The following is a 204,735-nucleotide window of genomic DNA, read 5'->3' on the forward strand; positions in this document are numbered from 1 at the left end:
CTCTTAAAAGTGGAACTGAGGTTGAAGTATGGGTGATAGAGGAATCCTGAGGTTAAGCAACCTGGATTGATAAGTAACAGGAACCAAAGGGGTGGGCTTACAGCCGGCGGGTGTTGGGCAGATTAATGACACTAATTCCATGCCAGCGAGCTAGCTCCGGGAGAACAGCAGGTGGCTTTGCAAATTGTAAAATACTTTACCCCAGGGCTCACTCCAGTTAGTTGTATTTCTTCCTGAGGTTTTGTGCACTAGGAAGGCCACATACAGCAAGGTTTGTGGCCCTTTAATACCTACTCTGAACACTGAAGTAGGGATTCTTAACCTCTTTAATATAGTTTTTCCTAAACTCACTATTTTTTATTGAGACAGACTCTCACTTTGTCACCCTCGGGAGCGTGCCATGGCCTCATAGCTCACAGCAACCTCAAACTAGTGGGCTCAAGCGATTCTCTTGCCTCAGCCTCCCTAGTAGCTGGGACTGCAGGCACTCACCGCAACGCCTGGCTGTTTTTTGTTGTTGTTGTCATTACTTAGCAGGTCGGGGCTGGTTCGAACCCACCAGCATGTGGCAGGCGCCCTAACAACTGAGCAGCGCCCCCCTCCTCCAACTCACTATTCAAAACAAAACAAAACAAAAACGAAATTCTTTTTTTTTTGGAGAGACAGAGTCTCACTTTATGGCCCTGGGTAGAGTGCCGTGGCCTCACACGGCTCACAGCAACCTACAACTCCTGGGCTTAAGCAATTCTCTTGCCTCAGCCTCCCGAGTAGCTGGAACTACAGGCACCCGCCACAACGCCCGGCTATTTTTTGGTTGCAGTTGGGCCGGGGCCGGGCTTGAACCCACCACCCTCTGTATATGGGGCCGGCGCCTCACCGACTGAGCCATAGGCGCCGCCCGAAATTCTTTTTTTTTAAGACAGAGCCTCAAGCTGTCCCCCTGGGTAGAGTGCTGTGCCATCACAGCTCACAGCAACCGCCAACTCCTGGGCTCAAGCGATTCTTCTGCCTCTGCCTCCCAAGTAGCTGGGACAACAGGAGCTCGCCACAACGCCCGGCTATTTTTTGGTTGCAGCCGTCATTGTTGTTCGGCAGAACTGGGCTGGATTCGAACCTGCCAGCTCAGGTGTATGTGTATGTGGCTAGCGCCTTAGCTGCTAGAGCCACAGGTGCCGAGCCAACAAACACGAAATTCTAAGACCCTCATACGGAAATTTAATTTCTGAAGAGAGTTTTAAAAAAATAAATTTCTAGCGGGCGACGCCTGTGGCTCAGTGAGTAGGGCGCCGGCCCCATATGCCGAGGGTGGCGGGTTCAAACCCAGCCCCGGCCAAAACTGCAACAAAAAACAAACAAACAAACAAAAAAATAGCTGGGCGTTGTGGCGGGCGCCTGTAGTCCCAGCTGCTTGGGAGGCTGAGGCAGGAGAATCGCGTAAGCCCAAGAGTTAGAGGTTGCTGTAAGCCGTGTGACGCCACGGCACTCTACCCCAGGGCAGTACAGTGAGACTCTGTCGCTACAAAAAAAATAATAATAAATTTCTAGGGCGGCGCCTGTGGCTCAACGAGTAGGGCTCTGGCCCCATATACCGGAAATGGCGGTTCAAACCTAGCCCCGCCCCCTCCCCCCACACACACAAAAAAAATTAATAAGGGCGGCGCCTGTGGCTCAAGGGAGTGGGACGCCGGCCCCATGTGCCGGGGGTGGCAGGTTCAAACCCAGCCCTGGCCAAAAACTGCAAAAAAACCACAAAAATTAATAAAGGAATTTCTGTTAATCTGAAAAATAAAATTCCAAACTGAAACATGGCTAAGAAAACAGTAAATGCAAACAGCATCTCTGGTACACAGGGTACTTTCCATCCTGGCTAATTCCCAAGTACACTGATCAAAGTTGTCCCTTGTTTCTGGTTCAGGTCCCTATTCTCAGGACCAACTTCGCCTGACCTTTTGAGTACATACTCTTTTGTTTTCTCAGACTTTGGGAAGTTAAGTAATCAATTATTCTTTAGAGAAGAGACCTCAGGACAGCCCAAGACATAATGCAACAAATGGAGGGGCCTCGGGAAGCCGGAGCCAGGCATTATAGCTCTATAATGGTTTCTCAGATTTTGAGTCTGGTACTATAATTCCTACAGTTTGCCTGAATAGTCATAAATAAAAGTTCTCTGTAAGGCTGCTAGGAGGATGAACTCAAGTTCCATAGTTTCAACAGCCAGCTCTATAATGATACTTCCCAGGTCCTCAGAGCTCAACCCTTGTAGACATCTTTTTTTTTGAGACAGAGTCTTATTATTTGCCCTTGGTAGAGTGCTTGGTGTCACAGCTTACAGCAACCTCCAATTCTTGCCTCAGCCTCCCGAGTAGCTGGGACTACAGGCGCCTGCCACAACGCCTGGCTATTTTTTGGTTGTATTTGTCATTGTTGTTTGGCGGGCCGCCAGCTCTGGTGTTTGTGGCTGGTGCCCTAGCCGCTTGAGCTACAGGCGCGGAGCCATCATCCTCCTGTTTTTATTCAAGGGCTGCATTCCATAGCACTGCTGTAGCTCCACTGCCTGAATACACCTCAGACATCCCCATGCCCTTGAAAGGACCACCACGTTCCCACCTCCTCTCCTAAGAAGCTCAAATCTGTTGGTCTCTTCCCCCCTATATGTCCATTGGACATAATTTGAATCTTTATTAACCTGAACCAAATGAAATGATATTTTGTAGATAAATACTGGTAATTAAATGTTTTAACTTAAACTGTTATGTGTCTGGACTTCACCAAAGAATGACAGGTTAGAGGGAGGGTGCTTTTCATCTCTGTATCCTCCATTATGCCACACGTGAGGCTTGCCTCATGTGTTCAATATGATTGTGACATTGAACTAAAACAATAGAAAGAAAAAAAGAACAACTGAGGAATGTTTTTCATAGCTGCAATCCTTTGCTTCCCACATAGACATGGCTCTGAATGTTCACTGCCTTGCAGTGATGGGATATTTCAAGTCACACACTGCACGCTGTGAACATTACTTCACACATTGAAACAAATCTTGATCCCCTCCTGAGTTTACATTTTGCAGAGGTTCTCAACCTGTGTGTTGTGACCCCTTTATAACAATGAAAATACATCGCGGCTTTAGGAAGGTTGAGAACCACTGATTTAAGGGGTGTCCTGAAAGAAGCATGGGATTTTGGATGGTATATATGTTTGTATTGAAAATGAAGGTAATTCCTTCCAGGAAGTATCCTTAAGAGTATTAAAATGTATATACCCTTAAAGATATTTCCTGAAAGGAATCACCCTTTTTTTTTTTTTTTTTGAGACAGAGTCTCACTGTGTTGCCCTGGGTAGAGTGCCGTAGAGTCACAGCTCATAGCAACCTCAGACTCTTGGGCTTAAGCAATTCTCTTGCTTAAGCCGGCACCTGCCACTACCGGCACCTGCCACGATGCCCAGCTACTTTTTGTTGTAGTTGTCGTTGTTTGGCAGGCCAACCCTGTGTTCCAACCCGCCAGCTCCAGTGTATGTGGCTGGCGCCCTAGCTGCTGAGCTACAGGCGTCAAGCCCACGTTTATTTTCAATACAAACAAATTGAAAGCTAGAATTAGAGCATCAGGCTCCTTGAGGGCAGGGCCACATTTGTTTTGCTCACTACTGTATCCTCAATATCAAACAGTTCCTAGCATAAAATAAAAACTCAGATCATTCATTGAATATGCATGCATTCTCACTATTTGGGTTTCCTATTATGTTGAATTGTTTTTCTTTATTAGAAAAGACTTGTGAGGCTCGGCGCCTGTGGCTTAAGTGGCTAAGGTGCCAGCCACATACACCTGAGCTGGCGGGTTCGAATCCAGCCTGGGCCTGCCAAACAACAATGATGGCTGCAACCAAATAATAGCTGGGCGTTGTGGCAGGCGCCTTTAGTCCCTGCTACTTGGGAGGCAGAGGCAGGAGAATCGCTTGGGCCCAGGAGTTGGAGGTTGCTGTGAGCTGTGATGCTACAGCACTCTACCCAGGGTGACAACTTGAGGCTCTGTCTCAAAAAAAAAAAAGAAAAAGAAAAAGACAAGACTTGTGGCTGGGTGCAGTAGCTCATGCCTGTAATCCTAGCACTTTGGTTTGGGAGGCCTAGAAAGAAGGATCCCTTGAGGCTGGGAGTTCAAGACCAGCCTGAGCAACATAGTGAGACCCTGTCTTTGCTGAAAAAATAAATGAATGAGCCAGGTATGGTGGCATATGCCTATAATCCCAGCTATTCAGGAGGCTGAGGCAGGAGGATCACTTGAGCCCAGAAGTTTGAGGCTGCAGTGAGCTCTGATGACATCATTGCACTGTAGCCTAAGCAGAAGATACCTTGTCAGAAAAGAGAAAAAAAAGATTCTGAGGGGGGGCGGAGCAAGATGGCAGCCGAGTAACAGCTTCCTTGCATCTGGGCACCGTGAGTCTGGGGAGATAGGACTCCAGGCATCTCTGGCTGGTGGGAACTGCCTATCATCACTCCTATGAGGATACAGGGAGTCAGCGAGAGACTTCTGGACCCCAAGAGGAGGACTAAAACAGTGGAAAACCGGCAAGTGGTCGCGTGTGTTCAACCCGTCTAAACCCGCCCACAACTGTAAGTTCAGTAGCAGCGAGACTGCAAACCAGAAAGGCCTTACCTGTGAACTCTTTTGATGTCCTTGGACTTGGCACTGAGTTGAACTGCCTTGGGGAAGGCCTGAGTGGGAGTGCGGAGAACTTTGGCCGTTGTCTAGGGCCCCAGTCTGAGCCGCTGAGCCAGACGGAGCTAATAGTGTTTGGCGGTGGGTCACACGGATCCATTGTCAGTGATCTGCCCCGGCAAGCTCCGCCCTCAGGGTCACAGAGCTAGAAACGGGTGGGAGCTGGTAACCCAGCAACCAAGTAGCCTAAGGGTGGGGTCTGAGCCGCCTTGCAGCCCTAACCCTCAGGGGCAGAGTGAGACTGGTTTTGGCACACTGAGTAAGTGGATAGCCACTTCAGCAGCGATTCCAGCGAGAAAGCTGGGAAAGCTTCTGCTCAGCAAGTTTACAAGTTCAAAGTGCCTTTTAAGTGGGCTGAAGAGAGATTTAGGGTGTCTACCTGCTGGGGTTTGAGAAATCGGCAGCCTCCAGTCGTATCGGAACTGTGACTAACATCCCATACCCCAAAAGACCACGTGTTGCCCAGACAATATTCATCAACATATACAAACTGCTTTGTTTTTGGTTGTGTATTTTTTTTTCTTTTTTTTTTGTTTGGTTGGGTTTTTTTGTTTGTTTATTTTGACGTTGTTGATGTTCTTTTGTTTCTTAATTTCAATCTTTTCCATACAGATCCCTTTTTCTTTCTCAATTTTTCTAGTTTAATTATAATTTCCCATTGCTGCCTTTTTTAATAACTACAACTTCATTTTTGCTAGTGTTTCTACCGCTATCACTTGGTTTTTCACCCAATTTTATCGCCATAAAGTTTTCTGTTTGCTTGTTTTGGTTTGAGTTATAGCATTTTTGTCTTTCCTCTCTACTTGGTGGAGGTGGGGTACTGTGTCTGACCAGGTTAGCAAAGAGCTGCTGACCTCAAGGGAACCACCCAACTGGGCACCCAACCCCCAGAAGGTGGGGTTTTTTAAGGTTGTGTCAAAGTACCCTACTGTACACCTATATTGCCCTGTCTCCCTCTTTCTGTGCCTCTCTTCTTTTTGTCAATATTCCTTATCCCTACCCCCTCTCCTTTCTCTATCTTTCTTTTTTTTCTTATCACTCGGTCCTCCTTTCTTTCATCCCTTTTTTGCTCTTCAACCTTCTCACCTTTCTGGTCCTGTAACCCTTAGTCCACAGGCACGAGAACTTAAAGAGCAAGAGGAAGTGAAAGGAAAATTAGGGCAAGGAAACAGATAAAAGAAATCACTCATGAGGAAGAATCAGCAGAAAACTCCAGGCAACATGAAGAACCAGTCCAGAACAACCCCGCCAAGGGACCATGAGGTAGCTACTGCAGAGGATTCCACCTATACAGAAATGTTAGGAATGACAGAAAGGGAATTTAGAATACACATGTTGAAAACAATGAAAGAAATGATGGAAACAATGAAGGAAACTGCTAATAAAGTGGAAAATAACCAAAAGGAAATCCAAAAACAGAATCAAATCAGAGATGAACGATATGAAGAATATAAAAAGGATATAACAGAGCTGAAGGAAATGAAACAGTCAATCAGGGAACTTAAAGATGCAATGGAAAGTATCAGCAACAGGTTAGACCATGCAGAAGAAAGAATTTCAGAGGTAGAAGACAAAGTTTTTGAGATAACTCAGATAGTAAAAGAGGCAGAAAAGAAGAGAGAGAAAGCAGAACGTTCACTGTCAGAATTATGGGACTTTATGAAACGTTCCAACATACGAGTTATAGGAATTCCAGAAGGGGAAGAAGAATGCCCCAGAGGAATGGAAGCCATACTAGAGAATATTATAAAAGAAAATTTCCCAAACATCACCAAAGATTCTGACACACTGCTTTCAGAGGGCTATCGGACCCCAGGTCGCCTCAACTCTAACCGAGCTTCTCCAAGACACATTGTGATGAACCTGTCCAAAGTCAAGACAAAAGAAAAGATTCTGCAAGCTGCCAGGAGTAAGCGCCAGTTGACCTACAGGGGCAAATCCATCAGAGTGACCTCAGACTTCTCTAATGAAACTTTCCAAGCAAGAAGACAATGGTCATCTACCTTTAATCTACTTAAACAGAACAATTTTCAGCCCAGAATTCTGTACCCTGCTAAGCTAAGCTTCAAAATTGATGGAGAAATCAAATCATTTACGGATATACAAACATTGAGGAAATTCACCACAACAAGACCAGCTCTACAGGGAATACTTCAACCTGTTCTGCACACTGACCACCACAATGGATCAGCAGCAAAGTAAGAACTCAGAAATCAAAGGACAGAACCTAACCTCCACACTGATGCAAAAGATAAAACTAAGCAATGGACTCTCACCAAATAAGACGAATAGAATACTACCACACTTATCAATTATCTCCATAAATGTTAATGGCTTGAATTCCCCACTGAAGAGACATAGATTGGCTGACTGGATTAAAAAACACAAGCCATCCATTTGCTGTCTGCAAGAAACACACCTGGCTTCAAAAGACAAATTAAAGCTCCGAGTCAAGGGTTGGAAGACAATTTTTCAGGCAAATGGAATTCAGAAGAAAAGAGGAGTTGCAATCTTATTTTCAGATACATGTGGATTTAAAGCAACTAAAGTCAAAAAAGACAAAGATGGTCACTTTATATTGGTCAAGGGAAAACTACAACAAGAAGACATTTCAATTCTAAATATCTATGCACCAAATTTAAATGCTCCCAGATTCTTGAAACAGACCTTACTCAGTCTGAGCAATATGATATCTGATAATACCATCATAACAGGGGACTTTAACACACCTCTTACAGAGCTGGACAGATCCTCTAAACAGAAATTAAACAAAGATATAAGAGATTTAAATGAGACCCTAGAACAATTATGCTTGATAGACGCATATAGAACACTCCACCCCAAAGATAAAGAATATACATTCTTCTCATCACCCCATGGAACATTCTCCAAAATTGATCATATCCTGGGACACAAAACAAATATCAACAGAATCAAAAGAATTGAAATTTTACCTTGTATCTTTTCAGACCATAAGGCACTAAAGGTGGAACTCAACTCTAACAAAAATGCTTGACCCTATCCAAAGGCATGGAAATTAAACAATCTTCTGTTGAATAACAGATGGGTGCAGGAAGAAATCAAACAGGAAATCACTAACTTCCTTAAGCATAACAACAATGAAGACACAAGCTACCAAAACCTGTGGGATACTGCAAAAGCAGTTTTGAGAGGAAAATTCATCGCTTTAGATGCCTACATTCGAAAAACAGACAGAGAGCACATCAACAATCTCACAAGAGACCTTATGGAATTGGAAAAAGAAGAACAATCTAAGCCTAAACTCAGTAGAAGAAAAGAAATCTCCAAAATCAAATCAGAGATCAATGAAATTGAAAACAAAAGAATCATTCAGAAAATTAATGAAACAAGGAGTTGGTTTTTTGAAAAAATAAATAAAATAGATAAACCATTGGCCAGACTAACTAGAAATAGAAAAGTAAAATCTCTAGTAACCTCAATCAGAAATGATAAAGGGGAAATAACAACTGATCCCACAGAGATACAAGAGATCATCTCTGAATACTACCAGAAACTGTATGCCCAGAAATTTGACAATGTGAAGGAAATGGATCAATATTTGGAATCACACCCTCTCCCTAGACTTGGCCAGGAAGAAATAGACCTCCTGAACAGACCAATTTCAAGCACTGAGATCAAAGAAACAATAAAAAAGCTTCCAACTAAAAAATGCCCTGGTCCAGATGGCTTCACTCCAGAATTCTATCAAACCTTCAAGGAAGAGCTTATTCCTGTACTGCAGAAATTATTCCAAAAAATTGAGGAAGAAGGAATCTTCCCCAACACATTCTATGAAGCAAACATCAACCTGATACCAAAACCAGGAAAAGACCCAAACAAAAAGGAGAATTTCAGACCAATCTCACTCATGAATATAGATGGAAAAATTCTCAACAAAATCCTAGCCAATAGATTACAGCTTATCATCAAAAAAGTCATTCATCATGATCAAGCAGGCTTCATCCCAGGGATGCAAGGCTGGTTCAACATACGCAAGTCCATAAACGTTATCCACCATATTAACAGAGGCAAAAATAAAGATCACATGATCCTCTCAATAGATGCAGAAAAAGCATTTGATAAAATCCAGCATCCTTTTCTAATTAGAACACTGAAGAGTATAGGCATAGGTGGCACATTTCTAAAACTGATTGAAGCTATCTATGACAAACCCACAGCCAATATTTTACTGAATGGAGTAAAACTGAAAGCTTTTCCTCTTAGAACTGGAACCAGACAAGGTTGTCCTCTGTCACCTTTACTATTCAACATAGTGCTGGAAGTTCTAGCCAATACAATTAGGCAAGACAAGGAAATCAAGGGAATCCAAATGGGAGCAGAGGAGGTCAAACTCTCCCTCTTTGCTGACGACATGATCTTATACTTAGAGAACCCCAAAGACTCAACCACAAGACTCCTAGAAGTCATCAAAAAAATACAGTAATGTTTCAGGATATAAAATCAATGTCCACAAGTCAGTAGCCTTTGTATACACCAATAACAGTCAAGAGGAGAAGCTAATTAAGGACACAACTCCCTTCACCATAGTTTCAAAGAAAATGAAATACCTAGGAATATACCTAACGAAGGAGGTGAAGGACCTCTATAAAGAAAACTATGAACTCCTCAGAAAGGAAACAGCAGAGGATATTAACAAATGGAAGAACATACCATGCTCATGGATGGGAAGAATCAACATTGTTAAAATGTCTATACTTCCCAAAGCAATCTACCTATTCAATGCCATTCCTATCAAAGTACCTACATCGTACTTTCAAGATTTGGAAAAAATGATTCTGCGTTTTGTATGGAACCGGAAAAAACCCCGTATAGCTAAGGCAGTTCTTAGTAACAAAAATAAAGCTGGGGGCATCAGCATACCAGATTTTAGTCTGTACTACAAAGCCATAGTGCTCAAGACAGCATGGTACTGGCACAAAAACAGAGACATAGACACTTGGAATCGAATTGAACACCAAGAAATGAAACTAACATCTTACAACCACCTAATCTTCGATAAACCAAACAAGAACTTACCTTGGGGGAAAGACTCCCTATTCAATAAATGGTGTTGGGAGAACTGGATGTCTGCGTGTAAAAGACTGAAACTGGACCCACACCTTTCCCCACTCACAAAAATTGATTCAAGATGGATAAAGGACTTAAATTTAAGGCATGAAACAATAAAAATCCTCAAAGAAAGCATAGGAAAAACACTGGAAGATATTGGCCTGGGGGAAGACTTCATGAAGAAGACTGCCATGGCAATTGCAACAACAACAAAAATAAACAAATGGGACTTCATTAAACTGAAAAGCTTCTGTACAGCTAAGGTGACGATAACCAAAGCAAAGAGACAACCCACACAATGGGAAAGGATATTTGCATATTTTCAATCAGACAAAAGCTTGATAACCAGGATCTATAGAGAACTCAAATTAATACACATGAAAAAAGCCAACAATCCCTTATATCAATGGGCAAGAGACATGAATAGAACTTTCTCTAAAGACGACAGACGAATGGCTAACAAACACATGAAAAAATGTTCATCATCTCTATATATTAGAGAAATGCAAATCAAAACATCCCTGAGATACCATCTAACCCCAGAGAGAATGGCCCACATCACAAAATCTCAAAACTGCAGATGCTGGCGTGGATGTGGAGAGAAGGGAACACTTTTACACTGCTGGTGGGACTGCAAACTAGTACAACCTTTCTGGAAGGAAGTATGGAGAAACCTCAAAGCACTCAACCTAGACCTCCCATTCGATCCTGCAATCCCATTACTGGGCATCTACCCAGAAGGAAAAAAATCCTTTTATCATAAGGACACTTGTACTAGACTGTTTATTGCAGCTCAATTTACAATCGCCAAAATGTGGAAACAGCCTAAATGCCCACCAACCCAGGAATGGATTAACAAGCTGTGGTATATGTATACCATGGAATACTATTCAGCCATTAAAAAAAATGGAGACTTTACATCCTTCGTATTAACCTGGATGGAAGTGGAAGACATTATTCTTAGTAAAGCATCACAAGAATGGAGAAGCATGAATCCTATGTACTCAATCTTGATATGAGGACAATTAATGACAATTAAGGTTATGGGGGGGTGCAGAAAGAGGGATGGAGGGAGGGGGGTGGGGCCTTAGTGTGTGTCACACTTTATGGGGGCAAGACATGATTGCAAGAGGGACTTTACCTAACAATTGCAATCAGTGTAACTGGCTTATTGTACCCTCAATGAATCCCCAACAATAAAAAAAAAAAAAAAAAAAAAAGATTCTGAGAAAATGTGAAATAAAAATCTCAACCTCCTAACCCCATTTGTGCAAAGTAGCTGGGACAAATGCACCACCACATGTGGCTAATTTTTCTTTCTTTTTTTTTTTTTTTTTGTGGAAGAGACAGGGTCTCACTATGTTGTTCAGGCTGGTCTTTAACACCTCCCCTCAAGAGGCTGGGCACAGTGGCTCACACCTGTAATCCTGGCACTCTGGGAGGCCTAGGCAGGTGGATTGCTTGAGCTCAGAAGTTCAAAACCTGCCTGAGCAAGAGCAAGACCCTGTCTACTAAAAATAGAAAAACTGGCTGAGCATCATGGCAGGTGCCTATAGTCCCAGCTACTTGCGAGGGTGAGGCAGGAGGATCGCTTAAGCCCACGAGTTTGAGGTTGCTGTGAGCTAAGATGCCATGATACTCTACCCAGGGTGACAGAGTGAGACTGTGTCTCAAAACAAATATATCTCTAAAAGGTCAGAGATTTTATACTAGAATTTGAGATTTTTCCACATAGGCAAATGAATTCCTCTGGGAAATCTTTCAGAAAGACAGACCGCTTGCTGATTCCATTACAAAGGGAAATCCCCTGGCAGCTGACTTCATAAAATATGCCACTGGGTGCCAGGCAGCAGCTAAACTACGCACCCAGATGGACTTTCCCTGAAGTCTGAGTACCAATACTCCTGCAGCTTCAACTCAAGCCTGTGGGGCAGAAATGCTATGTCTGTGTGGAAACTTTGATCTTCCTCTGAATGGGGCCACCAACTAGACTTTTTGAAATGACTTTCTGGTTATTTGAAAAGTTTTAGAGATGACTTGACATCTCGTGAGTCTTGGAAAATCTCCTGGGGGCCTCCATTTGGCAAGGCCCACATTCTCCCCTGGGGGTAGAGGTAGGTGGAAGGTAGGGGTTACCCACAAGGCAAAGGTATAAAGTGGCAGTGTAGACTCCCAGTGACTGCAAACATCCTGAATCACATAGTGTTTAAAGACAAGATAAGAATTGAGCCCTTAGCTTAAGATGCTCTTTTGGCAGTTTCAGTGGACCAGGGAATAGAGAAATGAAGCCTGTGTTTCTTTTCCATATGATCTTAGCAGGTGTTGAACCATAATGCTCTGTGAATTGGCCACTGGCAACACATAAGAGTATTTCAGGGGAGTTGGGATTTCCTGATGTCAAGGGTCTCCCAAGGGCAGCTATGGCATGGACAGAGCTAGTGATGTAGCAGCTCTGGGGAACAGTGAGAGGGAGGTAGGGCTCTGCTCAGCTCTCTCTCTCTTTTTTTTTGAGACAGAGCCTCAAGCTGTCACCCTGGGTAGAGTGCTGTGGCATCACAGCTCACAGCATCCTCCAGCTCCTGGGCTCAAGTGATTCTCCTGCCTCAACCTCCAAAGTAGCTGGGACTACAGGCACTTGCCATAATGCCCAGCTATTTTTTGGTTGCAGCTGTCATTGTTGTTTGGCAGGCCAGGCTGGATTCGAACCCGCCAACTCCGGTGTGTGTGGCTGGCACCTTAGCCACTTGAGCACAGGCACCAAGCCTCGTCAGCTCTCTTGACAGACTTTCACCAATCCAGAGCTTCCTCAGAGAACTTGCAAAAAGCCAGAACCTAGTTCTATTTGAATCTTTCCCTTTTTTTAATTTTTTTATTTTTGAGATGGGGTCTTGCTCTGTTGGGTGGGTTAGAATGCACTGATACCAACATATAGCTCACTGCAATCTCAAGCTCTTGGGTTTGAGTGATCCTTCTGCCTCAGCCTCCCCAGTAGCTAGGACAAATGCACCATTTCATCTGGTTAATTTTTCTGTTTTCCTTCTTTTTGTAGAGATAGGGTCTCACTATGTTGCTTAGGCTGGTCTTTAACACCTCCCCTCAAGAGGCTGGGCACAGTGGCTCACAACTGTAATACTGGCACTCTGGGAGGCCTAGGCAGGTGGATTGCTTGAGCTCAGACGTTCAAAACCAGCCTGAGCAAGAGCAAGACCCTGTCTCTACTAAAAATAGAAAAACTAGCTGAGCATCCTGGCAGGTGCCTATAGTCCCAGCTACTTGTGAGGGTGAGGCAGGAGGATTGCTTAAGCCCAGGAGTTTGGGGTTGCTGTGAGCTAAGATGCCAGGATATGCTACCGAGGGTGACAAGGTGAGACTCTATCTCAAAACAAACAAACAAAAAAACCCCAACAAATTTAATGGAAGTATTTCAAATTGCATATCAAACCAGCACATTGTACCCCATAATTGCATTAATGTACACAGCTATGATTTAATAAAAACCTCCCCTCAAACAATCTTCTGGCTTTGGCCTCCCAAAGTGCTGGGATTACAGGTGTGAGCCACCAAAGCCAGCATCTTTTTTTCCTTTCCCAGATTAATCTCAGTCCTGTGGTTTCAGTGTTTGGCTACCTAGAACATCAGTCATTCTGGATAAGTCTTGGAGAAAAGGGTGATTTTAGTTCTATAATTTGTGGGTAGAGGGACAAATGGGATACAAATGACATCTGTACCAGAATGTTTATTGCAGCCCAATTCATAATTGCTAAGTCATAGAAGAAGCCCAAGTGCCCATCGACCCACGAATGGATTAGCAAATTGTGGTACATGTATACCATGGAATATTATGCAGCCTTAAAGAAAAATGGAGACTTTACCTCTTTCATGTTTTTTTTTTTTTTATTGTTGGGGATTCATTGAGGGTACAATAAGCCAGGTTACACTGATTGCAATTATTAGGTAAAGTCCCTCTTGCAATCATGTCTTGCCCCCATAAAGTGTGACACACACCAAGGCCCCACCCCCTCCCTCCGTCCCTCTTTCTGCTTCCCTCTCCATAACCTTAATTGTCATTAATTGTCCTCATATCAAAATTGAGTACATAGGATTCATGCTTCTCCATTCTTGTGATGCTTTACTAAGAATAATGTCTTCAACTTCCATCCAGGTTAATACGAAGGATGTAAAGTCTCCATTTTTTTTTAATGGCTGAATAGTATTCCATGGTACACATATACCACAGCTTGTTAATCCATTCCTGGGTTGGTGGGCATTTAGGCTTTTTCCACATTTTGGCGATTGTAAATTGAGCTGCAATAAACAGTCTAGTACAAGTGTCCTTATGATAAAAGGATTTTTTTCCTTCTGGGTAGATGCCCAGTAATGGGATTGCAGGATCAAATGGGAGGTCTAGCTTGAGTGCTTTGAGGTTTCTCCATACTTCCTTCCAGAAAGGTTGTACTAGTTTGCAGTCCCACCAGCAGTGCAAAAGTGTTCACATCCACGCCAGCATCTGCAGTTTTGAGATTTTGTGATGTGGGCCATTCTCACTGGGGTTAGATGATATCTCAGGGTTGTTTTGATTTGCATTTCTCTAATACATAGAGATGGTGAACATTTTTTCATGTGTTTGTTAGCCATTCGTCTGTCATCTTTAGAGAAAGTTCTATTCATGTCCTTTGCCCATTGATATATGGGATTGTTGGCTTTTTTCATGTGGATTAATTTGAGTTCTCTATAGATCCTAGTTATCAAGCTTTTGTCTGATTGAAAATATGCAAATATCCTTTCCCATTGTGTAGGTTGTCTCTTTGCTTTGGTTATTGTCTCCTTAGCTGTACAGAAGCTTTTCAGTTTAATGAAGTCCCATTTGTTTATTTTTGTTGTTGTTGCAATTGCCATGGCAGTCTTCTTCATGAAGTCTTTCCCCAGGCCAATATCTTCCAGTGTTTTTCCTATGCTTTCTTGGAGGATTTTTATTGTTTCATGCCTTAAATTTAAGTCCTTTATCCATCTTGAATCAATTTTTGTGAGTGGGGAAAGGTGTGGGTCCAGTTTCAGTCTTTTACATGTAGACATCGAGTTCTCCCAACACCATTTATTGAATAGGGAGTCTTTCCCCCAAGGTATGTTCTTGTTTGGTTTATCGAAGATTAGGTGGTTGTAAGATGTTAGTTTCATTTCTTGGTTTTCAATTCGATTCCAAGTGTCTATGTCTCTGTTTTTGTGCCAGTACCATGCTGTCTTGAGCACTATGGCTTTGTAGTACAGACTAAAATCTGGTATGCTGATGCCCCCAGCTTCATTTTTATTACTAAGAACTGCCTTAGCTATACAGGGTTTTTTCCAGTTCCATACAAAACGCAGAATCATTTTCTCCAAATCTTGAAAGTACGATGTTGGTATTTTGATAGGAATGGCATTGAATAGGTAGATTGCTTTGGGAAGTATAGACATTTTAACAATGTTGATTCTTCCCGTCCATGAGCATGGTATGTTCTTCCATTTGTTAATATCCTCTGCTATTTCCTTTCTGAGGATTTCATAGTTTTCTTCATAGAGGTCCTTCACCTCCTTCGTTAGGTATATTCCTAGGTATTTCATTTTCTTTGAGACTGTGGTGAAGGGAGTTGTGTCCTTAATTAGCTTCTCATCTTGACTGTTATTGGTGTATACAAAGGCTACTGACTTGTGGACATTGATTTTATATCCTGAAACATTACTGTATTTTTTGATGACTTCTAGGAGTCTTGTGGTTGAGTCTTTGGGGTTCTCTAAGTATAAGATCATGTCGTCAGCAAAGAGGGAGAGTTTGACCTCCTCTGCTCCCATTTGGATTCCCTTGATTTCCTTGTCTTGCCTAATTGTATTGGCTAGAACTTCCAGCACTATGTTGAATAAAGGTGACAGAGGACAACCTTGTCTGGTTCCAGTTCTAAGAGGAAAAGCTTTCAGTTTTACTCCATTCAGTAAAATATTGTCTGTGGGTTTGTCATAGATAGCTTCAATCAGTTTTAGAAATGTGCCACCTATGCCTATACTCTTCAGTGTTCTAATTAGAAAAGGATGCTGGATTTTATCAAATGCTTTTTCTGCATCTATTGAGAGGATCATGTGATCTTTATTTTTGCCTCTGTTAATATGGTGGATAACGTTTATGGACTTGTGTATGTTAAACCAGCCTTGCATCCCTGGGATGAAGCCTACTTGTCATGATGAATGACTTTTTTGATGATAAGCTGTAATCTATTGGCTGGGATTTTGTTGAGAATTTTTGCATCTATATTCATGAGTGAGAATGGTCTGAAATTCTCCTTTTTGTTTGGGTCTTTTCCTGGTTTTGGTATCAGGTTGATGTTTGCTTCATAGAATGTGTTGGGGAAGATTCCTTCTTCCTCAATTTTTTGGAATAATTTCTGCAGTACAGGAATAAGCTCTTCCTTGAAGGTTTGATAGAATTCTGGAGTGAAGCCATCTGGACCAGAGCATTTTTTTGGTTGGAAGATTTTTTATTGTTTCTTTGATCTCAGTGCTTGAAATTGGTCTGTTCAGGAGCTCTATTTCTTCCTGGCTGAATCTAGGGAGAGGGTGTGATTCCAAATATTGATCCATTTCCTTCACATTGTCAAATTTCTGGGCATAGAGTTTCTGGTAGTATTCAGAGATGATCTCTTGTATCTCTGTGGGATCAGTTGTTATTTCCCCTTTATCATTTCTGATTGAGGTTACTAGAGATTTTACTTTTCTGTTCCTCATTAGTCTGGCCAATGGTTTATCTATTTTATTTATTTTTTCAAAAAACCAGCTCCTTGTTTCATTAATTTTCTGAATGATTCTTTTGTTTTCAATTTCATTGATCTCTGATTTGATTTTGGATATTTCTTTTCTTCTACTGAGTTTAGGCTTAGATTGTTCTTCTTTTTCCAATTGCATAAGATCACTTGTGAGATTGTTGATGCGCTCTCTTTCTGTTTTTCGAATGTAGGCATCTAAAGCGATGAATTTTCCTCTCAAAACTGCTTTTGCAGTATCCCACAGGTTTTGGTAGCTTGTGTCTTCATTGTTGTTATGCTCAAGGAAGTTAATGATTTCCTGTTTTATTTCTTCCTGCACTCATCTGTTATTCAACAGAAGATTGTTTAATTTCCATGCCTTTGGGTGGGGTCAAGCGTTTTTGTTAGAGTTGAGTTCCACCTTTAGTGCCTTATGGTCTGAGAAGATACAAGGTAAAATTTCAATTCTTTTGATTCTGTTCATATTTGTTTTGTGTCCCAGGATATGATCAATTTTGGAGAATGTTCCATGGGGTGATGAGAAGAATGTATATTCTTTATCTTTGGGATGGAGTGTTCTATATGCGTCTATCAAGCACAGTTGTTCTAGGGTCTCATTTAAATCTCTGATATCTTTGTTTAATTTCTGTTTAGAAATCTGTCCAGCTCTGTAAGAGGAGTGTTAAAGTCCCCTGTTATTATGGTATTATCAGATATCATATTGCTGAGACTGAGTAAGGTCTGTTTCAAGAATCTGGGAGCATTTAAATTGGGTGCACAAATATTTAGAATTGAAATGTCTTCTTGTTGTATTTTTCCCTTGACCAATATAAAGTGACCATCTTTGTCTTTTTTGACTTTAGTTGCTTTAAATCCAGATGTATCTGAAAATAAGATTGCAACTCCTCTTTTCTTCTGAATTCCATTTGCCTGAAAAATTGTCTTCCAACCCTTGACTTGGAGCTTTAATTTGTCTTTTGAAGCCAGGTGTGTTTGTTGCAGACAGCAAATGGATGGCTTGTGTTTTTTAGTCCAGTCAGCCAATCTATGTCTTTTCAGTGGGGAATTCAAGCCATTAACATTTATTGAGATAGTTGATAAGTGTGGTAGTATTCTATTCGTCTTATTTTGTGAGAGTCCATTGCTTAGTTTTATCCTTTGCATCAGTGTGGAGGTTAGGTTCTGTCCTTTAATTTCTGAGTGCTTACTTTGCTGCTGATCCATTGTGGTGGTCAGTGTGCAGAACAGGTTGAAGTATTTCCTGTAGAGCTGGTCTTGTTGTGGCGAATTTCCTCAATGTTTGTATATCCGTAAATGATTTGATTTCTCCATCAATTTTGAAGCTTAGCTTAGAAGGGTACAGAATTCTGGGCTGGAAATTGTTCTATTTAAGTAGATTAAAGGTAGATGACCATTGTCTTCTTGCTTGAAAAGTTTCATTAGAGAAGTCTGCGGTCACTCTGATGGATTTGCCCCTGTAGGTCAACTGGCGCTTACTCCTGGCAGCTTGCAGAATCTTTTCTTTTGTCTTGACTTTGGACAGGTTCATCAGAATGTGTCTTGGAGAAGCTCAGTTAGAGCTGAGGCGACCTGGGGTCCAATATCCCTCTGAAAGCAGTGTGTCAGAATCTTTGGTGATATTTGGGAAATTTTCTTTTATAATATTCTCTAGTATGGCTTCCATTCCTCTTCCCCTTCTGGGATTCCTATAACTCGTATGTTGGAATGCTTCATAAAGTCCCATAATTCTGACAGTGAATGTTCTGCTTTCTCTCTCTTCTTTTCTGCCTCCTTTACTATCTGAGTTATCTCAAGAACTTTGTCTTCTACCTCTGAAATTCTTTCTTCTGCATGGTCTAACCTGTTGCTGATACTTTTCATTGCATCTTTAAGTTCCCTAATTGACTGTTTCAGTTCCTTCAGTTCTGCTATATCCTTTTTATATTCTTCATATCATTCATCTCTTATTTGATTCTGTTTCTGGATTTCCTTTTGGTTATTTTCCACTTTATTAGCAGTTTCCTTCATTGTTTCCATCATTTCTTTCATTGTTTTCAACATGTGTATTCTAAATTCCCTTTCTGTCATTCCTAACATTTCTTTATAGGTGGAATCCTCTGCAGTAGCTACCTCATGGTCCCTTGGCGGGGTTGTTCTGGATTGGTTCTTCATGTTGCCTGGAGTTTTCTGTTGATTTTTCCTCATGAGTGATTTCTTTTATCTGTTTCCTTGCCCTAATTTTCCTTTCACTTCCTCTTGCTCTTTAAGTTCTCGTGCCTGTGGACTAAGGGTTACAGGACCAGAAGGGTGAGAAGGTTGAAGAGCAAAAAAGGGATGAAAGAAAGGAGGACTGAGTGATAAGAAAAAAAAAAAATAGAGAAAGGAGAGGGGGTGGGTAAAAGGAATTTTGACAAAAAGAAGAGAGGCACAGAAAGAGGGAGACAGAGCAATATAGGTGTACAGCAGGGTACTTTGACACAACCTTAAAAAAACCCCACCTTCTGGGGGTGCCCAGTTGGGTGGTTCCCTTGAGGTCAGCAGCTCTTTGCTAACCTGATCAGACACAGTACCCTACCTCCACCAAGTAGAGAGGAAAGACAAAAATGCTATGAATCAAACCAAAACAAGCAAACAGAAAACTTTACGGGATAAAATTGGGTGAAAAACCAAATAATAGCGGTAGAAACACTAGCAAAAATGAAGTTCTAGTTATTGAAAAAGGCAGCAATGGGGCGGCGCCTGTGGCTTAGTCGGTAAGGCGCTGGCCCCATATACCGAGGGTGACGGGTTCAAACCTGGCCCCGGCCAAACTGCAACCAAAAAGTAGCCGGGCGTTGTGGCGGGCACCTGTAGTCCCAGCTACTCGGGAGGCTGAGGGAAGAGAATCGCTTAAGCCCAGGAGTTGGAGGTTGCTGTGAGCTGTGTGAGGCCACGGCACTCTACCGAGGGCCATAAAGTGAGACTCTGTCTCTACCAAAAAAAAAAAAAAAAAAAAAGCAGCAATGGGAAATTATAATTAAACTAGAAAAATCGAGAAAGAAAAAGGATCTGTATGGAAAAGGTTGAACTTAAAAAACAAAACAACATCAACAACATCAAAATAAACAAAAAAAACAACCAAACCAAAAAAAAAAAAAAAAACACAACCGAAAACAAAGCAGTATGTATATGTTATTGAATATTGTCTGGGCAACACATGGTCTTCTGGGGTATGAGATGTTAATCATAGTTCTGATACGACTGGAGGCTGCTGATTTCTCAAACCGCAGCAGGTAGACACCCTAAATCTCTCTTCAGCCCACTTAAAAGGCACTTTGAACTTGTAAACTTGCTGAGCAGAAGCTTTCCCAGGAAAGTGCTTGTTGCTGGAATCACTGCTGAAGTGGCTATCCACTTACCCACTCTCCCCTGAGGCAGAGAGTCTCACTCTGCCCCTGAGGGTTAGGGCTGCAAGGTGGCTCAGACCGCACCCTTAGGCTACTTGGTCGCTGGGTTACCAGCTCCCACCTGATTCTAGCTCTGGGACCCTGAGGGCAGAGCTTGCTGGGGTAGATGGCTCACAATGCCTCCCTGTGACCCATAGCCAAACACTATTAGCTCCGTCTGGCTCAGTGCACAGACTGGGGCCCTAGACAACGGCCAACGTTCTCCGCACTCCCTCTCAGGCTCTCCCCAAGGCAGTTCAACTGAGTGCCAAGTCCAAAGACACCAAAACAGTTCACAGGTAAGGCCTTTCCAGTTTGCAGTCTCGCTGCTACTGAACTTACAGTTGCGGGCGGGTTTAGATGGATTGAACACACGCGACCACTTGCTGTTTTTCCACTGTTTTAGTCCTCCTCTTGGGGTCCAGAAGTCTCTCGCTGACTCCCTGTATCCTCACAGGGGTGATGATAGGCAGATCCCACCAGCCAGAGATGCCTGGAGTCCTATCTCCCCAGACTCACGGTGCCCAGATGCAAGGAAGCTGTTACTCGGCCGCCATTTTGCTTCGCCTCCCGGTGCAGAGAAGTTTTTCTTGTAATTTTTGCAAATTTTTCACTATCACTTTTTCTTGTTTCTGCACCCCACAGCAGCTCAGGGCAATCTTCCAAGCATCTGGAGGGACTACGGTCAGGCAAGAGGGCAGCGCGTGCAAGAAGTGAACAGCAGCGAGCCGGCAGGGCGTGAAGAAGAGAGCAGGAATCAAGCTCCTCTTTCATGTTTACATGGATGGAGCTGGAACATATTCTTCTTAGCAAAGTATCTCAGGAATGGAAGAAAAAGTATCCAATGTACTCAGCCCTACCATGAAGCTAAATTATAGCTTTCACATGAAGACTATAACCCAACTATAGTACAAGACTATGGGGAAAGGGCCAAGGAAGGGGAAGGGAGGGGGGAGGTTTTGGTGGAGGAAGGGTAATGGGTGGGGCCACATCTATGGTGCATCTTAGAATGGGTACAGGCAATTGCACTAATGTACACAGCTATGATTTAACAATTAAAAAAAGAAAAGAAAAAAAAAAAGAAATGGAATTTTGGAGGCCAGTGATTCCAGTAGGGCAAGTTAGGAATCTCTACCTAGGGCAGTGGTTCTCAACCTATGGGTCACGACCCACAGGAACTGTATTAAAGGGCTGAGGCATTAGGAAGGTTGAGAACCACCGACTTAGTGGATGTCTTTTACATTTAGGGAAAATTTCAATAAATACAAAGAAATATCACTATTCACTTAAATATCCTCATGCTCATGGTTTGTAGCTAGTTAGTGACTTCATTTACTTATTTACATTGAGACAGAGTCTCACTCTATGCTTTGGGTAGAGTACCCTGGTGTCCCAGTTCACATCAACCTCACATTCTTGGGTTCAAGTGATCCCCTTGTCTCAGCCTCCCAAGTAGCTGGGACCACAGGTGTAGCCACAATGCCTGGCTAGTTTTTCTATTTTTAGTAGAGAGAGGGTCTTACTCTTGTTCAGGCTGATCTCAAACTCCTGAGTTCAGGTGATCACCTGCCTTGGCCTCCCAGAGTGCTATGAGAGTTAGTGACTTTAGTCATTCGTTTGTTTACTAGTACATTCACATATAATTCTGACCAAAGCTGTACCAAGATACTTTGAGCTGTCTTAGAATTCTTAGTGTACTCCCAAAACAAAATTAATTTAAATTGATGTGTTTTATAAACACAAGCCATATAGCTGTATATGTCTTGAGACTTCAAAACATGATGGAGCATGTCAATTTTAGAGTATAGTAACAATATTTGATCTGTATCCCTCTGAGGCATCCAAGGTGTGCAGGCCTTTCAAGGCCACTTAGCCTTGTGCTGAGAGTATATCTCTCTAATCCAGTAAATTATAAATCTCCTATCAGACCCCTTTTTAGTCACACCCTTCCCCCCCCTTTTGTGATGGAATTGGTATTGTGTGTATGTTCACATATTCTGGTGTAGCAAGTAGAAAGTACAAAGGAAAAAAGTTTTTAACAATCCAACTCCTTTGCACAGCTGGTAATGGTGAGTCCAAGTGTAGTCATTCTATACAAGCAAATGAAATTTGATTTTAATCTTTCATGCAATTAAATGATTTCTCTTCCTTCAGTTTCTTTCCTCGAATGGAATTTTAGAGAGATCAGATTAGTTATACTAACTGGCCCCCACTTCCTCTAAACAGTATATTAATTTGCCCTTGGAAAATGAAATAAATATAAAAATGATATAATCATCTGCATGCATTCATTTAGGTATAAGTCATGAGATTGTTTTATTTATTTATTCTTTCCCTTAAGATCTGTTTATTGGTTGGTGTTTATGATAGACACTATAACGATTAGGGACATATACAGAGATGTGACAAGGTCTCTTGTTCCACAGACTAGGTTCGGTATTTATCAACAGAATCATTGTTTCCCAAAGTGTGCTGTGTGGAACATTAGTCTGGAAGTACTCTGGAAAAATAAGAATAAAAGAGAGATTCCTGGTCAAAGTGTTTGGAAAATGATAGCTATTATCCATCTTGCTTGAGGATTCAGAAAGCACGGTCACTTACTGAAGGCTCTGAAAATCTTACTGAATTTTGTTTGAGCCAGCATTTTCAAAGTTTCTTTAATCAGGGCTCCCCTTTTCAAAGTAAATATTATACCCAACATGGAACACATATTAGGGAACACTGGACTAAATGAAAATGAAAATCAATGTCTGGAAGACCTCTAATGGTTTAAACAAGCTATAGAAACCTTCAGTTCCTCCCCCGACTGCATGGCTGGAACCTGGTCCCTCATTACTGTGACTTTTAGATTTAGTGTAGAGCAAAAATTTTGGCTGAGTAACATTAGTAATATTGGGATATATATATATATATGTATATATATATATATAATGTATATTACATGCATGCATTTGTATAGTTTGTAAAGCGAAACACGAGTAGTCCAAAGAATGCATCTTAAAATTACCAGTTCTTTCCCCAAATGGTGTTCTTATGGAATCACAAGTGCCTCAAGCAAATTCTAGGTGCATTTCCAACCCAAGTCACTTGGACAGTTTTTATATTATTAACCACATGAGTAGAATTTAATGGGAATGGCTCAAAAAAAAAAAAAAGAAGAGGGACAAATGGGATACAAATGTGGGATTGGGGTGTGACTTCTTGTGACTTACATGAGGCAAATTGGTTATTGCTATTACTCATACGCCCTTCAACTTGACCCAATTCCAGTCAAGCAACACTCCTCAGCCTATAGACTCCTCTGTCTATAACGTCTAGTGTGGCGCTCTCACCCTCCACAAGAAGGGTGGGTTCAATACAGAGTCTGTCAACACGACAGTCACACAGCTACCATGTCTCTTCTGTGCTACCCCCTTGCTTACTAGTCAATATAAAATTGTGGTTAGATTCTCTCAGCCATTCTCAAGAATGATAAATGTTGTCCTTTGGTTTGAGAGGGAATAAACTTTTATCAACTCAGTCCGAACAACATTTAAATACAACTATCCACGAACCCTTCTGTCAAGCCGAAATCTGTAGTTTTTTGGTTCACCCTTAATTTTTAGCTACAAAAATTGCAGTATTATCCTCTTACATACGACTTTTGATGATTCTCTTGTTTTTCCATACTCTTCTTCTTTTTTTTTTTTTGCAGTTTTTGGCCAGGGCTGGGTTTAAACCCACCACCTCTGGCATATGGGGCTGGTGCCCTACTCCTTTGAGCCACAGGCGCTGCCCCTGTTTTTCCATACTCTTCTTAAATGAACACCCAGAGCTCAGCTGATCTCTTGTGTCTGGAAGCAAGGACTTTGAGAAACAGAATTTTCATGGGTCTTCCCAGAATACTGGAAGAGGCAATAGAAGACCCCAGCTGGCTTGGGCTTAACCGTTGGCGGTTTTAAACACACAACTTCCCCTTAGGCATGACAACACAGGAAACTCTTGATAGCTTGAGAGCACAGCGAATGTCCCAATGAAAAATAAGATGGGGAAGGGAGAGGGAAAGAACAAACAAGGCCATGAGCTTTCATCATGGTCAGTCTGTGCCATGAGAGTCAGAAGTACTGGCTTTGAATCTGAAGTCTTACCACAGACTACCTGGTGACCATGACCTCAGTTTCTTCTTTCAAAGAGGAGAGCATCCTGTACCCACTTAAAAGGCATACAGTAAAATATATTAATCACTATTGTGAAAATAAGCCACCTATTGGTAGACTTGAACTCACCTTGTCTTTGTGAAAGGAGGGGCTTGGGTGAATAAGGCCTGGGTTTGGGGTCATTTGCTTTCCTTTATCCCTAGTATAGGATGAAACAAAGTACATGCTGCATGGACCTACTCTGAGCACTGCTGTTACTCAGAAGTGAAATGCAAGCTGTCTTAATTTGGAAAGCTGCCAATTTTTTTTGGAGACACAGTCTCACTCTGTTGCCCAGCTAGAGTGCCGTGGTGTTAGCCTTGCTCAAAGCAACTTCAAACTACTGGGCTCAAGGGATCCTCCTGCTTCAGCATCAGCATCCCGAGTAGCTGGAACTATAGGCACCTAACACAACACCACCAGGTAATTTTTTTTTTTTTTTTTTGTAGAGATGGGAGGGTGGGGGTCTTACTCTTGCTCAGGCTACTTAAACTCCTGAGCTCAAGGGATCCTCCCGCTTAGCCTCCCAGAGTGCTAGGATTATAGGCATGAGCCTCTGCACCTGGCCCAAAGTAGCCAATTCTTACCTACCCTGTCCACATACATGCAGGCTCACCTGTGAATGTAGATGGAATGGGAATATAAGCATCAGTCAGTTAACTGAGATTTTCACACCCATAGTATTTTCCTCCATGTCGGAATCTTTATGAATCTTATTTAAATTTCAGTCACTCTTCTACCCCTATTTTTCAGCTCCCTGATCAGATGAGATGGGTTGCCAAGGCACTGAGTCAACAGTAGAGAGGAAATAAGACTCAACAGCCTTCCCTTTAGCCTAGAGGCACTTCCTCTTCCTTGAGGTTTCCTAATTGGCTTCCTCTAATTCCTATTTTCTTACCACAAAATTAAGTCATTTCTGATGCTCAGAATGAACCAAGTTTTCTTGGGGTAATTGGGGAAAGAACAAGAGTTGAAGAATGAATGAATAAAGTTTCTCGTCATTTTAATCAATATTTTCAGTCACTAATTTAGGAACTAGTTCTTGAGAATACAGTTATCAATGGGAAAGCAAGATAGTCCTCCAGTTTTATATTCTACTTGCTTTAAAAAGACTTGATGGCCCTCAGCTGGGTTCCTCACACTTCACCCAAAGTGCATGTCATCCACAATGGTGAAGCAAAGGCACGTTTCAAAAATCAACCACAGACAACAGATTTAGACATTACAACATTCTAAAGATTAAAAACTCTGGGATGATGTCTTACGAGTGCATAGCAAGTTTTATTTCGGTTACCACAGTGCCTAATAAATAAATCTTTAATTCACTTAAGATATGGTATGATTGTAGAGGGTGGCACTGAGAAGTTACATTCTTTTTAGAGGATCAGTGTGGCACCAGACACCATAGACTAAGTTCCTGCTTAGCACACACACAAAACACCAAGGGGCAACAGGGGAATTCTCTCAAAGGAGAAGTGGGTATTAGAGGTAAAACTCAACAAGACATTATCAAAACGACTTTTCCAAAGAAATTTAACATTTATTGAACCACTCATATGGGTAAGAACCTGGGCTAGCTGCTCTGGGGGACACACAGATGAACTAGTTGGGGTTCCCATCAGAATTCAGTGGGGAAGATGAAACATGAATGAAAGCAAAGCTAACCCAAGGCAGTTTGGGATCCCTAAGGAAGAGAGTAAGAGCACTGCAGATGAGGAAATGAGCTTACACACAGATGGGCCAGGAGGAATGTAAGATTGCCTGCTAGAAGAAGTTTATCCAAGCTCAGCTTGGGAGGACTGGGAAAGTTCTAACAGATGTGTTACATGTTTATTATTTTTTTGGAGACACAGTCTCAAGCTGTCACCCTAGGTAGAGTGCTGTGGCGTCATAGTTCACAGCAACCTCCAACTCAGGCTCAAGCAATCCTCTTGCCTCAGTTTTTCTTTTCTTTTTTTTTTAGTAGAGACGGGGTCTTGTATTTGCTCAGGCTAGTCTCAAACTCATGAGCTCAAACAATCTACCTGCCTTGGCCTCCCAGAGTGCTAGGGTTATAGGCGTGAGCCACTGTGCCCAGCCAGGTGTGTTACATGTTAGAAGCAGTGTGGGAGGTATGAACCCAGTGTGAGAGCAGCATGGAAAGAGAAGCAGATGAAGAAAAAAGTGCCAATTCTTAGAGTAGCTTGGCTACTCTAGCTTGACTAGGACACAAAAATATTCAGGAGTAGGGTACAAATAAAGAGAGGAAGACTTGAATGCTAAGCTAAGGAACTTATGCTCTAGGTGAAGGATATGAGGAGACATTTAACGTTTTTTGAGCAAGTACGGTGACACGATAATTATGCTTTGGGCCAAGAGCAGTGGCTTACACCTATAATCCTAGCACTTTGGGAGGCTCAGGCAGGAGGATTGCTTGAGGCCAGGAGTTTGAGACCAGTCTGAACAAGAGCAAGAACCCATCTCTACAAAAAAATAGAAAAATTAGCCAGCATGCACCTATGTTCTGGGCTACTTGGGAGGCTGAGGAAGGAGGATCACTTGAGCCTAGGAGTTTGAGGATACAGTGAGCTATGATAGCGTCACTGCACTCCAGTCTGGGTGTCAGAGCAAAGATCCTGTCTCCAAAAAAAAAGTACTATATTATTCATAGCAGGACTATTAGTAATAGGCAAAAAGTGAAGCTATCCAAAGCCCATCAACAGTAGAATGATAAATTGTGGTAAGTTCCCACCAGAGTTCACATTTCATTATATAGTAATGAAATGAATGAAATGCAACTCCATGTAGCAATATAGACGAACCTTACATGTTGAATGAAAGAAGCCAGACACAAAAGAGCACAGCCTGGTTGATTCCATTTCCGTAAAGTATAACACACACAAAATGAGTCTGTACTGCTAGAAGACTAGACAGTGGTTACCTCTGTGGGGGTAAGAAATGATGGAAGGGTGCCTGAGGGAGCTTCTGAGTTCTGGTAACAGGGTGATGAACAGATTGTGATATTAATACAACTTGATTTTTGTTCTCCTACTCTTCCCTTACATGAAAACTCTGGCAGGTCCCATTACTTCCCCTTTTCTCTTAGATAATACATAGCACAGGCCAGGCGTGGTGGCTCACACCTGTAATCTTAGCACTCTACCCCAGGTAACAGAATAAGATTCTGTCTCAAAAAGAAAAAAGGCCAGGCTCCCATAGTTCAGTTGTTAGGGCACCAGCCACATGCACCAGGGCTGGTGGGTTTGAACCACCAGCTTGGGCCTGCTAAAACAAACAAAAAATAGCTGGGTGTTGTGGCGGGTGCCTGTAGTCCCAGCTACTAGGGAGGCTGAAGCAAGAGAATCACTTGAGCCCAAGAGTTTGAGGTTGCTGTGAACTATAACACCAAGGCACTCTACCAAGGGTGACAAAGTGAAACTCTATCTCAATTAAAAAAAGAAAAAAAAGAAAATTCCAACAGTGGAATTCTACTCTATTCTCTTTGGTTGGCTTCAGACTGAAGCCTCCATTGGCCTTTCCTCTTTAATCACTCCTGGCTCAATTCCTTCCCTAGTTGCTGACTGTTATTTTTCTCTAGCCAGGGTGGATAATGAGCGGTATAGAGTTAGGATGAGAAAGAGAGGTGAGAGTGGGTGGCTTAATGCTTTTCAGGTCCAGTAGATATTTGAAGCTGGTGTCTCTAGTGAGCCTGCCACATGGGTAAAGCTGATGGCTTCCTCTCTCAGCCACTTTTCTGGGCTCTTCGGTGGTTCTCTGTTGGGCCCATGTATCTTCATATGTAGGTGGCCACTTGCATCACCTTTCTCAACTCCTGGGCATCCAGAGTTCCCCTCCAATCTTTGACAACCCTAAGGCAGCTCTCTCCCTACCTTTCTGGCCCCTACCTGGCCTTCAGGAAATATGCAATACAGTCCAATATCAAGGTGGCATCCTCTTGGGCTCCTATTCCAGTGCCCATAGTCAGCCCTTCTGTCACCCTCTAGATCCATCTACAGTGGCTTTAGCTTTCTCAGGAACACCTCTCTGTGTGCTCCATACTGTAGAAGGTGCCCCAAGTTCTTGTATTGAGACATCTTTCCTGGAGTCTTGGGGTCAGAGAGTACCTAAGAAACTTAGAACATGGCGATGGCTCTCTCCAAATAAACATTTTTATCATTCTCTTTTCTCTGACTCCTTTATATCTGTGGCCTGGCTGAGGGGGCCAAGAGCAACAAGACAAATTCCTCATTCTTTTTGCAAATTTTGCATATGAGTCTGCCTCACACTCATTTAGGAATCTTAGAATTTACTTCTGTGTTTGTGCTTTAGTAGAAACTGAGGCAGGAAGCTTTCTAGTCTAACTTTTATTTTTTTGAGACAGTGTCTCTTTGTCACCTGCAATAGAGTGCCTTGGCTTCACAGCTCACAGCAACCTTAAATTCTTGGGCTCAAGCGACTCTCTTGCCTCAGCCTCTGGAGTAGCTGGGACTATAGGCACCTGCCACAGTAACCAGATAGTTTCTCTAGTTTTAGTAGAGATAGAGTCTCATTCATGCTCAGGCTAGTCTGGACTCCTTGACCTCAAGCAATCTTCCTGCTTTGGCCTCCCAGAGTGCTACATTTATAAGTGTCAGCCACTGCACTCCACTGAAAGTTTAAAATCTTGAAACTAGAACTGTTTTAAATAGTTAAAAAGGTCCAGATGGGGCGGCGCCTCTGGCTCAGTCGGGAAGGCACTGGCCCCATATACCGAGGGTGACGGGTTCAAACACGGCCCCGGCCAAACTGCAACCAAAAAATAGCCGGGCGTTGTGGCGGGTGCCTGTAGTCCCAGCTACTCGGGAGGCTGAGGCAAGAGAATCGCTTAAGCCCAGGAGTTGGAGGTTGCTGTGAGCTGTGTGAGGCCATGGCACTCTACCGAGGGCCATAAAGTGAGACTCTGTCTCTACAAAAAAAAAAAAAAGGTCCAAATGGATCATCTCACAAGGCCACCCATGGTATCAGGTGTCTGTAGTCCCAGCCACTCTGGAGGCTGAGGCAGGAGGAGCGATTGACCCAGGAGTTCAAGGCTGCAGTGTGCTACAATTGCACCCGTGCACATCCACTGCACTCCAGCCTGGGCAACATAGTGAGATCTTGTCTCTCTTAAAAGCAAAAACCATTAAGATCAGAGTTAAGAAACAATGAAACCAGAATGTGGATGAAGTTGAAACCTCCGGTGATACTGGCAGTGGGAGTGGGAGAAAGATATATTCTATTGACATTTAAAAGCACAAACTGTTCAATACTGATTTCCTCACATAGTCTGTTGGTATGTCAATGAATAAAAAGAAACTTGATTTGCTTGAAAAAATAAAAAGCTTCTTATCTCTGCAAAGCAGCCATTCTTCCTTAAACTTTCACTTCAAAAACATGGTCCAACAGGAGTTTATTTCTTTAGGAGCTGGAGATCAGAGGGCCTGACTTGGAAAAGACCCATTTCATCAAGGGTTTGACCAATCCTGCCAGAACAGGATTAAATGCCAAAGGACATGACCCCTACTTTGAGCCAATAGCTATTATCAGGGTGACAGCTTCCTGGAACACAGATTTCCTTCTGAACACAAGCAAACATTAAGTAGAAGTCTGTGAGTTTACAGCGACGCAAGTAGTATTTTATGGGATACAGCAATGCCCTAGCTTAAGATGACTGCTTCTTCTAATGAATTTATGTTATTGTGATTGGAATACATGAGGAAGAAGTGGTAGAAGACTGTAAGAATAAGGAAGTTTTCATTTTTTGTCAGCTGAAAAAAAAATGTTAACAAAGGGGTTTTATAGAGAATGATCCTTTTTTTTAAAAAGTGGGTATATGTGGTTTATGTACAGAAAAATAGGCATATGTATGCATAAAAATGTAACAGCAATAGACTGCTCAGCTGTGGAACAGAGGATAGGACAAAAATACAGCTTTGGATTCTGGGGCAAGGTCACTGAAAATTGGAAGAAAATAGGCCAGTTGTGGAGGCTCACACCTGGTAACTCTAGCAGTCTGGGAGGCTGAGGAGAGTGGATTGCTTGAGTCAGGAGTTCAAGACCCACACTGAGCAGAGTGAGACCCCGTCTCTACTAAAAATAGAAAAACTAGTCGGGCATAGTGTTCCGTGCCTGTAGTCCCAGTTACTCAGGAGACTGAGACAAAAGGATCGCTTAAGCCCAAGAGTTTGAGGTTGCTGTGAGCTATGATGCCATGGCACTCTACCCCAGGCAACACAGTGAGGGGCTGTCTCAAGAAAGAAAATTGGGTGGGCGTCGCCTGTGGCTCAGTGAGTAGTGCATCGGCCCCATGCAGCGAGGGTGGCGGGTTCACCTGGCCAAACTGCAACAAAAAATAGCCGGGAGTTGTGGTGAGCACCTGTGGTCCCAGCTTCTCCGGATGCTGAGGCAAGAGAATCGCCTAAGCCCAAGAGCTGGAGGTTGCTGTGAGCTGTGTGACGCCACAGCACTCTACAGAGGGCGAAAAAGTGAGACTGTCTCTAAAAAAAAAAACAAACAAACAAGGAAAACTGGGGCTGGGTGGGTGGCTCGGACTTGTAATCCTAGCACTCTGGAAGGCCAAGGTGGGTGGATTTCAAGACCAGCCTGAGCAAGAGTAAGACACTGTCTCTACTAAAAATAAAAAACTAAGGCAAGAGGATCACCTGAGCCCAAGAGTTTGAGGTTGCTGTGGGCTATGACGCCACCACACTCTACCAAGGGCGATGAAGTAAGACTCTTAAAAAAAAAAAAAAAAGAAAGAAAATTGGAAAAAAATACAAAAATGATTTATTTTTAAAGAATTAATAATATAGTAATTTTTTTTTTTTGAGACAGAGTCTCACTATGTTGCTCTCAGTAGAGTACTGTGGTGTCACAGCTTACAGCAACCTCAAACTCTTGGACTTAAGCGATTTTCTTGCCTCAGCCTCCCAAGTAGCTGGGACTATAGGTGCCAACCACAACGCCCGGCTATTTTCTTGTTGCAGTTGTTATTGTTATTTGGCTGGCCCAGGCCAGCTCGAACCCATCAGCCTCAGTGCATGTGGCTGGTGCTGTAACCAATGTGCTACAGGGGCCAGGCCAATACAGTAAATCTTAAGCAATAAATCTGAGTGAGGGACTTACGTTTCCGAACACTTGCCACAGCCATCTTCAAAGGAATTTATTTCAAGAGGTGGAAGCCTCATCCCATTGTTCCAACCTGAGATACCACTCTGCTCCAGCAGGGCCAAATGGATAGAACTGACAGAGAATTCCACTGGCACCTGACATTCTCTGTTCTGATGCAGTCATAGAAAGCACACAGTACAACTCTTTTAACAATACACTTTCAATATTTATTTATTTTTTTTATTAAATCATAGCTGTGTACATTAATGTGATCATGGGGCACCATACACTGGTTTCATAGACCGTTTGACACATTTTCATCACACTGGTTAACATAGCCTTTTCTTAGTTCTTGTGCTAAGACATTCACAGTCCACATTTCCTAAGTTTCACATATACCCTTGTAAGATGCACCGCAGGTGTAATCCCACCAATCTCCCTCCCTCAGCCCCCTCCGTTCCCTTTTCCCCTTCCCCCTATTCTTAGGTTGTAACTGGGTTATAGCTTTCATGTGAAAGCCATAAATTAGTTTCATAGTAGGGCTGAGTACATTGGATACTTTTTCTTCCATTCTTCAGATACTTTACTAAGAAGAATATGTTCCAGCTCCATCCATGTAAACATGAAAGAGGTAAAGTCTCCATCTTTCTTTTCTTTTTTTTTTTTTGTAGAGACAGAGGCTCATTTTATGGCCCTCTGTAGAGTGCCGTGGTCTCACACAGCTCACAGCAACCTCCAACTCCTGGGCTTAAGCGATTCTCTTGCCTCAGCCTCCCAAGCAGCTGGGACTACAGATGCCAGGACCACAACGCCTGGCTATTTTTTGGTTGCAGTTTGGCCGGGGCCGGGTTTGAACCCGCCACCCTCGGTACATGGGGCCAGCGCCTTACCGACTGAGCCACAGGCGCCGCCCAGTCTCCATCTTTCTTTAAGGCTGCATAATATTCCATGGTGTACATATACCACGATTTATTAATCCATTTGCGGATCGATGGGTACTTGGGCTTTTTCCATGACTTATCAATTATGAATAGGGCTGCAATAAACATTCCGGTACAAATATCTTTCTTATGATGTGATTTTTGGTCTTCTGGGTATATGCCTAGTAGAGGAATTATAGGATTGAATGGCAGATCTATTTTTAGATCTCTAAGTGTTCTCCAAACATCTTTCCAAAAGGAATGTATTAATTTGCATTCCCACCAGCAGTGTAGAAGTGTTCCCTTTTCTCCACATCCACGCCAACATCTCTGGTCTTGGAATTTTGTGATATAGGCTAATCTTACTGGAGTTAGATAATATCTCAAAGTAGTTTTGATTTGCATTTCTCTGATTAAAGATGATGAGCATTTTTTCATATGTCTGTAGGCCGCGCGCCTGTCTTCTTCAGAGAAGTTTCTCTTCAAGTCCCTTGCCCAGCCTCCGATGGGATCACTTGTTCTTTTCTTGCTTATACGTTTGAGTTCTCTATGGATTCTGGTTATTAAACCTTTGTTGGAGACATAGCCTGCAAATATCTTCTCCCATTCTGAGGGCTGTTTGCTTGCTTTACTTACTGTGTTCTTGGCTGTGCGGAAGCTTTTCAGTTTGATCAGGTCCCAGTAGTGTAATTTTGAAGCTGCTTCAATTGCCCGGAGCAGGGGGGCGTCCTCCTCATAAAATACTCGCCCAGACGATTTCTTCAAGGGTTTTCCCTGCACTTTCTTCTAGTATTTTTATAGTTTCATGTCTTAAGTTTAAATCTTTAATCCAGTGAGAGTCTATGTTAGTTAATGATGAAAGGTGTGGGTCCTGTTTCAGTCTTCTGCAGGTTGCCAGCCAGTTCACCCAGCACCATTTGTTAAATAGGGAATCTTTTCCCCAGTGAATGTTTTTAATTGGCTTGTCAAACATTAAATAACAGTAAGTAGCTGGATTCATCTCTTGGTTCTCTAGTCTGTTCCAGACATCTACTTCTCTGTTTTTGTGCCAGTACCATGCTGTTTTGATCACTATCGATTTGTAGTATAGTCTGAGGTCTGGTAGCGTGATTCCTCCTGCTTTGTTTTTATTTCTGAGTAATGTCTTGGCTATTCGAGGTTTTTTCTGATTCCATATAAAATGAAGTATTGTTTTTTCAAGATCTTTAAAGTATGACAGTGGAACTTTAATAGGGATTCTGTTAAAATTATATATTGCTTTGGGTAGTATGGACATTTTAACAATGTTGATTCTTTCCAGCCATGAGCATGGTATGTTTTTCCATTTGTTAACATTTTCAGCTGTTTCTTTTCTTCGAGTTTCATAGTTCTCTTTATAAAGATCTTTCACGTCCTTTGTTAGATAAACTCCCAAATATTTCATCCTCTTTGGCACTACTGTGAATGGTATGGAGTCCTTAACTGTTTTTTCAGCTTGGCTATTGTTGGTATGTATAAAGGCTACCAATTTATGAATGTTGATTTTGTAACCTGAGACGCTGCTGTATTCCTTGATCACTTCTAAGAGTTTTGTAGTAGAATCCCTGGTGTTTTCCAGATATACAATCATATCATCGGTGAAGAGGGAAAGTTTGATCTCTTCTGACCCTATATGGATACCCTTGATCACCTTTTCTTCCCTAATTGCAGTGGCTAAAACTTCCATTACAATGTTAAAGAGCAATGGAGACAATGGGCAGCCTTGTCTGGTTCCTGACCTGAGTGGAAATGATTTCAATTTAACTCCATTCAATATGATATTGGCTGTGGGTTTGCTGTAGATGGCCTCTATCAGTTTAAGAAGTCCCTTCTATACCAGTTTTCTTAAGTGTTCTGATCATGAAGGGATGCTGTATATTATCAAAATCTTTTTCTGCATCGAGAGAATCGTATTAACTTTTTTAATTTGTTTATGTGCTGAATTATACTTACAGATTTATGGATATTGAACCGGCCTTGAGACCCTGGGATAAAACCAACTTGGTCATGATGTATAATTTGTTTGATGTGTTGCTGGATTCTGTTTGTTAGGATCTTGTTGAATATTTTTGCATCTATATTCATTAGTGATATTGGTCTATAATTTTCTTTTCTTGTTGGGTCTTTTCCTGGTTTGGGGATCAGGGTGATGTTTGCTTCATAGAACGTGTTGGGTAGTCTTCCTTCTTTTTCTACATTTTGGAACAGATTGAGTAATATAGGTACTAATTCCTCTTTAAAGGTTTGGTAGAATTCTGACGTGAAGCCATCTGGTCCTGGGCTTTTCTTTTTAGGGAGGTTTTGTATGGTTGATGCTATTTCAGAACTTTATACGGGCCTGTTCAACATTTCCACTTGATTCTGGCTAAGTCTTGGAAGGTGACGTGCTTCCAAGTATTGGTCAATTTCCTTCAGATTTTCATATTTCTGAGAATAAAGTTTCTTTAATATTCATTAAGGATTTTTTGAATTTCTGAGGAGTCTGTTATTTCGTCTTTGTCGTTTCTGATTGATGTGATTAGAGATTTTACTCTTTCTTTCCTGATTAGGTTGGCCAAAGGTTTATCTATTTTATTGACCTTTTCAAAAAATCAACTTTTTGATTTATTGATCTGTTGTATAATTCTTTTGTTTTCAATTTCATTTAATTTTGCTCTAATATTGGTTATTTCTTTTCTTCTACTGGGTTTGGGTTGGAATATTCTTTTCCAGTTGCTTGAGATGTCCCATTAAGTTGTTAACTTCCTCTCTTTCCATTCTCTTGAGGAAGGCTTGCAGTGCTATAAATTTCCCTCTTAGGACTGCCTTTGTGGTATCCCAGAGGTTCTGATAATTCGTGTCTTCATTGTCGTTTTGTTCCAAAAATTTGGCAATTTCCTTCTTAATCTCATCTCTGACCCAGCTATCATTCAGCATAAGGTTATTTAACTTCCATGTTTTTGTATGAGTATGCAGATTCCTGTTGTTACTGAGCTCAACTTTTATTCCACCGTGGTCCGAGAAGATGCAAGGAATAATTTCTATTCCTTTAAATTTACTCAGGTTAGACTTGTGACCTAAGATGTGATCGATTTTGGAGTATGTTCTGTGGGCTGATGAGAAGTATGTTTATTCAGTTTTGTTGGGATGAAATGTTCTGTAGATGTCTGCTAAATCCAAATGTTGGATGGTTAGGTTTAAATCTAAAATTTCTTTGCTCAGCTTCTTTCTGGAGGATCGATCCAACACTGCCAAAGGAGTGTTGAAATCTCTAACTATTATGAAGCTGGAGGAAATCAAGTTGCTCATGTCTGTTAGAGTTTCTCTTATAAATTGAGGTGCATTCTGGTTGGGTGCATAGATATTAATAATTGAGATCTCATCATATTGAGCATTACCCTTAACAAATATGAAGTGACCATTCTTATCCTTCCTTACTTTTGTTGGTTTAAAGTCTATTGTATCTGCAAATAGAATTGCAACACCTGCTTTTTTCTGATTACCATTTGCCTGAAATATGGATGACCATCCTTTCACCCTGAGTCTGTATTTGTCTTTTAAGGTAAGATGTGACTCTTGTATGCAACAAATATCTGGCCTGAGTTTTTGTATCCAGTCAGCTAACCTGTGTATCTTTAGAGGACAGTTTAAGCTGTTCACATTAATGGAGAATATTTTGGGTATCGAGTTTTTCGAACGTCCAGTGGACATTTTTAATCCTTTCACCAGTGTGGAAGTTGGAGTTTGATCAAAAGTTTCTGAGTGAGTTTACTTTTTTTTTTTTTTTTCTTTTTTTTTTATTGTTGGGGATTCATTGAGGGTACAATAAGCCAGTTACACTGATTGCAATTGTTAGCTGAGTGAGTTTACTTTTGTGGTAGAGGATTGGGTTGGTCGTTATGGAGGATAGGTCTGAGAATATCCTGAAGAGCTGGTTTGGTTATGGCAAATTTCTTCAACATATGAATGTCATTAAAGTATTTAATTTCTCCATCATAAATGAAACTCAGTTTAGCTGGATACAGGATCCGGGGTTGAAAGTTATTTTGCTTTAGGAGATTAAAAGTTGATGACCACCCTCTTCTGGCTTGAAAAGTTTCAGCAGAGAGATCTGCAGTCATTCTAATATTCTTCCCTTTGTAGGTAATGGTTTTCTTACATCTGACTGCTTTGAGAATTTTCTCCTTCATATTAACTTTAGTGAAGTTAATTATGATATGCCTGGGGGATGTCCTATTGGGATTGAGTTGTGCTGGGGTTCTGAAGCTGTCTGCTATCTGAATTTCAGAATCTCTAGGCATGTCTGGAAATTCTCTTTCATAATTTCATGGAGAAGGGCCTCTGTGCCTAGCGAGGGCACTTCATCGGTTTCATGGATTCCAATGAGGCAGATATTAGCCTTCTTCGAATTATCCCAGAGTTCTCTGAGAGAATGATCCGTTTTTGCTCTCCATTTCTCTTCCTCTTTGAGAGTTTGGGAGCGTTCAAAGGCTTTGTCTTCAATGTCAGAAATCCTTTCTTCTGCTTGCTCCCCTCTGTTACTGAGGGATTCTACTGTATTTTTCAGATCTTTGAGGGCTGCAAATTCTTGTTTCAGTGTGTCTAAATCTTTGGTGGTTTTGTCTTTAAATTCTTGAGGCAACTTTTGAATTTCTCGTCAAATTCGTAATTCCGACTTTTGAATTGCTGCTCGAATTTCTAAACTTTCTTGTTTTTTTTTTGTTGTAGAGACAAAGTCTCATCTTAAGTAGAGTGCCGTGGCCTCACACAGTTCACAGCAACCTCCAACTCCTGGGCTTAAGCGATTTTCTTGCCTCACCCTCCCAAGTAGCTGGGTCTACAGGCGCCTGCCACAACGCCTGGCTATTTTTTCGTTGCAGTTTGGCTGGGGCTGGGTTTGAACCCGCCACCCTCGGTATATGGGGCCGGTGCCTTACCGACTGAGCCACAGGCGCCGCCCACTGCTCGAATTTCTAATTCCAAATTTTTCTCCACTTTATTAATCTTGTTTGCAATCCAAATTCTGAATTCAATTTCTGACATCACGGCCAGTTGTTTATGAATGGGATCTTCAGGACTTTCAATATTTAGATGTGAACTGAACTTGATATCAAATAATGTTCTAGTCCAACTGAGAGTGATGAGGCAATCTGACCTTGTCTCATTAAAATGAATTAATGTCTAACATAGTAGAAATTAAAAGCTCTACCAATGATTTCTCAAGTATTTGCTTCTTGGGGTGGATTTTAAATAGCTCCAAAGAGATGATTAGGGTAGTCATTTAATTTAATATGGTTGGAATTAATCCTATACATCAAATTTTTGTCAGAAGTTACAAAAAGTCAGTACTACTACTATTTATAATACATCATCGTGGTTATCTTAATAACTCAATCTACTTGATAAGTGTATACTTCTGAGGGCATCTGGTAACAAAACAAACTATTTTTTTTTTATTTTTTATTTTTTTGTAGAGACAGAGTCTCACTCTACTGCCCTCGGTAGAGTGCCGTGGCATCACACAGCTCACAGCAACCTCCAACTCCTGGGCTTAAGCGATTCTCTTGCCTCAGCCTCCTGAGTAGCTGGGACTACAGGCACCCGCCACAACGCCCGGCTATTTTTTGGTTGCAGTTTGGCCGGGGCCGGGTTTGAACCCGCCACCCTCGGTATATGGGGCCGGCACCTTACCGACTGAGCCACAGGCGCCGCCCAAAACAAACTATTTTTAACTGCTATTGATAACTAGATAAATGTCTTCCTCTTATCAATTCCCAGTTGAAGGCCAGTTGTGTATGTGTATTCCAGAGTCTCTGGAAGCACTGGTCAGCTCAAATGCTACCAGTCAAGAACAAACTAGGGTAGAAAGAGCTTCAGGGAACCATGAAACAGCATAAACAGTATAAAATAGAGATGACAAAAGAAAATTAAGAGAGGTTATTTCTCAAATTATTGTATTTACTCATCTGTGTTCCTGTCTCTCATATTTTCTTTCAACCCATGATTATGCCTCTTCTAGGTAGATCTCTGAAGGGATCTTATATACAGATCCCTTTGTTTATATACAGTATACATCAAGCAGACTACTTGTCACAGGCTGGGACAGGGCAGGGAAAAGCTAGTCATCTTTCCTTTCTTTACCATCTTCAGTGCCTTTTGCTAACTTCCTTTCTTTTTGACCCAGGGTCTGGCTTTGTTGCCCAAGTTAGAGTGCCTTGGTGTCAGACTGGCTCACAGCACCTCAAACTGCTGCCTCCTGAGTAGCTGGGACTACAGGTGCCTGCCACAAGGCCCGGCTAATTTTTTCTATTTTTTTTTAGAGATGGGGGTGTGTGTCTCATACTTGCTCAGGCTATTCTTGAGCACCTGAGCTTATGCATTCCTCCTACCTCAGCTTCCCTGAGTGCTAAGATTACAGGCCCAAGCCACCATGCCTAGCCGAAAGTACAGCTATTTAAAGGATTACTTCTTTTCATTGCATCTTTGCCCTCACTTGACAGGTAGCTTTTGTTTTACTCAGTTATCACAAACAGACAGCCTAAGTGTTTGTTACTGCTTTCCTTCAAAGAATCCTCACACCCCAAGGTCACTGTGGCAGTGCATTTTATTCTGAGCAGCCCCAGAATGGGTCCCACTCCTGGAAAGAGGACAGATATATCTCAATTTATCTCAAACAGAAGTTAGAGTTCTGTTTTTGAATGGTATTAAAAGCTATTAAGGAACTTTTTTTTTTTTTTTTTTTTTTTTTGTAGAGACAGAGTCTCACTGTACCACCCTCGGGTAGAGTGCCGTGGCGTCACACGGCTCACAGCAACCTCTAACTCTTGGGCTTACATGATTCTCTTGCCTCAGCCTCCCGAGCAGCTGGGACTACAGGCGCCCGCCACAACGCCCGGCTATTTTTTTGTTGCAGTTTGGCCGGGGCTGGGTTTGAACCCGCCACCCTCGGCATGGAACTTTTAAAAAATATAATTTCTCTTCCACAATGTTCTACACTGGTGAACCATCTGGGATACTTGGGCCCTTAAGAGGTACTCCATTGTTCCTAACCTGTTGTTCTTTACCTCCTTTCTGTTATGTGGCTAACAACAAAGTTTCTAAATCTAAATATGGGATGTGCTACCATTCAGCCTGAGTTCCCCTAGCTCAGTGGGTAGGGTGCTGGTCACATGTAAGGCTGGTGGGTTCGAACCCTGCCCGGGCCAGCTAAAACAATGACAACTGCAACAAAAAACAATAGCCAGGTGTTGTGATGGGCGCCTGTAGTCCCAGCTACTTGGGAGCCTGAGGCAAGAGAATTGCTTAAGCCCAAGAGTTTGAGGTTGCTATGAGCTGTGACACCATGGCACTCTACTGAGGGTGACATAGTAAGATTCTGTCTCAAAAAAAAAAAAACTAGGATAGTTCTTCTGTTGGAGAGCAGACATACAGTAATGCTGAATCTAGAAAATGGGTAAGAAGATGAAACATCTGTGACCCATGCCTGTAATCCTACTACTGGAGAGGCCAAAGCAGTAGATTGCTTGAGCTCACAGGTTCAAGACCAGTCTGAGCCAGAATGAGACCCTGTCTCTAAAAATACCCTGGCGTTGTGGCAGGCACCTATAGTCCAGCTACTCGGAAGGCTGAGGCAAGAGAATCACTTGAGCTCAAGAGTTTGAGTTTGCTGTAAACTATGACGCCATGACATTCTACCAAGGGCAACAAAGTGAGACTCTGTCTCAAAAAAAAAAAAAAAGGTGTTTACAAAATGCTGAACCATTTTGGAAAAGAACTTATAGAATGAAGAAGAAATCATCATAATCTAAAAAGAAGTGATTGCTCCTCTTCTTCAACCACAATTATTGTATGATAAATAATTAAAAGTTGGCCAGTTTACCACAGAGGACCATAAATAATTCCCTGTGGGTAGAAGATACTGTACAGATAATAAGACAAAGTCGGGCGGCGCTTGTGGCTCAGTGAGCAAGGGTGCCGGCCCCATATACCGATGGTGGTGGGTTCAAACCCAGCCCCGGCCAAACTGCAACCACCACAACAAAAAAAAATAGCCAGACGTTGTGGCAGGCGCCTGTAGTCCCAGCTACTTGGGAGGCTGAGGCAAGAGAATCACCTAAAAACCCAGGAGTTGGAGGCTGCTGTGAGCTATGATGTCATAGCACTCTACCGAGGGTGAAAAGTGAGACTCTGTCTCTAAAAAAAAAAAAATAAAAAAAAAATAAGACAAAGTCAGAGATGGGAGAAGAGGTTTAGAAACAACATGAGTATCCCAAGGCCAGAAGGATTGGTCCTGCCATTGGTAGGCCTGGAAGATGAGGTCAAAAGTAGCAAAATGGATATGAAAAGTATTACTTGTCACCCAACTAAGTAGAATAGCTGGTTCCATAGGAGAAATGGAGGCTTCAGTCTGTACTGAGTTTTCCAACTCTGGATAAGCCTCTGAAAATAAATGCTAGAGAAAAAATGAAGCTGGTTGTGAAAAGATGTTATATTTCATTTAATTAAAAAATCAATTTGTTGACATATAAAGAAAACAGTGTTAATAGAACCCTTTCATGTTCAGTAGAGAGGCAATGCCCTAAACAAGCATCAATTTTAAGAGCTCTGCTGGCAAGAAGGAGGGCACTCAAACACAATTTTGCACAGAGGTAAGAGTCTTTACGTTTTTTGGTGGAGGCAAAGCCATTTGGTTGGCACTTCGTAGGAATATCTTTCCACCAGGTCTTCGTCATATGGTATGTGCCATGAATCTCCAGTTGTTTGCACCACTGTGTTATAGATGAGAATATGCTGTTGAGTTAAAAAGAGAATCAAACATTGAGAATAACACTAAAGGGTTACCTGGCTTTTTCCTTTTCTTTTCTGACAACTTCTCACTTTGCTTCAGAGGAGTATTGTCTTACTTAACACTGGATTTTCAAAGAGCAGCTAACTCTGCAAAGATGAACCCTAGTATTAGGAGTTTATTTTTTCAGGGTAGGGAGGGTTATTTTGAAAGTGAAGGACTTTCTATAGAAGCAAGACAGTTATATGATACAGATTTCCTTTTGTTGGCTTTATCAATTTTGTGTGTGAGAGTGAAAAATTTCAAATAGCGTTGGCCCTTTGTACCTGTGAGTTCTGCATCTGTGGATTCAACCAACTGTGGATCAAAAAAAAAATAATATATATATATATATTTTTTTTTGAGACAGAGCCTCAAGCTGTCACCCTGGGTAGAGTGCCGTGGCCTCACAGCTCACAGCAACCTCAAACTCCTGGGCTCAAGAGATTCTCCTGCCTCTGCCTCCCAAGTAGCTGGGACTACAGGTGCCTGCCACAATGCTCGCCTATTTTTTGGTTGTAGCCGTCATTGTTGTTTGGTGGGCCAGGCTGGATTCGAACCTGCCAGCTCAGGTGTATGTGGCTGGCGCCTTAGCCACTTGAGTCATAGGCGCCAAGCCCAATCAAAAATAATTTTTAAAAATTCCATCTATACTGACATGTATAGACTTTTTTTGGCCATTATTCCCATAACAATACAGAAACAACTATTTACATACTATTTATGTTGTATTAGGTATTGTAAATAGTCTACAGGTGATTTTAAGCACACAGGAGGATATGTATAGGTGATATGCCAATGCTACATTATTTTATATAAGAGACTTGAACATCTGGGGATTTTGGTATCTGAGGGATATCCTGGAACCAATCCCCTACAAGGGATAATTGTATACAAAAGTAGAGAAATCATATAATGAACTCCCATGTATCTATCACCTAGCTCCAACCATTAGCAACTCCTTGCTAATCTGATTTCATCCATACCCCACCTACTTTCTGGCCCCATCCCCTCACCAAAGATTATTTTGAAGCAAATCTCAGATATATCATTTCTTCTGTAATATTTTGGTATGTATCTCTAAGAGATAAGGACTTATAAATGTAAGATAAGTACTCCTATTGTACTTAAGAATTAGTAATTCTTCAACATCATCACATTTCTACTTTGTTTCCCCAATTATTATATACGTACATGTATTTTAGTTTATTTTTCTGAATAGAAATCAAAAGGCTATTACATTGTGATAGGCTGAAATATCTTTATTGCCTTTTTTGTCTTGTCTTTTAATATTCTAGAGGTTCCTTTTCCATTTTTTTCTTTCCATTTCTATTTTTCTTGCAACTTTTTGTTGTTTTTGAAAAAAAATCACATCAGTTGACCTCTATGATTCCCACCAATAAAGTCGTGATTTTGCTGACTGAATCCCTTTGGTATCATCTGATACCATATTTTTTAAATAAATTTTGGATATTTTTATTTATTTTTAAATTGACAAATAAAAATTGTATATATTCATCATGTACAACATGTTTTGAAGTATGTATACGTTATGGAAAGGCTAAATTGAGCTAATTAACACAGGCATTACCTCATATACTTATCTTTTTTTTTTTTTTTGAGACAGAGTCTCACTTTGTCACCCTCAGTAGAGTGCCATGGTGTCATAGCTCACAGCAACCTCAAACTCCTGGGTTCAAGTGTCCCTTTTTCCTCAGCCTCCCAAGTAGCTAGGACTACAGGCACCTGCCACAACGCTGGCTATTTTTATTTTTTATTTTTTTTTATTTTTTAAAATCTATTAGCCGTTTAATTAGGTTCTCTTTAAGAAATTTAAAACACCATTTTATGAGGGTAAGCTCCATTTGTCAGGGCAAACACGCATCGCAGGTAGCCCTGGAGCTGAGGAATAGCCTTGATCTTCGGTAAAATTTGCGAGTCCACAGCTTTTTGATCAACCTTGCGCTGTTCTGTTATCTCATATTTCTCTTTTTCTGTGGTGAAGATCTCACCTTCCTGGTGTCTGGGCTTCCGGAGCTGCTTCTTCTTGAAATAAGCATCAGTAAGATGCTTTGGGATTTTAACATTACTGATGTCAATTTTTGTGGTGGTGGCGATGACAAATTTCTGATGTGTCCTTCGTAGAGGAACTCTATTAAGGGACAGAGGTCCAGTCACAAGTAGCAAGCCACTGCCCAGTTGCTTTAGGAAAACCACTCTCTTGCCTCTGTGGCGTCCAGTGAGGATAATTAGAATGGTCCCGGGTGTGATGCTAGATCGCAGTTTTCTCACATGCTGACTGAATGGTTTTTTGCCATGGCTCAATAGCTTTCGAGGCACATCTTCAGTGGGATAGTATCTAGGCATTTTGCAAAGTTTAATGACCTGAGTACCACCATTCTTGTCCCCACCAACTGGTTTTGTAACAGTGGCAAGGACCTTCGCCTTCTTTTTCTTTTCAATCTTGGATTTAGCTGCTGAGTATTTCCTCTTATACATAGCCTTTCTCGAATACATGGCAGATCGGGAATATCTGCCTATTCCTCTGACAAGAACAGGATTTCTGCTGCAGTGGGGCTTCCCCTTCTTGGCCTTAGGCCTCTTCTCTTTATTAACAGGTTTCTTCTCTTTAGAAACCGGCTTCTCAACTTTTTCACCCACCATCTTGCAAGATGGGAAAGAGAACTAAAGTCTCAACGCTGGCTATTTTTAGAGATAGGGGTCTTGTTCTTGCTCAGGCTGGTCTCGAACTCATGAGCTCAAGCTCAATCTATCCACCTCGTCCAGAGTGCTAGGATTATAGGCATGAGCACCCAGCCTGGCCTCACTTTGAAGTTTCTCCTGTTGCTTTCACACAAGATATATTCTTGTATTATATGTATCTGTACTAGAATCAAAGGAGAACTCAATTGAGACTTCACCACAGATGTGACTTAAATAGAAAAAATTACTTGCAGAAATATGACAAACCATAAGAGATAAGGAATTTTGAGCTACTGCAAATAGACAGGAAAATAAAAAATTCACATGAGAATTTATAATTGATGACATAATTAAAGTAACAAGTGATGACATCCCGGGTGTTTTCAGTATGTCAATTAATTTGGGTTGGCCTACGAAAACTTTTGCTTTGGCAGACTGTTTCTAGGAACTAGCTCATTGCAAAACCAAAACCAAGAAAAATAAAGTGTTTAGAACCTTCAATTAGTTCAACATTCTTTTTCTGTGTGCCACAGGCACTGCCCTCAACATTCTTTTTCTATGCCACATTCTTACTATTAATTTATACTTGACTCAGTTAAGAGTATATAGGGACAGATACCATACCTGAAAGATCATTTTTGATCCTGGAAACTTATTCCTTATTGCCAGTTGATGTCCCTGCTGCCACTTAAAGAACAATCGTTGGGTCTTGGCATCAGGTAGACAGGCCTTGTGGTCCCGCATCAGGTCTTTTGTGACAAACTTGCAGTGATTCCCCGAGTGCAGTGTGGCATACAGAAGGAACGGATCATCCTTGGAGCTGACAGGAATAAGAAAGGACACAATCAAACATACCCAAGGAGGGAGAAGATAGCATTTTTCATCGTACTTTTTACTGATTTTCCTACTTTCCTTGGAGGTGCCTCTGAATTCTTGACTGATACAATCTCAGTCATACTTATGAACCACCTGGAAGTCCTTGGCTGGTAGGCTACTGCTATCTAGAACACAAATGCAAAACTGAGGGGAAGGGAATGCTATTACTTGGGATTACTACCAACTCACTGGGCTTTCCCAGCAGAATGAAGAATTCAAACCATTCTCTCTTCACATGCAAAAGTTGGTTCTCTGTGGGCATTTTTCCTATTTGCTCCTTCGACCAGATTGCTTACCTTTTCCCCTCTCATTTAAACTGAAGAAATATCCCAAATCCTACTAGGGCAGTATGACACTTTTTTGCAAGTTATCAAATAACTAGCTAACCCTAAAGCTGAAAATGGTATCTCAAAGCAGCTTCTGGAGAATCACCTGCATCAGCACCCAGAGCATCTCATGCTTTAAGAACAGCCAGTGAGGGGCGGCGCCTGTGGCTCAGTCCTTAAGGCGCCGGCCCCATATACCGAGGGTGGCGGGTTCAAACACAGCCCCGGCCAAACTGCAACCAAAAAATAGCCGGGCGTTGTGGCGGGCGCCTGTAGTCCCAGGTACTCGGGAGGCTGAGGCAAGAGAATCGCTTAAGCCCAGGAGTTGGAGGTTGCTGTGAGCTGTGTGAGGCCACGGCGCTCTACCGAGGGCCATAAAGTAAGACTCTGTCTCTACAAAAAAAAAGAACAGCCAGTGACTCAGAGTTGCCAACAGATCCTCAACTTTAGCACTTAGCATTTTAATAGAAGTGCTGTAAAAATGGCAGTAACTGTGTTGGCTTAGGAGATTGGAACTGTAACACATGATATATATGCTTTCTGTTCATTTTAGCATGGAATACTTTAGCATGATGTATTTCAAGTGAAATGGTAAAATGATGGAATGAATCAGCCTTACACTCCTATAGGAAAAAAAGAAAAATAAAAAATATGTAGAGTTAGCCAGGCATAGTGGCTTACGCCTGAGCTCACAGATTCAAACACCAGCCTGAGTCAAAGCAAGACTTCAAAATAGACGGGCATTGCGGCAGGCACCTGTAGTGCCAGCTACTTGGCTGAGGCAAGAGAATTGCTTGAGCCCAGGAATTTGAAGTTGCTGTGAGCTATGATGCCACGGCATTCTATCCAGGGTGACAAAGTGAGGCCTAAAAATAAAACCAAAAACAGGTTTGTATGAAACAAAATTAGGTAAAATGATGATAATTGTTGGAGCTGGGTGACAGTTACGGGGGCGTTCACTATTCGATTCTCTCTAACGTATGTTTAAAAGCTTCTTTGGTAATTAGTGGAAAATAGAGTTAATGTTAAAAATTTAAGTAGTCAAATCCAAAGCCACAGAAGGTCAGTGAGTCAATCTTTACAACTGAGTATGGAACTTTAGCTGATACAATAAATATAGACTTCTTAACTATAACTCTTTGAACTTATCCCATTTAATAAAAATAATAAAGATGATGACAGCAACTAACATGTATGCTTTCCATGTACCTGGTGCTCTGTAAAGAGTTTTATATGTGTCATTCATGTGCATTATCTTGTTTAATTTAATTTTCACAACATAAAGGTTACATATGAAGAAAGGACCAGGTAGGAAGTGGCAGAGCCATGAACTGAACTTTGGTAGACTAATTCCCAAGGGTGCGAACCTAATGTCTGCTCCAAAGTTGCCTAAAGTGCTTGCATGAAGAGAAGTGGTTCTCAACATTCCTAATGCCGTGGCCCTTTAATACAGTTCCTGTGGGTTGTGACCCACAGGTTGAGAACTGCTGCTGAAGAGCATTAAGTCTTGTATTCTTTGAAAAATGCAAGCACCTCTTCCCAATTAAAAAAAGAGAGGATTGCTTTGGGATTTGATTGAGGGGTTGGCTTCCTGCTTCGTGCATTGAGCATCATTTTACTTTTGAAAACTGCAGATCAAAAGTAATTTTCTCTTCACATTTAGAATAAAATCCAGGCCTCATATGTGCCCTCCAGCACCCACAGGGTCTCCTGTTATGTGGGCCCTGCTTTCTCTCTGGCCTCAGAGCCTATTTCCCTCTTGCTATTACAGCCCATCCACACGGGCTTTCTTGCTTTCCTCAAAAATGTCAAGCTTATTCCTGCCTCTGAGCTTTTTGAGTTGTCCCCTTGATCTTTGATGTTCTTCCCCCCACCCCACCCCACTCCCAAATGACTCGCTCCTTCCTATCTGAACGGTCCCCTCAGCCAGGCCTTTCCTGACCACTCCAGCTACTACCCTCTCATCTAGCCTCTAACCAATCCCTTTCTATCAACTTTGCTTTATTGTCTTCACAGTACTAGTCACTGCCTGGAATGACTTTACCTGTTTATCTGTTTCCTTGCCTATTATAAGTCCTAAAGGCAAGGACTCTGTCTTGTTCACTGCTGATTCTCTGAAAATATATGGTGTTCATATTTGTTAAATATTTGCTAAATGATCGATTTAGGATCTTCTGGCATGTATTCTCTTTACTAATCTCTTGCTCACGCATTGCACCCCTTCTCCTTTCTCCCGATTTCTCCATCTGTTTAAGTTTATCCTGCTATAGAAACTGTATTTTTGTAAGCTGCCTCAAATATTTCATTTTTTTGAACAAGGTTGCATACAATGTGCGTGTATACATATGCCTTTTTTTTGAGACAGAGTCTCCATTCTGTCACCCTGGGTAGATGTGCCATGGTGTCATCATAGCTCACAGCAATTTCAAACTCTTGGGCTCAAGCGATCCTCTTGCCTCAGCCTCCCAAAGTAGCTAAGACTACAGGCACCTGCCATGATGCCTCACTAATTTTTTCTATTTTTGGTGGAGATAGGGTCTCACTCTTGCTCAGGCTGGTCTTAAAACTCCTAAACTCAAGCAATTCATCCACTTTGGCTTCTCAGAGTGCTAGGATTACTTACAGGCATGAGCCACCACAAGGCCTATATACATTTTTTGAATGGGAAAGTAGGTAACTACCAAGCCGATGACTGTAGCCCAGAGTAATTCACCTCCAGTACTCACATGTCATCAGCAAAGAAACAGCTGGCTTGCTTTTGCACCATTTCCATCTCATCCTTTCTCCATCGAGAACTCTTTTTTAACATGTGCTTCCGGCCCAGGACCAGCAGTCGCAGATTTTGTTTGGCTAGTTGAGAAACTAATTCCAAGAGCTAAAAAACAGAAAGTCAGTGTGCAAGAGTTAAGGGAAGAATCCCAAATAAGTGGAGCGATTCTTCCAGCTGGTCACCTCAGTGGTCAAGCAGTGTTTTCTGATAAGGGGCGAGAAAGTCCTTAAAATTTTTTTATCTTTGTAAGCCTGAGGAAAATGCTTCTCTATTATAAGTTAATGTCTAACATTTGCCCACTGGTCAGGCTACACTGGATCCAGGGTGTTTTTCTAAGCATAATAACACTAGTTCAGTTGCTTTGAGATTCAACTCTGCTTCAACCAGAACAGATTAAGCTGTATATGTTTACATATTGGTATTTTGCATTACATTTCATTTGAATAAAGGGTTCTACTTTTTTTTTAAGTTTATAAATGACTAGGCTAGATGGTGACTTTTCAGTCAACTTTTCCATGTCATTATTACTGCTAAGACTGCTGTCTTTCACTAAAATCCCTTTTCCTCCCAAAGATTTGTCAATTCTACCCTCTAGCCTACTTTCTAGCCAGTTAATTTATCCAATTTTCCCCACCTATGTGCACATGAACTCAAAGGTATAGACTTGGATTTTTAGCAAATCTAGTACTTTGGTGAGCTTGCCTACAATCAATCTTTTTTTTTTTTTTTTTTGTAGCACCCTCAGGTGGAGTACCATGACGTCACACGGCTCACAGCAACCTCTAACTCTTGGGCTTACGCGATTCTCTTGCCTCAGCCTCCCGAGCAGCTGGGACTACAGGCGCCCGCCACAACACCTCGCTATTTTTTGTTTGCAGTTTGGCCAGGGCTGGGTTTGAACCTGCCACCCTCGGCATATGGGGCTGGCGCCCTGCTCACTGAGCCACAGGCGCGGCTCTACAATCAATCTTTCATAACAAAAAGTCCATAGATTACTTTCACGTGCAACCTATTAAACTAAGCCATAAATGGATGCTATTAAGTAAAACAAAAAACAATAAAATTATGATTTGTTATATTTATGAAATATAAAAGTTCTCTAATTTATAGGAATTGTTGGGCCCACAAAAAACACAAGTTGAAAGTAGAAAAAATCCTTAATTTTCTGGGGTCCCTGTTAGAAAAGGTACTGATTTTAGTCTACTTTCCCTTTACTCATAATTTCTTCCCCTATAGATATTTAGGACATTATTTCAAGATCTTTCATCAATAAAATTCATTTATTAAGTTAGTTGTCAAATATTGTGTTAGCACCTATTATATCTTATACTCATGTAGACTCTCTGACAGTCTATTAATGAAGTAGCAAGGACTGAATTTTTTATTTTTTTTATTTTTAATTCTATTATTATTATTTTTTTTTTTTTGAGACAGAGCCTCAAGCTGTTGCCTTGGGTAGAGTGCCATGGCATCACAGCTAACAGCAACCTCCAACTCCTGGGCTTAAGCGATTCTCTTGCCTCAGCCTCACAAGTAGCTGGGACTACAGGTGCCTGCCACAACGCCTGGCTATTTTTTGATTACAGTTGTCATTGTTGTTTTGGCAGGCCCAGGCTGGATTCGAATCCACAAGCTCTGGTATATGTGGCTGGTGCCTTAGCTGTTTGAGCTATAGGCGCCGAGCCGAGGACCGAATTTTTAAATGTTACTGTTTAATGCTTTGGGTTTATATCAGAGTTTTGTTCGTCTTATACCACTGCTAACTTATTATTATTTTAGGAAGAAATAGCTGATTTTATTATCATTATTAGTTCTATAATCAAGACACAGAATAGATAAATTTTGCCCATGTTAAGTGAGCTAATATGCAAATAGAAAGGATAACACCAGCTTGAGGATGCCAAATTTAAGATTTACAATTAGTAAAATATAGTTATTTCCTTCAAAGTTAGGAATAGTGTCTTCTATGTTCATTTAACAGTTATTTCCCAAGCCTCTTTATGCATAAGGTTAGGAAAGCATACATGTTGGCTCTATACATTTTAATAAACATTTTCTTGTTAGCCGAAGAATATCTCAATATCTTTTTATCTATCATAAAGTATCTCATATTGAAAACTTGAAAAATGGAAAGAACAAACCACTCATAACTCATTACTCAAGGATTGTTAATATTTATTTACCAGTCCTTTTATTCTATGCATTTTAATATAATCTTATAAGGTATTATTTTGAAAGTTGGGCTTGTAATTAAAAGCAAACCCATAGATTGCTGCATAGATTCAAACAGCTCAGAAGATATTGAGAGTGCATCTCCTTCAGAATGCACTTGCAACATTCCTTTTTAAAAGCTATGCTGACAATGAATCACAAACAAACAAAAAAAGAAAATAATGAAAAAAAATAAAAGCTATGCTGAGATTAACAGATTATTTTCATTGAGCTCAGATACAAAATGGCAGCTGGACTCATTAGTAAGAATGACAATCACTTTTAAAATTCCCATATGGAATCACACAGTTGTAGAGATGTTAAAAAATATTCAAACAAAGGCAATTTGTGATGCCAGTTGCTGAAGTTTACATGCAACTGGGAAGACATGGGTTAACAAAAAACACAATTTGGTCTTCACAGATAGACCCTGTTATGGGTAAATAGCCTTGAGCGTATTACAGTAAGTTAAAAATAGAGCAGAAAAGCCTTATCTTGAACAACTCTGGGGCACCATCTTGTGGCTGAGAAGTCTCTACTTGTACAGTTCTCTGAAAACAATGAAAACAAAGGAGACTACATGAAGGGGAGCGGGGTGAGTGGGCAGATTTATTCTGTAACAGTCCAGCTATAAACCACCCATATAACATTCCTGACATAGAAAATTATAGAAATGGAGAACAGATTAGTGGTGGCCAGGGACTAAGGAGACGGTGGGGTCAGTATTACTTCTGGTAACTGCCTCTGAATCTATAATTATCTCACAAGAAAAAGTAAACAAACAAAACACCCCAATCCTCAATCAAAAAACAAACTAGGCCTTCTAAGGAAGGACAAAGAGGTATGTGACAAATATCCAATGCATGTAGGGTAATCACCTCATAAAAGGCAGTCAGTCCCCCTTGAGACTAATAAAGAGGGAGCAGGTTTAGATGAGAGAGATGAGGAAGAGTTTTCTTTGAACTCAGGATAGTCCTGACTAGAGAAGCTAAGATCCATCTTGAGGGTCCTCAACCTAGAGAACCCAGAGAGGGTGGGGACAGTTCTGGGCTTCCCAAGTGTTCTGCAATCTGTACCAATTAGTAAAGCAAAATAAACAGTATACAGCTCACTCTGGGGGCATATCTAAAATTCTAAATTGATTACAGAACTCATGAGGCCTCCTGGGTACCCAGTACCTCAAGCTTAACCTCCACAACACATCATTGGTCCTGCCCAGTCCATACCTTCCCTTGGTGGTCAGAGGTATACTTGGCCCAGCTTTCTGGAATGGGGATAGGGGCTTTCTCATGCCAGATTTGTCATCTTGGAATTCTTTCTTTATCCTGATTTGGATCTATCTTCTGTATTATCTACTACATCACTTTTCCTTTTCAAAGTCATTTTTCCTTGACATACAGAGGGTGCCACATTTAATACAGTTTTTTCCTTTCTTAAAGGGTGGCACCTGTGGCTCAGTGAGTAGGGCGTCGGCCCCATATACCGAGGGTGGCGGGTTCAAACCCAGCCCCGGCTGAACTGCAACCAAAAAATAGCCGGGCATTGTGGCGGGCGCCTGTAGTCCCAGCTGCTCGGGAGGCTGAGGCAGGAGAATCGCTGAAGCCCAAGAGCTAGAGGTTGCTGTGAGTCCTGTGACATCATGGCACTCTACTGAAGGCAGTAAAGTGAGACTCTGTCTCTACAAAAAAAAAGAAAAAAAAAAAAAAGAAAGGGAAAAATGTGTATACATTTTTTTGGTACCCTTTGTATTTCTCCTTTCTTCACTATATTATCTTTATTCTGATTAGTGTCTGGACTAAGTTTTAACTTTCTGTCTACCGTTGTTCCTCAAGATGTTTAAGGATAACCTTTTAAATCCGGATGAGTAAAAACAAATTTCAGATTAACACTCAGTGCAGACATTTTCTAGCTTGGCCTGTCCTAATTTGGTTGATCTTCTGTAAGAAGTGATAAGTTTTGGTTCAGTGCCTGTAGCTCAGTGGTTAGGGCGCGGGCCACATACATGGGGGCTGGTGGGTTGAACCCAGCCTGGGCTTGCTAAACAATGATAACTGCAACAAAAAAACAGCCAGGTGTTGGGCGGCGCCTGTGGCTCAAGGAGTAGGGCGCCGATCCCATATGCCGGAGGTGGCAGGTTCAAACCTTAGCCCTGGCCAAAAACCACAAAAAAAAAACCGAACAAAAAAAAAAAAAAAAACACAGCCAGGTGTTGTGGTGAGGGGAAGAGGGGTGCGGCTGTAGTCCCAGCTACTTGGGAGGCTGAGGCAAGAGAATCGCTTAAACCCAAGAATTTGAGGTTGCTGTGAGCTGTGATGCCACAGCACTCTACCGAGGGTGACAAGATTCTGTCTCAAAGAAAAAAAAAAGAGTGATAACGTTTTGGGAGTTTTTTGTTTGTTTGTTTGTTTATTTATTTGAGACAGAGCCTCAAGCTGTCACCCTGGGTAGAGTGCTGTGGCATCACAGCTCACAGCAACCTCCAACTCCTGGGCTCAAGTGATTCTCCTGCCTCCGCCTCCCAAGTAGCTGGGATTACAGGCACCTGCCACAAGGCCCGGCTATTTTTTTGGTTGTAGCCATCATTATTGTTTGGCGGGCCTGGGCTGGATTTGAACCCGCCAGCTCAGGTGTATGTGGCTGGCGCTTTAGCTGCTTGAGCCACAGGCGCCAAGCCGTTTTTTGTTTGTTTTTAAGAGAGAAAGTCTTGCTCTGTCACCTAGCACTATAGCTCTAGGTGACAGAGCTCACTATAACCTCAAACTCCTGGCTTAGGTGATCTTTTCTGCCTATGCCTCCTGAGTAACTGGGACTACAGGTACCCACCCATCATGTCCAGCTAATTTTTATTATGATTACTTTTTGTAGAGAAGGCGTCCTGCTATGTTGTCCTGGCTGGTCATAAACTGGCTTCAAGTGATCCTCCTGTCTTGGCCTCCCAAAGTGCTAGGATTAAATGTGGATTTTTTTTTTAAACTCATAAGTGACATACTTACTTTTGGCATAAAACTGCTGGAAAGTAGTTCCTGAGCTTAGGGTAAAAATATAGTTGGCAGGGCTATATGTGTTAGAAATAACTGTGTACAGGCATGCTCAGGAAATAGAAAAGATGCTTGAGAGGTGAGAGAGGCCAGCGAGAGCAAGGGCTTTTCTGAGTAATCCTAAACAGCAAATGTAACTTCCTTTCCCCATGCTTGTAACCTTTTTTACCTCCTCCTCTGTAGTCTCTGGTGTTTCCTGGCATTGCATAGACTCCATAAGCCTTTGGGATCTGATATGTACAGAAATTAGAAATATTCTACACCAGTTCTTCAGCAAGAATATTCATTATGGCTGGGCGGTGCCTGTGGCTCAGTCGGTAAGGCGCCGGCCCCATATACCGAGGGTGGCAGGTTCAAACCCGGCCCCGGCTGAACTGCAACCAAAAAAAAAAAAAAAAAAAATCTGATTCCTCACAATGTTTGGGCGGCGCCTGTGGCTCAAGGAGTAGGGCGCCGGTCCCATATGCCGGAGGTGGCCGGTTCAAACCCAGCCCTGGCCAAAAACCACACACACAAAAAAGAAATAACCCTAATGTCCATTGAAAGATGAATGGATAAGTAAAATGTGGTGTATGCATACAACAGATTATTACTCAGACTTAAAAAGCAATCAAATTCCAATACATGCTAAACATGAATGAACCTTATGCTAAGTAAAATACATCAATCACTAAAGGACAAATACTGAACAATTCCACTTACATGAGGTCTTTAAGGTGGTCAAATTCATAAGTAGTGTAGGACAGTGCTTGTCAGGGGATGTGGGGACGGGAGGGATGTTTAAAGGACATAGAGTTTCAGGCCAGGTGTGGTAGCTCATACCTGTTTAATTCTACCACTCTGGGAGGCTGAGGCGGGTGGACTACCTGAGCTCATCAGTTCAAGACCAGCCTGACCAAGAGTGAGATCTGTCTTTACTAGAAACAGAAAAACTAGCCAGGCCTTGTTGCAGATATCTGTAGTCCCAGTTACTTGGGAGGCTGAGGCAAGAGTATTGCTGGAACCCAGGAGTTTGAGGTTGGTGTGAGCTATGATGATGCCACAGCACCCTACCCAGGGTGACAGAGTGAGACTCTGCCTCAAAAAAAAAAAAAGAAAAAAGAAAGACACAGTTTCAATTTGGAAAGATGACAAAGTTATGGAGATGGGTGATGGCAATGCTTGCATAACAATGTGAAATAATCAATGCCACTAAACTGTATACTTAAATATAGTTAAAATGGTAATTATTATTCATATTTTACCACGGTCAAAAAATTTTATCATAGCAATTTAAAAATATAAACAAAGAAGGCAGAACTGCATAATGAACTGCCATGTATCCATCACTTGGCTTCGATTTCAGCTCATGGCCAAACCAGTTTTATCTCTACAAACACCCACCCTCTTCCTCCTCTCAGATTATTTTGAAACAAATCCCAGATATCTTATCATTTCACCTATACATGTCAGAATGCATTTTTAAATATAAAGATGCTTTTAAATAAATAAGCACAAAACACCACATCTACAAAAATTAACATTAGGCTATGAAATAATTTAAAAAAAATAAAAATTAACAATAATTCCTTAATACTAAATATCCTATAAGTATTTTTCTGAGTTATAATTGCTTTTTGACTTAGGATCTAAAAAAGCTCCATACATTGCAATTGCCTGATAACTCTCTATAAGATCTTTCTCCATTTTTTTTTCCTTGCAAAAAAATGTGGCTGTTCTTACAGAATTTCCTACACTTAGATGTTGCTGACTGTATCCCTAGGGTATCATATAACATGGTCTGCAGTCTTCCATGTTTCCTATAGAGAGTGGATCAGAGTTGAGGTTTCTTCCTTCCTTCCTCTTCCCTCCCTCCTCCTCTCCCTTCCTCCCTTCCATGTGTATGTATCTATAGGTATACGAGCATGTATGTGTGTATTCAAAACCACCCTTCGCAGAGTGCAGTGGCACACCTCTTAGTCCCAGCTATTTGGGAGGCAGAGGTGGGGGGACTGCTTGAGTTCAGGACTTCTGAGTGTCCAGCCTAAGCAATATAGTGAGATCTTGTCTCAAAAAAATAAATAAAATATCATAGTCCTAATAAAACGAAAAGATCAGTTCATTCATCAAACATTAATAAGAACCTTCTTTGTAAGTCACTAGGCAGGGGGTACTTGGGATACAGATACAAAGACACAGTTATCCCTAACCTCAAGGAGTTTGACATCAAATAAGTGCTAAAAGGGAGTACAAGGACAGACATTTAAATCAGACTAGGGGTGAGGCAGGTTGTCAAGGAAATTTCTACAGAGGAAGTGACAGCTCAGCTGAGTTTTCAGATGAAATATCTGGGCAAGGAATGAGAGTTTCCAAGGACAAGGAGCAGCATGTTGAAGGTGGGGGTTCTTTATTAGATGCTGGATTTACAGAACTGCAAGGTGTCAAATGTGGCCCAAGTGGAAGTGTGGGAGGATGACATGGGAGAGCCAGAAAGAAGGCTAGAAATGAATGCAGGGATCTGATCCCAGGGGCCCATGTAAGCCATGCTAAGTCTTTTCCCACCTGAAAGCAAATGGGGGGAAAGTCAAAAGATTTAAAAGAAGAGAGTGACATGACTACCATTTTAGAGATCAAAATTGTGGACTGTATACGTGGGGATTATAAAAAAGAAAAAAATTGTGGGTTTCAAGAAGGCTGGGCTAGAATAGGGAGATCAATTAGGAGGCTTCTACAGTAATTCAGGCAAGAGATAATGAGAAAATTGGCAGCAAAGATGAAGAGAGGAGAGCCTTCTGGGAGTCAGCAAGGTAGAACTGAGCAGACTTAGTCAGCGATTGGATGATAAGGAAAGGGACAAACCAAGGAAGCTTTGGACAACTGTTTAGACGCTATTTAGACAGGGTCTACAAGAGGAGAAGCTCTTGATATTGTGGGATGGGAGCTATCCAGGAGTCAGCCAGTTATGTGGCTCTAACATTTAGGAGAGGGCTCTGGGCTGCAGATAAAGACTTGGGAGTTATTAGGGAACATGGATGGCAGGAGCCATAGCGAGCACAGGCTGTAACAGGATATGTACGGACTCAGAAGGGAAGAAAGTAGAGGAAGAAAACTGAGAAATACTGTTATTTAAAAGATAGAGTGCTGGCTTGGCACCTGTGGCTCAAGCGGCTAAGGCGCCAGCCACATACACCTGAGCTGGACACCTGAGCTGGCAGGTTCGAATCCAGCCTGGGCCCACCAAACAACAATGACAGCTGCAACCAAAAAATAGCTGGGTATTGTGGCGGGCACCTATAGTCCCAGCTACTTGGGAGGCGGAGGCAGGAGAATCGCTTGAACCTAGGAGTTGGAGGTTGCTGTGAGCTGTGATGCCATAGCACTCTACCCAGGGTAACAGCTTGAGGCTCTGTCTCAAAAAAAAAAAAAAAGGAAAAAAAGAAGATAGAGTGCTAGGCTAGGAAAAGCCTATTATGATGACTGATGAATGACCAGAAAGACAAAAGGAAAATCAGGATACATGGTCTCTCAGAGAGAGACTATAGGAGCATTTCAAGAAGGAGGAGAGGCTAAGAAGAGAGTTACCATGTAAGGTAAGGACCAAAATGTGGCCTGCAACCCAGGGAAGTCATTTTGATGATGCTATCGGGGCACGAGTGAGATTTTAATTGGTTCCCCAAACCCTATATAAGTGCAGTCTGTTCTGCCCAGAGAGATTCTGTCTGTAAGTGCAGCTCTGTTTGTGCAGCAGTTATTTCTGCAACTCAGGTACTGTGTGTGGTGGCCTCTGCAAAATCCAACCACCAGAAGCTTGGTTTTTGGATTTTTTTCAAAGATTTGAGAATATTCATATTCTGATCAGAAAAGCCAATAGCAAAGTAGAGGCTGAAAATACAGGGATAACAAGGTTCCTAGGTGGAGGTGGAGAGGGCACCTCCTGCACTGAGATGGAAGGATAAAGATGGGTTTGAACAAGGGGGAAGTTTGATTGTGTAGTTGCTGTGTGTGGAGGTGTGTGATGTATATGTGAAGCTGTTCTTCCTGATATCTGCTTGCTATTTTATGTGTGTAACAGGAGACAAGTCATTGGCAGAGAGATGCTGAAGGGGGTGTAGTAAGAGGCTTGAGGGTGATGGTGCAGATGACAAAGTTGGAGTGGGGCCTGGGAGCTGACTACAGACACATAGATCTGGACAGGGTAAAGCCCAGGCGTGGTTAGAAACCAGCATGCCCAGGGCGGCGCCTGTGGCTCAGTCGGTAGGGCGCCGGCCCCATATGCCGAGGGTGGTGGGTTCAAACCCGGCCCCGGCCAAACTGCAACCAAAAAATAGCCAGGCGTTGTGGCGGGCGCCTGTAGTCCCAGCTACTCGGGAGGCTGAGGCAAGATAATCGCTTAAGCCCAGGAGTTGGAGGTTGCTGTGAGCTGTTTGAGGCCACGGCACTCTACCGAGGGCCATAAAGTGAGACTCTGTCTCTACAAAAAAAAAAAAAAAAAAAGAAACCAGCATGCCCAGAGGCAGCGGCAGCGGTAGCTGGCTCAATGGGGAGATTTACAGTGTTCTGCATCCTGCCTGCACTATGAGAGAAGGCAACTGGAAGATGGTCACTAAGGATAATGGCTGGCTTCCTTGTTCCATGGTAACAACTGGTGGAAACGTCAGTCACCTCATATTACTCTTCCTATCTCTTTAGTAATTAACAATTCCATCCCAAATTTCTATCAGCTTAGGAACTCTGGTTTTGGGTTCTGATCTGAGTCAGGCATTCCAAATTCTTTTTTTTTGAGACAGAGCCTCAAGCTGTTGCCCTGGGTAGAGTGCCATGGCATCACAGCTCACAGCAACCTCCAACTCCTGGGCTTAAGCGATTCTCTTTCCTTAGCTTCCCAAGTAGCTGGGACTACAGGCGCCTGCCACAATGCCTGGTTATTTTTTTTTTTTGGACATCATTGTTGTTTGGCGGGTCCGGGCTGGAACCCGCCAGCTCAGGTGTATGTGGCTGGCACCTCAGTCGCTTAAGCCATAGGCGCCGAGACAGCATTCCAAATTCTTATTTTGTTTGTTGAGATTTCTTTCTTTGTAAAATATGAATAAGGTCCCCTCCCATCTGTGCCTGCACCTTCCTTCCCCTCCACTGTCCTTAGCAATGTAAGGAAAATTTATCTATTAAATCATTAACAAAAATGTAGTATGATGTCACGTACGATTTTTTGGTATGTAAAGATGAAATATCTTTGGTAGTTTTCCATTGTTTCTCATAACAATTTATGAGGAAAGTTCTTTGTTTAGAGAATAAAGCTAAAGGAAAGGTGTTCCTATGTGGTAATTCAGTGGAAGGCTCTCAAAACCACTTGGCTTTTGTGGCATATTTTCTAAGACATAGGGGTCTATTTGGTAAAGTAGTCCAAGGAGGCACTGTGTTAGTGCTGAAATACAGTCCTTCCTCAACCTACCTCTCCACCTCTGCTCATCTTCTCTCCCTTTCACAAATCAGTAGCAGGACAGTGAGGAGAAGCTTGATCTTGGCCGTTAGTTAGGCGCAGCCCCCATTCCATGCAGTCAGTCAGAGCCAGTACTCCTGGCTAACGCCCCATGTCAGCTTCTGATGCTATTACTCTATGTGTGAAGTGAGTAAGTATAAATAGCTCTTGAGAAGCCATGGAAAGTCACAGATCCCTAAACTCAAAAATAGTTTTTTTTTCTCTCTAAAAGACCTAATGTAGAAGGGGAGCTTGATAAAAGTAGAGATTATTCTCTCTGAAAATGGTCAGCAGCTGTTGTAAGTGCAAATTGGGACCAGCGAGGTGTTTGAGGAGCAAGGCATTATGCACTTGAGGGGTCGAAGCTTTGAGAGGCTTCATTTTTCTCAGATAAGATCACGCGAGCGTGCAGCCTATGGAGGATATAAAGAGATTCAGTCTTTCACCTGTCTCCTCTTTACACATGTACATAACTGTAGTTCAGAAACTGAGCTGTGAAAGTGCTCAGTAAATTATTATTAAATAGATAACAGTAAATTATTTTTAAATAGATGACAACATTAAAGAGAATATTTTAAATTATTTATAAGCAGAGATATTTAAAATTCCATAAAAAAAGAAGAGAAATTCTTAAAATAACCACAAATAGCCTGCATAGTCATAACTCCAGGAAGTACTTCTTGTTCTTTTTTGCCTTAGAGATAGGGTCTCACTACGTCTCCCAGGCTTGGTGCAGTGATGCAGTCATAGCTCATTGCATCCTGAAACTCCTGGGCTTAAGCAATCCTTTTGCCTTAGCCTCCAAAATACCTGGGACTTCAGGTGCCCACCACCATGCCTACTAATTAAAAAAAAATTTTTTTTGTAGAGATGGGACCTGATCTCAAATTCCTGACCTCAGGAATTCCAGACCTTGTGCCTCAGCCTCCAAAAGTGCTGGGATTATAGGTATGAGTCACTGTGCCTGGCCCAGTTCCAATTTATGTGATTGCTTTACTAAAGACAACCTCATGGTAGGTTGGGGCTTGAACTGTGATTGATAGTACTAGGTGGGGGTTTTCCTATTTGAGTCTGGCTGGACTTCAAGATATGATGGGTTAAGTCAAAGGCAGACAAGAGAAAGCAAGAAAATTAACTATTCTTCACATGAATTTATTAAGTTTGGCAATTATTTCCCACAAACTAAGGGAACATAAAACCACTTCAGGGACAAAGACAATGACTGATGAACTCTATTGAGGCAGTGTTCTAGGACCCAGAAGACCACAAACATAATGTATGTAACTGATGCAGTGTGCTCTCTACAAAGTTCACAGCAGAGAAGACCAGGGAAGTCACAGCTTACACTAGTACAGTGCAGTTTTCTGCTTGTTTTTATGATGCTACTATCCTCTGCAGGTTAGCTAATATTCAGTTTCATTCCCTTCTTTGTATTTGTTCCTCTCATCTTTTTTTCTGAGCTAAGTTTTGGGAAGACAATCTCTGTGCTAGAGATAGTGAGTCTATATTTCTCAAGTTACTGCTATACACATCATTTTTCTGTATAACTCTGAAAATGCCACCAAAGAGGAGAGTACAGGAAACTCACCAAAATTGTGGCTTGAGGTTTCTGGTTTCAAATATTTTTGCCATGTGCCTACTGCCCAACTGGGGCTGCCTTCCCCTCAGTTCTGCCTTTGACAGCTGTTGCTATTTGCAGAGAGGGAGAAAGAGATCACTAGTTATTTAAAGGAAGCTTAATAACATTGTCTTGCTGGAACTGTTCAAGAGCTGTATATCATGTATGAGATAGATTCGCACTCGATGAAAATGGGAGAATTGGAAGAAGATGAGAAAACGAAGTGTTTTAGTGAAGAAGCAAAAGCTGGGGTGAGGAGGGAGAAAGAAGCTTTCACTGGGTGCACAGATCTAAACTTTTGATGACTGGCTCACTCTCAGAATCTCTTGGATGAATGCACATACATAAAATACTGTGATTTCATTATGATGTCTTAAGTGGCCCTATTTGTTTACATGAGAGCTACCACGTCCTATATCCTGCTTTCGTCAGTCTTTGGTATTTTAGGGAGATTTCAATTATCTCATCTTGTCCTTAGTCAATGAAACAATTCTACGGAGGAAGAGAAGTGCCCTTCCTGCTTTGGGAACATCCTGTCAAGTGTGGGATGTGTTTCCTGTGCACCACTGTCTCCTCTGATGCCATCAGCACCCACACAGTCATCTCGCCTTCTACAAAAACGATTAAATTGTTGGCCTGGATGGATTTCCCCAGCTGAGAGTCAGAGCTGTCTAGAAGGCAGAGGATTTGCCTCCTGACTCACAGCGTGACTTTTCTCCACACATTTAATGCATCCTTCAGTCTTTTTGTCTCTCTGTGATATATCTGTGTTTCCTTTATCCTGTGAGTCAGGAAAATATAAGTATTTTTTTGTTTGTTTTGTTTTTTGATACCAAGTCTCCCTCTGTCCCCCTAGGTAAAGGGCTGTGGCGTCACAATTCACAACAACCTCAAACTCTTGGGCTTAAGCAATCCTCTTGACTCAGCTTCCCGAAGAAGTGGGACTATAGGCACTCACCATAACACCAGGCTAGTTTTTATTTTTCTCTTTTGAGACAGAGTCTCACTTTGTCACCCTTAGTAGAGTGCTGTGGTGTCATGGCTCACAGCAACCTCAAACTCTTGGGCTTAAGCGATTCTCTTGCCTCAGCCTCTGGCTTTTTGTTGTTGTTGTTGTTACAGTTGTCATTGCTGTTTTAGCTGGCTGGGGCTGGGTTCAAACCCACCATCCTTGGAGTATGGGGCCGGCGCCATAGGCACTGAGCCACAGGTGCCACCCCTAGTTTTTCTATTTTTAGTAAATAGAAAAGAGTGACATGGTCTCACTCTTGTTCAGGCTGGTCCTGAACTCCTGAGTTCAAGCCATACACCCACCTCAGCCACCCAAAGTGTTATGATTACAGACCTGAGTCACCATGCCCAGCCAGAATAGGTATTTTGAAGACTGAAAACTACTTTCAGGAAGATTAAGCTAATTTATTCTGATGGATTTAAATTTCTACTCTCAAGATTTATTAAAAATTTTCTTTAAGCTTCTAGATCCAGTCCACATATGGGAATAAACTGCTTACTCTGGGGAGGTATACAAACACTTCCAGGCTTATGAAACCATTTAATGACTAGAAGAGAAAAAATATATAATGAGCAATGGGCTCAGATTATTAAAAATTTGTATCGCCTTACTGAGACTATACTAATTCATGAGCACTGTCTTGCTACAAAGCCAACACAATTGTATCCTATGGTTACTGACTTTGTTTTCTGGAACAATCTTATCTGTTCAAAATATATAAAGGACCTGGCTATATAAAAAATACACTTCAGACATCTCCAGTTCATGTTACAAGCAGTCTATACAACTCTGATGCAGAAGGACCTACATAATAAACGAAGATGAATAAACACCTAAAAGATACTTTCCCAATTTATATCTACTATTTAATAGTAATTAACAAGAGTAATTAAGAGCACAGCTTTGGCATCAGACTGCCTGGGTTGAAACTGTGATTCTACTAGGTATAAAATAAATTGTGACCGTGGGAAGGTTACATTACCTCTGTGGGCCTCCATTTCATCACTGGTAAAATGGAAATGATAATTGGGATATTATGAGGATTACTCTCGGGGCGTCCAACTTTTTTTTTCCCCTGCCTCACACTGGAAGAAGAGTTGTCTTGGGCTACACATCATATGCACACACACACTAAGTAAAGCTGATTACCAAAAGAAGAAAGAAAGAAAAAAAAATGGTTCATGTATACTTTTTGTGATATCCCAACACCAGATAAGCAAAAGAAAGTACTCATACTTATCAGCTTTTCCCCCTGGATACGAAGCACATGGGAAAGTACTCAGTAAATGTTAGCTCTTATTAATCAGTACAAACGGGATTAGTGAAATTAGAGACCCTAAACTCCATGTATCCTCCCCACCTCCAAAACAAACAACTCTCCCTGAAAAGCTTAATCCCATTTGAAATTCCATTGAAACCATAATACAGGCTTCTTTCTGCCCATAATCAACTTTATTGAAAAACTGACATCAGAATAGGAGATTGTTGTTGCATACCTTACAAAATCAAATTTAATTCTCTTCGTAGATCAAACAGAATACTGAACTTATGATAAGGCTTTCTGTGAGATAACACAAATTCAGAAAGTTGTGTAGACCATTAGCGTTGCTTTCTTTTTTTAATTTTTTTTTTTTTTTTTTGTAGAGACCGAGTCTCACTTTACCGCCTTCGGTAGAGTGCCATGATGTCACAGGACTCACAGCAACCTCTAGCTCTTGGGCTTCAGCAATTCTCCTGCTTCAGCCTCCCAAGCAGCTGGGACTACAGGCGCCCGCCACAACGCCCGGCTATTTTTTGGTTGCAGTTCAGCTGGGGCTGGGTTTGAACCTGCCACCCTCGGATATGGGGCCGGCGCCCTACTCACTGAGCCACAGGCACCACACTAGCGTTGCTTTCTTATAAATGAATAACCTTTGCTGAGTCTGCCCTTTCTTCTGCAGGCTGGCACAACACTGTTGAACAACCCACACAAAGAACCACTGTCTGAACATGGCTGAGAACAGTGGTAATCCTGACAGCAACCTAGACATTTACATCCATAAAATAAGAGTCTGGATTTTGCCTGCGGCATAGGAGGCAAGCAGAGGTGGAAGCGGGCTGCAGCAGCAACTGTGACAGCGGCGCCATGGCAGGGCTCGCAGGTACCGTGCAATCAGCCTGGTAGGGGTGGGATGAGAGGCCCTTGATGTGCCCTCGCAGCCATATTGTCCCTTCTGGGTCACCTTAGGTGTCGCAGGATCCTCTCACTGGGATTTTCCTTCTGCACACTGGGAGATGGGGGCGCAACCCTGTCCCATGTCAGATGCTTCCCCTGCTTGGTCCTAGCCTGGGCCTGGCCTTAGGTGTCCCTTCCTAGCCCAAGGGTGGGGTCACTGGGCTCCTATGTTTCCGTTCTGCCCTCCAAGGTCAGCGCCTACCCAAAGTGAGGCAGGCAGAGCTGGAGGGTGTAGGGCTGGGGAGTATGACTGAAAATGACCACTGCCTCTTTAGGTCTGGATCCCACGGCGGGGGCCCACCTTGTGAGAGGCGTGCCACTCTGTCGACACAACTTCAGTTGCATTTTTAAAATGAAAAGGCATGGGGAAGAGGGTAGAAACAGGGTCTCCTGCCCTGGTCCCTGCCTCTATGTCTGGATGGTGATAGGATGGGGCTCAGCTTCAAATTATGGGTGCTTCTTACTCCAACATTACATCAAATCTGGACACCCATTCCCTTTCCTCTAATATGTATGCCCTCAAGGACAGCTGAAATAACGGAATGCCTGGAAAACTAATGGCCTGGAAAGGAAGAATGGGGGGTGGGGGACAATATAGCTTTTTATTTCCTTCTTCTAAACCTTCTTTAGTTTCCTTCCAGGACTCCCTTTTCAATGCTAAACATTGGGCGACTGGGGCCTTTCTGTCTATAGGTTTGGATGGTCTTTTATCCCCTTCAGGGAACTGGTGTGTTGGGGATGGCTTCTCTGCCCTGTCTGGCATGGTCTAATCATCCCATCAGCCTTCTGGACAGCAATACCAAAGCAGGCACCAAAAAAAAAAAAAAGTTCCTTATGTGCTAATGCCAAGTGTTAGCTCTTGTTTGCTTGTTTATTTTAAATCAGAGACTAAGCAACATGGAACAAATCTGTTAAAAGACTGGTCACTGGAGGCCTGGTTGATTTCCAATGACCAAGTCGATTCTGTATCTGAAATTAGTCTTGTCAGAGTAGCTGCCAAAACCAGTTTAACCTTTTTATCTATAATATGTTGTTTCAAAGGGAAATCTAGGTTAGGCTATCTTTTTTTGTTGTTATTGTTGTCCTATCTTTGAAATACATGCATTCCATTTCAAGCCCGGCACTGAGTGACAGACCAAGGACCATGTGTTGCCTGCCTCTCTGATGTCCTGCTCTGGGAATGCTCAGGAATCCTACTGGGGTATGGGCCCTGTGGGAGGGATAAACGAGATCTTTCCCAGAGAACATGGTGACAATATGTCTCTGGGGCATAAGGAGGAAGTCAGAGATCACCAGGGAAAAAGACGCTGTGGTTAGACTAGTGTTTTTGTGTGTGTGTGTGTGTATGAATGCACATGTTTAAGTCTCTCAGGAAAAACCTAATGGCAAATTCAGAATCTCCCTTTAGGATATTGGTTCCCAAGGAGATACAACATGTTTCAAAATAGTAAATGGCTCACAGCAAACCTGCTCCCCATCGAACTAAGGTGCAATAAGATGTTGCTGGCCTACAGCTGAAGCTCAAGAAACCTGTCCCAGCCCCGCCCTGAGAAGAGACATCCCTTCCCTAAGTCAAATCCAAATACTCCAGAGATAGAGGCAACAGTATCATACAGCACCCCACCCCTCTGAACTCGCTAGGCTAAGAAACTAACATCCTTCTTGGGGATTAGTCCCAAGGGTCTCATCTGTTGCTGGATCCCACACACCATCCCAGACCCTTCACAGCTCATTTGTTCTGTCCTTGGCTTTCTGGGGGCAAAGTCTTATGGGAGCAGTGATGATTTAGAAAAGGGACATTTATTGCTGCAATTGAGGGCTTCGCAACACTAGTCATTTTCCTACCTTTCACTGCTTTCTTTCAGAATAAAATGTTTTAATGGTTAAAAAAAAAAACAACTTTGGACTTGGAACTTGTTGTTTCTTTCTTTTTGGCCTGGGCTGGGTTTGAACCCGCCACCTCCAGCATATGGGGTCAGTGCCCTACCCCTTTGAGCCACGGGAGCTGCCCTTTTTATTTTTATTTTTATTTTTATTTATTGTTAGAGACAGAGTCTCACTTTGTCACCCTTGGTAGAGTGCCGTGGTGTCACAGCTCACAGCAACCTCCAACTCCTGGGCTTAGGTGATTCTCTTGTCTCTGCCTCCCAAGTAGCTGGGACTACAGGCACTCGCCATTATGCCTGGCTATTTTTTGTTGCAGTTTGGGTGGGGCCGGGTACGAACCTGCCACCCTCCATATATGGGGCCAGCGCCCTACCCACTGAGCCACAGGCACCGCCCCTTTTTATGTTTTTTTCTTTTTCTCTTCCAAGGATGGATATAGTAAATTTCTAGCCAAAGGCATCTTGATCCTTTCTCAAGGCCAAGCTTGTATGGACCTCTCAGACGACACTCCTGGCAAGCAACACACGATCCCATAATACAGACTTCATGAAATGACAAATCCAAAAAAGACTTAGGAGATAACAGCAACATAATATTGGAACTAACATGCAGGTTGTGACAAATGGTAACCAATTTTCAGATTCAACAAAGTTAAATCTGAAAAAAAATGAAGAACCAACTCAATTCTCAAAAGACTCCAGAACTGGAAGCAAGGAGTGAGGCTGAATGGAAGTGTGTGGCTTAAGTAGGAACAGGGGAAACCTGGTATAGAAGCATTACATTCCTAGATTCATGTACCTGTGCCCCTTAAATCCATATTGCTTTTGCTAGGGTGGAAGATGAGGTTCACTTTCGAAGGAGAGAGAGAGAGAGAAAATGGGGGAAAACAGAGGGGAAGGAGTCATTAACAAAACAACCAACAAACATCTCCCCAAATGAGAAGATACAAGTTTTTAGGATGAAACAGTTCCTTACAAGTCCAACTCACTGAATGCAAACAGACCATACCAAATCACACACTAGAGATAAACGGAAGACTCTGAGTTTCCAGAGAGAATAAACCAGATCATTACCAAAGATGAGGAGTCAGAATATCTTTAGACTTTAACAATAACGCTTCAAAGCACAAATGACTGCCTTCAAAAGTCTAAAAGAATATTATTTCTAGCCTAGGATCTATTTGCAGCCATTCTATCATGTATAAGATGAAAATAGGAAAGGTATGGTGGCTCATGCCTGTAACCCCAGCACTTTGGGAGGCCAAGCTGGGAGGACTGCTTGAGGTCAGGAGTTTGAGACCAGCCTGGGCAACATAGTGAGACCTTGTCTCTACAAAAAAGAAAAATATTAGCCAAGCATGGTGGTACATGTCTGCAGTCCCAGCCACTCAGGAGATGGGCGTGGGAGGATTGCTTGAGCCTAGGAGTTTGAGGCTACAGTGATCTATGATTATACTACTGTACTCCAGCCTGGGTGGCAGAAAGAGCGGTCTTTAAAAAACAATAATAATAATAACATAAAGACATTTTCTGACATGGAAACTCTCAAAAATTTTACATCCCATGTATCCTTCCTTTAGGCATCTAACCTGTGGCCGTGGGCTGTATGCTGATTTTGTGAGGACTTTTTTTGGCTTATCTGTGGTGTGGATATCACAAAAAGTATCCATGGACCTTTTTTTTTAGACTTTTCATGGGTATTTGCTTATTCTTCTTTGAAATACAGTTTCTATCTCTGGAACACAATGAGATGGTATCAACACTGGAATCAAACTCAGTTTATAAACTAATTAAAAGATCATTGACATCTTGAGATTCTTTTTCTTTTTTTTGACATCTTGAGATTCTTGACTCAACCTTCTCAATATATAGTATCATTTTTCTTTTTCTTTTTTTTGTTTGAGATAATATAATCTTTTTTTTTTATTATTGTTGGGGATTCATTGAGGGTACAATAAGCCAGGTTACACCATGGACCTTTTTTTTTGCTGATCACAAGTTAGGGCTTGTGTATTTACCATGTAGCCAAAGACAACTCTTTTCTGTATGGCAGAAAAGAAAAAAAGATAAGCTCTAGAGAATTTTCCATTACAGGGGCTAACTCCAGAATGAGGATGATAATAAAGGAGACAGGCAATGGGAAAGCCCAGGAAGGTGGTGAAGGAAGACACCCGCATGACGATGGTGTATCATACGGTGCACAGTGGGTTGTGCTCAAGAAATGTCCACGCTACACATGTCATCAGCACAATCCCTGCTGCCAGTACACACCATCATTTTAGCCTGAGCACAGAATGCCCAAGTGAGCTTGTACTTGGCTTGTCTCCACCACAGTCTGGAGTTCCCATCGCTCTGCTGTGCCAGGCCATGCTGCCTTGATCAGTGAAGATTTGCATTTTATTGAAAATATGAGAAATGTTTGCTTTGACCTACTTCTGAAAGTGGAAGAAAGTCACATAGTGGAGAGGCAGAAAGCAGCAGCCCATTTAGTTCGATCATATATCTACTGGATGATGTCAGGTACCTTACCCAAACTATAGCTCTGCCAGATGCCCTGACCATGGTAGACAGTTTCCCTGTTTCTGAAGAGTTGATTTTGAACTCCAGCTTTCCTGGAAGGGGCTCTTAAAGAACAAAGCCAAATCATGAACCAGGGATCTTTCATAAAATAGAGGCAATACTGCCCTTTCCTCACATAGCTAGTGCTGAGCTTGCTACTCAGTTTTTCAAACCTAACCAATGAAAAACAAAATTATTTAGCAGATTTCAGGATTATGTTACTTGGCTGGGAAGGAGTGTGGGGGAAGAAGAGGTTAGAAGAGGTTAAATGGGGGCGGCACCCATAGCTCAATGGGTAGGGTGCCGGCCGCATACACCAGGCTGGTGGGTTCAAACCCAGCCTGGGCCAGCTAAATCAACAATGACAACTGCAACAACAACAAAAATAGCCAGGCGTTGTGGCGGGCACCTGTAGTCCCAGCTACTTGGGAGGCTGAGGCAAGAGAATGGCTTATGCCCAAGAGTTTGAGGTTGCTGTGAGCTGTGACGTCATGGCACTCTACCCAGGGCAACAGCTTGAGACTCTGTCTCAAAAAAAAAAAAAGAGGTTAAATGGGACACACATAAGGAGCTTCTTAACCCAACTGGTGGGAACTAAGGTATTAGTTTTACTATTCTTTCAACTACACATTTGCTTTTAAAGTCTTCTGAGGCTGGGCACGGTGGCTGATGTCTACAATTCTAGCTCTGTGGGAGGCCAAGGTGGGTGGATTGCCTGAGCTCAGCAGTTCGAGACCAGCCTGAGCAAGAGTGAGACTCCATCTCTAAAATAGCCGGGCATGGTGGTGACTGCCTGTAGTCCCAGTTACTTGGGAGGCTGAGGCAAGAGAATTGGTTTAGCCTAATAGTTTGAGGTTTCTGTGAGCTATGACAGCATTGTACTCTACCAAGGGCGACAAAGTGAGACACCATCTCAAAAAAAAGTCTTCTTTATACATGATACATTTTACTTAAAAACCATATGAAATTCCATTATTTTACTGTTTCTAAGGTACAGGAATTGCAACTAAATATAGTACAGAACCCCCATAGCTGAACATCTCCTCAAGTCGACATAATTTTCATGGACTGGACATGTACCACATGTACATACCAGTACAGGAGGCCTAGTTCCTTATGTTGACCACCGCTGTATGTTGAACAGTTTGTTGCAGTCCCTTGGGTGGTCACTTTATAAAGGTTCTACTCTGTTTAATCCCAAGAGTTCAGGCTCAGCAACATACTTTATACTCTTGAGGCAAATTAAGAGCCAAATTTCCCCATATGCAAAATGTGGAGTTAAAAAACAAAAAGAACAAAGGGTTTCTGTATTAAATTTAATGAACTCATACGGTAACTTTCATATTATGTATGTACAACACCATAATTCTTGTCCTCTAAAAAGTTAAAGCACTAAGTCTCTAGTGAGGACATCATTTGTGTTTCCCAGAGAAAGATCTGGCAAATACTATATTATATATAGTACATATATATTAATAAAACTATAGTTTAATATAACAATGAGAAATTATGAACAGGTTTTAGAAATCCCCAAACTCTCACATCTCCCTCACTTCTGCTTTTCTTGGTAGAAATGGGAACACAGAAAGTGGAAATGACAGGAAGCAATAAAGCAGATGTGATTTGAGAGAGAGGTGTGAGAGGAGGAATTGGGCTGTAACACTAGACAAGCGTGTTCATGATACTTCTCTAATCAAGGCAGGGACATGGATGGACTATGCTGGTTCTCAGTAGAAGAGCTGTTGAAAGCTTCTTTTTTCCAGGTATAGAGATTAAAAAGTGTCCCCAACCAAAAAGAAAGAGTTGACGTTTCCCTTTTGGCTATGAGTGACTGGGCAATTATAATGTTGTCAAAAGTACTTTGAATGTTTTTATCCACAACACCATTCAATCCTTGTTAGACACCCTATGAATTTGGTACCATGGCTACCAGCCATTTCTACTCTGCTTTTACAACGGGGAAACTGAGCCTTAGCAAGGGTATGGGGACTAGTTCAAAGCCACAGGCCAGTAAATAGCTGAGCTAGGATTCAAAGCTAGGAAATTATAACCATAAACCCACCTTCTTGTACTATATCAAATTTTAACTCCTGTCTTTTCAAAACATTCCCTTCTTAATCCTGTCCCTATTCTTACAGCTGTGACTATGATTATTCCATTCATATCTTCTTTTCCATCCTTCTTAAGTCAACTACGAGAAATCTCCAGGCTGAACCTGCATATGCAAAATGTGGAGTTAAAAAAAAAGAAAAAAGGGTTTCTGTATTAAATTTAATGAACTCATAACTGGCTGAACCTGCCAGCCTCAGTGCTGTGGCTAGTGCCTAACTACCATACTACGGTTGCTGAGCCTCCAGGCACTTCTAAATCCTTAGGATAAACAAGGCATATTTTTCTGGAGTGTAATTTTACTTTAGGTTTTATTTTTTGGGAGAAACTCCTTCTTTTGAGGCGTCTTTCAATGCAAAATCTGCACTAACTTTAAGATAAACCAAGTAAGATTCCAAAGACATTTTGTACTTTCTTCTGGGTCATACTCTCCAACCTTTGGGATAAGAGTTCCTTTTCTTCTGTTATTAAGAAAAATGCAATAAAAAAAAAAAACCTAAAAGAAAAAATGTCAAATCATTGAAATGTATTAATGAATACAGTGAACATTTCAAAACTTCAAAAAAAAAAAAGAAAAATGCAAATTTTAGAAAAATTATGATTAATTATGGCATTTTTGTGCAAAATAATTGTGTACGTATGTGCTGAAAATAGTCTTGAAAGACACACACTAAGCTTTGTTATCAGTGGTTTCTTCTGGGGAATAGGACTAGGGAAAGAGCTTTCACTTTCTGTCATTTGACATTATTTGACACCCCCTCATATATACATATATACACACACACACATATAAAAAAATATGGTTAAAAAACAGCCACAACAGCACATATAGTAACCTTAATGACTGAAAATTTAAAAAGGAGCCCAAAAGATTTTCTAAGACAGGTTTGACGCCTATAGCACAGTGGTTACAGAGCCAGCCACATACATCAAGGCTGGCCGGTTTGAACTCAGTCTGGGCCAGCTAAACAACAATGACAACTGCAACAAGAAAACAGCTGGGTGTTGTGGCAGGCATGTGTAGTCCCAGCCACTTGGGAGGCTGAGGCAAGAGAATTGCTTAAGCCCAAGAGTTTGAGGTTGCTGTGAGCTGTGACACCATAGCACTCTACCGAGGGCAACACAGTGAAACTCTGTCTCTAAAAAAAAAGGATCTTTTAAGATAGTAACCTTCTGAACGAATAAGAGGTCTGAGAATTAAGTTTGTAAACTTGTCCTAGGAAAAGTGCTACATATATCATTGCTGAGTATCACTGTGGTCCCCTTTGAAGTACTCCCCCTGGGAAGTTATGCACTGATACCAGCATCCAGTCCACACTTCAAAGCAATTTTGGAACTCTTTCTCTGGAATGATCATCGGAGCTGACATATACCATACAAAAACACGTAACAACTATAATGAATGCCACTCAGCAAGACATCACCACACATCACCACACATCACACAAACACAGCTGTGAGACACTGATAAACCAGGGTTGTGAAACCTTATTGAGTTTATACAGTGCTGCTAATGTAAGCACATGGTTACAAGTTCACAAACTTAATAGTCAGACTTTGGTATGAGGACAGCTCTGATGGTCATTTGAGAAAAGGAGTTCCAAAATTGCTTTGAAGGGTGGTCTGGGTGCTGGCGCCCATGCATAACTTCCCAAGGGGGGCACTATAAAGGGGACCGTAGTGCTAACAAGCAATGAGGTATGCAGCAGTTTTTCTAGGATGAGTTTGAGAACCTAACTCTCAGACCTCTGTACATGTGTCTAAAGGTTAATCTGAAAATTAGTAGGATATGTACAAGGCAGGTTCAGCTTGAGTATTGAATAATTGAGTTTTTAATAATTCAATACAAATATTTATTTGGTGCCCACACATGATAGGTGCTAGTCGAGGTGCTGGGATATTTAGATCTTAAGAGTCAGTTCTTTTCCTCAAAGAGGTTACTCCATAATAGGGAGACAGACATAAAAAAAAAAAATCACTGTAATATGTATGATTCTAATATAATATAAATAACACACACATTTCCCAAATGAATGTACCTGCTCTGCTCCTGGCACTATTGAAAGCACAGGTGAATACAAGGGTGAACAAGACATGATCCTTCTCCCCAAGGAGTTCAGAGCCCAGTGGGAGTAATTAAAAGACATTGGTAGAACCACTGCAAGGGCTGGAAAAAAGAGGAGCCTACGGAATGCTTTGAAAGTCAAAATGGAATTCCCCAGTCAGATGGTGGAGGGGGAAAGGGAGAACATTCTAGATTAAAGAATTAGCAAATGGGCTGAACACAGTGGCTCATACCTGTAATCCTAGCATTTGGGAAGGCTTTGGTGGCTCCCTTGAGGCCAGGAGTTCAAGACCAGCCTGGGCAATATAGCAAGACCTTGTCTCCACAAAAATATTTAGTGTGGTAGCATCTCCCTGTAGTCTTACCTGCTTGGGAGGCTGATGCAGGAGGACCATTTGTTTGAGGCTGCAGTAAGCTGTGATCGAGCTACTGTAAGTCAGCGTAGGTGATGGAGATATTGTCTCAATTTAAAAAAGAATCAGCAAATACATAGATACAGATGAGTGAAACAACAAACATGGTAAGTTGAAGGAAAAACAGAAATTTTATGATCAGTGGAGTGTGCAAGGTGGGAGGAAGAAGAGCCAAGCGGGGTAAGAGACAAGGCCAGGAAGTAGTCAGGAGTCAAATAATCAAGACTCTTACATGAGGCACACATGACTTTGGGCATCTGCCCTTGAAGGGTGTAGTAAAAGGGATGTCACATTTTCAGATGTCCTGTTAAGAAAGAGCACCCTTAGCTGGGCGTTGTGGCAGGAGCCTGTAGTCCCAGCTGCTCAGGAAGCTGAGGCAAGAGGATTACTTGAGCCCAAGAGTTTGGGGTTGCTATGAGCTATGGTGCCATAGCACTCTACCAAGGGTTACAAAGTGAGACTCAAAAAAGAAAGAAAGAGCATCCTAAGCACCCTTACTGAGGTTTAGAATCACAGAGGCCAATAATTACACTTCAGCAACAATGAGAACTGAAAAGGGTCTAAGATAGAACAAAATAGACTAACGCTGTTTGAGAGAAATTATTGAGACACCGCACTTTCTTTTTTTATGCTATCTTCAAAATTTGGTGTGTACAGTCATCCCTTGGTGTCTGTGGAAAATTGGTTGAGGACTCCTTTTTTTTTTTTTTTTTAGACAGAGTGTCACTTTGTCACCCTTGCTAGAGTTACATGGTGTCATAGCTCACAGCAACCTCAAACTCGGGCTCAAGAGATCCTTTTGCCTCAGTTTTTCCTTTTTAGTAGAGGTGGGGTCTCAATCTTGTTTAGGCTGGTCTCGAACTTGTGAGCTCAAGCAAGCTACCCACCTTGGCCTCCCAGAGTGCTGGGATTACACCCAGCCCCAGGACCCCTTTGGATATAAAAATCTGCAGATGCTCAAGCCCCTGATATAAAGTGGCATAGTTTTTGCAAATAACCTCTCCCATGTACTTCTCTAGCTCACTTATAATACTTCCCATAACGTAAATACTATGTAAATAGGTATTATACCATACTGTTTAGGGAATAATAACAAGAAAAAAAGTCTGTACATGTTTAATACACACATTTCTTTCTGAATTTCCAATAAGGAATAAGGAAGTAGAAATCTCTGTGATTGCTGACTAGGGTAAGGGATGGAGGGCAGTACCAGCAAACGAAATAGAAGATACAGAAAGAAGAACAGGTCTAAGGAAGGAGAAAGGACAAGATAAAACTTTTGGTTTTAGAGAAGCAAGATGGCAGAATAAAAACCTTCACTGATTGTCCCTTCACACAAATACCGAATTCAATAACTAGCCAGGTGAGCAAGCACGTTCAGAAGAATCAAAAGTCAGAAACAAGGTCTTGCTCTGTTACCCAGTCTGAAATTCAGTGGCATCATCATATCTCACTGCAGCCTGTCTCAGACTCCCAAGTAGTTGCTACTACAGGTGTGTGCCAGCATACCCAGGTATTAAATTTTTTTTTGACAGGGCGGCGCCTGTGGCTCAGTGGGTAGGGCGCCAGCCCCATATGCCGAGGGTGGAGGGTTCAAACCCAGCTCCGGCCAAACTGCAACAAAAAAATAGCCGGGCGTTGTGGCAAGTGCCTGTAGTCCCAGCTACTTGGGAGGCTGAGTCAAGAGAATCGCCTAAGCCCAAGGATTTGGAGGTTGCTGTGAGCTGTGTGACGCCACAGCATTCTACCGAGGGCGATAAGGTGAGACTCTGTCTCTACAAAAAAAAAAAAAAAAATTTTTTTTTTTGACAGAAATAGGGTCCCACTATGTTGCCTAGGTTGGTCTCGAACTCCCGGCCACTTCTGCCTCCCCAAGTGCTGAAATTATAAGCTTGAACCACTTCATCTGGCTGATTAAAGATTTTTACTTTGGGTTTTTTTTTTTTTGGAGACAGAGTTTCACTTTGTCACCCTTGGTAGAGTGCCATGGCATCATAGCTCACAGCAACCGCAAACTTTTGGGCTCAAGTAATTCTCTTGCCTCAGCCTTCCAAGTAACTGGCATTACAGGCACCCACCACAATGCTCAGCTATATTTAGAGATGAGGCTGGCTTGCTCTGGCTCAGGCTGGTCTTGAACTTGTGAGTTCGGGTAATCCACCCACCTAGGCCTCCCAGAGTGCTAAGATTACAGGCATGAGCCACCTCGCCCAGCCCAGATTTTGAGGAATATTTTGATCAGGACTCTGTTTTTGGAGAAGTGATGAGGGTTTAGACCTGTGTTGATCAATATGGTAGCCATTAACTACAAATAGCTATTGAGTACTTCAGATGTGGCACTTTGAAAAGCCTAAGTTGAGCTGTGCTGTCAGTATCAAACATAAAACTGGATTTTCAAGACAGTACGGAAAAGAATCTCATTTACAATTTACTGATTGGAAATTATAATACAGATATCATTGTATTAAGTTGAATATGTTAAAATTTCAGAAAAAATTTGGTTTTAGCTTACTGACTTTGAAATGTCACATTGTCCAAGGCAATTCTAGCAAGTAAGTGACAGAGCCAGGATTTTGATCTAGATCTCTTTGATGCCAATCCTTTCCTAAAGATTCCTCTGAGTGAGGATTTAACAGAAAGGATGGACGAGATATGGGAGATCTTACAAAAAGTTTACAAAAAGTTTTTCTTTTTGTAAAATTCAGTATGAAATACCTTCACACTGACAAGTATCAAAAAAAAAAAAAAATACCAAAGGCTTGGCGCCCATAGCACAGTGGTTACAGTGCCAGCCACATACACCAAGGGTGGCGGGTTCGAACCCAGCCCAGGCCAGCTAAACAACAATGACAACTGCAACAAAAAGTAGCTGGGCGTTGTGGCAGGCGCTTGTAGTCCCAGCTACTTGGGAGGCTAAGGCAAGAGAATCACTTAAGCCTAAGTGTTTGAGGTTGCTGTGAGCCGTGACGCCATGGCACTCTCGTGAGGGCGACATAGTGAGACTCCGTCTCAAAACAACAACAACAAAAATGCCAAAACCAAACAAATAAAATACATGTGAGGCTGCACATACTACATCTAAAGTAACTGTGTCTACATTAATAGCACAATCATACTGGTCAATATATTTGAAAAGCAAAATGAAAGATTTTTGGAAATGTTTTTAAATTTTAAAAGCTCTAATATAAAAGATAGATTCCAAGGATCTTTACCCTATTTCATAATTATACCCCCGGCCTCGATGTAGGATTCCTTCTGTTTGTTTTTCTTTTGGCCAGAGCTGGGTTGAAGCCACCACTTCCAGCATATCGGGCCGGCGCCCTAATCCTTTGAGGCACAGGCGCCACTGCCCTCTCAAAGTAGGATTTTAAGATTTCATCAAGGTCATCTCCACTTAATATGTGAAGAAGTTAAATTCTAAGGACAATTTAATTGCCAGAAAACTATTAAAACCTCTGCTGTATGGTAGAATTAAAAAAAAGAAGGGATCTAGTCTGATCCCATATGATAGTCCAAAGGTGTTTACTTGAACTAATTTTTTTTTTAAAGCAACAGGGTAGTCTCTCTCTGTTGCCAAGGCTGGAACTCCTGAATCACTCAAGTGATCCTCCTGCCTTGGCCTTCCAATGTGCTGGGATTGCAGACTTCAGCTACTGTGCCTGGCTTACTTGAACTAAATTTTGTTTCTCCTCCAACACTTGTATATCTAATAAAACATAAGAAAACGGATACCTCTAGAAGAAGGTAGGAGGCGCAAAGCTATCCCTGAAATCTCAAAATATAACTGGTTGCCTTAGAAATGGCTGTGACTACATGTGTGCATGCATACACACACGTAGCTATGGCTGGCAATAAACAAGCAAAGACCAAGAAAACCCGCCCGGGTAAATTTTAAAACAAGCAAACAAAAAGAATGGTTTAAAAGTTGACCACTAGCCAGGAAGTAGTAGCCACAGTATTTTCAAAGGAGGCTAAAATAAAACTGTGTGTGCAGAATGCAAGGAAACTGTTTGAGGCACAACTTTGACAGCAGTGAAATGATTTATGAATCATCAATTCTAATGCCAATCAGTACAACCAATTCAAAAACTTTGTCCTGTTTCAAAAACTTTACTAAGTTTTTCTACGGAGGCCAGAGCACAAGATCTTTGGTTTTCTCTAGTTGGACAGGGTGCAACAGTTTATGAGTTGGCATGACACTGACATGGCTTCATTCACATAATGCTCAGGCAATGTATGAAATACCCAGGAAATAATGTCACATACATGTAATGTATCAAGCGGCATAAGAATCCTTTTTGTAAAATGTAGATCAGCCATTTAATTTTATGAAGCCTATACAGGAGTCTGTTCTTTTTCTTCAACTGCTTATTACCTGATCTAATCAACTCCTATTTTCTTTCTTTTTTTAGAGATAGAGTTTTACTTTGTTGCCCTCGGTAGAGTGCCGTGGCAACACAGCTCACGGGCTTAGGCAATTCCTTTGCCTCAGCCTCCCAAGTAGCTGGGACTATAGGCGCCCACCACAATGCCCAGCTATTTTTTTGTTGCAGTTGGCCAGGGCCGGGATCAAACCCGCTACCCTACTCACTGAACCACAGGCACCGCTCTAATCAACTCTTATTTTCTCATATGCTGCCAAGGTGGTATTTAAATGCTGAGGAGGAATGGGGCTCCCACTTGCTCTGCTTTGAAAAAGTATTGTTTTATTTTTGAGGAGGCTTTTCTCTGGAAAAAAAGTACAATGTAGATTCAGTATAGCACTTAGATATCTGTTAACCTCTAGGTAAGCCACTCAGTCTTCTAAGGCGGTTTCCTTATATATAAAATGAAGAAAATATAACAACAGATGGTCCCTGGGTTATGGATGGGATACATTCCTGAAAACGGCTTTAGGTTGGATTTATATATACCTTGGATCTTTGATGAACAGCACGTATATAGTAATAATAGAATAACAATAATACCATAATGGATTGTTCACATATGATAATAATAATATAGTGTAATACTATAATAAAAATAATAATGCCCCATCCTGTAATAAGTTACAGAGACCATTGTGCTCTTTCTTTTAATTCAAACAAACATAAGAACAAACTCATATAAATAAGTTTAGATAGGAGGCTGGGTGCGGTGGCTCACGCTGGTATTCCTAGCACTCTGGCAGGCTAAGGAGGGTGGATCCCTTGAACTCAGGAGTTCAAGACCAGCCTGAGCAAGAGCAAGACCCTGTCTCTACTAAAAACAGAAAAACTAGCCAGGCGTTGTGGTGGGCACCTATAGTCCCAGCATGTGTGAAGATCAAATCAGGTATCTATGAAAGGCTCTGGAAGCTGTACTAGAGCTGGCTAACTACTACAGTGTTAGTGTTAGCCTTTGAAAGCACATGGCACATTTATATATAGCTTTGATGTGCCTTTAAAAGGTTTAGATTTTAGGAGAATTAAGAAATTTTTACAAAAATAGACTTGACATATTTCTCCAAAAGTCCCTTACTTTAATCCCTTGATTTTAAGCACATTCCTTTCTTCTTTGTAAGATTCTACTCTTATTATTTTAGTTCAAGATGTCACTAGGCTTCCTGGTTGGTCTTTCTTTTGAGACAAGTCTCACTATGTCACCCTTGGTAGAGTGCCGTAGCATCACAACTCACAGCAACCTCAAACTCTTGGGCTTAAGCAATTCTCTTGCCTCAGCCTCCCAAGTAGCTGGAACTACAGGCGCCCACCACAATGCCTGGCTATTTTGTTGTTGTTGTTGTTGCCATTGTTGTTTGGCAGTTCGGCCCAGTTCCAACCTGCCACCCCCGGTGTATGTGGCTGGCACCCTAACTGCTGAGCTACAGGCGCCAAGCCCCTGGTTAGTCTTTCAATGTCCAATTTTTCTACCAACAGGTGGTACCACTGCCAGGTGACTTTTCCTACAACAATGCTTTTTAGTCATTTTCCAATTCATACGCATCCCCCAAACCCTGGTAGGGTATCTAAACCTACAGGTATAAACAAATCCAGAGAACTGGCTGGTGTTGGGGGTGTCTAGATATGTGGGCTTGGCAATTACAACTGCATATCACAGAGCCTGGTAGCATGGTCACAGTGAGAAAGAAGATCAGACTTTGGTGTCATGGTGGCATCTGAATTCTGGATCTGTCACTTGTATTTACGATCTCAGGGAACTGACTTAATTGTATTTCAGTTTCCTCATTTGTGAAGTGAGAATTTACTTATTTCACAGAGTTGCAAAGCACAGCATCCAGCTATAACAGAGTGTTCAACATGTTTTAATTTCTGGCCCTTTACGTATAACACATAGAAAAAGATGAGTTAACTTAGAATGGCTGTGTGTATTACGTTTAGAGTTTTATTTGCTTTGCTTAATGAGCAGATACTGTATCTCATTTTAAGGTTCAAGAAGGTAAAAAGACAAAGTTGGAAAGAGGAACTATTAGATAAAAAACTCACATCAGTTACCAAAACAAATATTTTAGTATATTCAGATTATCTCCCTGTTCAAAACATTAACTGTAAATCTATTAAGTTGGGGAGTTACACGGTCATTTTTATCTGTGGAAGAAGATATATTTGAAATAAAACTGGAAATAAAATGTTAGAAAACTCAGGTAGGTATTTAAGTGGATGCTAATAAGGATCTGATGAGAAGGCTATGGTGATAGTGGGAGAGAATAGAATAGATCTGGGAAATAATAAGGAGGTAAAATTGGCAAGACTTTGTGAATGAATGGATATGGAGGTAACAGAGAGGGAGAGATCACTGATATTCCCAGGCTGCTACCTTGAATGGCTGGAAGAATGGTGGTACCACCTGTTGGTGTAGAAGTCTGGGGGAAGAGATGCTGAGTTCAGTTTTGGACAATTTGGAATTTTTGGACATATGCTAATTGTATCTAAGACAAAAAGGCTCCTACTCCTTTAGCCTCACTTTGAAGTACCTAAGGTAGAGATATAGATTTGAAACTTTGCTAAGTATGAAAGTACTTGAGAAAGTAGCAGGGCCTGAGACAGAGCTTCAGAGAACACCAACATTTAAGGATAAAGAAAAGGAAGGGGAATTCAAAATAAGTCAGAGATAACAAGGAATGGTCAGAGAGTATAAAGAGAGCTATGAGAGTGTGAAGACACAGAATTCAAACACAATTTCAAGAAGAAAGGAATAAGTATTAAATGTAAAAAAAGAGCGATAACTGAAATATATCCCTTGAAATTGACAATGAAGAAGTTACTGATGGCTTTAGGATAGTGATTTTCACTAGGTATGCCATGACAGGACCTTAGGTGCACTGCACAAAAAAAATTTAAAGATTAATTAAATTATTTTTGAAAGACGTTCAAAACACAGTGAACATATTCTTTTTCCTCTACTCTTTATTTATTAATTTTTTGATCAACATAATTTAAGGATGCCATGAAGTTTAAGTTCAAGTCTAGGTTCAAGTGTGCCGTGAGATTCAAAAGGTTGAAAAACACTGCTTTAGGGAGAGCAGTTTCAAGGCAATGGTGGGGGCTAAGCCAGGTATCAGTGGGGTTAGGGGTTAGGGAGTAAATGGGTAATATAAAAGAAATTGTACATCAATCTTTTAAGAAGTTTAGATGAGAGCTTGGTGCCTGTAGCACAGTGGTTATGGTACCAGCTACATATACCAAGGCTGGCGGGTTTGAAACCAGACCAGGTCAGCTAAATAACAAGGACAACTGCAACAAAGAATAGCCAGGTGTTGTGGTGGAGACCTGTAGTCCCAGCTACTTGGGAGGCTGAGGCAAGAGAATAGCTTAAGCCCAAGAGTTTGAGGTTGCTGTGAGCTGTGATGCCAGGGCACTCCGTATTAAGGGCAACATAGTGAGACAAAAAAAGTTTAGATGAGGAGGAGCGAGACTGGGACAAGTGAGCTGTTTATGAGTTAGTGCAAGGGAGATTCAAAAGAACCAGAGAGTTAGAAAAGTATGTCACAAAGAAGCCAGCGTGGTATTTCAAGGAGAGGATAACTAGATCAATAGGTTGAAATACAAAGAATCTAGTGTTACAGGGGGAAGAACATGAACTTCAGAATGAGACACATCTAATCCTGTGTCTTTGCCACTTACTAACAAGTTACTTGACCTTTTCTGGTCTTAGTTTCCTCACCTTTAAGGACAGGATACTGAAGTCCATGTAACTGTTGTAGGAATTAAATGAGATTCATATACAAGTGGTTGGTCCACAGAAGGTATGGCACAAAAACTCACTTTCATCTCCCTTCAGAAGTCACTGGTCACACTGGCCATTTCAATTAAGCAGTGAAGATGTATGTAAAGTTTCCTAGGGCTAGGGCATCAGTTATAAAATATTAAAAATAGGAACAACTTGAAAGAGGAAAGGATTTGAGAGAATTAACCATATCTGAAGTCTAAAAAGAATGAAGTCAAAGTGCCAAGAGGGAGGTGAGCCTAACAGATTAGGAACCTTGGTATCTTAGCTATTGTCTTCTCCAAAAATTATTTGAAGTAGAAGTTCCTCACTGCACTGTAAACGATGAAATTTGTAACAGAGATGAAGTTTTAAAAGGCCAAACGTGAATGGAAAAAAATCAAAGGACAAAGCCATCGTGCAGAGAAAACTTATTGGCAGAGTTGATACCTATTGTTGTTGATCACTGCAGTGAAGATCAAGGAAACACAATATTTGAAAATATTAGTTTCCAAAGCAGCTTTGAATCCAAATATCCTTGGGCCTAATTATTAATAGACATGAAACACACAGCTAAGAAATTTGTGGGTACAAAACATTTCTTAATTGCACAATCTCTAAACCTTTTCATCTGATTTTAACTTCAGTGATGTGCAAGTAAACACACTTCTCAATTTTCCTAACCTTACAGGCACAAATACACATTTCATCCTAATAATGCATCTTCTTTTTTTTTTTGAGACAAGAGTCTTATTCTGTCCCCTTGGGTACAGTGCTGCGGTGTCATCACAGCTAAACTCTTGGGCTCAAGTGATCCTCTTGCCTGAGCCTCCCAAGCAGCTGGGACTATAGGTGCTGGCCATGATGCCTACCTAGTTTTTCCATTTTTAGGGGAGATACTGTCTCGATGTTAATCAGGTTGGTCTCAAACTCCTGAGCAGGCAATCCACTCACCTCGGTTTCTTAGGATGTTAGGATTACAGGCCTGAGTCACCATGCCCCTTTCTAATGATGCATTTTGACTTGATAGCTTTTAGAAAATGTAAAGTTATTTTCTAAATTGGTGGGAGGGTAAGTAGTATTAATAGGTATTTCATATATATTTTGATCACAACAGCAACTGAGCTTTAAAGAACTGAGGACTGAGCAGAGTCACAAGGCAAGACAATGGTATAATGGAATCTAATGGTTTTGTTTTTCCATATCTGTACTCCTAATAAATACATGAAATGTAACTTTGTCAATACACGTAAATCTGTAAATGTAATTCAACACATAAACAAACTTAAAAATAAAGACCATATGATTCTTTCAATTGATGCAGAAAAAGCTTTTGATAATATCCAGCATCCCTTCATGATCAGAACACTTAAGAAAATTGGTATAGAAGGGACATTTCTTAAACTAATAGAGGCCATCTACAGCAAACCCACAGCCAATATCGTATTGAATGGAGTTAAATTGAAATCATTTCCACTTAGATCAGGAACCAGGCAAGGTTGCCCATTGTCTCCACTGCTCTTTAACATTGTAATGCAAGTTTTAGCCGTTGCAATTAGGGAAGAAAAGGCGACCAAGGGTATCCACATAGGGTCAGAAGAGATCAAACTTTCACTCTTCGCAGATGATATGACCGTATATCTGGAAAACACTAGGGATTCTACTACAAAACTTTTAGAAGTGATCAAGGAATATAGCAATGTCTCAGGCTACAAAATCAACACCCATAAATCTGTAGCCTTTATATATACCAACAATAACCAAGCCAAACAAACAGTCAAGGACTCTATTCCTTTCACAGTAGTGCCAAAGAAGATGAAATATTTGGGAGTATATCTAACAAACGACGTGAAAGATCTCTACAAAGAGAACTACGAAACTCTAAGAAAAGAAGTAGCCGAAGATGTTAACAGATGGAAAAACATACCATGCTCATGGCTGGGAAGAATCAACATTGTTAAAATGTCCATACTGCCCAAAGCAATATATAATTTTAATGCAATTCCTATTAAAGCTCCATTGTCATACTTTAAAGATCTTGAAAAAATAATACTTCATTTTATATGGAATCAGAAAAAACCTCGAATAGCCAAAACATTACTGAGCAATAAAAACAAAGCAGGAGGAATCACGCTACCAGACCTTATAAATCCATAGTGATCAAAACAGCATAGTACTGGCACAAAAGCAGAGAAGTAGATGTCTGGAATATAATAGAGAACCAAGAGATGGATCCAGCTACTTACCGTTATTTGATCTTTGACAAGCCAATTAAAAACATTCAGTGGGGAAAAGATTCCCTATTTAACAAATGGTGCTGGGTAAACTGGCTGGCAATCTGTAGAAGATTGAAACTGGACCCACACCTTTCACCATTAACTAAGATAGACTCTCACTGGATAAAAGATTTAAACTTAAGATATGAAACTATAAAAATACTTGAAGAAAGTGCAGGGAAAACTCTTGAAGGAATCAGCCTGGGTGAATATTTTATGAGGAGGACTCCCCAGGCAATTGAAGCAGTATCAAAAATACACTACTGGGACCTGATCAAACTAAAAAGCTTCTGCAAAGCCAAGAACATAGTGAGTAAAGCAAGCAGATAGCCCTCAGAATGGGAGAAAATATTTGCAGGTTATACCTCCGATAAAGGTCTAATAACCAGAATCCACAGAGAACTCAAACGTATTAACAAGAAAAGAACACGTGACCCCATCTCAGGGTGGGCAAGGGACTTGAAGAGAAACTTCTCTAAAGAAGACTGATGCAAGATCTACAAACACATGAAAAAAAGCTCATCATCCTTAATCATCAGAGAAATGCAAATCAAAACTACTCTGAGATATCACCTAACCCCAGTAAGAGTAGCCCACATAACAAAATCCCAAAACCAGAAATGTTGGAGTGGATGTGGAGGAAAGGGCACACTTCTGCACTACTGGTGGGAATGCACACTAATACGTTCCTTCTGGAAGGATGTTTGGAGAATACTTAGAGACCTAAAAATAGATTTGCCATTTGATCCTCTAATTCCCTTACTAGGTTTATACCCAGAAGACCAAAAGTCACAATATAACAAAGACATCTGTGCCAGAATGTTTATTGCAGCCCAATTCATAATTGCAAAGTCATGGAAGAAGCCCAAGTGCCCATCGACCCACGAATGGACTAGCAAATTATGGTACATGTACACCATGGAATACTATGCGGCCTTAAAGAAAGATGGAGACTTTACCTCTTTCATGTTTACATGGATGGAGCTGGAACATATTCTTCTTAGCAAAGTATCTCAGGAATGGAAGAAAAAGTATCCAATGTACTCAGCCCTACTATGAAGCTAAATTTTAGCTTTCACATAAAGACTATAACCCAACTATAGCACAAGACTACAGGGAAAGGGCCAAGAAAGGAGAAGGGAGGGAGGCGGTTTAGGTGGAGGGAGGGTAATGCGTGGGGCCACATCTATGGTGCATCTTAGAATGGGTATAGACGATTGCACTAATGTACACAGCTATGATTTAACAATAATAAAAAAAAAAGAAATGTAACTTTGTCTTCAAAATGTCTTCAAAACTAGGTGGGCAGCGCCTGTGGCTCCGTGGGTAGGGCACTGTGCCCATATACTGAGGGTGGCAGGTTCAAACCCAGCCCCCCCCCCAGCTAAAACAGAAGTGGCAACTGCAACAAAAAATAGCTGGGCGCTGTGGTGGGTGCCTGTAGTCCCAGCTTCTTGGGAGGCTGAGGCAAGAGAATTGCTTAAGCCCAGGACTTGGAGGTTGCTGTGAGCTGTGACGCCCCACAGCACTCTACTGAGGGCGACAGAGTGAGACTCTGTCTCAAAAAAAAAAAAAAAAAAATGCAGAGACTAGGAAAGCTCATATCTTAACATGTTAGGAAACTGATGTGGGAGGACTGCTTGAGGCCATGAGTTCAAAACCAGCCTGGACAGCATAGTGAGACCTCATCTCAAAAAAAAATTTAGCTAGAGGTGGGCCTGGTGGCTCATGCCTATAATCCTAGCACTTTGGTATGCCGAGGTGGGAGGATAGCTTGAGCTCAAGAGTATGGGACCAGCCTGAGCAAGAGTGAGACCCTGTCTCTACTAAAAATAGAAAAACTAGTTGGGTATTGTGGTAGGCACTGTAGTCCCAGCTACTTGTGAGGCTGAGGCAAGAGGATCTCTTGAGCCCAACAGTTTGAGGTTGCTGTGAACTACAATGCCATAGCACTCTACCCAGGGTGACAGAGTGAGACTCTGTCTCAAAAAAAAAATTAGCTGGGCGTGGTGGCTCATCCTTGTAGTTCCAGCTGCTCTGGAGGCTGAGGCAGGAGGATCACTTTAGCCCAGGACTTTGAGGCTGCAGTGAGCTTGGATGATGTCACTGCACTTTAGCCCAGGCAGGACCCTGTCTCAACACACACAAAAATGAAGGACACAGACATTTTACCAATACATTTACTGACCACAAATCACAGTGGAAGAACCACCTGCACACCTCAGGAAAAACATGATCACAATGTGATCACTGTGAGGGAAAAGAAACCTGAAAAGCTGTGCACCTTTTGCTGTGTTACGAACATAAAAAAGAAAGAAAAAAACAGACAAGAAAAAACTTAGAGAACTATCAAAGGCATAGGAGAAAAATTTTTAATAGTGCTGAAGGTTAAAAAAGGAAGTAGCAAGGGAATTTTAGAGTTGCCTAACACAAGTAAGTTGAGGAAACGCAAAGGTTTCTCCACACAATCTTCTTGCACCGTGGGGGTGGACTGTGCTCTGGCTACTGTTGGAACGTGAAAGCTGACTGATTTTATTACAGGAAATTAGTTTGGACAAACACCCAAACTGCACACAAGAGACAGGACCACTGCATTAGAGCTGAGCCAGCTGAGTACTGCACAACTCCAGGGCAAGAGTCACACAGACTACAGCCCGAGTGGTGCCCTGTGGGGCGATACTGTGATGGTTAAGTATTTACAAGAAATAACATAAGCTCCTTGAGGGCATGGAGCTTTCTGTTTCATTCATTGCTGCATCCCTAGCACAAAAAACAGGGGCTGGCACTTAATATGATCAATAAGTATTTACTGAATACATGAATGAATGAAAGGAAAAGGAGAAACTAAAGTGTGGGGACAAAGAAGAGAGATGGAGTATGTTAGAGCAGGATTCTTTACAACTAGAAGAGATTACAGTAGTGAGTCAAAAAATCCAGAACCTCGGGATGGAATTTCTACTTGTTATGAAGAAGTACGGGGAAGGGACGGTAGAACTAATTTGAAGTGCCTTGCCAGATTTTACCATGTTATGGAACGTAATTTTTAAGGGATGGGCAAAAATTATGCAATGAAGAGGGGTGGAAAGACCATGTTAGCATAGAAGGTGAATTTATTGTTATTTGGGAGGCTAAGTATGTCAAGAAAGTTTACTCAATTGCTTTTTTTCTATCAAAAACATCTACATGGCCATATGGTACAAGGAAGAGTATAGTCAGAAGTAAAGATATGATTTCATTATAATGTGAACCATCTCCCCCAAATAACATCTTTTTTTTTTTTTTCTTTTGCAGTTTTTGGCCGGGGCTGGGTTTGAACCCGCCATCTCTGGCATATGGGGCTTGTGCCCTACTCCTTTGAGCCACAAGTGCCGCCCAGAAATAACATCTTAAACCTCTGATCAAGTGAGGTAAACACTGTAGAAATGATCTGTAAACTATTAACTGTTAGGTGCTACCATATTAGCTGCTTTATTATCCAATTAACAGAAATAGTGGTCATAAAGATTAACCAGCCAATGAATGTCTCCTGATCATATTTTGTGCTTTAGCACAAAGTTAGTAATTTACATAATTCCTTGTGTATACTTGACTTTCACTAGACTCTATTCATCGGGTTTCAACTATGACCTAAAATTCTGTTTCTTTTTTTTTTTTTTTTTTTGGCCGGGGCTGGGTTCGAACCCGCCACCTCCGGCATATGGGACTGGCGCCCTACCCGCTGAGCCACAGGTGCCGCCCTCTTTTTTTTTTTTTTAATTTTTAAATTGAGACACAGTCTTCTTGTACTGCCTGGGTTAGAATGCAGTGTTCTCATCACAGCTCATTGCAACCTCAAACTCCTGGGCTCAAGCAATCCTTCTGCCTCAGCCTTGAAGTTCTTTTTTTTTAGACAGAGTCTCACTTTGACCCCCTTCCTAGAGTGCTATGGTATCATAGCTTACAGCAACCTCAAAGTCTTTGGCTCAAGAGATCCTCTTGCCTCAGATTCTCAAGTAGCTAGGACTACGGGTGTTCACCACAATGCCCAGCTATGTTTTTAGAGATGGGGTTTTGCTCTTGCTCAGGCTATTCTCGAGCTCAAGCAATCCACCTGCCTCAGTCCCCCAAAGTGCTAGGATTACAGGCGTGAGCCATCACACCTGGCTTCAGCCATGAAGTTCTATTTTTTTTTTTATAACACTGAATATCATCGTTACGTGATCTATAAACATAAAATTTCTGAGGATGTGAGATATGGCTGATTCAATGGAATTCCTTTTTTGCATTCTCAGTATTTTTTAATTTTAGCTATAAAAATTTATTTCAAGATGGCATCCATACTCAGTGGTTAGGGAGCCAGCGACATGTTCCGGGGCTGGTGGGTTTGAACCCAGCCTGGGCCTGCCAAAAAAAAGAAAAAAAAAAAAAATAGCCAGGCGTTGTGGCAGGTGCCTGTAGTGTCAGCTACTAAGGAGACTGAGGCAAGAGAATTGCTTGAGCCCAAGAGTTTGAGATTGCTGTGAGCTATGACGCCTCAGGGTGTCAAAGGGTGACAAAGCGAGACTCTGTCTCAATAAAAAAAAAAAAGTTTATTTAAAAAAAGTTGATACTTCTATACGTCCTCCTCCAATGAAGAGTACTCCTATAATGGTATATTATAAACAATTATCATGTTTATTATGACTCCTCCAATTGTCTATCAAAAATAATTCATCTCAACAAGCAAATCTGCTAATATACTCTAAAATTCTGAGTGATGCCAACAGATTTACTAAACCCTATTTTTTCTACGCATAATCTGTTTTCTTCTAAGATCATCTATTCACACCTCGTGTATACTTTCCACTATAACAACAAAACCAAACAAATACAAAAACATAGCTCTTTGCTGCATAAAAAAATCTATGGTTGGCAACTTTGAGAGGAATCACTTTTCATTCACAGCTATCAGATGTTTATCAGGATGTACTAGTTGAGCGATATGAAAATAAAAATTGGGGGGATGGCCCCTGTGGCTCAGTGGGTAGGGCGCCGGCCCCATATACCGAGGGTGGTGGGTTCAAACCTGGCCCTGGCCAAATTGCAACAAAAAATAGCTAGGCATTGTAGTGGGCAATCTGTAGTCCCAGCTACTTGGGAGGCTGAGGAAAAAGAATTGCCCTAAGCCCAAAGTTGGAGGTTGCTGTGAGCTGTAACGCAACGGCACTCTACTGAGGGTGACAAAGGGAGACTCTTTCTCAAAAAAAGAAAAAAAAAATTGGGAAGTTCCCTGTAACCAAAACAAAAAATGTTATAGATATACTTAAATGTTCCTTAGCAATACTTTTCTTCTACCCACCATATGTTTAAGAGTATAGTATGTTATACAACCCACTAGATAAAAGAGACAATTGGTATATATTCTCCTCAGATGTGGCAGTGGTTTTTAAGGCAGTAAATCTTTAGCTTTATTTTTTGTATGGAAAATAAATTCACACGGTTCAAACTCCAAAAGGAAACAAAAGCTATTCAACAAAAAGTTTCTCTCCTACTCTATCCCCTAGCCACCTAGCTCCTCTCCCAAGAGCAACAAATATTATCCATTTCTTGGGTAGCCTTCCAGAGAGACATTAAGAAGCAAGTGTGTGTATGTGTGTGTTTTCTTTCCCAATCTTTACACAATTGCTGACATACTGTACACCACTTCTAGGTAAGACTCCCAGGCACATCTCTCACTATGCCATGTTTAGGAAATGGGCTGCTTCTTGCATATCTTCCTTGATTCAACAACAGAAGCTTCTTCAAGTGTTGTAAAGGAGTTTGAGGCCAGCAGAGCTGGAAGGAAAGTGTGTTGTGATTAACTGGTAATATCTCCTGTAACCACCTATCTATTCTTATTTTGTGCACTTATTTCCCACATGTCTAGGAATGTGGGAATCATCACATTGTACTAACTTGAGAAGGGGTGTCTGAGGATAGGTACCATGTCCTTTCATCAGTGTAAGGCAAGGTGCCTGCTCAGCAAGTGGCTAACATATAGTCAGTACTCAATAAACATTGACGAGGTGAATCCCACAGTAAACCCCTAATGTTTAGGAAGAACAAGATAGCTTGTCATATTCTTTTTTTTTTTGTAGAGACAGAGTTTCACTTTATCGCCCTCGGTAGAGTGCCGTGGCGTCACACAGCTCACAGCAACCTCCAACTCCTGGGCTTAGGCGATTCTCCTGCCTCAGCCTCCCAAGTAGCTGGGACTACAAGCTTGTCATATTCTTGAATGAGCTTCTTCCCTCCATGCAAAGATATACTTGTCTGACCCTGGAACTGTAGATTTTTAATGAAAGTGGATTTGAAACATAAGATACTGTTTATCCCTGTTCCTATCAGAATTCATAGCAATGATACAAGGTACTCAACTTTTTTGAGAAAAAAAAAAATGTACTCAGAACTTTAGACAGGATCCTATCATTACATAAACACCTAATTTCTAATCACTGCCCTCTAAGGAGAAAATGGTTATGTAACATGTAATGTTTGAAACAAATATGGGGGGGGGGGTCACCTGATGGTTGAAGAATACTGATCAGAAACATCTTGAGTAAAAAGAAAAAGTTTATGATTATTAAGAAAAACCCAGTGAATGAGAAAAATGAACAAAGAGAGAGAACATTTCAATGGAACCTTACTCATTAAAGTCTCCATCTGCTGATCATTCTCAAATCTCTTTGATGAACTTGTATTTTCCATATAAGTACTGCCACCTACAGGACATACAGGAATCACAGTACTTGGGGGAAAGGGAGGACAGTAACTGAAATTGAAAAGCCAGGTTTACCATAGGCTAACATCCTCATACCCTGTAAAAATACCTCCATTTATTCAAAGTTACATGCGATGCTTTCTATTTTTCATATATAAAGAAAGGCAATGGACTGGTTATTATCATGTAAAAATTAGTATTATGAAGCTAGCATGTAAGATTTTAAGACATTAAATTGCCTATTGTATAACTATAATTGATGAAGAAAAAAGAATTTATAATTTCAAACTAACATTTAAAAAAATGTTTTTAATATGCCAAAATTCTCATTTATTTTATTTTGCTATAAGATACCAATTGGGACTCTCTGAGGAGAATTAAAGAGAGTCCCACAGAGAAGTAAAAACAAGTCTCTTGCTTTTGGTAGGATTTCTCTTGCCTAGGGATAGACAGGATGAAAGAAAAGGAAGGACACTAAAAGCTAAAAGACTGGCTTCGGTTTGTAAGTGCAAGGTGGAGAAACCCGAATGAAGGTATCCCAGGTCACAGATAATTTTCATACTCTTAAGACCACATTATACTAATGTGTTGTATTGTCATAACATAGCTTTTAAGGTAAATAAGTGGAATCCATTAATATTTCTTTTTTTACTTATTTATTCTATCTATCTATCTATCTAGTCTATCTAGGATAGGGACTCGCAGCATGCACCACCACACCCAGCTCATTTTATTTTACTTTTTACAGAGACAGGGTTTTGCTATGTTACGCAGGCTGCTCTCAAACTCCTGTCTCAAGTGATTCTCATTCCTTGGCCTTTAAGAGTGCTAGGACTACAGGTGAGAGACATTGTGCCCAGCCCTTAAAGCATTCTTTAATTCCTCCTTAAGCTAGAAGTAGTTTTCCTTAGCCTATGAATTTTAGCTCTTTCTCTGAACACTTCTTACATATTCTACACATTAACAATTTGGGTATTCGTGGGATTATAAATTCCTTGACAAAAAGAACTGTATTTTATACATCTCTGCATCTGCGACAATACCTAACACAGTACCTGGCATATGATAGGGAGTCAATAAAGATTTAATGAATATTGAATCTTTACATTTGAAAGTTTACCTGGCTTCCAGTAAATCAAATAGTTCTTTTGAGAAATGTCATGGCACAAAGACCAACAACAAACAGAGGGTTTTCACTAACTATTTCTTGTCGGAGGAAAGCTAGACTATATGCAACTACATTAAATATACATACTAAACCTGGTGGTTTTTACGAAGAGTAGTAACTGGTGTCATTAAGTCACCAGCAGTCTAATGACAACTTAATGTTACAGCTTTGATTAAGCTAGGGGCAAGTGACTTACAAAGAGCTATAGTTCTTCAGCTCTTTTCTCATCTTCACTGTAATTTATACATTAGATAGGTTGTACAGTTGCCAGGGGGGAATATCAAAACTACCAAAAACCAACTTCCCAAGCTTAAATCAGGAAGAAACAGAAACCCTGAACAGGCTAGTAACAAGTAGTGAGGTTGAATCAGTAATAAAAAAATCTCCCAACCAAAAAAAAAAAGTAAAAACTCAGGACCAGATGGATTCACAGCTGAATTCTACCAGATGCACAAAGAAGAACTGGAACCAATCCTATTGAAACTGTTCCAAAGACCAAGGAGGGAATCCTCCCCGACTCGTTCTACGAAGACAATATCACCCTGACACCCAAACCAGAAAAGGATGCAACAAAAAAAGAAAATTACAGACCAATTTCTCTGAACACAGATACAAAAACCTCAAAAAAAAAAAATATTAGCAAACTGTAAAAATTCTAGTGGAAAAACTCTCTGGGCAAAAATTTATTTTTTTCTTTTTCTTTTTTTTTTTTTTTGCCAGGGCTGGATTTGAACCTGCCACCTTCAGTATATGGGGCCAGCACCCCACTCACTGAGCCACAGGTGCTGTGCAAGGCAAAAAATTTATGACTAAGATCCCAAAAGCAAATGCAAAAACAAAAATAAACAAATGAGACTTAATTAAACAAAAAACCTTCTGCACAGCAAAAGAAATTAAAGAGTAAACAGACAATTTACAGAATGGGAAAAAAATATTCACAAACTGTTGATCCGACAAAGAACTAATATCCAGAATCTAAAATGAATTCAAACAAGTCAGCAAGAAAAAAAACAAACAACCCCATTATAAAGTGGGCAATTGACATGAACAGGTATTATTCAAAGAAGATATTCAAATGGCCAACAAACATATGAAGACATGTTCAACATCACTAATAATCAGAGAAATGCAAACTAAAACTGCAATGAAATACCATCTTACTTCAATCATACTGGCCATTATTAAAAAGTCAAAAAATAATAGATGTTGGTGTGTTAGTAACATGGGAACTAATAGTACCTCCTACCTGGTAGGAGACTCACTTGCTATGAGGATTAAATAAGTTATTGTTTATAAAGTACTTTGGACATTTATCCCATAGTAAACTCTATATGAACATTTCCTGTATAAAATCTATTCTTGTTTAGACATTCAACTGATTTAAGAATTTTTTTTTTTAAGAGATAGAGTCTTGCTCTGTCACCCAGGCTGGAGGACAGTGGCACAATCACAGCTCATGGAAACCTCAAACTTCTGGGCTCAAGTGATCCTCCTACCTTAGTCTCCTAAGATGTAGGGACTACAGTCATGTGCCACCATGGCTGGCTAATTTAAAAAATTTATTTTTAAAGAGACAATGTTTTCTTCTCTTGCACATGCTGGTCTCGAACTCCTGGCCTCACATATGATTTAAGAAAAATTTTGGCTCCCACAATAAAGAAAGTCTAGTTATATACAATATTATGATGACATACAGTACAATGATGACATAACCAAGTGAAACTTTAAAAAAAAGTTATTATTATTTTTTGTTTGTTTTTTGAGATAGAGCCTCAAGCTCACAGCAACCTCCAACTCCTGGGCTCAAGCGATTCTCCTGCCTCCACCTACCAAGTGAGCACAGCCTGCCACAACGCCTGGCTATTTTTTGGTTGCAGCCGTCATTGTTGTTTGGCGGGCTCGGGTTGGATTCAAACCCGCCAGCTCAGGTGTATGTGGCCGGCACCAAGCCAAAAGTTTTTTATTTTTGATGAAGCACTGCCCTGTCTTCATTTTCTGTCCTTTTTTCCTTTCCCTCTGATTTCTAACTCTGCCTCTATAATGCTAGCTAAAAGATAGTCAGAAAACAGCACATCTCTTGCTCAGGTGCCTTGAAAGTGTTCCTTCCCTCCAGATCTGCCATGCCTTTAAGGAAATTGAAGAGGAGTGGAGGAAGATGTCACTTCTCTTTTTAGGTATATGACAGTATAAAAGACTATGATGGGATAGAGTTTGAAATCTTATAAGATTATATAAAATTGAGCAGAACTCCTCCATAGAGGTGTTAGTAATGGTAGTAGGGCCCTCCAATAATTTATCAACAAAAATTCAAGGAAATGGAAAGCAAGCTACTGGCTCATTCCTCTCTAGAACATGGATAGTAAGAAAAGTAAACTTGATACACAGCTATGATTTAATAAAAAAAAGGAAAGAAAGAAAAAGTAAACTTGGAAGATTAACATAGGAGGCAAGTGTCACAAAGACTCATGACATTAAAAAGGTATGTTCTATTCTAGTGACATGGTTGCAGTTGATACATAGTGATAAGTTCCTCATACAGATTACAATACAGATAGAGACACAATATACCGTAGTAATGGGAAACAGGAAATGTCACCTCTCCCAGCTTCAGGGAGGGTTACATTCTCCTAAAAGCAGAGCACTTGATAAATTGATACCATATTGCCAACCATTTCTTCCAAAATATAAGAAACAAAGAGAACTGTTATTGAGTATGATGACTGCCGAGGAAATTATAAGTGATGTAGAGATGACAAAAACTTTAAAAGAAGACAGTGTGTTTGCTAACCTGAACTCTGTAATAGTAAAAAAAGGAAACCTTTGGCGTGTCAGGACCCTAAACTCTAAGAGAGTAAATTTCAAAGTGTTCAGAGACATGATGAGTATAATTACACTCCCCACTTCAGAGGCAAACCATCACAGAGTGGGACCCAAGACACGAGGAAGGTAAGACTTCGAAAACAGAACTGTAATATAACTGACTTGATAAGGAAAAGAGGAGGAAAGCTACTAAAGACAAAAAAAAAAAAATCAGGTAGATATGCATTTATTAAAAGATAAATGCAAAGAGTGAGACAAACTGATTATTATAATATAAGAAAAGGAAATGTCCAGAATCAGGTAAATAGTTTAATTCCCACCCCCACAGACCATTTTTCTTCTCTGGCAGGTCAGATCTTCTACTTAAGTTCTACGTAGAGGTGAAAAGACTAAAGAATTAGAACCTTGTCTTAGACAAAGAACTTGGGAGTCCATAACAGGGCATGTTAGAGTCCTGCCAGTAGCCATAATAGGTTATTTTATGGCTCAAAAAAGGTCTCTAGGGACCTTAGAATTGGAGCATACTTACTTGAACTGAGGGTGACAGATGATTTATAGAAATCACAGAGACAAGGCGGAACCATCAGTGGATTGGGGTGGTATGCCTATATTTCTCAACTTCTCCCTAAGTAAATTGATGTTGAGCTTTTTGTTGCTTTTATTAAATATGCTTACATTTTTTGTTTCTTCAGATTTTTAGAATTTTTTTTTTTTGAGACAGAGTCTCAAGCTGAGTACCTGAGCTGCTACCCTGAGTAGAGTGCCGTGGCATTATAGCTTACAGCAACCTCTAACTTGGATTCAAGTGATTCTTTTGCTTCAGTTTTTCTATTTTTAGTAGAGACGGGATATCACTTTTGCTCAGGCTGGTCTTGAACTCATGAATTCAAGCAATCCACCCATCTTGGCCTCCCAGAGTGCTAGGATTACAGGCATGAGCCACCACACCTACCCTAGAATTTAATTTTTTACTTATTTATTTATTTTAGAGACAGATTATTGCTGTGTTGTTCAGGCATGAAGGTACTGGTGTTGTTATCATAGGCTTAAGCAATCTATCCTGCCTTGGCCTCCCAAAGTGCTAGGATTACAGGTGATAGCCACCCTACCCGGGCTGCTCCGATGTTCTTAAACCACTTAAATTTATAGGACTGTTGGACAGATGCCAATTTTTGAGGTCATTCTTTGTAAAGAGCGGAGTTTGAGCATGGGTTCTTATTCAATAAGGCCTCTAAATCTTCCAGCTGTTCTTGATGAACACAGTTCATTTCTTCTATGGATTTCTCTGGCACTTGCCTTTATTAAAGGCTTCTGAATCTGGCATCCTTTAATCTCTATTGCTTATGTGTTTGTTCAGGTCTAAAGAGCAGTTATTATTACTCTGAAGTATGGCCAAAAAAAAAGTACTTCTACTTTTGTTAGGAAAGTTAAGAAATGACAACTAAAAATAAATGTTGAAGGATAAGTTCAAGTTGGAAATGCTGGACAAAGGATTGAATGGGAAAAGAAGACAAAGTGACTGGAAATCGGACGGTGCCTGTGGCTCAAAGGAGTAGGGCGTCGGTCCCATATGCCAGAGGTGGCGGGTTCAAACCCAGCCCTGGCCAAAAACTGCAAAAAAAAAAAAAAAAAAAAAGTGACTGGAAATCGTTACTTCCCATGAATTCATTTTGCTAGTCCTGGATGAACTTTCCCCTAATATACCAAGAAAACTTGCACATATAATCATACAACCATTCCTGGTTATCTCTAAAAAAGAGAGAATAGGAAGACTGAATATTTGGAGATAAACATGATTGTGATATTCAGAAAGGAAATAAAGATTTTGAATACCAGAACAAGAGCTCAGAAAAGAGGCATGACCATGCGAGGCCAAGGAGTAGGAACATGACCAAGGTCGTGCCCCAGGTCTGGTTCATTAGATGGCCTCTGGGGCCCATGCTGCTGGACCCTCATGCACTGCACACACCTCCACTGCTGTCACTGTGAAATGTCTCTAACTACCTTTGACTACCTTTTTGTCTTTATACTTCCCACTTCAGTGTCAAAGCCCCAGGAGGGAAAGCCCCACTGAACAAGCAAGGATCTTCTGTAGGTAACAGAAGAGCCTGGAAAAGGGCAAAATGTATTACAAGTTGTCTCTTTACCACCACCACCACCACCACCACCCTTTTTTAAATTTTTTACCACCACCCTTTTTAGGAATTAAAACCTGTATTCCTGCCCCAGGGGCAGTAGAAGGGGCAGAGGAGTTGTCCTTGTTCTTTGTTATCTTAAACCACAGGAAATGGCAACTGAAAAAAGGTCTCTTATTGTAGATGCCACAGTTAAAAAGCAAGACCTGGAAGCTGGAAATCCCTTTTGAAAAGCTCTGTTTCTGCCTATAGGGAGGACCAGATACCTGAAGATGAAAGTCAACCATCTTTCTCATTCGCCAGCAAATGAATACAATTCTTTTTTCTTTTCCTTAAACTACTTGTCCTTGTTCCTCCTTGGGCTGGATACTAAGTACTGAACTTCAGTAACATGTGTATGTCCTAGTTGCAGGCCTGGGGCCACAAGGAGGTGACTAAGGAACTTGCCTTTGGGACAGAATTTAAGGGTCACCAAAAAAATTCATTAATCAGCTGACTGCAGTGGCTCACACCTGTAATCCTACCACTCTGGGAGACGGAGGTGGGTGGATTGCCTGAGCTCAGGAGTTCAAGACCAGCCTGAGCAAGAGCAAGACTCCATTTCTAAATGATAGCCAGTGTTGTGGCAGGTGCTTGTAGGCCCGGCTACTTGAGGTTACTGTGAGCTATGACACGATGGCACTCTATCTACTGAGGGTGAAAAAATGAGACCCTGTCTCAAAAAAAAAAAAAAAGTTCACTAATCAAGATAAACAGTATTTTGGCTAAGCTTGGTGGCTCACACCTATAATCCTAGCACTCTGGGAGACCCATGTGGATGTACTGCTTGAGCTCATGAGCTTGAGTCCGGTCTGAGCAAGAGGAGAGTGACACCCCTGTCTCTTAAAAAAACATAGGCAGGCAGGCAGGCATTGTGGAGGTCACCTGTAGTCCCAGCTACTCTGGAGGCTGAGGCAAGAGGCTAACTTGAGCCCAAGAGTTTGAGGTTACTGTGATCTACGATGCCATAGCACTCTACCCCAGGTGACAAAGTAAGACTATCTCAAAAAAATAAAATAAAATAAAAAATAAAAAGATAAACAGTATTTTTTTTCTTTAGAGACAGAGTTTTACTTTATCGCCCTCTGTAGAGTACCATAGCATCACAGCTCACAGCAACCTCCAACTCCTGGGCTTAGGCGATTCTCTTGCCTCAGCTTCCTGAGTAGCTGGGATTATAGGCACCTGTCAGAACGCCCGGCTATTTTAAAGTAATATTTATTTTATTTTATTTTATTTTTTTTTTATTAAATCATAGCTGTGTACATTGATCTGATCATGGGGCATCATTCACTAGTCTCACATACCGTTTACCAAGTTTCACATATACCCTTGTAAGAAGCACCGCTGGTGTAATCCCACCAATCCCATTCCCTCTACCTACCCTTTCCCCCTTCCCCCTATTCTTAGGTTGTAACTGGGTTACAGCTTTCATGTGAAAACCCTAAATTAGTCTCATAGTAGGGCTGAGTACATTGGGTACTTTCTCTTCCATTCTTGAGATACTTTACTAAGAAGAATATGTTCCAGCTCCATCCATGTAAACATGAAAGAGGTAAAGTCTCCATCTTTCTTTAAGGCTGCATAATATTCCATGGTGTACATATACCACAATTTATTAATCCATTCGTGGATCGATGGGCACCTGGGCTTCTTCCATGACTTAGCAATTATGAATTGGGCTGCAATAAACATTCTGGTACAAATATCTTTGTTATGATGTGATTTTTGGTCTTCTGGGTATATGCCCAGTAAAGGAATTACAGGATTGAATGACAGATCTATTTTAGATCTCTAAGTGTTCTCCATATCTCTTTCCAAAAGGAATGTATTAATTTGCATTCCCACCAGCAGTACAAAAGTGTTCCCTTTTCTCCACATCCACACCAACATCTCTGGTCTTGGGATTTTGGAATTAGATGGTATTTCAAAGTAGTTTTGATTTGCATTTCTTTGATGATTAAAGATGATGAGCATTTTTTCATATGTCTGAAGGCTGCGCACCTGTCTTCTTCAGAGAAGTTTCTCTTCAAATCCCTTGCCCAGCCTGCGATGGGATCCCTTGTTCTATTCTTGCTAATGCGTTTGAGTTCTCTGTGGATTCTGGTTATTAAACCTTTGTCGGAGACATAACCTGCAAATATCTTCTCCCATTCTGAGGGCTGTTTGCTTGCTTTACTTACTGTGTTCTTGGCTGTGCAGAAGCTTTTTAGTTTGATCAAGTCCCAGTAGTGTATTTTTGAAGCTGCTTCAATTGCCCGGGGGGTCCTCCTCATAAAATACTCGCCCATCCCGATTTCTTCAAGGGTTTTCCCTGCACTCTCCTCTAGTATTTTTATAGTTTCATGTCTTAAGTTTAAATCTTTGATCCAGTGAGAGTCTATCTTAGTTAATGGTGAAAGGTGTGGGTCCAGTTTCAGTCTTTTACAGGTTGCCAGCCAGTTCACCCAACACCATTTGTTAAATAGGGAATCTTTTCCCCACTGAATGTTTTTAATTGGCTTGTCAAAGATTAAATAACGGTAAGTAGCTGGATTCACCTCTTAATTCTCTATTCTATTCCAGACATCTACCTCTCTGTTTTTGTGCCAATACCATGCTGTTTTGATCACTATTGATTTGTAGTATAGTCTGAAGTCTGGTAGCGTAATTCCTCCTGCTTTGCTTTTATTTCTGAGTAATGTCTTGGCTATTTGAGGTTTTTTTCTGATTCCATATAAAATGAACTATTGTTTTTTCCAGATCTTTAAAGTATGACAGTGGAGCTTTAATAGGGATTGCATTGAAATTATATATTGCTTGGGTAGTATAGACATTTTAACTATGTTGATACTTCCCAGCCATGAGCATGGTATGTTTTTCCATTTGTTAATATTTTCAGCTATTTCTTTTCTTAGAGTTTCATAGTTCTCTTTATAGAGATCTTTCACGTCCTTTGTTAGATAAATTCCCAAATATTTCATCTTCTTTGGCACTACTGTGAATGGGATAGAGTACTTAACTGTTTTTTCAACTTGACTGTTGTTGGTATATATAAAGGCTGCCGATTTATGAATGTTGATTTTGTAACCTGAGACGCTGCTGTATTCCTTGATCACTTCTAAGAGTTTTGTAGTAGAGTCCCTAGTGTTTTCCAGATATACTATCATATCATCCGCGAAGAGTGAAAGTTTGATCTCTTCTGACGCTATATGGATACCCTTGATCGCCTTTTCTTCCCTAATTGCAGTGACTAAAACTTCCATTACAATGTTAAAAAGCAATGGAGACAATGGGCAGCCTTGTCTGGTTCATGATCTGAGTGGAAATGATTCCAATTTAATTCAATATGATATTGGCTGTGGGTTTGCTGTAGATGGTCTCTATCAGTTTAAGAAATGTCCCTTCTATACCAATTTTCTTAAGTGTTCTGATCATGAAGGGATGCTGGATATTATCAAAAGCTTTTTCTGCATCGTTTGAGAGAATCATATGGTCTTTGTTTTTTAATTTGTTTATGTGCTGGATTACATTTATAGATTTACGTACATTGAACCAGCCTTGAGATCCTGGGATAAAACCGACTTGGTCATGATGTATAATTTGTTTGATGTGTTGCTGGATTCTGTTTGTTAGGATCTTGTTGAATATTTTTGCATCTGTATTCATTAGTGATTTGGTCTATAATTTTCTTTTCTTGTTGGGTCTTTCCCTGGTTTGGGGATCAGGGTGATGTTTGCTTCATAGAACATGTTGGGTAGTCTTCCTTCTTTTTCTACCTTTTGGAACAGGTTAAGTAATATAGGTACTAATTCCTCTTTAAAGGTTTGGTAGAATTCAGACGTGAAACCATCTGGTCCCGGGCTTTTCTTTTTAGGGAGGTTTTGTATGGTTGATGCTATTTCCGAACTTGATATGGGCCTGTTCAACATTTCTACTTGATTCTGGCTAAGTCTTGGAAGGTGACGTGCTTCCAAGTATTGGTCAATTTCCTTCAGATTTTCATATTTCTGAGAATAAAGTTTCTTGTAATATTCATTAAGGATTTTTTGGATTTCTGAGGAGTCTGTTGTTATTTCGTCTTTGTTGTTTCTGATTGATGAAATTAGAGATTTTACTCTTTTTTTCCTGATTAGGTTGGCCAAAGGTTTATCTATTTTATTGGCCTTTTCAAAAAACCAGCTTTTTGATTTATTGATCTGTTGTATTATTCTTTTGTTTTCAATTTCATTTAATTCTGCTCTAATTTTGGTTATTTCTTTTCTTCTACTGGGTTTAGGGTTGGAATATTCTTCCTTCTCCAGTTGCTTGAGATGTTCCATTAAGTTAACTTCCTCTCTTTCCGTTCTCTTGAGGAAGGCTTGCAGTGCTATAAATTTCCCTCTTCCTTTGCGGTGTCCCAGAGGTTCTGATAGTTCGTGTCTTCATTGTCGTTTTGTTCCAAAAAATTGGCGATTTCTTTCTTAATCTCATCTCTGACCCAGCTATCATTCAGCATAAGGTTATTTAACTTCCATGTTTTTGTATGAGTATGCAGATTCCTGTTGTTACTGAGCTCAACTTTTATTCCACAGTGGTCCGAGAAGATGCAAGGAATAATTTCTATTCCTTTAAATTTACTGAGGTTAGACTTATGACCTACGATATGATCGATTTTGGAGTAAGTTCCATGGGCTGATGAGAAGTATGTGTATTCAGTTTTTGTTGGGATGAAATGTTCTGTAGATGTCTGCTAAATCCAAATGTTGGATGGTTAGGTTTAAATCTAAGATTTCTTTGCTCAGCTTCTTGTTGGAGGATCGATCCAACACTGCCAAAGGAGTGTTGAAAGCTCCAACGATTATGGAGCTGGAGGAAATCAAGTTGCTCATGTCTGTTAGAGTTTCTCTTATAAATTGAGGTGCATTCTGGTTGGGTGCATAGATATTAATAATTGAGATCTCATCATAGTGAGTATTACCCTTAACAAATATGAAGTGACCATTCTTGTCCTTCCTTACTTTTGTTGGTTTAAAGCCTATTGTATCTGCAAATAAAATTGCAACACCTGCTTTTTTCTGATTACCATTTGCCTGAAATATGGATGACCATCCTTTCACCCTGAGTCTGTATTTGTCTTTTAGGTTAAGATGTGACTCTTGTATGCAACAGATATCTGGCCTGAGTTTTTGTATCCAGTCAGCTAACCTATGCCTCTTTAGAGGACAGTTTAAGCCGTTCACATTAATGGAGAATATTGATAAGTCTGGTGAAGTTTTGGGTATCGAGTTTTTCAAAAGTCCAGTGGCCATTTTTAATCCTTTCGCCAGTGTGGAAATTGGAGTTTGATCCGAAGTTTCTGAGTGAGTTTACTTTTGTGGTATAGGATTGGGTTGGTCATTATGGAGGATAGGTCTGAGAATATCCTGAAGAGCTGGTTTGGTTATGGCAAATTTCTTGAACATATGAATGTCATTAAAGTATTTAATTTCTCCATCATAAATGAAACTCAGTTTAGCTGGATACAAGATCCGGGGTTGAAAGTTATTTTGCTTTAGGAGATTAAAAGTCGGTGACCACCCTCTTCTGGCTTGAAAAGTTTCAGCAGAGAGATCTGCAGTCATTCTAATATTCTTCCCTTTAAAGGTAATAGTTTTCTTTCTCCTGGCAGCTTTGAGGATTTTCTCCTTCATATTAACTTTAGTGAAGTTAATTATGATATGCCTGGGGGATGTCTTATTGGGGTTGAGTCGTGCTGGGGTTCTGAAGCTGTCCACTATCTGAATTTCAGAATTTCTAGGCATGTCTGGAAAATTCTCTTTCATAATTTCATGCAGAAGGGCCTCTGTGCCCAGCGAGGCCACTTCATCTGTTTTTGGAACTCCTATGATTCGGATATTCGCCTTCTTCTAATTATCCCAGAGCTCTCTGAGAGAGTGATCCGTTTTTGCTCTCCATTTCTCTTCCTCTTTGAGAGTTTGGGAGCATTCAAAGGCTTTATCTTCGATGTCAGAAATCCTTTCTTCTGCTTGCTCCATTCTGTTACTGAGGGATTCTACTGTATTTTTCATATCTTTGAGGGCTGCAAATTCTTGCTTCAGTGTGTCTAAGTCTTTGGTGGTTTTGTCTTTAAATTCGTTAAATTCTTGAGATAACTTTTGAATTTCTCCTCGAATTCCTAATTCCACTTTGTTAATCTTGTCTGCAAACCAAATTCTGAATTTGATTTCTGACATCTCAGCCAGTTGTTTATGAATGGGATCTTCAATTGCATCTGCCATATCTTTCCTTGGGGGGGTTGATCTATTCTGGTTATTCATGTTACCAGAGTTTTTCCGCTGATTCTGCCCCATGGTTGTTTTACTCCCTCTGATTTTTTTCCCCTGGGGCTTTGTTGAGGGCCCGTACAGTGTTGTGGCCTGAGAAACTGGGGCCCTGTCTGGTGTGGTGGGGCTAAATGGTTCTGCCTTGTTTTCAGCTGGTTTCTGTTCCACCCTAGTGAAACAGATACTTTGGATTGAAGTCTCAGCTGTGGAGAAATATCAGCAATTAAGTCACCCCACCTCCCACCAGCAAACAATTGGAAAAGAAAAATCAAACCTTCCTACCACCGTGCACCTAGGGCACCACCTGATTTGTCCTCAGGTGATTGGTTCAGTTCAAAAATGTCCAAATCAATTGTCTCAGTCTGCACCTGTCTCCGGTGAGAGAGTTTAAGAGGTCTCTGGGAACTGGATCACAGGGGTCTGGTGACTACTCTGGTGTGGCTTGCTCCAGTGCTGCGTGGAGTCAGGAGAAGCCACCCAGACTATAAATCAGTCTGGGAAGGTTGCTGCCTCCTTCCCCACCTTGTACCACTTCACACCCAGTCACTGATAGCCCTGCAGTTGGCTGACCCAGTTGCCTGTAGTGAATCGGTACTCCAGGAGTTTGTACCTGCCTGAATCACAAGGAAGTCTGCCGGGCAGCTGAGCTCTGCCTCTCTCCAGCAGGAGGAGGTGAGGCCTGACAACCTCGGGCGCTAGATGAAGGTTGAGGGGTTTTCACTCAGGTCCAGTCTCGCCCCTGATTAATGTTACTGACAGAACAGAACAGAACAACTCTGCGTTTCCCCTGCAGAAGAGAAGCTGAATTGAGTTCCAAATCAGCTTGTCTTTGCTCTTGTATTGTCTATAGTTTGACGATCCCCTGAGGGCCAGGTGCGTCTTAGGTTTAGTAAAGCGGACCTCTGGGTCAGCCCCGCCCTGGGAGTTTCCCTGGTTTGCAAATTGGAGTTGCCTCAGGCAAACTCAGAGTCTCTGGTTGCCAGGGAGACAGGGGGTGTGGCTTCAGAACATTCTGTAGTGAGCCGTATTGCTAGCAAAAGAGGGCTGCTGCCTTATGGCTCAGGCAACCGTTGCTCCGATGTAGCTCCCCTCCAGCCAACCGTCCTCTCTCCACTCCCGTATCTCAGAGTCTGCACTGACCGGCTGCAGCCCAGCACTGTCTACACTCCTCGAGCAATTGCCCAAGAGTCTGGACCCCTGGGGGACAGGCCTCCAGACCTTGGAGCGAGAGCAGAGGGGAGCGCAGGGAGCACTGGAAGCCTGGGGTTGCGGGCAGAGAACACACACATCTTTACACAGTTTTATGCCTGGCCGTATTGTCACCAAAAGACGGCTGTCGCACTGTGCCTCAGGGAACTGCCACTCTGGTGCAGTCCCCTTTCCGCGACCGACCGGGACTGGCCTCCAGACCCCAGTGTGAGTGAAGGGGAGCGCTGGGAGCTCAGAATTCCAGGTAGAGACTATATACAGTTTATACACTTTTATGCCTGGCAGGAGGATGCCGTGGCACCCTAGTAGGGGAGGTAGGTCCAGTTTTTAGAGGGTCTCTCCCGTGGAGTGTAGTGGGAGGACCTTTGAACTCTGCCCAGTTGTTTGTGGGGCACTCTGAGCTGTTCTCATGGGGGAGGGGACTCCCGTCCGCTTGGTGATGGATTTTGTACCTTTTGTTTGCATCCTTGTGGTTGCAGCTCGCCTCAGCGGGGTTGACGTGCGTTCTACAACCTTCTCTCTTAGTGCAGCTCACATGCACCAGGTTACTTGCTGAATTTTTGTCCTTTAACTCTCCTTCTGAACGGGAGCCTCTGTGGAAAGCTGGCTTCAGTCAGCCATCTTGTCTCTATTTTTTCTTAAAGTAATATTTAATGCCCACTATTTAAAGTACTATCTTTAGAAACTAATATTAATACAAAAAAATCAATAATGAACAAAATGGCAAAATTTGAAGTACCAATGCCAAGCTATATTAGAGCCTGAGGTAAAATAGCAAACCAATTTTACTAATCCTTTCTCTAAAGTTTTGATGTTTTGTTCATCATGGATTTTTTTTGCATTGTGATTTTAAAAACATTGTGTCAAAACATTATTTAATCAGTTTTGGGTTTTATTTTTAGGGAGAGTCTCACTCTGTTGCCCTTGGATAGAATGCCATGTCATAGCTCACAGCAACCTCAAACTCCTGGGTTCGAGTGATCCTCCTGCCTCAGCCTCCTGCACAGCTGGGTCTACGGGTGCTTGCCATGATGCTTGGCTAGTTTTCTATTTTTAGTAGAGGGGGTCTCCCTCTTGCTCCGGATGGTCTCAAACTCTTAAGCTTAGGCAATCCACTTGCCTCAGCCTCCCAGAGTACTAAGGATTACAGGCGCAGCTTAATTATTCAGTTTGTTTTGGCATTCCCTTAAATGGTATAGCTGAGACAAATTCCTCACTCTCTGTACCCCAGTCCTAGGCCTCCACAGTTGCCTGGAACCACCTTCGATTTCACCCATGGACACGGCTCTAAAACAGGAAGTGGATGCTGGGCAAGCAGAAACTCAGCAAATACCTACTACAAACTTGTACTTCCTGCTTCCTCTACCTGGAATGTAAATCAGTCCTGTCTCCCTCTTTATTTCTTGATAGTCAGGTCTCAGGTGTCATTTCTTTAACACTGATTTAGGTATCTCTTCTGATGCTCCCTTTACATCCTATGATTAACCTTATAAAATACTTATCACAGTGTTTTGCAATTTGTTTACATTCTCACTCAGATTATAATTTTAGATGACATGGATTCTAAGATACTCACCACTGCATTACTCTGATACCCAACAGATTGCCTAGCATACATTAGGCCCTCAAAAACTATTTGCTGAATGAATGGAATGTAAGTTACGTTGTAGGAGGATAATTAAAACTAAAATTCTTGATCTTGGAAAAGAATAGACTCAGGGAAATATAATAGTTATCTTTCATTTATCTGAACGGCTGTCACGAGAAAGAAGGCTGAAAATTGCTTGCTCCCAACCCTCCTAGAGAGGACTCATTACATTTCCATCACAACTAGAATTAACTGTTCACCAAGTCTGGGGACGATGTGGTACACATGTTGAAGAGGATCTTATACCTCCTAGATGTTGTATCAGGATGGTGGAGAAGCAATGCATACCTTGTTCTCCCTCCGTCTAAGAATCCTGGGTCCAATCTTTCTTATCCCCTATAGCTGTGCAGAAGAAACCTCGAACATATTGTCAAATACTATCCCACAATAGATTTGGCTCGATATAAGAAAGAATTTTTACCCTTTAGAGCTGTTCATAAACAAAATGTGTAGACATGTGAAATGATAAATGTATCATGGCTACAAACCCTGCAACTCCTTTCTAGGGTGTAAAATGCACCTGGCAGAAAGCAGATTGAGACAGGGGAGATGGTGGTATAGTGCATTGAATAGTGAACTTCAAAAAGATATGTCTATGTCCTAAGACCTGGAACCTGTGAACGTGACCTTATTTAGAAAAGGATTTTCCAGATGTAATCAAGGTAAGGATCTCTAAGATGAGACCATCCTGGGTTATCTGAGTGTGTACTAAATCTAAATGACCTTGAGACAGGAGAAACACAGAGAAGGTAGCCATGTGAAGACAGAGGCAGGGAGGAATTTAGCTAATTAGACTTGTAAGATAATCTAAATCTAAGAATCTTTATTCTAGTTATTTCTTACCTAGTGGAAAAAAAACCCCAATAGAGTCCACGTGGAATGCTACCATTGCAGGAAGTTTTTCTGCAATGTTTCCACAAACTGGTTTTAGAAACTGACTCTTCTACTCACTGGGTAATAGAGAAGAGAGATGTATTTTGATAAAAGCAAGTATAAGGGCGATATATAAGAATCTCCCAATAAATTAATTGGTGACAGGGCGGCGCCTGTGGCTCAGTGAGTAGGGCGCCGGCCCCATATACCGAGAGTGGTGGGTTCAAACCCAGCCCCGGCCGAACTGCAACAACAAAAAAATAGCTGGGCGTTGTGGCGGGCGCCTGTAGTCTCAGCTGCTCAGGAGGCTGAGGCAAGAGAATCACATAAGCCAAGAGCTGGAGGTTGCTGTGAGCCGTGTGACGCCACAGCACTCTACCGAGGGCAGTAAAAGTGAGACTCTGTCTCTACAAAAAAAAAAAAAATTAATTGGTGACATTATAAATTTCTCAGTTTTAACCAATTCATGAATTCTAACCAATTTTTACCAATATATGAATGAATTCTAACCCATGTGTAAAGCTGTGTCCAACATGTAGGGTGCCTTTAGATGTTGTAAACTAAAGTAAGACTCTAAGCCCCACCCCCAAATGACTGAATGGACCCTCTTTTGGCAAAGGAGACGCCAAGAGTAACCTGATGCTGAGCTGCTGGCCATGAGAAGAAGGTAAGACACGCCTCACCATGACATCTCCCTTCTTGGCGATGTCCTTTGTAACTCCTTAATAGGCCCAAGACCAGGCATCCTCAAAGTTTTTAAGCAGGGGGCCAATTCACTGTCCCTCAGACCGTTGGAGGGCCAGACTATAGTTTAAACAAAAAAACTATGAACAAATTCCTATGCACACTGCACATATCTTATTTTGAAGTAAAAAACAAAACAGGAACAAATACAATTCACACCACTTCATGTGGCCCGCAAGCCGCAGTTTGAGAATGCCTGCCCAAGACTATACAAAAATAAAGCTTAAACTACATCTGCAGATCATCAATTTACTTAATGGATCACTTAAGTCTGGGTACATGTCAGGTGGCTTGTCTCTGATTAGCAGACTGCCTTAACTTAAAACATTCCAAAGCTTCATTCTTTAACCAATTAAAAATAAAGAATTTTTAAATCCACCTGTAACCTGTAATGCCCTGCTTCAATAACCTGTCTTTTTGGGCTAAACCAATCTACACCTTCCATGTATTTTTTTTTTTTTTTTTTTTGAGACAGAGTCTCAAGCTGTTGCCCTGGGTAGAGTGCTGGAGCATCACAGCTCACAGCAACCTCAAACTCTTGGGTTTAAGCGATTCTCTTGCCTCAGCCTCCCAAGTAGCTGGGACTACAGGTGCCTGCCACAGCACCTGGCTAGTTGTTTTGGTTGATGTTGTCATTGTTGTTTAGCAGGCCCAGGCCAGTCTTGGTGTACGTGTTCGGCGCCCTACACCCTGAGCTAAGGGTGATGCCCACCTTCCATGTATTGATTTTTGACTTTAAGTGTAATTCCTGTCTCCTTGAAATGTATAAAACGAAACTGTTGGGTCAGGTGCAGTTACTCACACCTGTAATCCTAGCACTTTGGGAGGCCCAGGTGGGTGGATCGCCTGAGCTCAGGAGTTTGAGACCAGCCTGACCAACCCATCTCTAAAAATAGCTGGGCATTGTGGTGGGCATCTGTAGTCCCAGCTACGTGGGAGGCTGAGGCAAGAGGATCACTTCTGCCCAAGCGTTTTGAAGTTGCTGTGAGCTATGATGCCATAGCACTCCACAAAAGGCAAAAAAATCAGACTCTGTCTCAAACCACCCCCCCAACCAAACTGTAACTTAATTGAGGTGAGACCACTTGCTCAAGGATTCTTGGGAGTGGCTCTCTAGCCTATGGTTGCTCCTATTCAGCTCATCTTACAGTTTAGGTTCTTTTCCATGGACAATGTGAACTCCACTCAAATGTCACAGTCAGCAAATACAAATCATGTAGGTTAGTGGCAAAGTATCAGAGTGGCCACAAAATACTTTTGAAGTCCTCAGTACTTAAAAAATGTTTTCATAAAAGCTGAATGTTACTTCCTAGAAAAAAAGTTTTCATAGCCCTATCTCACCTACCTTTAGCTTGCTATTAATTTTAAGAAATAATTTAATTGTTCTATTAATATTTCTAAATCTCAGTTTAGGAAATCTAAGAGTAGGAAGGCACCAGGAGCCCATTCTTGCCCCAGATGGGCACACTTCAGCCATCTATGAGTGGGTGGCCACAGGCCGCATCACGCTCTTCCCTGCAGTTGCATTCCTGGCAGGCAGTGGACCACACCTGCAGACTATGTGGAGAACCACTACTGGCTGTGCACACCCTACCCAACTGCCAGATAGTACAGCAACACCACAGTGCACAGGGCTGAGGTCTCGGAGGCCAGAACAGTGGCCACCACATCCGCCCTATCCCCACACAGATTTGTGGTAGACCAGCCTCCAACCATCTCAATGTTACCAAGAAATGGTCCCAAACCTGAGCCCTCACTCTTCTGTTTTATAGATCATGGGGCTGCCCTGTCTTTACCTGCTCCTGAAACTGAGAAACTGTAGCTTCTATAAAAATGTGAGCCTTGATTAGAGTCTTACTAAAACAAACAAACACGGGCAGAGGTCTGCATATATAATATTTGGGGTTTTAAACTCCCCAATACTTAAAAGCATAATCATTGCCCTATTGTGGGTCTTGTTTCTTTAGACTGATAGGAGGGTATAAGGGATTTTTTGGGTCACAGATAATAAAAAACTTTTTTTGAACAAAAGCTGCAACAAGACTATAAGTTATGATTTGGAGTGATAAGAGTGAGATTCTGTCTCAAATAATAAATAAATAAATAAATGAAAAGCAACTTAACAAAATGTACCAACATTCTTAAAATATTTACAGAAACTTGAACATATTTATGTATGAGATTTATACCATATACTATACAAGAATTTCACATCATTTTATTTATTTATTTATTTGACAGAGTTTCACTATGTCTCCCTTGGTAGAGCGCCATGGCATCATGGCTCACAGAAAACCCAACTCGGGTGGCGCCTGTGGCTCAGTGAGTAGGGCGCCGGCCCCATATGCCGAGGATGGCGGGTTCAAACCCAGCCCCAGCCAAACTCGACAACAACAAAAAAAAATAGCTGGGCGTTGTGGCGGGCTCCTGTAGTCCCAGCTGCTCGGGAGGCTGAGGCAAGAGAATCGCGTAAGCCCAAGAGTTAGAGGTTGCTGTGAGCCGTGTGACGCCATGGCACTCTACCGAGGGCGGTACAGTGAGACTCTGTCTCTACAAAAAAAAAAAAAAAAAAGAAAAAAGAAACCCCAGACTCTCGGGCTTAACAGATTCTCTTGCCTCAGCCTCCCAAGTAGCTGGGACTATAGGCGCCCGCCACAACGCCCGGCTATTTTGTTGTTGTTGTTGTCATTGTTGTTTAGGCCCAGGCTGGGTTCGAACCTGCCAGCTTCGTGTATGTTGCCAGCACCCTAACCACTGAGCTACAGGCACCAAGCCTCACATCATTATTTTTAATATTAAAAAACTGGGAACAACTTAAATATTGAACAATAGGAAAGAGGCTATATAATCACTAAAAATGATGGCTTCCAAAATCCATTTAATTCTAAAGTTCTCACAAGATGTAAGACAGAAACAAAAATAATATTTATTTATTTTGAGGCAGAGTCTCATTTTGTCACCCTCAGTAGAGTGCTATGGTGTCATACCTCACAGCAATCTCTAATTCTTGGAGCGATTCTCTTGCCTCAGCCTCCCAAGTAGCTGGAACTACAGGTGCCTGCCACAATACCCAGCTATTTTTCTTAGAGGTGGGGTCTCGCTCTTGCTGAAGCTAGTCTTGAACCTGTGAGCTCAGGCAATCCACCTGCCTTGGCCTCCCAGAGTGCTAGGATTACAGGCTTGAGCCACCGTACCCAGTCAAAAATAATATTATTATACATGTATTTTCTCAATTTTGTGGGAAAAAATTGAATAAGACTAAAAAGAAAAAAACAGAAATATACCAAAATGTTTTTATTTTTTATTTTTTTTTGTGATTTTTGGCTGGGGCTGGGTTTGAACCCGCCACCTCTGGCATATGGGACCGGCACCCTACTCCTTGAGCCACAGGCGCTGCCCAGAAATATACCAAAATGTTAAAACTGTCTATATATGGGTGGTAGGGTTCTATATATTTTTTATTTTCTTCTTTGAAACCCGCTTATTTTCCAGATTTTCTAAAATAAATACATACTTCTTTTATAATGAAAAAAGCTTTAAAATGTGTCAGTAACATCAAGAATTGGTTTATAGCACCTTATCTAAATAAAGTAAAATATTAGATACTGTTTCTTAAAGTTTGGGAGTCACAAACTCAACTTGGAAGACACAAGTTGAGATTCTACCTTTGTTCACTTCCTTTTAAGAAAATGGTAAAGCACTGAGAAATACCACAGCACCCTCTTTTGGAAGAAATGCATGATTCTTCACAGGGAACCTGCTTGACTAAGTTTTTAGATCTGAAAGAGTCTTTAGAGCAGTGGTTCTCAGCCTTCCTAATGCCGCGACCCTTTAATACAGTTCCTCGTGTTGTGATGACCCCCAACCATAAAATTATTTTCGCTGCTACTTCATAATTGTAATTTTGCTACTGTTATGAATCGTTACGTAAATATCTGATACGTAGGATGTATTTTCATTGTTACAAAGAGGTTGTGACTGCTTTAGAGATTTTTTTTTTGCAGTTTTTGGTGGGGGCCAGGTTTGAACCCACCACCTCCAGTATATGGGGCCAGTGCCCTACTCCTTTAAGCCACAGGTGCCCCCCTGCTTTAGAGATTATTCTGTCAATTGTACCAATTGTACCACTAACCAATTGTACCACTGGAGCACTTGCTTTAGAGATTATTAAGTCTGGTCTTGTCATTTTATAAATGAAGAAACTGGGTTGAAAAAGGAGAAGAGACCACCCAAGATCACAAAAGGGCTTTGCAAACAAAGCCCCACATCAGATCCTAACCAGAGCTTACTGTTTCTGATCTTTCCATTCTTTATTAAATAAATATTTTAAGGAGCAAAAAAGAAAAAAATGCTCTCCCAATCCTCAGTAAGTCCAAAGGCCTATACTCAAAGGCACTTTAGGCAGCCAGCCATTTAAAAGTCTTATTTTAGAAAAACATGCACATTCTTGCCTTCTGCTTGAAAAATTAGAATAAGAAATAATTCATAACATTTCATCACCTCTGCATTTGTGTATTGATAAAACATCCTTTCTCTAAAAAGAAGCAACAGGAGATGAGAGTATAACCTTCTGTTTAATTCTAGAAAACAAATTTAAAAAACGTTTTTTGTAGTCCCAGGGGTCTTAAGCAATCTTCTGCTTCCGCCTCAAAAAGTGCCTGATAATACGACTGAATTACTACAATCTCATGATGAAATCTGAACAGATGAGGAGTTGATTCTTAAAGAGCACAGACTGAGCAACAGTGTGAGATCCTAGCACTCTGGGAGGCCAAGGCCTGTAGTCCTAGTGCTTCATGTTATTTCCTAAATATCTGAAGATTCATCTACTTGCTATCTAGTCAATCTCTTCCACTCTAAATCTGAGGCTTTCTGTGCTACATTCTGGGTGAATTTCTCAGTTCCACTGACTAACTGTCCAATTCATAATTTCTCTTTCGTTATGGGCAGCTTTGAGTTTATTGTGTCTGTGGAATTTATTATTTCAATGACTTATTTCTGTTTTTTTTTTGTTGTTATTTTTGAGACAGAGTCTCATTCTGTCACCCTGGGAATTCTCTTGCCTCAGCATCCCCAGTAGCTGGGACTACAGGCCTGTGACACAACATCTGGCTAGTTTTCTTTTTTTTTTTTTTTGTGGTTTTTGGCTGGGGCTGGGTTTGAACCCGCCACCTCTGGCATATGGGACCGGCGCCCTACTCCTTGAGCCACAGGCACCACCCATTTTTTTTACTTTTTTTTTTTTTTAAGGAAGGATTTTCTTTTTTGTTGCAGGTTTGTTTTTTTTTTTGGCTGGGGCCAGGTTTGAACCCGCCACCTCTGGTATATGGGGCCAGCACCCTACTCCTTGAGCCACAGGCACCACTAGTTTTCTATTTTTAGTAGATATGGTGGCAAGGAGAGTCTCACTCCTGCTCAGGCTGGTCTAGAACTCCTGAGCTAAGCAATCCACCCACCTTGGCCTACCACAGTGTTAAGATTACAGGCGTGAGCCACCTTGCCCAGCCTCATTCAAGATTTCTGATCTTTTTCTTTTTCTTTCTTTTAAGAGATAAGGTCTTGTTCTATTGCCCAGGCTGGAGTACACTGACATGATCACAGTTCCCTGGAGCCTTAAACTCCTGGGCTCAAGTCATCCTCCTGCCTTGGGCTCTCAAAGTACTGGGATTACAGCCGTGAGCAACAGTGCTTGGCCTGATTCTTTTCAACATCTGTCTGTTCCTGCTTCACTTTCACCTCCTTTTGTTTCACATTTTCTTACTCTTCTTAAATAAAATTTATTCATTTGTATTTGAGCACAGTAGGCATACTTTAAAATTTTGAAATTTTATAGAGTTCATTTCATCTGTAAATTTATGTTTTAATTATTTTGTTGGTTATCTATTTTAGTATTAATTTATCCACATTTTGGAGTTTTAGTCTCCAGACTAATTTTCACTTCAAGTGAGAGTTTTCCTTTCTTTCATAGTCTCTTTCTTTACTTTTCACTCTTCTTAACTTTCTCTATGCATATCTTCTCCCTGACTAAAAGTTTTGGGAATTTTGCCCCCTTAGTTCCTATATCTTATGTTGATGCTGGGATTATTACAGATAGAGTCACTGTCAAGTTGCTAGGCTATTTCTTGTGTCTTCGTTCCTGGAGCTTGTAGCTAGTTATAGGACATACCGGAAATGGTAGTTAAAAGGTTTTCTTTTTCTGAGTAGGCTCACGTTGAAAAAAAAAAAAAAAGTAGCTTTTTTTTTTTCTTGAGACAGAGTTTTGCTATGTCACCCTCGGGAGAGTGCCTTGGCGTCATAGCTCAGAGAAACCTTAAACTCTTGGGCTCAAGCAATTCTCTTGCTTCAGCTCCCCAGTAGCTAGGACTATAGGTGCCCACGACAACAATACTCGGCTACTTTTAGAGGCGGGGGTCTCGCTCTGGCTCAGGCTTGTCTCGAACCTGTGAGCTCAGGCAATCCACCTGCTTCAGGCTCCCAGAGTGCTGGGATTACAGGCGTGAGCCACTGCACCCAGTCCAAAGCTTCTTTTTTATTTTATTTTATTTATTTATTTATTTTTTGAGACAGAGTCTCAAGCTGTCACCCTGGGTAGAGTGCCGTGGGCGACATTTTGGAAACAGAGACCCTGGTCCTCAACAGATATAAAATCTGCTAGAGCTTTGATCTTTGGGTCCAACCTCAAACTCGGGCTTACGGTGAAGGAAAGTACTACCAAATCCAAAAAGGGGGGGGGACCAGATATGTAGCAGCACCCCTCGCCCCCTACCATAAGAATGTGACCTTTTGTAACTGTCCTAGGAAATAGCCCTGAGCTGAAGCAGATAACCGGTAACTGGTTCTGAAAGAAAAAAGCTAAGCAAATGTTTAACTGCTGATCTTGTCTTAAGACAGATGAGTAATGAACCAGAGTTCTTCTTATTTGGAAAAGCCCCTATGTCTCCTACCCCTCCCTAAAGCCCCTGCTATGTCTGCTACCCCTCCCTAAAGCCCCTGCTATGTCTGCTACTCCTCCCTACTTTGTGGTTTTTGCCTTTATAAGCTTCTGAAAACTGCTGTTCAGGGCTTGACTCCTCAGCTCCTAAAAGAGTTGTGAGTCAAGCCCCAGCATGCTGGAATAAAATCCTCTTGCTATTTGCATCAAGCGCCGTCTCTTGCGGTTGATTGGGGTCGTCAGAGCTCAGGGCAGAGTGGGGGGTCCTGCCCCAAGTCTTTCAACGGGAGTCTCTTGCCTCAGTCTCCCAAGTAGCTGGGACTACAGGCACCTGCCACAACGCCCGGCTATTTTTTGGTTGTAGTTGTCATTGTTGTTTGGCAGGCCCGGGCTGGATTCAAACCTGCCACCTCCAGTGGCAAACTTGCCTACAGATGCCAAGCCTCAAAGCTTCCCTTTTAAAGAAATAGTACTTGGAGAGAGACTGTATCTAACAAATGTAATCAGTGTAACCTAATTCTTTGTAAGAACTATATCTAACAAATGTAATCAGTGTAACCCAATACCCTCAATGAATCCTAAACAATAAAAAGAGAGAGAAAAAAAGGAAAAAAGAAATAGTACTTGGGCCTTTTCATGCTACTATAAGAAACTACCAGGCGGCGCCTGTGGCTCAGTGGGTAGGGTGCTGGCCCCATATACTGAGGGTGGCGAGTTTGAACCCAGCCCCAGCCAAACTGCAACAAAAAATAGCCGGGCATTGTGGTGGGTGCCTACAGTCCCAGCTACTTGGGAGGCTGAGGCAAGAGAATCGCCTAAGCCCAAGAGTTTGAGGTTTTTGTGCGCTGTGATGCTCTAGCACTCTACCTAGTTAGACTCTGTCTCAAAAGAAAAAAAAAAAAAAGAAATGTTATTTTCCAGCAGGCGCATATAGTCCAGCTACTTGGGAGGCTGAGGCAAGAGAAGCCCAAGAGTTTGAAGTTGCTGTGTCTTCAAACCTCCCCACTCTCCAAATCTGATATATCGTTTGTCTCTGCTCTTAGCCTGGGACAACCTCTTTAGAAAAGACACATTTATAAATGGAGCATGAAGGGCTTATAAATGAAAAGAAAAATTATGCTGTTTTAAAAAATAAATGTTACCACAAAATTAATGATTAATAAAATATTACCACTGTAATAATTTGGTAAGAATAATTTATACAGCTTATACTGAGTCTGGAATCACTGCTTACTTTACTGACTTTACAAATATTAATAGTTTTTTTTTGTTAAAGTGGGTATATTTTTATAGGTGCCCTCTATTTTACTACATTCCCAAGGAGGGTGTTTTAAAATACTGTCTTAGATGGGTGCGGTGCCTCATACCTGTAATCCTAGCACTCTGGGAGGCTGAGGCAGGAAAACGGCTTGAGGTCAGGAATTCGAGACCAGCCTAAGCAAGAGCAAAACCCCTTCTCTACTAAAAACAGAAAAACTCTCTGGGCGTTGTGGTGGGAGCCTATAATCCCAGGTACTCGGGAGGCTGAGGCAAGGGGATCACTTGAGCCCAGGAGTTTGAGGTTGCTGTGAGCTATGACAATACCAAGGCACTCAACCCAGGGCTACAGTGAGACTCTGTTAAAAAAAAAAAAGAAAAGAAAAGACTGGGCCAGGTGGCTCATGCCTGTAATCCTAGCACTCTGGGAGGCCTAGGGGTGGATTGCTTGAGCTCTAGAGGTCAAGACTAGCCTTAGCAAAAGCGAGATCCTGTCTCTACTAAAATAGAAAAACCGAGGCAAGAGAATCACTTGACTCCAAGAGTTGGAGGTTGCTGTGAGTTGTATCACAGCACTCTACCCAGAGCAACAGCTTGAGACTGTGTCTCAAAAAAAAAACCCAAAAAACAAACAGGCTTGGCGCCAGTAGCACTGTGGTTACGGTGCCAGCCACATACACCAAGGCTGGTAGATTCAAACCCAGCCCAGGCCTGCTAACCAACAATGACAATTGTAACAAAAAATAGCCAGGCATTGTGGTGGGCACCTATCAGCTACTTGGGAGGCTGAGGCAAAAGAATCGCTTAAGCCCAAGAGTTTGAGGTTGCTGTGAGCTGAGACACCACAGCGCTCTACTGAGGGTGACATAGTCTCAAAAGAAAAAAAAAACTGTCTTAGAAGCAAGATACACACAATAATGATTCACAAAGACAACTTCACACCCCAAATAGTTACCACACAGACATCATCAGTGAGTGATACATTAAGACCAGGAATCAACTTGCCATTAAGATTTTGCCAGAGAGATAAGGATCTGGGAGCTTGGCAAGAAATGTGTTGTTTTTTTTTTTTTTTTTTTGAGAGTCAGTCTCACTCTGTTGCCCAGGCTAGAGTGCTGCAGCCTCAGCCTAGCTCACATAAACCTCAAACTCTTGGGTTCAAGCGTTCCTCTTGCCTTAACCTCCTAGGTAGTTATAACTACAGGTACCCACCAGAATACCTGGCTAATTTTTCTATTTTTAATAGAGAGGGGGTCTTGCTCTTCTTCAGGCTGGTCTGAACTCCTGACCTCAAGCCATTTTCCAGCTTCAGCCTCCAAGAGTGCTAGGATTACAGGTGTGAGCCACCATGCCTGCCCCAACACAATATTCTTAACAACACTGTTCTGAGACATCCAGATCACTAGACTAAAATATTTAGGGAAATTTCATCTCAAACACTATGCAAAATATATATTTCTAGAACATGTGAAAAGAAAGGAATATGAAGCCAAATATAGAAATGTCACCTGGCTTCATTTTTCTTTCTACCTTTGCCTACTTCACTAAAACCCCACCTATGTGACAGTTCATTCACTTTATTAGCAGTTAGTATATGAAAGAATAATTATGAGTGGTGCATACTATTCCAACAGCCATATGACAAAACAGAACTTTGTCAAGCAGGAATAGTGGGTGGGGTGACACATGACATAAGGAAGTAGTCAGCCTAGTAATGTTTGACCTAGGGTAACCTGACTCCCCTGTCAAGTCAAAAAAGATGAACAGTAAGAAAAAAACCCAAGCACCATTCATTATGTTCTTCAGTGAATTCTGGATTGTCATCCACTAACAACCATTTATTTCCCCAAGTCACTTATTTCACCTTTGATGAGCCAGATGTAACTTCTTAAAAGCAAGGAGTCAGGATCAGATTTTCTTTTTTTCTCCAGGTAATGAGTTTACACAGTAGATTAGAAAACTCTCCATCAGCCTCTCCTAAACCTTAATGATAGAGTTGATTTAATGCTGCTACTTAACTAACTGTTTTAAGATTCATAATCCAGGTTTAATAATTTCCACTGATTTATTTATTATTTTCAGATATTAGTCCCATGAACCCCCAGTAACAGTGACTTATTTGGGTGATATTTCAGTTTCCCTAGGCAGGGAGAAATACAATTTCATTGCTTTTGGTATTCCACATAATTACTTTCAGTCTCAGGATTTTTCTTTTTTTTTTTTTTTTTTGAGACAGAGCCTCAAGCTGTTACCCTGGGTAGAGTGCTGTGGCATCACAGCTCACAGCAACCTCCAACTCCTGGGCTCAAGCAATTCTCCGGCCTCCGCCTCCCAAGTAGCTGGGATTACAGGCACCTGCCACAACGCCTGGCTATTTTTTTGGTTGCAGCCATACATTGTTGTTTGGCGGGCCCAGGCTGGATTTGAACCCCCCAGCTCAGGTGTATGTGGCTGGTGCCTTAGCCGCTTTAGCCACAGGCGCCGAGCCAGTCTCAGGATTTTTCTAATTAGCACCTTCTCCTTGGGCTACTTAATGTCCTTTTTTTATTTTTATTTATTTTTTAGATAATATTCTAGGGAACTTAAATCATCATAATGCAACTTTAAATAACTCCTTGATACCATAACTATTGGTTATGGAAACAGGATAAACTTTTATTTTGAGAATGGAAGAATAATTTCACTCTTAGGGCCAAGTTCCAGTTCCTTAAAATAAGTTTCATATATTTAGTCAAAGAAATAGATTTCCACTCTAAGAATCATTAAAAGACCAATTTTACTTCTAAAATTACTAGTTTTTGTAAAGCAGCATGAGCACACTTCTGAGAAATCATTTTTATAAAGACAGTGTTTCTCAAAACATGGTCTCTGGATACCACTCTGGCAGTGGTATCAGCACTACCTGGGAACTTTTTAGAAATATAAATCCTTAACCCCAACTTGAACCTTTCGAATCAGAAACTCTGGGTGTGGGACCAGCAAGCCTTCCAAGTAATTCTGACACACAGTCAAGTTTGAGAATCAATATTCTGCAGGATGGCAGCAACATTAGTATTTACGTTGTTTATACCATTAAAAGTTTTAGTTTCTAATCTTTCAAAAAGTGTGAGTTCTTCAAAAAGAACCATAAGTACTTACAAAAATATATACTTGTATAAAGTAAAAAGTAGTTAGTATAAAATTCCTATTTCTACATTTTTTCCTGAGATGTATATACAAACACGTGCACAGTAATTTTTTAGTTTTTGTTTTGTATTTTAAATAAAATGTACATTTTGTTTTCAATTTATCTTTTTCATGTATTATGGACATTTTTCTATATCAGTAAATGTAAATTTACCTCCAGTATTCAACTAGTTCCTGTATAATTTCAAATTTTTTGCAAATATTAAGATGTAACAAAACTATGTATATTTAGTACTTGTGCAAATATTTCTACAGAAAAGATTTCTGGAATTGGAATTGATAAACTACTGTACTTTTAATATGCAAATATTTCTTTTTTTTTTTGTAGAGACAGAGTCTCACTTTATGGCCCTCGGTAGAGTGCCGTGGCTTCACACAGCTCACAGCAACCTCCAACTCCTGGGCTTAAGCGATTCTCTTGCCTCAGCCTCCCGAGCAGCTGGGACTACAGGCGCCCGCCACAACGCCCGGCTATTTTTTGGTTGCAGTTTGGCCGGGGCCGGGTTCAAACCCGCCACCCTCGGCATATGGGGCCGGCGCCTTACCGACTGAGCCACAGGCGCCGCCCCAATATGCAAATATTTCTACAAAAAGGGTTTCTGGAATTGAAATTGATAAACTACTGTACTTTTAATATAGTGACAAGTGACTTTATAAAGCTGAATTAACTTATATTTCCACTTATAAAGAATGACTTAATGTTTTCTAATATCTATCATAAAAGTGACATATTTCATATAATAAATACTATATCCTAATACCTCATTTATCTGAACACTATTCAGATATATCTTTCATAGAAATGAATTTCTAGGTAAACAAACTTTTAAAATCATGTGTGGGGGGAAAACTTTCTAAAAAGTAATTTTCCTGCCTTTTTAAATAGAACTAACAGTTATAATTTAGGATTTTCATTACCACTATAAATTTTCAGCTGGGAATGGACATTCATACCTGTAATCCCAGTATTTTGAGAGGCCAGGACAGGAGGATCACTTGAGGCCGGGAGTTTGAGAACATCCTGGGAAACATTGTGAGATTCCATCTTAAAAAAAAGTTCTTTAAGTATTAAAAAAAATACTTATTATAGAAAATTTGGGAATACACAGAAGTACAAGAACTGCTTTCCAAGCCAGGTATGGTGGTGTGCTTCTATAGTCCCAGCTACTGGGGAGGCTGAGGCAGAGGGTAGCTTGAGCTCAGGAATTTGGGGCTACAGTAAGCAATGATCATGCCACTGCACTCCAGGCTAGGTTACAGAGCAAGACTATATAAAAAAAAGAAAAAAATGATTTTATGATTTGGAACATTAAATATTATATGCTACTTTCTTTATAAATTGGATAGTAGTTTCTTCTCCGTAGTGCAAGCCTGCTTGCTTCTACAAGTGATCCCAACTCTCTCCCTTCATCTCCCTTCATCCCAGGCACACAAACTCTAATGTGCAGTTCCTCAGATTGCTGTGGACTAGAGAACTGCATCTAAAAGAGGTAGAAAGGTTTTAAGGAAAGGCCTGAGAAATGTCTCCTTACTGTAAGTGATATACTTAGGCTTTGAAGTTAAACAGATCTGCTCTACTACTTTTCAGTTTGTGACTTTGAAGAAGCTGAGACTGTTTCCTCATAGGTAAAATGGAGATAATGTCCACCTCATAGGTTTCTGGAGTATTAAATGAGAAAATGAATATAAAAAGCCTGGTATACAGCAGATACTCAATAGCTGGTTACTTATAGTACCACTATTACTAGCTAATTATTATTATTGCTGACTAACACTATTATTATCATGATGGGTTTGGTGGCATTGATTCTGACTAGGCCTTTCTGCTTTTGATTTCTTGGCTATACTTCATATGACTCAAGTGGTATGCTATATTATATACAATATATATTGTATGCTATTTGCACTTATTTTCTCTTATGGTTATAATATTATTAAACATATATTGTTTAAAATACAATTCATACAAAAATACGTTTTAAAACATAAAGACATGGGCAGTGCCTGTGGCTCAAAAGGGGTAGGGTGCCAGCCCCATATACCAGAGGTGGTGGGTTCAAACCCAGCCCCGGCCAAAAACTGCAAAAAACCAAAACAAAACATAAAGACAAATCTCCCTTTTACAACAGCTAAAATATCAAAGGTTTTATTGTGTTAAAATGTACTATATATAGTTTTTAAAACCGTGACTACTAGACGTTCAAAAAAGTTCTTTGGTTTTATTTGTTTTTTAGAGATGGGGTCTCACTATTTTGCTCAGGCTGGCTTTGAACTCCTGGGCTCAAGCTTGGGTAAAAAATGGATGTTTACTTTATGAGAGCCAATTACTTAGACTGGTTATAAACTGAGGAAATCATCATGATTTTATTTTTCTAGAAATCAGTGATACATACCCTACATTTAAAAAGCTTATATCTGACTATCACATCATTAATGTTGTTTAATATGATTTAATACCACGTACACTGAAAGATGATATAAATCTGGTAAAGATACATTTTGCCGAGTATACAAAAATTGGTAACTCATAAAAGTACTCATAAATTCACTGAAGCAACAAAATTTTCAAATATGTAATAATATCACAAGCCTTAAGTTTGGATAAAATGAATCCAATAAGCAATTTTTTTTTTTTTGAGATAGAGTCTCACTATGTCACCTTGGGTATAATGCCGTGGTGTCACAGTTCATAGCAACCTCAAACTCTTGGACTTAAGCAATTCTCTTGCCTCAGCCTCCCAGTAGCTGCTACTACAGGCACTCGCCACAACGCTGGCTATATTTTGGTTGTAGATGTCATTGTTGTTTAGCAGGCCCAGGCTGGATTTGAACCTGCCAGCTCCAGTGTATGTGGCTGGCGCCTTGGCTGCTGAGCTACAGGCGCTGAGCCCCAATAAGCATTTGATTACTGGATTCAAAAGCAATATGAAAAGTATTACCCTTATATTAACACAACAATTCTCAGACAAAAACGCAATTCTCAATAAAAATGCTTTCTCTTTAAGCTTGTTTTATAAATCGTAAAGTTTTAGAAATAAACAACAGCACAACATAGCAGATTTCTTTCAAATTTCTTTTCTTTTCTTTCTTTCTTTGGAGACAGAGTCTCACTTTGTCTACCTTGGTAGAGTGCCATGTTGTCCCAGCTCACAGCAACCTCAAACTCTTGGGTTTAAGTGATCCTCTTGCCTCAGCCTCCCAAGTAGCTGGGACTACAAGTGCCCAATACAATCCCTGGCTATTTTTTAGAAATGGGGTCTCATTCTGGCTCAGGCTGGTCTCGAACTCATGAGCTCAAGCAATCCACCCACCTTGGCCTCCCAAGTGCTGCGATTACAGGCATAAGATACCATGCCTGGCCCCTCAAATTTATTTCCATTCAAGCACATCCCAGGAGCAAACCAGATATAAATTCTCTCCATTTATCCTTTTGCCCAGTATCAACCAAAATGAGATGAAAAATGGTATGCTAATAATTGAATACCAGATTTATAATTTTTAATTTTTTATAGAAATGGGATTTTGCTATGACATTTAGGCTGGTCTCAAACTCGTGGACTCAAACGATCCTCTCATCTTAGCCTTCCAAAGTTCTAAGATTACAGGAATTACCCACCATGCCTAGCCAAGATTAAATTGAACTCTAACATAACCGAAGTAAGAGTAACCTTGGCTTAGATGAGCTATGCCTAAGAGTAGCTGACTCGAACGAGCTCTCCAAGTAAACCAGCAAGCAGTTTAAACAAAATCATTGACTGCACTCTACTTATAACTTAACCTCATCAACAGCCTCATCCCTGAGGATAATACATTGTTAGGATACTGTACAAAGTTTATGATACTAAATCATATGGCCAACATTGGATATACTTGATTTAAACCAAAGAAACTTAAGTTCATATACTGTATAGCTTACCAGTTAGAAAAACACAAATTTATTTATTTAACAAAAAGTATACTTTGGATACTTGATAAATTTACAATATTTATACTTCACAATTCAAAATAAAGAAGTATTTGACTTTTAAAAAAATTGAAGCTGCCTGGGTAACGGTTAGGCCACAGGCAGTTAGACTACTTAGGTGTAAATCCTGGCTCTGTCCATTACTGGCTGTGACATCTTTGGCAAATTACTTAACCTCTCTGAGCCTCAATTTCTTCATCTGCAAATGTGGCTAATAATGCCTTTCTCCAAGATTAAATGGGATAACTTAAGCAAAGTATATACAGTAACCATTTAATATATGTTAGTGATCAGGATGATAAATGCACTTAAAGGCTATCATTTGTTTTTTAATTTCATCAGGCCAACTTTTGAGGTATAATAGAAAACAGTAATGGTTCTTTGTTTTAAAAAAAAGATATTTAGAGTGGTGCCTGTGGCTCAAAGTGGTAGGGTGCTGGCCCAATTACTGGAGGTGGCAGGTTCAAAACCAGCCCAGGCCAAAAACTGCAAAAAAAAAAAAAAAAAAAAAAAACCCAAAAAAACAAAGATGTTTAAATTCATTAATTATAAAGTACTGAAAGGTAAATATTAACACCCAAACCAGCTGAGAGTTCAGGGAGAGGGGCTGTTTCTATTTCATATTTGTTTCTCCAATATCTGTCTGTCTCAGTGCTTAGTGCATATTATATTCAATACAAGTATATAGAATTTAACTGGTAAAGAGTTTAGCAATGGAATATCCACCAATGAGGAACCCAACCATTTTTATTTGTATTTTTAGATATTTTGAGCACATTAACTATTTAAAAACTGGAGCCTCTCTGTAGGAAACAGCATGATATAGTGTGAACAACACTAGTCTTGAAATCACAAAACGTGAGTAAAAATTAACCTGGTCCTGGGTAAGTCAAGTAAACTTTCTGGATTAGAGATTAGTCCAGAAACAATTAGGTTAATAATTGTTTGGGTAACTCCTAGCCTTAAAAACACAGTAAAAACTAGCTTTTAAATTCTATTGGAAAATAAAACTGCTATTAACCAGCTGACCAAAATAAAGAAAATGTTTAGAAGTTATTTCCAGTCACCTCTGATTTCTAATCACTAGTAAGGAAAAAACTTCAGATGAAAGTAAACTGGAGAAATGACAGATTTTCAATTCTAGATTTCAATACAGAAAAAAAATTACTCAGCAACAGCAAGCACGTGTAGTCACAGCTACTTGGGAAGGGGAGGGGAGAGGATTGCTTGAGTGCAGGAGTTTGAATCCAGTCTGGCAACACAGCAAGAACTCACCTTCATTATAAAAAAAATTATATAAAAAAGAAAAAAATATTAAACAGTTTCTCAGAGCAGACATGAGGGCTGTATGTTTCTCAAAGGCAACAGTAGTAGCATGACCCCCAAGTTTTGGAACACAAGAACAAGACAGTCTACCTCTAAGGCCAGTCTTTAAATGGTAGTTATCAAGCAAAAAGAACAAATACGTGGAGAAGAGGATTTAAAAGTTTAGGAGTTATAATAAAAATTCTATTTCAATATTTGAACATTTGCTATCATGAACAACAAAAGGTATTTGTAAGTTTCCTTGCTATTTTAACATTATTGGAACATAATTTCAAGCACAGCTGGTGACAAACTCCTTAACATTTCCACAGTTTAGGCCAAAAAATATGCTCAGAATTATATACACACAAAAACATTGAGCATAGTTTATTGTATCTGAGGGACTTTATGGCATTGAAACTTTTACAAGAGGTTATGTAAATCAATAGAAAGAAATCAAATAACTTGAGCGGCAGAAAAAAAAAAGAGAACTCACTGCCAAGTAAACTCTCTGCCAAATGACCTTTAATGGCTAATCCCCCTGCCTCCGTTTTTCTCTCACTGTGGTAAAACCAACTAAGAGATGGCAATCAAAACAAATTCTACAGTGTTTCCACTAAACTACTTTCTATTCAATACCCCAAGCATGCTGTAAGAATGAAAGCATTCAGCACTGATGTCTGGCCATAATTCTTTTAAATTACATTATAAATTTTCATTCTGCTGAAGCCATTTTAACCAATTCTCAGTTATCTATAGAAATAGGGAACAGAGTTTTGAACAGCCAGCAAGATTAACTAAAATGATGTGCTTTTTCCCTTCTATTATAGGAGCTTATGAACATTGAAAATCCAAAATGCAAGCTGCAAAAGGTACAAGGAACAAAAGCATTAAAACTGAGTCATGTGTAGCTGTGTGAGGGAAGAAAATGAGAAAGAAAACACAGCATAAGAAGCTTTCCACTTTATGTCTTTCTGTTTTCTAAGTGAAAAGTTGGTATGATGTCCCTGTTCCCTCAAGGTAGTCACTAATTATTAATGATGACTTGGTGACTGAAAAGAAGAACTATTTTTTAAAATTAAAGTTGTGAAATTGGCTTGGCGCCTGTAGCTCAAGTGGCTAAGGCACTAGCCACATACACCAGTGCTGGCAGGTTCAAATCCAGCCCGGGCCTGCCAAACAACGACAGCTACTACCAAACAATAGGCGGGCGTTGTGGCGGGCACCTATAGTCCCAGCTACTTGGGAGGCTGAGGCAAGAGAATCACTTAAGCCCAAGAGTTCGAGGTTGCTGTGAGCTGTGACGCCATTGCACTCTACCGAGGGCGACAGCTTAAGGCTCTGTCTAAAAAAAAAAAAAAAAGAAACAACCAATGTGAAAATAAGTGTAAAGTATGAGTCATGGAGACTTTTAAAAATCCCCCTGGACATCCTAGGAAAAAATGATCAACAACAACATCAGTTGTTTTCACATAAATCCACAGTGAAGGAATTTGATATTGAAGAAAAGAATCCAGGCTAAAACAATCAGCACTGCTGTGTTGAAACTCATTGCTAGTTCTTGGGCTAGACTTGACAATCATAATAAGCATGATATCAGCAACATCAGTGTGGCAGTCATTAAAATTGTTCAAAATTAAAAAAAATTGTTCAAAATTACTAATTCTCCTTCTCACATGTAGGATTGCATTCCCTGTCTTGTTGAACTCAGATGTGCCTATGTAACTTGCATTAGCTGCTAATAAAACAGCAGAAATGATGGGTCATATCAGAGCAGAAGTTTCACGGGTCAGGGCATACTTCATCATCTTTCCTTTTCTCTTGTCACTGTGATTGGCAATATTTCAGAGTTATTCTAGGCCATAGAATGAGGATGATGGTGACAGATGACCCTCAATAGGTCTGAAGCATAAATAAGAAATGATCTGTTATTTAAGGCACTGAAATTTTAGAGTATTTACTATTGCAACCTAGCCTAGCCTATTACAATCTTCATTTTCTCTAAACTACCCATATATTTCTTATCCAGTTAGTGTGCAAAGAAGTCACTATTTACTTGGTGACTCAAGTGTAGATTCTAAGCATCAGTTCACAAAGAATGAAGACCCCAAACTCATAAAAGAGTAAAGACTGTCAGTTATTTAAATTAGGAGACTAAATAAATTGTAAAAAACTACCACGCTTTTGTTTCTACAAAGTTACAATCATAGATAATAAATGCACTCACAAGGTTTTGTTGTTTTGGTTTTTTTTTTCCTTTTAAATTTTATTGGCCCATGGGCCAGGCACTACAATAGTGTTTTTTAAGAACTTAATCTTCACATAAGGCACCAAGAGGATAAATAATTTAGCTTAGGTCACGTAGCTAGCAAGTAAGTTGCCAAGAGTTTAAAACTCAGGAGTCTTTCAAGTTAATTTTGAAAAGCAGACCTGTTATCTCTAACAGGTTACATAATTTACAGTATACCCATTCATTCTTTCATTAATTCACTCAGTATATACTTAGCACTTGTGTAAAGGCCCTTTTCACTGCGCTGAGGATGCAACAGTGAGCAAGACCCACAGTCATACATTTACATTCTAATGGAGCAGACTGATAAATCAAACAAAGTAACTGCAGATAATAAGTGCTACACAGGACCTAAGTTACCTATGGTTTCGTAATAAGCCACCCCAAAACTTGGATACAATAACTATTTCTCACAATACTATGAGTTGACAATTTGGGTTGGGCTTAGCTGGATGGTTCTGCGCTACACAGTATTAGTTGGACTGATTCTTGTGTTCATAATCGGTTGGGCTGGACAAAAAGCAAGACCTCATCTCTACAAAAACATTTAAAAATTAGCCAGATCCAGGGCTTGTGCCTGTACTCCCAGCCAGAAAGAAGGCTAAGGCAGGAGGACCGTTTGAGCCCTGGAGTTCCACCTGAGCAACAAAATAAGACTCTGTACCTATTTTTTTTTCTTTGAGATAGAGCCTCAAGCTGTCACCTGAGTAGCTGAGATTACAGGCGCCTGCCACAACACCCAGCTAGTTTTTGGTTGTAGTTGTCGTTGTTGTTATGGCAGGCCTGGGCTGGATTCGAACCCGCCAGCTCTGGTGTATGTGGCTGGCGCATTAGCTGGTTGAGCTACAGGCGCCAAGCCTAGACCCTGCACCTATTGGAAAAAAAAAAAAAAGAATTGAGACATGATTTGGTCAAGACTGCAAATTATGCCAAAAGTGAAACTTGGTCAGGGACTTTGCAGTCTCCACTTCTATTCAGTACATCTTGTACTTCATCATTAAGCTATCGAAAACTATAAAATGAACCACTGTGTAGGAATAAATAACTTTTAAGCAAAAAACAAACAACTAAGTACACCATTTTAGTAACCAATAAAATCATACATTAATCCACGCAGCTCTATGCCATTGTTTTTTTTGGAGTCACAATTAACATTAAAGTACAAACTTTCATATTTGAGTTAAAGGCTCGTCTGAATCACTTTTGGTCATAGGAGTTCTGGACATCCTTAGAATGACATTTTACATAGGCCACTCTCCTCAGAACCTGTGCTCTTCATCTTCACTTCTGTAGCACCTTTAGGACCAAGTGGAATTATTGGGTCATATGGTAGCTCTAATCGTCTGAATTATTAAGAGATTTCCAAAGCAGCTGCACCATTTTTCATTTCCATCAGCTGTGTATAAGGGTTCCACTTTGTCCACATCTTATCACTTATCTTTTTGATCATAGCCATCCTAGTGGGTGGAAAGTGGTATCTTGTATTTTTGACTTGTATTTTTTTTTTTTTTTGTAGAGACAGAGTCTCACTTTATGGCCCTTGGTAGAGTGCCGTGGCCTCACACAGCTCACAGCAACCTCCAACTCCTGGGCTTAAGCGATTCTCTTGCCTCAGCCTCCCAAGTAGCTGGGACTACAGGCACCCGCCACAACACCCAGCTAGACTTGTATTTTCTTAGTAACACATGACTCCCAGGCCCAGACAAAATAAATTGGGATTTTACTTGTATTTTGCATTTGATTATTGCTTTTTCTTTAACTGAATTGTGCCATCCTGGAAGTTAGTTAGTTTTGCTTCAATGTCTATGGGAACCTTTTGGCAGAAAAAAGTTTGCAGCCCAAGTAATAGCTTTTCAAAATGAAAAGTCAGTCATAACCACCTATCCTTACTTTAAAATTCTGTATCTTGGTCTAAGAAATATGGCAATTTCCACTGCCTTTTAATGTTTTGACAAATATTTAAAGTTAAGATTTAGGTTGGGCAGCACCTGTGGCTCAGTGAGTAGAGTGCCGGTCCCATATGCCGGAGGGGGCGGGTTCAAACCCAGCCCTGGCCAAAAACCACAAAAAAAAAAAATAAAGTTAAGATTTAGGTTAAAATAACACAGTGGGTGGAGCTATCAATACAACTAACTCAACTGAGGTGACAAATAGATGGATAAATGTATGCAATGTGTAGCTCAATTTGCACATACCCAGGCAAGGACAGCCACCAATCAATCTCTACATGGCGGATGGCCAGTTTCTATTCATATCAATTATAAGATAGACTGTAGAAAAATTAAAATGCAAAAAGATGCATCTGAAAACTGAGAAAATAAAATAAATTGAACTTGCTTGTTTTAGGTCCTTAATCTCTATCACCCTCAAGTTCTAGGCTCTGATATCAAGATGTATGATCATGGTGCTACTCCCTAAGTAATGAATGTAAAAAGGTTCTTTTCTCAATAATGATCTTACAGAAAATAATACTGAATATAATGAACCAGTATGGAAAAAGGACCAAGAATATAACATTAGGCAGAGTTCCTAGGAAAAGCATAAATGATATGTACATCATTCCGCAGGAAAAAAATCTAGAAACCTCTTCACACAAAGATGGAAAAAAGTCAAGACTCACAGAATTAGAATTCCTGATATTTCCTTTATGTATATTTGTAGGAAACTATAAAGAAAGAGAAAGCAGATCAAAGAGAGTGAAAAATATTTCCTTTCTGGAACCAGTGCGTTAAACTTCGTTTCCAAATTTAAAAAATCTGGTTGAGCTTAAAAATGGGGGTGGGGTGGGGTGGGGTGGAAACCTGTCCAGCATTTTTCATTTAGCTGACTCATGGCACAGATGTAACTAGTTTGAAGCAATCATATAATAAGCAACCTTGAAGAAAGGTGTTGTATTTGGACACTTTTATACACTGTTGGTGGTAGTATAAATTGCTACAATCATTTTAGAAAGCAATTTGGCAATATATCCTGAGACCTTTAGAAATATATATATACCCTTTGACTCAACAGTTCCATTTCTGTGAATCTATTCCAAAGACATCATATAAAATGTTCATAGAGATCTTAGGTTTATATACAGTATACCAGGTTCTTATGGTAAAAGAAAATTCAAAAAATAAAAACAAATAATAGAAATCCTCTCATTTTCTTATCAATACTCTATTCCCACTTGAAGTTTTGTTGTGTGTGTGTGCGCGTGCGCATATGCTTCTAGAAATTTTCTGGGCACAGACATACAAATTTATCTAATAAACATTCATATGGCTAATCTTTTGTTTTTTTTGTTTTTGTAGAGACAGAGTCTCACTTTACCGTCTTCGGTAGAGTGCCATGATGTCACAGGACTCACAGCAACCTCTAGCTCTTGGGCTTCCACGATTCTCCTGCCTCAGCCTCCCGATCTTTTGTTTTATTCTTAATATAAGTAGCACAATACTCAATATGTTGTTTTTCAATTTGCTTCATATACTTATAATTCTGGCTATTGTTCCATATCAGCACATATAGACAGATTTACCTTATTCATTTAAACTGATGAACTGATTTATTAATATATATCAGGCTTTTTTTTTAATTTTCTATACACAGCATGGTCAATATGTTTTGGGCTTTAGATTGATAAATATTTAGGTTGTTTAGACTTTTCTGTTTACCAACAATGCAATAATTAACATACTTGGATATACAATTTTAAGAATTAGTGTGAATGTCAGTTTCTCCAAGTAGAATTTCAATATTTTAGATACTGAAAATTATAGCCAAATCATCCACCAAAAACACTGTACCAACCAAATCCCAGCCTCCCTCTCTCTCCAAATCACCTTTTTTTAAAATTTAATTTAATTTTTTTTTTATTGTTTGGGATTCATCGAGGGTAGAAAGAATTAGGTTATTGATTTCATTTGTTAGGTAAAGTCCTTCATATAATTGTGTCCTGCCCCCAAGAGGTGTACCATACACCATGTCCCCTCATCCCATCTCCAAACCATCTTAAACACTGAATACTCACAACTTTTAAACCACCGCCAATTTAAAAGATAAGCACAGCAGAACTTAAGTAAGTTGACCACCCAAGGGAGTGTAACAAACTGGTCAATATAAGAAACTAGGCCTACTGTACTGATATGTAAATGTGGGTGTGTGACTGGTCTATAAAAAAATTAGGTAAACTTAAGAAGGCAGTCAGTACTGGGAGGTGGTCAACTCTGAAGATATATCTCTAATTATGAATGAGGTTAAACCATTTTTTCACTGCATAGTTTGTCTTTTTCTTACAGGCTTAGAAGAGTCCTTGATAGAGTCAGGAAATTAGCCCTTTGTCATATGTATAATAAACTTTTTCTTATAGTTTGTTGTCTTTTTTTTTTTTTAGAGACAGAGTCTCACTTTGTTGCCCTTGGTAGAGTGCCACGGCATCACAGCTCACAGCAACTGGGCTTAGGCGATTCTCTTGCTTCAGCCTCCTGAGTAGCTGGGACTACAGGCGCCTGCTACAACACCTGGCTATTTTTTGTTGCAGTTTGGCCAGGGCTGGGTTTGAACCGGCCACCCTCAGTATATGGGACCAGCGCCCTACTCACTGAGCCACAGGTTCTGCCTGTCTTTCTTTCTTTTCTTTTTTTTTTTTTTTTGAGACAGAGTCTTACTTTGTCACCCTGGGGCAGAATGCTATGGCATCATAGCTCATAGGAACCTCTAATTCTTGGGCTCAAGTGATTCTCTTGCCTCAGCCTCCTGAGTAGATGGGACTACAGATGCCTGCCACAATGCCTGGCTATTTTTAAGACAGGACCTTGCTCTTGCTCAGCCTGGTCTTGAACTCCTGAGCTCAGGCAATCCGCCTTGGCCTCCCAGGGTGCTAGGATTACAGGTGTGAGCCACTGTACCCAGCCTGTTGTCTTTTAACAGTGCATATAGTATTTTTGTTATTGTCTAGCAAATTTCCCTATTCTTCACATTAGGGCTCCTAGATCTCATATATGCTTCAAAGATCCTTCCCATCTCAAATATAAAAATAATATATATGTTTTCTTCTGTTTATTTTATAATTTCAGTACTTAGTTTTCTCAATAACCATAAATTAAAATGTAAATATATAATTATGCAGTCAGATCTCAACTACATAAAAAGTAGAAAAATACTAGAAAAAAATAAACAAAATATTGACAGTGATTATTACTGATTGGTAGGGTCATTTATGGTTTTCTTGTTCTGTGCTTCCCAAATTTTCTACATTGAACACACATTACTTTTATAATCAGAAGAAAATCAAATTTTATTTTTTTGGAGACAAAGTCTCACTTTGTAGTCCTCGGTAGAGTGCAGTAGTGTCATAGCTCACAGTAACCTCAAACCCTCGGCTCAAGTGATTCTCTTGCCTCAGCCTCCCAAGTAGCTTGGACTGCAGGTGCCTGCCACAATGCCCAGCTATTTTTAGAGATGGGGTCTCCCTCTGGCTCAGCTGGTTTCAAACGTGTGAGCTCTGGCAATCCACCTGCCTTGGCCTCCCAGAGTGCTAGGATTATAGGTATAAGCTACCACACCTGGCCTAGAAAATAAAATTTCTTAAAAACCATCATATTTAAATTTTTTCTCATGTTTTTGATAGAACTAGCTTTAATTCTCAATCTATTATTATTTGAGTACTTGACCTAGATTGAGTTTAATACTGAAGGCTATACTGTATTAAATAATAACATCAAATTGTTTTACAGGTATCTTCTTTTAACTCCATTGTTATAGATAACATGATAGGAGAAAATTTTAGAGTCATATAAAGGTCCGTTGAAAGCAAGAATTATAGTTCCATTTGGGAATTTCATTTGAATAATATTCACAATTATTCAAGGTACTAATTATATGCCAAGTACTTACATATATTAACTTATTAATTCTCCAAAACATCATTATTATTATATCCCCATTTTACAGATGGGGAAATTAAGGCAAAAAGAAGTTAATTAACTTACTCAAGCCATGCAATCTCATAAGAGGCAAAGCTAAGGTTGGAAGCCAAAGGATCTGGTTCCAGAATTTCCACTCTCAATTTCCAAACTAAAATGCTAACTAAAGGATGAACAGAAAAACTGGGAAGCTACTTCTGACAACCCACCAAGTGTCTGAAGATTGAGAATAAACCACAAAAAGACTTGTGGGAAGATTTACCCCCCCCCCAAAAAAAAAAGTCAATGGGAAATGATATGCCATTACCTTTTGCAAATCTCTAGCTTTAAAAGGAGTCTTTTCCTCTTGCCTTATTCAGCTAGTATACCTAAGCAGAGTCTCTGAGATGAGCTTCCCCAACTTTAATACCAGAGCACTGGCACGAGGTAACGATGCTCTGAAGAGCCGAGTAGTAACAATTGCTCGTCACATGAACTGTTGCTAACATTAAATTTTCTTATGAGTAAAAGCAAAAAGTAGTAGCAGAGGCTTTTGATTTTGTGGCTGATCTTTTGTTCTTTGCCTCTCTGCTTGCCAAAATGTTCTAGAATCTTTTAAAATGTATGCATTTCCCTCTGATACCATTAGAGGACTGGTGCACTACATCATCTTCAGCATCTTACTTTGCCCCCCAACTCTAGTCTTATTTGGGCACGTATCTCTGGCAAGCTAATTTTAATGTTTTGTGTGAAGCTGAAAGTCAAACTGAGGGCAAATGAAAATGAAACTTTTTATTTCTCACAGATTAGATGGGGAAATTTTCAGAATGAGCCCTTCTAATCTTGCGCTCTACCACACATAAATGATAAAAATTTCTTTCTTCCCTTTCTGCTTTACTTTTGTCTATATTAACTGCCTCAAAGGCTCCCTAAGGTACATAAGAGACAAAAATATTTTCAATTTCCTCTTGTGTTTTGTTTTTTTAAATATAGGATTAGAAAAGTACATACTTGACCACAAGAATGTAGCTACAACATAAATGAAAGAAACGTAAAGAAGTTTCTGTAAATAAAACTTGTCCTTTGTTAGTATTTGGAAGCTTTTCTGAGTACAAATGGCCAAACTGGACTACCAACATCTCTGGGGGAAAAAAGCCTCTATGTTGGCAGCAATTTTTAAGAAATAACACAGTTCAAGTACAAATGAATGGCCAGGTATTGCCAGTGATAAAAGCTACAACCCAGAAATCCAGGAGCTCTTTACAATCTCATTTTGGTGTTATGACTGTTTTCTAAGGGTTTACTGTACAAAATTAGCCTCAATTTTCTAATCTATTAAGTATGGATTAAAATAACTGCTTATTGCAGCTATGAAAAATCACGACATTCTTATTAGAAACAACTGCTTAGGTTAATTTATGAGCATGCTATATCTGGAAAAAACAAATGTGAGTAACAAGTGATTAAAATTTCTTAATGTATGTTGATAATTTTCAAATACAAAAAATGACAGAGTAACCTCAAAGAAAAAGTAGAGACCTAAGAGAAGGTTAGCTACAGATTATACTAAAAGGGTAGATCTGGCCACTTAGTTCATGGTATTTTCTTTTAATTTTTCACTCTTTTAATTTCTTACTCCCAGGCTTTAAAAGCCACTTACTTGCCATAAATGAAAACAGTGAACCTTAGATGAGCAGCTGGTCACTCTGGCACCTTCAGGAGCTTGGTTTTAGAAAATTAAGAGGTAAGAAGTCCAAGGAAAATCACAAATGGGCACAGTAAATATTTCTAGAGATGTGGAATAACAAAATAAAACTTGTACTTACAACTTGAGATTCACGAGCTTTAGGAAACATTTTGGCTACATTGAGACCATCGATGACAATATCAAAAGGAGGACAGGATTTTACAAACTTCTCAAATGTCTTAAGTTCCTAAAAAAAAAAGAAGTCAGATAAAACATTAATAAGAACTTAGTAAGGACTTTTATTACAAATACACTGCAACAACTTTATTATTGCTTTGATACTTCAATCTATTTATTCTTTAAAAATACACACAAGCGCACATGCAACACATGAAGATACCCTCAAAATGAAATCTGAAAACGCCATCATGATGGATATAACTGCATATAGCTGATACACTTTATAATCTCACAGTGCTTTACACTTCACAAAGTGCTTTCGTGTATGAGTTCATTTAATCTACAGCCAGCCTATCTAAACTGTTACATTAACCCATATGATAGTCATGAAGAAACTGAAATGTCAAAATCTCTAAGTCCTATCCTGTAAGCCAAGGAGAAGTAAGCCTCGGATAGATCAGTCCACGAGCCTGGTTCTCAGTTTCAGGAGGCTTGCTCTTGCAACCCAGCCATTGTGAAAAAGCCCAAGAAGAGGTCACTATGTTTTCTACTTGACAATCCACCTAAGTCCCAGCCAACAGTCAGAGTCAACTGCCAGACAGATGAGGGTGAAGGAGATTTTTTTTCTTTTTTTTTTAAGAGACAGTCTCACTTTGTCACCCTTGGTAGAGTGCCTTGGTGTCACAACTCATAGCAACCTCCAGTTCTTGGGCTTAGGTGATTCTCTTGCCTCAGCCTCCCAAGTAGCTGGGACTACAGGCACCTGCCACAACACCTGGCTATTTTTTTCTTTTTTTTTTTAGTTTGGTCGGGGCTGGGTTTGAACCCACCACCCTCAGTATATGGGGCCAGCGCCCTACTCATTGAGCCACAGGCAACTGCCCAGGATAAGGGAGATTTTAAGATGATCCTAGCCCCCATTTGAATATAACAATAGGAGACATAAGCAAGAACCAGCCAACTGAATTCAGTTAACCCCTAGAACCATAAGAAATTACAACAATAATAGTAACACACGATTATTTTTGTTTCATAGCACCAAGTTTGAGAAAATAGGGGAACGAAAAGAAGGGAACTATACCAGGTAAAATTTGCCTATATGTTGCTTTTTGTCAGAGGATATTCAGTCAACGTGGAGGGGGAATCCTAGAAAGAAAATACCACATAATTTGCATATAAATATGCCCAAATCCTTAGCTAACACCTGATCTGCACATCCATGGAGGAGACTCTAAAGAGCCAGCAAAGGCCAGGTGTGGTGGCTCACCACTGTTAATCCTAGCACTCTGGGAGGCTGAGGTAGGTGGACTGCCTGAGCTCATGAGTTTGAGACCAGCCTGAGCATGAGTGAGACCCCATCTCTACTAAAAATTAAAAAAAAAAACTAGCCAGGCATGGTGGCAGCTACTCAGGAGACTGAGGGAAGAGAATCTCTTAAGCCCAAGAGTTGGATGTTGTTGTGAGCTATGATGATACATCTCACTCTGATGAGATTCTGCCTTTTAAAAAAAAAAGAAAGAAAGAAAAAGAGAGCCAAGCACAAAAGCAACAATCAAAAGACTTGACCAACCTAAGCAGAGATTTCAGCCGCTACCCACTCCAAGGGAGACCGCAGAGTGTAGAGTTTAAGTCTAACCATGTTTAATAGCCTGTTAAAGCAAAAACTCACTGACCTCCAGAGGAAGAAAACAGAATTCAGAGCCTCTGCAATATATCATTCACAATGTTCAAAACACAATTAAAAAATAATGGGGCAGCGCCTGTGGCTCAGTGAGTAGGGCACTGGCCCCATTTACCAAGGGTGGCAGGTTCGAACCTGACCCTGGCCAAACTGCAACAAAAAATAATAAACATGAGAGGAAAGAGAAAAATGTGAACCACAATCAAGTAAAAAGAAATCAACAGAAACCAATCCAAAGTCTGAAACCAACCTGTATTAAAATTACATAAGGCTATAGGGTAAGAACTATGGTAAAAGTCTGATTTCTAAAGAAGTATAGATATAGCTAAAAAGTTAACCAGTGTTTCCTTACTTCCCTTCCTGTAACGGCTTACTGCTGTTACTGCTAACTACAGGAGTATCCAACCCATTTTTTAAAATCTGCCACATATTGGAAGAATAAGAGATGTCTTGCCTCATGCCTATAATCCTAGCACTCTGGGAGGTCAAGGTAGGTGGACTGCTTGAGCTCAAGAGTTTGGGACCAGCCCAGCCAGGAGTTAGACCCCATCTCTACTAAAAATAGAAACAATTAGCCAGGCATTGTGGTGGGTGCCTATAGTTTCAGCTATTTGGCGGGGCTGAGGCAAGAGGATCGCCTGAGCCCAAGTGACTGAGGTTGCTGTGAGCTATGGTGCTAGGGCACTCTACCCAGGGTGACAGAGTGAGACTCTGTCTCAACAACAACAACAACAACAAAAAAAAAGAGAGAGAGAGAGATGTCTTCGGCCACACAGTAAATACACAAACAGTAACAAAAGCTGATTAGCAAAAAAAAAAAAAAAAAAAAGGTCCATGCATGCTTTTTGTGATATCTGACACCACAGATAAGCAAAAAAGTACTCAGAAAATCATCATGCAGCCCATTGGACACCCCTGGCTTACTGCTTCAATGTCATGTATCCTTAACAGGTACAAGATTTGTGACTTTCCCAATCACTTCTACAGATAATATCACTATTAAAACCTAAGACTGATCTTTGAAATTTCTTTCAGACTCTGTATTTAGGTGCACCAACTGATATCAACCATGCATGGCAACTGACCCAACAGGTTCTGTGACCTTTTACCCAGGATTGTCTTCCCCAAGAAGACAATTTCTGTGACCCTATGAGTTCATCCCCAGGTAATCAACAGACTCAATTCTCTAGCCTACTGTTTGCCAAACTACCTTTAAAAACCCTGGCCCCGAAATTCTCAGGGACATGGATTTGAGAAATTTCTTTCATCTCCTCTTTGGCATCTTGTGATATTAAACTCTTGCTCTGCTGCAACTCCTGCTGTCTCAGCATATTAGCCTCCTCCTGGGCAGCAGGTAAGGGACTTGGTTGGGCAGTAACACATTCAGATCCTGGAGTTAGCAGACAAGAACTTCCAAGTAACTATTGTAAATATTATCAAAAATTCAAAGGAAATGGTCATAATGAATGCAAAGAAAAGAAATCTCCACAGAGACTGTAAACTAGAAACGTGAACAAAATAAACATTCTAAAACCAAAAAGCACAAATGTAACATAAAATATCCACAGAAGGGATTTAACAGCACATTGGAGATGATAGAAGAAAAATTCTGGGAACACCAAAAGGCAACAGAAATTATCTAATCTGATGGGGGAAAAAAGATAAATCGAGCCTCAGTAAACCATGGGACAATATCAAATAGACAAACATGTGTAATTAGAGTCTCAAAAGAAAGAACAGAAAGAATAAAGTAGAAAAAAGAATTTAAATAATGGCCAAAATGCTCTCAAATTTGGTGAAAAATATATCTTATCCAAGAAGCACAACAAATTCAAAGCAGAATGAACACTCGGAAAACTGTAACTAGGCACATCATAGTAAAGCTGCTGAAAATCAAAGACAAAGAGAAAAATCATAAAAGCAGTTTGAAAAAGAATATATTTAGGAGAATAATAATATAAATGACAGTTTAGTTCTCATCATACACGACAGGGGCCAAAAGACAATGAGAGGACATTGTTGAAAGAATAACAGACAGCAGACAAACCAAAATTCACCCTTACAATACAGAATTCTCTATTTAGTAAAAATATCCTTCATAAAATTGAGGTAGAAAAAATAAGGTGAAATAAACACAATTTGGGATAAATGTCCAGCAAGCCTGCAACAACAAAAAAAAGTTAACGCAATTTTTCAGGCTGAAGGGAAATGGAATCCTAGATTTAGAAGAAATGGAAAAAATACCAGAAATGGTAAAGATGTATTTACAAAAAGAGAATGTATTTTTTCTTCTTTTAACATCTTTAAAAGATATGTGACTACTTGAAGTGAAAGTTACAAAACAGTAATTATGGGGGTTAAAATATGCAGATGTAGCATGTTTTATGCTATAATACAACAATAGTACAAAGACCAGGAAGTGGTAAACAAAAACAAAAGAACCTTCTGCTATAAGGTTTTAATTTTTTTGAGACAGAGTCTCACAATGTTGCCCTCCCTCAGTAGATTGCTGTGGCATCACAGCTCACAGCAACCTCCAACTCCTGGGCTTAAGCAATTCTCTTGCCTCAGCCTCCCAAGTAGCCAGGACCATCGGCACCTGCCACAATGCCGGGCTATTTTTGTTGTTGTTGCAGTTGTCATTGTTGTTTAGCTGGCCCGGGCTGGGTTTGAACCCACCAGCCTGGGTGTGTGTGGCTAGTGCTGTAACCACAGTTCTACAGGTGCCGAGCCTGCTATAAGGTTCTTACATTTTAAGTAAAATGGTACAAGAAAAACTCTAAGCAGACTAAATTAAGGATTTCTATATAATGCAGAAAGGTGTATATATAGATAGAGGCCAGGTGTAGTGGCTCACACCTGTAATCAAATCCTAGTACTTTAGGAGGCTGAGTTGAGAGAATTACTTGAACCCAGGAGTTTGAGACCATCTGAGCAACATAGAAAGACCTTGTCTCTTAAAAAAAAAAAAAAACATATGAAAATGTCAGCAAAAAAATTAAACAAAAACAGTTAGCCAGGCCTAGTGGCATGTACCTATAGTCCCTGTTACTCTAAAGGCTGAGGCAAGAGGATCACTTCAGACCAGGAATTTGAGACTGCAGTGAGCCATGAGGACACCACTGCACTCTAGGCCAGGCAACAGGGCAAGACTCTGTTGCCAAAAGAAAACATATAGATAAAAGCCAATAGAAGAATTAAACGAAAAACTAAAGAAAAAAAATTGATTAAACCCTTTTCCCCCCAAAAGACATGAAAGGAGAAACAGAAGAACAAAAAACATATCGGATAATAAAAGAGTGTGTGAAACAGCATATTTGAATCCAACCCTATCAAAAATGCTATCTATAGGCCAGGCGCAGTGGCTCATGCCTGTAATCCCAATACTCTGGGAAGCCAAGGCAGGTGGATTGCCTGAGCCAGAGTGAGACCCCTCCTCTATAAATAGCAGGGCATTGTGGCTCACCCTGTAGTCCCAGCTACTTGGGAGGCTGAGGCAAGAGAATCTCTTGAGTCCAAGAGTTAGAGGTTGCTGTGAGCTATGACACCATAGCACTCTACCGAGAGAGACAAAGTGAGTCTTAAAAATAATAATAATGCTATCTAATAACAGATGCACTTATCTTTAATATAAAAGTAAGCTGAAAGTGAAAAGTAGGGGGAAAATACATATCATGCAACAGTGAGCTTAAGAAACTTGGCAGTGGCAACACTAATAGTAGACAAAATAGACTTGAAGAAAAGAAGTACTACAAAAAATAAGGGACACTTTATAATGATGACAGGATCAAAATATCAGGGAGCCATATCATAAGAACAGCGGTTCAAAATACATGAAGCAAGCAACCTGGTGCCTGTAGCTCAAGCAGCTAAGGCGCCAGCCACATACACCAGAGCTGGCTGGTTTGAATCCAGCCTGGACCTGCCAAACGACAATGACAACTACAACCAAAAAATAGCTGGGCATTGTGGTGGGCACCTGTAGTCTCAGCTACTTGGGAGGCTGAGGCAAGTGAATCGCTTAAGCCCAGGAGTTGGAGGTTGCTGTGAGCTGTGACGCCACAGCACTCTACTGAGGGCGACAAAGACTCTGTCTCTAAAAAAATTAAAAGAAGAGACCAAGAAACATAACAACTAAACCCGCTGTGTAGTCCTGGATAGGCTAGGGGAAGGAAAACTTCATAGAAGACATTATTGGGATAAGTGTCAAAGTTAAGTATCAACTGTAGATTAGATACTATTATTGTATTAATGTTACAAAGACGAAGAACTCCCTCTGGTCCGATAAGCAGATAAAATGATACTCAAGATCATTAGTCTTTAGAGAAATGCAAACTTAAAACCCTAGTGAGATATCACTATATACCCACCAGAATGGTGGAAATTAAAAAGAGCAAGTGGAGCACGTGTAATTCCCAAACATTGCTGATAGGAATGTAGGATAGTATAACCACTTTGGGAAATAACTGTGCAGTTTCTTATAAAGTTAAGCATACACTTACCATGCAATTAAGCAGTCTTACTCTTGGGCATTTACAGAGTTAAGAGTGGTTTTTATTCCTACTTGCCAAAAACTGCAAACAATTCACATGTCCATTAACTGGTAAATGAATGGGAAAAAATGTAGTATATTCAGACAATGGAATAGTATTCAGCATTAAAAAGAAACTATTGATACATAGATGAATCTCAAATGCATTATGTTAAAAGGCATAAGAGATACTTGTGTGTCTCTTTCAGTAATAGACACAAATTCTATCATCTTTATTTATTTTACACTTTTAAGTTTAAATGTGAAAAGTGTAACTGCGTAGGAAGCTTAAATATGACTTACAACAGAGGTTGTTAACCCAAATGCCTATAGCCAGGAGGCAGGTAAAATAAATAAGCAAAAGGGGTCAAGTTTAAGAAAATATAACAGAGGGTGGTGCCTGTGGCTCAGTGGGTAGGGCGCTGGCCCCATACACCAAGAGTGGTGGGTTCAAACCCAGCCCTGGCCAAACTGCAGCAACAACAAAAAATAGCTGAGTGTTGTGGGGGCCACCTGTAGTCCCAGCTGCTTGGGAGGCTGAGGGCAAGAGAATTGCCTAAGCCCAGAAGTTGGAGGTTGCTGTGGCACTATACCGAGGGCAATAAAGTCAGACTCTGTCTCTACCAAAAAAAAAAAAAAAGAAAGAAAGAAAGAAAATATTATAGAGAAGGCAAAATAATAAACAGCAAATGGCCCAAGGCTCATTGTTCAAAATTTGAGAGGAAGGGGAGATGTAGCAGGGTGCGACACATGGGAGAGTGGAGACCCTTTATAAAGGAAGTGGCGTGGTACTCAGTCCAGTTACCTGTTGCCACACAAAAATAAAGATCCAGGGTTAGCAAATTTGATTTTTCAAGGTAAGTTGAAGATCTGACATTTTGAAATATGTCAAATAACTTTTTTAAAAAGTAAAACATAAGAAGCTAAAACAACCAAAAACGAGCTAGATTCTACCCTTAGACTATAATTTTATAACACACGTACTTGATGAGTCAACAGATTTTTGGCTGAACTCTTACAATGTCCCAAGCAATGTTCTAATCCCTAGGAACACAACAGTGAACAAATGCCTTGACCTCAAGTTTATGCAGTAGTGGAGGATACAGGCAATAGCACAGTCACGATAAACAGATATTCAATTTTTGGTAGAGGAAAGTACCTTCAAGAAAAACTAAGTAGGGCAGGATGTTAACACTATTCTCTCTAGTCCCTCTCTATTTTACATACAAGGTTCAGACAATTAAGCGCCCAAACTGATCCTAGAAAAAGTGCTATATACCTCATTGTTGAATATTATGGTTACCTTCAAAGTACTTGAGAAGCTATGAACTGATGCCAGTGCCTAGCCCACCCTTCAAAGTAATTTTAGAACTTTTTTGGGAATGCCCATCAGACCTGTCGTTATATGTGGTCTGACAACTAAGTTCATGAACTCACCTTAAAAAACTAGAAAAAGTACTACATACCTCATTGCTGAGTATCACTATGGTTACCTTCAAAGTACTCCCCTCTGGTAACTATAGTAATATTCAACAATGAGATATGTAGCACTTTTTCTAGGATTAATTTGCGAACCTAACTATCAGACCATATATGGTAAACAGGAAAAGGTCTCTCTGATGAGGTGACATTTGAACCTAGACATAATGAGGTGAGGGAGTGAAACCCTGCTCCCTTGGGAAGAGTTTCTAGGCAGAAAACACAATTGCCAAGACCCTTACTGGACACAACAGAGCTTAGCATGTTTGATGATTAACAACTAGGCAATCTGGAAAAAGAATACAGTCCTATGCAATTATGTGTGAGTTTAAATTTTTAAAAAATCCACTCTTATTGGTTACTACACTATGGTAAAGAATAAAAAAATGTAAAAACAATTCTAAAACAGTTAATCAAACGCTTTAAATTCTTTTATATAATCTTATTAGAAACTAAGAAGCAGAAGTCCTATTTGTTTTTCTGTCATTATTACCTAATCACAAACGAATAATAAAATGACCCAAAGATGTACAACAGAAAAAATTTTATTTTATTTTATTTATTTAGTATTTATTTTTTGAGACAGTCTCACTATGTCACCCTCGGTAGAATGCCATGGCATCACAGCTCACAGCAACCTCCAACTCTTGGGCTTAAGTGATTCTCTTGCCTCAGCCTCCCAAGTAGCTGGGACTACAGGCGCCCGCCATGATGCCCAGCTATTTTTTGTTGCAGTTGTCAATTGTTGTTTTAGCTGGCCCAGGCTGGATTTGAACCTGCCAACTTCGGTGTGTGTGACTGGCACCATAACCACTGTGCTATGGGAGCTGAGCCACAAAAGATATTTTAAAATAGCATACTTTATACACTACTCATGACACATGAGCTCTAGAATAGAGGTCACTCTAGCACCTTCCGTCAAAGAGCTGACTTCATAATTATAAATGACACACATGTGTTTATAAATTATAAACAACATGGCAATAAAAATCTGCTCTACTGTGTTTTACTCCTTTTAATTACGTGAGAAAACTAACAGGTTAAGCAAGTGATTTTTCTCAGCAAATGATACACACAGAGATGATAAAAACTTTTAATTTTTTACTTAAAAGAGGTTAAAACACTTCAATTTTTTTGAATGATGGTCCATGTTCATGATGGTTTACTTCTATTGGAAGACTCATCAAATTAAAAAAGATCTTTCTCATTTAGCTAATGTCCTGCTCTAGAACAGCAACTAAGAGGAAATAGGAGGAATACAATACAAAACTCTTAAAAATAATATAAAAGAAACTGATCTTAACATACTAACTATATTCTAACTAAGTATATGTATGTACTACAAACATCAGATATTTTTTAAGAATAAGAAGGAAGTATTAAAACAATTGGCTTTAGTCATAGTAGATGTGGAAAAACAGGGGAATACCAGCTATTTGGGTTGGAAGCACTACTCTTAATATGGGAACAGTGAGAAAAAAAAAAAAAAAGGATCTCTGCATTTAATGGCCAAATTACTTCGTGTGCCTTCTTTTTTGAGTCTCACTTTGTTGCCTTCAGTGGAGTTGTGGGGTCACAGCTCACAGCAACCTTAAACTCTTAGGCTCAAGCGATTCTCTTAGCCTCCCAAGAAGCTGGGACTACATGTGCCTGCCACATTGCCTGGCTATTTTTTTTTTTTGAGACAGAGCCTCAAGCTGTCACCCTGGGTAGAGTGCCGTGGCATCACAGCTCACAGTAACCTCCAACTCATGGGCTCAAGCATTTCTCTTGCCTCCGCCTCCCAAATAGCTGGGACTACAGGCGCCCACCACAACGCCAGGCTATTTTTTGGTTGCAGCCATCATAGTTGTTTGGTGGGCCCGGGCTGGATTCAAACCCGCCAGTTCAGGTGTATGTGGCTGGCGCCAAGCCTTGCCTGGCTATTTTTAGAGACACAGTCTCGCTCTTCCCAAGGCTGGTCTTGAGCCTGTGAGCTCAGGCAATCCATCCACCTCTGCCTCACCAGAGTGCTGGGATTACAGGTGTAATCCATAATACTAAATAAAAAGAATAGTAACAGTAACCACTGCCTTACTGTAGCTAGGGGAAAATGAAGCTTCGGGTCTACAAAGTGTCACAGTCACCTTACAACTAACACAGAGGCTACAGTAATTTTTTTTTTTTTTTGTAGAGACACAGTCTCACTTTACTGCCTTCAGTAGAGTGCCATGACATCACAGGACTCACAGCAACCTCTAGCTCTTGGGCTTCAGCGATTCTCGTGCCTCAGCTCCCCGAGCAGCTAGGACTACAGGCGCCCGCCACAACGCCCGGCTATTTTTTAGTTGCAGTTCAGCCGGGGCTGGGTTTGAACCCGCCACCCTCGATATATGGGACCGGCGCCCTACCCACTGAGCCACAGTAATTTTAAACTGGCAACAGTTATCTTTCAGAAAAGTTTGAAAGGGTTCTACCAACCAAATGACCAGTGGTAATTCTTTCATACAAACTACCTCAGCACGTTTCTCCAGGCTTTGAGGTAAAAAAACATAGAGGTGACCCAAAGTAAAGTAGACTAAATACTTTAACTCACTTTTAGGAATAAAAGTTGTATTAAACAATAACAAAAAAGTGATGATCTCCTTGTCACATGCCAAACATCTCCCAAGAAAGTTTCCTTCACTAAATCAGGCCCTTCTACCCCACCTAAATGATTAACCTCCAAGGCAAGTGAGTTAGGAAAATACAGTATCTTTAGACACATTGTCACCTAAAGAGAAGTGGGATACATGGGAAAAGGACTGAAAGTATAATGACACAAGTACATGCCACCAAAGAGTAGTCTTTCATACACTTAAGAGAAGACTATAAACCACATCTGAGCTGACAAGCCGGAGTGGAAAAACACTCCATCTCACTGTAGCAAATCTTCACCAGATAAATGGCATCCATTTCCTGTTAGGTTTAGGTCTGAGAGGTGACACTGCCAGCACCCAAAGGAACAATGAAGGGGTAAGTCCACTCTACCCAACTGCCTATTGGCAAATACTGAGTATTAATGGCTCTCTTTTCCTATTTTATTTTATTTTTTCTAATAAGGTTTCTCAGGTTGAAATGGATCTCTTTTCATTCAAAGATGATTCAAGAGGGAAAGAAAATCCATTGAGGCCAGGCACAGTGGCTCACACCTGTAATCTCAGCACCTTGGGAAGTTAAGGTAGGTGAATCACCTACCTGAGCTTAGGAGTTCGAGACCAGCCTGAGCAAAAGAGAGACGCTGACTGGGTAAGGTGGCTCACACCCATAATCCTAGCACTCTGGGAGACTGAGCCAGTACACTAAGGCATTCAAGACCAGCCTCCGCAAAAGTGAGACTCCACCTCTAAAAACAGCTGGGCATCGTGGCAAGTGCCTGTGGTTCCAGCTACTTAGGAGGTGGAAGCAAGAGGATCGCCTGAACCCAAGAGTTTGAGGTTGCTCTGAGCTATGATGCCACAGCACTCTACTCAGGGTAACAGAGGGAGAGTCTAGCTCCTACTTTATCACTGATTGGGTAAAAGATGGGTAGTTAAACAAATGGTGTTGACACAATGGGCTAATTAGCTGGGGAGAAAAATTAAGTTGACCTCACCTACACCAGAAAAAATTCCAAATGGCTCAAAAATCTGTGAGAAAAAAACAATAAAAGTATAAAGAACAAAAGGTGGTTTTCGTGTTTGCTGTTTAATGATTTTTTTTTTTTTGAGTCAGAGTTTCACTAGGTCGCCCACAGTAGAGTGCAATGCTGTCACAGCTCACAGCAACCTTAAACTCTTGGGCTTTAAGTGATTCTCTTGCCTAAGCCTCCCAAGTAGCTGGGACTACAGGCACCCGCCACATTATCCAGCTATTTTTTTTTTTTTTTGGTTGTTGTTGTTGTTGTCGTCGTTGTCATCATTTTTGTTTGGCAGGCCTGGGCTGAACCCGTCAGCCCTGGTGCATGTGGCCAGCACCCTAACTACTGAGCAGCTATGGGCACCAAGCCTGTTGCTTAATGATTTTTAAATAATTTTGCAGTGGAAAAGGTCTTTCTAAATATGAAACTTAGGAGTCATCAAAGTAAAGTCTGATAATTTAAATATTTGAAAATGTGTATGGAAAAACGATCACATATAAAGTCAAAAGAAAAATGAAAGTCTCAAAAAATTAAAATTCAAATCACAGACAACTTTTTTTACATAAAGAGCTCCTAAAATCAGTCACTAAAAAGTCAACAACTCAAATAAAAAACAGGCAACCAATTTGCAGAAAATATAAGCACTAGAAATAAAAATTAAAAAATAAAAAAGAAATACAACAAGGGTACATGTGAAACTTAGTAAATGTAGAATATAAATGTCTTAACACAATAACTAAGAAAATGCCAGGAAGGCTATGTTAACCAGTGTGATGAAAATATGTCAAATGGTCTATAAAACCAGTGCATGGTGCCCCATGATCGCATTAATGTACACAGCTATGATTTAATAATGAAACAAAATAAAATAAAAAATAAAAAATAAAGAAATACAAGTGGCTCTTAAATCTACGAAAAGATGCTCCACTTCACTGTTAAAAAATGTAAATTAATTCTGTACTAAAATTCCATTTTTTTTTTTTTTTTTTTTGTAGAGACAGAGTCTTACTTTATGGCCCTCGGTAGAGTGCCGTGGCATCACACAGCTCACAGCAACCTCCAACTCCTGGGTTTAAGCGATTCTCTTGCCTCAGCCTCCCAAGTAGCTGGGACTACAGGTGCCCGCCACAACGCCCAGCTATTTTTTGGTTGCAGTTAAGCCGGGGCCGGGTTTGAACCCACCACCCTCGGTATGTGGGGCTGGCGCCTTACCGACTGAGCCACAGGCGCCGCCCTAAAATTCCATTTTTTACTTCATATAGGCAAAGCTCAAAATGTTTGATGACATGCTGACTCTCAAAGGTGGAGAAAGGATTCTTACACGTTGCTAATCACAGAGTGTATACTGATAACATTTCTGTGAAGGCCAATTAAAATTGATATATCTCGGTTGCCCTAGCAATTCAATTTGCAGGAATCTACAGCTATATTAGAACATGTGAAAAATTACAAATATGTAAGGTGATTTACTGTGGCACTTCTACAATAGTAAAGACTTGAAATAACCCATTCATTAAAAGATGACTGAATAATTAAATTATGGTCATCTACACAATGGAAAACTATATAGATAGAGAAAAAAAGAGAGGAAGAATAAAGGGGAAAGCAAGAAGATAATCTATATTTTGTCTTGAAATACAAAATGATAGCACACTATCAATTACATAAAGGACTGAAAGGTTTCCCTATACATTTCTCAACCATCTAGAATCATGAGTTAAAGACCTATGTTCTCTAGTAGTTAGGTATTATTTCCAAGTGGATAATTCTGTAAAATCCAAACAGATGGAATTTACTTACAAGTATAAAGTTGTTTCTTTAATCTTCACACTAAATGGAATTTATTCACAAGTATCAAGTTATTCTTTAATCTTGCGTGAGCTTTGGGGAAATCTAACTCAAGTATAGAAAGTTTAGAAATTAAATTTCTAGGTAGAACAGTAAGTCATATTCTTTTTAATCCCACTTTCCTTTCTTTTCATATCATATCCTGACTGATTTATAGAGAACAGCTAAAAGAAAAAAGAAAAGGCAATACATTTTTGATTGCAGAATCTTGCTCCCAAATTAAAACAGAACAAATCAGGGGAGAAAGGCAACAATGCGGCCTGGAGGCTGCAAACTGTAAAGTGCTTTAACCAGAAGTTTGCTTTCATTCAAGTATAGCCATGCTTACACATCTTGGAAACCCCCTCTGTTTCACAACCAACCAGGAACCTGATCTAAAGTACCAACACAGTACTTAACTTCCGTCCTTCTTCGGAAGGAAACACACAGAAATCTAAGCCCCTTCACTGGCCAAGTCATTTCACTTTTTTGAGCCTTATGGGCCCTCAGAAATAAAGTATTAATAACTACCTCAAAGGGTTATAATAAGGACTCAAAAAAATTAAATGATATGACTACAAAAAACCCTTCCTATGTTTTAGTGTAAGTAGTTAATACCTTAAGTTTTACTAATAGTTTGCCACCATTTTTAACTCTTTAGATTTTAACACAGGATACCAGGAACATAACCTTCCCTGCTTCCTGTTCCCTGACTGAGAAATGGGCTCCCATTTTCATATGACAATAGTGTAGATAAGAATCAATAACCTAACTGTCTCCACGTGAGTCAGAAAAGCATGTCTACATTTTGGTTATTCCAAGGTGTTCTGATTCAGAGGCCAAAGAAACCATTCAGCCTGTCCTCCTCAAAGGGCACCAGATTGAGATTGGATCCATTTCTCTTGTAGTACAAATGTATAATTATTCACAAATCAAGTCTTCTCTGCTGGTAATAGTCTGCAGTACCTCCTTACAGATTATTTTATGCTTTACAATGTGCATGTCTTCCCATCTATCCTCAAAATAATTTTGCAAGAAAACTGAGATGTAGAGGGAATAAAGACCAAGTTAAAATCCACATAAAATACAGAATCTATTTCTGACTCCCAGTTTACTGGTCACTTTACTGAGTTGAATGAATTATTTCTTTCATTATAAAACAGGAACAATTTATCAGTCATCTGCAAAAGCCATCATAGTTTTAAATGTTCTCATAGAAATGAAACAGAATTTACTATCATCTACACTACTTAATTCTACTGCTAATTTAAAAAGAAAAAAATGGTTTTCTTTTTGTACTCTTTTAGTGAAAAAAGGAGCACAGAAAAGAGAATGGAGAAAGGAAATATTTAAATTCCTGAAATTTTTTATGCCTAAGTTCAACAGCACTAAATCTGACTAATATTAAATAAAATACATGGTAAATCTTTCTTTGTGCACTACAGTGGGAAGAGACTGGCTTATAAACGCTGTCCACATGCAGGGCAGAAGGGAAATGAGAAGTGATTTCACTTGGAAAGGTGAAAGGTGAAAGCAGTAAATGGGAGAAGTCGGCACACTCAGGCAGACAACTTGGGGATATCCCAGTAACACTCATTAGCTCAAATGACGTGTCTTGTACATCTCATTAGTGGTTTTTCCTCCCCATCTAACTTATACAAATATCTGAATAACTCAAGAGCAACGTACAACTGGAAGATGAGTCATTCCACCAGTAATCAATGAGATTAAGGGAAATTCTACTTCCCTGTGAACTATGGCACAGTTTGAATGTTTTATTACTCTTGCTAGCAGTTACTACTGATTCGTGTCTGCACACCTTTTCTGCTGCTGCCAGAATTAAACAAGTAAGAGTAAGCCAAGTGTTAAGTACTTTTTCATTCTCAAAAACATGCATCAGTCTAATAACACGCGAGAATTACTAGTATAGCCTTAACACCATGTGTTACTGAGTCCAAAGATGTGGGTCTGAATTCTAGCTTAAACTTATTAAAACTGTGGCTTTGGCAAGTTACTGAACTTTGTTCTCAGCCTCAGTTTCCTCATCTATCAAGTAAGAATATATTCCTTCCATCATTAAGTTTTGTAATGGTTAAATGATGTAACTAAATAAATGGTAGCTGTGACATAATAAATGAAAATCTGGGATTATTTAGTGTGTAAATAACAATTTTATTACACACTTACTGAATACCAAGCATAGCAGAAAATACAGGGTGCCCTGTCCTTCAGCGTTTCTAATCTGGCTAAAGTGATAACAGTTACTGATGTGAAAAACTAAACACTAAAACAAGAACACATTATATAGTATCAATAGCCAAACACATGCCAGGGTTAATAAATGCTACAAGTTCAAAGGAAGAAAAGATAAAGCCATACCATATAGAAAGACTTCAAGACAGAAAAGGGCCTGAGATAGTCCTGAAGGGAAAACAAGATTTGGAGAGAGGAATATGTTTTATTTATTAATTTTTTTGAAATATGTTTTAGGTGAGAAGAAAAAGAAAAGAAAGAAAATAGCAAAGCAGGTGTTTGTAAAGGAGAATAATAAGAGACGAGGTCTGAAAGGTAGGCTGTGGCCAAACTGTGGAGAAGTTACTTTCAGAGTGGGAATAGCAAACTGCAGAAAGTTTGGGGGGCAAGAGAAAATAGCCATATGACTAAATTAGTGTTTTAAAAAGACTGACGTGGCAAAAGTGTGGAAAAAAGGATGGAAGGAGAGTACAGACACAGGAAAAACAGTTGGGAGGTAATCCAGAAGCTGAGGGTTGAGATGCTAAAGGCCTAGACAAGATGGAATTAGTGGAAATGGAACAGCAGGGGCAGGGAGAAATACTGCACAATAGGATTAGTGGCTGATTAGATAAGAAGGTTTAGGATTAGAGAGGAGACAGATCAGCTTTAATCTTTTCAGTCTGGGTGGTAAAGAAAAAGTCACAAAAGGAAACTCAGAGGTGGGATGGGGAGGGCAAGGACGGAAGAAGTATTTATGAAGCATTTGCCTTTTGACACAATGAATTTAAGTTCATAATGGCATATTCATGTAGGAACGTTTCATAAGCACTTGGCTACATTGATCTGGTATCTAAAGTGTGGTCAAGACTAAAGAAAACAGAGGGTCATGTGGACAAGAGAGTAGCGCTAAAGCTAGGGAAGAAATCCCATCAGGGTTTGGGTCCTCTCCTAGGTGAAACATTCTCATACCGTCACTGTTGGAGATTGGTTTCCTGGTACGATGAGCGCTGAGTTTTTCTCCTCCTGGTGAGAAGACATGGAATTTGCCTTAAAAAATCAGGACAGCCTGCTATTTATAAAATCCTCTTAAAGGAGGCATGTAGAGTGTGGTGTCATGTTTGTGAATAATGGTGTGAGACTGAGTATAAAAGGTCTGTGATGCAGCCTCAATTAAGGGAAGGAGAGCCTATTTTGGGTGAACAGTGTTACTAGCAAGCTGTTTGGTCACATTACGGACTCCAAGGGCCTACAGCAGCGATTTTCAACTGGTGTGCCATGAGAGGATCCTAGGTGTGCCACATAAATTTTTAAAGACCATTAATTAAATTATTTTAGACAGAAGTTCAAAGTACAGTAAGTATATACATATGTATATATTTTTTTAAACCCTTTTTTTTGATGAACATAATTTAAGTGTGCTGCAGAAGGTTGAAAAATACTGGCCTTGATATTCTTCTTAGTAAAGTATCTCAAGAATGGAAGAAAAAGTATCCAATGTACTCAGCCCTACTATGAAACTAATTTATGGCTTTCATATGAAAGCTATAACCCAGTTATAACCTAAGAATATGGGGAAGGGGGGGGAGAGAGGTGAGGGAGGGGGGAGGATGGGCAGAGGGAGGGTGACTGGTGGGATTACACCTGCGGTGCATCTTACAAGGGTACATGTGAAAGATAGTAAATATAGAATATAAATGTCTTAACACAATAACTAAGAAAATACCAGGAAGGCTATGTTAACCAGTGTGATGAAAATGTGTCAGACAGTCTATAAAACCAGTGCATGGTGCCCCATGATCGCATTAATGTACACAGCTATGATTTAATAATAAAAAAATTTAAAAAAAGAAGAATACTGGCCTTGGCTCAGTGCCTGTGGCTCAAGCAGCTAAGGCACCAGCCACATACACCTGAGCTGGCAGGTTCGAATCCAGCCCAGGCCTGCCAAACAACAATGACAGCTGCAACCAAAAAATAGTCGGGCGTTGTGGCAGGCGCCTGTAGTCCCAGCTACTTGGGGAGACTGAGGCAGGAGAATTGCTTGAGCCCAGGAGTTTGAGGTTGCTGTGAGCTGTGATGCCATAGCACTCTACCCAGGGCAACAGCTTGAGGCTCTGTCTCAAAAAAAAAAAAAAGAGAAAAAAGAAAAATACTGGCCTAAAGCAACTATGCTAAAATACACTACGCCTGCTGCTTCTCCACCTGGCCATTTTCTGATTAATTTCAGTGACCCTAGCTAAACAAACTGGGAACTTAATCTAATATTACCCTTGACATGTATGTGATATCTACCTATCATTCCATGACCTACATGAGACACTATACGCATATTTACACAAAATCTTACAAAATTTCTGGGGGTGCAGAATCCTATGGAACAAAACTCAAAAACTACCAGGGTTAAACCACAGAACAAGGAAAGAAAATGTTATGGTTCTTCCCCAAATCCATTATCATTCCTTTACTAATAGTAGCATTCTATTTTAATAGTTATACCTCAATACAATAAAAGTAAATTTCTATTTGGGTTAAAATACTAGTTTAACTTCATTGATCAAACAGTCAACAGGGACAGTTAAGGCTATACTTTGGATCATTTGGCTCTGCTAAATCTGCAAGTGATTTAGGTTATTTTTGGTACTTAATAATCAGTTCTTATTTACTAATAGTCATATGAAGTTTCTCTTCATATAAGTGTAGAAGCTTCTACCATCAACACAATGGCAAATGAACTGGGAAGAAAGAACATCAAAAATTTCTTATTTCCAAAGATGTAACCCATCTTTAGATGTAGTATAAGCCACCAAATACACTCTGAAAAAACAAACCAGGGCTATGGGATATTGACAATGACTGCATCCAAAGTATTAATTTCTTTTTTTTTTTTTTTTTTTTTGTCATTTTATAATTTTATTTGGTATGTCTGACAATCACCAGTTAGTTCTCATCCACGTTGACTGTCTGTAGATTTTTGAAAGTAGTAACAGGTACATAGGTAACCAAAGTATAGAGCTTGTTTGGTGAATCTTCATCTTCATTGCGTTTTCTGGATAACCGCACACGGATACGGTATGGGACATTCCTTATGCCTTTGGCCCAGACAGCTTTGTTAAGCCTGGTATCAATGCGCACATCTGGAGTTCCCATCTCTTTCATGGCAAATTTCCGGATCTCTTTGAGTGCCCGAGGGGCACGCTTCTTGAAGCCCACTCCATGGATGCGCTTGTGAATATTGATAGTGTATTCTCGAGTCACCACCTCGTTGATGGCGGACCGGCCCTTCTTCTTCTCGCCACCCTTCTTTGCGGGAGCCATCCTACAGGTCCCAAGTTGGAAAGAAAGAGCGCGCGGAATTGTGGGAGGAGGAAAGGGGTGGGTGCAAGTACAACTTCCGGGTCGTCTCAAAGTATTAATTTCTGATGAGAACTTCCACTTCTCACCTGAAGTCTAATGGCTCCCGGACATCTACCCTACAAAGTTCTCCTCACTTCCCCCTGACATTGTACCTGGGCACAGTACTCAATATGACTTTATTATATTTTCCTCAAAAATATTCTCTGCCTTGGGCGGTGCCTGTGGCTCAAAGGAGTAGAGCTCCGGCCCCATATGCTGGAGGTGGCGGGTTCAAACCCAGCCCCAGCCAAAAACTGTAAAAAAAAAAAAAAAAAATTCTCTGCATGTTTTTCTCATTTTGGAGAATTTTACAAGTGAAATAAATTCACCCCAAGAGATAAGCATTTGTACACTATGAATCAGAAAAAGAACTGCAGTATTTTTATCAGTATGGCAGAATGCTATTTTGCCATTTGTGGTTTTTAGTCCGCTTGCAAAGAACCACCCGGTTAAATCACTGCTCTGCCAAGAGAGATGCCTGCTTTTGAGACAGCCCGAGTTATCTGCTAATTCAAGTCATCTGAGCAAATCCACTACTGGCACAAATGCAGTGAACTAATTACAGGAAGCAAACCAAATGTGGTGTTTAAATTAGCTGTGTAGGTAGCTCGAGTCATACACATTCCACTCTTCCAATTACACGTCTCAAAGAAAAGCCAGCACTCCTAAGTGCAGGAAATCACATTTTTCTTCCCTGCAACTACTTCACAGCTAAGAAAAATGCAAAAACAAAAAGGAAATACGCTTGGAGATCTTACTAACAAAGAGTGGAAATCCCCTCACTCCACATCTCCCAATTAACATGGCTGAAGACATAAGCTCTTAGGTTCAAATTTCCCTTTGTGGACAGCCCAATCACATCAGAATTAATCTCAGCTGCCACCTGTGCTAAAAGTAGGTGTAATGCACAGGGAGCAGTCTGGATTGCTATGTCAGCTATAGTTTTCACTACACAATGGATTAACATGTACAGGATTATTTTTAAATCCCCAAAACAAATGTTAATAATCCTTTTGCAAAACAAAAGCAATGCGGTATAGTAGGAAATCTTTTCCATAGAATTGACTCTGGATCTAAAATAGCTGTTCTACTCTATTAAGAAATTTCATCTATCTTGCACATTTCAAAAATGGAAAAAAGAATGTATTATGTGCAAATAATGATTTTCAGTATTTTCAAAATACTATTTGCTTGAAGGGGACTTTCGATCTCTTTAGTGACATTTCTGAACTGTTTTCATCTTTTATAATGAATATATACTATGTGTATTGGAGGAAATACACAATACAAAGATGTTCCTCTACATGAAAATCACGAATGAGGTGTTGTTTTATAATCTCCCTCTTTAAAACTTCTATCCTGAAAGCATGTGTATTTGTCCAGTATTTAAAAAAAGATTTTTACGATGGAAATTTGAAACATATATAAAAGTAGGCAGGCAGCGCCTGTGGCTCAGTCGGTAAGGCGCCGGCCCCATATACCGAGGGTGGCGGGTTCAAACCCGACCCCGGCCAAACTGCAACCAAAAAATAGCCGGGCGTTGTGGCGGGCGCCTGTGGTCCCAGCTGCTTGGGAGGCTGAGGCAAGAGAATCGCTTAAGCCCAGGAGTTGGAGGTTGCTGTGAGCTGTGTGAGGCCACGGCACTCTACCGAGGGCCATAAAGTGAGACTCTGACTCTACAAAAAAAAAAAAAAAGTAGGCAGAATAAAATAAACCCCCATAAACTAACTTTATCAGCTCAGCACCCACAGCACATATACCAAGGCTGGTGGGTTCAAACTCATCTGGGCCAGCTAAACAACAATGACAACTGCAACAAAAAATAGACGGGCGTTGTGGTGAGTGCCTGTAGTCCCAGCTACTTGGGAGGGTGAGGCAAGAGAATCACGTAAGCCCAAGAGTTTGAGGTTGCTGTGAGCTGTGATGTCATAGCACTCTACCGGAAGCAACATAGTGAGACTCTGTCTCAAAAAAAAAACAAAACAAAACTAACTTTATCAACTCAATGCCAGACATGTAACCCCATCTAGTCCCATCTGTCCCAGTAATTTTTGAAGCGTATTTCAGACATCACATGATTTAATCCATAAATATTTTGGTGTTTAGCTCTGAAATATAAAAAGTTTTAACTGACTGGCATAATTACCCCTAAATAAAAAATCAACAATGATTTTCTTTTCTTTTTTTTTTGGAGACAGAGTCTCACTCTGTCACTGGGAGGTAGAATGCTGTGGTTTGTCATTATAGCCCTCAGCAACTTCAAACTCTTGGGCTCAAGCAATTCTCCAGCTTCAGCCTCCCAAATAACTGGAACTACAGACACCCTCCACCTAGCTAATTTTTCTATTTTTGTAGTGAGAAGGTCTCACACTGGCTCAGGCTGGTCTCAAACTCCTGAGCTCAAGTGGTCCACCCACCTTGGCCTCCCAGAGTGCTAGGATTACAGGCATGAGCCACTGCACCCAACCCAACAATAATTTCTTAATATCTCCAATTACTGCTGTTCAGATTCCTTTGATTGTTCAAATCAAGAATACAATCCCTACACTTCAAAAGGTTGCTATTACCTCAAATTTTCATTTGAGTCATATTACTTTCAAGTCTTTCAAGTCTTACTATTTTCATTTGAGATAATAGCAACCTTTTGCTTCTGTTCTTGCTCCATCTCTTTTTTTTCTTGCAATTAATTTACTGGAAAAAACTGGGTTGTCTGTTTTGTAGTTTCCCCATAGAGTGGATTTGGTGATTTTATCCTTGAGGTGTAATTAAAGTATTCCTTTGCCCCCTATATTTCCTTTAAATTAGTAGTTAGTTCTAAATGCTTGATCAGATTGAAGTCTGGTATTTTCTTGTACCAAATCTTAACTCTTCTATTTCCTGTTTCTTAAAATCTTGGAGAAGAACCACTGGCCAAACCTCTACCTTGAAAGGATTGCTGGTTACTAAGAATGTTTGGCATGCTCTGCTCAACACTTAACTCATAATTTCTACCTTTAAATACTAAGGAAAGACAAAGAGGTAGTCAAAAGAGTTCATACCATTGAAACCGCAACAATGATTTGATACCACCTGTCCTCCCTTCCAAACTGACATTACACTAGATACAGACCATTTTATTTACCTAAATCACAACTTCCTGGTCTATTCTGCACTGTCAGGGCTCCACCTTCATTTCTACTCCCACTTGGAAAACCTTAATTGTTTAGTTTGCCTGGCAACAGAAAGTTGCAGAGCTGGAAGGGGCCTTGGAGATCATCTGGTCTAATCTTCTCTGTTGAAAAATCAGGCAACAGAACACAAGTGCTAAAGTAACTTTCCCGTAGTTATTATAAAGATATTTGTTAGATGAGTTAGTATTTGGAAAGCATGCATAACAGTGACTAGGTTATAATAAGCCTTGTATAAATACTTTTTAAAAAAGCATAGTTAAAACTAATTAAGAAACAGAATTAGTATAATTACAAAGGTCTCTTAAACTTCTCCAAGAATACAAATACTCCCTTCTACCCTGCATTTTGGAGGAATGATGTTCTACACACAAGGTCTGACATTATGTTCACAAACGTCCTAGAAAAAGTGCTACATACCTCAATGCTGAATATCACTATAGTCACCTTTAAAGTACTTCCCTTAGGAAGCTACACACTGACACCAGTGCCTAGTCCATTCTTCAAAGCAATTTTGGAACTCTTCTTCTGGAATGACCATCAGAACTATCATCATATGGCACACAAACACAAAACGATAACGAACACCATGCAGCAAGATACTACCTCACATTGAAATGAACACAACTATGACACATGGATATGCCAAGGTGATGAAACCTTACCAAGTTGTTTGTACAGTGCATGGTGGTAAGTTCACAAACTTAATTGTCATATTTTGTATGATGAAAGATGGTTTACTGAATATTTTTATTGTTGTTGTTGTTATAGTTGTTGCTTTTTGACACAAGGGCTTGCTCTGTCACCCAGGCTAGAGTGAAGTGGCATCATCACAGCTCACTGCAAATTCAAACTCCTGGGTTCATGCAATCCTTCTGACTCAGCCTCCCAAGTAGCTGGGACTACAAGTACACGGCCCCAAGCCTGGCTAATTTTCTTTTCTTTTTTTTTTGAGACAGAGTCTCACTATGTCACCCTCGGTAGAGTGCCATCGCGTCACAGCTCACAGCAACCTCCAACCCTTGGGCTTAAGTGGTTCTCTTGCCGCAGCCTCCTGAGTTAGCTGGGACTACAGGCGCCTACCACAATGCCCAGCTATTTTTTGTTGTAATTGTCATTGTTGTTTAGCAGGCCTGGGCCAGGCTCGAACCTGCCAGCTTCGGTGTATGTGGCCCAGCGCCCTACTCACTGAGCTTCCGGTGCCGAGCTTGGCTAATTTTTTTTTACTTTTGGTAGAGATGGGGGTCTCACTATGTTGTTCAGGCTGGTCTTAAACTCTTGGCCTCAAGCAATCCTCCTGCTTCCACCTCCCAGAAGGCTGGGATTACAGGCATGAGCCACTGTGCCTAGCTGGTTTACTGAATATTTTAAGCTCACTGTGGAGACCTACTAATCAGAAAAAGAGATCTCTTTTGAAATGTTACTGCTCACTGATGATGCACCTTATCACCCAAGAGCTCTGATGGAGATGTACAAGGAAATCAGTGTTGTTTCATGCCTACTAACACAACATCTATTTTGTAGTCCATGGATCAATAAGTAATTGGGACTTTCAAGTCTTATTATTTTAAGAAAGACATTTTGTAAGGCTCTATTCACAATAGATGGCAGTTCTCCTGATGGATTAGAGCAGTCAACCGAAAACCTTCTGGAAAAAAAAAAGAAAACCTTCTGAAAAGGATTCACCATTTCAGATGCCGTTAAGAACATTTGTGATTCATGGAGGAGATCAAAATATCAGTACTAACAGGAGTTTGGAAGAAGTTGATTCCAACCCTTTTGAACTACTTGAAGGAAGTAACTGCAGAAGTGGTATAAACAGCAAGAGAACTAGAATTAGAAATGCAGCCTGAACACATGACTGAATTATTATAATCTCCTGATAAAACTTGAACAGATGAGGAGTTGATTCTTAAGGAAGAGCACAGCCTGAGCAGTAGAGTGAGACCCTGTCTCTGCAAAAAATAAAAAAATCAGCTGGGCATGGTGGCATGCATCTGTAGTCCCAGCTACTTGGGAGGCTGTGACAGGAGGATTGCTTAAACCCAGGAGTTTAAGGTTACAGTGAGCGATGATGACATTGCTACACTCTAAGAGGTTAAAAAAGAATCTGAGAAATTTAATTACCTGTAAGGTATAGTTCTAAACCATAATTCTGAAGTACAGACATGGTTCAATTTAAAGATGATAAGCTCTTCAAACCCAAGAAAGAGAAAACAGAAGGTTCTGGAGACTGTGATAAAGAGCTCAATTCACATTTTTCACAGTTTGCAGCTACTACTCTCAACCACTATTGGGATATCTGCCCTTCAAATTAAAAACTGAAAAAACGACTCAAAACCTAAATTAGATCAGTTCTTATGCTGATATTTCATTTGAGTCATATGTCCTGTCTTAAATCTGTATTTGGAGAAATACCAGAAGGCTTCCCCTCTGTCAATTACCTGAAGAGATATTATCAAGCAGAACAAATGGTGTGATTTAAACTTAACCCTAAAAATTAAATTAAATGTTCCACTGATGACTTGCCTTCCTTCTTTTCTATTTTAGGAAAGAGAATCCCAAGTCATTAAAGGTTTTAGAAATTCTAAATCAAAGGAGTATGGAGAACTATCTGTGATTAAAGTTTTATTAAAGTTCACCACAGTAGGGGGCGGTGCCTGTGGCTCAGTGAGTAGGGCGCCGGACCCATATACCGAGGGGGGCGGGTTCAAACCCGGCCCTGGCCAAACTGCAACAAAAAAATAGCCGGGCATTGTGGCGGGCGCCTGTGGTCCCAGCTACTTGGGAGGCTGAGGCAGGAGAATCGCCTGGGCCCTGGAGTTGGAGGTTGCTGTGAGCTGTGTGACGCCATGGCACTCTACCAAGGGCGATAAGGTGAGACTCTGTCTCTACAAAAAAAAAAAAAAAAAGTTCACCACAGTAGACTGTCTTATCCTTTTTTATAGCTATTTAAAACTGAAATTATTTTATAATTAATAAATATTATTTGCATGATCAGAAAAAAACCATTTCCATTTTGAAAACTGAAAGTAAATGATGATCCTAGCACTCTGAGAGGCTGAGATGGTTGGACTGCCTGAGCTCATGAGTTCGAGACCAGCCTGAGCTAGAGCTAGCCCCTGTCTCCAAAAGTAGCCAGGCATTGTGGCAGGCACCTGTAGTCCCAGCTGCTTGGGAGGCCGAGGCAAGAGAATCACTTGAGCTCAAGAGTTTGAGGTTGCTGTGAGCTATGACACTACACTCTACCAAGGGCCACAGGGATACTGATCCAACCTGATCCTGTCTGTATAGGCCTAGGCTAATGTGTATGTTTTGCCTTAATTTTTGACAAAAATGTCTCAAAAATAAAAAGTTTTTTAAACAGAAAAAAGTATATAGGCTGGACACCCACAGCTCAGTGGTTAGGGCACCAGCCACATGCTTCGGGGCTGATGGTTCTGAACCCAGCCCAGGCCTGCTAAACAAACAAACAAAAAATAGCCACACATTGTGGCCTACAGTCCCAGCTACTTAGGGATGAGGCAAGAGAATAACTTGAGTCCGAGAGTTTGAGGTTGCTATGAGCTGTGACGCCACGGCACTCTACCGAGAGTGACAAAGTGAGACTCTGTCTCCAAAATAAAAAGGTTAAAGAGTTGAATTCTTGAGGCTGGGCATGATGGCTTACGCCTATAAACCTTGCACTCTGAGAGGCTGAGGAGGGCAGATTGCCTGAGGTCAGGAGTTTGAGACCGCCTGAGCAAGAGCAAGAGCCAGTCTCTAAAAATACCTAGGCGTTGTGGCAGGCACCTATAGTCCCAGCTACTTGAGAGGCTAAGGCAAGAGAATCGCTTGAGCCCAGGAGTTTGAGGTTGCTGTGAGCTATGATGCCACAGTACTCTACCAAGGGTAACAAAGTGAGACTCTGTCCCCCACCCAAAAAAAAAAAAAAAAAGTTGAATTCTTATCTTATTAGTTGAATATATTAAAAAACTGACTGTAATTTGTTACTATTACAAATGAAGGAAAATAATAGAAAAAAAGAACCTAATTAATATTAAGCTAATACTACCCACACAGCTCCAGATTTATTTGCTGATATTCACTGAATTAATATTAAGCTAATACTACCCACATAGCTTCAGATTTATTTGCTGATATTCACTGAATTCACTCAATTAGTTTCATGAAGTTAATTCAGTGGATGCAAATTACTTGGAGTTATGCTTTGTTCACATAAAGTTCACATATAGAACTCGCATTTTTACCATCTCTAGCCTGGCTTAAACAAAAAATGGCATAGATGTCTTTTAGTTTAATGTCAAAAGAAACTCCCCAAATCACTTAACCTAATTGACCAGGCCATAACCTAGAATAATTTTTATGTGTTACGTTATTGCCATCTGCTGGCTATAGTTATAATTACACAAAACAAATGTTTAAAGCAGATAACCTAAAAATTCACCTTGTAACTGAGGTTTTCTTTGAAAATTGTCCCTTACAAAGAAACAATTTAAAACTGAAATTCTAATGTAAGATTTTTAAGAACTCTAACATGGCCATGTTAGAGTTCTTAAAAATCTTACATTAGAAGCAGTTGTGTTTGAACCTGGCTGCGCTTTAAAATCATCTGGGTGTTTTTGAAAATCCTAATGCTGGGACCTCACCAAGCTACAGCAATTAAATCAGAATCTCCCTGTTATGAAAATGAAAGGCAACCACAGACTGAAAGAAAATATTTGTAAAACATATTTGACATAGGACTTGCATCTAGAAAATATAAACAACTCTTACAACAATGCTTAATTTTTAAGATGGGCAAAAGATGTGAACAAGACATTTGGATGGCATATGGAAGTCATGGATGACAATGAAGCACATAAAAAGATGCTCAACATCATTAGTCATTAGAAAAATGTAAATTAAAATCACAACGAGATACATTTGACACCTATTAGAGCAGGGGTCCTGAAACTACAGCCCGTGGGCCACATGCAGCAGTGTGAATTGTATTTGTTCCCGTTTTGTTTTTTACTTCAAAATAAGATACGTGCAGTGTGCATAGGAATTTGTTCATAGTTTTTTTTTTTTTTTTTTTAAACTACAGTCTGGCCCTCCAACAGTCTGAGGGACAGTGCATTGGCCCCCTGTTTAAAAAGTTTGAGGATGCGCCTGTAGTCCCAGCTACTCGGGAGGCTGAGGCAAGAGAATCGCGTAAGCCCAAGAGTTAGAGGTTGCTGTGAGCCGTGTGACGCCACGGCACTCTACCCGAGGGCGGTACAGTGAGACTCTGTCTCTACAGAAAAAAAAAAAAGTTTGAGGATGCCTGTATTAGAGTAGCAGTAAAGAGATTAAACATTTTAAGTGTTGGCCAGGATGTGGCGCTACTGTAACCCCCGACACTGCTGGTGGGAATGTAAAATAATACAACCACTTCAGAAAATAGTTTGGCAGTTTCTAAAGAAGATACACACATACATCCATAACAAGACCCAACCATTCTAATCCTAATAGTTACCTGAAAAGCAAAGCTGTAGTAGGTTGAATAGTTATCTCAGGATTCATGCCTACCAGGAACCTTAGAATGTAAACTTAGAAAAAGCGTCACTGCAAATTTAATTCCTTAAGAGGCCACATGACATTAGAGTGGGCCCAAAATCCAATGAATGATGCTCTCATAAGAAGAGATGTCACACAGAGATACATATGTGAAGAGGACCACATGAAGACAGAGGCAGAAAGAGAGTGATGCAGCTAAAACCAAGGAACACCATCAATTGCCAGATGAGCTTCTGAAGCTAGGAAAAGCGAAGAAAGGATTCTTTCCTAGAACCTTCAGGAGCATGGCCATGTGAATAGTTTCATTTAGGACATCTAGCCTCCACAATTGTGAAAGAATAAACATCTGTCATGTTAAGCCACCCAATTTGTGGTAATTTGTTAGGGTAGCCCTAGGAAAGTAATACAAAAGCAGAAAGTACAAAGACTTGTGCAAGAATGTTCTTACCTTTATAATAGCCTCAAACTAGAAACAACCCAATGTCCATCAAAAAATGAATGAATTTACAAATTGTGGCATATCCACACACTTATAGTGGGCTATTACTTAGCAATAAAAATAAAAGAACAATTGAGATACAAAACATGTACGAAATCTCAAAATGACTATGCAGAATGAAACAAGCCAGACCAAAAAACAAAGTACAGTAGACCCTCCACAGTTGACAACCTTTGTAAGTTGACCTAACTTTCAAAGACCTGAGGCATGCACCAAATGTATGCATCAGTACAGTAAGCTTAGTTCCTTATGTTGAACACCTCTGTAAGAGGAAATTTTGGGGAGTGGTAGATAGGTTCATTATCTTGACTGTGATGAATCTATATATATATCAAAACTCACCAAGGGCAGCTCCTGTGCTCAGTGGGTAGGGTGACAGCCACATACACCGAGGCTGGCAGGTTCAAACCCGGCCCAGACCAACTAAACAACAATGACAACTGCAACAAAAAACTAGCCGGGCACTGTTGCGGGTGCCTGTAGTTCCAGCTACTTGGGAGGCTGAGACAAGAGAATTGCTTAAGCTCAAGAGTTTGAGGTTGCTGTGAGCTGTGATGCCATAGCACTCTACCGAGGGCAATATAGGGAGACTCTGTCTCAAAAAAAATAAAAAAAAACTTACAAGTTTAAATGTACAGTATAATACCTATAATCCTAGTGCTTTGAGAGGCCAAGGCTGGAGGATCACTTGAGGCCAGGAGATCAAGATCAGCCTGGACAACATAGTGACAGATCATCCCTACAAAAAACTTAAGAATTAGTCAGGCACAGTCATGAAGCTGCAGTCTCAGCTCCTGGGGAAACTGGATTTGGTCTGTGAGCCATAGTACACTGACCCCTGATTTATATTTTTCTATATCTCTCCATTTATGAAGAATTTGGCATCTGTCTCATAGTGTTCATTACCAGCCTAAGTGGCAAAGTACAGCAACCAACCCACAGTAAGCATTCCATAAATGTGGCTGTAATTACTATTATTAAAAATTATCATATGGCCAGGCTCATGCCTGTAATCCTAACACTTTGGGAGGCCAAAGCAGGAGGATCACTTGAAGCTAGCAAGATGATCCTAGCAAGACCCCCATCTCCACATAAACTTAAAAAAAAAGAAAAAGAAAAAATAGCCAAGTGGTGGTACATGCTTGTAGCCCCAGCTACTCAGGAGGTTGAGCTCAAGAGTTGGAAGCTGCAATGAGCTAAGATCCTATCACTGCACTCCAGCCTGGGCAAAACAATGAGACCTTGTCTCTATAAATAAATAAAAATAATTATCATATGGACATTCTTTTTTTTTTGAGATAGGTTCTCCCTTGCATGCTCACAGCTTACTGCAGCCTAGAACTCCTGGACTCAAGAGATCCTTCTGCTGCAGTCTTCCAAGTAGCTAGGACTACAGGCCTGCAATACCACGCCTGGCTAATTTTAAAAAATGTTTTATAGTGACAGGGTCTGATACAATGTTCACACTATCCTCAAACTCCTGCACTCAAGTCATCCTCTTACCCTGATCTCCCAAAGTGCTGCGATTATAGACAATGAGCTACCACCACACCTGGCCACCCCTTATCTCCATATGACCAACTATAACTTCAGGTTCACCGTTTCTATATCTGTTCAACTCTCACACCCTGGACCTTGTCAACACTCTACAGCACTCTAGCTCTGAACCCTAACTCTAATATGACATAGACTGAACTCTCCTGATTGCCAATCTCACTCCCTTTATGCCTGCTCTTCAACCTCAAAGAGCTTCGGTATCTTCTAATCTGTGAGGTCCCCCCTATTTTACTTTCTTCTTTTCAACCTCAATCTCATGGCCCATTACTTGAAGACACCCTCTCACATCCTCAACTCCTATTCCTTTTCCTAAGGAATTCCTAAAACTCCTTTTCCCCTGAAATGTACCAACCCAGTAAAATCCTATCTCAGCCTATCCACCTGCTTTCTCTGTTCTACACCTTGTTGACCCAGGACTACCAAAAATGACTCACCGGAACAGATCAATGCCATTACAAACTTATGCTCTCCAGCCTCAGCTGGGGCTTTAGCACTGCCTAGCAATACTTTTCCCCTCTTACAAATAACCCAAACTTCGGAAACTTAAAAAGTCTCTCAAGCTCCCTTAGGGTACCATACTTTTTCTTATCTTCAAGTATCCAATTTGTTCCTTTTCTTTTCACAAATTAGAGGTCAGCACAAATGCTCTAAAAATTTGCCCCACCTACACAATTTACCCACAATCCTTAATTCCTTCCCTCTAGACTCAGATAAAGAGTTGGTTCTATTGCTACCCCTGGAAGTGCTCTGGATTCATCCCTATCCTTTTTACCTCACCCCAGTCTTACAAAACTAAACCCTGAAATCAGTCCAGCCATGTGCCCTCTCTGCACTCTAACCAAGCTTTTATCCTGAGCTTTTCCATCTCCCAAATGGTGAAATCTTTATAATATTTTTCTGAGTGTTGGAACTATAACAAGCAATAGAGGTGTCTGACATATGGTAATTATTAAATAACGGGTGACTATTGTTATTATCATGTTAACAGCCTAAAGGTGAAAGGATGATGATAAGAACTGGGACACAGGATAGTGGAGCTGTAGGGAAAAAGAAAAAAAGGAGAAAATCATTTATGTTGCCATAAAATATACAGTCCTCTGGGAATATATTCATGTTTTGTAAACTGTGGTAAATATACACCTATTTTTTTGCTATATGAGGGTGTCAAACCTGAGGCCCACGGCCACATACAGATTATGTGAAGACTGTTTTGCTTATCTGTGGTGTTGGATATCATGAAAATTATGCCTGGACCTTTTTGTTGGCTCATCAGCTTTCATTAGTGTTTGCTTGTTTAATGTGTGTCTTAAGACTAAGACAACACTTATTCTTCCAACATGCAGCCGAGAAGAAAAAGGCTGGACACCCCTGCCTACAACTAATACTATACAGAGGAAAGATTTGTTCTGGGTTCTAAGTCTCCATCAACAGAGAAAAATTAGCACATGTTCCTTCTATTAATCTAGAATTAAAGTTAACATTCACACACACACAAAAAAAGGGAATTATGGCAATCATTAGCTATGGAGAGTGTTCAATTAGGCATTCCATGACTGGGGCAGGGGCACTTCCAGGTAAGCACCTGGGACATCTTGTTGTTCCAGAAAGCACAGAGAAGGTCAAAAACTGATTGGAGGCCCAGTGTGGTGGCTAACACCTGTAATCCTAGCACTCTGAGAAGCCAAGACAAACAGATCCCTTAAGCTCAAGAGTTTGAGACCAGCCTGAGCAAAAGAAGACCTCATCTCTACTAGTAAAAGAAAAAATAGCAGAGCATTGTTGAGGCGGAAGTTGAGGCAAGAGGATTGCTTGAACCCAGGAGTTTGAGGTTGCTGTGAGCTAAAGCTGACACCTCGGCATTCTAGCCTGCAGCAACCGAATGAGACTGTCTCAAATAAATAAATAAATAAATAAATAACTGATTGATTTTACAGGTGTGATGGTACATGCTTGTAGCCCCAGCTACTCAGGAGGTTGAGCCCAAGAGTTAGAAGCTGCAATGAGCTAAGATCTTATCACTGCACTCTAGCCTGGACAAAAGAATGAGACCTTGTCTCTAAAAAAATGAATACATAAAAATAATCAGGTATCAAAAAGAGAGAGGAGCTGGATTGAAGGCACTCCTACTGGCTAAATTTAGGGCAATTTCAGTATCAAAAAGAATAGTAACAGTAATGGAGTCTAACACAGTGAATAAAAAAAGGAGAAAGGGGAAAGAGTAAAAACTTCTGTAGAATAACAATGCTAGTTAATAAACGTAGCAGGAATAAATTAATTAGAAAATTATCACTTGACAATCTCCAAAGGCAGGGATTATCTCCATGATGCTGAAAACGTGGGTAAAAAAGTTAATGGATGTACTCCATAAACAGGTACTAGTATGAACCCATAAAAATTAATTCAAAAAGTTGATGTATGACAGCATATCTGCATGGTCTTACAAGTATTACTCCCCAGATTACTAGTTAACTACAAAGAAGAAATGTACCTTTACAAAGAAGAGACCTGCCAGTCATTCACTTAATCAGGTGATGGATCAAGATCAGCAATGGTGAGGATGATCTGGTATTACGCGCCCGTGATGCAGTGCGAGCACATGGCATCACCTATGCAGTATATCCAAAAGCATTCAAACCAAACTAATAAAGAGAAAATGATCAACTAGCCAGTCCACAGTCTTGCTACTCAAAATGTGATCCAAAGACCAAAAATCACATCACCTGGAGGTTTATCCACACTATAGATACCAGGCCCCACTCCCAACAACTAAATCAGAATTTGCTTTTTAACAAGCTCCTCAGGTGATTCAGAGGGACAAAATTTGAGAATCTTTGTATAAGACTATTCATCCAGACTTCAAAAAGTCAGTGTCCGGTGGCGCCTATGGCTCAAAGGAGTAGGGCGCCAGCCCCATATGCCGGAGGTGGAGGGTTCAAACCCAGCCCCGGCCAGAAACTGCATTAAAAAAAAAAAAAAGTCAGTGTCATGAAAACAAAATAAAAGGCCAGGCAGACTGATAAATAAGTAAACTTTAATTGAACCTGGAATTAGGGGAAAACATAGTTGTATAATACATTTTGTGGGGACAATTTAAATGTGTAGTTTTTATTACATACCCCATTTCCCCGAAAATAAGACAGTGTCTTATTTTAAGGTGTGCTCCCAAAGATGCGCTAGGTCTTATTTTCAGGGGACGTCTTATCTTTCCTGTAAGTAGGTCTTATTTTTGGAGGATGTCTTATTTTCGGGTAAACAGGGTAGTACTGAAGTACTGCTATTCTTCTTCAATGTGATAATGGTATTTAATAACATAATTTTCTTAGTCTTAGAAGATATACCCTGAAATATTTAAGGTAATGTATCATCGTGTCTACAACTTACCTTTAAATGGTTTATAAAAACAGACACATAAAAAGCAAATGTGGCATAATATTAACACTTACTCCAAGCAAAGAGTATGTAGTACATTCTGCTATTTTTTTCTTTTTTTCTGTAGGTTGAAATTTTTGTCATATGAAAACTTGGAGGGTGAGAGGAGTATTCAATTAGCCCACAAGAGAAACGGTAAGTTTTTGTGGCAGACAGGATGTCTTACACAACCACATTTATCATAACACTCAGTTTAGAAGATACACATAAACATTCAATGGATGTTTGCTGAAAGAAAATAACATTTGTTTGTTTAAATCATATTTTATTAACAGCAATTACTAAGGTATTTAATTAAGAGCTGCTAAAACTAGTTGGCTGTAGGGCATATATGAAAGTATAGGCTGTCCTTGTATGAGAGGCAATAGAGTATAATGATAAAGATCTGGGGTTTAGTTAGACCCAGATTTTATTAGTGAGGTGTAAAATAGAAATAAAACAGTACCTTTATAGGGTAGTTCCAAGGACAAAATAAGATATAAGATAATAAATAAATGATAAATGATAAATTGATAAATGTTCACTTTCATTCTATCAACAAGGTTAGCTAAAAAGAATTCTATAAAATGGAGATATTGTTTTCATAGACCAGATTTGGACTTTATTCTGAAATTAAAGATCTTTACATGATCTCAGGACATTTTCCAAAAATTTTAAGTCAAGGTGAGAAGACAGAACACTTAAAGATTCAGTAAAATGATTAGGGTTAGGGCAAACAGTCCCCAAGATGACCAAAAGAAAACAGCTTACCTCTTCAAGTAGATCTCAGTGAACCAGCATAAAGTATTAAAGATTAGCAAAACAAAGTTGTTATAAATGAGTGGGAATCACAGTCAACATATAAGAGAGTATGTGAATAATTTTGTCAAGTTATACTAACCTCTCCTGAATAGAAATGTTTTTGTTTTTTTTTGTAGAGACAGGGTCTCACTGTACCGCCCTCGGGTAGAGTGCCGTGGCGTCACACGGCTCACAGCAACCTCTAACTCTTGGGCTTACCGATTCTCTTGCCTCAGCCTCCCGATTAGCTGGGTCTATATGCGCCCATCACAACGCCCAGCTATTTTTGTTGTTGTTGTTGTTGCAGTTTGGCCGGGGCTGGGTTTGAACCCGCCACCCTCGGCATATGGGGCCGGCGCCCTACTCACTGAGCCACAGGCGCCACCCGTTTTTGTTTTTTTTTGAGACAGAGCCTCAAGCTGTCACCCTGGGTAGAGTGCTGTGACATCACAGCTCACAGCAACCTCCAACTCCTGGGCTCAAGTGATTCTCCTGCCTCTGCCTCCCAAGTAGCTGGGACTACAGGCGTCCACCACAACGCCTGGCTATTTTTTGGTTGCAGCCGTCACTGTTGTTTGGCGGGCCCAGGCTGGATTTGAACCTGCCAGCTCAGGTATATGTGGCTGGCGCCTTAGCTGCTTGAGCCACAGGCACCAAGCCTCCTGAATAGAAATGTTGGGAGAAACCAGTGTCTTCATGGGAGTCTACCTGAACATAGTTTTCTGGAAACACTTAGAGAAAATATAAGCACCTATCTTTTTAGTTTAAGTGTACTCATTATGCCCAGATGTAATGTGACTGACATCAATAGATGATACTAACCCATTTATTCTACATAATTCTAAAGTGATTGCTCTGAATGGTTGGCAGAAAAGCAGGTTGGCATACTGCTTGTTTTCATGAATAAAGTTTACCTTGAACACACCAACTCATTTATGTATTGACTATGACTTTTTTTTTTTTTGAGACAGAGTCTCATTATGTCACTCTGGGTAGAGTACAGTGGCGGCACAGCTCATAGTAACTTCCAACTCTTGGGCTTAAGCAATTCTCTTGCCTCAGCCTCCTAAGTAGCTGGGACTACAGGTGCCCGCCTGGCTATTTTTTTTTGTTGTTGCAGTTGTCATTGTTGTTTAGCAGGCCTGGGCGAGGCTTGAACCTGCCAGCCTCAGTGTATGTGGCTGGCGCCCTACTAACTGAGTTACGGGCGCCAAGCTTATTGACTATGATTTTTAAGTATAAAAGGAGAGTGAAAAGTTGCAACAAAGACCATATGGCCTGTAAAGCCTAAAATATTTACTATCTGGTCTTCTACAGAAATTGCTGACCCCTTGCACTAGACGGGCAATCCAAGAAGGTAATAAAACCTGTTAGACTCACCCAAGGTGTTGTCTTTTTGTACTGATCACCTCCATCGATCACATCCTTCATGATTTTTCCTGTGAGAAATTCATATTCTTCTGGACTCAATTCAATAGACTCTATGGTTTTCCCACAGCTGGAACACTGACCACTGTAATTATAATTGTTTATGTTGTATAATGTCCTGGACAACTTTTTTCTAAAGTGAATAATCCCAAAACATGAGGAAATCAAAGGTGATTTAAAAAAGATCAAACCTTTGTAATCATCACATGCATCTGATTTTTACAAACCTGATATCACGTATCAGTGTGCAAGAAATCCCAAAAAAGTAAACTGATGGGTATCTGGTTGAAAATAATTCCTAAAACACAAATGGGCCCCAAATGTCTATGGGAAAACACCTCTAAGGCTTCACATAGGATGACAGTGCTTACAAGAAAATCATTTTGATCACTGCAAAGTCTCCACATGCAAAACATGGATTTTGGTCAGTTATTCTAATTATAAACTCTGAATTATCCTACCCCTAAGGTGTTCTTTTCTGTGTTTGTTTTTTTGAGACAGAGTCTCACTCAGTTGCCCTGGGGTTGAGTGCTGTGGGGTCATAGCTCACAGCAATCTCAAACTCTTTGGCTCAAGTGATCCTCTTAACTTAGCCTCCCAATTAGCAGGGACTACAGGCACCTGCTACAATGCCCAGCTAGTTTTTTTTATTTTTAGTAGAGAAAGGTCTTGCTCTCACTCAGGCTGGTGTAACCACCTTTATTACCAAAATTTTACAATTCTCAAGTGTCTTAGCCCCCTCAAATTCCACAGAAGGTTTAAGTGTTCCCATTAGAACTGAAGCAGGCAGCTAACTGGCCTGGACTTGACAGGGATGAAACAGTGAGGGTTATCTCAGCTCCAGTGGCCTAGCAACACAGGCTTAGATAAAGTAGAGATGAGACAAAGAGGTCTCACAGCACAAATTGCTGAACAGAACTTTGTAACTTTCTGTACACTGATGCAAGTCTTCTGAGTTTTTCCCAGGAACAGCCCTGAGATAACTATAGCTCCTTTCTCTACCAGATTGACCCCTGGAGAAAGACAAGTGATATCCCACTGCAGATTGTGCTCAAGAGCCACTGGGCATATGCACAAGGCTATTAAAAAAATGAAAAATATTAACCCCTAAGGCCAGGCATGGTGGCTCACACCTGTAATCTTAGCATTCTGGGAGGCCGAGAGGGTAGACTGCCTGAGCTCACAGGTTCGAGACCAGCCTGAGCCAGGGTGAGACTTTGTCTCTAAAAATAGCCGGGCATTATGGCAGTTGCCTGTAGTCCCAGCTACTCAGGGGGCTGAGACAAGAGAATCACTAGAGCCCAAGAGTTTGAAGCTGCTGTAAGATGTGACACTACAGCACTCTACCTAGGGCGACAAAGTGAGATTCTGTATCAAAAAAAAAAAAAAAAATTAACCCCTAGAACATTATAATACTAAAATCCTCACCCTTGGCTCAGGGCCTGTGGCTCAAGTGGCTAAGGTGCCAGCCACATACACCTGAGCTGGTGGTTCAAATCCAGCCCATGCCCAACAAACAACAATGATGGCTACAACCAAAAAATAGCTGGGCGTTGTGGCAGGCACCTGTAGTCCCAGCTACTTGGGAGGCTGAGGCAGGAGAATCACTTGAGCCCAGGAGTTGGAGGTTGCTGTGTGCTGTGATGCCATGGCACTCTACCCAGAGCAACAGCTTGAGGCTCTGTCTCAAAAAATAATAATAGGTTCAGCACCTGTGGCTCAAGCAGCTAAGGCACCAGCCACATACAAATGAGCTGGTGGGTTCAAATCCAGCCTGGGCCTGCCAAACAACGACAGCTGCAACCAAAAATAGCCAGGCTGCAACCAAAAATAGCTGGGTGTTGTGGCAAGCGCCTGTAGTTCCAGCTACCTGGGAGGCAGAGGCAGAATCGCTTGAGCCCAGGAGTTGGAGGTTGCTGTGAGCTGTGATGCCACGGCACCCTACCCAGGGCAACAGCTTGAGGCTCTGACTCAAAAACAATAAAAAATAAAATAATAATAATAAAATCCCCACCCAAGAGAGATTTGTTCACCATTTCTTATTTATGGGATGCATGTACTAGCATGATTCTTCACTGTGTTTTTGTACCCTGCACTCCACCCCAAATGTGCAATGGGGTTCACTCCCTTTATACATTATTCATTTTCACCTCCACAAAAACACCTTGACTCTACTAATTGGGAAGGTGGATTTGAGGTAGCCAGTGCTCCTCCCTCCTCCAGTTTACAAGGCCTCTGAAATAAATCCTTTCTCTCTAGACAATCCTCATTTTCTCAGTAATTGGCTTTCTGTACGGTGAGTAACAGTGAAACCCCCTTTGTGGGTTCGTTAACACTGGTCTCAGAATTCCTCAGCTCAAGCAATCTACCTCCCCTGGCCTCCCAGAGTGCTAGGGTTACAAGCACGAGCCATCAGGCCCAGTCCTAAGGTGTTCTTAAGTATTTTTTAATCAGGTCTGGAGAGGTGGCTCATGCCTGTAATCCCAGCACACTGGGAGGCTAAGACAGGGGTGGACTGCTGGAGCTCAGGAGTTTCAGACCAGCCTGAACAAGAGAAGACCCTGTTTCTACTAAAAGTAGAAAAATTAGCTGGGCATTGTGGCAGGCAACTGTAGTTCCAGCTACTCAGAAGGTTAAGGCAAGACCATCACTTGAACCAAGGAGTGTAAGGTTACTGTGAGCTAGGCTGACACCACATCATTCTAGCCTGGGCAACAGAGTGACACTGTCTCAAAAAAAAAAAAAAAAAAAAGTCACACATGTAATCCCAGCACTCTGTGAGGCTGAGGTGGGTGGATTGCATGAGCTCATGGATTCTTGACCACCTTGAACAAGAGCAAGACCCCATCTCTAAAAAATAGCCAGGCAAGGTCAGACGAGGTGGCTCATGCCTGTAATCCTAGCATGTAATCTGGGAGGCCAAGGCGGGTAGCCTACCCGAGCTCACAAGTTCAAGACCAGCCTAAGCCAGCCAGAGCAAGACCTCATCTCTAAAAAAAATAGCTGAGTGTTGTGGCAGGCACCTGTAGTCCCAGCTACTTGGAAGGCTGAGGCAAAGAATTGCTTAAGCCCAAGAGTTGGAGGTTGCTGTGAGCTGTAACACCATGGCCCTCTACGAAGGGTGACAAATGAGACTCTGTCTCAAAAAAAAAAAAGTTTTTTAAAAATCAATAGTAACAAAAGGTACTAAATCTGAATCAAACAAGTGAAAATAAATGAAATAGTGGCCTTTACCTTTTCTGGATTGTGGTAAACTGTCCTTTCCATTGTTGTCCAGGAACACTACAAAGAAGATTGCAAACCAAATCATCAGAAGGTCAGATTCTTACTGAACTGAAACGTAATTCATTATATTTACAAACTCTGTAGGGAAGACCTCTGCAAAGTTCAAAGTACTTCCCTGGAATAGTTTAATTAGCAGAATGACTGCTACCCTGTGATGGGGTAAGTAGCTGACAGCATTCCACTCTAGATACCCTTCTTCTCTTCAGTTGGTCATCTGACCCTTCTTCAAGTCTAAACCTACCTTCACTGAAGCTGTACAGAAAGCAGCTGACCTAGTATAGGCTCTAAACCAAATCCAACTCTGACCTTCTCCATAAACCTGCCAGAGATTACTCCTGCATGGAATAATTTCCCTCCTCTTATACACCACAGTTATTTAACTGTCTGGTACTCCTAATTAAAAAGAATATCATAATAGATCTTTTTTTTTTTTTTTTGTAGAGACAGAGTCTTTATCGCCCTCGGTAGAGTGCCGTGGCATCACACAGCTCACAGAAACCTCCAACACCTGGGCTTAGGCGATTCCCTTGCCTCAGCCTCCCCAGTAGCTGGGACAACAGGTGCCCACCACAACGCCCGGCTATTTTTTTGTTGCAGTTTGGCCGGGGCCAGGTTTGAACCCGCCACCCTCAGTATACAGGGCCAGCGCCCTACCCACTGAGCCACAGGCGCTGCCCTTAATAGATCTTATATCACAAAAGACAATGCCTAGTCCAATTGGAGGCATTCAAAACTACTTACCAATTTCTTTGTTCAATTAATTTATCCTTTCCTGGGTGGCGCCTGTGGCTCAAGGAGTAGGGCGCCGGTCCCATATGCCGGAGGTGGCGGGTTCAAACCCAGCCCCGGCCAAAAAAAAAAAAAAAAAAGAAAAAAAGAAAAAAAATTTATCCTTTCCTCCTACTGGGCTCAAGTGATTGTGTTGCCTCAGCCTCCCAAGTAGTTTGGGACTACCTTTTTTTTTTTAATAGATGGGAGTCTCCCTCTTGCTTGGGCTGGTCTCAAACTGCTGAGCTCAGGCAATCCACCCACCTCTGTCTCCCAGAGTGCTAGGATTATAGGCATGAGCCACCATGCCCTGCCTCTTTTTTTTTTTTTTTTCTTGAGACAGAGTTTCACTCTGTTGCCTTTGGTAGTAGAGCGCCATGCTGTCATAGCTCACAGCAACCTCAAATTCTTGGGCTTGAGCAATTCTCTTGCCTCAGCCTCCCAGTAGTTGGGCTTATAGGCACCCAACACTATCCTGACTAGTTTTTCTATACACCCTCCCTACTTCTTAACTCAAGACCTCATCATCTCACACCCAAACCTAAAATTATACCCAAACAGATCCCTCCTCCCGCCCTATTGCCAATCTTAATACTTCTCCAATCACTGTTTTGGCAATTACCTTTCTAAAATTTCAAAACTGACATTCTTAATAAAAGAATAAAGTCCAAATGCCTTGGCACTCAAAGATTTCACACCTAGCTCCTCCCCGTTTATGTTCAATAAGTTAAGATAATTAAGTATAATTTCCACTTCCAAGCTCTGTATACGTGATATAGAATAAAAAGAAAGGGAAAAACAGATGAAAGAAATGAATTTTTAGGAAAGAGCCTGAAACAAATTAATGAAGAGATAAAAGACTGAAGCAATATATAGGTATATAGCCAGTAAGTAACAAGTATAAAATCAAAGAGAAGGCTCTGTGCCCGTAGTACAGTGGTTACGGTGCCAGCCACATACATCGAGACTGGCGGGTTCGAACCCCACCTGGGCCAACTAAACAACTGCGGCAACAACAACAACAGCCGGGTGTTGTGGTGGACACCTATGGTCCCAGCTACTTGGGAGGCTGATGCAGGAGAATCGCTTAGGCCCAAGAGTTTGAAGTTGCTGTGAGCTGTGATGTCACAGCACTCTACCGAGGGTGACATAGTAAGACTCTGTCTCAAAAAAAAAAAAAAAAAACATCAAAGAGAAAGCAAAGAGAATTTTTGAAAAAGAGCACTCAAATGATGGGAAAGATCTAAAACAAACTAAAAGGATAAAGATTTTCCATTTTAATGCTCACGTAAGGCCCTTAGTCAGGATTCCCCTCTGCACTCTTACCTTTTAGGTTGATGAAATACAGAGGTTAAACAGAATAAATATAAGCACACTATCCCAGTCACTAGATTTCAGAGGAACTTCTGAAAATACAGATATGGCCCAAGGACAACTCTAGTCAAATACTACTGCTTTTCCTTGCTATGAACTCTGGTCACAAGTACTAACTATTCTTAGGTACTCATATCTTACTTGATACCTAAGAAAATAAAACCAATCATCCTTGTACTTAAAGGTAACAAACACATAAAACAAAAAGTGCTCTATAATTTCCTTTTTATGTAATGGGAGGAGATTAGCACAAATTGTTTATGCCACTATTTTTTTTTTCTTTTTTGCAGTTTTTGGCCAGGGCCGGTCTGAACCCACCACCTCCAGTATATGGGGGCCAGCGTCCTACCCCTTGAGCCACAGGTACCACCCTTTCTTTTTTTTTTTTTTTTTTGAGACAGAGTCTCAAGCTGTTGCCCTGGGTAGAGTGCCTTGGCATCACAGCTCACAGCAACCTCAAACTCTTGGGCTTAAGCGATTCTCTTGCCTCAGCCTCCCAAGTGGCTCCAGGAGCCCACCACAATGCCTGGCTGTTTTTTGGTTGTAGTTGTCATTATTTATGGCAGGCCCGGGCTGGATTCGAACCCGCCAGCTCCGGTGTATGTGGCTGGCTCCCCAGCCACTTGAGCCACAGGCTGAGCCACTACTACTTTTTTTAAAGAGAGAAAATTTTGTCTTAAAGAGGAAAAAAAGTTACTAAGAAACAGAACTATAGTCTGAATAAAATGGTTCTCAGAAATTAACAACAGAAAGGAAAGGCTACTTTTAAAGCATATATATCAAAATAAATACATATAGAGAAAAATCAAAATTACCTCTCAAACCATGTTTTTATACTGTGTGCAAATGACTCCCCAGGATACAGCTGATTATTTCTTAGATACAAAAGAATGTCTAGTAGTTTATTTGAATAGTGATCATCCTTTATGTCTTTTCCAAAATCAAAGAAGGCTTTTAAAGTTTCCAACATAGGAATGAGATTATGAGATAGCAATTCCTGATACAAATTCCAAGCTATGTCTACATCTTGATGAAGGAGGGCTCCTTGGATACAGTCATCATAGTTCTTTCTTGAAGGGATCATAATTTTTTTGATGTCCTCTAACAGCAGCAAGGCCTCTCCCCATCTGTCTGAATGGATTAATCCCCGGATGAGAAGAGTGTATGCTCCAGGCTCTAAATTTTTATATCTGGCTTTCATGATTTCATAAATATCAATAACTTCTGATGTCTGCTTATGAAAGACACAGAGATATAAATACTTGACCAGTAAATCATAGCCTACAATACCATTGTTTTTTGACGCTACCCATGCCAGCAGAGATTTAGCCACATCTACAGAGCTATGATGGTGGGCCATCTGTGAACTGATCCAACTTTCAAAACTGACCTTTCCTTTGAAATCTTCCTTAAGTTTATCCCAATCCTCTGACCTCAAAGGTTTTGTTGGGAGTTGTATAGTGTTCTTTACAGGTGGCAATTCATGATCTTTATTCTGACGATTCATCTGTGATCTCTTCTTAGCTGCTCCTGCTGAAAAAAGACCAGAAAAACCAGAAGAAACGTGCTTACTACTGTCCTCATCTTTTTTGAGATGTCTGGCCTTGGCAATTAGCAGATTAATTGATTTGGTATTTTGCAGACATGTTTTTTTAAGAGAAAACCACCTCTGGTGGTTCCTGATGCCACAGAACTCTGTGAGAAAGAGACACAAGTAAGAGTGTCCTGGGCCTAGCCATACCGACTTGCTCTTCCAAAGTTTAGTAAAGCTTCCAACGCCAGACAAACAGAAAGTCATTATGCAGTGAGATCAGCACCAAAAATCCTTACTTCTACAGCAAAATTAAGGTTTTGGAAGTCAGAGGCAGAGAGTGAAAGTGCAACTTTTAAAAAGATTTCCGTTTCTTCCTTAGAAATTAAGGTGCTGCTTTTGAGGCTACTTAATAGCAACGAAGGCAGGTGAGTTCTCTCTATAAAATAACGATCCCCGGACATCCAACGTCGCAAGCCCCAAACCACGGTACAGAGCAGGAATCCTCTGGGGTCTATAACATTCCAGTCCACGAATCTGAAGAAGAGGCACAAGGAGCAATGCCCAGTTCTACTCACGTGGATCAGAAACGTCCTGAAATGGGGCAGGAGCTCAAGGAAGACCTGCTGGAAAAGGGGAGTAAAGTCGAAACTGCGACCCAGAGCCCCCAACTACTTCACTAGCAATGACAGCGGCGAAAGCCAAAGTCTAGGGGCCCTCGTTCCACATAACCCAGGCGGCAAAACTCGCCCAAGGCGAGTAGGGCTAGAGAGGTGGAGAGTCAGCCGACCCAAAAACTCAGGTATGAGAAGTCCAGGAATGGCGCTGCCTTGACTGAGTACCGACCGCTAACAAACGAAGTTCACCTCATTCAGCAACTCACCACCGCACTCCACGCAACACTCACGCCACCATGAAGGCAGCGGAAACTACAGAGCCCACAATGCACCGCGCCGACCCGGCCGCCAGACTGACCCGGGCGCAGGCGTTCCACTACGCCTGGCGGCGAGGGGAAAAAATGAATTTGTAAGCATTTACTGATAAAAGACGGATGCTTAAGTGTCTCTTATATTCAGGGGACCTTGAGGGCCTCCAGATTTCCGCACTATACAACTAAAAGAATCTGTGAAAGAAGGAAGCGCATTCCTCAAGCCGGAAACTTAAGTGGGCTGCTGAGTCACGTGATGCGCCCGCACTAGAGTCCCGCAGTGAATAAAATCGCGGGCTTTATTCTGAGTCCCGCAGTGAATAAAATCGCGGGCTTTATTCTGGCTTTTAAAATCAGGCGTGGTGTGGTTGGGATGACTCCCTTAAGAAGATCACTTTCTGTTTCTTTCGCGTCTGCCTTTTCCCGTGGGCGTCGTCGCCAGGTCCTCTGCGGTAGATGTAGTTTTTAACCTGGTCATCAGGCACTTCCGCCCATGTCCAAGATGGCGCCTGCGTCGCGGGCCTAACGTTCACGGGGTCTGTCGGGGTCTGACGTGTGAGCCGGTAGGGGTGGAGCGGTAGTAAACAGCAAATGCAGGCGCTGCTGCGCGGGAGTCGGCCATGGACTGGAAAGAAGTTCTTCGCCGGCGCTTAGCGACGCCCAGCACCGGTCCAAACAGTGAGTTTGGGAGGGGCCGCTTGTTGGGATAGCCCGGCCCTAAGCTCTTAGAGATGGGGGGAGAATGAGGAGGAGCAATTGGGAGCCACAGTTTCGGCTTCTGCAGAAGCTGCTGATAAAGGAGGCGGAGTGGAACGTGGTTTATCGATCCAGAGAGGTTCGACCCCAACTTCCCTGAGAAAGAATCTACGGGAACGAAATGCTTAGCCTTAGTCACAGACTTCCATGGTCTTAATGTAAACTTATGAGGAATATTTGAGAACCCCGGCTCCAACAAGTCTTCGACCCCACCAGGATTTATAATTCATTGATTCTGCCGCCTTTTTGCTGACACACTTTTTGTTTCCTTCCTAATCCATTTTAGATTTCACAGACCATTTTCTTTTGGTCTCTTCCCCTCTCCTTCATACTCGCTTGTTAACTAATTTGGTTAAATCTGTCTTTCCTCTTTAACACCCGCACTCAGAGCTCCTGAAAGTGCCCGGAGAAAAACAGAACCATGGTGAGTTGTGTCACTTTTAATCCATGTCATCTAATCTAAAGAAGGTGTTTTGGTCGGGTCCACTGTGTTTCCCTAGACACTCACTCCTCAACACTCAAAGCTTCTCATCTCCCAGACTTCCCATCTGTCCGATCTACTCCTTACCTTCAGATGAACTTGTTTCTTTTGAATGCATAAGGTGTCCCAAGTCTCCCCTAAAGTCGCTGTACATAGGGAAAATAGGAAATTGTAGCTAAAAGTATCTTTAATTACAAAATATTCATTACAAAATTTTACAGAGAGGTGGCCAACACGTAGAGAATTGTTTGTGCTAGGTCCTATTTTTGCCTTTTCTAGGATGGACTCCTGCAGTTGTGCCCTGTCCTGCATCATCAATTTTTCTTTCTTAATCTTTTCAATTAGTATGTAAACATGCTAGTATTTCGCCTGTCTTAAAACTTTTTTTTTCTTTGAGACAGTGTTATTCTGTTGCCCTGGGTTGAGTGGCGGTGGTTTCTTCATAGCTCAGAGGAACCTCACAGACTCTTGGGCTTGAGCAATCCTTTTGCCTCAGCCTCCCCAGTAGCTGGGACTAGGGGCACCTGCCACTATGCCAGGCTAGTTTTTTCTATTTTTAGTAGAGACACAGGTCTCACTCTTGTTCAGTCTGGTTTCGAACTCCTGAGCTCAAGCAATCTGTGTGTCTCAGCCTCCCAGAATGCTAGGAATACAGGCATGAGCCACCACACTCAGCCATCTTAAACTTTCTTGATTTAATTCCCATCTCTATTTAATGCCTCTATTTTGTTTCCGTTATACCAACACTTACTAAAAGAGGTGTGATTAAATCTGTGTTTGTCTCTAATTCCTGCTTGTTAAGACTCATCAGTGACTTCCATATTGTTAAATCCAATGGTCAGTTGTCAGTCCTCATTTTACTTACAGAATTTTGTGGTTTTCTCCAGTAGCTCTGACCACAGTAAAGATATTAAATTACAGGTTTGGTCCAAGGTTAAAAATTAACATGGGAGATGTAGAAGAAATGCAGTCCTAAAAGGAGTTCAGGTAAACAAATACAGGCTTATTGGAAGTGAGAGGAGAAAGGAAAAAAAACCTTTGCGAAAATAGACCACAGAATTCAAGATCTTGCAGGGGTCCTCAAACTATGGCCCGCGGGCCACATGCGGCAGTGTGATTGTATTTGTTCCTGTTTTGTTTTTTTACTTCAAAATAAGATATGTGCAGTGTGAGTAGGAATTTGTTCATAGTTTGTTTTTTTAAAAACTATAGTCCTGCCCTCCTATGGTCTGAGGGGACAGTGAATTGGCCCCCTATTAAAAAAGTTTGAGGACCCCTGTTAGTGAGTCTGAAGTCTCAAGTGCAAGTATTATGGCAGTGAGGGTTTGAATGACCAGAAAGGATGATCTGAGTATATCAGAGTTTAAGTTTCAGAAAAGAAGCAAATAAGATCTGGGATCATGCCATAGAACTAAGTGAAGTAGAAATGAAAGCCTTTAGAGTTGCAGGGCTCATTGTCATCCACATAAATGTTTATTTGTGGTAGATGGTAGCAGGGCTTCGTGAAGACTGCTATGCACCACTCACTGTGGTCCACAAATAAGTGAGGAGGACTGGCCTAACGAGATAGCCACGTCCCAGTAGCAGGCAGGTTGGAGGGTAAGAGACCCCTCAGTTTTCAGCTTCAAACAGAGGAATTTTCTTATATTAGGCAGAGGAACAGTGATTATGAGGCTAAAACTCCATGAGGTTAAAGGCTGGGGCTGCTTGGTTCACTCTTCTGGTATCAGTTTTTAGTACAGTGCCTGCACATAGCAGGTGCTCAGTAAATTTTTTTTAAATTGAATGAAATAGGAACACTCTAGAAGTCTGTAGAGAAGCAATGACTTGAAGAGACTAGCTTTAGTGACAAACAGACGTAGAGGGAGCAAGCTCAGAAGTGGCTGAAGATTAGCAAGTTGTGGTGATTCACAGCTGTAATCCTAGCACTTTGGGATGCCAGGCAGGTGAACTGCTTGAGCTCAAGAGTTTGAGACCAGCTTGAGCAAGAGTGAGAACTTGTCTCTGTTAAAAATAGAAAAACTAGGGCGGCGCCTGTGGCTCAAGGAGTAGGGTGCCAGTCCCATATGCCGGAGGTGGTGGGTTCAAACCTAGCCCCAGCCAAAAAAAAAAAAAAAACCAAAAAAAGAAAAAGAAAAACTAGCCAGGTGTGGTGGTGGGCTCCTATAGTCCCAGCTACTGGGGAGGCTGAGGCAAGAGGATTGCTCAAGCCCAAGAGTTTGAGGTTGCTGTGAGCTATGAAGACACAAACAACCACTCTACCCAGGGAGACAGAGTGAGACTCTGTTTTAAAAAAAAAAAAAAAAAAGAAGTGGCCAAAGATGTAGGGGAGGCTGATTCAGTGGAGGTAGTGATTCTTAGAGTTTCAAGTTAGGTGCTGTTAAGGGTGAAGGTCTTTTTGGCACTGCAACTATTTTAATTAGGCTGTAGTATGTACAAAAATCTGAGTAAAGGTATTACTTGATTTTAAAAGTGTTTTTCTCTTAATCTGTTTTGTTACCAGAAAAAAAAAGTGAACAAGAATTAAAAGATGAAGAAATGGATTTATTTACCAAATACTATTCAGAATGGAAAGGTGGTAGAAAAAGCACAAATGAATTCTATAAGACCATTCCCCGGTTTTATTATAGGGTAAGTAGTATCGAAGCAAATGTCTTACAGAATTTATAAATGTAATTTTCTTTTTTTTTTTTTTTTGTAGAGACAGAGTCTCACTTTATGGCCCTCGGTAGAGTGCCGTGGCCTCACACAGCTCACAGCAACCTCCAACTTCTGGGCTTAAGCGATTCTCTTGCCTCAGCCTCCCGAGTAGCTGGGACTACAGGCACCCGCCACAACGCCCGGCTATTTTTTGGTTGCAGTTTGGCCGGGGCCGGGTTTGAACCCGCCACCCTCGGTATATGGGGCCGGCGCCTTACAGACTGAGCCACAGGCGCCGCCCTATAAATGTAATTTTCTAAATGGGGTCAGAATCTTATATTTAAAAAATATATAGCAGGTCCTTGCTATATTTATATTTTATATTATATATATTTATTTTATTTATTTTTGATACAGAGTCTCACTATGTCACCCTCAGTAGATTGCCATGGCATTACAGCTCACAGCAACCTCCAACTCTTGGGCTTAAGCAATTCTCTTGCCTCAGCCTACTAAGTAGCTGGGACTATAGGTGCCCGCCACAACGCCCAGCTATTTTTGTTGCAGTTGTCGTTGTTTAGCTGGCCAGGGCCAGGTTTGATCCTGCCAGCCTCGGTGTATGTGGCTGAGTGTATGGGCACCGCCATTTTCTTTTTTTTCTTTTTTTTTGTAGAGACAGAGTTTCACTTTATTGCCCTCGGTAGGGTGCCGTGGTGTCACACAGCTCACAGCAACCTCCAACTCCTGGGCTTAGGTGATTCTCCTGCCTCAGCCTCTCGAGTAGCTGGGACTACAGGTGCCCGCCACAACGCCCAGCTATTTTTTTTTTGTTGTTGCAGTTTGGCCGGGGCTGGGTTTGAACCCGCCACCCTCAGTATATGGGGCCAGCGCCCTGCTCACTGAGCCACAGGCGCCGCCTGGCACTGCCATTTTCTATATTCTTTAATCTTGAGCAAGATGAAACCTCATCTCTACTAAAAATAGAAAAAATTAGCCAGGCATGATGGCGCACATGAGCACAGGAGGCTGAGGCAAGAGGATCCCTTGAGCCCAGGAGTTTGAAGTTGCTGTGAAGCTATGATTTAATAAAAAAAAAAAAAAAACTTTGAGGGAAAAAAAAAAAGGAAGTTGCTGTGAGCTAGGCTGAGGCCATGGCACTTTAGCTAGGGTGATAGAGTGAGACTCTGTCTGAAAAAAGAAAAACTAAACATTTTGAATGCATTAAAATGAGTTGATATAAGTTGGCATAGGAACAAAAAGTTGTTACTTGCACCTTTTTGAACTATAGGCTTTTTCTTATCTCTCTCTTTTTTTTTTTTTTTGAGACAGAGTCTCACTATGTTGCCCTCAGTAGAGTGCTATGGCATCATAGCTGACAGCAACTTCAAACTCTTGGGCTTAAGTGATTCTCTTGCTCAGCCTTCTGACAGGCACCTGCCACAATGCCTGGCTATTTTTTGGTTGCAGTTGTCATTATTGTTTAGCAGGCCCAGGCCAGGCTCTAACCCGGCAGCCTCGGTATATGTGGCCAGCAACCTACTCACTGAGCTACAGACGCCAAACCTTCTCTTATTTATTATTTGCAATAGTTGATCTTTTCTAAAATGGGCTTTTTCTTTCTAATTTTTATTATAAATATTAGTGAGTGTTGGAGTAAATTATTTTGTCATGTTTATGCCACTTTGATATAAGGTATAAAAATTTTGTACAAGGCTAAACTGAAAAATAGATTGAGAATAGATATCTTAAAGAGTTTCACTTAATTATGTTTTCTCTTGGCAAAACTTTTCTAAAGACATCTTTGAAGGGGAGTATAGACAAAACAGTAAGACCTTAAGAAAGCTATTCATCGGCTGAGCCCCTGTAGGTCAGTGGTTAGGGCGCCGGCCATATACACCAGGGCTAGTGGGTTCAAACCCAGCCTAGGCCTGCTAAACAACAATGACAACAACAACAAAAAAATAGTCAGGCGTTGTGGCAGGCGCCTGTAGTCCCAGTTACTTGGGAGGCTGAGGCAAGAGGATTGCTTTAGCCCAAGAGTTTGAGGTTGCTTTGATGCCATGGCATCTTAGCAAGGGCGACATAATGAGACTCTGTCTCAAAAAAAAAAAAAAAAAACTTTATGCTCTGGCTACTGGTGCTGAACACCTGTGGTCCCTTTGGGAGGCTGAGGTGGGAGGCTCCCTGGAGCCCAGGAGTTCAAGACCAGCCTGGACTACATAGCAAAACTCCTTAAAAGAAGAAGAAAGCAAGCTATTTCTACCTGAAAGTGAAGTTAAGATCTATTTAGTATTATGTAAAATGGTTACCACTTTCGAATCTTAGCTGATGTCTCTTGAACCTGTTATCTTCTATAACTATTAATTATAACATTTACAAAGGTAGTAAACATTTTTAGCTGGCATTCTTATGAGTAAGGTATTAATACGAGTTATCCAGATGTTGAAATATTTCTTCAAATATAAATTTTTTTCATATGAACATACTAGAAATCTTTCTGTAATACTTTATGCTTCCCAGGCTTTTAAGAATTACATGACTAGGGGCGGCGCCTGTGGCTCAATGAGCAGGGCGCTGGCCCCATATACCGAGGTTGGCGGGTTCAAACCCAGCCCCAGCCAAACTGCAACAAAAAAATAGCCGGGCATTGTGGCAGGTGCCTGTAGTCCCAGCTACTTGGGAGGCTGAGGCAGGAGAATCGCCTAAGCCCAAGAGTTGGAGGTTGCTGTGAGCTGTGTGACGCCACCGCACTCTACCGAGGGCAATAAAGTGAAACTCTATCTCTACAAAAAAAAAAAAAAAAAAAAGAATTACATGACTAGAATATATGGAAAGAAGAAAAAGAAAAATTAGCTAAGTAAGCTGATATTCTTTCACAATACATCACCCAAAGATGTACATTAAAAATTTTACATAAATCCTAAATATTTCTGTGGGCAAGTATGTGTTTTTAATAAAAATGGGGTATCGTACATACTTTTCCTGTTTTTTTAATTTCATACTTAAATAGAGGTAACTAGACAACTGAATTGGGGTTTGTTTTTGTTTTTCCTCTTCCTTGGCTCTTCACTATGAGAACGTAAGAATTTTATTTTTTTAAGACAGGGTCTCTTGTCTGGGCTAAAGTACAGTGGAATCATCATAGTGCACTGCAACCTCCAACTTCTGGGCTCCAATGAACCTCTTCCCTCAACCTCCCGAATTGCTGGAACTAAAAGCATTACCACCTCATCTAGCTAATTCTTTTTTATAGAGACAGGATCTCACTATGTTCCTCAGGCTTATCTTGAACTCTTGGCCTCAAGTGATTCTCCCACCTCTACTTCCCAAAGTGTGTATGCCACTGCAACCAGCTGACAAGTGAATATTTTCATAACCTAGGGAAGAAGAAAAGAAATTGACATTTATTGAGTGTGTTAGTACTGCAGAGCATTTTATCTCATTTAACCTGGATACGAATGGTGTGACCCCGTTCCTGAGCCCAGCACTGAACTTTTTTGTACTTTCCAGGACCAAACCTTTGCCATCTCTTTCTGGTTACTGAGGGAATACCCTTTTTCCTGTCTTTTTGTCTCTTCTGTCTGTAACTATTTCCAGATCCCTGATGATTTCCTGTCTGCAGCTATGGATTTGTTAAAAGTTCTTAGTAGCTGTGGATTTGTGAAAAGTCCTTTCCCTTTGTCTTCTTTCTCTACGTGATTCTACTGCTTCAGGGAAACCATATATCTTCAGTCATCACTTTTCTAGTTAGCTGGAGTTAACTAACCACTGGAATAGTCTCAGTCATCCCCAATCCTAGCTCCCCACTTCCACTCGTAATGTTTTTTCTTTCTCCAGTCCTTTTGATGGGAGGGATAACACTTAGAAATGAAAAGTGAAGGCAGCACCTATGGCTCAGTGAGTAGGGCGCCAGCCCCATATACCGAAGGTGGTGGGTTCAAACCTAGCCCCGGCCAAACTTCAACAACAATAAAAAATTAGCCGGGCGTTGTGGCAAGTGCCTGTGGTCCCAGCTACTCGGGAGACTGAGGCAAGAGAATGGCCTAAGCCCAAGAGCTGCACTCTATCAAGGGCGACAAAGTGAAACTCTGTCTCCAAAAAAAAAAAAAGGAAAGAAAGAAATGAAAGGTGAAGACCATAACCCCAACTTGACTAAGGCCTACAGAGGCACCATTAATGGGGCAAATATGTAGGAAAAGAAAAAAATCCATAAAGCAAATTGTTGTAAGTCAGGTTGGAATGAGTTATTCTAAAGCCCTGATTATGGAAATCACCCCAGTTTGGTAAACTCCCTACGTCAGAGGCCAACATTATAGACACTGGCTTGACTATCTCCAAGAAGGAAGGTGATCCAGTCTCATCAGGCATGTTTTCCTAAGATTGTCAATCTTTAGCTAGTCCTAATTTAATTCTGTATCAGTTTGAGGTGAAAGCTTAAATATACTTTAAAATACAGCTTTAAAAATATAGAATGATAGCTGGGCTTTGTGGTGGGCGCCTATACTTGGGAGGCTGAGGCAAGAAATCACTTCAGCCCAAGAATTTGAGGTTGCTGTGAGCTATGACGCCATGGTACTCCACCAAAGGTGACATGAGACTCTGTCTCAAAAAAAAAAAATATATATATATGTATATATAAAATGAGACATAGAATAGAGTATTTAGGGCAGAGATCGGGCCTTGCTGATCACTGAGTTGTCTGTAAGATCTATTTTTGTTAAATGAATGTAAAGCAAAATTAAAGTGCGATATAAGAGAGAATTTGAGGCAGTAGCACATAGTTATTTTATGAGGCCATATACATTTTACATGATCCAATAGTCGAAAATTTACATGTAGAAATTTATAATATATTTCTAGCTGCCAGCTGAAGATGAAGTCTTACTACAGAAATTAAGAGAAGAATCCAGAGCTGTCTTCCTACAAAGGAAAAGCAGAGAACTATTAGATAATGAAGAATTACAGGTAAGAATGGCCAAAAAATTGCTTTAGATGTTGACCATTTGTATTTTGTACTTAAAATCATGCAGGGTCTTATAGTGCCTGATGGAGTCGGTATTGCAGAGTGTGGTACTGCACAGCCTCTGAAGCAGTGGTTCCCACCAGAATCGGCTGCTGATCTTGCATGGGCCATGTCCCTCAAGCATACTGTTATTTGTTTGGTCTGTTTATTTTTTTTTTTAAGTCCCTAGATGATTCTAATACACTGCTGAAGTTGAGAACCATACTGCTATATATACTGAAGTTGAGAACTTATACTGCTATAAGGTCAGCCTGCAGAAGTTCAAATCCTAGCCCTGCTATATAATTTTAGAAATGAACTTAGCATCTCTGTACTTCAATTCTCATGTATAAAGCAGGGATAACTACCTACATCACATAGTGGATTAGAGTCAATGTATATGAACACTTAGAAGTTAGTAGGCACTCAATAAATGTTACTTTTTTTTTGTCATCAATAATCAGAAAGATAATAGGGTATGACATTCATCTTAATACTAACTGCCATCATACTATCATTTTAATGTAAATGACACATTGAACTACATTTTAAAATCTTGTTTTTAACTTATACCATCTTTATTTTCACAATTCTTTTAAGAACTTATGGTTTTTGCTGGACAAACATCAGACACCCCCTATGATTGGAGAGGAAGCAATGATCAATTATGAAAATTTTTTGAAGGTTGGTGAAAAGGCTGGACCAAAGTGCAAGTAAGAATAATTTATAAAGGATTATGCTATGTTAAGCCTTTTATATGCCTGAAATGTTGAAAATTGAAGTCAATGATATGATATTTGGATCAACTTTAGTTACTAATGAAATTTAATAAAATTATTTACAGTCAAGAAGAAATTGGCTAGGCACAGTGGCTCATGCCTATAATCCAAGCACTCAAGGAGACCAAGGCTGGAGGATCCCTTGAGCTTAGGAGTTTGAGACCAGTCTGAGCAAGAGCGAGATACTGTCCCTACTAAATATAGAAAAATAGCCAAGCACTGTGGCAGGCGCCTGGTAGTCCCAACTACTCAGGGGGCTAAGATAGGAGGATCACTTGAGCCCAGGAGTCTGAGGTTTCTGTGAGCTAGGCTGAGGCCACAGCATTCTAGACTGGGCAGCAAGAATGAGACTATGTCCCCCCCCAAAAGAAATTACATTGATCCGAGTTATTAAAAGAAATAAAATAGTTTATATGACACTTTAAAGTTTTCATTCTTAAGAGAATATGAAGTGTATGACTTAATATTTTGTTTTAAACTATAAGTGAATACTATAGTTAACAGATTTATTTTGATTTTTGCTTATGTGAATTTATACTGTTGTTTGCTAATTTATATAGAAATTATTTTTATGTTGGCAGATCATTTTAATCTTTATTTCCTTTTCTTAGGCAATTTTTCACAGCAAAAGTCTTTGCTAAACTCCTTCATACAGATTCATATGGAAGAATTTCCATCATGCAGTTCTTTAATTATGTTATGAGAAAAGGTGATTCATTTTTATTGTGCTTAAACACCTCCTTTGTGGGAATCAAGTAGGTTTTTGGTCTGTGCTTTTATAGTATTTCTTCTATGTGAATTAACTCTCTTACTTAGTTTGAGGAGATTTTCTTATCTTTTGTCTAAGATTTATTATACTCTTATTATGAGTCTCTTGTGGAGCTTACTAGAAGCTGTGATTTTCTGCTATAAATTTGGGTTCATTATCATTTAAAAAAAGAAACCCTTGGCTCGGCGCCTGTAGCTCAGCGGCTAGGGCGCCAGCCACATACACCAGAGCTGGCGGGTTCAAACCTAGCCCGGGCCTACCAAACAACAATGACAACTAGAACAAAAAAAAAATATCTGGGCATTGTAGCAGGCACCTGTAGTAGTCCCAGCTACTTGGGAGGCTGAGGCAAGAGAACCGCTTAAGCCCAAGGGTTTGAGGTTGCTGTGAGCTGTGCTGTCGTACTCTACCAAGCATACCTTTGGGAATCTGTAAGTATTAATCTACTTTTAATAACAACAACAACAAAAAAAAAACCTTATTTTAAAGACAGCAGCAAACTAGAAATATCAAAGGCTAAACCAAGAGTTTTAAAGTATGATGATTTGAAATAATTTTATTTTTATTATTTATTTATTTATTTATAAACAGAGCCTCAAGCTGTCACCCCTGGGTAGAGTGCCGTGGCATCACAGCTCATAGCAATCTCCAACTCCTGGAGATGCCACGGCACTCTACCCAGGGGTGACAGCTTGAGGCTCTGTTTCTAAATAAATAAATAAGCGATTCTCTTGCCTCAGCCTCCCAAGTTGCTGGGACCACAGGCGCCCACCACAACACCCGGCTATTTTTTGGTTGTCGTTATCGTTGTTGTTTGGCAGGCCAGGGCTGGATTTGAACCCACCAGCTCTGGTATATGTAGCCGCTTGAGCTACAGGCGCCAAGCCTGAAATAAATTTATTGGTAATTTTATTTCACCAGTATGTTACAGGTTGAGTTGCCTAGAAGGATAGTTTCAAACCCACAACTTAGCTCCATTTTAAGGAGCTTCTAATAAACAACTTGGAGCTATGATTCCTATAAATGCCATAATTATCTGTGAAATCCTATTGTGTACTATCTTTAGTACTTGGTTGCTATAATTAACTGACAGCAGCTTCACTGCAGCCATTATACCATCTGTCCCTGTTTGGGGGAACACTAAGTTTAATCAGTAAAGAACAATATCTTTAAGGGCGTCAATTTTATTATAAGTTTAGTCATGGTAGAATTTTTGAAATTTGCCATTTTATATTTTTTTGTGTCAAGCAATTTTGGGATTACTGATTCTATGGGATGTGTGAAAAGCAATATGTTATTGGATTAGCTTGTCTCAAATTAAGTTCTTTATCTCCTTTTTCCATACATATACCAAGAAATAGATCCTAATACTTAAATTTCATTTCCTTGTTTGTCAGTTTGGCTTCATCAAACAAGAATAGGACTCAGTTTATATGATGTTGCCGGGCAAGGGTACCTTCGAGAATCTGTAAGTATTAACATACTTTTAATAACTGTTACAGATACCAAAATGTTAACTGTAGTTACCACTGGGTGTTGGGATTACAGGTGATTCTTGTTTTGTTCTGTTTCTGTTTTTATGGGAGTTTCTTTTTGCTTTTGCAAACATTGATTATTAAAAAAATTGTAATGTATATTGGCCATAAAAATTCATTTTTAGATTCTTTTTGTCCAACCATTAAAATAGGCCTTTTAAGGCTGGGGTCAGTGGTTCATGCCTGTAACCCCAGCACTCTGGGAGGCCGAGGAGGATTGCATGAGCACACAGGTTCGAGACCAGCCTGAGCAAGAGCAAGACCCTGTCTCTAAAAAATAGCTGGGTGCTGGCTTGGCACCCGTGGCTGAAGCAGCTAAGGCGCCAGCCACATACACCTGAGCTGGCAGGTTCGAATCCAGCCTGGGCCTGCCAAACAACAATGACAGCTGCAACCCAAAAATAGCCAGGTGTTGTGGCGGGCGCCTGTAGTCCCAGCTACTTGGGAGGCGGAAACAGAAGAATCACTTGAGCCTAGGAGTTGACGGTTGCTGTGAGCTGTGATGCTACAGCACTCTAGGGTGACAGCTTGAGGCTCTGTCTCAAAAAAAAAAAAAAAAAAATAGCCGGATGTTGTGGTGGGTGCCCATAGTCCCAGCTACTTGGGAGGCTGAGGTAAGAGGATGGCTTTGAGCCCAGGAGTTTGAGGTAGGAGTTTGAGGTTGCTGTGAGTTATGACACCACAGCACTCTACTGGGGGCAAGAAAGTGAGACTCTGTCTCAAAAAAAAAAAAAGAACATGTGAACTACCTTGAGTGAGTAGTTCTAGCTTATAGCAACGTCTTCCTGTAGCATATGTCACTGTATTTCCCTCAGAATTTTAAAATATGCTGATACACCCCTGTGCATTCATTCTATAGCACTCCTGGGGCACCTGGGTGTGCAATTTTGACACTGTGGAAATACCTTTCACATTGTTATAGGTGAGAGTATCAATGCCTGTGGCCTTTATGGGAAGGTAGAAAGTTTGCCATTGTCCATCAAAATTATACATGTGCATATGCTTCAACCCAGTAGGTCTACTTAGCAGGAATTATATTCTATATTCTTCCACAATATCTATGAATAAAAAATTACCTTAGCCCTTAGTATTGTTTAATGTAGCAAAAGATTAGAAATAACCTGAATGTCCATTAATAGAGGCCTAGTTAGATTATGGTATATTTATATTATGAAATAATATAGCAATCTAGAATAGTAGAAACTGAAAGTCAATATAGAATGACTATAATGGTATATTAAACGATAAAAGCAATTTTCATGGTATATTGCTACATCTTGTGTAAAAAGAGGGAAATCTTTTTACATCTTGTGTAAAAACACACACATGTAATTTTGTATGTATGTATTAGCGTATATTTGCATCATTTATTTTTGGAAAACTACAATAGAAGTTGATAAATGGGGAGAAGAAATAGGTAAAAGAATTTTTTTGGCCTGGGCCAGGCTTGAACCCACCACTTCCAGTATATGGGGCTGGCGCCCTACTCCTTTGAGCCACAGGCACGGACGGGTGAAAGACTTTTTAATGAGTACCTTTTTATTCCTTTTGCATTTAGAACTATGTAGACTGTATTACTTTTTTTAAAAAATACATTAAAATTTTAAATAGTTTCACCACTAACATAGTCATGAATTTATTTCATCATAATATATTAATGCTAAGTAATTTTTAGGACTGAAATTTATATTCTGGTATCTAATGAAGACTCGAGATTAGATGTTTTCATACTGTAATGTTTTATTTTGTTTTATTTTCAGGATTTAGAAAACTACATATTGGAACTTATCCCTACTTTGCCACAATTAGATGGGCTGGAAAAATCCTTTTACTCCTTTTATGTGTGTACGGCAGTTAGGAAGTTCTTCTTCTTTTTAGACCCTCTAAGAACAGGTAAAAAAAAAAAAAAAACCTTATCTAACATAGATAATATTACATCCTAGTGATAGAGAAAAGTCTTGAAAAATGGTGTTTACTTTCCTAATGTGCCATCACCATTAATAATCTGGCAAATCTCAAGCGGGTAGAAAAGTACAAAAAAAAAAAAAGCAAGAGTTGGGCAGCGTCTGTGGCTCAGTGGGCAGCCGGCCCCATATACCAAGGGTGGCAGGTTCAAACCCGGCCCCAGCCAAACTGCAACAAAATAGCGCCTGTGGTCCCAGCTACTCAGGAGGCTGAGGCAAGATAATTGCCTAATTCTAGGAGTTGGAGGTTGCTGTGAGCTGTGACATCACAGCACTCTTATCAAGAGCGACAAAATGAGACTCTGTCTCTACAAAACAAACAAAAAAAAAAACACAGCAGCACCAATTATTCTGAGACAGTTTGCTGTCCCTGATACATGACATGTATGATGAAAAATAAGCATTTGGGGATATAGGAACAAATCAGCCATGATGTATTCTTCTCTCTCTTAACTATCCTATCTGGGAATCAGATTAGTAAGTATGGCTTCATTAACAGTATGCTTTATTAACATTATTAACCTGCCCAGACTTAAATACATGTAACTAGGACAGAGAAGGCCCAAATCAAAGTCCTCAATTCTTCTGTACTTGAAAGTCCAGCCATGAGTCCAATCACAGCACATAGTAGGTAACAATCTTTTCTTTGGCAGTTTTTGGCCGGGGCTGGGTTTGAACCCGCCACCTCCGGCATATGGGGCCAGCGCTCTACCCCTTTGAGCCACAGGCGCTGCCCCAGGTAACAATCTTTTTAAAACTCCTCCATTATAGGCACATACATACACAGCTTTTCTGATTTTTTTTTGCAGTTTTTGGCCAGGGCTGGGTTTGAAGCTGCCACCTCCAGTATATGAGGCCTGTGCCCTACTCCTTTTGAGCCACAGGCATTGCCCACATACACAGCTTTTCATTTTTAAATTTTATAAAATAGCTATTTTGACTATTTATGATGTACTGTACTAAGCATTTTGCATGGATTCTTTTCGTTTTCTTCTTATAACCTCATAAAGGTATTATTATTGTCCACATTTTATGTGAGAGGCAACTGAGACCTAGCTAGATTATATATGTAGAAGTGACATTCACACTCCCGCACACTCTGTCTGCTCTTAACCACACCTCTATATTGTTTCCTGTTCCAGAACCAAAGAAAATTAGAGACAATCTCCTTATTTACCAGCAATATCATATCTATTAATCACAAAATATTCAATATAACATTTTTAGAAATCTGATAATTTTCTAGAAATTATTAATTTCAGAAAGAATTTACTGCTTTTCTTTAGATTTATAGATTTGGGGGTATACAGGTAGATACACAAAGTACAGACTTTATTAAATGTAGCATAAGATCTAGAAGCCTTAAAATATCAACTGTGATTGCTCTTTTTAAAAACTGAGCTGGATAGCTCAGTGCCCGTAGCTCAGCTGTTAGGGCACCAGCCACATGCACCAAGGCTGGTGGGTTCGAACCTGGCCTAAGCCTGCTAAACAAACAGACAAAAAAAAAAAAAAATAGCTGGGCATTTTGGTGGGCGCCTGTAGTCCTAGCTACTAGGGAGGCTGAGGCAAAAGAATCACTGGAGCCCAAGAGTTTGAGGTTGCTATGAGCAGGGCAACATAGTGAGACTGTCTCAAAAAAAGAAAAATTGAACTGGTCTTGTTCTTGAAATTAACTAATTGTGTTTCTTTATGTTCTTTAAAGGGAAGATAAAAATTCAAGATATTTTAGCATGCAGCTTCCTAGATGATTTATTGGAGGTAAATGTTTTTAAAATACGTTAATTACATCCCTTGACAATTACTATCTTCTCAGTGTGTCTCTGCGTTCCTTTTAGCTAAGGGATGAAGAACTGTCCAAGGAAAGTCAAGAAACAAATTGGTTTTCTGCTCCGTCTGCCCTAAGGGTTTATGGTATGTTCTTATCACAGTGCTAAAATTTGAATTATCTTCCCCTCAGGTCACTGGTGTTCAAGAGGACAGTTTCATACAGAGGCTATGAAGATTTAAAATAAATATTCTGCTTACTTAAAAGTGTAAAATTCTAATTTCCTAAAATTTACTTGTTTTAACTTTTTTTTTTTTTTGCCTCATTTAAGTTACTATTCTCTTACTTTTCAATAGAACAATGTAAGTTGATCCTTTTTTGTTGAGTTAGGAGCATCATATGAACATCAACTATTGTCTTGCTTTGTTATAAAATGTTCCCAAGGTCCATAGAGAGAGGTGTTCAAGGATTGGTTTGCTCTTCTATTGAATGTCATTATCCTGTTGGATGGTCTTCTGACTCCTGTAGGCATTCTTGACCTCTACTTTCAAGTGCTAACTTTGCAAATGCTTTTCAGTGCGTTTGACTCTTACCCTCCATTTAATTTAGAAACCCTAGAAATGTTCTAAGAGGTTGCAAACTGAAAAATAATGATGTAAGTGAAACAGCCCAAAGGCCTCCTTCATGTGGGTTTCCTTTGACTGCTTCTAACTTAACAGTTGTTCTGATTGAGACCAGAAAGATAGCTGATTTTATTACGCATAGGTCACTACCCTAACCATAATGTGATTAAATTTAAAAATAAAATATTAACCAATAAAAAGAACTTTTTGTTACTATTCTTTTATCTTTTCATTAAAATGTTATTTTGGTCATAGGTGTCCTTTTATTCTCTTTCTTCTCAAGGGCAGTATTTGAATCTTGATAAGGATCACAATGGCATGCTCAGTAAAGAAGAGCTCTCCCGCTATGGAACAGCAACCATGACCAATGTTTTCTTAGACCGTGTTTTCCAGGAGTGTCTCACTTATGATGGAGAAATGGTAATAGTTTAAATCTGCTAATAAGTTTTTGTTTTATCTTTTTGTGGTTTTTGGCCAGGGCTGGGTTTGAACCCGCCACCTCCAGCATATGGGGCCAGTGGCCTACTCCTTTGAGCCACAGGCACCGCCCACCGCTGGTAAATTTTAAAAATTTAGGCTCCCACAGTTTCCATAAGACCTTTTCTTTTTTTTTTTTTTTTTTTTCCAATGCTCATTTTATTTCAACAGTCAACTGTCCCGAGAGAAGAAACTGCTGATGTCACAGGTGATTCAGAAGCACCATTCTCTTCTTTGGGAGCTGCATCAGTACTTAGGAACTATAAGACCTTTTCTTGATGTGATATATCATTATTCACATCACCATGGAACAGTATCTTAAAAAGTATAAATTGATCAAATTACTTGAGATTCAGAACCTTTGATCTAAAGGTAAATGCACTTAAAAACATTTGCCTTGGGCAGCACCTGTGGCTCAAAGGAGTAGGGCACCAGCCCCATATGCCGGAGGTGGCAGGTTCAAACCCAGCCCCAGCCAAAAACTGCAAAAAACAAAAAAAAAAAAAACATTTGCCTTACGAGTTCCAGGGAAAGTAGAAAATTTTAATATTGCCAGTGCACCCGTTGTATAGGTTTGTGTAAATCCTATGGAATATTTATTTTCATATAAATGATTCAGTCGGGCAGTGTCTGTTGCTCAGTGGGTAGGGCGCTGGCCACATACACTGAGGCTGGTGGGTTCAAACCTGGCCTGGGCCAGCTAAAGCAACAATAACAACTGCAACAAAAAATAGCCAGGCGTTGTGGTGGGCGCCTGTAGTCCCAGCGACTTGGAAGGCTGAGGCAAGAAAATCACTTAAGCCCAAGAGTTTGAGGTTTCTATGAGCTGTGATGCAATAGCACTCTACTGAGGGTGACAGTGAGACTCTGTCTCAAGAAGGAAAATTCTAAGTAGCACTTTCATTAATAAATCACCATTCTTGCTATTAAAAACATGTATTAAGGGCGGCACCTGTGGCTCAAAGGAGTAGGGCGCCGGCCCCACATGCTGGAGGTGGTGGGTTCAAACCCAGCCCCGGCCATAAACTGCAAAAAAAAAAAAAAAAACCCCAAAAAAACATGTATTAAGAATCTGATAAATTTCCCAAACTAATGATGCTTAAGAAACAGTCATACGGGCGGCGCCTGTGGCTCAGTCGGTAAGGCGCTGGCCCAATATACCGAGGGTGGCGGGTTCAAACCCGGCCCCGACTGAACTGCAACCAAAAAATAGCCGGGCGCTGTGGCGGGCGCCTGTGGTCCCAGCTACTCGGAAGGCTGAGGCAGGAGAATCGCTGAAGCCCAGGAGTTGGAGGTTGCTGTGAGCTGTGTGAGGCCACGGCACTCTACCGAGGGCTATAAAGTGAGACTCTGTCTCTACAAAAAAAAAAAAAAACGGAAACAGTCATACTCTCACAAAAAAAAAAAAAGAAAGAAAAGAAAAAGAAACAGTCATACTCTCAGAAGAGAATGTGGTTTTACAAGTTTTTTTTTTTTTGCAGTTTTGGCCCTGGCTGGGTTTGAACTCACAACCTCCGGCATATACTCCTTTGAGCCACAGGCGCTGCCCGTAGTTTTACATTTTTTCATTTAGCTTTAATAGCAGTTTTTTAAATAATCCCATTGCTAGCCAACAGCAAAGGAAAAGGAGGGGGAAAGGCATAGAAAGTTTGCTTTGTGAAACCCACTGCTGTTGACAGTAAACAGTAAGGGGCTTGCATTATACTAACTCCTGGTGAATAAGAAAATCAGAGGCAACTAACAATGGAGACAGAGGGAGTTAGACTATGAAGCAGGGTTTTTTTTTTTTTTTTTTATGAGACACTTTTTTTGTCTCACTCTTACCCAGTGCAATGGAGTGCATGCAATGGTGTCATCATACAAGCTACTGGGTTCAAGCAGTTCTGCCTCAGCCTCCCAAGTAGCTGCTGGGACTATAGACATGCACCATCACGCTCAGCTAGTTTGTTTGTTTTTTTTTGTAGAGAGAGGTCTTGCTCTTGCCCAAGGGGGTCTCTCCCTTACTCAGGCTGGTCTCAAACTCCTGGCTTAAAGCAATCATCCCACCTCAGCCTCCTAAAGTGCTAAGATTTACAGGTGTGAACCATGGTACCTGGCCATAAGCTGCATTTCTTTAACTCTTTAAACTGTAATTTATACAGAAAAAAATTCTTAATTCTAGCCTAAAAAGTCTAGTCCAAGAATATGAAATTTTTTCTGAGTGACAATTTCAATTATTCTGCTACTTTTTACCTTACAATAAAAGGAAATCTATGAGTGTCACTTTTTTTCATAGGGAGACTTTTCTGTTCTCTTCATGTCTTTTTAACCTTCATTTGCATTCTTCTGCCCCTTTTATTTTGGATGAGAACTGTGTCAGTTCACTGTAGAATATCTGGCAGTCTCAAGACAGCTATTGGAAATCCTCTCATTTTATAAATTTTATTATTTATTTATTTACTTATTTTTGAGACAGAGTCTCACTCTGTCACCCTGAGTGGAGTTCCCTGGCATCATAGTTCACAGAAACCTCAAACTCTTGGGCCCAAGTGATCCTTCCTCTTGCCTCAGCCTTCCAAGTAGCTGGGACTATAGGCACCCACCACAATGCCTGGCTATTTTTAGAATGGGATCTCAGCTCGGCACCTGTGCAAACAGGTGGGTTAGAATCCAGCCCAGGCTCGCCAAACAACGATGGCTGCAACCAAAAAATAGCTGTATGTTGTGGCAGGCACCTTTAATCCCAGCTACTTGGAAGGCAGAGACAGGAGAATCGCTTGAGCCCAGGAGTTGGAGGTTCCTGTGAGCTGTGATGCCACAGCACTCTACCCAGGGTGACAGCTTGAGGCTCTGTCTCAAAAAGAAAAAAAAAGGGGGTCGTGCCTGTGACTCAGCGGGTAGGGCACTGGCCCCATATACTGAGGGTGGCGGGTTCCAACCCGGCCCTGGCCAAACTGCAACAACAACAAAAAAATAGCCAGGCATTGTGGCAGGCACCTGTAGTCCCAGCTACTCAAGAAGCTGAGGTAGGAGAATTGCCTAAGCCCAAGAGCTGGAGGTTGCCGTGAGCTGTAACACCACAGCACTCTACTGAGGGTGACAAAGTAAGACTCTGTCTCAAAAAAAAAAAAAAGAAGGAAAGAAAGAAAGAAATGGGATCTCACTCTTGCTCAGGCCGGTCTCTAATTCCTGACCTCAGGCAATCCACCTGCCTTGTCCTTCTAGAATGCTAGGATTAAAGGCGTGAGCCACCACCCTGGCATATGGGGCTGGCGCCCTACCCCTTTGAGCCACAGGCACCACCCCAGGTTTTCTCTTTTTAATAGAGACCGGGTCTCTCTCTTGCTCAGGCTGGTCTCCAACTTCTGAGTTCAAGCAACCCACCTGCCTCGGCCTCCCAGGATTACAGGTGTGAGCCATGTACCCTAAAATTTTTAAATAATATTTCAAAAACTTAATTTAAATGTATTGTTCTAGGCCACCCATGGTGAGTCACACCTGTAATCCCAGCACTTTATGAGGCCAAAGCAGGAGGATTGCTTGAGTCCAAGGGTTCAAGACCAGCTTGGGCAGCATAGCAAAATTGTCTCTACAAAAAAAATTGTTTTAAAAAATGAGCTGGGCCCATATGGTGGCATGAATCTGTAGTCCCAGCTACTTGGGAGACTGAAGCAAGATCACCTAATTTGAGGTTATGGTCAGTTATGACTGTCCTGTTGTACTGCATCCTGGACAACAGAGGGAGACTCTGACTCTAAAAAATAAAATGTTCGATAGCTTAGTCAGTGTCTTGTCTCCTTTAAAAGTATAATGAAAGAAAATTATGGTTTACCACAGCAAATTTCTCCCATAAGAAAATGAACTGTGTGCCTGAAACCTGTCCTGTATAAGTTACACATAGAATTCCTAGAAGACTAAGTGTACAAATGGATTTCTCTTTTCATATTAACTTAAAAAAATTAAATTTGCCACCTGTGATTGTAAAATAGCTTTATATTATCAGATAATCACTTGAAAAGTTAATTTTGACTAAGGCCTCTAAAGAATGTCATTTTCTTTCCTATAGGACTATAAGACTTACCTGGACTTTGTTCTTGCATTAGAAAACAGAAAGGAACCTGCAGCTCTGCAATATATTTTCAAACTACTTGATATTGAGAACAAAGGCTATCTGAATGTCTTTTCCCTTAATTATTTCTTTAGGGTAAGTGTCATGTGTGTAAATGAGTCATTGTTCCTGAAGATATGTTATACCATTTGTAGCCATCATGAGAGTCCCTTGTCATGACTGCTGTTTGGGAGGCCGAGGCAAGATGATTCCCTGAGCCTTAGAGTTTAAGGATTTACAAAATATTTCAGAAGGAAATCAAGTCTGCTTATAGAGTGTTTAATTTATAAAAATATAAATGGGCTAAATCAAAGCTGACTTCATTAGATGGAAGATGCTAAAAAAGTATGTGTATAAATACGTTAGGGACTGTACTAGCCATTAGAGATACAAATACATAAGATATTCTGTGCTTTGGTTAATCAAAAATTTGTGTGTAGACTTGGTGTCTGTGGCTCAAGTGGCTAAGGCGCCAGCCACATAAACCTGAGCTGGTGGGTTTGAATCCAGCTCGGGCCCCCCAAACAACAATGACAGCTGCAACCAAAAACAGCCAGGTGTTGTGGAAGGCGCCTGTGGTCCCAGCTACTTGGGAGGCAGAGGCAGGAGAATCGCTTGAGCCTAGGAGTTGGAGGTTGCTGTGAGCTGTGATGCCACGGCACTCTACCCAAGGTGACAGCTTGAGGCTCTGTCTCAAAAAAAAAAAAAAAAAAAAAAATTTGTGTTAAAATGGTAAGCTTTAATAAACAGTTCAGAAAAGGTAGCTCTTTTCTACAGAAGCTTTATAGGTTTTGGTAGTTGTAGATTCTTTTAATTGTCATATTGCAAAAAATAAAAATTGTTAAGCTATCAAGAATTGTGTGCTGCATTTCAGTGCAGAACAGATTTGTTGAAGCAATTATTTTGTGTCTTAGTTGGTCTTAGAGATTAAGATGATGGGCTCTGAAGTTGTATTTGTACAGGATAAGAATTTGCAACAGGTGTAAAGTAGAAATGTCTGCCCTTAACCTGAATGGTAACTTTTCAACTTCATTGCATAGTTTTGACCAGTAGAATTTACTCCATCATCATATGTTCATAGCTCATTTTTAGAAGATCATGTGATTTTTTATGTGGCTAAGATCAACTGGATCTTTTAAAATGATAAAAATGACATTTTGGGCTGGGCATGGTGGCTCGCACCTGTAAGAGACAGAGGCTCTGGAGACAGAGACTGAGGTGGGTGGGTTGCCTGAGTTCACAGGTTCAAGTCCAGCTTGAGCCAGAGTGAGACCTCATCTCTAAAAAAAGCCAGGCATTGTGGTGGGTGCCTGTAGTCCCAGCTACTCCAGAGGCTGAAGAAAGAGAATTGCTTGAGCCTCAAGTCCAGCTTGAGCCAGAGTGAGACCTCATCTCTAAAAAAAGCCAGGCATTGTGGTGGGTGCCTGTAGTCCCAGTACTCCAGAGGCTGAAGAAAGAGAATTGCTTGAGCCCAAGAGTTTGAGGTTCCTGTGAGCTATGATGCCATGACACTCTACCAAAGGCAACAAATGAGACTCTGTCTCAAAAAATAAAATAAAATAAAAATGACATTTTCACATCTTTGCCATAAGTCATTCCCCCCCACCCCCAATTTTTTCTTTCCATTTAATATTTGGGGGGCTGGGTGTAGTGGCTGTAGGAGGCTGACACAGGATCAAGACTAAGTTGGGCAACATAGCAAGAACCTTTCTCAAAAACAAATTTTTAAAAATATATGGTACTCTTTATTTGGTCTCTGAACTCATCCTTATGAGTTTCATAGTATACATATTTCATAATTGCATATTGAATTCCCTAAAAGACATTACATTATGATTTTTTTAGGCAGTAATGTCTACAGATATTTTATGGGTAAATTATAGTATTAGAATATATTGTTAAGGGCAGCTCCTGTAGCTCAGTGAGTAGGGTGCTGGCCCCATATACCGAGGGTGGCAGGTTCAAACACGGCCCTGGCTGAACTGCAACAAAAGAATATATTGTTAAAAAATGGAATGAATATGGGCTTACATCAATGGCCAACCTGATACCAACTCATAGAGATACCCCCACTTTTTTTTTTTTTTTTTTTAAAGATGTTCTTTTTTTGTTTTTTTATTTTTGGCCAGGGCTGGGTTTGAACCCGCCACCTCCGGCATATGGGACCGGCGCCCTACTCCTTGAGCCACAGGCACTGCCCCACACTTTTTTTTTTCTTTTGAGACAGAGTCTCACTATGGCCTCTCTGGTAGAGTGGCATCACAGCTCACAGCAACCTCAAACTCTTGGGCTTAAGCGATTCTTTTCCCTCAGGCTCCCAAGCAGCTGGGACTACAGGTGCCCACCACAACGCCCGGCTATTTTTTTGTTGCAATTATTATTGTTGTTTAGCTGGCCCAGGCCAGGTTCAAACCACCAGCCTGGGTGTATGTGGCCAGCATCCTACCCCCTGAGCTGTGGGCACTGCCAGGTGGCCCCGCTTTAGACAAACCTATTAAATGGAAAACAAAGTAAATACGTCTTGGAAATTAAACACTGAACTTTTCATAAAAATTTCTTTATAGCATCTTTTACTGAGAATTTTAAACTTTATTTAAAAAAATACTTTAAGAATATTTTATACATACATCTATTTCATCAATAGGTTTGGTTATGCAGATTAAAGTTGCTGGTGCTGAGGCTTACAACCCTGCGCTATTCATAGTCTTTGTACGTCAGTATCCTAGTGATAAAGCTGGGTCTGAATGGTATACTCTCTTATAATAGGGGAAGAGTCTGAAGGAGATCTATCCTCCTTTTTTTTCTATTCTATAGAAAGCAAAGTATAGAGTAGAAAGGAATATGGTATATTGATAGTCTTAAAAGAATGGTAAAGTTCTGAACAATATTTGTGGAAAATGGAAAGAGATCATAATAATTGTGAAGCCATATAAAAGAGAGGGGATACTGTATATTTTGTTTTTTATTTACAGATTTATTTTCACTAAATACAGGCCATACAAGAACTAATGAAAATCCATGGACAAGATCCTGTTTCATTTCAAGATGTGAAGGTTATGTTTTCCTTTAATTTACATAATATTACCACATACTATTACCATAATACCACCAAATAAATCATTTGTTGTATATAATTTTTTTTTTTTTTTTGGCTGGGCCAGGTTTGAACCCGCCACCTCCCATAGATGGGGCCTGCACCCTACTCCTTTGAGCCACAGGCGCTGCCCCCTGTACATAAAATTTTATGTGAAAGCACCTTCTCTGAAATACTATACTCAATCAGGTATTTGCTGTTAATTTGTTCTGAATTAATATCCAAATCATTAGAAACTGAGACTACATTTGGACTGATTGATTTATGTAGTTTATAATTTTAGCATTGTCAGCCTTGTGTTCTAATTGGAAACATTCATTTCATTTTAACTGAAAATGAAGGGAATCAGTATAGCCCAGCATCCTTTGGCAGTCTATTCCACTGTGAATGGAAATTTTTAACTTGGGAACTACTTCGGTTCAGGTACAAGATTATCTTTGATATCATATTAGGTTCAGGTACAAGATTATCTTTGATATCATATTAGATTTTAAAAGATACCAGTCCTACAACATGAAAACCACCACTACTTGAAAAACATGCTGCTACTTAAAATTTCTATAATGAGACTCACCAGCTCTGAAATAGCATTCAATATCCGGTTCCCATGTGGTTCAGGGTGGGTGACATCATAAAATACCCTGACCACTTTTAACCAAGTGTAAGATAAAGGGCTGTTTTGGTTTAATATGTGATATGTTTGAAACTTTGCAATAGGCTAAACAAGCCAATCTAGAAAAGGAAATTTTATAAAGATTAAAAACTTTTTAAAAATGTAATGTGCCTCCTTCAATGCTACTGAATAATCTTGAGTAATTTTACTTTTATACATAAAAGTTAGGGAAAAAATATGCTAATTCCTAGCCAAGAGTGGTGGCTCACACCTATAATCTTAGCACTTTGGGAGGCTGAGGCAGGTAGATTGCTTGAGCTAAGGAGTTGGAGACCAGTCTGAACAAAAGCAAGACCCCATCTCTACTAAAAATAGAAAAAAAACCTAACTAGGCATTGTGGTGGGCACCTGTATGTAGACCCAGCTAATTGGGAGGCTGAGGCAAGAGGATCACTAGAGCCCAAAAGTTTGACGTTGTGAGCAATGATGCCCTGGCACTTTACCCAGGGCAAGAGAGTGAGACTGTGTTTCAAAAAAAAAAAGAGGGTGGCACCTGTGGCTCAAAGGAGTAGGGTGCTGGTCCCATATGCTGGAGGTGGCGGGTACAAATCCAGCCCCAGCCAAAAATTGCCAAAAAAAAAAGAGAAAGAAAAAGAAAAAATGTACTAATCCTTGTTAATATTTACTTTGTGTATTTCACAATATAGGAGAGGTTCTTTTATCTGTTCCAGAAGTTTTAACACAATTTAGCATTATTCTGGATAACTAATTCTTTAATACTGACCAGACTTCCCTCCGTCCCTCCCCCATCCTAGGTCCAGAGTAAAAGGTTGACATGAATATTGGAAATGAAGCTTTGCCACTATCTCTGAAGCATTTAAATGTTTATTTTAACTGGGCCGAGGTTTTACTTTAAATATTAAACTAAGACCTTGTTTCACCACCAATAAGGCAACAGAAAAGCATAAGGAGTTATTTAACATGGATTCAGAGAACATTGCATTAGATAGTTCTGTCACTAATTAGCTACGTAGCCTGGATTAGATTAAACTCCGAGTCTTGGTTTCTAAATCATAAAATGAAGGACAACTACCACATAGCTAAGGAATCTTCCAATAAAATTGTATGGCTATAGGTAGAAAAAAGGAAATTGCCTCTTTGTTAAATGGAAAAGAAAAAAAGTATAACAAAAACTTTTCATGGAAGCTTAAACTGCAACCTTGAACTTCAGATCACTGTGTTAGAAATTAAGTGAATCAGATTTCATTGTATTTTTTTCTCTTTTGCAGGATGAAATCTTTGACATGGTAAAACCTAAGGATCCTTTGAAAATCTCTCTTCAGGATTTAATCAACAGTAATCAAGGAGACACAGTCACCACCATTCTAATTGATCTAAATGGCTTCTGGACTTATGAAAACAGGGAAGCTCTTGTTGCAAATGACAGTGAAAACTCTGGAGACCTTGACGATACATGATCTCTGAAAGACTAGACTGTCTTCATTACGATATGCTTGGATGCTGCTTACAAAACCTTTGAAGCAGAATCCTTAAAAATGGTCTAAATAAAATACTTCCTATGTCTAGAGAACACAGCAAATGTTTTGGTTACTAAAAGTGTGATTGCAACAGTTTGAAAGCACTAAGACCAAATAATACTTTTTGGGAGGCGGTAAGCTCCTAAAAACCTTCCATTTAATTCAAAAATGAGAAGTATGATTTGCTGTAGGTGGAAGGTATTCAGTTTAAATATGTGTAATCTTTAAAGTTTTCATGGAATATTTCTGACATTAGTCATTCAGAATTTCAATATTAGAGGAATTGTTTAAATTATTAATATGGTCAGTTAGCCTTCAGTCTTCTCCTAAAATATTACGTGTATCAAAGATTACAGACTTTCCCATTCATTAGAGTACAGCCATTTTATTTTGGGTTAGAAGTATTCAATCTTTCTCTTAATAGGATGTTTTAATAAATAGTATTCAAACTAATCTTTTACTTTCATTAAAATCATTGGTATAAAATTTGTCTAGTTTTATTAACCAGTCCCACAGTTACATTTTATAAGACTTAACTACATTGTTAGAGTTTTTTGTTAGAGAATTTAATTCAGTTTGTAAAGGCTCTTCAATTATACTGTTGTATTTAGTCTTTATGAGATAAAAAGATTAGAAAGTAGAATATCATGAACTATAATACAAAGGGAACAGTAATTCTTAAAAGGATTGAAAAGAAGGAGGAAAAAGTGAAAGACAATTTAATATAATCTGGGACATTTACAGTTTGTGTCAACAAAAAGGTATAAAAATTTAAGGCACAGTGAATAATTATAAACATTATAAACTGGCCACTAGTGGACAAGTATCAAAAGTAAAATTCAAGAAACATAAACCTTCATAAGCCACTATCTATCTTGTACTATACAATCAGAAAAGTTTGTAGGTAAACTCTTAGATACTAGTTCTCCAGAGAGAGATTTGAAAGATCACTTTTAGATGCATCTGCCTCCACTTGATGACCAAATAAGTATCTGAGTTGTAGGTACTAACTCACAGGAAATAAAAAACAAATTGGAGAAAAGAGGTTAGGTTAGAATATTTTAGAGCTACTGGTAAACCATACTTTATGGGACAATTACATAATCTGAAAGATTAATTTTTTAAGCACTAAATTATAAAGGGCTTACACCCATAAATAAAAAGATTACCGGCTCGGCGCCTGTAGTTCAGTGAGTAGGATGCCAGCCACATACACCAAGGCTGATGGGTTCAAGCCCGGCCAGGGTCTGCTAAACAGCAATGACAACTCCAAACAAAAAATAGCTGAGTGTTGTGGCAGACGCCTGTAATCCCAGCTATGTGGGCTTAAGCCCAAAGAGTTTGAGGTTGCTGTGAGGTGTGACACCATGGCACTCTACTGTCTCAAAAAAAAAAAAAAAAAAATTACCATCACTTTCTCTGAATCACCAAAAATGTATTTATGGTTATGGTATAACTGTAGACTTCTGTTGAAGGGTTTAATTATCCTTCCTGCATTCTTCAACTTTCAGTTAAATAACTTAGTTCATGTTCATTGACAACAGATTTCCTTAATAGGCCCCACTGTTAGTTTCTAACAACATTTAAGATTGAAGTTGTAATGCTGTTTGGAAGGCTATTAACATAACCATTAATTTCTAAAAGCTCTTTTAAGTTTGTGAAAAGGCTTTTAGAGCAAAGTGTCTAAAACACTCCACATATCCTTCCTTAACCTATAGTTAGTTACAAATCAAAGATATTTAGAAATACAAAGTTATTTACAGAAATCTCAAAAAAGTTCTGTACACACATTTAGGAATATTTTAAAAATTAGCTTTATATTATTTACCTTTGTAAAGTTTGCAAATAACTCAGTAGAGAAATGGCCAACCTGCTCAAGTGAACTGTCCACTTTACTGTTGCTATATCAAAATGACAAATGACAGGTAAATTCATTATGCTACAATTGCACCTTGTACAATATGTGATATTTAACACCTGCTGATAGGTTAAATCTACACCTGCTCCCCAATCACTTCTCCCTAAATTACTTTGCCTGTAAGAGGCATTAAAGGCTGAATGAGTGACATAACCAATGCCATATAGATAACCACTAGGTATTACCACCTGAATAAAAATAAACTAATAAATTCATTCCATAACTAGTGTTTTTAATAGTATGTCCAAAGATAGTTATTTAATATAAGTAACTACAGAAAGAGAATATTAAGTAACTTGTAAAAAATGGAAGCCCATCTTGATATTTGGTGTTATAAACCCCAAATGCTTTTCCAGAAAAATGTTATTCTCAATGAAAGAAAATTCAAAATATGTCCACCATGCTCCTTTATATTACACACTCAGTGAACTATCCTTAGTGTGAAATTAATGACTAGATATATAAATTCAAAGCATAACATGAGAAAATATAGGAGGAAAATCCTAGTTTTAATCTGAGACTGTTAAGATGATTTGGTTCTTGGTTCAGCACCTGTAGCTC

At 40.5% G+C, this 204,735-nt stretch overlaps 4 protein-coding genes across 10 annotated transcripts; 1 reads left to right on the top strand and 3 right to left on the bottom strand.

Moving 5' to 3' along the window:
• Positions 1-38,532: 38,532 nt before the first annotated feature.
• Positions 38,533-176,110, bottom strand: PRORP (protein only RNase P catalytic subunit). 4 transcript variants are annotated; one of them, XM_053594443.1, is made up of 7 exons: positions 174,487-176,109; positions 171,479-171,526; positions 168,197-168,329; positions 133,020-133,127; positions 47,653-47,801; positions 44,349-44,544; positions 38,533-40,987 (listed from the first exon to the last, which is right to left on the bottom strand). In XM_053594443.1, the coding sequence occupies exons 1-7, from the start codon at positions 175,467-175,469 to the stop codon at positions 40,856-40,858; spliced, it is 1,749 nt and encodes a 582-aa protein (XP_053450418.1). In that variant the 5' UTR covers positions 175,470-176,109; the 3' UTR covers positions 38,533-40,855. The 4 variants fall into 4 exon arrangements, with proteins under 4 accessions (XP_053450418.1, XP_053450420.1, XP_053450419.1 ...); XM_053594445.1 differs by having other exon boundaries at positions 40,735-40,987; positions 175,062-175,069; XM_053594444.1 differs by lacking the exon at positions 171,479-171,526 and having other exon boundaries at positions 40,735-40,987; positions 174,487-176,110.
• LOC128587934 (60S ribosomal protein L6-like) lies at positions 42,823-43,687 on the bottom strand. Its single transcript, XM_053594456.1, has one exon. The coding sequence runs from the start codon at positions 43,683-43,685 to the stop codon at positions 42,855-42,857; it is 831 nt and encodes a 276-aa protein (XP_053450431.1). The 5' UTR covers positions 43,686-43,687; the 3' UTR covers positions 42,823-42,854.
• Positions 151,350-151,844, bottom strand: LOC128587938 (60S ribosomal protein L31). The gene has a single exon (XM_053594464.1). It carries the CDS (start codon positions 151,763-151,765, stop codon positions 151,388-151,390), a length of 378 nt encoding a protein of 125 aa, XP_053450439.1. The 5' UTR covers positions 151,766-151,844; the 3' UTR covers positions 151,350-151,387.
• A 386-nt stretch (positions 176,111-176,496) lies between the features above and the next one.
• PPP2R3C (protein phosphatase 2 regulatory subunit B''gamma) lies at positions 176,497-202,313 on the top strand. 4 transcript variants are annotated; one of them, XR_008380663.1, is made up of 14 exons: positions 176,497-176,808; positions 177,275-177,310; positions 179,871-179,998; positions 184,868-184,972; positions 185,610-185,722; positions 186,400-186,497; positions 187,955-188,025; positions 189,853-189,985; positions 191,762-191,817; positions 191,895-191,970; positions 192,731-192,867; positions 196,970-197,107; positions 200,005-200,294; positions 202,008-202,143. XR_008380663.1 is itself a non-coding variant. In XM_053594451.1 (14 exons), exons 1-14 carry the CDS (start codon positions 176,751-176,753, stop codon positions 202,194-202,196), a joined length of 1,398 nt encoding a protein of 465 aa, XP_053450426.1. In that variant the 5' UTR covers positions 176,549-176,750; the 3' UTR covers positions 202,197-202,313. The 4 variants fall into 4 exon arrangements, 3 of the variants coding, with proteins under 3 accessions (XP_053450426.1, XP_053450427.1, XP_053450428.1); XM_053594451.1 differs by having other exon boundaries at positions 176,549-176,808; positions 200,005-200,064; positions 202,008-202,313; XM_053594453.1 differs by having other exon boundaries at positions 176,564-176,808; positions 177,173-177,310; positions 200,005-200,064; positions 202,008-202,313.
• Positions 202,314-204,735: the final 2,422 nt, after the last annotated feature.

The sequence above is a fragment of the Nycticebus coucang genome, chromosome 6, assembly GCF_027406575.1.
Source record: "Nycticebus coucang isolate mNycCou1 chromosome 6, mNycCou1.pri, whole genome shotgun sequence".
In the NCBI taxonomy this organism is placed as follows: Eukaryota; Metazoa; Chordata; class Mammalia; order Primates; family Lorisidae; genus Nycticebus; species Nycticebus coucang.

Excerpts from the sequence above, each read along its gene's own strand:
- PPP2R3C (XM_053594451.1), top strand. The coding sequence starts at position 176,751 with ATGGACTGGAAAGAAGTTCTTCGCCGGCGCTTAGCGACGCCCAGCACC. Across the intron at positions 179,999-184,867 it reads TTCCCCGGTTTTATTATAGG|CTGCCAGCTGAAGATGAAGT; the intron begins GTAAGTAGTATC and ends ATATATTTCTAG. Across the intron at positions 186,498-187,954 it reads TAATTATGTTATGAGAAAAG|TTTGGCTTCATCAAACAAGA; the intron begins GTGATTCATTTT and ends CTTGTTTGTCAG.
- LOC128587938 (XM_053594464.1), bottom strand. The coding sequence starts at position 151,765 with ATGGCTCCCGCAAAGAAGGGTGGCGAGAAGAAGAAGGGCCGGTCCGCC.
- PRORP (XM_053594443.1), bottom strand. The coding sequence starts at position 175,469 with ATGACTTTCTGTTTGTCTGGCGTTGGAAGCTTTACTAAACTTTGGAAG. Across the intron at positions 168,330-171,478 it reads TTTACCACAATCCAGAAAAG|TGGTCAGTGTTCCAGCTGTG; the intron begins GTAAAGGCCACT and ends TTATAATTACAG. Across the intron at positions 133,128-168,196 it reads ACAAAAAGACAACACCTTGG|GAACTTAAGACATTTGAGAA; the intron begins GTGAGTCTAACA and ends TTTTTTTTTTAG.
- LOC128587934 (XM_053594456.1), bottom strand. The coding sequence starts at position 43,685 with ATGGTGGGTGAAAAAGTTGAGAAGCCGGTTTCTAAAGAGAAGAAACCT.